This window comes from Amphiura filiformis, chromosome 3 (genome assembly GCF_039555335.1).
Source record: "Amphiura filiformis chromosome 3, Afil_fr2py, whole genome shotgun sequence".
NCBI lineage: Eukaryota > Metazoa > Echinodermata > Ophiuroidea > Amphilepidida > Amphiuridae > Amphiura > Amphiura filiformis.
This window is the reverse complement of record NC_092630.1, coordinates 52,158,960-52,447,317: the sequence shown is the minus strand read 5'-3', so window position 1 is coordinate 52,447,317 and position 288,358 is coordinate 52,158,960. Positions and strand designations below refer to the sequence as shown.

General features: G+C 35.6%; 3 protein-coding genes across 3 annotated transcripts; 2 read left to right on the top strand and 1 right to left on the bottom strand.

Annotated features, from left to right (window-relative positions):
• Positions 1-111,272: 111,272 nt before the first annotated feature.
• Positions 111,273-235,787, top strand: LOC140148701 (plexin-A1-like). Its single transcript, XM_072170742.1, has 29 exons — positions 111,273-111,425; positions 117,933-119,135; positions 119,750-119,947; positions 120,604-120,735; positions 161,389-161,501; positions 169,195-169,330; positions 170,314-170,500; positions 183,545-183,750; positions 194,618-194,755; positions 214,930-215,034; positions 217,509-217,602; positions 219,503-219,699; positions 220,188-220,336; positions 220,938-221,052; positions 221,774-221,910; positions 222,926-223,096; positions 224,465-224,558; positions 225,208-225,468; positions 226,112-226,279; positions 226,868-227,096; positions 227,673-227,830; positions 228,471-228,736; positions 229,163-229,376; positions 229,675-230,026; positions 230,208-230,395; positions 232,145-232,314; positions 232,877-233,089; positions 233,740-233,899; positions 234,604-235,787. Exons 2-29 carry the CDS (start codon positions 117,954-117,956, stop codon positions 234,697-234,699), a joined length of 5,829 nt encoding a protein of 1,942 aa, XP_072026843.1. The 5' UTR covers positions 111,273-111,425; positions 117,933-117,953; the 3' UTR covers positions 234,700-235,787.
• An 18,072-nt stretch (positions 235,788-253,859) lies between these two features.
• Positions 253,860-272,431, top strand: LOC140148702 (inactive selenide, water dikinase-like protein). Its single transcript, XM_072170744.1, is given in 8 exon segments — positions 253,860-254,298; positions 261,362-261,462; positions 261,995-262,144; positions 262,608-262,720; positions 267,351-267,541; positions 268,173-268,385; positions 269,102-269,121; positions 269,123-272,431. Coding segments are annotated over 8 exon segments (1,167 nt in total). The 5' UTR covers positions 253,860-254,069; the 3' UTR covers positions 269,273-272,431.
• A 7,166-nt stretch (positions 272,432-279,597) lies between these two features.
• LOC140148700 (transmembrane protein 115-like) lies at positions 279,598-287,401 on the bottom strand. Its single transcript, XM_072170741.1, has 4 exons — positions 286,771-287,401; positions 285,483-285,626; positions 284,550-284,673; positions 279,598-280,429 (listed from the first exon to the last, which is right to left on the bottom strand). The coding sequence occupies exons 1-4, from the start codon at positions 287,381-287,383 to the stop codon at positions 280,219-280,221; spliced, it is 1,092 nt and encodes a 363-aa protein (XP_072026842.1). The 5' UTR covers positions 287,384-287,401; the 3' UTR covers positions 279,598-280,218.
• Between the last annotated feature and the right edge of the window lie 957 nt (positions 287,402-288,358).

The window sequence follows — 288,358 nt, the reverse complement described above, 5'->3', positions numbered from 1 at the left end:
TGTACATATTTTCTTTATTATCTTTAGTGTTAGTTTCCAACAAAACAGGAACAGTGAACTCTAATATGGACAAGTTAGGCAAATATGCTCATTAAAGGTCCGTAACCCGATCGACAGCATCATCCCCGATTTTTTCATTGTTGATGAGGTTTTGGTATCACATAATAGATACTATTTTTCTCATTACTATCCTGAAATTTGGCGCTCCAAGTCGATGTATTTCCGGAGAAAGCATGAAACACAGCGGTGTTTACAGGGTACCAGGTTGGTAAAAATAAAAATTACTTCGGATTTCTAGGTAGGGAATTAATTGCGAACCATCGAGGCGGTATGCCGTATTTAGTTATAAAAAATCCACGATGTACATCGTGGGCTGAATTGCTCAATCGGTCAGCGCGCTGAGCGTTACCCGAGAGGTACCCGGTTCAAAATCTCGTATCGGAAAATTTTTTTTTCCTCTCCATTTTTAACCCAAACTATTTTATATTCATTTGAAATGTACATATTGCAAGGGGAAATATATTTTGTTTCCTTTTTTTTCTCGGAAACGGTACGAAAACAACAACAAATATTTTCCGTTCAATACGGGCCGGGCATTGTACAGCATGTCAGCATTCGTCATTGCCTGCGGAAATTGTTGTTGCTTGCTTGCCTGCCCAGAATGCAATTCACGTATACCAAGGCATTGGATTGCAAATTTGGCTATTTATTCACATTTACGCTGAAAATGCGCTCGTTTTTTCACAAAGCAGCATAAAGGGGCGATATTTGATATTATTATGTAATTTTAAAGACAATCCATATCCAAAACCAATAGGGTTACCCCCCTTTAAACATCCTGTAAAAAAGTACACTTAATAAATAATCCTATTTTGGGAATGGCATGTTGCATGAACATTTTCATCCAGATATAGAGTACATTGATCACTGTATACTTGATCAATATAAGTTTTTGAACTATGCCACATGAATGAGGCACAGTTGATCCTACTGTCTATATATTTAGTTTATATATAGTCTATATAAATGCCATGTTAAAACAAGAGGCTTAACAACGCATACATCAGGCAAATCAAACTCTATTTAAAGGTTAATTTAAATGTGATGACATCCCCTCACATACTTGGATTCTCTGTTCCATATTGATCCATATAGTAGGAAGTTATAACCATATATGCTTTATTTTGTTAAACAATTAAACCTAATAGATCAAAGATCTGAGTCAACAAGTCCATTTTAAAATGTTTTCTCTCAGAAACTACTTGAAGATGATGACTTGTAACCATGACGACGTCTCCATCAATGACTATAAACCAAATACATGCATACAAATGTATTTTCTTGCAGACACAGTAAGAATTTTGATTTTTTTTTGTTGTAGTGGTTCTCCCTCACAGAAATTGTAAAAAATACTTGATCTCAAGTACACTTTATTTTATTTATTTAAGGTACTGATTGGATAGGTATCTTGGTTCCTTCTCAATTTGTTTAAAAAGCTTTCAAATGTTGTTGTCAAGTTGGTCCACTTTCATTGTACACTTTTATGGATTCAGCTCAGTGACATACTGCAAGAGTGGAAATGTTTGCATAATCAATTAATTTTAAACTTTGCATTTTTAAATGTTTAAGTTGCTCTTTAATTGGCAATTCAAAGCTTCCTTACATTGACCTATTTATATACATTTTTGTAGACAAAAGAAATATAATCACATGTTGTTATTTTCATGGTAGTAAATTTGGAATGCTGGAAGAGAGCGAAAATAAATGTAGCGAAAATGTCCACTTTACAGTAGTCCGGTTTCTGGACCTGGTCGGTCAGAAACCTTGATAGAAACATGCATGCAAACACACTCTGGGTTATTCCAGTTGAAATCTATACACCCCCTGTGAAAGACATGACCTTAATCTCCCACACAGGGAGTGTGAATTTTAAATGGGGTTATACCTGAAATATACCTAATCTAATGTAGGAGATTAAGGTTATGTTTTCCAAAGGGTGTATGGATTTCAACAGGAATAGCCCAATGTTTTCAGACTTGACATTCTGTTCGGATTTGACTTCTTAACATGCCAATCAAGCTGCAAACACAACAACATTTAGGAATCTTAGATTTTTCTCTTATTTTTTCCCCTTCTGTAAAAAGTATCAGCAGCAGATTTTTACCCAGAGGACATTATGCTACGATTTTAGCTCAGTGAAAATTAGATTTGGTGCAAAGAATTTACAATTATGTATTACATAGACAATTTGATGAATTTGTGAGTCAAAACATTTAGCCAATTTGTGAGCCAAAAATTTAGCCAATTTGGGAACAAAATGCTTCATATTTTGGTGTACACATTATTTCAAGAGAGAGTAAACACTGAGTTGTAGAAGTGAGATTTAGCAAAACTGCTATGTGTTTTGCAAAATTTGAGACCACTTTCAATTTGCTTTGCACAACATATTTTACTGATTTAAATGTATATGTAATTTAATTATTATTTTTGAACAGAAAACATGGTTGTGAAATCAAAGGATGCCCTGAATGCCTGTGGGGAAATTTTTATGAAACTTGTCAAAAAGACGGGGCATTTATCAGTTCTTTTATAATGAAGAAAGCGATGAATGGACTTGAATGACTTGGCTATGTTTTGAATAGATGATTCAATGCATACAATACAAACATCTGCATGGCTTGGTTGGAAAGAAAACACATTTTTATTATGTTATCCAAATCTTTGCAGATATCGTACATGATACAATTAAGAAAAATTAGTTGATTGTGGACCATATTCAATTTAAGATGTTAGCACTCAAGTAATTTAACATTGCAATCACTACCTTTTACTGAAAACTGCATAGAGATTTATATAGTAGTTTTAAAGATACAAGTTGTTTAAAAGTCCATAAAACAAGAGAAAACAAAATAATTTGTGGTCTTAATTCGGCCATATTTTAAAATCATTTCAAACGACATCAGACTTATTTTGCTTGATTACCATGTATGATTCAAAGAGCTTAATGCAATCGCACATGTCTGTAATAATGGTAGAGATATCTTCATACCAAATAAGATCATGATATAAATTTATTATAAAACCACTACCATGTATTCAATGTTGATTTCAAAACCTATCAAATATGGATTAAAAAATTGACATTTTTGACATTTGTAACAAAAGTTGTTAATAATTTTGAACTGTCATGAGCTTTAGAACATCTGCATGACAAGGGTTAAGACTTTTCTTGTGATATCCAGAGAGCCAGTCTGATGCATAGAAATTTAGAATAAAAATTGAATCATTTCCTGTGCAAGATTCATCCATTTTTTAAGACTTAATCAAAGCATCTTATCTGTTCATCAATTGCTTGTTTTTGGGGCGCCCTCTACGGAGGCGTCCCACAATATAGGCATGTATTTGTGAGTAGCTTCTAATTTCAGTCTTACTAGATTTACTCCGAAATTGTTGTGCTATTTTGCTAAAATTATGCCCTTGCTCAGAAATAAATCCACAATATGCTTGGATTTGATTTGATTATTGTTTTCTGTTATGCACAGGATAAAATGGTGTGCGTATATTCTTTGTTTAAAAGACCAAATTAATGGATTTGTAAAAACACCAAATAATTCGAGACCTTTGACCTTTGTAACCACTTTGACCTTTGTAACCAATTTACCGCCTCTTAGAACCCGATAGACGGTGACCAACACTATGGACTACAATAGCCTAATCTGAATGGCATAGTCCAATAACCTCAAATAAACAATCATAGTGCAAAATTTGACCTAACTTGCAGAGTATGAGTTTTTGTACTCAAAGTTTCAAAGTCAGGCATCTTATCAAGATCAAGATAGTGATAGTGAAATAACAATTAACATGCTTATCTTACCAAGGTCTTATCTATCTGCATGGGGTAATTGGAAATTATGGTGTAGCCTATTTGTTTTAAGGATGAAACAACTGGCTCCTTTTGCATGGAAATTAGAACAAATTACTATACAAGCTGTAGCAAAAAGTTTGGTACCCAGCAGTGTTGAGAGTAATTGAAAAGCCTGGTTCTTCCAAATGCAATATCGGGTCCCCTTAAAATGATAAAATGATCAGACCATAAATCTTTTGTGACTGTTTATGACATTAATCAACAAATTATCACGGATCCTAGATGTGTCGAGGATGTTATGTTTATGAACAAAACGTTACGTTTGTATTTTCAACATTGTTAATCATTGCTACGTGTATGTTAACAAATGAAAGTTCTGTAATTATTTTAATTCTTCAATGCTAAGTTAGTAAGTATTCTTTTGGATATCATCAAATTGTAAATCTCTAGTCAGATTTTCAGTGTGTTAACAACTATGTATCAAAGATGTTACGTTCATGTACAAAACATTAACGTTCTTATCTTGTAAACATTGTATACCCATATAGCTACTTTTATGAAGAATGAATGTTCTGTAATTGTCTTTTATCCTTCATCTCTATTAGATTTTCAGTGTATTAGCAAGTAGATGATGTATATGTATCACAGACGTTATGATGTATATGTATCACAGACGTTATACATTCATAAAAACTTTTCTTTTGGTCAACATAGGGGTAGATCCTCTTCTATACTATCCATCATATACCCCCCTGCATAACGAAATTCAACAATATTCAATATCCAAAGCAATATCATCATGCCCGTGAAAATTGAACTCCCCCACCCCACATAATCGAAAATTGACACGACAGCTTCATTCCAATTCAATTTATTTCATCCAAAACGGTCCTGTGATAAACCTTCCCCAATCAAACACATTTCTCTTGCATTTGATCATCTTCTACTCTTCCCTAGAAAAAATCATTATGATACCAAATCCCCGGGACCAAATCTAAACACCATGCCATGGAATTCACCATATCACGTCCAAGCTCACATAATTTGGGCGCCCCATTCCTTTTTTAAAGGAATTTTTATTACTCCTAGGATTCAAGGCACCAGAGCAGACAAATTCTGTATAATATTCTGTTTGCACTAATGTATCTGATACAGGGAATTATCATAAGACCTTCAAGAAAACTAGGTTTTTATTTTGCTTTCTTATTTTCGATGTCATGAGCTAAGTTGCTTTCAATATTACTTATCCCCCGAATAATTTGAAATTGTTTCCTCAGATGGTACACCATACCATAGAGAGGAAGAATATTCAATAAGCAATGTGGTTTTCTTTTTCTTTTGTAGTTAGATAAATATCTTTGTTTCATCAATTCCTCATTATAGTGATGATACATGGCACAGTTGCCTTGGTAATGGTGCCATTGAAGATAGGATAAATGTCCCACAATGCACTGCTACAAGCTGGTAATGATCACTAGTGATGTAAATAATACTAAGTTCATTGTCATGTCATGCTTGACAGGAACATCAACTGCCATTTGCTGGTCTTGGTTTACTTTTGTAATCTTGGATGAACTTTTGAAGGAGTAACTATAGCTGACATTAATAGTTTCATCCATCCATCCTTCCGTCTGTCTGTCTGTCCATCTGTTCATTCATCCATCTGATTTATTTAGAGCATCAACCTATCTGATCTGAAGGTCCTTGTTTGTTCAATTCCTGGGCATGCTGGATCTCAGTTTATTTTTTGTTATGAGTTAAGTCCGATCCTGACTCCACTTCGCAATGTGATGTGATGCTGTGATGCATTTAAAACATTGCAGCATTGCGTGATGAAATTAAAATATTCATTTTAATTTCATCGTGTGATGTTGCGATGTTTTAAAAGCATGTGGGGTCTGCATCTCCTTTTAAGGTCATTCTGCTGATCTTGATTTTCCAGCAGTCAATCACAAGCATGCACGTGCAGCGCGATGTGAAAAAGTTGAACAAAATCCAACCCCATCGTGGCGAAATTGCCACCGCGCGATGAGAATTTTCACTGCCGAGCTATTAAAAACCTGGCAAAGATTTCAGTTTTATAGCATCACGGCATTGTATCATGCTGCGATGTGGAGTCAGGATCAGGCTTTAAACTGATTTTTTTAGATACCTGTGAACCTTAGTCAACAGGGCCTGAGCCCTTAAACTGTCAGAGTGGTTGGTATGCCCAAGACCCCAGTTAGGTGCTGTTTTCCTTGTAGGGCGTAGTGTAGGGCCTCCTGGTTGCCTGACCACTATAGCCCCTCCCCTCCCTCTTAAACAGTTGCTTTATGTTTGTATCCTCTTGTTTGGATAATTCTATTTTTATGCAATTCTTGTCCGTTTGATTTTGAGCATTTGAACCAGGTTATTTATCACTTTTATTGAAATAAGCTTTTTGCTACAACAAGCCACCTAAATTTCATGTTGCCATCAGATCCTGAATAGTCAGTTACGAACAAAAAATGTTTGAACCTTCAATAACTGCTTCTTGCAGATACATTATATCCAAGTCAATATCCTGATTTTTTGTGAAAAATGTGTGATTCACTGTGTCGTTTATTTAGCAGTCCTGCAGTTGACATGGTTGAATACGCTGATTATGAAAATGTGTGTTGTGATTGGTTCCTATGCACTGGGCCGAGTTCCAGATTCATGGTATGTTGGATTATGGGAAGATAATTTGCACGTCTGCGATAGGAGCATGTAGATCAATAGTACAATAAACCCTTGCAATATAGAAGAACGCTATTTATTCTACTTGTCTGAAGTATAATAACAGATTTTGGAATATTGACGTACTTATTAACAGAGACAATATAGTTTAGAGGATTGACAATCGCTTCCTCCTCATCAAGATTTATATAATATCAATTACCATATACATCCTATAGCCAATTGTGCCTTGTGTCAAATATGTTTTTAATATTGAAACATCAGTGTTGAAAACAAAACAAGCAAATGTAAGATCTGTGTAGTAGGCCTATGTATTTATGGTACTTTCTTTGGATCTGTTTCTTGATCCCAAGTAAAATCAATGATCCAATATTTGTGGCATCTACAAAATAAAAGAAAAAGTCAAGGGAAAACTTTCATAAAGTTTCTGAAATCTGCTCAATTATTTTTTCAATAATATGAGAGGTTTGAAGGACAAGACTTAGACCAGGGACAGAAAGCCTTGAGTATGATCATTGCACGGCAAACAGTTTCTCGGTGCATTGTATCTCTTCAGAACATTGCGTTGAGTGTCAGTCACCCCAAGTGAGGAAAACATTTTTATTATAATTATTTGTTACTTTTTTCTCCTTTCTGGGACACCACTTGGAGGTCATACCTTCTTAGCATCATGACATATGTCGGCAGTCCCAAAGATTGCTGAGCAAGTAAGGAAGTAAGTTAAACTAATATAGGCTGAGACCATTTCATGGTTCAGTAAAAACCCTTGTAGCCAATAGCAATAATATGGAAGCCCCATCTGAAGATTCAATGTCCTATTGTACCAGAGAGACAAGTTCAGGCAGCACAAAGATGAAATCTCCTAACACTTTCTTTTTGCATAATTTCCCTCTTGCTTTATAATCCCAGTTGATAAGTTTTATTGAAGTAAAATTGCGGGATATTTGTACAAGTGCATTTCAAGATGTGGTTTGACATTTCAAGGCATAGAAACTCTTGTATTCTTTGTACAATGTTTTCATGATGTGAAATTAAAAGGGAATAAATCCCTTTGCACATATGTAAGGTATATTAAAACATTCTTCATGTTCTTAGGAGTTGAGGCTAGGAGCTTTGGGCTGTATGTAATTTTCTTTTAAGGTGCCGTTCACATTAACTTCAGAATAAATGTCAAGTTATTGCAGGGTTTTTTTTTTTCGTAATGTACAAGATAAAGGATATCATATAAGGGATGGTAGTTGAGATTCCAAGAATGTTTTATTTGGTTTTATTTTACTCATTATTCACCAGGTCTATGAAGTTTTTTTGAGATGTTGGTCAAATATGAGAGAGAAAAATGGTGTCATATGTGATGCGATCAAGCAAAATCAGTCGGAACTCGGAAATATAAAATTTTTCAGTTTCTTATAGGATAGTAAATAGCATTTACAGATCTGGATTTTGCAGAAAACACCATTGAAATTGAACAACCACTTCCAAAGATATGAGCAATTAAAGAGTTTCCAAAACAAGAGGATTTTTTGGCAATATTTCAAAATCAATGTTTCCTAGTTCCGACTGATCACATGAACTACCAAATCATAAAATGATTAAATTTAAAATTAAAAAAAAAAAGTATAAATTCCCTAACAATTCATATTCACTTGTTAATCTGGTGTCACCTTAAAAACGTAATAGCGCCAACCTGTGTGTAATGTTGTTTCTGCCTCAAAGTGGACAATACTGCAAGCACACACATAGGGAATTCTGATAAAATTGTCAGGTCCACTGTTCAAATAGCCACAACTCCTGCAGCCTGCACACAGCAAACACATGATGGTTTATTGCAAAACAGATGGTGCATATTTTACAGTAGAAAAGTTGAAATCACAAAGTTGAATAATTTGAGAAAATATCTTTAAAATGATTCTATTTTGAGTTATGAATTATCTTATACATGTACAAGAAAAATTGTGTGTAATCATACATATTTTAATACATACAATTTTATGAAAAAGAAATTGTTGTTCGTAAAATATGACCAATTGGTGAAATTGTAGATAGATATGTAACAGTTGGTTTAGTCTTGGATACAACAGTTTCTGTTCACTCTGAACTAAACAAATATATCAAGATTAAATTAATTGATCCAAACAAATATTTAGACCAATGATCTAGACAAAGAACTTTTAATTATTGTTAAAGTATGTTGGTTTGAAAAAATATTGATACTTAACCATTTCTGTTAATGAATGTTTCTTTTTTATATCTCACCAAGTGACTCGGCTATGTTTGTGTACAGTGAACTTACTGATTGAACTGTGGAATAAACTTTGTTTTTTTATTAAAATTCATCATAGTTTGCGGCTGTCTTTTCATACAGATATTGACACGCAAGGATTATTGAAGGTTCAAACTTGTTTTGAAACTGGAAGGCAAAGGTTTTAATTGTCTGACTCTTAACTGATTAAAAACTAATATAGTTGAATTGCATAAAATGAGTCAAAAGTCAAGGATTTGAAGGTTGAGAAACAAGATATAGTCAAAGCTTGTTTTGGAATGAGATTCATTGTTTGTCACATTTTATATTAAGTCATAACTGTATGAAACGATAAAGGTATGAGTCAAATTGATTTTGAATTTCATTTTGATTTCATCAAGTCATCTGTTGCAATTTGTCCAATTGGCTTCAAAGAGTTTAATTGACCCACTTTTTTGGCAACAATGCTGTGTACCTTAAGGGAACGGTTTGCCATGGACTTTATATTGTAACCAAAAGTACACACACAGCTGCTCAGCTGGGTAAGCTTAATTTTGTCATGTTTATGAACAATAATGCGGAAATGGGATACATTGAAAAGGGAAAAAAGTGTAAAATTGTATCCATGATTCTTATTTTGATGTTGAAAGGATTATCCTTTAGGGTAGTAAGATTTTTTTCAGCTCTGTTTGATTATGCTACTGGTAAGGAGTGTGCAGTTTACATTAACATGATTGTAATTCTTGTCAATTTAGATTACTCATGTGAGGGGACAGATTCTTAAACATCATAATATATCCCGGAATATATCTTGGATCATAGCAGTATTTTTTAGCTTTTTTTATGACAAATAAATCAATATCACCAAAAAAAGTGAATCATTTGTTTTTGAGGTATTGTCACATGCAGCACTTTTGTATCTTCCTTTTTTATATAATAATATAAGTTGAGGCAATCCTTAGTTTTCAGCGTTTATAATCATATTATATTAAAGTATGCATGTTATCAAATCATAGACAGTAGAGCTACTGTCTATGATCAAATACACACATCTCGGCATAAATATTGCTCACACTAAAATTGACAAGTAAAAAAATATCTTTTTTTTTCTAGCTTTCAATTCATTTACTTTAGGGATCAAAATTGACCTAATTTTCAGTAAGTAATACACTCCATATAGTCCGGGCATATAGTGACCTTATTTCCATTTGTCTGATTGTTGTTCAAATTCCTAGTACTATACAAACCCTTGTCCTGGCTTTACCATGCCGCATTAAGTAAAAATGTTACAAATGCACATCTCACTCTCTCTTGAGTCTCTGATACACGCTTTGAAGAAGACGCAAGGGAGAGTCAAAAAGAAAGCCAAGATTGCCGTGTGACTTGCATCATCTGTCCCCAGTCGCATCAATAACGAGCAAGAAAACACATTTTACTCGGTCAAGTATTTATACCCACTGAAACAGGTCACTCCATAGATGTGCCCTACTCTTATTTTAAAGTAGATTTTGTGGATGCAGCGTAATGTTTTGATCCAGTATGACTAGCGTAGCGTTGGTAGTTTTGATTAATTGTAATTCTTATCTATTTACAGATTATGTTTACAATAATTTGTTTGATTTAAATCATTATTATACTACAGTTTGTGCATTTGAAATTTCACACAAGTTTAGAGCATGAATATATTAGCACTACAAAAATATAAATTAATTAGAGAATAAACGATAGGAATTTTTGTTTTTACTATCCTCTACCGTGTGATAGGCGTTTTTACTATCCTCTACCGTGTGATAGACGACAGGCAGGTCCAATATTTTGAGTAGTGGATGCCGGCGCAGTTAAATATTATTTTAATAACTGTAAACTATTTTTTTACGGAAAAACTAAGTTACCATCATAAAAACTCCCCTTATTATAAAATGAACACAACTTGTTTACAACTTCATGTATTCTGTTGCGCGTACTGCTAGCGCGTGCACGTATTCCGCACCAGACTACGCGCCTACAACGCGATACATACGCGCACAAGTCTACACGCGTGTTACGTGTTATCAACACTCATGTTGACGTGGGGCGTCTACGGCCTGATAGACGGCACCCGAAATCATGCGATTGGCCAATCACATTATGTGTCCACGCACTAGACCGCTCCCACTGACTAAGTCGGGGTGGGGAGATTTGGACCTCTTGGCAGGTATTTTTTGGTGAGGGTAAAATGAGCTTATCTATCAAGGGCTTTATAATTTAGAATGGAACCATTGCAAATATTTATCCCATTCCTATTATAGAACTTTAGTGCACATTTTAATATGTATTTGAAAAGTGAGCTCTTTCTTGGATTTAGCGGTATATTTTATTGATTCCCCACACCTCCCTGCATGGCTAACTGCCCTGATACATTTTCATAAATTTTGCTATCTTGGTAAGATAGCTTCAGACCAATTATATTTACAGGTACAAATGTTCAATTATCCTTTGATGCAAAGTAGCACTGCTTTTAGTAAGATAGTAAAATTAATTTGACTCAAAAATGTCACTTGCACATTGCACATCATGACTTGAGTTGAAAATGAATCCCAATCCCATATATTATTACTTTCTTGTTGAGATAGCGATTTGTTAACAGCTTGACAAATGTGTTAAGACAGATGAAAACATTTACACATCAAGATCTATCACTAGAAGCGTGTTGAAATATGGACTGAATTGATAGAAAGATAGAGAATCATTGGGATTAGTATTATATTGCTATCAAGCTGATAAACAAATTTTGTAGAGAGCTTGATAAAAAAAATGAATAAAAAAAAACTTGTTTTTGAGTAGTGAACCTATTTATCATGTCTTATATTTATATTTTACTTGTTTTATTTGCTAAATTTAACAAAGCTCAAACTGCCGCACAAGTCGGTGTCAGGCTTTTAGTTGTATTAAAGTCCCGTACCAATTTGAAACCTTTATTTTATTTCTTGATATTTTCTTCAATGTTTCTTTAGCAATTCAGGCAGAAAAACTTAACTTTGACATTTCCAAATTTGCCATCAACTGAAATTATTTTATTAAATTGGTATTAAAGAAATACAGATTATGAGCAAATATGCTTATGCTATATATTATTTTAAAATAAATATGAGGGAATTCTCTTTTTCTCTTCAAAAAGGTATGTCTGTCAGTCTATTCTTATAGGGTATTTAGCCTATATGTTCAGCAATGAAGTAGTTTATATTTTCTGTGATATTTTCCCACAATTACTATCTCCATGGTTTGACCTTTCCACTTTTATGTCACATATAATTGTGCTTTTTCTCTGAATCTGAATGTTGTGGTTTGATAATCAGATTGTTGACATCATCAGATGTCAACCAAATTAACTTTGATATCACGCCAATGTGATGTTTGATCTGTCAATCTCTTATTGGCTTTAAAATATGAGAGTATACTGCCACCTGCAAAGAGCCAACAAAAATAGAAACGAGCACTTTCTTGTCACCTCTGCTGATTAGTTTCAAATAATACTAGTGTCAGTGCAATGGCTTGTATTGTGAATGTCGATCATAGAGACCACAGAGAAGTGCATCTGGCATCTTACAATTTGTGGAAAAAGGGATTTCTACCAAATTTACCCCCCAAAAAAACCCTAACAAAAACCAACAATAACAACATCAAAGTAAAACAGAACCAGAATTAATAAATAAATAAACAAAAATGCTTCCAGAAATAGGACATTTAGCTGTAGGATAGCTGGTGGAAAGTGTCCTGAATTTACCATGAGGATGTGCACGATTGACAATGTTTTTGGTTTGTGTGTGTTTGTTGGTACGACAGGGGGACCTCCATGTTTTTGTAATAGTACAGCAGCAAGGTGGGTCAAAATAACATGGTGGTTCCCTAGACAGCCACCAACTACTCAAAGTATGTTTCAGCCGCTGGCAAAATGATGCGTGAAGTTACGTTGGTTCTGTTAAACAGATCAAAGATTAGCTTCACTGATAGCCTATGATTTCAACCTGGAATTCCGACACTTGTACTTTTTAGCTTTTGAGACATCGGTGGTGTCATGGGCTATTTAAGACATGTTTGATTTTGTTAGCATTTCATTATTTCCATATGTTGATCATCATATCGAAAGAGGCTTTTGTTATTCACTGCTTAAGTTGATTTTTATTTTCGTGAAAAAACCTATATTTTTTAGTTTTAGATTTGAAGTAGTGGTGGATGACTGTAAATTGATAAGATTAAAATTTGACTGTTTTATATTTTGTGAGAATGCAAAGATGAAAGTTACTTTTTATTTGCTTTGATTTTTAATTGTCTAAAGAGTTCACCTGAAAAATAACTCTTTTTTGTTTGACTGTTCTCATATGCTGTGTAATTTATTTTTGTCATGTTTGTAATCAAATATCATTTAAAAGGTAAATGATATTTTTTGAAATCAAAGGTTATTCAATCATAAAGTTATCAATTCAACCAAGCATATAACCTTGGTTATCGAAACCAGAAGTTGCCCATATGATTATTTGTTTTCATATCATTTTACTTGAATATAAGTTTTCTGTTTTGAGATAAACAAATATATTTGACTTGAGTAGAAGTAGGTTAAGGCCAAAGCGATCATAGAATACTATACTCTCAGAAATGAAGGTTCTAAAGAGGGAGCCCTACCAGAGCAGTTCTTCTGGGGTGAACCAAACCTGCCTGGTTATCATTTTAATCAGTGACAAGGATATCTCAGAATTTGACAGGTGCTAATTGATGTTTTAATTTTATTAGATCAATTATCACCTGTCAAATTCAGAGATAACCTTGTCACTGATTAATTTGATAACCAGGCAGGTTTGGTTCACTCCAGAAGAACTGCTGTGATGTGGCTTCCTCTTTAAAGAACTCTTTTTTTATCCTTTATATTTAACTCTCAAGAAAAAAGGTTCTTTAAACTTTAAACCCATTAAACACATGTTTATGTGTGCTGGCTACAGTACTCTGAGTAAATATTAATTGTTCAAGTTTTATTATTGTCTATTTACATGGACTGTCTGTTATGGTCCTTCTCCTTTTTACCTGCTTTAATATCACCAAAAGATAATGTTAAGACTTTTTGTGATTCCACCTTTTTTGATCCCAAAGGTCATTAGCACTCACTATAGAATTCCCATACAGTTCCTTTAATTATGCCGTACTCTTTATTGGTACCGGCATCCTTGTCAAATATCTCACCTTAATGTACCACAGGATTGCCATTTCGGTGTGCACAAGCATTTTATTGCCTATAGAAGCGACAAATTAATCGTCCAAGGGGTAAGATCTGATTTCCTCTAATTGCCTGTAATTATTCCTTCCTATTCAATTTTTTTAACAATGAATAATAAAATGTTTCCAAAAATTGTTTCATATAATTATTGTGTGTATACTAATAACAGGTCTGTATTAACATGTGGGAGTCAAAATTTCCATAACAATCAAGATAATCCAAAAGCTTTTAAATAAAACTATTCTTTATTCATGTTATAATTAAGAACCATAAAAGTTTTTATTAATCTTTTGTTAATTCCTATTGTGAAATATAGCCTTATTTATATACATATGCTAAGTAGTAAGTTCCAGCTGCCTAGTTTTCTATAAACACAGGATGTACTAGATAATAGTACAAATAATCTTTGCATTCCCTCAGGGTCAATTTGGAAAATATTAATCAGGGTACAATTAGTTTAAGTAGGTAGAACAAAGGAGTAGAAATATTCACACAAATATGCTTTGAGAAGGGTCCTATTAGCTTTATGATCAATGTGTAGTTTGACAAGTCCTTAGATTAGTGAGGTACACATGAACTATGTGGTTTGGAGAGTCCCTCAGAAAATCCAGAGCATGTCTCTGTACTATGCTGTGTATTGTTCAGCATTTGGCAACAATGCTAGGTATTCTTAAATGAGGGAGCTACATGCAGCGGGTGGGGGCAAGTGTAGTGTAGGAGGAAATTTAAACACTCTCTGTAGACACTAGCTGCAGTCGACAAATTTAGTGAGCGCATGAACACAAGGGCTCAAGCGTGAGCAACCTCCCTGGATATTAAAAGCGACAAAGCCTGAAAGTTAAACACCTGTATAAATTGCCAGTTTGGGAGGGGGGGGGAGCTCAAGAGGGCCTCAGATTTCCTGACTTAGGGGCTCAAGGTCCACCCTTCCCCCCATTGATTATGTCTGCACCAACCTGCCCCCTAGTTACTAGTAATTTAAGAGGAAGTTGGTGCTTACCTGGTAAAAATAACATACAAACTAGAACACAATAATGTTATAACAGCCATAGCAAACTGTAGCGCTACATCCAAACATTTATTACCTGATTTAAAGCTAAAAGTAAGCTAAAAGGGGTGCTTTTAAAGCAAGTGAAAGTTAGTATAATCCACACTCCACAGGTGCTTCTTGGCTTACATGGGTACTAATTCAGTAGGTTATCGATTGGGGCAACAGTTCTACTTCCACCTCCTGACTCAGAGGAGAATAACATCATCCAAAACATTCATCTTCAAAATTTTACTTCACTTTAAAATCTCACCTTATGTTACTGGTTTTCAGCAGATGAGTATGGGATCAATAACCATCTGGATTTTATTGTATCTGTAGACCAGTGACATTTACTTGCCTCCAGATTTGCCTCTGGTGAATGTGTCAGGAGGTATATTACTATTTACTCCCACTATAGATGCTCCCATATGCACTGTTCCTCATTTGTTTTAAACTTAGATTTAGGCCTAATCATAACATTTCCATTTTATTGGAACAAAGTTATGATGTTTGTAAGACTATTGAGTTAGTGACAAACGGTGACAGTTGCTGCAAGGCATCATTGTCAAAGATGGTTCTTAAACAAGTCACATGTTTTCTAGAACTTTTAAAAACTTTGCTAGTTCCCTCCTGTTATTGGTACTTCATCATAGACCGGTAAAACATGTTCCTCACATGTCTGTAGTCTAGTGCTTACTTTACCAGAGAACATTGCAACTATATTTAGCAAATTGCATACTCCCGGTTGAACAAACTCATAGTGGTAATATTAAGACATACTTGGCATAGATGCATATATAGTTAGTAGTAAGTAAACTATCATTTCACTTGGTATATTTGACTTATATATATATAATATATTGATTCACATGGCCCACATTTTAAAGCGTTGTGTCAATTTCTCACGAGACTTACATATGGTTGTGTTTTTTCCTTTTTAGCGAAGAGAGCAAATAAAGTATCTCTCTCCGAGATGGAGATGATGATGATGATGCCAGGGTGAAGGAACACATAGGTTACCGTGGGTTACAGTAACCGTGAGTTAGGCACAGGTGTTGGAATGTTCATTGGTATGCTACTGGTAAACCTAAACTCACTGAAACTAAAGGATATTTGAGCCGAACACAAAAAACCTCTTAAGCGTCTGATGAGTTGAGATACGGAAAATTACGCTTTATCAAATCAGGTATCTTCTATGTTTCTTGAAATGTTTATGTTACAGCAGGCAGGAACATTTAAAGCAAACATTTGCTTCAGGAACTTTAATCGAAGCTTGGTAATTAGAATGAATTACTACTTATTGTCAATGATGAATATTCAATTAGAAATAAATGGTATGCAAGTCCCGGTGCAACGTTACAGTTTCTAAGTAAGCTGCTCAGCATCTTGGTATTAAATGATATAGGTCATGCTTTATACTTCTTCATGGAAGTTTTAAAATTGGTACACTGAAAGTGTTTTCCAAACTAAAGCTTAATGTTCAGAATTCAGGAAGTTAAAAAGTACAAGAACACTTAAAAACATTTAAATAGCTTTGTTTGGAAGAAAATTTTCATAAGTAGTCATACAAGCCTTGAAATTTATCATAATTTTCCTGTAATTTTTACATAAATACTGTGTTGTCTGTAGTAAACACTGTGGATGTGCAATTTTCGAAAGGAAGCATTTACTAGAAGCCAATTTTCGAGGGGAAAACTTTAAAATTGGGTGTAAATGGTAAAGTACTGTTTGAGTCACATGTTCATTTCCAGGTTCAAATCCAATTTGGCGGTCACTTTTTCATTGAAAAAATTATGGGGGGCATTTATTAGAGGGAAAGCCATCTATTTCTGACAATACAGTATGATAATATCACCTTGTCTGTAGTTGGCCATATATAACTCGTCTGCTGAAATGTTCAGCCTTTTCAGTAGTGGTCATTTGAGAGCAGATCATATTTGCATACATTTTAAATGTAGAATTCATTTACTAGTTGAATTCAAGAATTACGCTATTGCCAATAATCAGCATGAAATTTTTAGTAAATTTTTAGCACCTATCTAAATAGTGGAAATAAAGAGCTAGAGGCCTCAGATGGCCTACAGATAACCCAAGGTTGGGCTGTATACATGTCCTTGCACTGAACCACTAGGTGTATACAAAAGATTGTGTGAACTTGAGTTTCAAAATTCTGTGTAACTTCTTATCATAGCTTATTTACATTATTTGACCATTCAGGCCAACAAAAGCTTCAGGTGTTTTTCTTCAACAATGTTGAAGAAAGTTATTTAAAAATTGTCCTCCAATTTTTTGTTGTAGACAACCTTCCGAATATTTGGCTTTGTAATGTGTATACAGAATCAAGGTTCAGAATTTTGAATTGATAACAATATTAACATGAGAATAAGCCCAATCGCCATTCTAACTTCCGGTTTTTGAGAGCAGTTTTGGGACACTTTGACCTCTGACATATCGGGAAAATTGACGTAATTATTATTAATTTTCTTATTATTGTCACAATCTTGATCATTAAAAATACCAAATAATTAATTTATAAAATACTAATATTTTTTATATTTGTTTTAAATATTGTAAAACATTTTAGATTATATTTTGTACGTACAAAACCCAATATTTCTGAATTTTCTGAAGGTCAAAGGACAAAGTGTCCTAAAACTGCAAAAACTGTCCTACAATGCATTGCAAACTTCCAATGCCGATTGGGCTTATTGGTTAGAATTTTAATAGCATATATAATTGTAGAATATACACTGTATATTATACAGCCACAACTTGGTTTTAGGGTTAGAGTTTAGATTTGGGTTATGGAAGAATGCATTCATGAGGAGTTGTTTGCGATGTTTCATTAAATAAGCAGGAGCTATTATGAAATTGAGTTGTAAACGGTATCAGATGATGTAGCTGTCTGATGCATATACTTGCAGTGATTTGAGAGGCACTAATGATGATCTACTTTCGAATCTCAGATGATGTAGCTGTCTGAGGTGATATTAAATAAGAATGGATCAGATGATAGCTGTCTGATGCATATACTTTCATTTTAAATTTGATATCTATAGATTAAAAAAAGTCCCAGATGTTATAGCTGTCTAAGGCATAAACCCTCACGAATGAATTTGAATTAATATCTACTTAAGAATCTCAGATGGTATAGCTGTCTGAGGTGATATTAAATAAAGGAGTATGAAGAACACAGTTGACTCTTGATTAACTGTGTGTAAGAAAGGAAAATAACAGATTCGGATGGTAAAGATCCAGCTCTGGCAACAATTGTGTTTGGTCTACTTATAGCATCCATAGGACAATTTTGCATAAAATAATTTAAGCCCTGTTTTAAGCCATAGTGAATCACTGAAATGGCCGAATGGAGGAGTATAAGAAGAAATAATGTATATATGGCTTATTTTAGACTGGTAGTCAGACTTGTAACATTTGTGATATGTTTCAAAAGTGATTCAGTGGCATTGGGCAGTCCAACTGTTCACAATTATTTTGACAACATTTGCAACATGCCCATCACTCAAAATGAGTAAAAAGCTTGAAAGAAAAACAACTGCCATGCTGTTAACCACAATATTAACATGCTATTGTTCATTCTTTTAATGACTATTTGGTTTTACTGAAAACAACTGAAAAGGTAATAGTTCACAGTATATCGATGATATTCTATAGGTGAATATATGCCTTTGTTTTATTGTTTGACTTGCTAGTCGTTCTCATGCACTATTTTCATGGCATGTTCAAATTAATGATGTTTGCATATCAAAAAGGGGTCGCATTACAGCCCCATTACAAATATGTAATGTATGATTGATTAATGCAATATATGGTAGTTGACTTTCTTTTAAAGAAGTAACCCCAATGTTTGCTTTACTGTGCTCCATTCAGGGTGCATATAGGTTTGAAATGTCTAGCAAAGATTTTCCTGACAGATGATGGTATTTTGATTAATAATCTATATGGTCATTTATGTTTTGCAATTTCAGTGATAGGATGGATGTAGTCTGTGCTCAAAGATTGGATGGCCTGTAATGGATAGCATGTGATTGAGGCGGATTGAGGCTGTTGTGTACCAGTCCAACAATTTTACCAAAGTTCTACCTTGGAAGCCTTAAGCACATTCAAGTCTAGCATCCACGGAGCAGCCTTTCTGTCCATAGGCACAAGAGCTTTAGAAGAGAGGTAACCATTTGATCCATTGCTCTTCACAATAAATTATATACACCACATCATCATCTCACACGGGGCTGTTGCCAGGGGAGGGGGTGCACAGTTGTGACGTGCCTGCTCATGCTCCAATCTCCATCATATTAAAAAGTCTACATTCTTGAGTTTAAATGAGAAAATGTGTTTAAAAATGTCAAAAGTTCAATGGAAACTTCAATAAAAAGACAACTATTTAGTTTAAAAATGTTCCAAAAACTTGCTCACAAAAGCCTGATGTATGTGTGTGAGATGATTTCCACCCTCCTTGAAGTTCATACTGAAGTGTAGTACTCCTGCACAAAAAAATACATTGCTACAGGCCTGTTTTCACAGATTCAGCTGGCCACATGCCTTTTGCCAGCCTGCTTTTAACATTTTTTTTAATGATCAATATTTGCAGAATGAACACCATGAATGGAAACTGCTATCCCCATCATCTGTTGTGCCTCATTCATTCCAACTAAAATAACCAATACAGAAAAGCCCTTCTTTTAGCCTCACACAGTGAGTCAGATCCGGGGACCATTCAATTAATTGATACTAGTGTCATCCACATTTTAGCAGTCTTCCATTATATTCCATGTTGCCCTGCAGACTTTGTCAACCCCAGTGTCCCTCCCTCAAGCAGTATGGTCCGAGTATTGGATGTGGCAGTACATGACTGTGTTAATTAGCTATTTCATTAGACATCGTTTTACCCCTGCCATTTGTTTCTGTTTCTACATTAATGTTTTGCATTCTATGACCAGACAGGGGATTTATAGGGATTCTCCTAAAGTATATTTCAGGAACCATGAACACTGAATTATTAATATGGCTAGAAAGTTTGGCGACAAAGCTCAGGTTAAGACAGATGACCATGTTGTGGTTTACACTTCCAATTAATTTTCTTTTAAACATAAAGATTATCTGTTTGTAATTGTTAAAAGGTTAATACCAAACTCTGTGTTCGGGAACGAACAAATTCAAATACTTTGGTTCCCCTCAAATATTTTGAACCTTTCAGTTTGCAGATAACTGGTGAACATGGTGAAGTCTTCCATGATTTTGTATCAGTAATTGAATTAAACTGCTAAAGCAACTGAATGCTGAAATATCATTGTAAACACTTTTCCTGAAAATGAGAAATCCACATTCTGATGTATACACAAGATTTAATCACTGCTTCATAAATGTAAAAATTGTTGGATGCAACTTTTTGGCAAATGTGAAAATATTATACACAAATTCGGTTTTGTATCAATAGATTTTCCCAAGTTTTACAAGTTTCAGCTGTTTCAGACAAAGTTGGGCCCAATTTCAAAGAAATACATGCATTTGTTTTCATCTTACATCTTGTTCATATTGATTGAAACATTTGCAAACTTAACCATGTTAACCCTCTCCATGCAGGTGTCGACTGCAGATGAGTTTAAAATCATTCTTTAAAAATTCAAATATTTAAGAATTGTACATTTTCATGACCATATTTGGAATCAGCATGAAAAATCCATTAAAATTAGTACATACAAGCCTAGTATTTGTTCAGTGGTTCTTGAGATAGCTCTTGATATTTGATTTTGAGAAACTAGTATCGCAAAACTTAAGACTTTTTATAGCCAGCACACGGTACATTAAAATACTGTTGAAATTTGGTCAATGATAGCTAGTATTATCAGCCTATTTACCCATCCTTGAAGTCTTTATCATCACAGACTGACAGCAACTTGTTATTTTGATATACGTAGAAATAGTATGAATTCCTTCCTTTTATTCTATTCTCAAGTTTAATGCTCTTCCTTTCTTTATTATGCAACGCTTTTAAGCCTAACTCACTCTTATTTGCTTGAGTTACCGTCATCCCATCAGAACCGTAGTATGTTTGCACACGGAATGACATCAACCGTTTAAACAAACAAACAAACATCGATTCCTTTAAGTCTGTCGTTCATCCGTCCCTTCTGTTGCAGCATATGTTATGCTTGTGGAAGCATATATACTAGATGCGCATAGTTGGACTTCTCAATTAAATAGATGTTTATTTTGCAGACGTCTTTCTTACAAGTATAAAGGTTCACTTTAAGTAAATTGCCAGGCCTTTCTACAGTGCCTAGCCTTTTATTTTTCTGGCAAGAAACATTGGACCTTTTCAACTTCAAGTTGTTAACTTTTAAAGAATTTTGTCTGGAATTCAAATGAGCAATCACTACAGGATATGCTACACAAAGCACACATTCTTACTTCGGGTTTAGAATGGAAGTACAACTTGATAACCAACCAACATTCCTACTTTTGTGGTTCCAAATAGTTTTAAACTACTTATATAATTCAAGCGATTACTTCTCAATAGTTTACTCTGAAATTCAATGATCTTCATTTGCGATAGAAAAAAAGAGCGCCTATTATGTTGTCTACTTGTTGACTCTCATGTACACAGAAACTTGGACCTTTTCAACTTCATTTTGTTAACTTTTAAAGTATTTTCTCTTGAATTCAAATAAGCATTCACTGGATATCACACAAAGCACACATTCTTATTTTGGGTTTGAATGGAGGTACAGGAATGAGCCATAGCCAGGGGGTTGGGCAGTAACCCCCTCCCCAATCACCAAAGGCTAAAAAGGTCCGATTTGCAAGCATAGCAAGCGAAAAAAGAGAGTTTTTTTATGCCCATTTGTACGCCCTTGTGGAGGTACTATAACTTGATAAACAACCAAAATTCCCACTTTTCATGCTTTTGTAATAATTCCAAATAGTTTTAGACTATCCAGGTGATCACTCCTCAATAGTTTACCCTTTATCAAAATTCAATGATCTTTGTTTGTGTTAGATAAAAAAGAAGGCCTATAAAATAGGATCTTCTTATGGATTCTCAGGTACACACAGATTTGTATGAAATATAATGCTCACATGGGTGAAGATTTTGGGAATGGTTCCATTGATATTTGACTACAACAGAACAAGATTAATTTTGCATTGTTAATGAAATTAGACGATAAATATTAGTGATATAAAACATATTGTACTAACTGCACATACAGGCTACTATCAAATTGTCAGTTTAGAGTTTGAAATGACTAATGAAAATGTACACCAATCGCCTTTGGGCACAGATGATAACATTTTGAATTTGTTTTATTGTTTTATGATCATTTGATGAGCTTGTGTTTCATGTATAATTGTTGCTACATCTGCTTGAGAGTTGACAAAATAAATGAATGTGTTAGTTATTCTAAAATTTGTAATTTTAGGGTGTACTACAGTGTAATTCTAGTAACTATGGTAACATGATAGTAATGGTTGATGCAACAAGGAAGGAAATGGATATTTGGGGTGAGAAAGATTATTTTGTTTAAACAATAACATGAAAAGTTAGTACAGCTGACATGTAAAAATATCTTTTTCCAAGTAGAAAAAATCTTTTTCATATAAAAATCTTTTTCATGCATCATGGAAAAATCTATTTCCGTAAATTCTTCTTTTCTTATGTAATTAGTACAAAATATTAATAAATTAATTCGAAATATTCAATCAATTTTGGACGAATTCATTTTCTTCTTCCATCCAATCAGTTATCTGCATGAAGACCTGCCATGGAATTGATCAATTACCAGACCTATTACCATGATCACCAATAGGCATAACATTTAATCCATTTACTATGTTTTCTATTCATCTTACCAACTGACACAAAGTCTTCAGGGTCTTGTTTTGAAATTCCACATGGAAATTTAACACCAATAATAAAATTGTAATTGAACCAGGACAAGAACATGCCCTCAAAAGTTTTGTGATAAAGATCAGAGGAAAATAAGTCCCATTTTTTGGCATGGTTTGTGATCAAATGAATCAAGTTGCACTTAAGCATGGTAATATTATTTCCGTATCTTCTCATGCCTGAATTAGTTTGGTGAGAAAGTGTGCCAGTGAACAATTTCTTTTACTTGTAAAATTGGTTACAAAATTGTTTCAACATAAACCGTGTATTTATAACAGAATAGAGATAGCATTCATATTCACATTGTTTTCATCAGATTGTTTTCCAATGTTGGAATTCTTGTTGATGGTGCATGCTGATAAACTTGTTTGACATGATTGAGAATATTTGGAGATAGAGGGCTCTGTTTTCTGCCACCAAAGCTGTCAGTCATCATGGTGCCTTAATAGTAGTATGTACATGAAAACAGTTTCTTGCAAATGTGGTGAAAATGTGATGACAAATGCACATATCCACTTTGTTGAATTAAATTGTTCAAAGGGCCTAGCCCTGCAATTTTTCACATTTTTGGGGTGTTCAATTTTATTTCTCTCCAAAACAGTCCACATTTTGGAGAAGTCCCACCAATTTTACCAGCTTTCCCTTTTGATTTCCATTGAATTCCTACAAATTCCAGATGACAAGTATATGGTCATTACCAACTCATGGACCCTAGAATAACTCCTCCCCATGCACATAGGACCCTGGCTAGATAGACAGTGAGTGACCTGATATAAGGTCAAGCTGTAAATTATTTTTCCAGCTCATTAACCATTTCCACACATTCACTGACCTTCACATGAAACTCAAGAATCAGTCCCAGGCCAAGGTCAGTAAAGTCCCAGGCTCACTTTGGATCACTGTGCTTTGGATAATGTGAAATGTCCATGCAACCATAATTTGAAGGCCTGCATCTTGGCCCCGATCTTGGCACTCTATAGGGGGGTCAGATCTTAGATCTTACATGTGTATGAACTTAATTCACATCAAAATGATATTGAATTTGTATTTAGAATAATAGAATTTAGACTATTATTGTTTTTATAGGCCTACATTTGCATATCTTGGGTTGCAATTTTTTGTGCCAAAATAATTTAGATGATATACCAAACATTTAGGAACCATTCACAAACACTTGTTAGGGGGGCCTGATGCAAAAAGGGGGGCTGAAAATGTTTGGCCCTCCTAAGGGGGGCCGGCCCTGAAAAAAATGGGAAAATTGAGTTTATAATATGCTTTTCTATGGGGTTGACCCATAATTTCCATGTCAAAAAGGGGGGCTCTGAAATTTTTGAGACCTGTAAAGGGGGGTCGGAAAAATTTTGCGATGAATTTTTTTTGCATCAGGCCCCCCTAACAAGTGTTTGTGAACGGTCCCTTATGTCTACTTTTGCATGTATCCTGGGTTGCAGTTTTTTTCAAAAATTGTTCAAAAATATAGGTCTGCAAAAATTTGGTACAGTCATTCACTACTCTATCAGCTGTCAAACCTCAGAGGTACAATTAGGATAGAAATGTATGAAAATATCATTATTATGAGTACTGAGAACCCAATTAGGCTACTCACATTTTCACATGTTTGGTGTACTTATTGTGAACTTTTCTCTCCATTCTATCCTTAGTAAATGGGAACTGCTGCCTGTCTAGCTACACAACATGCCCTAGATTTATGATGCTGGGAATTATTATGTTACCTGAATGTTTATTTTTGGAGAAATACCTTTGGAGTAGAAGTTACCTTGGAAGGGCAGTGACCCTTAACTAAGGCCATGAATACTGAGTGTGAAGGGTGTCGATGCTAAGGGTGACCCTGTTTGACTGTGAATGTTTACCTCCTTGTATCATAATAAATAGAGATAGGGCCAATTGACTTCTGATAAGTTATGACCCTTAGTTGTCAGGGCAGACATTTCGCATTGTTATAATTTTAATCAATTTTGTTCAAATTTTGGTATGACCTATAGGTGTTTAAATTAATTATTTAGAAATACTGCAGATATAAGACAAACCTGCATGCCCATGCAGGAGGGTTGCAAGTTACAGACATAGAGGCTTTACATGCTGACAGAGCATAATGTTATCATGAAGCAATGAAGGAAGGAGTCACTGCTTGGCCAGAACTTTATGAAATATATTGGCAGATTTTGACACTTTTGGAGCAAGCTATTTATGATTCTATGTCTATATCGCAGTGGTCTACATCTAGTTATCTTCAAAAGTATTGAAACATCTTTTATACTACATGTAATGCATGCTATCTAGGCAATCAAAATAAAAACATGCTGTACACAATGTCAGAAGTCGGTGAAAAAAAAAAAAAATATTGCAATTAATAATGTCTTCTATAAACAAAATTCACCCCATCAGCAAAATCACCCCTATAAAACAAGAATATCTTGCACCACATTTAGTTTGCCTTCAAAACAAGTGCACCCTTTATATTGAACTCAATACAAATAGTTTGAAAAGAAGATATCGGAAAAACTGTATTTTCCTTGAAAACCAATGTTATTTCTTGTGAAGTTCCCACCTGTCCGTTTGTGAAATTCCACCACCATCCACATGGTTATGTCCAGTGCAAGGGTCAGTAATTTAAAAATATTTTTCAGCAAGTCCTGATCTATTTGAAAATGTATTCAATTAAGCACAAACATACCTTACCATATACAGGGAGATGTTGAATTGGGTTCCTATTTACTTTTTAAAAGACTCTCTTGTTTGTTGCAGTTTGCTTTAAAATAAATGATCTTCCCCTAGGAACTCAACAACAACCCATATTAGAAGAGGGTCACAACTCGCACTACCCCCATCCATAGTCTATGTTAAGCTGGCAAAACTTAGGCCAATTTCTACAGACTTTTAAGAATGCTATAGTTCATCTAGACAATCCTTTCTGGATTGCTTTAGCCTTTTGAGCAGGCCCGTACGCAGGTGGGGTGCGAGGGGTGCGTCGCTCAAGTGTACAAAAAGTCCAAAAATTTCAGAATTTGCGAGCGTAGCTATCAAAAAAAATCAGTTTTTTTACGTGTTTTTCGTCAAAAAATGTCCAAATTTTGGAAAGAATGTCCACTTTTCACAAAATCGCCCCCCCTTGGGAAAAAGGTCCACTTTTTTCAAAATCAGCACCCCAAACAAAATCCTGCGTCGGGCCTGCTTTTGAGTAATAAGAAAGGACTAACTGATTCCAGTCATTGACACCGCTCAGGGTTTTGAAGCTCATGCATTGTATATAGCACTGATTTCAAAAAGTAAATGTGGGGTAAAGGGGAACAGTCCAAGGAGAGTTTAGGCACACACAAGCATTGGGTACAACAACACTCAAACCACAACAATACTGTTTTTGGCCATGCATGCCTTAGCTGGAACATACGTGTTCAATTTCACGTTAACACCATGCTGTTCCAATTTTCATTCTTACAAAACATTCCCTACAAATGACAAATATTTTTTCTAACCCCTAAAAGGTGAAAAAGCATTTTGCATATAGCCATGACGTGGTTTGCTTGGATTGCTTGGCATAATACTAGAGATATCATTTATCACATCAATCATTGTGAGGCACTGGCAAAACATGGTTTGGTGTGCTTATGTTTGCCCAGGTAGAGAAGCAGATTCAGTCTGGTATGTGTGTGTTGGAGGTGCTGAGTGACTCTAAGGAATATGCCTTGTTGGTGCTACTACTTAACTTAACTTTGACTTTGAAAGGTGTAAAATTCCTTCGAAGTATTTATTTTAGTAGTTGAAATGAACAAAAGCATTTTGGCATGTTCAGAAAGCAAACAGTGATTATAATTTAAGAATATTAGCCACAGAAGATTTTTGGGTAAAAATTGCTGGTTTAATCTTAGTATTACTTAGCATTGACCAGTGTTGACAGGGAGTTGGGAGATAATGCTCCTGCAGATAAAAAAATCCCCTTAAAAGGGTGTAGGATATATGGAGATTAAACATACTAACTAATGTAGTTTTGTAGGTAAACATTGTTGCTAGTATTTTTTTAATTGACTAAATTATGTTGTTCTGTAGTACTAGTAGAGCTCTTGTAGGATGTATAGTGCAGAAGACTTGAGTTTTCCACATCACATATTTTTAATGTTTAGTTTGAATTGGGGCAAAAAAAGTGTCAATCATGATAAATTAATACCAGATGATCGCTTACTAATACATTGATTTGTTCTTGGAATTCGATTTTAGTTGCCCCCTCAGACTAAAAAGGTTGGCTATGTGCCTGTTAGTGTTCAGGTACACATTGGGTACACAGTAGCTCACTCTTGATGTGCCAAGACCTACAAAAAAAGTTCCCTTATTCCCTCAATACTATATTAAAACATCCAAGCTAAACCCTGAATTAGATCATCAAAATGTAGGTCTGGTCAGAGACCTAGTTTCTTTAGGGCTCCATTTTTGGTTCAGTCCAATGGGACATCACCTCATAGCCATTATCTTCAAGATTCTGTTGGTTGATTTTTACAAAGAAAAACTAAAGAAAACAATTATGGGGCTCATTAGCAGAAGATTGAAGCCATCAACATTTTATGAAGTTTTAAAGATTTTGACAAACACTGTAGGTACGAAGTGTGAAATATTAATGATATCAATGTGGGTTGTATTAGCAAGGGAAACAACACCCATGCTTCATGGAGTCCAATTGTGTGCATGCCCTCCACAAAAACAAGTTCACTGACCCAGTTGCATTATCAAGAGCTAGCATAGTGCTTGAAGCAGTTTGGGAGTTTAGTGTTGAAAATGTTGTACACTGTGGACTCTTCATGATTACAGCAAAACCTTTTTGTATGTGCTTGTTTTATTAAACTATATATGGCAGGCCCGTATGCAGGGGGTGGGGTGCAGCCGCACCCTCCCAAAAGTGTAAAAAAAGTCCCCCAAAATCCCAATTTGCGAAGGTAACAAGCAAATAAAACCAGGCTTTTATGCTTTTATGGTCAAAAAAGGTCTAAATTTTGGGAAGAAAGTCCATTTTTCACTCAATTGCCCAACTCCTTTGAAAAAAGGTCCACTTTTTCCAAATCTGCACCCCATAAAAGAATCCTGTATACAGGTTTTGTATACAGTTATGCTTACTTGTTTCAATTAGTGTGTTTTTAGTGGCCCCGTTCACTAAAGACTGCCCTTGTCTACAGAAAACAAGGGGCAGTCTTCAGTGAACGGCTCTTTTCAGAGCCATCAAACCTTCAAATTTAGCAGATAGGTGAGATCTGCTTGTTCTCTGTTGACAAGGGGCAGTCTTCAGCGAACGGCTCTTTTCAGAGCCATCAGTAGGCAAGGGGCGGCCTACATATCTCATTCTTATAGGTACTCTTGATGAAAGCTTGACAGTTCTAAACTTGTCCAACGGCAAACCTGCTAAAGATCCACATGAATTCCTGTCATACAAGCCTATCCCACATCTTACTTGTTTCACACCTGCATCCCCCTATTTATTCAAAAAGATGAAGGCTTTGGTTTAATTTGGAATTGTCAATATAACTCAGTACAACCAAATGGGAAATGTTGATGAGAGATTGAGCCCCCCCCCCCCCCCCTTCATCTGCTTTTTGACAAAGCTAAGGGAAAGAAAAGAAGGGAGAAAGAAAGATGATGAATAGAAAAGTTGTTTGCTTTGGTCCGGTTAACAAACATGGACCCCTCAGATGCAAAGGACAAGCTCAAAGATAACAAGCCATATGAAGGTTGCGCTAAATACTAGTGATCAGTATTTTCACTGAAATCACTAAAGAATAACATTGATTGAACGGGAAGAAATATACTGAAAAGTGAGCTTTGTACTTGTAGTTTTTGTTGCAGTTTATTCCCCAGGTTAAAAGAACTTTGACTGATTCCACTGTTAATGTAAAATTTGAATATCTTATCAAAAAGCTGAAAAATATTAAAACAAGCCAATTACATGTGAACAGCATCCCTTTAACTATGTACAACTTTGCATTCATATTATTTTGCCTGTGTAACAATTTTCCTTGGGAAGACAGTTATCAATTCAGAGATACCTATAAGATAAGAGCAGTAGTTTCTTTATTAATTTTCATCACAAACTTTCACCATTTTGCTTCAAGTTGCTTTTTACAGCCATGTTTATAATGCTACATTTCCACTAGCCGTATAGCCCTAGAGTTATCATCATAGTTTTTTGGTGGCATAATTTATTGAAATAGTAAACTATTTTCCTTGAGATCAGTTTCACCAAATTCAGATTTGCAAATGATAGAAGGAATTGCTGCTTTTGTTTATTTTGTTTATTAATTTAAATAATAGCTTCAAGTTGCTTTTACAGTCCTGTTTGTGAATTTGTTAAGGTTAATAGCATACTGTAACCAAGTCCTACGGTGATCAGCCAAGTTACTGATTTTATTGAAATCTTCAATATTTTCCTTGGGATATGTTTCATGAAATAGGTTTGTAGTCTATAAACCTTCCACAATAGCTTCCAGCCACTTTTCATCATGTATATATAGTTAGATTTACAAACTATATCTTTAATGCATTAAGAACGAACCAACTTGCCCTCATGTAATTAAATTTTTCTCCTTCTTGTTTCAAACCCCGTATAGGCAGCTAGGATAGTACACCAAAAGTTTCTAAAGGGAATAAAATAAAACAAAACATAACAATTATAAAATAAAACTACATTCTGGCAATACAGGTTTTCAATTTCTGACAAGCTGTGTGGCAAAACTGTTTGAAGATGGCTAAAAAGTCTAGAGCGAGTTAAACCGCCCAAAGCGATGAAATCAAACCTGTGGTTTACTAAGTGTGGGTGTGATTTGTTCTGTGGAAATCAGGTGTATTGTTACAAATGCTGGGTTATGATGAGGATAGTGTTGAATAAATGATCCAAACATGGTCCAGCTTATGCTAAGGTTTGTTTGATTTGTTTGTTTAAATGGTTGCTCCTGATGGGACCATGCTCAAAGGTGCTACCATTCTAACATTTTTAAGCTTTTAGAAATTAAAAAGAACACTTTATTTACTTAATAGTTACCTTACAGAGCTTTTGGTGAGCAGTAATGCAGCAAAGTCCCCAAAAAGGCAAATGAATGTCAAAACAGGAGAGTCCAATAGCAGTTTACATTGCACAAGACTTTTTACAGTAAGTTAGATATAAATAAGTGATGACACAAAAGCACAGCTTGTAAGTCAATCAAACTCCCCTATTTCAGTTCCTTCTTGCAAGGATTCTTCTTTTTATTTAAGCTTTTTTCATTTTTTCCTAAATATGATACATTTCACAACATGTTTCTACTGAGCATGCTATTGCGGGTGAATGCCCAGGTTAATGCGATGCTTTTAAAACATTGCAACATTGTGCGATGAAATTATTAAAATGTACATTTTAATTTCATTGTGTAATGATGCGATGTTTTAAGGTGGCCCTATCGACTAATGCAAAAATTTAGATTCTCTTTCAATTTAAATATGTTAAAGCTCTTACCTTGGAGATTACAAAACTGAAAATTTTGTTTCAATCGGACATTCGGTTCTTGAGATATGGCCTGTCAAAATGGCGTGAAACCAACAAATTGGCAACAACTTTCTTTTTATTTTCTATATTTTTGACAAGTCCAGTTGCCAGGTAATTTTCTAATTATATATGCATGAATTATGCAAAGTAAAGTTTTCAGATACAATTAAAGAGCTATGGTACTGAGGCTTGGTACATGGGTAGTACACACAGGTGCTACAAAATTACAGGTTGCGTTTGGCAAATTTCAATTTGCATAATTAATTAGGGCCACTAATTAGAAAAGTTGATTAGGGCCCTAATTAATTATGCAAATGGAAATTTGCCAAACGCGACCGTAGGTTTGTTGCATTTCATGTGTACTATCCATGTACCAAGTTTCAGTGCCATACCTCTTCTAATTGTATCCGAAAACTTTACTTTGCATAATTCATGCATATATAATTAGAAAATTACCTGGCAACACTGCATGCCGAAAATAAAGAAAATAAAAAGAAAGTTATTGCCAATTTGTTGGTTTCATATTTTGACAGGCCATATCTCGAGAACCGAATGTCCGATTAAAATAAAATTGTCAATTTTGCAATCAAGAGAGCGCGGACTTTCACATATTTAAATTAGAAAAAAATCTATATCCGATAGTGCCACCTTAAAAGCATGCAGGGTCTACATCTCCTTTTATGGTCATCAGACCTTGATTTTCCAGCAGCCAATCACAAGCGTGCACGGCTGCAATATCACATAGCGCCATGCTATAAAGTTGAACAAAATCCAACTCCATCACAGACCGAAATTTCCCCCGCGTGATGAGAATTTCCACCGCCGAGCTCTTAAAAACCTGACAGATTTATTTATTCAGTTTATTTTAGGATGTAATTGACAAATAAATACTTAGTCAACATTACCTGCCTTAAAAAGGTTAAATTTACCAAGATAGCATCCACTGACAGAAGCCAATTTAATTTTAATGATATCTCTGATACAGCCAATTAATGCTATCTCCCAAAGCACTGCATCCAGTGGACACCGTCCTAGTTCTGTGAGCTAGGCTTTAGATTGACTGCATATCAGAGTAGCCTTAGGTTCTCACTGCAGACATATAGATGTTCCTCCTTTTGCAATGCCACCTGAGATCCTTTCCATGGGATTTGTGCACTTTTCTTATCCTATCCAATATGTACTTAAGTCTTGAGGGATGAACAAAATGAAATACTGGATCTTCTCAATTAAATCTTAAAAGAATAAATAAAACTAACAAAATAAATAGATAAGCAAAAACACTATTTCACACAGAACAAAGTATGATCTGAATTATATAATAGAGCAGGCCGGCCCGTAACCAGGGGGCTAGGGCAGATGCCCCCCCCCATCACAAAATGCCCCAAAAGTCCCCCTTTTTGACCCATAAAGTCCCATTTGCGAGCGGAAAAATTGGGATTTTTTATTCTATTTTGGTCAAAAAAGATCCAAATTTTGGAAAAAAGACACTTTTCAAAATCTGCCTCCCCCAATCCAAAAAGGTTCAAATTTTGAAAAAAAGGTCCACTTTTTCAAAATCAGCCCCCCCCAATAAATCCTGGTTACAGGCCTGTAATAGAGTAATTGTTGCATAAAACCCATTACACAATTTTCAATGTACATTGCGCTTGCATTTGCAAAACTTATGTAATGTTGAAAATGCTTATGCTTGTGCATTTTAGCTGAAAAGCCTGGTAAATGCCCAAAGTGGACCATCAGTTTTATTTTGATTATTTTCTGCAATAACAATATTTTGCATGTTTTAATCTTTATTTTGTAAGTTTTTTATCTGAAGGCATTTAATATGAATATAATATTATGTGAACAATTTCTTTTATATAAAACAGCTGAAAATTATTTTGAAATTGTCCAATAAAAAGACTACATAATAAGTGAATTAGGATGGTATCCCAGCTGTGCTCCTGGGTTTGTCTTCTTCACAGAAAATTTGATCAATGCCAGCTGAAGTTGCTGGTCACGTGGGTTTCATATGCTGAATACAAATTGATTGTAGAACTAGAATATCCAACTAGAGATAGACCTTTGTAATTCAAAGAGGAGTAATATTTCATACATTTTGACATTACTTTGAGGATGTTTCACTGCAGGGCCGTAGCAAGATTGAAAAATGTGGGGCGGCCAAATTACAAATATATGCCCAAATCGAAAATTAATAGATATAAAAGAAAAACATAACAAATTTCTCAAAATGTTGGGTGGCCATGGCATCCTCGGTCGCCCCGCTTGCTACGGCCCTGTTTCAATGTGCCTTGATATGCACCTTCAAGCACTGGGGGGGGGACTCAATAGAAATGACCATGGGTGTATGCTGCAAAATGTACCTCATTTTCAGGCCCTGGAATAACAAAGGCCTCCTTTTGTATACAATTTTGGTATAAGAATTGGCTTTTTTTTTTTTCAAATTTGTTGAACAAATGACCTCAATTACACTTCTTTTTTTTAAATTGAATCACATTGATACGCAAACCTGAGTACGGGTCGGTTCATAGTGTATATTCAAGGCGAATATTCGACGAATACTTTTAATGACGTCAAAATATATGCGACAACGAATACACGCCGAGTTGAATCGGATTAAATATCGCGCAACTGATAGCGAGATACTATTGATTTATATGAAAGGCTCGAGGTGACCTGAAGATCGTTCGACGAACGATGATTTCAAAAATCCCCAATGAAAATCAAGGGATCTGGAATGAGCGTTTTGAGCGTTTCGACAGTATTTTTGTGGGACATGAGAGCACATCAAACATATCGAATTACATTATGAATACGAAGAATGTCTTTCTGATATCAAATAATTTTCATTTTTTGAAATTCACGATATAATACAAACTTTATGACAAATTATTAAAATTTGATATTTTTCACATATTATTGATATAACAGTCCTCGAAGTAAATATTATAAATCTAATGATATTTTCTTAAAGTGTATGTAGCTGGGAGGAAAAGTCGACGATCAATTGAAAATTTTGCCCTTTCATATTGAAGATATGGATTTTTTCCCCAAAAAACCTATTTTTTTGGTGTTTTGGGGAAAAAAAATCCATATCTTCAATACTGAAAAGGTCAAAATGTGTCAATTGATTGTCGGCTTTTCATCCCACCTACATACACTATAAGTATAATGCTTGGACCTATTTTCTCAATAATTATAAAAATGCGACATTTTTGGTGACTCAAATTTATGTAGGCTTTCCACTTTTATTTAAGCTATAATTCGCCACTCTTTCTGATTAATAAGTCCAGCCCAGCCCAAAATACCTCAAATAGTTTCTGTATTTTACCGAACTCATTAGGGTTACACAAATGGCGCATTCATTTAGTGGTGTGCCCCTTATTAGTGCTTGGTACAAGCGTACCCATTTTTATACGATATGAAAGTAAAGGAAAATGCCTGGCAGGCAATAGCATTCCAATGCTGTAGTGATGGTAAGTAATGTTTTATGCAAATAATATGATATTTAGGCTTACAAACATAACCTAAAGAATGTTTCCATATTTTAAATCGACTGATGCAGAAAAAAAGTCCAAATTCAGATTTATGCCTCCACCCCGGTTTTACATAAATAATGTTTGGCCCCAGCTCTAGGTCCCCATATCATGGCCATATGCATCTGCCCCTGGCAGACGATGTGTGAGGGTCTGGGGTGGTAAATCATTGGTTATTGATATAAAAATGTGTTTGCCATGGAGGTTCAACCATTTTTGTCATCTTTTCCGCACTAGCGAATTCTTGACGCTTTTGGCCCCAATAAACGAAGTTATTTTAGGAATAAAGATGTAGGCCTAATGCGTTGTTATCAGTCAAATTCATTATTATAATTAATAATTAAGAGGGCAAAATAAGTAATATGTAGGAATGGATATATAGCGCTTTGCAATGAATATCTTCATAAACTATGCAGAACAACCAAAACCACGAGCGTTGGTATCCTATCATTGCGTGTTCTTTTAAAATAAATTCTTGTTTATTTCTATAATTTGTGAATCAGGCATTAAAACACACTTAGGCCCTAGCAATGTAGGCCTACACAAGTTCGAACGAGACTTTTTATCTTTTGACGCGTATTTCGGTCAAATGCCATAATTGATTGCTCAATGAATCATGAAATGAGAGCAGTACTACTTTGATGATACCGATCTCAAGTGGATATCAGCCAATGAAAAAAGTATTCACCGGAAATATATTTGTGGGAGTTGAATTTTGTTGAACTCGACAGATATATATTTGGTGGGTCACCGTGGGTGGTCTCATATATAACACTTGTGAGGGCTGTCATATTAGTCGTCGCTTCAATCATATCTTATGATATTTATTTATTTATTTATTTATTTATTTATTTATTTATTTATTTATATTTATTTATTTATTTATGAATTTATTGACTTATTTATTGACTTATTTATTTATTTTTTTTTTTTTTTCTTATTTATCTATTGACTCATTCATTTCTTGATTTGCTTTGCTGTTGAAACCTACAAGAAGGTATGGGTCAACCTCCGCGCCTGTTACAGGCAGGTCGTAAATGCCCCAAAAAGCAAATCTTTTTGACTCCTATTCAGGTCAGGGGCGTAACCAGATCTGAACCTCCGGGGGGGGGGCAAGATTGAAAAATTTCCCAATTTCTGATCAAAAGAGGTGGAGTCGGTGGGGTCTTCTCCTTGAGTCCCTTCCCTGTTCTCTTCTCCTTCCCCTTTTCTTCCCTCTTTTTCTTTTCTTCTTTCCCCATTCTCTTCCCTCTTTCTTTCCCTTTTTCTCTTCTCCTTCCCTTTTTCTCTTCTTTCCCTTTCTCTTCCCTCTTTTTTCTTCCCTCTTTTTCTCCTTTCCCTTTCCCAATTTTTTACTCTCCTTCCAGGTTTTTTTTGTTCGGGGCAGCTTGCATCCCGGCCCCCACTGGTTACGCCACTGCTCCTATTTAGACCCATTTATACAGACATTAAATCATGACAATAGTTCAATGGAGTTTACCTATTATGATTTTATTAACTTCGTTAAAGAAATTCTCTAAATTTTGCTTACCTTGGTCAACGGGCAATACTTGTTAACAGTCGAGCAACGCTGTAAATTGGAGAAATATATCTTTCTCCGGTTCATAGTTTTATATTCGAAGCCGCATATATTTTGATGCCCAAAACGTATTCGAAGCCGAATATTCGGCTTCGAATATTCACTTTGAACCAGCCTTACCTCTTCTGGGTGCAAGTGTAATGCAAAATCATGCATAAGAAGGTATTTTATTTAGGATTATCAAGTTGCACCCTTCAAGCCCCTGATTATGTTTAAATCATGTTAAAATTAAGAAATTCTCCATCTAATGATATCCATCTAATTTTACAATCAACATATTTTGGTACAATAGTGCAGTATTTAAGCTCAAAAGGAGACCCTCTGGCTGATAATTTGCTAATAACCAAGGACAATTAGGCTTATATACCACTTGACACAATAACATTACTTGATAAATTGATCCCCAAAACTCAAAGTGTTATCTCAAAAAATTTAATGGCTCTTCTTTCCTGTTGCTTTCTTTTCTTTAAAGCTTAATTACTTGCCGGCTGATATCACATAACAAATAGAGCTATTCTGACCAGACCACAGACATAAGATGCTCCCATATCATTCATTGGTTAATGTGTTAATGACAATTCTAACAAGAAATTCTATGGCCAAAGCCGATATGCCTTTTGCAGCCTAATGATCTCCCAAAGTGATTTTGCAAATTCACTGAATGGTATAAGGAAGTCAGTCGGCTTAACTCAAAGGAAATTCTAAGTGATTGTAATGAGGCCATTGATTAAACCACCAATTGGTTTTCAGACACAATAACTCATATGTAAATAGTACAAGTTTGCACTGGTTGGCTCCAATTAGGCAGCCTGTCGGTGTGCGAAAGGTCCAGAGGCCATCGTCATCGGTTAATTGGGCTGGCTCTACCAACATCGGAATCACAGTCGTAGGTAGATAGAGTATTACATGATCATCCCCGGTTGCACAAATAGCTGCAGTATTGATCGCCGCTAGCACCGTCATTGGGAACATGTGATAAATGAGACTTAGAGAATAACAAGGCGACAGGAAATTATTTAGCTTACTTTGGAACTAAAGACTCTGGCTACACTTTGCCGTTCAGTCGGAACTTATGTTACCAACCGAGCAGACCATTTTGTTTTATTTTCTCTCATAGCAGCAAAAGTTTAATTGGTGGGAAAAACAGTAGCGACAAAACCTAATTTCTTATCAAAATAAAGGTAGCTGGATATGGAAGAGGAGGCCATGAATGCCACTGGGCAAACTCTCAAATAGTCGGTTGAGGAAAGGATTTCATCCTTCATCCGTAACATAGGAAACTGTAACTTGCCTGAGCCAAGTATCTCGTGTTACCTAAAAGATCAATTCTCTGTTGCAAGCTGAAGGTACAAGAACCAGATAGATGATGCACCACATCACTTTTGTAAATCCAATATTTGCTGAGTTAACATAAGCCAAAACATGAGGAACTATTAAAGCGCATATCTTGTGCAAAACTATCATTTCCATATCTTGAAGTAGCCAAAGTAGCTTCACAGTAGGTGAACAGTAAAGTATGTCAAATTTTGCCCCCTCCTTGTATCAGACTATTGTATAGGGGTGAAATATAGTTCAAAATACAAAAACAATAACAAGCCCGAGGTATGAAACTGGGAGGTGCGTTTTGGTTGATGTCAAGAAAATACGAAAAACTAGCTCAAAGTTGTTAGTTTGTGTATCTATCTAACTAGGAGAATTGGGTGGCCTAAATAATGCTTAGTAGCAGACCTGGAGGAATGGGGTACAAAAAACAAAAAGTAGACCAATTAATGCAGCCATACCTGTCATCATGTGCAGCACCAGTATCAAACATTGCAATGAGTTTATGCTCATGTGGCTATTGTTGCATTTCTTAAAACCTGTAATCCAGTTAAAAGTTTTTCAAATGATTTGGAAATTCTTTAGTAAATGTGAAAAATATGAGCTCTTCACATGTTCCCCCAACAGAACTCTTGCCCCCCTGCCCCCGATAAAAAGCCGAAATTACGAAAGTATCCACTTTTTTGCTGTAATTTTGGATCCCCCCAAAAAATTCACTTTTCCCCACCTAAAAAATTCCTGGCACCGCCACTGTGTTTAACGCTCACCTTACAACAAAAAGGTGACAAAATGATGAATTATTTCCAGTATAATTAAGGTAAGGCCTATCACAATATTCTGAACTATAGCAGTTATTCTTTATTAAAATGCAATCTAAACATTTGATTTTTCTGAGAAATGTGATGTTATTTGAACTGTACATCCTCACTTAGCTTTGCTAAGGGGAAAATATTGCTGCGATTAGTTACCTATTGTAGATGATGTATTAAAGCTCGGGGGCCTATGTTCAATCAATGTAAGTCAAAATATGGATCAAAGCTGGTCATTCCCTTCTATTTATTAACAAAATTGTGGCATTAAATGACAACTTTATATTAAAAGCATAGCTTAGCAGCACAAAACATGTCACTCATTTGAAGCGTTTACTTTAAAAATGCCAGACTCATAATATTGTTCTGAATTAATTGCTTAGGCTTCAAGTTCCTGTTGTTTTCTCTCTGCATGCACCATCTATCAGGAACATGTTGACGTCAGCCAACTATATCTTGCAGGCACTAAATGCGATTCATTTATGATCCATGTAATTTGCCAATGTTTCTTAATTTTGACATAAATTTAGAGTTCTAATTCTGATTGTCAAATGATGACACTGTTTACACATGGTGTCAATGAAAAGCCAATTAGCTGAGGTATTTGTTTAGATGTTTTGGACGTCTTTCCTCAAAGAATTGTACCTTCATACTCTCTCTCAAAAGGCTTTATCTGTGTCATTCAGTGTGTATATGACACTTATCAACTTAATATCCTATTATAAATTTGGGCATAATAATGTGACATGATCAAGGGGAATGTCGCTAATATTGATTTTGAGATATTAGCAAAGAAAGTGTTAAAATTCTTTTGTTTTATGTTGTTTTCAGCGATTGATAAATTGACATAACTTCGCAAAGAAAAGTTGTATCAACATGAGGTTTTCAGTTTCTGAAAGCTCTAAATGTCTTTTTTAGAAACATGTGTAAAGCTAATTTTTGACCAGGATCGATATGAGACTCATTCCCCTTGATCATGTCACATATGAAAAAGGAAATTTTTTTGCATAATATGATTTGAAGCTTTAAAATGTGATAAAGAAATCAAAGTACATTATTTCAGATTTACAACCATTTTTGTGATGTGTGTACAGAATATGAAATTTGCATTTTATACCAGAACCTTATAGATAATGCACTGGTGAATTGCCAACAAGAAGAAAAATCCTAAGAAATGGCGATGGCGTGTATACAAAAATTGTGTCAATACCTGATCTAGTCTTCATGATTAATGTTTGTAGAGGGATCATTATTGCGTTGATCCGATGATCCACAGATTTATGAAATGTGTCAAACAGCGTAACACAAACAATACAAGACAAATAACATAAACATCATATTATGTAAAACAGCGTAAGACAAACAATACAAGACAAATAACATAAACATCATATTTTGTACAAATTTTGCAGAAGGCTTTGGGTTTGTCAGATTATATTTGCTATGAGAAAAGTTGCAAAAGTGTCTTGCCTTATGGTATTATTTACATTGGTGTAGATTTTTCTTTGAGATGGGGGATGGAGGTTGCTGTAAAATCTGTGAAGCAGAGTGAAAGATCGTTCATTCCAGAATAACTTCTCTGAAAGAAATTTAACATTTTGAAGCTAAAATAGTCCAATTTGATGTTAAACTTGAACAAATGTATACAAAGCATATCGTTATATTTATGAGGTTTATTTTGGTCTATGATAACGTACACATTTGTGTAACTTTAGGGATGACTTGACCACCCCCCTTCATTATATAATGGGGGTATTGTGCCCATCTGTGCCCGATCTGCCTATACAAATTATACATACAAAATTATCCTTTGATGCCAAGAAGATATTTTTAATATATGCAGATTATGCACCAGTCAAGAAAAGCCTCATTGCTCATGCTAGTATCAAGAGATGACTAGTGACCCATTTCACATTAGGCCAGTATTTTGGCACACAGGAAACAAAAAATCTCATTTAGAAATTTAGAATACATGATTAGGATGTTTTATTACTTAATTTATTATGAATGTTTTGAGTCATTCGGCAGTAGTAGAGTATCAAAATTACAACAAAAAATGGATCAAAAAAATTATCTGTAAATATTGGAAACCATTGTCATGGTTCTTCATCAGATATTTGATTGATGGTTTACATGGTTTAGGAATGTGATCAGTGACGGTGTCACAGGGGAGAGGGCAAATTTCCCCAGTCAGAGATCTTGCCCCCCCCCCCCTAGAAACCAACAAAATAATTTTCCATGTTCTTAATCCGCTTGCCCCCCCATGCCCCAACCCCGGAACATATTTCTGGTGCCACACACCGGGCCACATAGCCTCTAAATCCAAACCATCATTATGATTACACCATATTTTAAGATATTCTTTATGACTAAAGACTAAAATCTGGCTGCCCTTATGACCCTAAAATGCAGTGAAATGTATTTGATTTGAATTATCCAATTTAGCCTGCAAAATTCGACTTCACCTGAGGTTTTTAGGTCACAGAGTGATTATTTTATATGAAATTGATTAGATCAGAAAAGTTGTGATTAAATTGACAAATGAAATGTACCCACAATCAAATTAATTTGACATTTATAAAACAATTAACCTTGTCCCTGTCCATATAATCATATCAAAGTTCAAGACATTTGTGGCCTTCTTCTTCATGGTTTCACACCTCACCTGGAATGACACAATTATGTTTTACCACAGAGACCCTAGCATCATCATCTTTTGGCTGTGGAGCAGGTGACCACTATTTTTCTCCAAGCACAGCGATCTTTGGCAAGTGCGGCTATAGTATATGCTCTGCTTGAATCATACTTTCATCGTACCGTAGCACACGTTTGTTGTAGGTTAAACAGTGGGGGTGTCAGGAATTGGGTTTTTTGTTTTTTTGGTGGGGAAAGGGAATGGGGGGGGCAAAATCAATCAATTTTGCACAAAATTGTGTCAAAAGTGAACATCTTCATACCTTTGGGATTTTAGGGAGGGGGTGGGGGGCAACTGGGGGACGAAACATATCCCCCCTAGTGCCGCCACTGAGGTTAAATAAGAGGTGCATGGGCATCCAGATCTCTTTTTGCCATGGGGACTATGGTTTCCTAGAGTGTGTGGTTTCCAGTAGTTTCTCTCCCTATGGATAATACACACAGTCTGACTCAGTCTGTAACAACACAGACTAGGCTTGTTTGTACTCATTTGAAGATAATTTACTGCAGAATTTAATATTTTTTGCAATTTTGTTTATTTTTACAGCAAGCGCACTTGACATCCATGGGATCCTTGCATCTTTAAGTTGACCATGGATCCTTCATGGTTGCCCCTGAGATCTATTTATTGTTATATTAAATTAAGAGGAAAATGTTGTGATGGCCTTCTTGAAAGAGGAGGCTGAGAACTCTCAGCAATCATCCAATCAGGTTGCCTTAATAGCATTGAAATACAAAGAGTCAGTTTTTCTTTTCCTATCCTTTGGATTTCTTTCTCTTTTTTAAGTGTGGATTTTTTTTTTATCTTAAAGATACAATAAGAGGCCTTGACATACCACCTTGAAATGCTTGAATTGTCTTCAGAAATTCCCACATTTGCACAGGAATGATGCTGATTTAATTATGGAAATACTGAAAGAGGCTTAGCAATGACATGATAATCACTTGAAATGTCATTTCCTAATTTAAGCTGAAAATTTTGATATGCTTATTGTAAAAATTGTTCACTTTTATTATCATGTTAATTCCATCAATTTTGGCCTTCAGATTTTGAATGAAAGAACTCATCTATGACTGATTGCAATAATAGGCAGAGATACTAAAGAAATGTAATCCAGACAGGAGTCAAAATGTGAATGAAATATTGAATATGATTCATAGTAATTACTGGCATGAATGGGCTTTCCCTGTAATTGACAATGAACAATATTATTGTTACACCCATTCTTTGAATCCATTCAGTATTGTGTATGTTCATATTTGTTTTGCTTGCTATGTAAAAAAAGTAATAAAGGTCTCATGTTTAAAATTACATTTTTTTAATCAACTAATTTTTTAATGGGGATAGGTCTGGTGAGTAGTCTCATGTAATTTAAGACAAGATTGAAGGCAAATTATTGAAGCTTATTGAATCTGGACATATGATTACATGTCATTGTATACACTATACAATTTAATTGATTCTTAATGGTTATTATGGGAAACTTAATCTCCTCTTCTTCTAACAGAAGTGATGAAATTTAATAACTTTATAGGTTGTTCTGAAAGGTTTTTGATTTTAGCATTCTTATGATATTACCTTCCAATATCACATTCAAATTTTGATGGACACTTATAGTACTTACCACGCTTACAAATCATTGGAAACGTTTGGAAAATTGAGTGAAAATGTGATTTTAAATCCTATCTACCAATTTAACCAAATCTGTAGTAGACAGAGGTAAAATGGTGATGTATTCTATCATCTGGATATCAAATTGCATACATTGTACTTTGGTAGTGTGAAATCATCGTCATTTATTCTGTATATTCTAGGTTAACATTGTTAGTATGCATGCCCCTGCAGTAAGCTTATATTCCCCTGGCACCGAGGACCCACAGTATCCTGAATTGATCCAAGAGTTGCATCCATTCTCTTAGTGTCAAAATGATTGACTGGTCTTTCCTCTATGCTTCATGAAATTCAATATGCTTCTGGACATAAGGTAATGACAGGTTGACATCTCTGATTTTGCTTCTCTTGAGTCACAAAGGTCCAAGCGGCGCAGGAGCGAGCTTGAATGGCCTACGTCCTGACTGCATAATCATGTAATTTACCCTTAAAAATTGATTTGTGAGTCCATTCTTGCCTGAAAAGTGAAATGTTTGACCGTGTTCTGTCTTCCATACTTAATTAAATTCCTGTGCTTCTGGACAAACAGTTGGCGATGATTTTGCATCAGGGGACCGACCAAGCTGGTGGGCTTTATAGTCCGGTACTGTTTTCCCTTTTAAAAAAATTGATCTCTGTTCTGAAATGATTGACCGTATTCTGTCTACCGTTTAATTACAGAATTCATTTTGCTCCTGGTCATAGGATGTTGATGATTTAGAATTGCCAGGGTTTCGCTCCTCTTAATGTTTACATTATCTGCCAACTGTAGCACTGGGACCTGCCTACTGACATTGGTCCGCCAAACATGTGCATTGTAAAACATTGCTCCACATAATTAAATCAATATGTCTCAAGACACAGAGAGCATGACATGTATTAAATCAATAAATGCTAACGATGATTTAATAAATGGATCATCAAAAATTAACTCAAGCATGGACATCATGAAAACGTTACAAAGTGTTGCTCGACACAATGGTTGGGACCCGGCGGGTCCGTGTGTCAGACTTGTTCGCTATTGTTTGCTTCGCACATTAAGAGTGAACAAGACTTGATTGAAAGGGTGAATCACGTCTTGTGGAGATTCCACAATAGATGCAGCCAGTATTCATCCCTTCCTTGTCAATCAATCATCTCCCCCTTCCCATATGGCCACTCTTTTATCCAATTTAACTCAATGTAACATCATTGAACTGTACATCGGTGTTCACTGCCAGCCAGCCATCAAGTTACTCGGAAAAAGTGCATTTTATGCAAAATAAAGCGCTGTTCTCTTGTTTTGATGATGAATCGCATCAAAGAGACGTCTCTTTAACGAGCTACTTCTCCACGTCTGGAATAAACTGCTCCATTTATTTTTCACTGATTTATAAATGGACTAGCAGACTATTGGGGATACTGGAATAATTTCATCAACTAAGCCGACTCTATGCATATTTAGTTAATGCCAGCTTCACTGATCTAGCCTGACACAACGTTATTATAGAAAACACTCTAAAAACAACTAGTTGTTATTCATTTCCTTGACTTGTACGTCTTTGTATTTGACTTGTCCAGAACAAATAAGGATTTGATGTAATACCTTAGACCTAGATAGATATAGGTTTCTCCGATGCAAGTCATTGTATAGCAAAGGTTGTCTCTAGAACCATGTGGCGGAGACTAGGCGTGTTGGTACTCATTTGAATGCATTTTATATGGTGATTTACACTTTGGTCGTAATTATGAAATTATATGAAATGGTGGCATAAAAATTTTTTTGGATTGGATAACATTAGTGTATAATAATATTGTACATCCGTGTAGTGTTGAAAGGTTAAAGGCAATCAAGCAAGAACAGACATACAAGTTTATTTCAAACATCTGTAGAATTATTATCTTTTTTTCATTTCAGTTTTGGCTGTAATTTGAAATGATGTGTTATGAAAATGTGTGAACAGTTAGTGTTATAGATGTGAAATCTACCATGCTGCAATTATTTCAAGAATGCTTCGCTGGTGAATGGGTATTTGAAAAAGAACTTCTACAGAACATGGTAGAAGCAGATACACTTCAAGTAGCATGATAGTCTGCAAATGGTCTTTTTTGTCTGCAAAAAATAGCAAAATTGGGCCAAAATGTCAAATATTTTGATAAATATACCCCAAATCATGAACTTTCTGCAACATTTGTTTAAAAATAGGATTCAAAAATCAATTGCAGAAGATATAAAGGTATACTTTTGGCCAGAATGAAGATTTGGAAAATCTGCACTCCTTGAAACAATTCTGGCTATGCATTATGTACATGGAGATTTCTTTAGAAAATGTGTTTTCAATCCAGGTATTTCTCTGTAACTATATACCGGGTATGTGATCATTACTGAAATATAAAAAACTATGTGATCATATTTATCAATTGATCAGAAACCACATCAAGCCTGCCAGAATATCTCCTAACAGACCAATTTATATTTTTGGTCATGGACATTTTTCAGAGAATGGTTAAATGCCAAGGGATTACAAGGTCTTTGGTATATAACCCTTCACTTTACATTGTCTTGAAGTAAACTCAAGTAGTTTTTGCTTTGCCAAATATTTGGAAGTGAAATATTATTTAACACAATATTTATGTTAAGGGAAATATTATTTAAAACAATATTTCGGTTGAATCCATTCTTTTCATTCATATTGACTGTGTATAAAACACAATTTATATTCCGCTTTAGTATGTGTTTGTATAACAAAAGAAATATTCCAGGGTAGAGCATTTTCAATTACTGATAAATCCATTTTGATGTGCGGATATCTATTTCTTGCATAAAGATTCAACAAATTTCATTCTTCTCGCTGTCAAGATCAAGAAATCAACAACATTACATGATGTGATATAGGGAAAATGATTTCAAAGCGGCAATGTGATGACAAGAATAAAAGGAAGTTGACAGAGATCCCGCTTGTATGTCTTTGGGCTATCAAGATGTCGCAAATTAATCCGGATTGGTTCAAATCAATATAGGTTTGGGATTTTAGTGTTGGATTATCCACTACTTGTAAGCAAATTAGAGGGATTGCTATCTTCAGAGCATCAGAGAGGTTGCTATCCTCAGTAGATAACAGCATCAGAGAGGTTGCTATTTTAAGTAGATAGCAGCATCAGAGAGGTTGCTATCTTCAGTAGATAGCAGCATCAGAGAGGTTGCTATTTTCAGTAAATACCAGCATCAGAGAGGTTGCTATTTTCAGTAAATACCAGCATCAGAGCGGTTGCTATCTTCAGTAGATAGCAGCATCAGAGTGGTTGCTATCTTCAGTATAGATATCAGCATCAGAGAGGTTGCTATCTTCAGTAGATAGTAGCATCAGAGAGGTTGCTATTTTCAGTAAATACCAGCATCAGAGCGGTTGCTATCTTCAGTAAATACCAGCATCAGAGCTGTTACTATCTTCAGTAGATAGCAGCATCAGATAGGTTGCTATTTTCAGTAGATAGCAGCATCAGAGAGGTTGCTATCTTCAGTAGATAGCAGCATCAGAGAGGTTGCTATCTTCAGTAGATAGCAGCATCAGAGAGGTTGCTATCTTCAGTAGATAGCAGCATCAGAGAGGTTGCTATTTTCAGTAGATAGCAGCATCAGAGAGGTTGCTATCTTCAGTAGATAACAGCATCAGAGAGGTTGCTATCTTCAGTAGATATCAGCATCAGAGAGGTTGCTATTTTCAGTAAATACCAGCATCAGAGAGGTTGCTATCTTCAGTAGATAGCAGCATCAGAGAGGTTTCTATCTTCAGTAGATAACAGCATCAGAGAGGTTGCTATCTGCAATAGATAGCAGCATCAGAGAGGTTGCTATCTTATTACGAGCATGTTAAGAGCCCAGTTTGCTTTGTACACATACCTATACTGCACCTGGTTTATCCAGATTGTATTTAACTTGGAGTCTTGTGTGAATACACCCTTTGATGCATACATACCTAGCTGATGTTCCCGATGGGAAAATGTATGGTGGATGACCTTCATGCAAAAGATTTCATAACATCGGTAAAGATCTCATAACAACTCCGAAATGATTGCGACGAAACAAACCAGAACGGTAAATAAGCGAAATGTATCCATGTATACGCGGATTGTCATTTGGAGTTTGTCCGATTTGAAATGTTGTTTTACAATTGTGTTTGACAGATTTGACATCACCGGATGAAAATTGTTTTCACAAGAATGAAGGACATCTGAATGATACAGTAAGGTAAGATGGTGCATTGATCAGTTTACTATTTATTTCACCTGGTTGATAAATTGACCAATATCAAGTCTTTCAAGTTTGATTACTCTATATAACAGGTTATTTTTGAGGGGGTTATTTTTTCATAATTTTAACTACTGTTCTGAAGAGATTTTTGGGTTCTTTTATTCATGGTTTGGAACAACTACACTACAAGATTCCTATTGTGGCTGCCTGCACAGGTACACCGTCGCCAAGGTACCTACGGAGTACCTACACAGTGCTGCTACTGCACAAAACCCACCAGCAGCGGTACTGCACTGGTACTCCCATGGTACTGCACAGTACCAGCCAAGCACCTTAGCGATGGTGTACCTGTGCAGGTGGCCCCAATAGGAATCTTGTAGTGTATATAGTGAAGCCTATGGGTAAAAATATTTTTGAGGAGTTTTAAATGTGCCCGGTAAATATGTGACTGCCTGTTTAACCACGAAAAGTGTGAAAATGAAATCCCCACAAAAATTTCCGGTTATAATAGTAAGTAATTAATAAGTGGATGAAGAGGAAAATGTGAAAATACATTCTTTTGAATTCTTTAATGTTGGTCATCAAGTTGTCAGAAACCCACATTTATAAATAATTAAAATGAATAAGTGGATGGAGTAAAAGAAAATAACAAACTAAACATATTGTACTCTATTTCATTCATAAATTAAATTGTCTACATCTGTGATAACAGTGAGATGTCAAGTCATGCTTTAATTTGGTCTTGCTCTTTAGTCTTTAACTTTAAGCAATCTACATTTTCGAAGACAACTGCCCACGTTTTGATGTGATGGTGCGTGCATCCGGGCTTACAGACACTTTTTGTTTGCTCTTTATGAAGTGCCACCATCAGATTCTCAATGTGGTGACATTACCTTGTTTACTTGCTTATATCTAGCAAAAGTAGGGTCTGTGGACATACACGGGTCCATCTGAGAATTGGGTTATCTTGATATTGTGGAACTGTACTAATTTATTTTTTAAAGTAGCTGCTTAGCAAAGAATATTTTCACTTTGAATAGGTTTGAATGAAACACATTATGGGAACTAAAGTGAATTATTACCATATTTCTAATCATAATTTTTGCTGAAATTATACACTGCAAAAAACTGCATCATACAGGAAATGTATAGCAAATAAATTAAACTTTTTCCACATTTTGGTAATTAAATCGCACAATTTGTGCCATTTTTTACAATTTTTATTCATTTGGGCCGCCATTTTGAAGAAACAAAACATACTCCTGTATCTGGAGTTCCCCACCATTTTGACAAGGTTGCATACTTTTTAAAGATTTTGCTTGTTTCAAAGAACAAGAAACTGTTACTTTCAAATCAGTCTCTGTGATTTGGTTGTGGAACCTCCCCTCTATCATGTCTATACTAAATTAAATAATTTTTGCTTCAGATTGGCAAAACTTCAAAAGGGACATAGAGGTACTCAAACATGAATAGTCAATGTACACCAATTTGTCAAAAATAAAGTTAAGAGCAAAGCAGGATAAAAATGCATAATTTTATGCAGGTATGTTACTTCTTTCATGATAATATTCCAATAATTTAAAGGCATATCAATTTCTAGGATACTCTCTTAAAATTCTTACCCTCCATTTATGATGAAACTGATACCGTCAGATTTTCGACAGTTTTCTTTGAAAACAGTCGGCAAAACTACGGAGTAACGCATTACAAATTGTTCCAGTAACAAATCCAAAGTACGTAGGGAAACGACACATTATGCAAATATTCCCATCAGCCATGCACGTACCCCAGTAGCTTGATCATATTTATTATTTAAAAATCACAACATGAATTGAATTTGAAGTTAGGGACTATTTTTAGGTGAAAACTTTGCCAACGCATCGTGAAAACACCTGTAAAAATCAGTCAATTAGTATAGATTTTTGTAGTCAATTTCCATAGAGGCAGATGAAACACAACCTTCAATTATACTCCAGGTACTCTTAGGATACATAATAATAAGATGACACATTTTTCGGGTTGGTATACTCTATCCTCTGGATCCTGGGCTAATCAATATATGTTTTTTAGTATCGCAATTGGAATTTTTATTTCATTAACTTCATTCACATTCTTGTGCAGTGCATACAAATGTCAGTTGATTCAGCGTAGATTTTAGAGAAATGTGGGAACATTGTCTTCTAGGAACAACTCAATTATTATACTAGGTGTGGTTTTATGCAATTGAGTACATTTTGCACACAGATAAAATATAGATTTTTTTTTGAAAATTTTTTGAGTGTTTGTATGATCATTTAGTGCTGCTACATGTATTTGCATTGGTACCTGTATAGGTTAAGATACTGAGTCACTTAAGTAGCCTCATGCTCAGGGACATCTAGCTGTTGTATATGGGCAGATGCATTGGGCTGGATAAATGATATGGAATCTGGGTATTATTCAGGATAATTGAGATGCAAAGTGAATGTTTTTGTCACTAAACATAAATGAAAATAAAACTTGGTTAGATTTTTTTGATTGCCAAATCCAAAAATACTCACTAGTTTTAGACTTTCGCCATCTCGGCTGATGGCTTCTTCAGAATGAACATTGGGATCCACTTTTCCTGCGGGTTTGGCCGCTGCTTCTGGCAATTTTCGCATCCCTCAGAGGCTTAGTTCTTATAAGTGGATCGTATAAATGAAAATAGTTCAATAAGGAGTACTTGTAAGAAAATATTTATTTGTTTATTTATTTACATTGTTTATTTATTTATTTGTTTGTTTGTTTGTTTGTTTGTTTGTTTGTTTATTTATTTATTTATTTATTTATTTATTTATTTATTTATTTATCTATTTATTTATTTATTTATTTATTTATTTATTTATTTATTTATTTATATTTATTCATTTATTTATTTATAGTTACATGATTGATTGATTGATTGACTCCTTTTCATACTTATTTATTTACTCATATGATCATTTAGTCGTTTTCCATTATTGCTGTAATATCAAAACATACCCATGCTCATTTTAGTCACCAGAATATAGGCAGCTGATGAAGATGGTACCAAAAGGGTTTGCCCCTGATGTATTGGTTATAAAAATCAAATGACATGCTTACACAGGATACTTAATGCAGGAAGGAGCAAAAGTAGAGATTGGTTACTGCAGTATGGGTATATTGAATTCTGAGATTTTTAGTGTGGATCAAATTGTGTGAAAGTACCAGTAGCATATATGCCTAGCTAGTATATCTGATTGGCAGGCACATTATGGCTTTAGTAGGGTCTAGAATATTAGGGTGACCATAGTGAAGTGGGTGTGGAAAAATTAAGTTTTCTGTCATATGTTATAAAGAAATACATGTTAACAAATTACTTACAAATTGGGGAACCCGCCCTGTTCCCCACGTGCTACAGCCCCGCAGGGTCCAGGGATACTGGAGATAGCAATATAAAAAGGCGACCAATTAAATATATTGTGCCTTTAACTATAACATCCCAAGCTATCCCACTGTATAAAAATATTTACAAATGGTGAATCAAAGAAGGGACACAGGTGAGGCCCAGGGGTAGCGCTAGAACTAAACACTCCAGTGTCCGCAGGGACCCCCGAACTTGCAGAAAATTAAAAAGTAGGGGGCCCGGAGTAGAGTTTGGTGAGTCCGAGTTGCACAAATGCGGCATAAATAGTATGTCTGCAATAGCGCTAGATTGAAAATTTAAACACAGGGGGTCCGAACTCTATTTTGGTGGGTCTGGGACCCCAAAAAGCAACCTAGCGCTACCCCTGGTGAGGCCCCCTATATTGTTTGATGGAATACCTGTCAGCATAAGAACCAAGCTTCAGTTTTAGAACAAGCCATGAATAGATATGAATAGTTAAGACTTCAAAATGAGGTTAACCTGTTTAGAGGTTATAGTCCTTGATTGCCCCCTCCTCATGAATACACCTGAGCTGCTGATTTGTAAGCATAACCCTGATATGGTACAGGTGACTCATTAATGAACAAGGCCCCCAATGAAAACATGGTCAAACATTCAAACCTATATGACTGGAAAATAAACACTATTGTACATGCACATAAATGCGCATATTCATGTGCTCATTTCATTTATACTTGTACCCCATGTGCGTATTCATACCATTGGGATGAGCAATATTATTTTATCTGGTCCATCATGAGAGTATTTTTGGATATTGTATGAGGAAGGAATTTGCAAGCTTGGTAAAACGGAGCAAGGATATGTGATTTGCTTTAAAAATTACTGCACACACAAGTTTGCGGTAGGTCTATAGTTCTATGTGCTTTTTATCCAACATTTACTTTTACACATTACTCATACTTTTTTCTCACATTTAAAATCAAACTGGGCCTCGGTCTATACATGAATGTGTGCAAATGCACACATGAACAAACACTGGTCACAAGCATGTTGACTTCTGTCAATTTGGGAGGCCCACATCACTGTTCAATTGAAAGTTAATCATTGTAATGAATAATTAAATTGAGGTGCCAGACCCAAAGACATGTACTAATGAATAGGTTGGAAGTTTGCATGCGTAAGGTTGGAAGAATACAAAATAAAGTTTTGCACACCAGCATCATTGGACCACACCTGTCAAAGGCTAAAAAGTGCAGGATAATGTATCATGCACACACACAAACAAGCACAAACAAACAGACAGACAGACAAACATGACAAATGTATATGCGTGTGTCTTCCCACACACACAAACACCCCCCCCCCCACTCACACATAATCACCAACAGGCACTCTGACAAACAGCACACCCACAATCACAGAGACACTAAGTGATAGTTCTGAGATGCTGTGATAGTTATATGATGCTATCTTCAGTAGATAGCAATGCACCACCTTTGAAATGATGCATACACACATACATACTTGAAGTAGCCCATTTACTCAAGTACATTTATGATATCATCTGTCCATCAAGTCATTGACCCTATTCTATCCAACAGGTTCTCAATCAATTTACTCACTTACCTTATACCTATCTATCTACTCTTCATCAGGCTAGACAGACGACTCATCAACCATTGCTATGTATACACAGACAGCACTCAGTTTTGCTCTGTGTTAGCCATGCACTTCAATGGAAAAAGTTTTGAAATATTTTCTCAAAATATCAAGAGCTATCTTAAGAACTATTGAACCAACACTAGGCTTGTTTGTGCTCATTTTAATGCAGTTTTCATGCTGATTCCAAATATGGTCATGGAAATTTACATTTCTGAAATTTATGAACTTTAAAAAAAAAAAAAATTGAAACATGTTGTCTGCAGTCGACACCAGTGTGAAGAGAGTTACATCATTCAAAAGAGGAGACTTGCTCCGATGCTCTAAAGATTGGTGATGTGTTGCAAAAAATAGGTAGTGTTTCAGTATTTTGATGTAATGAAAATCAACCTGATTCATGTGAATTAAAGTGTATTTTGACATTCCAGGAAGTTTTTAGCACCAAAATGATGACAATTTTCCATCTGAAGTCAAGCCATACCGACATTTACAGAGTCAACATAAGTCACTGTCTTTGCTTCAATTTGCTTATCAGATATATCAGTTAAGTGGATTTGGCATCATTGTTTGGTTTTATTCAATAACCTCCAGTCCTATTAGTATTAGCAATGGTTAACACTTTGCTAGAGATTTCACTATTCAAAATTTAAGTATTCATTGTATTTCAAGGTCTATCGCAAGGATCACTAAACTATTACTAGGTATATTTGCACTTGACCTACTTAAATAATGCATTTTTCATGAAAACTTCTAATTATTCTGATTCAATGTTTGAACAGTTTGAAAAAAATTCCACCTGTCAATGGCACTTAAAATCTATTTTAAAAGCTCCTGTATATTGGCTATAGAAGTAGCCAGCCCCAGGGACTGTAGGGAATGAGTACTAATGACTTCTAAAAGAGTCAATTTGCCTCTTGAAGTTGTACACTTTTATGACCTTTCATTAGATATTAAAAGTATCAACTGTACCAAGCAGAGAATGTGTAATTATTCAAATGCAGATTTACTATCTTTACTAGATAGTAGATATGCATATTCATTGTATAAACTTTAGGCACTTTAGGTGGCACTTCAGAAGCATACAAAATGACTGTTATCTACTACTGATGATTGGGGAAAATAGTTGTTCTATCTGAACTAAATTGATTGTAGGTTTGTATTTTTTCACAGCTTTTGCATACAGTATGGCCCTATTATATGGCAAGTAGAGTATGAATGTAAAAAAAGCCTAAAATTTACAATATTTTGACCTAATTAGGATATAGTGTGTTATTTGCTTTAAACTCTCTAATCAGTGTTCCCTGTAGGCTGTAACATGTCTAAGGATTTTGTTGTTGAGCCAATTTGACCAATCATTGAAACTTTTGGCCCAAGGGTTGGGCCAAAAATCTCAATAAAAGGTGGACTGAAAACCTCTTTTTTCCTTTATTTTCCTGTAAGGCTGTGCACCAGTTTGGACAAATCCTGTTCCAATTGTTCGCCATACGGGAACACTGTCTCAAACACACACAAATGTTCAGCACTGGAAAAAGTGTGAATGAATTTTTATTATCAATGAAAACCCTGCAATATTATTCTACTAACATTGTGTAATGTATATAGTTCTAATGGAAGATAATTTTGAAAAAAAAAATTAATCTAAGGCTAAAAAAACAATAACCTGTAAGCTTCATACTTCAGTGTGTAGACAACTACCAACTGACCAATGACTGTTCTTGTTTCTTCAGGCAACTGAAAGAACGAGCTACATCACTGGCCAAGACTCAATCATTATATTGGAGACTGGAGTATCATCTTTTAAGCACATAATGGAAATTTCAAAATGAAAAACAGAAATAAGCCTACATCCATCGGTTATGTTGCATCGGGTCTATTATTAACCATTTGCATGTGATTCTGGGTTAAGACATTTCCTTTAATGATCTGCAAGATATTTTGAGATTTCAGTTTCCAAGATAACTAAATACCTGTCTACAGCACTTGTGGTGTGGGTATTGGATATAGGTATAGGTCTGTTGGTATGTTAGAGTTAGGGGTATATTAACATCATAGAAGATTCTGTAATTGTTGTTTTTAAACTGATTTTATGGACAAACATGGTATTGAAGTACATAGTGGTATATTAATACTTTGAAATGCATCCGCCTTCAATAAATAAACGAGAGATGTATCATAAGAATTAGGTCAGTACCATCAAGAAACATTGCATTTTGTCAATAACAACTTGCTATACAAGCTTATAGTCCATTATATATTTTGAACCTATATTATTTTCTTTATTTTTTTTTTTTTCCTGCTTTTTCTCCATTTTTTTTTAATGGAAACAGCCACTTTTGATATTCAAAGGGATTACACAAACCACCCCATTGTCTTTTGTCTTACTTATGCGAGCGTTTTTATATAATGTGATTTTTATGATTATGAACCCAAATTTTGGTTTGACTAGGGGAGGTTTTTGGCAACCTAAATAAACATGAGTGTAAAATTTGATAGTGTTTCAGTACAGCTTGAATGTTGCATAGATTCATATGTCATAACTACAGGACTCAATGTGCATTTGATACACATTATGAGACAATTTGGTTTTAAAGTGACACTATATTGTTTTGTGTAATAATTATTTTGTATGTTAACCTTTGTAAGAATAGGAATAGGGGAAGTACCTAAGATTAATAATTTTGAGCCAAAAATCTGTGTTTGAGGAAAATATGTGTGTTGTCCAAAAAAAAGTGGTATACTATAACTACTGTTGCACATCCTTTAATATCCTAGCTCATATGTTACCCTCAAATGTTTCTTTAGATGATTAAAGCCGTGTTCAGACGGGCTTAGGGGTAAGTTCGTGTTAAGCTAACACGAAGCTACCTCTAAGCCTTAGGTAGCTTCGTGTTAGCGCCCGTCTGAACAAGTATCGTGTTAACTACCTCGAAGCTTAACACGGAATATTTACCACAGAGAAATCTCTGTGGTAGCGCCGCTAACACGGCGATCGTTCCGTGTTAGCGCCCGTATGAACAAGATACCGGGGTAAGCTTGACCTAATGGATACAACACTTACAATTTAGCAGTATTTTAAATATCTGTAGCAATAAATTCACAATAATGTATCTCCGTTTCTCACCGAGAATGAACATGATGAAAGAAGCACCACAAAAACGAAAACAAAACAAAACAAAAAACAAAAAAACAAAAAACAACAACATTAAACTGGTCAAAAGAAGAAACGGAAGAGCTGATAAGTGTCTTGAAAGACAAAGAAACTGAGTGGAAAAGAAAATAACAGCGAAAAAACACGTGTAGGACATAATTGCCCTGAAACTAAGAGACATCGGCTTCCACAGTGTACTTGCAGTATAAGCAAACGGCCCTATAACTTCCAGTAAATTCCTATATTTACCACGAAGCTAAGACCGAGCCGTGCAGCTAACACGGAGTGCTTAGAGTTAAAGACCACGAGGAAGGACCGTGTGGACAAGTATCCGTGTTAAGTCATGACCTTGCACTACCTCCGTGTTACGGTAACACGGAGGTAAGCTCCCGTGTGATCATGCCTTAAGTCACAGCAGTTTTAGTATTTAAGTCAAGGTAATTTATTTCCATATTTTAGTATCATTTTATTCAGCCTCAATCAGGTATGTATTCATAACAACTACAAATAAAAATGTTACAAGCACATAGAAAATTGCGCAATTTATTTTAAATGAATATATATAAATAGAAATATTAAAAATGAATACATGAACCAAAACACACTTTAATATTAAATTCTACGGTTTTCAAAAAAAGAGAAAAACCTCAAACTAAGCTTATTTCCATTCCCATCAAAACAAAGATACACATAAATAATAGTTAGGGGAAAAAGTTCACTTTGGTGACCACTCTCTGGCTAGTAAGGTTTGACGATTGATTCGACTTCTATGGACCATTTAGAAAAAAAATAGCCACCATGTCCCTCGCGAAAATCCCGGCATTTTTCGCTAGAGGCCAAAATCCAATAATGGCCGCCACCACCATTTTGAAAATTTAAGTTTTGAACCAGAGCACCTATAATCATCCACAAAGACACTTTTTTGGGTATGTCGAGTACAAGGATTCCGATTCTGACATTAGTTTGACATTACGGCATCATTTTCACCCAGAAATCCAAGATGGTGGCCGGAACCATCTTGAACATTTTAGTTTTGAACAAGAGGACCTAAAATGCGTGTACAAAGACACTTTTTGGATAAGTCGACCACAAGGATTTCAAATTTGACATTACTTTGACATTACGAACTCATATTTACCCAGAAATCCAAGGTGATGGCCGCCGACGCCATCTTGAAAAAAATAAGTTTTGAACCAAATTACCTAAAATCGTGTACAAAGACACTTTTTCCGGTAAGTCGACCCCAAGAAATCCGAATCTGACATTAATTTGACGTTACAAAATAATTTTTGCCCAGAAATCCAAGATGGCCCCATTTGGTAGAGCGTAAATGTGATTTTTGAATGAGAGCAGAAGCATAAGTGTGTCATTTCCGCCTTATCTGGGGTTCATGTCCCTTATATGGGGTTTAAACTGCCTTATCTTGGGTTTACATCCCTTATCTAGCGCCTTACCTGTGGTTTAGACGGCCTTATCCTGGGTTTACGTTCCTTACCTGTGGCTAAGATGCCTTAACCTTAGCATATCGCAGTCTAAACCCAGATAAGGCATATAAACCCCAGATAATGCGCAGTAACCCCAGATAAGGGACGTAGACCACCGATAAAGCAGTCCAAACCCCAAATAAGGCGCTTTAACCCTAAATGAGGAACATAAACCTAAGATAAGGCATCTAAACCCCACATAAGGTGCCCAAACTCTAGATACGGATCGTTAACCCCAGATAAGGGTCGTAAACCTCAGATAAGACATCTAAACCCAAGATAAAGCGCCTTAAGCCCAGATAAGAGACGTAAACTCAGATATGACAGTTTAAACCCCCGATAAGGCGCCGTAACCCCAGATAAGGGACGTACACCTCAGATAAACCAGTCCCAACCCCAAATAAGGCGCCTTAACCATAAAAAAAGAACATAAACCTAATATAAGAGAAGTAAACCCCAGACGGCGCCTTATCTGGGGTTTAAACTGCCATATCTGAGTTTACGTCTCTTATCTGGGGTTAAGGCGCCTTATCTTGGGTTTAGATGCCTTATCTGAGGATTACGACCCTTATCTGGGGTCAACAACCCTTCTCTAGAGTTAAGGCACCTTATGTGGGGTTTAGGTGCCTTTTCTGGGGTTTATGTTCCTTATTTAGGATTAAGGCGTCTTATTTGGGGTTTAGACTGCTTTATCTGGGGTCTACGTCGCTTATCTGGGGTTACGGCGCATTATCTGGGGTTTATATGCCTTATCTGGGTTTAGACTGCGATATGCTAAGGTTAAGGCATCTTAGCCACAGGTAAGGTACCTAAACCCAGGATAAGGCCGTCTAAACCACAGGTAAGGCGCCTTATCCCTAGATAAGGGATGTAAACCCAAGATAAGGCAGTTTAAACCCCATATAAGGGACATGAACCCCAGATAAGGCGGAAATGACACACTTATGCTTCTGCTCTCATTCAAAAATCACATTTACGCTCTACCAAATGGGGCCATCTTGGATTTCTGGGCAAAAAAATTTTGTAACGTCAAATTAATGTCAGATTCGGATTTCTTGGGGTCGACTTACCGGAAAAAGTGTATTGGATTTCTGGGTAAATATGAGTTCGTAATGTCAAAGTAATGTCAAATTTGAAATCCTTGTGGTCGACTTATCCAAAAAGTGTCTTTGTACACGATTTAAGGTCCTCTTGTTCAAAACTAAATTTTTCATTTTTTTTTTGTCCACCATCTTGGATTTCTGGGTGAAATGATGCCGTAATGTCAAACTAATGTCAGAATCGGGATCCTTGTACTCGACATATCCGAAAAAGTGTCTTTGTGCATGAGTATAGGTGCTCTGGTTCAAAACTTAAATTTTCAAAATGGTGGTGGCGGCCATTTTGGAATTTGGCCTCTAGCAAAAAATGCCAGGATTTTCGCGAGGGACATGGTGGCTATTTTTTTCTAAATGGTCCATAGAAGTCGAATCAATCGTCAAACCTTACTAGCCAGAGAGTGGTCACCAAAGTGAACTTTTTCCCCTAACTATAATGTCAATTTAGTACAATATAAATAAGTTGCAAAGCAAAATTTGCTATATATCTGAACAAAAATATTCAAACCTATTATCCCCATGTACCAATTTAAGCCTCAAAAAAGTATTCAGGTTTTAGTTAAAAGGTACACTGCAATCTGTGAATCCAGTGAGTCAACCAACTGTCTTCAATGCAAACTTTGTCAGTATGTCCTTCTTCCAATCTCATTCCGATGTTCATCCCAAACCACTTAATTTCCTGTGTAAAAAGATGTCAATCTAACACTTGTTATGTTCCAGATGAGATTTAAAAGAGTCCCTCTCCCCCACTTTGGTTTCATTGGTCCCCAGTTACTCATCTCTTAAATGTTTGATGACATTAGTTTGGTTAACAAAAAATCCATTGGTTCTTTGGTAAATTAATAATCAAGTGACTTAACCACCACCAACATTGTCATCGTCATTGCCAGTAATTGAACAGCTATATCAGCCAGTGTCTACTTAAGTTACATAGGATGGCATACAAACTGGAGTGGACTTAACAAAGTCTATACAACCAGTGGATCCACACTGCAAATATAGTATTACACCAGGAAAGCATGTTCATAGCCCATAAAATTGCAAGTGTTCATCGAATCCCATGCAATATCTTCGTTTGGTTACGGTTTGTTCCAAGACGAGTTTGACCCATTCAATGCAATGCAAACACAGTGGTATCAAAATACTGAGTCATTCACCTTTCCGTTTTTTTCTTTCCTATTAGCCCATCTCGGATGAATGATAAGGAAAAATCTCATCCGAGGTAAAAAAATCGAGCCACGCCAATTCAAGAACCTTTAATATCGCTGGTAGGTTGAATTTCAGGATTGGATATGGCATACATATGCGTACACTGCAAGATGTTCATCGCCCAAATTCTGTAGGGAATTTCCAAATACAGGAATGCTGCTTTAGCTTTTTTCTTAGCGGCTAAAAAAATGAGTCATATTTGGATCAATTTCAAGTGGATGTTAGCCATGAGGGAATTGAGAAATAACCTGAGATTATTCCACTTGAAGCTGGCGGCGGCGTTCGTTTTGACCATCAATTTTAGCTGATTCAAATGAAAACAGATGTCTTTATCTTGGGTTGATATGTGGCAAATTTGGATATTATGTTGCACACCTTGTTGCCATGGGAAAATATTTACCTTCTAGTGCTCGAAAAATTCAATTTCAGGCTTCCTTTTCCGAGAATGTGATTTTCTGCTCAAAGCTGTGTAGTATGTGAGAAAATGTAGGTTAAATAAATAGTTACTATTGAATCAAGATATGGAAAAATCATTATTGTGAGGTAAAAGATCAGCATGGTTTCATCACCTACATTTGTGAGTGGATTGATGGTGTAGGAATAAATTCATCTTAGCTTGAAGAATGTATTGGCTATATCTATGCAAAGTGCTGTATTGGTATATCATTTCACTAGATATAGCTCTCTTGTTTGATGTAGTTTATGCTATAGATTAGAAGAAGAGTTTTATCATCTTCACATTTCTATATTGTATCTTTCCCGGCATGATGTGTGACACAATCAAGTTAATCAAAGTTGCTCAGTGTTCTTTTTTTTCCAAAAATCTTTTACAGGTCTATCGCAAAAGTTTGGACAAAATAGAAAATTTAAACTTGTAGGTAATGTAGGCACCATACAATTTGTAGCACTGCTATCAGCAGTAGATATATAACTTGTTTTTATACAAACATATATTGCTATCAGCAGTAGATAGCCTATAATACAAACAGAATTTGCTATCAGCAGTATATAGCTGAATGATGCCACAGATTAGAAGAAGAGTTTATCATCTTCACATTTCTATATGCGACTTGATCAAATGTTCTTTTTTTGTTTGTTTGTTATTTCAAAAATGATTTGGTGGTTATTTTTCAAAAATATTTTATATGTCTTTCGCAAGAACCACTAAAAATGCCAGTCATGATTGTCCTTATTTGAGAAAATGTTATATACAGTTTATATGTTCATGATTAATATTTGGTCCCAAGTCAGAAATGACAAAAGTTTGGACAAAATAGAAACTGTAAACTTGTAAGCAACATTCAATTTGTAGCACTGGTACCAACATAATGCTATCAGCAGTAGATAGCTTGTTTTACTACAAACACACATTGCTATCTGCAGTAGATAGCTTATAATACAAGCAGAATTTGCTATCAGCAGTAGATAGCTGGATGTCTTGATATTTATTTATTTGATATAATGTTTGTGCTGCAATTGATGAAGTATACATTATTTTCTTGGTAATCCTCATTTCCTTAATATCAGCTTGTAAATTTGTGCAAGTTGAGTAAATGTTGATTTAAAAGTTAGGAAAAATGCTGGGCTCATGTCGTGAACATTATTGTCCTCGCTTAGAATAATATACTGTTGAGTTGCGATACATGAAGAACTTTTGTTTGGCTAGCTGTGAATGTGATTGTTGGAAAATGAAAATACAATTACTCATCACGGGTGTTATTTCTTACAACATTGTTGAACAAATAGGTAAAGTTGCTATAGCTGGCACTCAAGATGCAACATCTTAATTGTATAGGGATATACTTGATGAAACCACTTGAGATTTGAACATTGGGTAAAAAATAGTCAGATTGGTATTTTCCCACTCACAGCTAATGGTAGTCATGGTAAAAAGTGAGTGTTGAGGTACATTATTGATTGAGTTTATTAGTTTTTACATTAATGTTGTAAGCCAGCTCAAAATCATCAATGTGTGAAAACAGTGTTTCAATTGGTAGATTTATGAAGGTGACATCCAAATTAACTAAAATTGAAAGTAAACTGTGTGAAATCATTGGAGCTCAGCAAAAGAAAAAAACCATTGCGTTAAATATACTTATTGCATCAACTTTACCAAAACAGGTGTTATGAAGACTCACATTTGTGCATTATTAGGTGTTCAAAATGATCCATTTTCCCTCCCTTCATCTTACCTCTTCACACACATACTTCTCCCTTTCTTATGTTACATAGAAACACATTTTATGAGAACATTGACAAATTTGATGGCTAGATGAATTGTTTGCCCTGGTGCAAAATAGAGACTTTAAGTGACATTGATTTCCTCTACGATTGGCTAGCGGCAATTCAGGACTGATTTGCAGGTAGTTTTGAAATAGTCATCATGAGTGGTGGTGGCAAGTTTCGAATCATAGCTAAAGGGCTCACCAATAATTTGTCCGAGGAATGCATGAATGCTGCTGTATTAAATGTCTCTTGGCAGATGTATCGTCATGTATAGTCGTAGTATAGAGTTGTACTAGTTCTAAAGAAATGCCGACCATTTGTATGAAGGATTTTTTTCTCACAGAAGCATATATTTAAGTGTTTGGGCCACAGACAACAATCCAAGACCCAACTTGGGCCCCTGCCTTTCTGGCCATTCAACTCCATTCCACTGAGTGAGGTTCAGAGCCTCACAATATTTCCGGTAGCATCAATTTGAACAGCCCATGGTTCATACTTATTTAAATGAAAGTATCAAATTGAAAAGATTTTGAAATTTGATACTTTAATTTCAAATTTAATACTTTGATTAATTTTGATTCCAATCATATCATTGAAGTCTCCCATCCCTGATTTGATAATGAGCATCTAATGAGCTAGCCACCTGTCAAAAGATTGCAGCATTTGCCCATTTTGTTAATCAATTATACACTGGCAAGCTGCAAACTTACTCATCTCTGAGAGCCAGCATTCTGACCTTTCTTTGAAATTTGTGCAGCACCTGGAATCAGTGGCATAGTCAGGACATTTTCAGATGAGGGCAAAGAGGAACTAAGGCAACTTTCAAGGGATAAAAAGTTTAAAAAAGGGGATAAGACTTCCGACATCATGGGCCAGTTTCCCTTCCCCCCCCCTCTCTCCTGGCTATGCTTACTATCTGTACGGAGTGTTGCTATATTTGCAACTACGTGTGACATGATCAAGGGGAATGAGTCACATGTCGACCATGGTTGAAAATGAGTTTTACATATGGTTCTTAAGAGGACATTTAAAGCTTTCAGAAACTGAAAACCCCATGTCGATACGACTTTTCTTTGCAAAGTTATGTCAATTTATCAATCACTGAAAACAATAAAAAAGAAATGAATTTGAACACTTTCTTTGTCAATAACTCAAAATCAATATTTCCCTTGATCATGTCACATACTGTTTTGAGACTAGTTGATTCAGCTTTGTTCATCTAATCACAGTCTCCAGTTTATCATGGACTCAAATTGGATCAAGCAAGCAATGACTGTCCCATGATTTTTCTTTCAATTTGCTCAGCATGGTTAATGCAAATAAGCTAGAACAAATCTGTTAACGAAAACACGTTTATGTAAATATCACAATATCCAAGTAGCTATAATTCCAAGCTCTACATCTCATGATTTAGTAACAGACTTGAACGGAGATAAAACATAAAACATTTCAAAGGGTCTGCTTTATTTTATCAACAATTCAAAGGGTCTGCTTTATTTTATCAACAATTCAAAGGGTCTGCTTTATTTTATCAACAATTCAAAAGGTCTGATTAATTTTATCAACAGTCACTAAAGCTATCATGTTACGAAAATTGTTGAATTGAACATGAATCTTGTGTTTGCTGAAAACTCCATTCCATTCCATTCCATAAACACATTACTCAGATTGACAGCTTAGACAAAATATTGATAATAACTGGGGATATGTTTACAGTATATCTTTTAATATTGATTTTACTGGTAATGGTTAATGGTTACTAGTATATAAAAGTTGAAGAAACCAATGTGTGAAACTTTTGTGACAATTTTATAAATTGAACTACAAAAAAAGGTTTGTTGCTCATGGCCATAAGTATGTGAATGCCATCCTATTGTGTAGCCCTATGCGAAGGGCCTTTCTTACTGTTTTTAAGTGGTTGCATATGGGCAAAAAACAAAAGACCTCCAAATTTTAGGTGTTTTGGGCAAAAAATCTATATCTTCAGTACAAAAGGTCAAAATTTGCATATGATGGATGGCTTTCACTCGCAACAACATACACTTTATGTACATGTCATTAGATTTTATAAAGTTTACTTTGAGGACTGTTAAATATCAAAAATATAACAAATATCAATCTTTAATAATTTTTCTCAAGCCCCACAAAAAATACTGTGCAAAATTGAATGATCGACCCTTTAAATAACTTGTAATATGTGGTGTGATCAAGCAAAATTAGTCTGAAGTCGGACATATTCAATTTTCAGTTACTTAACATATCTTAAACAGCATTTGCAAAGCTACATTTTGCAGAAAACTCCATTGAATTTGGACAACCATGTCAAAAGATATGAGCATTTAAAGAGTTTTTAAAACAATAGGAAACAAAAGGAAATACTTCCTTTGTTTGGCTATATCTCAAAATCAATGTTTCCGACTTCTGACTGATTTAGCTTGATCACAAGGAAATTCAGACTTCTTTGATTTTTACGCACTAAAACAATTGATTCAGATGAATACAAAGTATTATATCTTCATTTAGTACTGTGGGTGACTCTTATGATCGACCATGACAATCAGAAACAGAATCTCATCATCATTGGCAGGCATTTGAATGATGAAACAGATGTGCAAAGTATTATTGTGTTTTGAACGAGATTGAATCTATTTTTCCGCTTTTCCAAAGCTTCAAATTGAATAAAATTGGGTAAAACGCTGTCTGGCAAGGTCAGCTGAGTCGCCTCTTCAAGGTGATCGCATATAGCAAGTCCGCTCTTCTTTCAAATCTTATCGGATTAAGTAAAAAGTCCGCCCCAGGCATCTTCAGGTGAAAAACATGATGAATCTCACAGGAATATTTTTATCAAAAAATTGGATAAAGTGTAGCTATGTTTCCATAATGCTCTTCGGGTAGAGATTTTACACTTAAGATCATGATATAAATTGTAATGCATAGAAGATGCTGGTTAAGCATGTATTGTGATAAGGTATTGAAGTCTGATTTATCAGATGCATACATAGATGCTTTTTCTAAATTGAATAAATTGAAAAAGAACAGTAGCAAAGTCAAGCCTCCATATCCGTATTGCATCTCTGAGAACATGAAAAAAACATGAAAGTAGTGGTTTAAGTGAAAACCATGGCTTTGTTAGTACGTGACTCACTCCCGAATCCTATCCCACTTGAAGAGACAATATTGATGGTATTAAGTTTAAAGGCACTCCCAATCAATGGAAAATAAATTTGGTTTGAAAGGAAATATGTTTTCGTACACAGTAAACCATCGTGATGGATTTGGAATAAACTTTGGCGAACATATTTTGTGCGTCATGTCCTATTTCATTATTACACTTTGCGCTGAAAATTGAAAGTGTTTTGAGTCACTAAGGTAAACATGATTCAATTTCAAAGAGAAAGTATGGACTAATCATAACACCTTTAAAACACCAGATTTGTAAAATCACTGAATAAACTAAAGATCGCCCAATCTAGCTTACCAACCAAAGCTGGCAATTCCCGAAGGAGATTATAGCATGAATCCGCAGAAAGTGTACATTTGTACAGAGCATACGATTTGAGAATATTTATTAGCCCATGTAACATACTCTACTTGGTCAGTAGACAACTAGGATAAATTACATTAGCTCTTATGGCACCAGCGACTCAGGTTGAGCGACAAATGCACACCTTTTTTTTTCTTGGTGTAATATTCAATATTGCTTGCTATTATAGAACTGTGAGGTTTTACTTAGAATATTTTAATCAGAATGAGAACAAAAAGTGCAACCTGTGAAATTTTAAGAGCTTCTGCTCTGCGCAGTTCACAAAAGTTAGTTAGTATCTGAGTTAGTATTAAGGCAGAAGCTGAAATCAATTCACCGATCATTGTATTGTTGCTATTTGGAGTTATAGGGTATATGGTTTTGATTTCCTCCTTAAAATGGTGACTTATCATGTTTAAACTTTCCCAAAATTTGTCAATATGTGCTACGCTTTCTCTTGTCACTCTTTGTGCATTCAGAACTTCTTTCTTTTGCTCAACTGTTGTGTTGCAATGAGGTATGAAATGACACATTTTCCCCCTGCACATAAAACCCTTCAAGACAAAATATTGACAATTGTATTGAAATTGTGTCAAAATTGGCAGGTATTCCACAAATCACTTGGACTCAATCAAAAGACCTAATTTTTTTGCGCCCCTCCAACTGAGTGACTCACAGTAAAACGTGCCCCTGCTAAATAACCCCCATTCCGCACGCAAAAATGTGGAAAATTGTATAAAACGGTTAGGAAAAGAGTGACTCATGAGTGAAATCTTGTTAGTGGAATGTGTGTGTGTGATGCCCCGGATAGGTATTGATCCACTAGGTGGATTCTCACCTGTTGGAGGTGAGTAGAGGGGAAATATGTGGAGTATCCTGTGAAACTATGATGATAACATGATGATTAAAACTTGCTCTAGGACAGCTTGCTAGGCAAACTGCTAAACGGGAGGAACTCGGGCAGAAATAAATGATGAAGCTGAACGGTTTGCATGTTGGGCCCTGGAGATGTGTGAAATTTTGCAAGCAAAAAAATAAAATGAAGCGTTTGATTTATTTGCCAAATGACCAGTGTTGACTTGAATTTTTGTATAGATTTGAGGGACATTTGTACTTCTAATACATTTTCATGCAATTATTATAAGAAACTTGGTGAAATTATATAAATAATTCTGACTATTTATATAAGTTTGTTGACCATTACTGATTGGTTTTTGATGTTTATATGGTAGAGGGTTAATATGTGCTATACCCAGCAGCAAATATTTAAATGATGTTTTAATGAATAGATACAGAATGTAACTTGTGGAGCAATGAATGATGATGATGACTATGCCATAGCCACGGCCAAAAAAAACACCTGAAAAGCCAGATTTTCACTTTTATGAATAGACTAAAAGGAAGACATTTCTTATTTTTCATTATCCTGGTATTATCAGTTTAAGGGGGTACTACACCCCTGTGGTAAATTTGTGACTATATTTGCATTTTTCTCAAAAAATAATAACACACTGGTAACAAAAGTTATGTATATTATTGGGGCAAGGAATCCAATTACTACACTGAAATTTCAGTAACTCAAGACAAGCGGTTCAGTATATATGATAGGAAATGAGGTACATCCTAACGGTACCTTATTTCTTATCATAAATAACGAACCACTTGTCTTGGGTCACTGAAATTCCAGTGTAGTAATTGGATTCCTTGCCCCTATAATATACATAACTTTTGTTACCACTGTGCTATTAGTTTTTGAGAAAAATGCAAAAATAGTCACAAATTTGTCGAGGGGTGTAGTACCCCCTTAACTCATTTAAAATTACACCCTAAATGCTGGTTAAAAGGTTAAATTCACCTGCAGTCTACAGGTGAACTGAACAGCAGTAGTTGTTTAGAAATAAATAAAACAGCGGGTTGTTTGAAATTCTTAAACAACCTGTTTAAGTATTTTAAGCAATTTGTTGTTCAGTTCACATATTAAACAGTGTTGTTTAACCTTTCACTGGAGTGTTTTGTGATCCTAGCATCTTCTTTTTATGATATTTTTCAGTAGATATCCATGAAAAAAGCTTGTTCCCAAAACTTTAGTTGATTCCGATTTTGTGTTTGCAAGTTATGCATGAGTATGTGTATTGCACTGCTACATGCATAGACAATGTATTGTAATTTAGTTCTGGTGTACCAGAACAATATTCAAATTTCACAATATTTTTGCTAAACGAATTAATTTGCAAGAAATATTTTGTACATAAACATTATGTAGCCAGATGTTTCCAGTGGTATAAAAATCTCAACTTTTAACAGCAATTTAGCAGTGTAAGGGTAATAAAAATATGCATAGTAAATAAATGTATCAAATTAATGCATACTAAGTGTATTGATATATGAACATAGAACATACTTGCATACTTCTATCCTTAGCTAGTTTAATCAGGCTGGGTTTATGATTTCAACAAACCATGCATTTTTAAAGCAAAATATTTACTTTTTTTGTCAGTTTTGAAACCTGTTTGGGCCTGCACCTGCATTCCGATATGCTCAGGTGTTGTGTTGGAATATTCAAAATTTGGTGTAATGTTTCAAAATTAACTCAAATATTGTTTATCATCATCTATATGTGGGGTAAGAACCGGGGGTAAGAAATGGTAATATTTACACACTAATAGGTAAGAGGACCTGAATAATGCATGAACGAGAAAATTGACTATTTATTCCGTGATTCACAAATAAAAACACTAGAAATCCCCAAGAGGTTCAGGCTAGGTTACATTAACACAATTCATTTCGCTTCAAAAATATGATTTGAGAAAATAGAGGTAAAAATATCGTAGAGTATTAGAGTTTCAAATTGGCTAGTGCGTGGTACTAAAGCCTATGAATAAGAGATGTGCTGGAATTACACGGGTGCCTATCTGATACAGAATCACATCTATCTTTGTGGCTTTACCGTAAATCTCTACATTACATAGAAGAGATAACAAAAGCTAAAAGCTGATCAATGCCGACTCTGGTTTCCCAATGGGAGCTACTCAAGAGTCAGATCCGACGGTGAGATAAGAAAAACAACCAAATGCGGATGCTGGTAGCAGGTTTTTTGTTTTTTCCTCACTTTTTTTTTCTTCCGGAAATAGCAAGAATGCGTGCATGGGTGCTTCCAATTGTTTATCTGTGATCTTGGGATGTCTATGCACGCAAGTCTAGAAAGGATCATTCCCAGCGGAGGGGTTTCGATGCAGGTTGCGTGTGTATGTTGCAGCTTGAAAATCATTTTATTGTTTTAGTCAATTTTGGATCAATTTCCATTGCTTTTAAGGTGGTACTACACCCTCTGATAATTTTGTGACTAATTTTGCATTTTTCTCAAATAATAACTACACACTGGTAACAAAAGTTATGTAGATTATAGGGCCAACGAATCCAATTACTTCACTGAAATTTCAGTGATTCAAGACAAGTGGTTTATTATATATGTTAAGAAATGAGGTACATTCTTATGGTACTTCTTTTCTTATCATAAATAACGTACCGCTTGTCTTGAGTCACTGAAATTCCAGTGTAGTAAGTTCTAGTACTTGGATTCCTTGCCCCTATAATATGCAAACTTTTGTTACCAGTGTGTTATTAATTTTTGAGAAAAATGCAATAATTTATCAAGCGGCGTAGTACCACCTTAAGATACCGATTGTGTGGTTTCTGACCCCCAAAACGCCATTGTAACTGAAACAGCATGCATGATGGAATGCACTTTACTAGGAGAAATTAAAAATGAAAAAAATGGAAAAAGAAGAAAAGGATGAGTGTGTGATGTAAATATCAGTGAGTATTACACTAGGGGGTACTCAAGTTTAGTTTGGGTAGGGGTGTGCTGCTGAGAATTTGAATGTGGACCCATCAATATACCAATTTTTCAAGAGATTTGGACCCATTGATATACCAAAAGTCAAAACTTTCGGCCAAATTTAACACAAAATTGTTTTAGTTTTTGCAATTTTTTCAACATTTTTGGCTACAGTAAGGCAAATTTGGGCAAATTTTCTTCTTTTTTTTCAAAAAGGACCCATCCTTGGCCTAGAAAAAGGGGTAATTGGTATACCAAAAGGCCAAAAATGTTTCCCATGTTTGCAGCATGTCCCTGAGTACTGAATACCCCCCTGGTATTATGAAAAGACTGAAGTGTCTGTCTGTTACTGGTACACCAAATTACCAGTGTTACCAGTATGCAGCTATTAGCTATAAGGCATATCCCAGAAGACACAATTCTACTTCTTATTTACAAATGCCTTCTGCTTTAAGAAGAATGAGGGAAAGTATTCTTGTCATTGAGCTTTTTTGTTTCTTTGTCTCTTTCATAATTCTCGGGAGGTTATATCTATCAAGGTTAGGATAAAGAGGATAGGAGCGATGTGAAATTTTATATATGTGATCCAATCAGGCCAAAGATAGCAATTGTGAAATTGAGATGCAAGAAAGAAGCAAGAAACAAAGTACTAGAAACATTGGATAATATAAAAGCTCATTAGATATGAGCAAAATAGGAACCAAGGAACAATAAAAGCACTAGAAACATTGGCTAATTTGAAAGCTCATTAAATACAAGCAACAATAGGAAGCAAGAAATAATGAAAGTACTAGAAACATTGGCTAATATGAAAGCTCATTAAAAACAAGCAATCTAGGAAGCAAGAAACAATAAAAGTACTAGAAACATTGGCTAATATAAAAACTCATTAAATATGAGCATAATAGGAAGCAAGGAATAATAAAAGTACTAGAAACATTTGCTAATTTGAAAGCTCATTAAATACAAGCAACAATAGGAAGCAAGAAATAATGAAAGTACTAGAAACATTGGCTAATATGAAAGCTCATTAAAAACAAGCAATCTAGGAAGCAAGAAACAATAAAAGTACTAGAAACATTGGCTAATATAAAAGCTCATTAAATATGAGCATAATAGGAAGCAAGGAATAATAAAAGTACTAGAAACATTGGCTAATTTGAAAGCTCATTAAATACAAGAAACAATAGGAAGCAAGAAATAATGAAAGTACTAGAAACATTGGCTAATATGAAAGCTCATTAAAATCAAGCAATCTAGGAAGCAAGAAACAATAAACGTACTAGAAACATTGGCTAATATGAAAGCTTGTTAAATACAAGCAAAAATAGACAGCAAGAAACAATAAAAGTACTAGAAACATTGGCTAATACGAAAACTCATTAAATACAAGCAAAAATAGGAAGCAAGAAACAAAAGTACTAGAAACATTGGCTAATATGAAAGCTTAATACATACAAGCAAAAATAGGAAGCAAGAAACAATTAAAGTACTAGAAACATTAGCTAATATGAAAGCTTGTTAAATACAAGCAAAAATAGGAAGCGAGAAACAATAAAAGTACTAGAAACATTGGCTAATATAAAAGCTCATTAAATACAAGCCTAGATTGGTTCTGTGGTTCCTGAGATAGCTCTTGATATTTTGAGAAAATATCTCAGAACTTGTGACTTTTTATGGCCAGCATACAGATCATTAATAAAACCCCCTTTCCTCTCTATGTGTTGTGCAACAGTTTATTAACCTCCAGCGTGTAGAATTTAATGACACTTGTGCTCACAATTTGGGGGAATCTAACATACATCTACATCTTCAGAATCAATGTGAAGGATACATTCAAACCAGGAGAAAATATGCCAAGAAGTAGTTCCAGTGGCAGCACCAGGAAATTTTTTTTGAGGGGTGAGGGCATGGGGGGTAAAGTGACTTTCAGGGTGGCAAAATCAACCGATTTTGCACAAAATTGTCGCAAAAAGTGGAAATTTGTGTGATTTTGGGGGGTTTGTCTCAAAAGTGGAGGGGGGGGGGGACAAGAAAAATATTGGGGGGGGCAAAGTTCAAGGGACTCTCCTTGATAGAACATCAGACTTTGATAACAAGAAAACAAATTGGCTTGAATGTGTGGTAAACCGATGCTTTGTACATTCACCAGACTGCAGTTATCATGTTATTAATTAAAATAGTACATACAATATTCACCTGAATGTGGATTGTTATAATGATTGAAAGGAAATTAATTATGAAACTATTCGTTATTTGCTCACAGGAAAATCAATTTTAGTTTTCAATTTATCAATTTTGTCAATATTGAAGAAAAACATGTTTTAAAGCATTGAGTCAGTACTGAATGAGTGGGTAGATTTGTGCTAATTGAAGAGGAATTAAGTTGTTCACTGTTTCAACATAGGAGATGTAAGGGGCCACCTAAGGTACTGATTAGCTTGCCAATATTATTGATGGATTTCATTTGCTTTTTAGAAAAGCAATTGTAAAAAATATAAATAAATGACTTTCAAGATATATGTAGTATGCCCATTAAAACAAAACTATAAGAGTTTCAAGACATGTGAAAATAGAAGATTTGACCTTGTGACCTGAAATTGTAACGTTAATCAATTGTTTTCTAATTAGCTAATGAACATGAAAATAATTGATGACACGGTATAGTAGTATGTTCATATGAAAATTCAAGGTGTGACCTTCTGACCTGAAATTGTAAAGTTAATTGCTTTCTAATTAGCTAATGAATATGAAAATAATTGATGATACCGTATAGTAATAAATATGCTATACATGGCACATCACTTTAGGCCAAATAAAAAGAGGTTTGTCTCAGCTTTTAAAATTTGCATTTTAGCGCATTAATGATTTTCCCCCATTTTTGATGTTTTTTCTTTTTGGTTTTACATTCAGAGAAAAAGAATATTCAGCTGTGAAGCGCCAAAACAAAAAGTGGCCCAAAAGTACAATTTTAAAAAGAAAAGGGTTTATAGTGCACTATTATTTTTTGCTTAAAAACAAGCAAAAAATAGGAACCATGTTCACAAGAGCACTAACATGAGACATCATTGACGACTTTTATGTAATTGGGATTATCCACCATAACTGAGATTTCATAAAGTTTACTGCATTTTATGTAATTCATAAGTTATACCTTTATTTACATTAATTGTACTCAATTCATTTTCACAAGTTTGCATGTTGACTAAAATATCTATAGCTATTTTAAGGAGACATAATGGGGGGGGAGGTTGGTGTGTCATGTTCCTCCAGGCAGGCATGGACATATCCGCGGGGACATATCCAGTGGTGGAGACTTGAAGTGCCCCCTTGGAAAAATATATTTTGGTGATATAGGGATGGAAATAGTGAAATTTTAGGTCAAATCATATTCTCTGTAAGCCCTGTTCCCATACTGTGATCAATTTCTCAATTAGCAGAGTTTTGCCCTTCCGATTGACCAAGCTGGTTTCCACATGCCTGCAGTCAATCCCTGTCCTCCCTCCCTTGATGTCACAAAGAGCATAGTAGTATATACGGACAGGTGATGTTGCCTCCCAGCTTGGACACATGCTTGCCCTACCTTCCATCCCCCTTGACTGAAAAGCCTGACATGCCATTGGGAGACAACTATATATTTAAATGAAACCTCAGTATGTTGAAATCTTAAGTGCACTGATCTTTCCGTCCGGGTTCTTCACTCAGAAAGAAACTTAAGATGTCCAAAACCTAAGATACAAGGATATGACAAAAGATGCACTTCTGACAGACGTGATCAAACTAATTGACACTTAAGAGGTTTTCTGACATATCTAGGTTGATTGATTGGAGAATTGATCAACCCATAGGCAGAGTTGTTCTTTTGAAAACAATAGTTCATCTCTATTCCGTAACATGCTTTGTGCTTGATTTGTAACAAAAATATGATTGCGCATATACATGAAGTGTTTTGTTTTATATTATGTTCCTCTGAATCCCTTTGAATGTAAACCATTTGATGCTTTGAAATGAATTCATTTCTGAAGGCATGACAGCTATTGTTACATGACATAAGCTTCAATAGTTTGCAATATCTTTTTTTCATGGATGTGACAGACCAGAGATGATATGTTATACTTCCCACAATGCATTTCTTCCTTGAACTGATTTGCTATTCAGTGCAGTGTGTTTCATCTCAAGTTGATTTCGCAGTGGCAGTTTTGAATCATGTGCGCTAACCTAATCCACTGCATACAAGGGCGATTTATTCGTACGCTAGCAACGCAACTACGTAAACTCGCTGATGGCACTCTCATCAGCTCTCAACTTGAGATGAGATAGACTATAGTGACAAGAAATACCTCAATTGCAATAACTGGATGAGCGTTAATTGAGGTGTATTTGTCATAGTCGAACCATTTTGCACTGAATCGCAACTCAGTACAGGAAGAAATGCATTGTGGGGAGTGTAAAATATTATTCTCTGGTGACAGACTAACCATTTAGTGCAACATTATTTCAACATTTTCATTCTATTATACAATTTAATCATAACAAACAAACTTTTTGCATAAAAATTAAAAACACTAATCTAAACATCTCACAAATGTTGTGAAATTATAATGATTGTGAAAATGAAGTTACCGTTGCATCTCCCATAGGCCATCAGCTTTGTTTCACAGTCAAACTAAGATATTTTCATATCTTTGATTTATGGATAATCTAATATCTTTATCTTTCTAGGTTCCACACACAGACTTGTAGCATTAATGTGTATTGTGAGAGTCTTGTTTCATATCTAGCAGAAAGGAAACCCAAATACCTACATAATGTCTCTCTTGTCTGGAATATATTTTCTGGAATACTTGCAATGTTAATGGTACATGTGTCATGACATAGTGACGAAAGGTCGTATCTTCTGTACACTATTTAACCATATGGTTTCTTTTGACTTGACTTCAGAGCCTGTTTCTATTCACTGTTATGTATTTGTATCCCATGCCTTATATTCTATTATTAGTATTAATGGCACAACAAACAATAGAATATTATTTTCTTGAATACTTGCAATGTTAATGGTACTTATGTCATGACATAGTGACAAAAGGACATATCTTCTTTTGACCTGAGTTCTAGCGCCCATTTATATTCACTGTTATGTATTCGCAGTATATTCTATGAAGGGCACAACAAACAATAGAATATTTGTTCTGAATACTTGCAATGTTAATGGTACATATGTCATGACATAGTGACAAGAGGATGCATCTTCTGTACGCTATTTAACCATAATGGGTTTTTTTTTACTTGACCCAGTCATTTACAAATCTAGTATCATATCTAGGGACACATTACTTTGTAGTATATAGTTACCAGCAGGGTCTTAATAGCTAGCCTCCCATCCACCAATCATTTTGGATGGGCAGTTTGTTCCTTGAACAGGCAACTTTAATGCTTGTGATATAAACTAAATTCTAATAATGCTTGAATAAGTTCTGTGAACTCAAAACAAAACAAGACCAGACAACTAATAAATCAAGGCTATAGCAATATTTGAACTGCCTGCACCAGAAGGGACAGATGTCTGGTTTATGTTTCAGGGTTGAATTTTGGATAGCCAGTTTTGGAGAAAATGATGGGCATTTGTCAAATCCTACCTAAAATTCTCTGAATACCAGTGCATATCAATATTTAGGAGTCAATTATTTTAGGAGTCAATTATTTTAGGAGTCAATAATTTTAAGAGTCAATAATTTTAAGAGTCAATTATTTTAGGAATCAGTTATTTTAGGAGTCAATTATTTTAGGAGTCAATTATTTTAGGAGTCAATTATTTTAGGAATCAATTATTTTAGGAGTCAATTATTGCATTCCTTAGGATTTCATTTTTAATTAAACACGATGGAAACAGCTTACAGCTTTTAATCAGTGTTGTTTTTAAAGCTCTCATGATGTACAAAGCTTTTCGTGAATTTGTAGTGCTTATTTAAGAAGCTCAAATGAAAACCATATAAACCACCTACATCAAGGTAAGTTGTTGATGGTCAGCTATGCTACTTACAAATGGAAATGATATTGAATGTTTTAAACATTCTTTTAGTTTCAGTGGGATTAACTTGTTTTATGTTATTGAACTCTCCTGTTAATTTACATTCTTTATAGCAGGTGTATAAAAGCCGTTACTTAAAACAGTATTGATTTCATTCTTTAGGTGCTCAAGTTGTTTTGTTGTATTGGTGCTTTTATTTGTATTTGTATAACATTTTACACCTGTTTTTAGTCCTTAACATTCAAGTTAAGTATACTATTTAGTATTCTGAGTCTTCTTTGTTGAAAGTGTGTCAGGTGTGTGTAGGGGCAGATCAAGAATTACAAAATTGATCATATTACCTGGGGACTAAGAGGTTAACATTTTCAAAAGTAGGCTGATTTTGTACAATTTTGCAGATTTGCTGGAACTTGCACCCTCTGCATCTGCCCCCGGGTTGCTCCAGCATGACTTTACCATTTCCTTACTGCTTTACTGCTAATAGCAAATATCCCAAGAATAATATGTAGCCCCCTGTGTAGAAATACCAGTGTATAAAACACCTTTTGATAGCAGCATTACAACAATAATCTGTCTACAGACATAGCACTGCATAAAACATCATTTAATTTGCTGTCTACTGCTGATAGCAGTGTTACAACAATAATCTGTCTACAGACATACCACTGTATAAAACATCATTTAATTTGCTGTCTACTGCTGATAGCAGTGTTACAACAATAATCTCTACAGACATAGCACTGCATAAAACGTCATTTAATTTGCTGTCTACTGCTGATAATCTCGCTACAGACATACCACTAAAACACCATTTAATTTGCTGTCTACTGCTGATAGCAGTGTTACAACAATAATCTGTCTACAGACATAGCACTGCATAAAACACCATTTAATTTGCTGTCTACTGCTGATAGCAGTGTTACAACAATAATCTGTCTACAGACATAGCACTGCATAAAACATAATTTAATTTGCTGTCTACTGCTGATAGTAGTGTTACCTCGCTACAGACATACCACTAAAACACCATTTAATTTGCTGTCTACTGCTGATAGCAGTGTTACAACAATAATCTGTCTACAGACATAGCACTGTATAAAACATCATTTAATTTGCAGTCTACTGCTGATAGCAGTGTTGCAACAATAATCTCTATACAGACATACCACTAAAACACCATTTAATTTGCTATCTACTGCTGATAGCAGTGTTACAACTATAATCTCGCTACAGACATACCACTAAAACACCTTTTAATTTGCTGTCTACTGCTGATAGCAGTGTTACAACAATAATCTGTCTACAGACATAGCACTGTATAAAACACTATTTAATTTGCTGTCTACTGCTGATAGCAGTGTTGCAACAATAATCTCTATACAGACATACCACTAAAATACCTTTTAATTTGCTGTCTACTGCTGATAGCAGTGTTACAACAATAATCTGTATACAGACATAGCACTGTATAAAACACCATTTAATTTGCTGTCTACTGCTGATAGCAGTGTTACAACAATAATCTTTCTACAGACATACCACTGCATAAAACGCCATTTAATTGCTATCTACTGCTGATAGCAGTGTTACAACAATAATCTTTCTACAGACATACCACTGTGTAAAATGCCATTTAATATTTGCTGTCTACTGCTGATAGCAGTGTTACAACAATAATCTCTATACAGACATACCACTAAAACACCATTTAATTTGCTGTCTACTGCTGATAGCACAATAATCTCTCTACAGACATATTGTTAAAACACCATTTAATTTGCTGTCTACTGCTGATAGCAGTATTATAACAATAATCTCTCTACAGACATATTGTTAAAACACCATTTAATTTGCTGTCTACTGATGGTAGCATCACAACAATAATTTATTTTTGTAACACTTTATCTGTTTATGGCATACCACTGCAATTTACTTTAATTAAGTTTTTTGCCACTTTTTTTGCCACTTTGCAGCCAAATGTCTTTATTTTAATGACAATAAAAAAGGCTATGATGAAAGGTAAAACATTCAAAAACTGGAAAAAAGAAATGTGTTAAAATGCAAATTTTAAAAGCTATGCCAGGGACCTGAAGAATCTGATTAGCTGAATTGAAATTCAGAGACGTTATCAAATATGTTGTCGTAAATACACCACCTGTACCTAAGACCTTGTTTTTTACAGGGTATTTCTAGTTCATTAAAATACATTACAATCATATAGCATCAGAATTTTGGAAAAATAATGTTTAAAAAAGGCATTCTCCAGAGTGAATATGACAATATTACTTTAAACTGGCTCTTTGCACACATAGGTGGAAATGTGCTTAGTGATGGTGAACACTGAACAAGCTGACGGATGATTAGAAATATTGCAGAATAAAGCTCTCTATAGACATTCACTGTGTAATGCACTATTTATTTTACTGCTTATAGCATAATGTCCCAAGACTCTACATCTCTAAAGACATATAACTCTATGTTACTCTATCAATTTTACCGTCTTCTGCAGATAGTAGTGTCCCAAGACTCAATCGTGCCATGTACATGATGTATAATTTGTGCGACACACCATAATACAATTCTGATGTCTATTGCTGATAGTATACAACAGTCTGTTGACCTACAAATCAGTCACATAAGCAACAGGCTAATAAACACCTTCATCCAGATGTGTATACGACGATACTAGACAAACTTGCGTATAGTAGTATCTATTTCAAAATAAACGCTAATCTATTTCTACTCTTCTAAAACTGCTGAGTACAGTTGATATTTAATAACTTTCACTCGGTACTTTCATGACTTTGAAATCCTCAGAATTTGATACCAACCTCTATCATGGATCATTGTTATTGCATATCTGATGTAGACTTGTTCATTTCAGACTGATATGAATTCATAAACATCTATAAATAACCCTACATTGGTCACCAGGAGGATGATCATATAATTTTGTTCTCATCCACACAGTTCTAGATAGAGATGTGATGTTATTCCGTCCTAGACTAGACTAAATCCATTTTTACTTCCCAACTCATCCAAACACAAATATGGAGGTGTTTTATTAACCTTTTAGCCATTGCCTATGTGAATTTCAGTCTCACTCATGAGACATAGTTTGACGATATTGTGGCTTCAGTTATTATGCTGGCAGCTAAGCAGAGGGAAAGGCTGAATTTATCTGAATGTAGTAGTAATGGGTATATAACTGCATGGGTATACAAAGGAAAGAAGAACCAATTGAGGGTGGTTATAGGACAGGTACACACTTAAAACTACGGGGTCAAAAAATGACCCAAACGGGGTCATTTTTGACCCCAGCATAGTTATCAACTAAACACCATACCACTAACGGGTCATTTTGACCCCATTGGTCGGGTCATTGCAATGACTACGTATTTGGGTCAAATAGTAACCCCATTGGGGTCAAAATATTACCACATTTCGGGTCAAATGAAATGACCCCTTCAAAAGGGTTGCCTTATTGGGTTACTTAATGACCTCATTTCGGGTCAAATGAAATGACCCATTTGAAAGGGTTGTTTTATAGGGTTACTCAATAACCACATTTAGGGGTTGTTTGGATTTTTTAGTAGGCCTATGGTCATGCTGGTCCCACCAGGACATAAGTGTGTTTCTGCACAGAGAAAGCATTACATAAACAGCAAACTGCAAAATGCGCCTGTGTATCACACTCACACACAGTCAGTCATCGCCTATGACAGTTCACGTATTATAAGCTTACATGATATAAGCTTATAGGCCTAACAACTGCAGCCAAGACACCAGCCACGACAGCATGAAATTGGAATGAATCTGCGTGCATAGACAAGGGACTATATGCATCCTTGCAGTCTCACTTTTCAACTAACTTTCCATATTCCATCATGCAGACAAGCACACACGACAATCCGCTGAGCTGCACAATCAGAACAAATATGGCGCTGATGTGACCACGTGAGCCGATGCACACCGTGTGTGCAAATAGTTCAAATGCAAGTCATTATAAAGTTGACAAATTGGGTAACTTCGGTCAAAAATTAGTTTTATTTATTAATCAACAAACATTAATTGCAGCTCATGTTTAAACTCATTTATGAATTGAGATTTTCAAAGCGGAAGATTGAAACTGATATCAATGCGCGACGGTATCGGCAAAATGACCACTAAGTTTTTGACCACGTTAAATCAGTGGCTAAAATGACCTCGTGAATGTGGTCAAATTAAAACAGTACAACCCCCTTGAAGGGTCAAAACAACCCCAAACGTGGTCAATTCAAAATGACCACGGAAAATATAACCCCGTAGTTTTTAGTGTGTAAGGCAACTTTCAATGAGGCAACATTTGACAAAAATGACTGAAAACTATATAAATAAAGGCCTAACAATCTTAAATATCAGGGTGAAGAGCATCCGATCCCAGGGGGAACTTTTAACAGCTCACAGGGGGGGGGGGGAGGGCTTCCCTCCCGTACCCCTTTGGATATACCACTGCTTGCAACATGCCTTTTCAATAGTGTTCAACATGTATAATATACAAAAACAAACAAAAAACATATAGAACAAGAACATTAATAATCGATAATAATGAGATTTAAGCAATTTTGTGGAAACAGCATCATGTGAGGCTTCGAGGTAGTTTGTTCCACAAAACTGGACCTGCAACAGTAGGGTTTGTAACCAATGCATATTGAATGAGAGGAAGCAAAGTGCCATTTGCTGATCTAGTTGTTGGTCCGGTGCAAGGGTTTCCGTTTCATTATTGTGTCATTACTTAGGTACTGCCATCTCTTATTGTGAATGCACATTTCTAAATGTGGACTCTTTCAATTTGAAAGAAAAAGAATCTTGAAAGGAATAATTTACATTATTATCTGGTGCCTTTGATGTATATATTTCTGTCGACGTAAATGGTTCAAGAGATTTGTTGTTACTCTTGTAGCACAGTTACATTTACAAGAATTACAGCAACATTATATCCAATAGTGTACTAAAATGCCATGTGTAAGACTACGGCAAGTAAAATTTAAGAATTTTAATTAAAACCCAGGATCACTGTTTTTTTACCAACTCCCCCATAGAACTCCACAGTTAAGCAGCTAAGTGGTTTTCTTTCATTTTACCTCATTATTTTGGCTTAAAATTATCAGAAAATCTCCTTGACAGTTATTACTAAATACTAATATTATGTAATAATTTTTAGCAAAGAATAATGAAATAAAAATTTGACCGAAATCATTCATTGATTGCTTGAACAGGTATGAGTACAATTGGATGGAGCACATACCCCCATCAAAGTGAAAATTTGACACTTTTGATTAAAAACGGACCCACATGCTACGCCTCTGCACATCCGTATCCATAGACATTCCCTCCATATCATTTCTCCAGCCAGTCAGTAGACTACTACCATGACTACCATGGTTCTGTAGCATAATTATGACACGATCTGGTCCATGGGGGCCAAAGGAGGCATTTTTGAAAAGTGAGTTACTGTAATTATTACATTACTAGCGGGATACCCGCACTTCGTGCGGGTCCCCGCTAGATGAGTAAATGGGGGCGTTCACTATAACAGGAAGAATTTCTGAACAGGTAGAATCATTGAAAAGTACATTTTATTTATCTAAATCTGTCTCTTCTTACATTTTCTTTTTTAGTTTCTTCTGCTTAGCTTGTGATTTCCCGTTTCCATGTTTTTTATTTAATTCTGTTCTCATTATTTTAGCTTCCTTTTTTCTTACATTTCCTGATTAGTTTCTTTCCTTCTTTGTTTCGTTCCCGTTATTACTCGTACCTTTTTTGTCCTCATTTTAATTTTCTTTTTCTTTATAGTACCGCTTCATGTTGTTTATACAAATCACATCTTTCCCCCGTATTTATTACGTCCTCTCCAAGTAGCATGTCTGCAGATGTGTTCACCCGTTATCATAATCCCGTGACCCGTCCATGTACCTTTTTGTCCTTTATTTTTCCTTCTTTCTGTATTATCATGTCCACTGGTCTCTGGCTCGCAAGTTATGCGTGGCTCTCGCGCCGTTCTGGCGTGCATTGGGGTAGTCGCGCATTCGCATAGCGACGCCAAGGCACTGCCGCCAGCTGCAGTGACGCGTAGTCTGGCAACAGATTTTTATAACAAAAACCCTGTTTTTACCCATATTTCACTGTTTTTGCAGCCAATTTTTGACCGTTTCCAACCAAATTTTCGCATTACCGTCTCGGTAAGTTCCTTGATCTCCCGTATGAATTTGGCGACATTTGGATTGAAACTGACCGAGCCTTTATACACATACATATATAGATAGATACATAGATACAACATTAGCCTATTTATAGTAAGATGAAATGCGTCTCTCAATGATGAAGACCCAACTTGACCCAACTTTGTTTTGTAGCTGTGATGCTTACTTCGGTAGTTCAGTAGGCATACCCATAATCTGAATTGGTCCGATGAGATGCACCTGTTATCACACTGTAATGCTTTCCGATGCGCGCACTGTACTCCGCGCACAATCCCGTTGATACTCGCGATAACGCACATGCGAAAGCACGCGATAGTACACCGTGAGAACGCAAACCAGCGCGCCAACGCAAACGCGATAGCGCGCGGACGGACGGACGGACACGCCATGATTAGTATTATGATACATACAATAGGCTTTCATTTACTGAAAACACTAAAGGTCTATCTAGCATACTTGGTTCTAAAGTTATGAAGTTTTTTGATGCTTATTTGCATATGTATTTTATTGTTTTTTACTCCATATTTTGACCTTTATCTCAGTTTCAAATTTGCCGCCTTTGGACTCCATGGACCAGATCGTGTCACAATTACAACAGTGCTGGAAAATAGATACAACGGAAACAATGTGCCAATCCAGTTGATATCCATATACCCCCTCCCCTGTGCATGGAAGACATGACCTTAACCTCCCACACAGGGGTTGTAAATTTCAAATGGGATCACACATTCAGGTAACCCCATTTGAAATTCACACTCCCTATGTGGGAGATTAAGATCATGTCTTCCATAGGGGTGTATGGATTTCAACTGGAATAGCCTAAAGTAATTGCTCTAGAAACAATATCACCAGTCAAGATTCACTGACTGAGAGAAATAATAAAATATTGGTTTAAGAGAAAAAGACACCTGTAATTATGTAAGTTATCAAAACCTGAAGATATTTTATGAGCAAAATCGTAGTTAGCTTAGCTATTAAGTTATTGTGTGTGCCAGTGCCTATTATTTAAATCCATTCATTTTGTCATGTGAGTAAAACAAAGTTTTATTTGTACTGAAGCGCAGTAGCTGCCATGTGAACATTTCCAGAATTATCTGTATATAAATGGGACCTTTTTGTGAGATTTTTACTGTCATGCTTTTCGTAGTTAATTTCAGGACTGCAAATTAAAAATTTATGGAGGCATGGTAGCCCAGCGGTACAGGCTCTGCCTTGCAACCAGTGGATTGCGAGTTCGAGCCCCAGTGGTGCCATCATGTTGTGCTCTTGGGCAAGGCACTTTACCTCACTTGCCTCTTTCTACCCTGGGGTGAAATGGGAAGCTGCTATGAATATTGTCCATTGAGTGGCGCCATAGGGTATGAGCATGCCTTGGGAATTGAAAGGCAGGTGACATGGTCTTATGACAGCGGAATAAATGTTAAGTGCTTTGATACTTGTGAAAGGCGCTGTTTAAATATCAACATTTATTTTATTTATTTTTAAAAGCCCATGAAATTATTTTTTGACACAGGGTTTTAAATGTGTAGATGTTTGAAACTGGGAATATAAACAACCTCAAAACTGCTCAGAACAGGTAAAATTGCAAAAAATCAATACTGCTAAAATATCCTGCTATACATAACTGAACATCATTTCATCGTGTTATTAATTGGACCACTCACCAGCGTGTCCAGGATCTGTTCCTGTGGGGGGCTCAGAGGGGCTTTCAGAGTTATGCGGGTTGTGCGGATTTTTAACAAAGTGCTGGGGGCTAAAGCACTGGCCTTTCTCAGAGTCAGAGTCATGCCTTTGAGCAGTCCCTACAAGTGAAATTCTCTTTCTAATGGGCATACATTTACACAAGCTATACACAAAACATTTAAAGGAAACGTTTAAATGTTGGGTTATATAAAGGCTATAAAGGTTATAAAATGTTTCAATAATTTTTGAAAATTTGCTGCAAATCATTCTAACATAATTTTGTCTTCCATAGAGGGTGTTATGGATTTCAACTGAAATTGATCATACAGCAGCAATGACATTCCTCATGCAACTTTGTTTTACTTTTGTAGTGATTTGCATTTATATAGACATCGTTAAACACGTTGCATTCAATATGTAATATTGTATGGCATTCAAAACAAACTCTAGCGGGTTACGCTACTCATTTAATTTAGATTCCAGGATGTTTCTTACCAAAACTACAAAGCCTTCTTCATTACAAATTAATGCTAAATACATAATTGTGTCTGGCGTTATTGGGTCGCTCAAATAACTGGGTCATTAATGATGTGATCAGAGAACGGTTAAATGTTGTTATCATCCACAGAACACAGATAATGGGGTAGTGAGTTGGATAGGTGATCACAACTAATGAAATATGTGATTAATTATCTAGAGGTAAGTATTATGTCTGTCTACATTTTGTTGTGAAGAATGTGAATACTTTCATATCAGTCATTACCTGGTCTATTATCGTGTCAGTAAACTTATGAGATAAAATGATGAGATTATAGAAACAACTCGTAATGGGTACGTGTGAGAAATCAGGAAATATTTTCTTGTTGGATGATATTCAAACATTTTGTTCTCATAAATCAAAAGTGGTAATGTGTTTTGCCTCTTTCTAATGTATAGCTATGTCATTTGTGATGTGATCCAGCAAAATCAGTCGGAAGTTGGATATATTGATTTTCAGATATAGCCGAACAAAGACTATAATTTCTTTTGTTGCATATTGTTTTAGAAACACTTCAACGGTTCATATCATTGGAACTATATGTTCAATTTTAATTGGGTTTTCTGCAAAATATAGATTTGCAAATGCTTTATACAATCATGCAAAAAAATGAAAATTGAATATGCTCAACTTCAGACTGATTTTGCTTGATCACACCACATTTACTTAATCTAACAATAATATTTATTGGGAAAAGTAAGGGATGTGATATTGTGTCAACATCTAAGTTAAATGAATAGAAGTTAGAAGATACAATTTTCAACATAATGTGTTTAGTAGGGATTTTGTGAGAATTTACATGCCTGGGGCGAAACATGCTGCGATCTTAATGATATTTCAGCACAATATGATACATAGAGGCCTTGCATGTGACGTATCATCCCGTAAATATGGCGGACTACTCAAATGCATTCAACAAAAGCATGATTGCAATCTACCGTGACAGTTCGGCTCGCTCATATAACCCTGCACTACGATCGAATAGGTTGATGACAACATTTGATTGAATGGACTGCACTCCGCCATAACTACGGTGAAGGACACCGGTTCAAATCCTTTGTTTGGAGCCAATCGATAAAAGAATGCAAGGCCTCTATTAGTATGTACACTAGTAAAATTCTCTGAGAGTTCCAAGTCAATACAAGAATAAAAGTGTTATTTGCCACACCCTAGTGTCTAGGGTAGAAAATTAATTTGTTATCTTTTCATTTTTTCTTTTCATAATTTCATTATTACTGATCAACTGGGCCAAAGATGAATCAGATACAGAATAATCACAAAATCTTTATTATCTCTGAAAATATTGTCACTTAATATGACACTGCAGCAGATTACCATGTTCTGGAAGTAGGCTTTACCCTGCCTGCAATAAGTCGTGATAAGTAACTGCACACAGATATTTACCAACCCTTAATTAAATGACATCTTTCAATCACATCTCTATCAATAGTAGCAGATTCTTCAAACAAATATTTAACAAAATGGAAGTAACATCATCATTATTTTAGTACTTAAAAGCATTTCCCCGAGTATTTCACATAAAATGTTATTCACCTCTCCTGTAAATTTGACACCTAATTATTTTGTTCTGTAATCAATCAGAACTCATCATAACAGTGATGAACGCTCAAATGCGTTTGGTATAAACCATTGTTTACCTAGCAGGTGAAACGCTCTGATCATCCTACAAAAAATAACAGTTGAAGAGTCATACTTAATATAGAGGTCAATCAGTGATTGGTACTCTCTGCATCTCAATACAAACAATGTCATATTTTGGTAACCTTTCTTCACCAGTCAATTTATCCATCGGAATTGATAAATAAGCACTTTGGATGGTCACTTTGTTCAAGATTTTTTCTGAGAACTTACAAGAAAAATTGTTATCCTCTAGTGAGAAGTGAAAAGAAAAATGATAAGGTATTACACCACCAAATGGCCGTGCCATAGAGTTGTGTACAACATTGGCGATAAACAAAAAACATCCGCTTTTCTTCACAGGAGCTCCTCAGATGATAGCTGAAATCAGCCCTTGAAGACTGATCCTTCTGATTAGGAAAAACAGTAGGTTGACTTTTTTTTATAACGACTGGACATCAAAGTCCACTATGTTTTGAGGCTCACATAATTTCTAGGCAAAATCCAGAAAGAAAGGGGGTCCTAGCCTTAGCTTTAAAATAATGATCCCAATAACTTAAGTTAGTCTAATTTATACTTTATGTAAAACAAACATTCTGGTCACAGGTTTCTTTTTCTTTAAATTTACTTTGAGCATAATTTGAAGAAACAAACCAAGTTGTCAAAATTTGTGTAATGATCAGAGTGCAAATATCTACTGATGATAGCATGGTAAAAGTACTAAAGCACTGAAGATAACATAGTTATTACTACGCTATCTACTGAAGATAGCACAATTATTACTATGGCTAGCAAATTGGAGAAAATGCTATCCACTGGTATTCAATAAGCTGTTTTTTATTTGTTTGAATAGTGAAATTAAATGCACAACCTTATAAAAAAGATGGAAAAGGGTGTTCTAGAAAACCAGGGCTTGATCAGGTTTCTGTTCTGTGGTGCAAAGTCATCAAAGTGTAAACAAATTCAAAGTTATGTGAGCTTTGTACATGCATTTATCCCAGAAAAGTCAATCCACAAGAAGGATGATGACATTATAATTTTGTCCTCTCCTTCCCACTTACAGAATTTGCCCAGTAGACCACTCCTAGGCCATCACTGGTAAAACCAAGTGCTTAGTTCTTATATGGTACTAATTATATAACAGCATATTTTCAGGTAACTAGCAGGCAGACAGCTTGACTTTGAAGCCACCCCTTATATTTGAATAGCGTTTATATCAGCAGGCTATTTGAGCTGATGGCTTTATAGTAACCATATCTTTACATTTGAGCTGTATACCTACTCTATGACTCGTCACACCTTACCATATGTGAATGTATTTATATAAATGTATCTTCCATATGCCCGCAGGCATAATAGCATGTCTTTAGGCACATAGAAAAGCGAGTGAGGATATGTATAACCATTGCCACGCATCTTATTACACAGCTGATGGGCTAAATCACAAACCATCTTCCTTCATATTAGGGTCTGGGTAAATTCCATTGCACATAGCAAATATTGAATGTTCAGTGTGATGAGGAACACTTTCAAGTAGCATGCTGGCTTTTGTTTTAAAGCCAAAGGCACGATATTTGGCTATTCCAGTTGAAATGGAAGACATGACCTTAATCTCCCACACAGAGTGTGAATTTCAAATGGGGTTACCTGAACGGGTGACTCCATTTGAAATCTACATCCCCTGTGTGGGAGATTAAGGTCATGTCTTCCGTAGGGGTGTATGGATTTCAACCGGAATAGCATATTGTCTATTTATGACATATTCCATGAAAATATACCTTTAGTCAGTTTGACAAGTTCTGAGAAATAAGCTTAAAAAATGTAAAGAAACAAAAGACAAATATTGGCTAACTTCAAACCCAAAGTTATTTTTAAAAAGCTCATTTTTGTCCCTTCTACAAAATAAGTAAATGTCACTGTTTTGACAAAGTCAGGCTTTATTCCTTTTTTGGTTATAACTGACTTTAAAAAATGAATAGGGGTGGTGTGGTGTATGATGTTGCATCTTATGCAAAATGCTGAGGGGGCACTTTAAAGGGTTGTAGAGAGGGAACCTCCTTCAAAAGAATTGGCTTTTACCTCATCAGATGAGTTAATATACAAAAAGTAACACTAGGGACTATTTGACATTTTCAGTTTCTTCATGTTTTATTTTGCAAGGTTGAAATCCAGAATGAGCATCTATATGTGTAAAAATGGATGTAAAACAATTGTTTAGAGCAACTAAATCTCAAAATAATTAAAAGAAAAATTCAAGATAATTTTTTGTGTATAACCAGTTGTATGCATCATAATTAGTTACAGTCAAATAATGCATCATATAGGCTCTATTATCTTTGCAAAATGAATAAAGATAAATCCCTTGTTTTCTTTGGAGAATACAATTGCCAATAATTCATGAAACATCTCAATTAATAAGATACAGCATCATAAGTTCAAGAAGAAAATTGATCCAAACAATTCTATAGGCATTGAAGTAATAGCCGCATGTTTTTAATGTATTTTAATGTGAATTGCATGAGTGATAGTTGCGCAGACAGGTACTTATATGCAGACATGGATGCAGCATGACTATTGTGGAAATGGAAGGACATTGAAATCTTAATGGAGTGTTAATGTGATGGTCAAGCTGGATAAAATGTCCTACATTTTACGCAGGAAATCTCCGCTAGGACATAGCTTGTTATGTTCAAATAGAATTGTTAAAGAGACGTCATATGCTCGGGCTAGATTTTGTTTGAAATTGTGATTGTAAAAAAGTCACATTGGCTTTACAATTGGAATATTGACAACTCCTTTTCTTTAAACTGCCATAACTTGCTAAATAAATTGGCATGACCTACATGTTTGGGCAAATTTCCCTTTTCAATTGGTTTAATTTGGGTCAACTTTCAAAGTGCCAGCAGCATCTTCCTTCCCAAAACTAAACCCAAACAATCCCAACAAAATTCATTTCAAAACACTCTGCAGTAGAATCGCAAACAACATACATAATACATCGTCTAGTGACATAGATATGAAATTTATTCAAAGGATGATTTGAAGAGCTTCTAGATTACACCAAGAGTTTGGGCATAGGTTTACACTCCTCGAGTCTGTGTTGGATCATAGCAACGGATGCGGACATACGTACCTGTATTCAAAATGTGGTGTTGCCAGTGGCAGTGTTACGTGGTCTAATTAGGTTGCCTCGAGCTTGTCTAGCGATATTTACTGTGCACTCAGTCAAGGAAGTTCCGGAAGTTTTAGGCTGGTTAAGGTAGTAATCGGATGCCTTTTTTCTCTTAAATGCTGCACTTTTGGGAAAAACATCTAAAGTAAAAATATGTACCAATTCATCACTAGACACGGTAGAAACGAGTTTTATGATCATGATGGATAGCTACAGTTATTGAATAAAAACAAAATTCTTTCTCAATTTACATATCCATGATTTGAAATTATGGGCATATGGGCGAAGTTCCTGATGTATTCCTTATTGAATCTCAGCCACAGGATTGAGTGAAATGTATAGCCACATGCAACGCATCAGCTGATAGGGAGTTTGCACTAGGCGAGACAGTGCGTCCTATCCAATAACGATTAAGTTACAAGGCCCATTTTAGGGTCAATAAGTTTCGGAGGTATTCTGAATCTACACCTATTGGACGTCTATCTATGTCTGGAATGAAGTGGGTAGTGATATCACTTCAAGAGTTTGTTGTGCCTCTTTTAAGTACCATTATTAGATATTGACCCAAATTCATTGAGTTTCAGAAAATAATATCATAAAGCAATGTCCTCATAATGGTGATGTTCATGTCGAAATTTGTTGATAGGTAATATCAGCCTTTATTAAAATAGCTGGTCCTGTAGATGAAGATATTATAGCCGAATATAATAACATGTTAGACTTGAAATGCAGTAAGAATGTCACAAAACTGATGAAGTATATTTTTACCTTTTTTTGTGTACATTTGCCATCTTGTGTTCTGGATATTTTTGTTATCTCTGTACTTTATCTGTCCACTAAATTTCTTCATTCTTCAAAATGTCATTTCATTGTCCCAGTCTCAATGTAGTAAACTTTCACAGTTTCCTCTTGTAGCGAGCAATCGTTCCCCATTGTGTTTATTTGTTCTTGTGCAGGATGTGTATCCCCATTACCTACTTTACTTATAATTATACTGGGGAAACGATTAAGCATCCGTAATGATCTCCATCACTTGTGTACTTGCGTAATATTTGTTTGTGTGTATTGTACACCACGATTGCAAACATAATAGACCCAGTTTTAACCATGCAGTTTATCAGTGGGAGCTGGTAGCCTAATGGATAAGGCGTCCGTCTAGAGATCGGAAGGTTGTGGGTTTGATTCCCATGCTGGCACATTCCCTTGCTGCTTTTTTTTTTTCAAGTTGGGTTGTGTGCCGGTCCGGGTTTGTGTTTATTTGTTGTCATGTTTAATTGTATAGCACATTGAGTTGGTAAACTGTTCATTCTTTCTTAAACTTCCACAGTCAAAGTCGGCAATGAGTGGCAGCTTCAAGGTCAAATTGCAGAAATTGCTCTCACTTCTTTGCCATACAGTGAAGGAGACATGTCAGACATGATGACCAAATATGTTCAAAGATCCTTCTTTCTTCAGAACTTTTGATACATTGTGCTTCACGTATGGGCAGTGGGAGTATATACAACAAGACAAGAATAATTGTAAGAAGACAAGGGGATATAGCAATATGTTTTTCAGATTCAGTCCTGTGACACCAGTGTCACTTCCCAGTAGTTGTTTGCGACATCTTGAAAAAGTTTCCTGAGTGAAATGCTCCTGCATCCTTAGCTCAGGCCCATACGCAGGATGTAATTTTGGGGGTGGGGGGGGGTGGGGTGGGGTGGGCAGTGCGGGACTTCCTAAAAGTGGGCTCTTTTTGAAAGACTAGTGTACTTGTGTAGAGTTTTGATGTTATTGAATTGATATAGACTTGAAACAGACCAGAGGGTCAGAGACTGCACTTAAAATGTGGGAAGATAATTGTATTACTTTTTTGTACACAAAATAATGGCAAAAAACAAAATACATATAATGGCAAAAAACAAAATACATTTTACGGATTGTAGCAGTGATTCTTAAGATAGGGTTTGAAAGACTTCCAAATCATTTGAAAACATTTTCCATTCCAAACAGTGTTATCCCCCATACAGGTAACCTTTGGCTAACCCCTGTTTGGTTGCACATGCATGTTTTGAGTGTATTGACCTGTTTTCGGTGGTCTGTTCATACAAGCGGGATTGCAGTCAAGTGTTACCAGTGATCTGCTTACATGGGTATTTAGTGTGGGGGAGTATGCAGAATCAGACAGAAAGGAGGTCCAGTGAATGGATAAGTAACATCAGGTTGCTTGCTAAAATCTTTATGCTGCTTCTTTTTTTGGGGGGTGAAAATGTTTCCAGAAACTTATGTTGCATTTATGAGTTCAAATCGGGGCCATGTGAAGCTACAAAGTTAAAAGGGCAGAAAATGCAATTGTAAGTTGAAAACAATACAAAGCAAGAACCATGTTTACCCAAAAATGGTAATCTGAGGAACATTCAGAATATGGAAATTGCTGACCATGCTGAATTGGATGAAAGAGTCCAAGTCAGGGTTAGTTGGACTGAGCTTTTCCGTAATGTGGCAGGTGTACAAATAAACAAGTAAACAAATTAACTAACAAACAACCAGTTTCCAACAGTTCCTTTCAACTTGACTTAAACAAATAAATAGAGTTAAATAAAATAAAAATGATGTGTAAAACTAACTTGTGTATAAAGTTAAGGGAAGTCAATTTTAAGCACAGTAGTTACTTATCATCTCAAAAAGATCAGAAACTTAATTGGGCCCTTAAGTTGTGGAGAGGCAGACAGATAGGCATAGAAAATACATTTTGAATGCAATTTTCATGCTGCTAAGTTCTATACTGTTAAAAAATTACAATTCATTGTTCAAATAGCTTATGACAACATTTGAAAAAGAGAAACAGACTGTTTTACTTTGTCTACAGTTGACATCAGAAAGCAGTGGGTTATGGTTTTGAATTCTGAAGCCTTACAGGGATTTGTATTTTGCTGCATTATTAAACAGCAGAAAATAAAATTGAAGGGGACATAAGTTGAAGGGGGCCATAACTTGAGGGTTCTGCTGTGAGGTTGTTATAACAACAAAATCAATAAAATAAAAGCGTACAACATCATTTGCTTTATTAAGAAGCTAATGTTGGGAAGGATACGTACTGTTTATCTGACCCCTATGACCGTGTTGGTATGTCTTGTTAGTGCAATACTAACATAACCCAATGCAGCATACGATTCGTTGCCAAGCAATTCTGACTACTTAACTCTTAATGATGCGTAAATATTGCCTAAAGATGCGAGGCTGTGGTTTTAACCTGTTAGTAAGTTTTAGGAAATGGTTCACCACACCATTTCTTTCTTTTGTTTTATGGTAATACTATTGAAATGTATTATATTCCCTGTAGTGTGCAAAGGGTTGTTGGATGTGAAAAAGCTCACTGTCAGGGCATCACCCTTTACAAAACGTGGTGAGACAATTTTCAGATGTTTGTATTTATCAAACTGCAGTGAACAAAATTTTCCAAATGCTCATATCAGTGTTACATAAGTAAATGTGCTTAAAGTTATGGATTCAGAAAAGCAAAAAGCGGCAGGACTTTCTTTTTTTGATGTGTTTATATATTATTTCAGCACAGAGAGGTAATGGTTCTAAACTTAAGGGGAAAAATTGGGTTTGTAGGACAAACAGAAGTTGTAAAGAAATTGCTGTCAAATTCAACCACACATTAAGGCAATGTAAGATAATAATATTACTTGGAAACCATTTCTGTATGTCATCAATTTGGCACATATCAAAATGTTTGTTCTCATTATGAGCATGATGAGGGAGATATTACACTACATGCTCCAGATAATAAGGGCCTATCAAGTTGAAGCAAGGAGCCGCTTAGGGAGTTGATAGAATGAACTGATTTCAAGGCAGTCACAGTGAAGGGGAAGAAACATTATGTTCTGCAGCTGAAAACAGCACAAATTATTCATCAGCTGTTTTGTGAGAAACAAAATGACATGTTTTATACGTTATTAGTAAGCAAACAGAATTACCACAATTTTGTTCTTTGATAATTGGTTTTGCTATAGACAACTTGAATTTGAAGAATAAAAAAGGCTACTTGAAAGTATTCTTACAGTATTATCCCCAAAACTCCTGTTGTAATAAGAAATGTATACCAATGCGATAAACAAATCAAACACTGAATACGTTTGAATGTTTGATATTTTAATGCATATATTGAACAATCTGCTATCCCTCATGCTTCAAACCACATAGTGACGTGATGTTACCATTGTATTTAGAATCAAACGAAAGACAATCTTTGTCCCATATCTATTAAATTGGGTAAAAATTGACATTAAAATGGAATGAACACCGCTAAGCCGGAATCAATGGAAATAATATATATTAAAGTAAATCAGAAGCAAGCTCTATGATATCTTTTCTTACATCACAATGGAGATTTGATCAGTTCTGCTCCAGTTGAACTTATTATTCTCTATTTTTCGACAAGAGCGTGCCTTATATATGCATGCATTCTCATGTTTAAATTGTTCCCATTTCAAAAGGGGTAAACATTAGTTGACCCTATTCTTTTAAAATGTGTATTGATGTGAGCCTCATTGATTCCAAGTTGAGGGAAGTAGGTTGCAGGTGTCACTCAAGTTTGTCGATTATTTTTCTATTTGTTTGAGATGACAATCATCCCATCTTGACATTATTTGCTTTATTGGAGTCATATTTTGATCTCTTCTTGACCTTTTATCATGAGTAATGTGATTAAATCTGGTGGAATTTCAAATAATGCAATTGTTTTGACATGTTTGAAGAGAGACATAAAACTTAGTGTTTTGAGTAAATGCAATTGTTTTGAAAGAAAACTTAAAACCTGATAATGCAATTGTTTTACTTTGTGTAGCCTAATTTGCTACGGTTTTTATTATGTAATTCAGGTAAGTCAGTCTGTTCATATGATTAAAGAGTCTTACACAGATGATTTCAGGGCATTTGTGTGTTTGATTGGTTGTCATTGGTTTGGAAAGCATAAAGAATACATGATTCTTTGGAAGCTAAGGTTTGAATCCCTTCTGCCATGTCTGCTTGATTAGTTTCAGCAGAGAAACCAGTAACTCTGCTTGGCTTCAGTATGCATGGAGCTCTTACTTCCATGGTTTCAGTTAAAAGCTCAACACTTGGCTATCTAAATCGTATGCCTTCTGAGAATGTGTTTAAGTCATGATTTGAACTAATTCAAGTTGAATTAATCATGATACTATAGTTAGCCTTCCTCCATGGTGTTCACACTTACTGATCATTGCCTCAAACATAGAATTGTATCATTTTATTAAACTTGTTGAAGAGATACATCTGAATGAGGAGGGTTTGCATCTCTCTGATTCCACCTGCTACTATTGTAGTCTAACTTATGTGGACAAATCTCCTTGTAAATGCAAAAAGTGATGGAGCAGTGGGACATTATGATCCACATTCATTGTTTCCTTAAAGCTGATAGAGCATTTCATGTATTTGCAGGTCACAGTTTGTACTAATATGATAGACATGTGACAAATTTGCTGTCAAATAAGTTGGACTATTATCATCATTAGAGGGAGCCATGGGCTTCCCTTATGAGTCAGAATGCTAAGGATTTCATTCAAAAATTGGTCTTCAGTGTGACAATTTTTACAATATTTATTAACACATGTTTGTGCTTTAGTTTTGGTAGTCCCTCCATATTTCAACCGTGACAACCTGTATTTTAAGTCATAACTGGTCTAAAATCGGTCATCAGTTGTTGCTGTTTATTCCAGCTTACACCAGACTTATCTTAAGGCGATCTTACCTCATGGGCCATTAAAGAGTAATCGAAGTTCATTTATAAACCCATTTCATGATTTGAAATTGTTTCTTTACTGGGAATCTATTGCTTAAAAGGGCTTAAAAGGTTACAGTTCTTATCGCTATGGGCAAAACACTGTCAGAAAGTGCTGCAAATCATGGCTCGATTTATACAAAAATAGTGCAAATTTCAATACTGTAAACAGTTTTTCAAGTGCCTAAATCAGTAGTGCTGGATTAAAGGGGAAAGAGAAACATGCAAATTGGTATGTGTAAGTCTAAAAGTCATTTATTAAAGTGATATAACGGGATTAACGCAACATAATGCCTTTGGCATCAATGTTAACAACGCAATGCTAGCCAAATTATGTTACCTATGTGCTGTTTTAAGTTTCCTAGCAAAAACACATTTGCATCAAAGGAAAGGAAAATGTTGGTCCAATATATACATAAGGTAAGTGCGCGTCGTCGAGTCAAATCATGAATATTCAATGGCTGAGAGTAGCAGGTGCAGAGCACAATTTCATGCATTTTTGGGTAGATTTTCAAACAGAACATTAAATTTCCTATAAAAAGAAATCCCTTGAAATGAGAGTAAAGCTGTTGAAGATAATAACAAGTTAAGAAAAAAAATCTCATCAGTTCTCAGATCAAGAGTGCGTTGAACAAAATTAAGATGCATAGAGGTTAGTTTTACGGAGCTTCTAGGAGCCTGCGGATGTGTTCCCAGAATGTGTAAGGAAGTTTTGATGTGATCTCTAGGTAGAAAGGAATTGAACTTTAAGTAAATCATTGAAGTGGAGTCAATTTCTATTGTATGAAAATCCATACCTGGATTGGGGCTTAAAAGTTTTTAAAAGTATGAATTTTCATTGCATTTGGTGCTTAGCTTGTTATTTGAAGGGAATTGTAACTATGGATCAGGTGTGGCTCAAAACTTATAATAAAGGAAAACCAAATGTTTTATTTATTTTGTCAATACTTATTTTCATTCAACTTTCAGATGATGTTTCAAAGATTGAAATAAAATAGCTCCAGGATGTCATAAGAGAAACTAGTCTTTCAAATAAAGAACAATAGTGAAATTGGAACAAAATGAAATGCTAGGCACGGATATCGGATGAAACGGTATAATTAGAATTAATATGAAATGTAACATGAATGAAGTGTTATGAAATGTGATTTCTAGCTGTAGATTTATGAACAAAAAAGTTCCCAAATTCAACTACCATTATTAGTCACTGGTGACAGAAAATTCAAAATTGATATGTTCTAATGTTCTATATAACCTTTCCTTGGTTTTTTCATTGCAGGGGAAAATGAATTCTAAACATAAAACATGCATTGCATACACATGCACAAAAGCACATTGTGGATATATGGCATAATTGTCTGGATATCCCTTTAAACCAAAACATAGACTGCAGTTAAAGAGATATATCTGGATTCTTTTAAAAGCATCTTTATGTCTCAATAGATATCCATGTAAAAGCTCGAGTTATGCATTATCATATGTATGATGTGTCTGTGTTGTAATTTTAAGCTGTTGACAGCCTAGAAATAAAAATTGGATGTTACCTTTGTCAAACTTAACAGCCAAATCTGCAAGAAAGCTTATGCACACAATCATGATGTAGTTCCAGGTTTCTGATGGTATAAAAATCTCAACTTTTTTGGAGTAAGTTGGAGGGATGAGGATCACAAAGTGCTCCTTTAACCAAGGGTAACAATGAAGGTGTCAGATGTACCTCCCAACAGTATGGTACGGTACCATTTCCTAGGCTACCCATCAATTTTTGTTAGTGATAGCAATATTCAATGTGATCGTCGGCCATTTTGTTATCGATGATGGTGCATCTTGCAAAAGAAGTATCTGTAAGTAACTGAAGGATTTATATCTTTAGGGAGTGCTCCCTAGTACTTGTGACTTCCTATCTAATGGAACCCTAACCAAAGAAACATACCACTTGACCATTGTTGACTTGAGGAAGAATGTCAATGTAGTCTGACACAAATAAACCCATTGCTATGACAATGTCAATAATGCTTGCCAAGTATTTGTTTGCACTTGGCTTGCTTTGGCTTCTGTGCAACCTACTCTTTGAGCTGTTTGAAGTCCTTAGATGACATTGCAAGGTTAGATAGGAAACTGTATGTGAATGAATACTGCACTGACCTGTAGTATTCTGGATACTTCTGAGGGTTTCCAATGGGTTTGCCATCCAGCAAGTATAAATTTATCAGGATTTCGTCAATATTTGCTCTGATTTCTTTAGGACAAAACTATTAAGGTGGCTATGCATTGATTGATTAAAAGTGTTGTGATTATTCATGCAAGATTAAAAGTATACATTTTTGGAATGGAAATTAGTTAAGGAATCTAAACAAAAACCAAGATTGGTATAAAAATAATAATTTTGGATAATATCACAAAAGAAAACAACATTTTTTTTGCCTCAAAGTTTTGCAAACACTAAAGAAAAATTCAAAATTTGGCTTTTGCATGTTTTTTGTAATCGAGATACTCCATTCCAGGAAGGTTTAAAAAAAATGTTTAGATATTGATTTAATTTTTTTTATTTATTGACCATAATTATGATCTCCTTCTTTGCAGATATACTTTTATGAGAACGTGGAATACAGCTGAAAGAACACGCAATAATTTGGTAACATCCAAGAAAATATAGGTAGGAAAGAAAATTTCTTTGAGTATTAAAGTTCCTCATCTTAACATCTATAAACTCCTGAAAATTGGAACATTTTATAAAAATTGACACGTTCAAAATTTGTTGACCTGTCAAATATAAAATGATGTCTTTTAAAACCACTTTAAAGAGTGCAATAATGCATGAATACACTTTGCTTACAGTTAATTGTACGTGCAAAATGGGTATTTGACTGTAAAAGTGTATTGTTGTAGTGCTATCCGGTCAAGGCTTGTAGAGCACATTTTCATTCATTAAGAGTAGAGGGTAAATGCAGTTCAAATCTGTGTGGTTGAGACACTTCATTCACAGTTTTGCTCCCAGGTAGCAGTCAGGTTGCGTTTTCTGTTAAGATTTCGTAATGTACCAGTCAATAATTGACCTGATATGACCTAAGTTAAAAACTACAGATTTGTTTTGTGTGGCCGTTGTACTTCGGGTATACTTAGACTTACACAAGGTTGATCAATTTCTTACAACAACAATTTGATATTTGTGAACTCAACTTAATATAATTGTAGAAGTACAACATTTTAAAAGGGGCATACTTGTATTCCGAGGTGGTTATCATGCTTGTGCAAAAATAAAAAGGGTAATTTTTTGGGCAAATATTGTACACGCATACGCATCCCACCGCTGCCACCATGTGAAGATGTCGTAACCTAGCGAAGAACTTCATTTCCTTTTCTACGAGCAGAAAAAGAAAAGTTTATAAACAACCAGGTCAAAAATCACGCAAATCACATCCAGTTCCTTTTACATATTTATTTAGTAATGATGTTGATGATTTCTATAATAAAATCAACCTAAGATCTACAAATAATGGTCAGAAGACCAGAGCAGATTTAATTCGACTTGCTTGCTATTGAGTCCCAACTTCAATTGAACTGGTTTTTGTAGAACCTTTCTTGTTTCTCAGTTTCCACCAGTTAGTGCCTCTGCACATGCATGATAAGCTTTTAAATTGATTGCGTTTTCATTCTGTTTTACAGCACAACATTAAGTGCGCACTCCACTAACTGATGATTAGCTATAACATTACGATATTTGGATGAAAAGTGTAAAATCATTTACTGATTTATCACTTCTCATCACAGGGTGTCAAAAATATCAAAAATCTACAAAAAGGGTATGTTTGACTGGACCTCAAATATGAAGCATCAAAAAACTTTTTAGGGTATAGTAGCAAAATTGATCAAAATACTTTTAAAAGTATTGTATCAACATTCAAAATGATCCCTAAACATGTATTTTCCTGGTAATTTCATAAAGGATAAAAGTATTAGGTATTAAAAATGTCTTTACATGAACATGATATCCACCTTGGAAATGAGCCCCCCCTCCCAAATTTTAGATACTACATGTATCAAAAAATGTGCAAATAATTTGTAATCTGTTTTCAAGTAAAATGAAAAAACAGATCCAGTTGATGTCAGATACAAAGTACTTCATGGTACAAAATGTATATTATACCATATTTTAGCATGACTGGGGTTTATAATGTTTATATTATGTTTTAATTTAGACGTCCTTAATGCTAAAATGACATGTTCATTAGCATGACTGACTCCCCTTCAAACCCCCATATCGAGGTGTAAGTGCAGGAAGTAATAGCTGCCCTATAGACATTTCAACATTTCTGCATTCTATATTGTACACATCTGACACATAGCAGCTATCGCAGATAGGGCCTTCTTGCTCAAATCCCTCATTATGTTACTGAAACCTTACAGACTCCTCCGTTTGGATGTAAAATGTCAGGATGAAAAACAACCACTCATTTGCCGAGTTAAAAAGAGAAAAATATGAAGTCGCTGTCATGGATGTGCATAAGTTAGTTTCACACGCACTGAGGATTAGAGATAGATTTAAAAGCGTAGACTGGCTTAAAAGGTTGTGCATTTCACTCATTGTAATATGAACTACATTTTCACCATGTTTTAATGTTAGGCATAAGGATGTTAACAATTTCTTGCGCTCATATTTCTTAAACATATTTAAAAATAAAAGTAAGTCATTTATAGAGACCCTCTGCAAGTTTGATTTATGTGTGTGCAATTTAAAGGTGGGTGACCTGATTGACAACCTCATCCCCCACTTTACCCCATCAATATGCAGATTTTGGTATCAGATGAAAGCTCATACTTTTCTCATTAACATATTTAATTTAGGCACTCCAAATTTGTATATTTCCGAAGAAAGCGTCCAAAAAAAAAATCTGTTGAATTAGTCTAGACTGTGGTATACCACGTTACTAATTTGACAATTGTTTTGAGGATATCTTTGGAAATAAACCGATTTTGAGCTCTTAATTTCAGTATGATGAGAAAAATAGGGTCTTTCATTTGATATCAATAATATTACATGATCGTGATTACACTGTAGACTACCAGTATCAAGCTGTATAAATGTCAGTAATTCCATACGGAATTAGTCACATTTACAAGAAAAAGAAACATGTGTTCTTTTTGCATGAATGCTTGAAAGGGACAACATTTTATGTTCTACATAAATTTTAAAGAATTTGATATTCCAAATATACCACCTTCCTTTAATAAATCCTTATCCCAGTATTGCATAATTGCTATATTTGATTGTGCCGTGTGTTTAATTGTACATCTGTGCAGACCAACTCCCAACCACCTGAAAATTTAAAAACAACATGCTGATAATTATTAATTTAAAAAAGAATAAAACAAATCCATTTCCCAGTGTTAATTGTTGGGAAAATCGCAATGATTTAAATTAAACGCATGTTAACTGTCACAATAATATACAATTGTGGTGATGGATGTTTCTTTGTTGTGTGGCTTGATTGCTTCACAAATGACCAGCAGATAGACCATTAACCGTTGTCCGGTTTATGATGCCCTAAAGGATGACACAAGTCTTTATCTATTGTTATCATGATAAATCGAAATAGCCTCAGTTCCATGGGTATAGCACAGAGACAACCATCGCTATTATAATCTTTGCCCTGATATGGGGATGAGTTTGGGTACTTGGATGCACCATGTCAGGAAGAAGGTTTAATAAAGTAATGAACTTTGACAACTGAAGATTGGAATAAGCAATGACAGAAGATTTTGTATTTCTCTCAATATTTTCACCTGGTTGTGATTCTTGCATTTCTTGTATAGTTCTCTTACCGGGAGATGCCAGATTACCAAAAAAATATAAATGAATGAAATATTGAAATTGTCAATGGTCCACCCGGGATGGTCCAACACATGTGTGCTGATTATCTATCTGATCTAGCACGGAAATGGACCAGATATTGGGCGATATTGTTTCAAAATGCGGCTTACTTGCACAAAATTGTGGTTAGGTTAATGATGCTATATGAAGTGGCTGAATTGTGTGATGACTTATCAGGCCTGTGACGAATTAGAGTTGAACTGGTATTTGCACTCTAAATCTTCTTAAAAAAGACAAAAATTGTAGTTTTGTCTAGTGGCATGCTTATTCAATGTGCAATATATACTCTGATTTAAAAGCACAGTTTGTGATTCATTCACTACATCTCACTCAAAATCTTCAAGAAAGATTTTAAAGTGTGTCATCAGAAATGATGATCTATATCCATGCACAGTTGTTTGCTTTTAACTTTAATATAATACACATCTTATTCTGACAAATTCTTCACTGTTTATTCTTGGAAGTTTTTTTGGACCTTTTAAAAAACTTGCATCAGGAGTGCCATCCAAGGAATTTAAATCTTGAACTTTCATAGAATTGGTCATGTGGATCTTGAGATATTAAAAACTTATTGTGGCATGGGTTTGACACAAGAACCACAGACCACAGAGAACTGAATACAATCTAGATGCACAACAAAAGTTTTTACCAACATTCTTTACATTTCTCATATGAGCCTGTCATAAAGGTGGCATGATGAACTTAGTTTTTGTGATGTAACCCAGGAATGTAACCTAAATTGACATTTTTGCTCTTAAAACCATCGACAGGAAGCGTATCTTTAAGATAAAATTATTAAATACAGCTCAACAAAACACTTTTAAGAATGCATAAATATGCATATATTGATTATGAATTTTTACTTCAGAAAAAACATTTTTTTGACAAAATAAAACATGCATACAAAAATTCACTTTTATCAAAGATAATTATTAAATGTAGAAATGTCCCTCACATAACAACAAATTTTGATACTAAATAACTGCACATTTCTTGGAACATACACGCATACATATATGGGTGAATCAGTAGCCAGATTTAGCATCCAGAAATCATACCAATGCTGTAATATCATTTCTTCTTATAACTCAATTAGTTGCATTCACTATCATAATGCAGAAAATGAATTTCTCATGTGTATTAAGCTCCAGCTAAATCCCCCATGAGACCCGGGTTTTGTTTTTACCCATCCATGTGTACTTTTTTTCTTCCATAGTCATGACAATGTATCCCAATGTAAGTGGTAAAAATATAATAATCAATATTTAATCTTACTGGATGAATAGAGGCCTTAAAGCAATTTGGCCACTTCTAGAATTTATTTTTAGATAAAAAGTAATTTCCCTTGCGCTAATCTGAAGTAGAAAGCGATTCCCTTTTGCATGTTTAACTATAGACAGAACATCAAGAATATTGAATATTTCAATAGTCTTGTTGAAGAGTTTCCTTTTACTGTAAACGCAAGCTTTTGAACGAGCGGTCATTCAAGGTAATATTTTCATCTTTTAATTTTTTAATTTGATTTTCATTCTTTGCAAAGTGAAATCATAATTTGATTACCATAAATGTTTACAATAACAATACGAGGATAAAAGGTATATATGAAAGTAATAATGACAATTGCAAAAATAATAGTAGGGTTATTAAAGAAATGAAAATTTGATTTGAAATGTGAAGAATGGATGAAAAATGTTTTGACCAAATGTGATGATACATGGTCAACGCAAGAGTGACATAAAGTCAATAGTCTACCTTTCAAAATCAATCTTTCACAAGAGTCGGCAAGATTGAAGACTACCATGATATGTCATCGCATAGTTATCCTAACCTAAACTTAAGAAAATTGTCCAATTTATTGCGGTTAATTTGAATATACAGTTTCAGCCACATCATAATGGGGAAATGCCCCCAGTCCAGTGTTTGGTGTTTATGCTTAGTGTGATACCGGTGCCAGGATTTTGTGTGGGAGCCACCCAACGCTGCTCATCGCTTCAAGCTAATTGAGGGAGGTGAGTAGGGATATGATTTTCTGAAATTTGTCATGGGAAACTCATGGAAACTAATTATCGCAGATCATATTAACTCTGATGTCAAATATCATTAGTGTATATATTATTTTATATTAATTTTTGGAATTAAATCCAAGATATTATTAATGTATAAATTTCATCTGCTTTTGTCACTTTAGTGGTATCTTTATTGTATCGAGTTTATAACATGGTGAAACAGGTTAATGATGGTCAAGAAGGGGGAGGGGCTTTTTGTTCTTGTCAGCCACTTTTTGACAGTTCAGGCCGATTGCCCCTACTCCCGCATTTCAAGATGGATTGATGTTAATGTTGTATGTTGATATCGTCAGATGTGGTGGACCTCTTTTGTTGTCCATCGTTTTTGTGTAATAGGCTTGGATAAAAATAGTGGAATTTTACAATTTGAATTAAGTGGCTTTTTAATAATTTTACTGTGCATACCAGGAAATTTATTTATTGGGAATATTCCTTCACAATATTGACATATTGTGGTCTTAGGGAATGACAGAGAGGCATCATTCAATATAGACATGATAAAGGGTCTGTGATCACACACCCACACACTTCTGGCCATGAAGGCTAGCTGATCAACAATGTGGAACTCACCAATGACGACACTATTGGTAAACAATCCTTTTTTTTTCTTGGTTAATGTATAGGTCTTCTATGTTAATGTTGGATATGAAACCATTATTGTTCAAAATAATCAAGGTCATTTTCATTTCCTTATATGATGACCAGCAACCGTACGGTCACCAACAACAACATCACTGACATCATCTGTACTGACATCACAATTATCTGACAGCCGCATCCATCCCTGTTAAACCTAAGACACAAAACAATATTTTTAACTTGAATGATGAGTTTTCATGTATTCTGTTCAAGTTAAGTGCATGGGGTATAGCTCATTCCATCATCCTGTTTGCATTTCCTTATTCCTGTATTGATGATACATAATTTATGTTTACATCATTTGTGGTCAAGCATCCTCTATCAACCCGATAATGTATCGAAGATTATCAAAAGATGTCATAAACAAGCTATATGATTGATCTATTGTCATTTTAACTTCAATATTTCCTGTCACTCAGTCCCATAAAATGCCCCTCAATTCTATTATTCAGGTATGACCAGAATCAATTTCACGATAATTTCTCTTTTACAAATCAATTTAGCTTTGGTCTGCTGCATTCATATTTTTCATTAAGCGGTGATAAATAAGTGGTGTGACACTGCATGTATAATTACAAATTGGAGTATCCTTGATTATACGTTGTTGTGATCATACATACAATTTGCTTGATCCGCCTTTGTTGTATAACGAGAATAATAAATTGAGTCATAATTTGCAAAACCATTGTTAAGTTGCAGAATTTGTTGTAATTTTTTTTATCGAGGGGCCTTGAATCCTGGTAGTTCACACTTACTACCACAGCATGTTACCCAACTAGCGGTGAGAGTCCATTGTGATGCAGATAATACTAGAAATATGTCTTTGTTGATCCGTTTTATATTTTGTGCACAGAAGAAGGTGTGTAATTTAAGTTCACAATTGAATAGCAAAGAATTCAATGACAGTTATTGAAATTAATTAAAGAAGAAAATATATCTTTCTTCTTATGTCAGTATTCTGAATCCAATTAGCAATTGGTATTCAAATATTTGAATGTTTATGAGTACAATGGTAAGAATATTTTCTTCAGGTGAAATATGAACTGTTCCATTCAACATTTGCCGACATACAATATTTGTTTTATATAACTCATATATAAATAATTTTTCTTCCACTTAATTTATAAATCATCAGGAAAACAAAATAAAATTTATTTAATAAAATATGTATTTCCGGTGTCGTCACTTAACATTCAAAGGCGTAACACATGATCGTTCCCTAAGTCAAAAATACCCCCCTATTTTGCGCGGTTTCAAGAACATTTTCGTCATTTTTTACCCCTATTTTACACGAAAACAGGTACAAATTAGCCTTAAAAAATACCCCTATTTTTTGCATTTCAAGTACACTTTTACAAAAGTACCCCTTTTTTAACATTTCAAGAACACACACAAAAACACTTGTTCTGATTCATTGTCTTTTCTGAGGAGAACTCTGTTGTCCTTTTAATATATAAATGAGGAAAATAACAGAAAAATATATACAAATACATCCAATAGGATGCATCATGTGTTTTTTTATGATACAGTTATCAACAATGTAATCTTTCCTCCCGTTTTTTTTGTTTTTGTTTTTGTTTTTGCAAAATAAAGCTTGAATGTGACCAATACATAAACTGACTGACAAAAATTACGAACTCTGGCATTCGCCACAAATTCCCTACCTCAAACCACTATATCAGCCCCGTCTTTAGATATTTTCAAGAAAAACCTCTAGCTTGCCGGTCACCAAATAGTTAGCGATTTGCGGTTTTCGCCCTGCTGACTACAACTTCAGAAGGTTCAGAAGGAACAATTCCTTTATGATCAGGTGCCATTTCGAAGAGTTTGTGGCCCGGTTTGTGGGTACCCAGTTTGTCAAGGCTCCGGAGGCCGGGCGCGTCATTAATAAAGCTGATGAAAAAAGTCCCATGGAATCAGCGGCCAAACTGGCTAAGTCCCCAGTGACGTAATCGATGTAAACAAACCACAAAACAAATAAAACAGAGTTGAGCGTGTTTAGGCCGGGATATTAGGAAGGCAAAAAAGTTTCACAAAAGTGAAATCCGGGAGTAAATTGAGCGAGAAATGGTAAGATTTCTTGGGATTTCAACATTAACATGATTCACAAAAATATACCCTATTTTTTAATTTCGAGTACACCGTCGTTAAAAACAACCCTATTTTTTAAACATAGTTTAAAAATAACCCCTTTTTTTTTTTAAATTGGGAACGATCATGCGTACACATAGTCAATGTTAAGTGACGACACCGGGATGTATTTATTTTAGAAGCGACACCCACACCTACAATTGGCAAGTTGAGGTAGTCACCATGGTCACCATGCATGCTATACGCTTGAGTTTGTCAGCATGGCCAAAAAGTAGCAACTCAAGTGCAATGGAAAATGAATTGATAGTAATTGACCAATCAAATGATAAGAATCTTTGTATGGGTTATATTAAAAGGAATGGACCAGGCTTGTATTCAATGTGAAACTTCAAAAAGAGAAGCTTTTTTCAAATTGTGCAGATGTTTTTATAAAAAAGTGGATTCAAACCCCACTAAAAAATCCCTTTTGTAGACTTTTTGAATGCCTTATCACCAACAAGTGGACCTTTGTCAATTTTTCTATCACTTTTGGAGCTTTTTATTGAACATAATAGCAAAAGTGGATCTTTGGGGATGGGGTTGCTGCTTACCCCCTATAAATAAAATATAGGCCTATCTTGCTTCTTATTGCATATGCTAATGAAAAGGAATGGACCAGGCCTAGTATGCAGGACATGGGACTTCAAAAAGTGAAGCTTTTATCAAATTGTGCAGACATTTTTGTAAAAAAAGTGGACTCAAACCCCTCTAAAAAACCATGCCTGAAAATCACTAACAAATGGACCTTTGTCAATGTTTCTATCACTTTTGTTACTTTTCATTGAACATAATAGCAAAAAGTGGATCTTTTGGGATGGGGGTTGCAGCTTAACCCTGCCCCCTGCCCCCCCACCACCCCCTGTGTAAGGGTCTAGAATGGACTGGTAGTGAACATGATTTTGGTTATAACAATCTATGATTTAGATGAGACAAAATCAGGGCATATGTTAGAAATATGTTTCATGTATCAAAATATACTTTTTGTTTCAAACTCTGTTCAAATCATCAGGGAGTGTCTTGCTTAGAAAAATCATCACCAATTCAATGCTCAATTAGTTTTACTAGTACTGAATGGATTCAGGGCAAATAGGGAAAAGTCCATTGCCAGGAGGGGTCCCCTCCCCTTCTTCGCAATACTGGCGTTTTTTTGCCGTAAGTAACGGTGATTCACCAAAAGTCTAAATTACTTCTGTTAATAAGAAATATCAAATATTGCCAATTTCAGTTAAACATCTGAGCAATTCATCAGTTAACTGTCTAGAATACTAATTAGATTGATCAGTCTTTATTACCCAAAACTTTTTAAGTGGTAGATGGAAACGATTGTCAGGGCTTGGATCTTTTCAATGTTTTTCCTTTTTACATCATCGCCATAGGTACGTGATTTCACTGGGTTGTGATGATTTTCAATCCTGCAAGTCATTGATTAATAAATCTGGGACGTGTTAGAATAACAATAGTTTAAGATATGCATCGGTAGACAATGCCCAATTCACCGGGCAGGACGTATGCGCCAGTCATTAGTATGCCGAGTATTAGCCAGGGCAGATTCCTCAGGCAAAGTGACAATATTGTCTGTTTTTATTATTTTTTATGAATTAATATTGCATGTGGACCATCAATTTCTCTACAGTGCTTTTTTCCAGTTCAGTTGTGTTTTTGTTTTCAGTATTTTGTCAAAATAAACCATCAGCTGTGATCAGTGATGTGTGACTATGGGAAGCTGTGTTTGTTTACTTTGTTTTAGTATGAGCAGGCATGTCATTTTGTCCAAAACTGGACTTCCGGATATGTTATGCTATTATAAATAGCAGTTTAATTTTGTATTATAGTGGTTATTTGTAGTTTCCAAATGTAATAATCATATTGTTGTAAAACAGTGGCGTGGCCAGCACATTTTCAGATGGTGGGCAAAGGGGGCAGGATAAATTTTAAGGTGGAAAAAATTGATGAAAAGGCCTAAAAATCTTAAATATTGGGGTAGCCACCATCCTACAGGGGGGAAAGACTTTTCACATGGGAGGGCTACCCCTCCCCTCCCCCCATTGGCTATGCCACTGTTGTAAAGGCATGAAATTAGACTGATAAGTAACTTAAAATATTCTGCTCAATGTGCATACTGTCATCGTCAATGTGCTCAGAGCAATTCAAAAGGCATTCATCCCAACATCAAAAGGCACACATTTAAAAATATCGCCTCAATATCTATGTTCCTTTGTTGGATTTGTGCTATTATGATGGATCATTAATTATTTCAATATCATTCAACAGTGCATCATTGTAACAAAACATTAAATTACTATGGTAACCAGACATCCTAGCAGTTGTCATGGTAGATATGTGTCATCCTCCTATGGGTGCCATCATCATCTGGTCATTGGTCTGTCTCAACATTACTTCTACCAGTTTCATCTTCATCACTTCTATACCAGTCTCATCATCACTTCCCTGGTTCCATTGATGTTAGCCGAACATTGAGTGGTATGTTGCACATTCAAAGAACAATTGGTCCCATGCATCACCATCTCCCATGGTTATACTTGAATGTATTTGAGGCTTTTGAATGTGGCTGACGGAACATTGGAGAGATACTCTGCTCATTTTGAAGAACAATTGAGTTTGTTACGCAGTAATTGTATGGTTTGGAGGTATAAGTGACCTGACGACCCCCATTTGAGTGAAAAAGGATGGAAATGCATTTCCTTCCTGCTGTAGATGTGTCATGTTTTGTGGAAATGAATTAAAATCAATTCTTAGAGACAATGAACTTGACAAAAAGCATGTGTGTGCCGCATTATCTCCTTATAGTGTACTGACAAAGCATTTCAAAGGCATACAAGGAGATACAGCCATCCATCAAGATCATCCAATGCTATATGTCCCCGGGTATGTGTCATTTGGAAAATGTGAGCGAATATCAAAACATAGAAGTGGGATAGCATGTTCTTGAAATTTTTTTATACTTTGTGTTCAGAACTTTCCAGTGGTCGCTTCAGATTTTATTTTCCTGGGGCAATGACAGCCATCGAACTTGATTCTGGAGGAGGGGTTCAAATATCCTTTAATCGGTGCTTACAAAATAATAGATAAGTTTAGCAAGGGAAAGTTGTAGACACTGAAGGCAAAGCTTGATATAAGGGATTTTTATTATCTATGTTAAAATGAGATTTTAATCTCCTTTTAACATAAATAATCTGGTAGTTCTAAAAAACCACCAGAGGAAGATAGTCCCTTCCATATCTTGATTTTATAAAGATGATTGTATTTCCATGATAACCCCAGACCCTATGGCAGCCTGCTGTGTGACCCTTGGTACAGTTTCTCGGCCATTTTCCTATGGGATTTTTAAACATTTCAGCATACCAAGGGCCCCAGCATACCAAGAACCCTGTCATCATGGTCATGCTTGTAATCCGGGCTTGTAATGCAAAGAAGATCCTCCTTCCAGGCCTCTACAACTGAATCATCCATTATATTAAACCCTGGCCATCAGAAGCCCTCTCTATACACCTCGGATATGCCCATGAAAACAAGGAAGGAGGTACATAGTTTGTTGCAATGGTGACCATTGGAGAATCCCCTAGGGCTGATTCATCTCAATTTTATGAATGACTGCACATTATGTACTACAGCAACATACATAAATAGACAATAATTATGCAAATGGACTTGAACTTGAACGAAAGTGGTGATTTGTGATGGATAATGATCAAACTGTCTGGCGCCATGTCTATGATAAAAATAGTTAAATCTCTGCATCTATTTGTACAAATTGCGATTAATTTCCTGAAAATTAATAAATACCTGAGAGCAAATTGAAATTCTAATGAAGATTATTGTATGTTGGGTATTGTTATTATACCGGTATAAGTAGGCCGATCCTATAGTATTAGCCTATACTATAGGATGCTGAGTCAACACAGATGTGAATAATACAAACATTTTGTGACAAATTATTGCTCATGTAATGCTTTGATTACAATTAACATGATTAAGTACTTGATGTTTAATTACGCTATGTACTTTTCATGGCGCATTATGCATGCAGTGTTGGCATGGTTAGCAGAGACGGTTACGAGGCAGTAGCACCAGAAAGTCATGCGCATTTTATTATTCAAGATTTTGCTTCTTTAAAGCTATGCCAATTTTACAATTCTTTAATGCTAGCTTTTAGATTGAGTTGGAATATTTGACTCCATCCTAGGCCTATATATATTTGTGGTGGTCTGGTTGGAAGGCTTCATTGTGGTACCCCAGGGTTCAACCTTTAAAGCAATATTGTAATATTTGCTGAGGAGGACGCTATCAATTTTGTTTCAAAATTCAAGGTGCTGTATTTGTGACAAAATCTGAGATTTTTCAATAAAACTACTGAACAAGTCATTTAAAAGGGCATTTCGTGATCCACAGCCTCATCCCCCACTTTTCTCAAAAAAGTTGAGATTTTTATATCACTGGAAACCTCTGGCTACATAATGTTTATGTACAAAATATTTCTTGCAGATTAATTCGTTTAGCAACGATATCGTGAAATTACAACGCATTGTCTATGGAGCAGTGTAATACACATAATCATGCATAACTCGCGAACGCAAAAATCGGAATCAACTGAAATTTAGGGAATAGGTTTTTTTAAATTGTGGATATCTAATGAAAAATGACATAAATAGAGGATGCTAGGATCACGAAATACTCCTTTAAGTCATACAATCGAAATATTAGATGAACATTCATAACCCTGAACATTATAACTTTATGGGATGTTCATAACACATCAAGCTGACCGACCTCGGTCATGATGAAAGGACCAGATCTAAATTTCCAGGATCTGTGAATGGACTGATATGGGCATCATTGATATAGGTGCTGGAATTAATAGATATTTTCTTTGTTTTACCTCTTTTATGGCAAAAATAAAACTAAATTTTTTCTGCAAATATTGCAATTTTGCTTTAAAGCAATAATGTGTGATTTGCGTAAAGAATAGGCCTACCTATTTAAATGTTAAATTTCACTGATAGCTACATTGTCCCCTTTTATTAATTTTCGAACCAAACAAAATGGCCAATCAAAGTCGATTTTGAGTTTCCCGTCACCCGCCCTCACTTCATTTTCTGACCCTCACTTGAATTCATTATTGTGATTTTCCAAAAAATACCGATAAAAACTGGTTATATTTGCAAAAAAAATATGAATATCCCTTTATTTTTTGTGGAAAAATCAAAATCAAAACATACATTTTGCTGTAAGCTTGCAGACTCTTTTTAATATACTTTTGAATCTCATTTGGGCTAAACATCCATCTTCAAGTGAGTGAGCGGCAAATAACAACACATTTTACATGTGTGTTGGTCATATTATGAAAGGCAGAAAAATAATGAATAACAAATAATGAAAAAGTTACCTCACTTGTTTTCAGAAATTATGTGACGAGAAACTCAAAATTGACTGTTAGGGGCCTAAAACGAAGGACTTCAGGCTTAGTCTTTTACAGGGCATTTATGTACACCAATGGCCATTACAATGGTGCAAAACGTAGAAATTTGAAAAAAAAAAATTGAGGGCACTGCTGTGGCGCAAATCACACATTATGGCTTTAAGTTTTACATTTGAACCTTTCTTTTCCCCTTTCCCTTTAGATCTACTCCTTATCCTACTCCAGGCCCCTGAGTCTCATTCATCTTATGGCTAATGAAGCTTTTGGTCCTGCGTTTGTGCCCAGAAAATAATAGGAATACAGCATTGGCGGAATAGACCCAATTACTTCCAAGCCACATCATCCATGTGTTTAGATAGCAAAGCAATAAACTTTATTTATATGGGACTTGAGAACTTGCGAAAAGTGCTTCCTAGTCAGATAAAATATCATGAGATTGTTTTGATAAATGGACAGATAAGGTTTTCTCCCGAGGAAAGACGGGATTGGATTCCATAGAAAAGAAAAAGGCAATGCAATCAGATTGTTTATATTTAACAAGTAATGAAATATATTTGACTTGATGTGAACTGTAGATACTGTCAATGATAACGGGAATGATCATATTTATTTATTATGCAACTATGGCAACGGTGCAGTTTATTCATGTTGATTCATGTTTTAGAGAAGATGAAAATAGCGAAGGAGTTGCAAGTCTGTGTATCAAGTTTCTATGGTTTTCAATTTAAAGGTAAATATGATCCATTTGGAATAAATTAGGTGAACTAAACATGAGGTGAGGTATTTTTTGATGTGGGTCAAAGTCATTCTGTAAATAATACATAAACCACAAGAACCACTAGAATGTGAACATTTTTCACAAATATTATCAAATGAGCAAAATAATCCCATGGGATATTTTTCTGGAATGTACATTAAAAGGCTAAATAGCAACGTGGTATCAAGCTGAGGACTTTCGATGATAAAAATTCAGTTTATGTTTTACTATAAAAAAGAAAAACGAGAGAGAAAAAAGAGAGAATAAGGAAGGAAAGTGTCTTTTCCTGTAGGATGCCTAATCTTGATAATACTACAGTACGTAGGTGTATTAAATTTGATATTAGCCTTGGAAATTAATAATTATGAAAATATGATAAAATAAAATAATTGAATCTTTGAAACTTAAGTCCCAGATGAAAGTTGAATGTTGTCAGAGGTAAGCCCCTAAAATTAAAATTATACGAAAAATGAGACCTATTTCAAAAGTTGGTCGCTTAAATTGGGTTAATCATACTCGAATGGGTTAATCGTGTTCCAGTTTCCACATATTTCTGCTGTCATTTTATGTTCGTACCTTCTACCTGAGCAATCCTATTTGACATGACACAGGTTGCTTGGTAAGCTAATTAAGATGGTAACTGATGTGTAATTAACTGTAAATGAATACTCAAACCATGCACACCAAAGGGTTCACTGATAACAATCCACACTTCCACTTTCCTTAGTACAATTATTTCTCGATCACAAAAGAAACTTTTTGAGTAGGCGGGTATGATTGTCCAGACTCAAACATTTCTTAGCAAGCAAGAATCAATATTTGTCAATGTCATATTTTGCAATGTATTATTTTGAAAATAAAATCATTTTAATGCAAGTCATTTCACCAATTAAAACATTTTAATGAAGTTCAAATGTTGAAATTGAGAAAATTTGTGTTCTTGCTATATTATTTATAATTTGTTTTGAATAAACTTGTTACCATAAGTTTGCTGAAAGGACTCTCTCACGATAATCAATAAATTGGTGGATGATGTCATGGTGTTTGTTCAACCAGAACAGGAAAATTGGTTCTGGAATCACCTGACCAACATACCAGTACTGTTTTGGTAGACTGAAATACATTTTAAAAACCAAACTAAAGGATTGTTGTGAAACAGTAATCACAGAAAATAAAATCCCTGGACTATGTAATACAATTTATGACATATTCATTCACACAATTTGAAAACAATACATCCATAACACCTCGGGGATTTCCCATTTTGTAATGATTCCAGTCAAGACTTGTCTCAAGACTACACCCACCTGATTGATTATTCATGCAGAAGTTTTCTATTGGTGAGGTCACTCACTACTAGTTGAAAGAAAGCCTGCCTCCACACACAGGCAATCAATAGTTTAGTGCCTCACTGTCAGAATAGCTCACTGACTGGTTTAGTTGGTTAGCCATTCACACACATGAACGTTGGCAGTGCGTATGCTAGTCTGCCAGTCTACCACTCCGCTAATACAGGAAGGATGCTATATCTCTTGGATTTTATACTTGGATATACTTTTCACTAAATATTATCAGGTGAGTTGTGACTGTGTCTACGATAGATCTTCATTTGGTAAATATTCAAAGGATTAATAAGAAAATTTAGGACCAGGTTGTAATGTAAATACACCTGTTCACTGTTTAAGGAAGTTGAAAGTGTGTACATGTGCTCAAGATATACTTCAAGGTGCATATGGTGGTATGTACGGTCACTGTGGTATCAGGTGGAATAACAGTTTGAAAGTGAGTACATGTAGTAACAATTTTTGAAAGTTTATAATAAGTTATTTTGAAAACAAAATGGCATTTAGAATTAAAATTATGAGATTCTGAATCCTGTGATTCTTGGCTCAGTGATGGGTTTGTTCCATTCACATGATGGTATGTAGAGTGGGTGTCGTACTACCAGTACCAGCACTGTGCTGTGCACGAGGTAGTTGAATTTCAGAACCAGTGCCAGAAGGTCAAGCCGTTTCCAGCACAAGTGGATGTACAGGAATGTTGAACTGTTCGCTTTTATTTCTTTTCATAGTACTTTTTCCCAAGGCTGTTCTGGAGTACTGGAGACACAATTACTACAATAGGCATTATGAAAATAAATAGCTTATTGGCCTCAAAATCTCTAACTTGTCTAGGCAGGTTGGTTAGATAAAATGTGGAATATTTATTTTGGTCCCAGATAATTTGTGATTTGTACAATGTATTTGGAGTGGTTATTTATTGAAAATATTTTGGTTGGTTCTTGAGGGACAATCATCATAAGAACCGAAGAATGCGTACCTGTTTGTTGTCCAAGGATATGAAAATATCAGTCCCACATTCATACAATTTTATAAATGTCATCCTTGAATGCTCATGCAGACATGTTTGAATAAAATCTAGATTCGCTTTGAAATTCCTTAGTTGAGTGCATCTTGAAAGTTTACTTTGAATGTATTCAAAAGGAGGGAGTGTGAAATTCCAGACTTGGAACATTAGAAGCAAATTATAAGTCAAGAATAAATGTATGCATTGTAATAGGGCTATAATACTTCTCCTGGGTACTCAAACAAGCTAGAGTTTGTATTTTTTTTCTTATTGCATCAGTACATTTTGATCCCGCTGAGTGCCGAGGGTTAAATACACTTGGTTTCAATGTGGTACAGATAATTAGCTCTAGTTTGGTTCACAGCAGTCGACATGGTCAATGTAAAGCAATATTATTTCTACATCGTACACCAAGGTGTTTCCTCTCTCAATGGTGTGCTTGGATGCCGACTGACGAACGGTTGGTCCGTTTCAAGGGAGGCCAAGCATGGTGAGCCGAAGAGGTGGATGGACGCCCAACTACTGAAGTAGGGGTTGAATGACCACTATGGTAATATCCCCAGGCGTTCAGCCAAATACCATGGTACACCTTGAGTTGTACCGTTTAAATTGCAGTATTATAAAGGCTGATGTAAGCATCTAGGGTATGATGCATGCACTTGATATGAACTGCACATGTGCTCTGATATCAGTCGTCAAGTGAAGGAAGGTTGGTGGAATTCCTAGCGAGCAAACCAAATCCAAAATTCTAAACAGTCAATTAATTTGTACCATACAAAAAATATTGCAATGTGTAGGCCATTATAGTTCATGCCATAACTTTGTGTGATGGATATTAATTTTAACAAGAGTTTTACTGAAATGAAAATCAACTTAGATTCAAGAATTCATTAAAGTTAACTGTCATGTTAGGCAATGAAGTTTCATATCACATAATCTGTAATTAGAGGATTGAGAGTTTGAGCCAAGGCAGTGCCATCGTGATGTGCACAAGGCACTTTACCTCAGTTGCCTCTCTCTATCCAGGGGTGAATGGGGAGCTCTTTATGAGTATTGTCCATTGAACGCTGCCCAAAGGTACATGTATGAGCATGCCTTGGGCATTGTATGGCAGCTAACATTCTATAAACGATTGCGGAACAAATGTACATGTAATGCATTTCGATACATGCGAAAGGCACTGTATAATTAATGCAAACATTTATTTTTATTTTATTTTATTTGCAACTTTTCAAATCACATACATGGATCCATGGTTTGTCCTCCTGAAGTTAATTAATTTGCACCAAAAGTCCTTCATTTAGGCATACATGTATTGCATAAAAAAGGAGATAAAGTAACCTTTGAGATATGTATGTACCCTATTTCAATGCAATACACCATTCATAGACTACCTTTTGGGAAGAAATTTTGGTACAAACTCACAAACCCAGGATCCACATTATAGGGGGCCTATTGTATCCTGATCATTTTGATTTCCTATTTTTGCCCAACTGCAGTATAATAAAGCAAAATTATGTCAATTCATTGCTTTTAGTTGTGATCAAAGTTGTGAACCTTTAAAACTAGTGAGGACTTCCAAATTTATTACATGTATTTTGATGTGTTTATCAATATACAGAGGGTATAAAACCTTTCTTACGCTGTGATTTAAATTAATTGTAGCATCTCCTGTGTTGCATGATCATTATTATGCTATTGTTTTCCCACACTCCATATTACCATGGCAATTTGCCATTATCATTGGGATCATGGATCACTTCAAATGGTGTATAAATAAATCAAAGGCACAATCACAAAAGCACACATAACGCTTCGTTGTACAATAATCTCTGAAAGATGGCTATTATGCTAGCTTCATCCACGTGGTATACTAATTCAAGCTATTTTAGTATCTAGATTTATTATGAATTTTGATGGAAACCTCTTTGTTAGCAAGGTTGTGTGGTTTAGAAAGCAACCAAACAAAAGGAATGTTGTGAGAAATACGAAGATGAGTAGGAAAGGTAGCCCTACCACAGGGCTTTTTTTTGTTTTTTTACACCTAGACACGCTATACCCCGAGAACTGCTTAACCCACTAAGCTGTCCAGTGGGTTGTGAGCTGTTACTGGGTTTTTAGCAGTTCTCAGTTTATAGCAGAGTGTCTCGCAGTATATTAGTGTGTAAAAGAATAAAAAGGTCCTGTGGTAGGGCTAAGGAACGGCACAATGTTATCATTTGCAGGGCAGAAATTTGTGGATGTCTAGGCTCTAAAAATAATACTGGAGAAATCTGGTATTTTTAAGTACAATTGTACAAAGTGTAAAGCTACAAGCTCATGGGTATAATTTGGAACAAAATAAGGTACTGTTACAATGTATGTGGACTTGTGCAATGTGCAGAAAACAAACATCGTCTCTGAAACCTTCACATGATTTTAATCACATTTTATACAAGACAGCATAAGCTTCCTTTGGATGATAGAACAAGGAAAGTGTGTACACTGAAATTAAAATCTGCAACTGCTCTCATGTTGTCTTCTATACCAAATCTCATTGAGGTGAAGTCTGGGTCTTTGACCTGGACACCAAGCACCATGATATAACTGCCCAGCTAATTGTGTGTAATTATTGACAAGTAACTACCCAAATACACTACTATATTTGCCTTAAAATAATATACTAATATTTTTAGCCAATACTTTGCATACAATGCCCCTTCTTTTGAACTGTGTGTACCAGCCTTCTATTCAGGGCACACCTAATCAATACCAGTGAGTAATTCATGTTTGTGGAGTTCATTCAGGTCTTGCTTTATATTCTTTATGTAGCCCATCCCAATTATGGCCTCTGGTATACTGTACATTATATCACCCATGATATAGAATTTATTCAAATTAGCATTCATATAATGGTTCAATTGAGTGTATTAAAAGCAGTTTACTCAAAATACAATCACTGCAGGAAGGAAAAGAGGTGGACACAGTCGGACACACAAAGGTTGACAATTATTTGGGCCAACTAATGGCCTCAAGGTCCTCCAGAGCAATAGGTCACAAAATATTGCACATTCAAAATATTGAAAAGATTCTTTCATTTCACAGCCTTGGTTCAGTTCACATGCGGTATTTTCTATGTAGAGCGGTATTTCTTTCCATGTAGAATGCATTGAAAGAAACTTTATAGCGTGGTCTGTCACAAGATTTTGATATTAGGTTGACCTCTGTGGAGTATAATGTTGCTATAATTGAAAAGTACATTATGTTTTCTAATCAATTAGGATGAAATTTGTGGTTGACATGGTTGAGGTCATGACTGTGTTTAGGCACTGCTCATGGGAGTAAAAGAGTGCTATGAACAGGACACATTTTGTGTCAAGTGACATTTTGTGAGTCAAGAAAGTTTCCAAATACATGTAAACCTGATAGATAAGGCCAGCCAAAGTTCAGGGAATGTCTTTTGGAATTCGTAAGAGACCTTCTGGGGCCTTCAAGGGGAGCTGTTTGGGGCATTTACAATAGAATCTAAGGAGACAATGGTCAACTAATAAGGAGAGCTAAAAAATACTCTCCTATATCAGATTTAAGGAGAGCAGTAGAGAGCAATTGCTCTCGCTCTCCTCAAAAGATCGTCCCTGAAAGTTGATTGTGAGTTTTCAATTTTCAAATTTTGCCGCATGATATGTCAACTCTTTCATTATTCATTATTTTTTAAGATAAATTATTGGGCTTTTTATTTATTTAATTTTAATGTTACAACTTGTAAGCAAAACATATTAGAATGAAAGCAATAAAATGTCAGGTCAATAATTTTCTACATGTACAGCTTATTGAGTATGTTGACCTCTAGACCTGTATGATAAAGTTTTACACAAGAGACTATCAAAAGTAGAACAAAATTGAAATACATGTATTCCATATTTCATGTACATTCATTAATGGCAAAATAATGGAATTATTTCTGTGGCGCAGCATAAAAACACATGCAGGTGACAGAAAACATGCAATAAATTTTAGCTGGCCTAATATAGGCTTACATGGATGTCACAATGTGGGATGTGTACATTTTGTAAAACTCATGAGTTGATTTGTGGTTGTTGTGTAAAAAGCCCACATTAAAAACCCTTCAACATAAATAAATGTTATAAAGTTTTATTTTGGTTTCTAATGTTTTACAGTTATTAAAAAGAATTTAAACTTGTGACATGAAGCGGGACATGAAGTTATAATTTAAGGCTTGGCAATATAATATTGCCAAGCCTAAAATATTCCATGAATATCCTTTTTATTTCTTTGGCAATGATCACACTACTGCCAATGCTACCGATTATACATGCGTGTCAGACCTTCAATATTGAACTTTGTCAGTACATTATTATTTACTAAGGGGGTAGTTCTATTCTGCAAGCCTGTATTCACATTTTGATCTTCGTCCTTGGCACCATTCATGTTTTCTTTTGAACATTTGTTCAGTTAAACCACAAGAACAAGATATGCACACAAAATATTGCAATTCATGTACAAATGTAGACCATGTACATACAGTACATGTATGTACACCATGACAGTCTGTCCATGAATGAATTGTGGTCATGTTTAGAAGGATATTCGTCACAAGCTTAAAAATTGCATATCTTCAGATTTCTCAAACAGAATTGTGGTACAACTAATTTAACTATCCCATCTAGCGAGTTAGAGGCGCTTCCCCTTTGCATCTATGGTTCCATTTGCTGGAACTGGCATTAATATTGTTTAATTTAAATTAAGAAATTTGTTTGATAATGTTTAAATTCAGAAATTTGTGAAGTTTCCTGTTTCATATCCTGTGGATGAACTTGATAATTTTGGTCCAGTTTTTATATACTACAACTTTTTCATGTGTTGTATGTTTCCTGTAATCCTGGAAACTTTAAAGCCACAAAAATACACACCCACATAATATATCATATTGCAAAAAAGGCATAAGAACATAATTGAATATACAAAAAGACTGACCAAAGTTACATATGATCAATTCCAAATTCCAATTTCAATTGAAACCAATTTTACTTTTTTAAGTCATTTCTTCATTGATTATTGATATATTTCTGGAAAGAAATTCAGCTCATGGATTGGTCAATACCAGGATATATGTTTGACAAAGAATTAAGTCAATCCAACATTAAACAATGTTCAATAACATAGACCTTGTGAAGCTTTTATCTCTCTGTCCTCACTTTCCAATTCCATCTATCTAAAGCTAGCTTCAGACTCCGTGTATTGTACGTACAATATTGTATGCAACATATCTACGTTATTTAATCTATTGCCATTCTATTTCCAGTAATGTTTAAGTTCTAACGAATGTTTGATGACGAAAAATCGATAATATGTTACATGTAATATCTAGTAGAAATATATTATCGATTTTACGTCATCAAACATTCGTTAGAACTTAAACATTACTGGAAATAGAATGGCAATAGATTAAACAACGAGATATGTTGCATACAATATTGTACGCATAATAAAAAGTCTGAATACTGCTTTAGATTAGATTCTGCCTAGGGGAATACAATGTCCTATTCAGTTACATTGTACATTGTTATAACTTTGCACCTCTACCTCTTTGTATTTTCACTGGAACTGTCACCTTCCCATTACCACTTCACTGACAGATGCAGAAGGCAATATGCTTATGAATACTTAGTACCTTCAATAAGAGTCATTTTACCAAGCAAAAAATTAACACTTTCTTTTATATTTTTTCCTTTACAGGTCTAACAACAAAAGACAAAAATGGCTAGCAAGATGTCAACAACACTGTCAACTCATAGCATAACTAGAACTTTATCATCATCATATTCATCAATATGGAGGACTTGTCAGTTAACATTTGTACTATGTCTTCTTGTATTTGCAAATGGCTACCCACAGTTTGAGGATACAAATGATCCCACAAATACAAATATATATTTACAAAATATGCTTATAAATGGAACAGATATTTATGTGGGTTCTGTAAACAGGTTATACAAGCTCCGTTCAGACTTGACTGAAGTTGTGTCGTTCAGGACAGGCCCCGTACTGGATCATCTGTCCTGTCGTGCACCCCCGATTCATTGTGATTTCGATAGAACTGAAACTGACAATGTTAATAAATTACTTCTAATGTATGATGGTCAATTGATAACCTGTGCAAATGTTTTCCAAGGAAGATGCGACAAAAGAGATGTAAATACGTTAAATACTACTTATAATAACCCCCGGGAAGTTGTCTCAAGTTATATTCACGGTAGAGCTGTGGGATTCATAACGCCAGGGATGTCTGGTCAGGATTTTTATACAGCAACGCCTTTAGGAGGTTGGTTACGAGGAGCAGGAGTACCAACCATAGCACGGAGACTCCTTGAAAAGGATGATGTATTTGGTGACAGACCCTTTGATCCAACATCAGAAACCAAAATTCCAATAAACACAATTGATGAAGCTGTAAACATGGCTAACTACCAATTTAACATCAGTTATGTTCATGGATTTTCCAGTGGAAGCCATAGTTACTTTGTCGCTTTGCAAGTGGAAGATTACCAAGTCAAGGACAGCCCTCAAAGAACTAAGATTTCTCGTGTGTGCAATCAAGACATGAGCGATTCTTTCCATTCGTATATAGAGTTACCTCTCAGCTGCTCTGATGGTACTACAGATTATAACTTAGCCCAATCTGCTGTCATAGCAACGGTAGGATCGCATTTGGAGGATGTGAAGCCTGGTGAAGATGTTCTTTTCATCACATTTGCGGAATCTGAAGGTGGAAGTAGTTTGGAACCTACGGCAAAATCGGCTGTCTGCATGTATTCAGTAAGAGCCATTGACGCTATGATGGCAGAACGAAGAATTGAATGCGCAAGCTCCGAAAATGAACTGGATACTACGGAGATTGAGTGGCTGGGTAATACACCATGTTATGCTGATGAACCGGTGGTATGTTCTTGAATAAATCATTTTAAATTCATTTTAGTATCTTGATGGTTTCCAATAATCATTAACCCTAACTGCCCAATCCAACAGAATCCAACACGGAAAACTCATAGGCATACATGCATCCCATGTGATGTGATGACGCAATCACCCTAAGTGATATATTGAGACGCTTTATTTACCGGGCTATCGGCCTGTGATTGTCTGTGTGGCATGCAAGGGGTCCAAGGGTCGAATCCCAGGGTACTAAGTGACTTTTTTGTTCATCTTCTTTCCTTTTTAATTTGTTCTCTCCCTTCCGATAGCAAGTGTGTGCCAGGGCAGTCAAGCTGGGGGGGGGGTGGTGGCAAAATTTCAGATCGTCTGGCAGACCTGCTACTAAAATTACTTTTCTGGAACAAATATGTGGTAAAATTTGCAATTTCACAGTTAAAATGGTTGAAATTGATAAAGGAAGATGCACATTACAACTGTGGTCAATTTGTTGGTACGCATCTGGTAGAAACTCCACCATTTAATTTGCATCCATAAAAAGAAATAATTTTTTTAATACATTGAAAACAAATTATGGGAATAAAATGTATCATGATCATTTTTTTTTATTTGTTCCATTTTAGGTGACTGGTCTACAGGCAGATCCATCAGGTTATTGTTTTACTCAGAATTTTAACACACCACTTGGAACCTTAAACTTTGTATTGGAAGCCAAGCCATTGTACACCACGGATGAGACAGTCCTCACAGCGGTTGCTGCAACACCGCATCTGGAAGAAACTGTTATATTTCTTGGTGATCAGCAAGGCAACCTAAGAAAGGTCAGTAATTATCTTCTCAAAGAGTATAAAACATTGGTGGATATGTGCATCAGAGAACAGCTAGTGCACAACATGATGAAGTACTTAAACCAGAGAAGCAGATATATAGGTGGAATGAATTAGCAGACTCAGACAAGAGTCAAGTATCATTTTAAATAAATAAACAGGCTATAGAATGAAATCAAACTGGTTTGCTGCTGATGTTGTCTGCTATTAAAGCTATAGAGAGATTGTGTAATCCAGGAAGTTCAAGTACGGTAATTAAATATCTCTGGGTGTTAGATCCACTTGGCTATCTATTTTTTATTTTTTTAGTTCTTCAACAAATCCTACATAGCATCAAATGTAATCATTAAAGGTGATGGGCAATAAACATAGACCGTCGAATATCTATTGTCTATGGTTACACTCATTATTGCACCAACATTCATTTTACAGATCATACAATTGACTAGTTCTATAATTATCTTGAATTATAACATTATTTTGCATCCATGGAAAATGTCCAGTTTGACTTTGAAAACAAAAGTAAAAAATTAGTACCTAACACGTAGGCAGCCTATGTGGTTATGATGCTAATCATATATGCATATAGACTAAATACATTTTACGCACTTTGAAATTACCCAAAATTTCTTATATATATTTACCAACAGCTACGTGTAACAGCCAATGATACTGCAGAAATGTATGAGGAAATGGTTATCGACAGTAACTCGGCAGTCGCTCAAAACGGCCTGGCGTTCGACGCCGACAAGGATTATATTTACGTCATGACAAAAAGAAAGGTAAGGGACCATGAAATTTCACAATTTAGTTTCCTCCTCTGATGAATCTACCAGAACTTGCTTGATTTGTTTTTAATACCCCATATTTCCGATGGATTTAACAGCAATGTTCAGGTGTATTAAAGATGGGAACTTGTTCAAGATGTTCCTAATGAAATGTACATCGTTGGTGATGATGAGAATATTCCACCATTGCTGGGTTCTGCCATATGCAAGGAGAGCGTTGAACTGGGAATAGACATGCGAGGAAAAAGACTGGTTCAATTCCCATTCATGTATGCTGCCAGATCGAGACTCTCCTCGCATATGGCATGATCGTGCAATGAGAAAATTCAAGCAATTTCACACAATGATTAACCATCCTGATGATCCTGAGTAAGATCTGCAGAAGATGTGACCAAGTTTTGATACTATTTCTTGATAAGATTACAAAAGGGAAGAAAAAGAAACCAAACCAATCATGTGAGTCACCCAGCCAGACATGTGGCCCCTAAAGGTCTATTATTATTAAGCCAATATTTAATTTTTCAAAATCGAGATGTTACTAAGTGTGGAAAATTAGTTAGATTAGAGATGGTGTACATGTTTAATAATATTGTGATACAGTTTGACTTGACTCATGTCGGTAGATGAGGTGGTATGACGTGGCTCTTTCTATTATATGACTTTATATGGTCTGATTAATGAGATAACCCACACCACCCGCTTCTGATATTGATGCGTTCGATTTTGGCAGAAATCAGATAAATTGGTCATTTTAAGATTAGTGTACAATGTGGGTGTGGTATGATCAATTAAATTCAGATTAATGCCTCAAATTGGTAAAAATCTATTGAATTTGAAAAGGTTTTATAGCAGAGGAAATTCACAGCAGACATCTCCCAAGCTATTCGTCTATAATCAGATTCCTGCACATCAATATGGACATGATATAGGATTATAATAAGATAGCCACATATGTCAATTCGCTTGGCTTCATTTTGTGTTATGACTGTTCCAATGGTATGCGGATACAAAAAGATGACCCATCACAGATGTCACCTTGTATTGTGCAATGTGTTTGTGGTGTTTAAACGCACCAGTGGTTTCTAACAAGAGTTAGGTAACAATAGAAGTCAGGTAGTTACATGTTACAAGTATCTCTTCCACGGCTTTGGCATTGACACTTGACATTCCCAAAATTCTTAGGGTTTCAAGTTTCAAGTTTTTATTTGGAATTCACTTTTACATCAGCGGCACTCATCTATCTGATGGTGCATCCAAGACATTAAATATACAAACAAAGCTTAATAATTATCAACAATTATATAACAAAGACTCATGGCTCAGGTACTATTTACATAACTCTTGAATAGAAGGCAATGTGAACTTCTGTAGGCAGCATTGCTACATGGTGGTTAAATTTACAATTGGACTTTTTTGAAGATGAACATCTCTCAGTTATTTAGGGTCAATTTTAGGCTTTATTCCAACCTTGGCAGCAGTGTGTTGGCATGAATAAATGATAAGTTGTTGGATATCTTTTGGCAACCAACATTTTCCCTGGTCTGAATTTCCAGATGAGAAGAGCCAGTGTTGCCAAGCTTCTCAGTGCCAAGGTGTGGCAAATTGGTTCGTCAGGCCCAGTGAATGACTCCCAAGTAGCCTAATTTTTATGATTCCCAAAAAACTATTTGGATGCTTTAACCTGAAATTAGAATGGAAATCACCCGATTGGGCTGAAAAGCACTTGACAACAAACTTCCAGTACTAAATGGGAAGCTGGGATGAGAAGTTACTGGCCGATCAATAAATGGTTAGAACCCATTGTTATTGTAATTTGGAGCTTCAGACACTTAATACCATTATAATTTGGCTAAATTGAAAGGAAAATATGTCATTATTACTGCCGCAGCCCGACACTTAACTAATTTTAGACAAGTAACAGCATGCTTTTTAGAATAGCGGCAATCGATCGCCAAGTAGCCCAATTGTGCACCTAAGGAACAGCATTGGCATCACTGAGAAGAGCTTAAAGGGATATATCTTCCTAGTAATGTGGTGGTTTTAGCAATTGGATAGGCATATGGCACCATAGTGGCTGTGGGAATAGAGGTGGTTTAAAGTACGCAATGTCAAATGTCATCATTTTCACATCTTCAGTATCAAAGTTTGGGCATTAAGTTTATTTGATTCATAAAGTGTCAATCAAAATATTCCTTTGAACTTAGAATGATAAAAGTCAAGTCAGGTGCTCTGTGTTGAATAGTTAGGGTAGGTTTTACAAGTAGGTATGATGTTTAAAGTTGTTATGGATTTACTTGTGGTTCACTACACCAGATTCATCAGGATATACATGTAGCAGTAAACTGTTACTGTTTAAACTAAACTGTTGTCACTGTTACTGTTCAAACTAAACTGTTGTTACTGTTTACTGTTTAAACAATGGGTTTTCCATAGATAGGAAAATTAATACATGTAACCAGTGTTTACTCAGAGGCCGTATGTCTCAATTTTGGCCCAGTGAAAATTATTTTTGGAGCACACAAATGTGCAATGCTGTATTACAATTAGTCAATTTGGGGAATTGCTGAGCCAAAATTGGGCCAATTTGGGAGAAAATGTTTCATTTGGCGCACCCAATTTCCAGAGAGAGTAAACACTGCATGTAACCCATTTTATAGTAAAAGAATAGATATTGTTCAATTAGAGCTATATAACCTCATGTGAGATGTATGATGTCATTGATGAGCTTCATTACTCACTCCCCTGTATGGATCATGCAAGTGTTTCATAATAGGCCTATGTACATGTAGTACATGTAGTTATTACAACCTCAACAAGTACAGGTCAAGTTCATCAGCTTGGTGTAAAAGTGCAGTTCATTTATCAACCTAAATTAGGAAACTTATTTACTAGTTTTTCAACAATAGTCAATTTGGTCATATTGGAACACTATTACTATACTAAAAGTAATATCCTTGGTCGCAAAAGTATTCAACAATGGTCAGTGACTGTAACTTTGTTTAGTAAAGGAAACTGTAGCAATGATTAGATAACAGGTTATAACGTTTGATTTATTTTGGTTGGAAGCTTATTAAGTACCTTGCTGTTTCCTGTATGGCGATCATAAAACCGTTGGTCAACAGAAAAGGCTCAACTTAGGCCACTGTGCATGCAACTTCAATAAGAATGTGCACTTTCGTTAGCTACCATAATTAACTGCATCTGTTATTTGTCTGTTAGTTCGTGCAGATATTTACATGTGGTTTTTGTTTCCTCTGATTGAGACCAATTTTATTTTCAAGAGATCAAACACGACTTCATTGAAAGCTTCAATTTTGTGGTAAAACTACAAATATTTGGCATTTATAATCACTGCCATGTGTTTTGATCTTTTGGAAACATTTTTTACACAAAAGTGTTAATTTCTTTGGACAAACAAGCATATTTTTAATTAAACAGTAAATGAGCTTCGGTTTGAAAAATTGCAACCGCACACCTGTAGAATGTCAAGAATTGACAGCAAGGAAACAGACACTTAGATTATTTATATGTTATGTAAATTAACGTAATAAGTAGACTGCAATTTGTGTCATACTCCCCATATTGTGCTGCATTCCAGCAAGTTTGAATCTCCTTTTGCCCCAAATTACAATGATAATTTTTATTTGCACAGTATACAAGGTAGTACATGGTTAAATGAGTGTTTTAAAAAGTGGTGTACCCCACGTAGATAAAACATTTGATGCATGTATTGAGCAACATTGAGTTTGCTAATATATTTCAGATTCTCTTGAGCCTGTCATGTTTCTAGCAATGCCATTTGGCTATTGCAGTTGAAATCTATACACCCCCTGTGGAAACCATGACCGTAATCTTCCACACAGGGAATGTGAATCTCAAATGGAGTTATCTATAAATGGGGTGACTCCATTTGAAATCTACACCGCTGTATGGGACATTAAGATCATGTCTTCCATAGGGGGTGTATGGATTTCAACTTAAATAGCCAATTTTCAACATGCTCGTTGTTTTACTCAAACACTTATCCAGGTAGAGAGCTAGCAGGAGGCTGCTAACAGTACCACAAATAAGAAACTTAGACAAATTCCTGGCAAATAATAAAGTGACACATGGCTGACAGATATTTGAGCTAAAAAGAAGAAGAATCAAAGCACTTAAATGGTGGTGCACTTTAAAAGATCTCAAGTGATGGAATAAATGGCTGTAAACATTTCATGGATACGGATTGGATAGCAGCAACATTTTCAAGGTGGTTTTTATTTTCACAGTGTTTACATTTTTGTAGAGAGGGAAAATAAAACTTTCTGGTTCCCGTACATTTGTTATTACTCAATATGTAGTCAGGTGGATTGTTGAAATATAGACATTACAGTAGGTGTTTATTTTGTTTATTAAATCTTAAATAAGCAATTAATTTAGATCGTAAAGATTTGTTGTAAAGCAGAAGCCAAGAGCATTACTGCACATTTTGTCCATCAGTGTAGTTGATGTGCAGGGAGATTATTGGCAAATCGTGTTTTCTACAAAGGGTTTGTGCAGAAATAAAGTAGGTTGTGCTAGGATTGAATTTATGTGGCAATGTTATTAATCATGACGTACCAAATGTCTCCTAGCTCATTATTAAGTAAACGATACCAGTCCATTTCAAGGGCCGCCTCCTTAACAAAATCACCATCTAAATTACGGTGTTATTTTCAACTTGTGGATTTTATGCGCGCATTGTTCCAGATCTATATCTTAAAAGAGAAACGATGCGAAGGTGAGAAGTTTTTTTGATTGAAATATATTGGAAGGAGAGTGAATTTGGGAGTTCAGTGACATTTTTTGCATCATTTTAGTCATTTACCTAATGTGCACTGAGTGCTTGGATGTAATCATGTGTGTGAGATGATATTTTCATCTAATGACAGACAACCTTATTGTACATCGTTCATGGTTTAGCTGTAATGTATAAAACTATGGACCACAATGGCCTCATCCCAATGGCATAGTCCAATAACCTCAATTAAACCATCATAGCGCAAAATTTGACCTAAGTTGCAGGGTATGAGTTTTTGTACCCAAATTTTCTAAGGTCATTCAATGAAAGTACAAATGTATTAGGGTTAAAGAACTGTGCACTAATAGATGAGAATGTTTTGGATCTTAGTGTAACTACAGGTTGCTTACGATACGTTATAATCATGATAATAGCAATGTTAAGCCGAGACTGCCAAATGACAATGTTGAAAATAATAAAGTGATTTGTTGTCAGAACTTTGGACGGGAAGTATTCCTGCATAACAACAGATGAAAAGTCACTAAGTAAAAAGTGGTGATAGAGAAAATGTGAAAAGTAATCCGGTAATACCACCAACACCGCCTCAAATTTTGACAAAATCTAGGCTATAGTAAAGTGCCAGTTAATGCATTTCCATGTTGTGTTGTGAATGGAGTTTGACATTTCCAATACACTATACAGTAAATAACATCAACAACTTTTCAAAGGCTCAGGTGGCTCGGATTTGAAATTCATCCAAACATTTTGATAATAATTTTGGAAATAACAATGTGACCTAGGAAGTTGCATTGAAGTTTTGTTGAGGATTTGGTTACAGAACATTTCCTTTTTACCATACTTTCATGTATGCTTTGTTATGTTGCGTGCTTGTGAATGGATTTGCCTGGCTGATGTGGTAACATTCAGTTCAGATTTGTTTTATTGTTACATATTAAAGCAAGTACTGACCTAAAATAAATACAATAGTTTGGTTTGAATGTGTGCATACAATGTACATGGATATTTGTGTTTTTGTGAACATTGGTGTGTGACTGTTTTGCATTGGACCTCTGCGAAAGAGCACCGTCTATGTTTTTGTGGAGGCCTGTCACAATTGCATTCCAAAATGCATAGAGATATGCCTGCTATCAATATTATTCATTAAAAATAACTACCTCGGCTGGTAGGTAAATTCGTACTGTACTACTGTGTGTCATACACACCCCTATACAAAAAAACATTGATTCAGAATCAGATGTCCTACAAATGTAGGTTGTCCAATGTCTTCGGTTGCCGACAGGTGTGGGGGGTATGAGGTGGGGGTGTGTGGGTAAACACCAGCAAACAATGACATGTTTACATCAGATATCTGTGTGTAACAACGAATGCACCAGGAATTATAAAACTGCAATATATAAGGTGGGGGTGTGTATGTCTATCTACATTTACCTGTGGTAAATTACACCTATGTTTTGCTGTGAGTTAGGCGTGTGTTTTACAGGATTCTATGGATATATTCAATCTTTACAAATGTATGTTATTTTTACCCAATCCATGTTATTTTTACCCAATCCAGTTCAGTACTCAAGCCATGAGAAAACAAATGTGTTTATGTAGGCCTACATTAAACTTAGCATGTATGCATGGACACATCTAGGATGTGGGTTGATTCTTCACATTTTGCATTTGATATGCAAACTATCTTTGCATAAATCTATGAAGTGTTGGTATAAATCCCATCAATATATGACATAATGCGATATCAATTTCATTTATTGATTGAACCAAGTATCATATTTCTCATAAAGAAGCTTTTCCCAAACATTTCAAGTGACTATTTATAGCATTGATTCAGGCAAGTTGTCACTGTTCAAGATGGATTGGTTGAGATTGATGATGAGGCTGGTCAGTTATGACACACTTGTCTGCCCGTCTACAATGCACTCTTACCCACTCACTAAAGCTGATAAGCTTTAATAAAATCATCTTAGGATGAATTTTAATGGTTTACTCATCATATTGGAATGCACATACAAATTAGCCAATGATCCATATCAATATGATGCTAAGAACAGTAACACCATCGATTTAATAACAAACGAAGCGTCAGAGTCAGAAGTGACCAAACTAAACTCCAGCTTGTCGGCCGCCACGCCTGGAGGTCTTTGGGATGCCCTCTTGCCATTGACCACCACTGTATTTTGAAGTGGTGCAGAAAACCAGTTTATGAACAATACCCCATGGCTAAGCTTTCAATTATTCCCTGGATTTTCTGTGGAATGCACAATGTATTTCCCATAGATTTGTACTATTATTGTCATATAACAAGGTCACTTTCGTAGCGAAGATAGTCATCGCTGTTTCTATGGCTATTTCGGGTTTCCTATTCATGGTCGTAAGGTCAAGCCCTTAAGGTCAATTATTATTGCTTAATTTACCCTAATCATGGGATTTTGTTTGAGATAAAAAGGTGGTAAAATTAAGGTTGGATTAATCATGTTAATGGTCAAGTGGAGTGGAATGAATTTGAAGTTGTATTACCATGTTGCCTCAGAGGGATATGTTGGTGTGGATGGCATTATAGTGTCATATCAGATTTCTGTATTTTTGCCAATAACTAATAAGGCAGGAAGGTAGTTATGTATGCATAGTCGCCTTTAGGAGGACGACATGGTCAGCTTGTTGTGTTTTGTCAACTGTGGAATAAATTGAAGTCACAAGAGCATATTAAATTATGCCGGTGTACATAATTAAACAAGTGGTAGTTTAAAATATTCTGAAACAGATTTATAGGGTTGTGAACTGAAACTCATTATAGATGATATGACAGCTGATATTAAAGGAATGACCTGATTTCTGTCAAAATCAAAAACTATTCAGACAAATATTCCTGAAAAAAATTAATTCTTAAAAGTTTATCATCACAATAATTCAAAAATGTCTTTTGAGAAAATAATGTGACTGCATGAGTCTTAGATGGATCTTTTTCCATATTTTCAAATAAATTAGCATAGAAAATGCTGTATGCCTGTAGGCTGTGCAAACATACAGGCAAGATGTTAACCTAAAGTTCTATAAATTATAATGCAGCGGATGGTAGTAAAAAAAATCTTATTAAAGTGAAGTAAGCTTAATATATTGGTTCATTAGCTGTTCATGATATTTGCCAATGCAATTTAAGACAATCCACCTTTAGAAAATCTTCAAAAACATTTTTGAAATTATGTGATGAAAGTTGTAATATGAGCTATTTGCTAAGCTTAAATCAGTAGAAATCTGTGTTGTTAAAGGTTTATATAGCCTCAAATTTTCCAATCAAGACCTATTACCTGTTGATGAAGTATCACATGGTGAAACTTGATTCATCTCATCCTTATGACTCCATGGTTGTGTACAAGATTGCCACAAAGCCACTTAAACCATACAATTGGGCTACTTTTAAAAAGACCTGATGCCGGGTCCTGATGTGCTTCAGCAACAGTTGACACACCTTGCTGCAAATTGGATTTCAAGTTCAATTTGTGAGCTACATACAGAAAGTGGGTGATTTGCATAGATTTTAGACTCTACCAAATGCAGAGTTTAGGCCTACAAGTGTTTGCATGCCTGTTTTAATAATTGGTATTTACATAAAGACATTCAATCAAGGGTCTTGCATCCACAAAAATGTGCAATTCCTTTGCCAGATTCAGTAAAAAACACCTTAATGTTAGGATTTGGGTGCTTTTTCCTCTTGACTGGAAAATTGTGTACATGAATAGCGCTTGCCGCAGGCTTGACAAGGTGCCGCTGAATCTGGATATTCTGGCAACCATGCCTGTAATAATGGATCTATGAATACGATCTAGAGCAGAGAAACATACCCGCGATCTGATTAACGCTACTGATTGCAAATCTATGCTGTCAAAATTAAATCTCAATTGGATCGGGTTACAAATTATGCACATTTATGCATGCTAGGTTTCTTTTAGTTAACCAATTTGAGACATGATAACAAGTGTTTTGTTACCATACAACATAGCTCACTAGCAGTATTATGTTGTTTAAGTCAATGCTTGTTTTTCACAGCAGTCATTGACTCATAATTTTTATAAATTTTCAACATTTTTCTCAAAATTAATATCGTGGGATATGATAACGGCATAATTAACTGAAATATTTTACATTTTCTATTTTTGTTCTCTGGTATGTTTAGTCTTACTCAGGTTGTCAGATTTTGTAGGAAATTGCACAAAAATATTTCAAACTATTTTGGTTTTTATTAAAATTGGCTGTAGCCACCTTAAATACAGAGTCCAAGTTGATGACACTTTGCCTTGTAATTAGATGATCCTATACCAATTGGATCTGTCTGCGCCTCATTAGCGATTAGAAGAAGGAATTTACAGAGCAGAAATTAACTGTAGCAAATAACCAATATGCATGACTTCATTGACTGACTGCGAGATGGATGCAAAGATTAGACTTGAGTCCAGACTAGCATCTGGATGGAAAGATTAGACTTGAGTCCAGACTAGCATCTGTACTTAATACAAGGCCAAAGTCATTGTAACAGTACAGACAATAATTATACACCGGATTCTCAAGAATGGGAAATTTCATAAATGTGATATTTGAGTATGTATTTCATAACCTGTTCCTGGCTAGTATTTCAACAATTTCAGCCATTTGATTTTTTTTTGTAAATATTAATAAGAAATAGTCTCATCTTCCACCACCTGATTGCTTGTGTTCTGAGATGATATTACAAAAGTTCCCTGTACTTTAGGTTCATTCACACATATCAGTCATTGGGACTTGTGTGTATCATTATTGCTGATACCTAATAATGCCGTTTCATCAATGGCCTTCTTGTTTTAATTGCCTTACACAGTATAAAGTTATTGATTTGAAATGATCTAAGCCCTATCATTGTCATTTGTATCTTGTTTGAGCTATTTTTGAAATGTTGCTGACATTACAGAAATCAATGATAATTTATCTGATAATTAATACGTACGAAAGCTCTTCATTATGCCAACTGTTCTGGTAGAAGTCACAACCTTGGCCTTGTTAATGGATAGATGTATACTAATTAGCAATATTGGGATGGGAAATATGAACCTAGAAGCAAAGAGCAGAATTTATCAGCATTGTGAGGGGAAGTTTCTTGTCATTGTTGTCCGGAATCCATGACCCTTTATGTGTACTTTCTGAATATTGTTGATTTGACTAACAGGAAGTGTCAGAATTGTAAATTTTCATTACCATTACATGTACTTGGAATTTGTTTCAAATTAAGCACCATACTTGGCTTTGTGTTAAGTGTGAGATTTTACTGTCTTTGTGTATGTTGGAACTGAAAGTTTTTAGAAATTTTCAATACATGTAGGAGAGAGAGAAAAAAAAACTGCCAGGAATCAATGGTCAGGGAATCTACGGTCAGGGAATCTTGCGAACTATCTCCGCTCCATTCTATAGGAGCAAGCTTGAGTCCCGGGTTGCAAGCCCTGGCCATGCCCAAGGACTGTATGTGCACTTGGTTTTCCAGATCCATACTCGCTCTTGCAGGTTTTCTTTGGGATCTCCAGTTTCCCCCTGCTTTCAAAATCAGTGATTAGTTGTTAGGGTATCAAAAATTTCATGCACCCAATGGAATTTGGGGAGCTACACATACAGATAATTGGTGGATGTTACAGCTACATGCAAGTGCCGATAGGTTTGCGTCCAGTTCTGCTGTAACTGGCCTAGTTGATGCGATCTGATTCTGATGATTCACCAGTTACAGTGCTTTGAAACATCTATATATGAATATCCAAAATTTTATATTTATTTATAGAATGAATAAAACCAAATCTTGTCTTTGAATGGTCCAGTGGTTCCTGATATTGATCTCTATGGGGTGAACTTTAAGAATTGGTTCACTTCTTGTTCTTGTACATCTAGTTTGAAACACAAAAGTAAAGTGCATGTGTATTTGAATGTGTGGGGAAGGATAGATAGGGTGCCCATAACCAATTCACCAAAATTAACGTCACAAATTCACAATGGAAAGATGCTCAGCAATGTGGCCATCCTGTTATGGGATCTACCCAATTATTTGATTAGTTCACCTAAAAAAACTGTTTGTAAATGAACCAATTCAATTGGTGCATTACGGTATCAAAATACCAAATCCAGCCAATAGGGGGATGTAGCATATATATTTAAATGTCTGGGGACAGATAGATAGGGAGCCAGTAGCCAATTCATCATAACAAACACATCACAATGGTAAAATGCTGAGCAGTTTGTACAATTTCCGATGGAAGGAACTTGTATGTTCTGGTCAATGCATCAGCAGAGGATATTAGAAGAGTAGTTTCCTCTCTTAAGAGCTACCGTCCATTTACTTGTCCATAATAATTCCAAGTTGTACGTCTTTGAACTTGAGACCGGTAAGTGTAAATATTGTGAGCCTTGCTTGTAGAGACGTTTGCACAACCTAGTCTTCGGTATTTGCTTTTGAATATTATTAAGCATGATGGGTTGGTTTGATGAAGATTTATGTCTAGAAATTTCATTAAAATCAGTTAATCTTAGAAATGGTCTGGAAATCAGTTTCTTATTATTATTTGATTAGGGAGTAAAAACAGTGAATTGTGTAGGCCTAAAATATTCATAAATGTACAGGTGAGTGATTGCTGAAGTGACCTTTTTGTTATGAGAAATTTTTTTTGAGAAGTGATTGAAATTTGTCAGTTGGTAAAATAACTAAAATTGAGATAATTGGAACACGATCAAAGAAAGTGATCAACGGTGTGCTGCAACCGATTTGCAAATTTGGCAATGGTAAAATTACCTGCATAACTGCTCTTAAGTTCCAATTTGTGAAAATGTCAGTTAACAAAAATTCTTATTATATTGAATAGCTCATAGCATAGATAGAGGGGATAAGTTGGTTCAAGTTGTTTGTTTGTACATGTATGTATTTACCGTGCAATCCATGTGATGTAACATAATCAGTAACATGAGATGCGTCTCGACAAGAAATGCACTTTTATTCCTCAGGTATTCCTTGGGTTATCCTTATTAGCATAAATGCCGATGGGCACGCACAGGAATACATGTACTACATCCTGTTTGCCTTGTGTTGATCTGTGGTGGTGTGCTAAAGCTACTGACTTGAGTCTGTAAAACTTCAAGTGTTTCTCACTTGTTACCATGGCAACTGTTATAAGCTTCTTCAGTTACTGGTGTATTTTAAGGGTGAAGAGGGAGAGACAGTATGGTTTAAAATAGCAATTGTCAAGCAATCTTCTGATTCTTCTATCATCTTGAGACATTGCTTTTATCTACTTATTGCTTTGTTGATGGTGTTGTTGGCATGTGTCAATATGTGTTGAAATCAATACATGTGTAGTTTGCAAAAAAATATTGAAATAAACAAATTGTTTAAATAAACAGCAATTGTCCACTTCGTTCCATACATGTAGTAGCTAAGCTGATTTTTGGTCATTTTATTTTAATTGGCACACATGTTTTTAATGATGTTGTCTTTCATTTTGCCAAGTCACAGCCAAAATTAGCTGATTAATTAGTAATTAATTAATAATATTTGGCGTATGGTTACAAATTTGTGTGTTTTCCAAACATTGCAGGGCACACTGGCGTATCACCCTCGCTTCATTCCATAGTGGTGTGAGGTCACCTTACGCCACTATGGAATGAAGCTGATGTAAAGTAATGCCATAGGTTTTACATGGTAGCCAAGATGGCGTAAGGTGCATTATGTTTTGCGCTGACATATTGTTTTCAATTTATTATGGCTTCATTTCTTTTGAAAGGTATACAAGGACAACAATTTATTTTACTACAGATACTTCACATGAAGTAAAAAATTTAATAAATGTCTGATTTACACAACTTGAAAAGTTGTTTATTTACGGTGCCTCACCTTATGCCACTATGGAATGAAGCCAACGAATTGTTGAAATTAACAGCAGAAATAAAATGCTGAAATAAACAGTAGGAGCAAATGTTGAAATAACATAACAGTAGACATTTTTGAAGGAGACAAAGGTGCAAATGTTGAAATAAACAGAACATGGTAGGTGCAATCTTGTGCAGATGTTGAAATAAACAAGAGGTGAATGTTTATTTGTCCGCTTTGTTTAAAATTGAATACATTTAAAATCTGAAAGCAGAGACAATACCAAGCTGGGGATGGCTTTGTAAAGCTATCTACCTGAGAATATTTTCATTTTATAAAGTAATAGAAAACCCACATGGAAAGGTAATCATGACCACTTTGTAATTACATACATGCTATACCATTAAAGGGGCAGTCTACCAAATGTATCGATCATATCGTCAAACTGTCAGCACACATGCATTATTATATTAAATTTCCCAATAGTCCAAGCTTTGTTTTGGTACCTGATGAATTAAATAGAGCAAATTTGGAACAACATACTCTTCATCATGTGAGAAACTAAAAGTGTGCCAATTTGTTTGTGGAGTTGAGGTGTATGTGTGAAATATACATGTATGTGTACATCATACAATGTGATGCTTTTTACCTGAAACAATACATATTGCATTCAGACATTTGTGTCAAATATCATACAAGCATGTGGTTAGCAATTCCCTGAAATAGAAAGGGAACTGAGAAGTTTTCAAAAGTTTATCTGTTTTATAAGTTTGGGGAAACTCTTTCAAAGTTTCAATCAGCATGTGGATATTTGTTGAGAGAAATAAGAGCTTTGTAGCAGGCTTGCAACCAGAAACCAAAGTGTCATTTTGCAGACAATTGAATGGTGTGACCATATGACTTTGCAATCTGTGATTCAATTACCCACATTGCACCATACAGGTGTAAAATATGGATGAAACTTGGCCTCTGGGAATGAGGGTGATTGAACCATAGATTGCGCAAAGTTCTAGTATCATCTTTACTCTATGGTAGACTTTGCCCATATGGATGAGGATGACCTACATGCCTCCTGTAAGTTCATCTTCATCATCATATCATCTTTGCTGCTATGGTTTTCTCATCAATACTTGATTAGGCTGTGCCACAGACAAATTGATAAGAGGCCTCACCTGATCAGAGGGAGTGACATCGTGCCTTCATTTCCATTATAGATAACAATAATAGCGGACTTTAATCGCTGCCGCCGTCATCATTTTCCATGAGATAGATTGGTGGTTTATGTTTTTTCAAGATGTCAAAGTTTTAGAAATAGACAACTGCCAGAAATAGTAGCGTCACTTGTTTGAAACTTATGGGAGTCTGACATTTTGCCAGAATAGAGAAAAACTCGGTTGTTTCTACTTCTTGGAAATGTTAGAACATAGAAATGACCCAACTATGACACATAATGAGACTCATTTTAGCTGTGTCTGGTTAAAATGTTGGCTCAAATATGTAGGCCTATTACATACAGGAATTCAGATCGGAATGATACCAATGTATTATTTCCAGTTTTGGTGATCCTTGTCATGAACTTAGGATAATAAAACACTTCAAATCCTCTGAAAAGGAAGCGAATTCTATGCTTATTGTTTTGAATCGGTTCCCATACTCCTTGGTCGGCCAAGCAAGCTGTGGTATTCATTAAGGTGACTTAATGTACTAAGAATGCATATAAAGATCGTGCTAACTTGTCATTACTATTGTTTGGTAGTTAACTGTAAAAGCAAGAATTTTTGTGAAAAATACACTTTGCACTTTTCCTCACGCAACAGTTACCACAAACATGAAATGCAAAAAACATGCAAATATGTATGGAAACTCCAAATCACAAATTTAAGAACAAGCAAAGTATTTCAAAATTGGCAAACCGTGAAATATTACACTAGCGAAAATTGCAACTTTTGCAGTATGTGGGCAGCACAAAAGATGTTCGTGCCAACTGACAAAAATCAAACTTTAAAGTTCATTGTACTTAATTAAGTCAAAATAGATGTGAACATTGTTTGTTGTTGCCAAGATTGTGCTGATTACATGTGACTCTGACAGAATTGTCATGATTAGAAACATGTTTTCGGTTGTAAAAACATTGAAACATGGCTTACAAAATTTCTTCACCTTTAGATACCTGTTGAATTCAATAGAACCCTGGATTTCGCTGATGAGAATTACTCAAAGCAACACTTTGTTATGTGTGAGCTTGCATGTTAAACAACCCTGCAGCAAACGAGATTGCCAAATACACAAAATAGAGAGCTCACTCGTCTACAAATCAGTTACAGTTAAACGGTATTGTTTTCAAATGCTAATGAATGATAAACAAAAGCACTCTGCAACTTCCTGACAGCAGAGGAAGAGCCATTAAAAATGCAGCTTCAAGTTCAAATTTAAGCCTGACCTTAGTTGATCCACTCTTGTAAGCTGCAGATCTCAGACAATAGCCAAAGGGCAATGATGGTAATTGGACGCTGAGGAAACATCTTATCAAATTATTGGCCGACTGCGCCAAGTGGTGTAATTTTTCCTTTAAGGTTTGAACTAAAGATATCATCTGTCAAGAAGAGGGTTAAAATTGGTTCATATCCTAGAAGACAGGAACATGTTTAGTATTATGGAACTTCCTCAAAAGCTTAATGTAACTTGGCATCTTGAAGAGCAGCGGTATTTCTATGTTAATCATGTCTGTCTTCAGCTTTGAAGAGGTGGTGTCTGTTTTCTTTGCTTTTTGTGTCAAGATTTTTGTCCCCTTTTGTGAAATCGGACTTTAAATATTTTCTTAAATGATTCTTGTATTTTAAGTATCAACATTTTTATCCTTGTTTGAAATCAGACTAAATATTTTATTGTTTAACAGACCATTTCCATCATTTTTCTCATAGTCATAGTTTGTCATTGCAACGTTAATATTTAAGATCAGTGAATATTTTGTTCGTCATAATTCTTAAAATCCCCAAGTATTGTATTACAAATCTGGGAAGCTTATCTAATCCTTGCAGAGAAACTCTTCATGCAAAAATATTTGACCATGGGTTTATATTTTCCAAGCCTCAATTAGGTGAGATTTACACAGGAGTGTCTCCCACCTATATGGGTCAACGAGTCGAGGAAAAAATCTCAAGTTTTTATTCAATTGACAGTGGGTTAGATGGGTAATTGTGTGTAAGTGAGAGAGCCCTTTTGGATGTTATTGGGTGTGACACATTGCAGCCATGTCTTGTGACTGTAGGGCTAAAGGAAGGTAAACCAGCGCTAAGTGACAAGATGATGTCAGACAAGTGGAAGCACTTTTTGTCTGTTGTTCCACATGTGGATCTATGACATTTTTCCAATACCATTTACTGACAGATACGACAAGCAGGATCTATATTCTGAGACTGAAATTGGTCTTGGAGCTGGAGGAGACTTCCAATCCATATTTAGTGTAAAAGTGAGGTATACTGTTTAGCCACAGTTTTTACACTTAATCAAGTCACTTTGAAATACAGAATTACAGATAATTTCTTACTTTCAACATTAGAATGATGTAACCAGTTTTGGGCGCCCCATTCCTTTTTTAAAGGAATTTTTATTTTCAATATTTCAACAGGTAGATTCCATGCAGGTGAAATTGTGATAGATTTGTTCTGTTTGTTCGTTTGTTTATACCAAATATTGACATTTGTCAATCACGATGATTAATGACGATACTGGTAATTACCGCAAAGTCTTTTGAAGTTGACTACTGCAACATTCTGACATATTGACCATGCCATTCTCATGATTATCTTGGATAAAGGAAAATATGCATAACTAGGTCTGGTTGCTTTTGACAAATTCCATTTCGTGACATGAGATTGTTACAAGGCTCAGAATTTTGAAAGAGGGGATTTCAAGTTTGATACTTGGCAATGTCCCATCAATATCTTGTTCTGATATCTCCCTGTCAGCTTGTGTCAATAAGCATTGTCTGTGTAGTTACGTTTGCAGAATACAAATGGAATGGAATGTAGGTTGGAATTCAACAGTCACGTCCACGCTTTGTTACAGTGCGTGTGAGAACGAAACGACCACTTTACAGATTGTCAGGATTTTGCTGAATGTAGGCCTACGTAACCTAAGCGTGACGTCTTTACCTGCATGACTAGTACATTTGTATTCTGGATGATTTTTGTTGACTCTTGAAAATTAAACATTTGAAATTTAAAGGCTATGTAAAATTAATGTAAATTCCATCACATTAATTTACAGATCATTTGCTAAAAATTTGATTTTAAATTCCCAACTTGATCAATTGATCAGATCTACCCATCGTCTGCATTTATATTTTGAACATTAATTCAAAATTGTGATTTTGTCAAAAATGTTATTGTTGAATAGCTGTTACAAAAATTTTGTAAGTGTGGCATACATGTAGCTCATTTACCCCCAATCGCATGTATAAAGTGCAGGGTCCAAGGCACATTAAGGCATGCATGCCTGTATTTCGGAAGCAGACAACATTTAACACTGCATGTATTTGGATCAGAGCACATCTTTGTGACACGGTTAATGTTTCACATCATCGCACACTACATTATGGGTTTTAATTTGTCAAAACAATGCTAACAAGTCTGCTTGAAATCCTGAAGCATCCTGAGTAGGTTCCTAAAACATCAAGTGTGGATAGCTTCAATAATACCGCCACAAAATGGAAACAGGACAAGACCAGAGTGATGGGTTTGTGCTGAAAATATCCCATGTTATCTCAAAAAAGTACTTGAATGTAGTGAAGGGGACAAGAGGTGGGCTAAGTGCCAGTTTGGTGCCTAAAATATCCTCAAATGTGACTCAAAATGTGCTTGAATGTTTTTAAGACTCGCATGTTCGAGTATGAGTGTCACAGTTTTGTCAAATTATTTTCAGTCTCTCCCAACTCATACCATTTCTTCAATGAACCGGTGTTCCAACTGTACATTAATCAGTTAGTGTTGTGTAACAAAAGAAATATTTTAAAACAAGACAGGATTGGGGAATTTAATCATTAGCTTAAACACAGTTTTGGCAAAAAGGAAAATAAATGTAAGTGTTAATGAAAAAAAAAGTTGTGTTTACTGTTTTGATTGTTCATAGTCACATGCTCACTGCCTGGTCCTACATGTATGTATGCATGTGATGTGTTAGTTTCAATACAGGTAACTGATCCACAGTAAATTGATATTTACCATTCCTGATCACAACATTTTAATTTGATTAACTATACATTACAGAATTGGGTACCCTTGCAAATATTTCTTTCTACATTTTAGCCAATTGATAATTTTAGCATTGCAGGATCATAATTGGCTCTTCCTGAGCACCTGAGCTGAGGGTCTATCCCAGTACATTCTGCAAACAATCCAATCTTTGTGTATGACCAAGCTTACAAGGACTCCATATTGAATATTAGGAAGTGAAAAAGAGATATTCATATTCTTCATATTTAAAAACCACCAGAAAAGGTCAAAATGTCAATTTATAAACCCAGAGGAAAATTCTGCCAATTTAATAAAAAGTATTTAAGCATGTGCAACTAGGTCATCTTTGTCTTATGATTTCAAAATCATCTGCAATCCAAGGAGCTACTTCATCAGATGTTGGCATATCCGATCATTTCAGTATGATTTATGCATCCCCAGGCAGATAATGTTCAAAATTTGATCCTGCAACCAATATTTTGACCATTGATTCTCAATAAACCTGATGTGATTTCCTCAATACCTGGCATTGTTCTCCCTATTACATGGCCTGATTTGAATACAATTTCCGATATCCATATAAAGTTCATACTACATGGAACTGCCAAGAGGACACAAATGAAGTTAAGCTGCTTTTTATGCATCCCAGAATGTATTATTGTATGTGTTTAGCTGTTCATTCATGTCTCCGACTACCAGTACAAAGAAAGGGGAAACCTGGGATTGTAGTTGGACTCTAAATGAAAACCTATTTCAAAATATCCATAAGGAATTCTCAGCAGGTTGTATGATATGGAGATAGGAAAAGAAAGAAAGAATTTCATTCATCATTGTATTGTATACAGGATCATTGTTTAATTCTAACATCTGGAGCTGAGAAACAAAGTACCACAGATCCAGAAAAATGTATATATTTTCTGCTAAAAATTTCACTCACCCATTATCTAGATTCTAACTATTTTTGATCATATCATATCCCCCTCATTGTTTTAAACCTGTAGGAAGAAATCTTACCCCCCCCTCACACGCAATGACCTTGTCTTGACTTGCCTAAAAATTGTTACCCTTCCCATTAAAAATTCAGAGGAAATATATGTGGCTTATAAATTCAATATGGATATAAATAATTAGTATTCAATTTCGTGTTAATAGTACCAGAGCATCCTGATCATGCAGAAAAGGCAATTTTCTCACAGAATTTCAGGTAAAAATGTTGAACAAGTGACGCAGGTATACTCTATTGAAATTACAGCAAACTTCCACGATTCACTCAACCATTCAAACTCAATGTAGTACATTTTTTCATTGAATTTTAATTTACAAAATCTGTTGATTGTGCATAATAATGAAATGATGCACACCCTAAAGCCCGGCAGGTTCATTTTGCATACCTGCATATTGCATATTTCTAGAGTTTCTTAGTGGCGAGTTGTAAGCATCAAATATTGCAAGATTGGGCATATGTTGTAAACAAAATATAAACACATATGATACATGTATATATACTTTTGTTTCACCCTGGCCAGACATCTCAAAATTTGCAAGAGATGCTATTTAAATTGGATGACTGTGCAATGCTGGAGCTTTGTGTTATGAGTGTGAATCAATTTTCTAGGTGTCTGTATCTCAATTTGGAAAAACATTCAGTCAGCATCACCTTAACATGAACTATTTCTTGGCAAATATTCTCCAAAACAAAATATACACATTATTTATGTCAATTATGAGTGTAGATTTGTGACATCATATCCCATAATGCATATCTTTGGATGGTCTATGCTTATACCTGGCACCGGTACTACAGTAAGGTGGAATGTCCCACTGAATGATGGGACATAATATGAAATCCAGATTTGTGAGCTATGACTTGACACCATACAGACATCTAAATATGCCAATATTGGAAATAGTTTGTGTTCAAAATATATAACCTGAACCCTAACATTTGGTGAAGCAGTATTGGGAGAGGGTATAATTTAAACTTAGTATCATAGGCCTAGATTAACAGGGTGACATGGGGATGAGGTATGGTAATTTTTTACATGGATGAGTGTACATGAACTAGGGTTTTTTTCCACCATGTAGACCTATTTAACACACATTTTTCAATGTAAAATTACGAAACATGAATTTCATCCATGGTTTTGTCTTTTTAAAGACATTTCTTATTTTAATGTAAAATTTGCAATGTTAGTAGTTTCAATCTTGTCCTTTATTAGGAAGGTCCCTTTTATTTTCTCTTCTCAAACATGTGATTTTTTTAATCAGGGATAAACCCCTTAGATAAGACTTGGAAGTGATTCTTGTTACTTTAATATTTATAATAAACTTATTTAGGTCTATGTATGAAGTTTTCCCAAAGCATTCCAAAATATTTGAAAAAGTCTAGAAACTAAAAACAATCTGACAAATCTCAGAAATTGAGAAGGGATGGTACGAGAACCAAAACATTGATTTTTTTCGGCCCAAAATGGTGCCATGCAATTCATAAAAGTAACAAGACCTCTTCTACATTGAGGCTGGCTTTCCCTTTTAGAGGGAATTTTTATTGTTATTCAATTCTAAAGGGGCTCATCAGCAAAAGTTACTTCCTGTTTTATAGTTGATAACAAATGATACAATACATCGCTTGTTTGCAATGATACATTTTAATACAAACCATACACATGTGGTAGGAAAGTGTTTGTAAGTTTGATTAATGATCATATAGCCTGGGAGGTACAGTAAAACTATTAAGGTGACAGTGCATCTACTACATGTACATATCTTGGGTTCTTTTTTCTCCAATTTATATTATTGAAGTTAAAACATAACACTGATTAACCTATCAAAATGAAAAATATCAAGAAATTAAATGGAAGTGCATATACACACCCATCCACCCTCTCCATACACGCCACCACCACAAAGTTCGCACCAACATCACCAAAACATGCTCTCCTATGTAGCTTTAATATACTCGCCATTGAGAAACTCTAAAAATATGCAGTATGCAGGTATGCAAAACGAACCTGCCGCCCTAAAGCCTATAGTATTGACACATGTAGCATTTTCAAATAGTTTCAGGCAATGGGAATTGTCACCATAACACAAAATCGCATTAACCACCCATTTGCTACAAATCTAATTTCAGATTTCCAATCTTTACAATCTTGTTATGAATAAAACGATGACAATAAATCTAGTAATATTCACGGAAATTGTTCAATACCTCCCTCAACTCCTTGAATACCCGCCTCCTGTATATAACTCTGTGAACTGCTTACGGGCACAAGGTAGTAAGCACTAAGGGAGGAGAGCATAAACACCATAATTAAACTACTTGAGTCAGTCAATACGGAGGAAATTTCTTCCTTTTCCTTCATATTATTACTACATAAAGTACCTCAAGTTTAATTTAAATTCTAACTCTTCAGAAAATAAAATTGCATTCAACTAATCAAATTGAAGAATGAGCAAAAGTTATTTTGATTTTTTTTTCTTCAGGAGCATGTGAGTTCATCTTGAGTGGAGCAAAATTCTACATTAAGCTCTCGTATATCTTACAGTAATGGTTTAAGAACCCTATGAAATGTCTAATTTGTGTATGCTTTTATGGCAAGAGAGACTTTAAAACCAATTTTGGCTTTAGGCTTTCCATATATCGGAGTAGTATTTCTAGCTCTGTCAAACTGTTCCACAAATAATTCATAGTCTATTTGATTAGTACATTTAGGTCTTAGTTTGAGGGGATACATGGATCGTGAGTGCTTTGGAGATACGGGTGCATTAATGCATGTATTACCTGTGTATTTCTATTTCCTTATACGCGCACATTTAGCATTTTACCTCGCATATTTTAGCTATATTTTGTAATCATGATGTTCATTGCCAGCTCAAATTAATTGATGAAATAATAAAAATGTGTTTCATGGACCATTACACACACAGCCTAATTAGTGTATTATTAAATTTGTATGCAAGGATGAATCAGAATCTATGAGCCATTTATCAAATAGATTAATGTTTTATAACTAAAAACAGTTCAATTAATTCTTTTTATATGTACATGTAGAAACAAAATTAAAACTCAATAAAGCTTTTGGTTAGGAGAGTCAAGAGAACATTATCGGGATCGCGATACCCAAAGTATTTATTAAGTTTGATTCGTAAAACATTCATTGACATAATACTGAACTGAGTCCCTGGGATTGAGACTGGCTTAAGATATCCTATTGAGACATTTTGCTAATGAACATTACTTGCGAAGAAGAAGAAAAAGATTAAACAAATTAAAAATTCTTCTCAGATGTACAGCATTTCTTTTGTAATCATTTATTTCATCAACAATTTAAAAAGTAAAATCTTAGTTATGCAATGTCATACAGGTATGCTGTTTACATTGAATTTTTAAAAAATTTTTAATGAAACTTGATTTTGAAATATAAATTCGGGGAAATTGATAAAGATCGACAAAATACTGATTTGTGTAAATGGCTCACATACGACTGATGCAGGAGCTTTTGTTTAATTGTTAATTGCAGCTGAAAGGGAAATAACCATGTTGGTGGGTACATTCATCATCATATAGGCAATATACTGCATGACGGATGGACAAGCCAGCCAAGTCCATACATCCTCACATGCCAGATAGTCAGATGTCATTATGTAACATTTGGATGTATTTTACTCTATTTATGATGAGGCTCAAATGGGGAGTATTTTGTGATGAACCATATGGCCGAACATGAAGTTAGATTTGATCGTATCTAAGATATCGCTACCTCAACAAGCGTATAAATGATCAAATGATACAAATCGGGGCTGGAGTGCTAAATGATCAAAGTGTGTCAATAACACCACAGATACATGTAAGGACTTAATTGATGGATCAATAATTGATTATTGATGTGCAATTGCTTAAGATTTGGTTAAACAACTTTTCTGCATGTAGCTTTATTATTACATTTACAACATGGTATTCAGATAATTGCAGGATTTGCTTTCCAAGTTTCAATTACCTGGTCTGTCATGCAGTCGTATTTAATTCAAATTATTTCAATATAAATTTCTACTGTTTGTTTTACTCATTGTGTGCATATTTACAGTAGTCAGGGTGTAGAAATCTTGCCAATAACATTGTCAGACATTGAACAGAAATAGACTTTGTCAAGTGCAGTCTTCCGATGCCAAATAAAGCACAACAAGATCTATAGGCAGCAATTACATGTATTTATAGCCCATTAAGAGCACATTAAGAGATGGAAGCAGCAAACCTGCATGTAATTTTGATTAGCTTGGTTAAATGCTCATGACTTGAAGCATAGCCCTTTAATGTGAAGAAGACACTGCGGCCTTACTGTGTGTCACAAGTGTTCTATCCCATATGAACATGATGGGTGAGGTTAAGCAATTTTCCAGAGAGCTGGAAATTTGCTCATCTTGAGCACTTTCTGGGAAAGAACGCTTTTCTCATTCACTCAATTGATGGGCATGTGTGTTTAACTTCATCCAACATGACGCCAGTGAAGCAGCTAAATCTACAGCTTGTTGATGAACATGCTGAAGATGTCACTTTGAGAGGTTTGTGTGAGACTCTGTTTTGTTCTCTCATTGCCATATCAACTCAAACTGCGTGTTTCTACTGAGGGTAAAATTCCGTGCCATGCCGTGCCGTGCCGTGCCGTGCCGTGCCGGGTAACGAGCCCAGTAGAAACGACTTGGGGTAATCGGTTGCCGTGTCATGCCGGGTCATGTGCTCGCCTTTTTCGTGATCCACCTCTTGAGGTGGATCATGCCGGTCAAAGCGTGTAATCTGCGCGGTAGAAACGAGCCGTGTCATCGGTTGCCGGGTCGAGGTCATGCGTGTTGCAAAAATAACGCGATTTATATTCTACTTGTATAGTCTAGCTTAGGCCTATGATGTAGTAGGTTCCTTCTTTCCGATATTATATACACTGGACACATGTGTGACTCGCATGAACTTGATGAAGTAAAATGGATATGACTTTACTTAGTCTAGGCCTACTTCTTTATAGGCCCCCTAGTTAATGAGTTGGTTAAATCTTTATAATTAATGAGTTGGTTATATATGAGCTGTAAATTAAGTATCATAATAGCCAATTACTAGATCCACTGGTAAATTAATGCAATTTGGATTTTACGAAAATACTAAATTGTGATTGTAGGTCATATGCCATGAGCTGCCATCCGTGAGACATTTAAATTTAGGATATAATTAACCGTCAAATCTGTTTTCCGTACTTCGGTTTGCAGGAAAAAAATGCCGTGCATCGTATGCGAGACACGGCTTTCTGGTCTCAGTAGAAACAAGCTGGGTAACGGTGGCGGATTATGATCGGTATTTTGTGCCCGGAAAATAGCGGGTCAAAAAGCCGTACGCTCAGTATAAACACGCTGAATGGTATCAGTGATGAGGGGGGGGGGGGTCCCTTTGGCTAGGTTGCATACTTTTCCCAAGGGATTATTGGTAAATATGCAAATTATTGCAAAGGTTATCAAAATTACAATTTTTCTCTGAAATAGTCTATCAAATTTGCTTGACATTTTGTGATAAAAGGGTGTCAACAGGGGTGTCAAAAGTTAAAATTTCTTTGGAAAAGATTTGGAAACTTCCAGAAGTAGGTTCTGTTTATCAACTTGAGGTCGTACATACAGCTAGTCATTTTCGTAATTTTAAAAAATCCTGTTTAGGGTCACTTTCAGTACTCCTCGCACACGCAAGAATGAGAACCCAAGCAAAATCGAAGAACTTGCTTCCCTTGTGCGAAATGAGTTCAAATGGAGATCAATACATGTTTTAGTCTTCTGCCCAATGGAAAATAGTAAATGTGACAATGCAGAGGTGCTAGATAGGTGAATTGAGATAGCCATGCCTTAAAACTAGTATCCTGAGTCCATTGACAAAATGGGAAGGAAGCCTTGTTAAATGAAGCATTTGTACTTAATGAATGTCACAATGTTACACTTGTTGTCATTGGTCATGGCTGCCTTATACAAATTTGCATATTTTTATCAATATTTTGTTGCAATGGCACTTACAAGAAGTGATAGGGGCTTAGTACAGATAGTTATACATCAGAATTTTATATCTCAAGAACGACTGACCGTTTCAAACATCCATGCTTGTGCAATGCTTTACGAAGAGACATTTAACATTTAAAAAAACTTAGAAGGCAGCTATTTTACTACAACCTTTTCACATTCACAGAAAAGATTTGTGCAAGGTGTTGGTGATGTGCTACACACTTAAAACTACGGGGTCAAAAAATGACCCAAACGGGGTCATTTTTGACCCCAGCATAGTTATCAACTAAACACCATACCACTAACGGGGTCATTTTGACCCCATTGGTCGGGTCATTGCAATGACTACGTATTTGGGTCAAATAGTAACCCCATTGGGGTCAAAATATTACCACATTTCGGGTCAAATGAAATGACCCTTCAAAAGGGTTGCCTTATTGGGTTACTTAATGACCTCATTTCGGGGTCAAATGAAATGACCCATTTGAAAGGGTTGTTTTATAGGGTTACTCAATAACCACATTTAGGGGTTGTTTGGATTTTTTTTAGTAGGCCTATGGTCATGCTGGTCCCACCAGGACATAGGCCTAAGTGTGTTTCTGCACAGAGAAAGCATTACATAAACAGCAAACTGCAAAATGCATCTGTGTATCACACTCACACACAGTCAGTCATCGCTATATATGACAGTTCACGTATTATAAGCTTACATGATATAAGCTTATAACAACTGCAGCCAAGACACCAGCCACGACAGCATGAAATTATGAATCTGCGTGCATAGACAAGGGTCTATGCATCCTTGCAGTCTCACTTTTCAACTAACTTTTCATATTCCATCATGCAGACAAGCACACACGACAATAAGCAAAGCTGCACAATCAGAACAAATATGGCGCTGATGTGACCATTTGAGCCGATGCACACCGTGTGTGCAAATAGTTCAAATGCAAGTCATTATAAAGTTGACAAATTGGGTAACTTCGGTCAAAAAATTAGTTTTATTTATTAATCAACAAACATTAATTGCAGCTCATGTTTAAACTCATTTATGAATTGAGATTTTCAAAGCGGAAGATTGAAACTGATATCAATGCGCGACGGTATCGGCAAAATGACCACTAAGTTTTTGACCACGTTAAATCGGGCTAAAATGACCTCGTGAAAGTGGTCAAATTAAAACAGTACAACCCCCTTGAAGGGTCAAAACAACCCCAAACGTGGTCAATTCAAAATGACCACGGAAAATATAACCCCGTAGTTTTTAGTGTGTAGTGTGTCTGCATTGTGACAAGTCAATGTGCATACCTAATGACCAGTGGCAGTGGTTTTCCTGAGTTCTGGGTCTTCTGCCCAAAGCATGGATGGTCCACAGTTCAGGATAATAATAAGGCTATAGGGATCCATTCATGGATGGCACAGAGTTCTTCTTTTATACCCACAATATATCGCCCAAGGAAAATAATGTTATCAAACTCCAATTGAACTGCATGTATTCCGGTTTTTGATTATAATGGCTATGTAATAAAAGCAGACTTGTTTGTTGGCAGCTTGCAGCATTTAGTAGCTGACTTGAAAGTATTTAATAATAGGTTAGGTAATAAGGTGTTAAAATTGCAGCTGATACGAGGAGGCAAGAAAACGATTATCACATTATGCGCTCAATTTTGGAAGCTAAAATGTGCGCTGCAATTTCTTGCTCCATTTGCCTTGTCTCCTTCTCACGCATCTCTTATTTATGTGGAAAATGCAAGTTGGCAGTATGTGAAACAAATATTTTGTAGATGAGCTCTAAAGAAAATGTTTGAAGATATAGACTTACTGAGCTGGTTTGTATTGATGTTTTACCTGACAATACAAGTGGTTTTATTGAAGCTACTTTGAGTTTAAATTTGATACAGAGGAAAATGTAGTAGCATCGCTGAAGGCTTGAAAGCTGTTTATCGATGGGGTAGGGTCAAATAATATCCCCTCAATCAAAGAGCTTAGACATGTGTTTTGGCTTTCTCTTGCATTTTTTGTGATCTTATTACTCATTTAGTTGATGGCCGGAGATTTTCCGTCAATGCGTGAAGACGTTGACTGATGGAAGAACCCTGCCAATCATTTAATTATTATTATAATGATCATTATCAAAAAGAGGAGTGAAGTGATTTTTCCTACAAGTTTAAATAAACCGCTTGATGCACACATTTCGGTGTTGGAGCCAAGTGTTATACAACCTTAAACGACATCAAGTTATGTCTGGAAAACAAAACTCTACATACACATTTTCAATATTTCAATATATACATTGTGTACTTCCTCTTGTTTGATAACAATGATCAATTGACCATTTATTGATTCCTAAATGTATGCTATGCTAAATTTGTTATATTTTGACCAAAAACATGCATTTCCTAACAATGCATAAAGTGAGAAAACCACATGTATGATGTAGTTGATAGATGTGGGCTACCAAAAACTGACTGTCCACCAAAAGCTGTGAACAGGTTGTCGTCCAATAACATCTTTCTTAAATATCGTCAAATTATTATCACAACCTAAGACCATATGTTTGATTTTGATGTAAGCTTCTAATAAATATATCGCATGATGCAGTTCACTGGTGCATGCATAACTATTTATACTACGTGTAATATAATTATCTAGGTATCAAATATCATAAGCCGAAAGCGATCACACTAATTTGTACAGCTCTTATGTGTAAAGGATACAGGTTGAAAATTCTGCCCAAAGGTGCAGTAGTGATAGTCGGTTGTTTTGAGATAAGTTTACACATGCAGACAGATATGTAGCTGCAGAATTCAACAAGCTGTCTTTGTGACAAGGACTGTGTGAAGATGAACACAGTTTGGGCATATAGAGTTGCTAGGGTGGGGCTAAGTCAACAGAACTACCTGCATGGAACTTGGCTTGGAGGTATTAGCAAGAAGCAAAGAAGTGTTTTCGTCTTACACATAGAATCTATGCAAGGAATGATCAGAGTGCGAAATGCATATTTTTTCAAAATGTGTGTTCAGGTGTGTTTATGTGAGTGGGTTTTAATGATGGCTTTTGGTAGTTCAATTTTTCTGTTGATGAGTACAGTGTCAATGTATCTAAGAAGTATTCATGTGTATCTTAGCTCCGCATCATCTGTTGAAAATTCTGGACACAAGTGAGTAGGTTTTACTTGGTCAGGTAAAAAGGAGCTAAATATACATGTAGATAGTAAGGCATGAAATAGAGTAAGGCATGTGTGTACTATTTGCCGATATGCCTCAAAATACTTGTCACAAAAATGTTACAGAACTGTGTGGTGCTGTTTCAAGAGGTACTCGTATCAGAAATGCAGTGGAATAATTATCTTTAAGAAAGATATCTAGCAATTTTACACCCCATTTTGAAAGCTGCGTCACAGGAAATGAGTGTAGACATTTCACATTGGTAATGGTGCAAGAGATATTTGAGGACACACGGATAGGCCTATGTCTAGAAATAGTTGTTAGGAGGATGGCATCCATATAATTATGTATTTACAACTTTTCTTCTACATAATGTATTCACCTGCGTCTTCTGACTTCTGAGTGAGTGAATTAGTGTGCATGCATATGCATAGATGTTCTACCTACCTTTTATCCACCTGTCTCCATGAAATCTTTGCAACAAGTAGGTCCCAGTTTACGTGAGAACAATCAAGCATAAATTAAAACACATTTTACATTTTGTAGTTCATTCCCTTTCCAAAGTCATTCTACAAAGAAAAGGAGCCATTATCATACTTGAAAGGTGAATTTGAGACTCGTATTTACCTCACCCCATTTGCCCCCTTTTATGCATCCCCGCACCCCCTGGGAGTACACACATACTCATTGATGAGGTGTATATCCCGTCTTTCCACTCCATTTCATTCTTAAAGTACAACATTCCATGAGGAAATAGCAGTTTAATTCATGAAATACAAGCCAACCTATAGAGGTACCAGAGTGCACTTCATCCTGATTCTTATTTGCATTATATCACTGCTCTTTTTGGTTGTAGGAGGAGGTGAAAGCTCTGATTATTCACTCTTATGACTAGGATTTCTTAGCACTTCCTGATGGTGCCAAAGAGAAGATGTATTTCATCATCAGTTTTATTCCCAGCATCTCAGGGGTCATCAGATAAAAATAGCCAGTAACGCCACATGGCGATAATTCATCGCGACTTGCACACACATCCGTGTTACTCTATTTAACACATTGCGTTAGTGATGTAGTGATGTTCGGTGCATTATTCACAAGTTTCATTCAAAATTTATTTTCAATATTTCCTGACTGATACCTTGATTTGTGTTCTAAAGTTAATCAATAGAATGACAAATTATAGTTTTCAATCAAACACTGATTGTTTTAGTCAGCAGAAGCAGCATTCCTTTCAGTGTGAAGTGCATGTTATAAAATTTTGATACATTATCACACTATCCGATCAACTTTCAGTACCCTAAAACACCCATACTATAGTAAGTGAAGATATGTTTCAGATTCAACATGATCTTCGTTAAGATGTGACATTAAACTAAAATTCTTTCTAGAGTTACCATAATTATGTCAGAAATACGGATGACAGCTTGCCATGCGCACACCCTGTATAAGACAGGTGACAGTTTGGAGTCTTCATCATTGTCACATTTCACAACCTTCCGGAGAGGCATCTGCGATGACAACAAAAATAGATTGCACAAGATAGCCTTTCAGATTCTTGACACAATTTCAGTATTTGTACAAGATAGTTGAAATTGTGTCAAATTCGATTTTCTCGTATTTTCAATAATACCCCTTGCCAAATGGGAGTGCTGAGTGTTACAGCCCTAATGCAATAGTGCAATTGTTTGTGGGATTTTTGGAGGATTTGAGTTGGTTGTTTGTTAATGTTTAAATGTCACGGTGTGTGAGTTCTATTCCTTGTTCCCGAGGATTAAAAAATTACAAATCGGAAAGGTAGCGATTCCACAAAGCCAGGAGGAAAGTTCAACACTTTCGGCTTCTTTGAAACATGATGAGTTTTTAGGTATAGAAGCGATTCTAAATGGGGATTTGTCAGCAATTTGCCTAGCCCTCAATCCTTCTTTATTAATAAACAAGCGTTCAAATTTCTTGTTTTTTCCAGAGGACAGACCTGTGTTTATTAACTCTTGGCGAAATAAGGGTGATTCTGTCTGGAAATAATTGATATTGTCATTTAATAATGAAGGGTAGTATTTCTGGGGGAGTTCATGTATATTCAGATCCATATGTGTTTGTGTGTAGGTGATGGGGCACAATGATGGGGTGAAAAGGGGTGTGTGTGTGCATGTGTGATTATTGAAGCATGGAATAATGTCATCATGTTACTGTCAGCTTACTTTTTTTGCAGAACCAGAATTTAATAGTTTGAACCTTTTGCTGAACCAAAACTAGACTTGTTTGTACTCAATTTAATGCATTCCTTTGTCATTTTAAATATGATTTACAAAATTTAGTATTTTGAAATTTTATTAAAAATATTTACCAGTGAAGTCTGTATTAACCCCCTGAGCACATCCTGCCAATCTAACATTGCCTCTGATTGGTCAATAACATGATATCTTCATTTTAATTACCAATCAGAATGGAGCTTTGAAAATAATTCACCCCATTTTTTCATTGCATGATGAAATTATTTTAACAATGTTGCTGATTGGTCCAATTGATAATGAAAACTTGTTTTTGACCAATCGGCAGGTAGTTCTCATGGGGTTAAGAATCTTATCCATGTAGTGAAATGATTTGATGTGAAGAATCAATTAGGTGAGCGTGATTGGTGAGTAATTGAATTGAGAATTGGTACTATGGGTGATAGGTTGCAATCTTCAGGAGCATCATTATTTCATGTTCTGGGTCTGTGTATGGCAGTTGCGGAGATAGGATACAAGGAACAGTCTTTTTGTTTTTGATTCTTTTGTAATATAGATAATATAGACATAATTATATAGACATGAAATTATAGGGAAAGAAATAGACATTCTACAACTTTTTCTATAAAGTGCTTGCTTTTTCTAAAGTGCCTTGTAAAAGTTGTTGATATTTAGATTTATTTGTGATAGTTTTCTATATGGAATCTCATCAGTAGTCTCGTCATGCCATCTGTCTATGAAGGTACCGATATTCTCATAGAAAATTTTTCGATAACTATATTCAGTCTGAAAGCTTTTATAATTAAGTATTCTTAATATTGTTACCATATGGTGTGATTATATTTCCATTCGTAACCCATTTCATCCTATTATCATCTCTAAAATAGAGAAACCAAGAAAAAGTATAAAGAATGTTCTCAAATTTATGCTCAAAATACGAAATTCCACATATTCATAACAACTTTTCTATTCTTCAAATCAATTTTGATTATGGCATCCTTAGTTAAGTAAGTGTACTATAATTCTTTGACGCCAGCATTACCAGCTTCATCTTAGAAACGGTGTCTCCATGTTTGCATCAAAGCTATTTATTACATTGATCATTTCTATTTCCTTCCGAACATAGCCAAGAAGTACTTCACAAAGTGTTCCCCCATCAATCGCCTTCATTTTCTATCAAATACACCTTCAGCTCCGTACGCATCTTAAACCATGAAATTCAAGCGTTTCATGCATGTCTGTAGTTTAACATTTTAATACAAGAACATATCAAACACTTAATTTCAAAACTAAGTAAAGTCTATATTTACCAGGCAAAAATCAATAATTGCCTCTTAGGGCAAAATTTCCCTTCAATTTTGGTGTTAGTGAGCGTACACCGCTTTATTCTTGAAGTGTTTTTCTTCCCTAAAAGCATTGTGGAGTTCAATCTAATACAAGTCTAGCAGTCTGAAATTCACTACTGTGTGTTTCAAAAGCTACTGTATTTACGCAAGGCATTCCTAATGCTATCTAAAAGCCAGATAATTTTCTTAGCTTTGGGTGTCCCTATGGCTAGGGTATTGAAGTTTGCAATACATACTGTTTTCTCTCCAAAGATGGCCCTTTCTTGTTTTCAAAAAAACATTAAAAGGTCACAGATGAATTGCTTCCCCCATCATTTTTTACCCTCAGATACTAGGTTTTAAAATTTAAAGAGAAAATGTCTAGATGCTGTTATCCAACTTCAATGTTGTTTTCATAACTCCGTGCCTGACTTGACTGGAATGTGGACGATTATTTCACTTCCGTTCAAAAAAATGGGAATTTATTCAGTTAATGAATACTCAAAGTAGTATAGCATAAGCAATCTTATTATTTTTACCCGTCGGCCAAGGATTAAGTACTCATGAAAGATTTTATGCAGATTTAACATTGTCTTCTATGGAACCGAGTAAATTCTCAAATATACGAGAAAGCAGGTTTGTTCAAAACCATGTTTTTATGAAGTATTAACATGGGTGTTATTTTTCTAAGATATCTTGAGGCCAAATGAATGGCTGGCATCACAAAGTGTTTTTGGTATCACAAAAGTAGAGGAATGAATAAAACACTAACAAATTCATCATTGGCATTAGCAGCGGAGATCATCATAGTAGAGAGCTTTGCCGATAATTTGAGGCTAGAGGTGGTTCAACTACCTAGTGGCTAATTATTAATCTAACAAAACCAATGCAGGATAATAATGTAATGCTATTACAATAACAGTCCTCGGCATTTATATCAGAACAATGAATTTGAATTGAAGCGAGTTGGGGTACCATTTTAATCCCTGTTTGATACAAGTAAATGTAAACATACATGTAGGAAATATTTGAAAGAAAGCACAATGTGATCAACTAAAGCACAATTATTTGCAATATTTTTCAGAAAGTAAAATTTATCATTAGTATTTAATAAAATTCATGTGACAGCAAATTTCAATTTGGATCGGATGCAAGGGTAACAAATTATTTGCATGTCTTTATCCCTTAGCGGATATTAGGATAAAACCCAAAATATTGTTTTATAATGTATTCCGCGTTTAAAAAGTCCCTTAAATCCTACTCCTGAGGGCATGAAACCTAAGAACCTAAGTGATTCCCGAAGGAAATTTCCCAGAAGCTCTATCCCTCAGGGCATAAGGACACATTTGTATTAGTATTACACACTTCATTAGAGGCAAGTGAAAAATGCCTTAATCTCTGGATTGTTTTCAAAGTGTAAGGTAAGCTTGCAGGACATGTGTATCTTTGATCTTTTCCATTCATTCATCTACCAATGATATTGGGTTGTGGCCGGGGTCCTTTTCACACTCAAATCTGACCTGTGCTTTTCACACACAAATGTGACCTGTGTTAACCAAAATCATGACCTGAATAAGTCCAAAAAGTCCATGGCCATTTATTGGTGAATGAAAGGGCAAAGCAAAGACAAACAAGGCTGAACAAAATTACTTCACAGATATATGCCGTATAGTCTCCATACAGCAGAATATCTTGATCGCAGAAATATATCTCATAAGAATATTAAGAGGCAAAATGTTGATATGAGAAACAGGAGCGGTTTTGGTACTCAATCATTTCTGACACAAATGTATTTGGGGAAATCCTGGATGTTTTTCCAGCCCGCTACCTATATGAGTATGATGTAGTGAATGATTTTGGCTTATGTGTGTGTACCAGGTGACTGGAGGCAAGCACAGAAGTCACACTTGGTGCACAGTTGATTGGTAATACAATACAGTTGCACTTTGTGTACAGTGATCCTTGCCTTCTGTCATATAACCTTTTACATGCACTTGCCAAGACTGGTACCAAACCAATATGTTTATTGGTTGCTAGGGATTGATGTGAAATATCAGTTTTGATTATTTAATGAACACAAAAGATAAAGTAAAACTAACATTGTATTTTTGTTGGCGAACATAAATGATCAAAAAATTGGACCAATCTTTTGGAAGCTTTTGGAGTTAAACAGTGAAGTTGATTTTCTTTAGGATACTGAGGAAAGAGATTCTGGCTGATATCCACATGCAACTGCAATGACATCTGCCAAGTTTCTGAAGGGGTTGGGTCAGCTCAAAGTGACAAGCATCAGTTTAATGGCGGTGTTGTCAAATTTGGGCAATATTTTATACTGCTAAAGGAACATTTCCTGATAATAGACCTACATTTTTTTGTATAACTTAAAGGCACTATTACTTTCTATTTCAAAAAAATATTTGAGTAAAACGCAATACTTGATCAACACGTTTGTGATGCATGTTGTATTACTAATCGATTAAAATTTTATCAAAACAAATCTCCTGTGTTTATTTGTTATTGTGCAGGATGCATAACCCCAATACCTACTTTATAAAACAAATAGAACTAAACTAAAACTAAAAACATCGAAACTGATCAAAACAGTTCTACTTGTCTCAAAACTGTTCTAATGCACAGCACTTGCATGTTCTCTGACAGGAAAAATAAATATTTTAGTGCAGAATTTGAGAATAACAAATCATGAAATGGTTACATCTTTGGTCTAGAAAAACACTTCATGCTGTTAATGTCTGAGTTATTTACACTAGTGTCTGCATGGCAAATAAGATATATTTGATCTGGGACTTCGAAATAATATGAAATTAAATCAAATAATGCCTCCGATTCAAGATTTATGTTACAACTTTTTGCTCACATTCTAGTTAATAAAACTATTTTCATGTTTTATTGTAGATGACAAAGTTGTCTATTTATAGTCAAAGGTGTGTAGAGTTGGGAAATGCAGTAGTACAGAATTTCAACTGAAGACCTTGCTTTCGATTTGAAAAACAAAATTGAGACTTTTCGCCCACATAGTCTTGGAAAACATTTTCATGTTTTAATATTTGTAAATAGATACGACTGCATGTTGACAGTGGTACAGAGGTGAAAAGTTCCTGTAACTCTACTGATTCCTTCATCGATATTACTGAAATTTGAGAAGTTTTTCCTTTATACTAAGAATTGTTTGCGGTGGGATTGAGTTTTAAGGAAACATGTTTGAGAGGGCAGTACACTCTGGAGAATTATGAAGTCTCTGACTGACAACCACATAGTACATTGGAACGGGTCTGTGGTTGAAAAGGAACCCATGCCAATCAATATCAGCAGTGATTGTTGCTGGGGTGGAGGATTGACGTTGTAGGTCATCAGGGGTGTAGCTGGAGGCAGATTGCTCATGCAAAAATATTTGCAGATAAAATGGGATGTTAAAGGTGAACATATTATTGTAAATGAGCCCTTTTCAGCCAAATATATTCTGACAGGGAGTTAGGGCCAATTAGAACAAACTTTTGCTTCCTTGGATTATATTTGCACTCGTATAAGTGTGCTGAATAGACTCAAATAAACAGGAAAAACGTTTGTTTAATTTTTATGGTTAATTGATTAATCTATTATCAATCAATAAACCGTACAAGACACCCTCAGATGACCTGACAGAGGTCGGGTCATCCTCGGTAGATAACATCAACCCCGGGCATCAACCCCTGTCTCATTGTAACTGCTATCTTTTTAGAAGTGGAAAAGTTTTTAATCATTGCAAGTTTAAAATAAAACATAGGCCTACAGATATCCTTTTATTTGATGCATGTCTTCATTTATGAAATTGTTACATTTCTAAATTAGCTCTAACTTGAACTGCGGATGATAATTTACACTTTGTAGTATCGGCCACTTGAAAAGGTGTTATGATTTATGATTGCAAATTAGCCTTAAGCCACTGGTTCTTAACTGTGTTGAAATTGCGCATGGGTCATTTGGTGCATTACTGTGATTGATCAGTGCCTGCAACCAATATTCAGTAGTATGCAATGAAGAGGCCCTTCTTTACAATAAATGCGGTTAATAAGAGGGTACTAAATGTCACATTACATGAATGATGTATTTTATGTTTTACTGATCAAAATGATCTGAAAGACTAAAATGCGCTTAGTGACAATCCATACTCCCATATCTGTCTTCAAGATTTGGTGAGCATTTATCTGAATATGCCCCTTGGGTTGGACCTGAAGGCATGCATTGTCACTAGGATCCACAACATGCTCATCTATAAGGACAAAGTTCTTTAACCCCAATACATTTGTACATTCACTGAATGACCTTTGAAAATGTGGCTACAAAAACTCATACTCTGCAACTTGAGGTCAAATTTTGCGCTGTGATTGTTTAATTGAGGTTGTTGAACTATGCCATTGGGATGAGGCTATTGTGGTCCATAGTGTGTGTACTTGGCATTGGCTTATATTCCACATTATTTAAAGTATTGTGAATCCTTATGCATGAGTTGAGATGCAGTGTAATAATTGAGCAATAATGGAGGATTTTCATCCCAATTTGGTTGCGTTATCTCCCATTGGATACTTCACAGACCTGGATGAAGGTATGCTTTGCATGGTATGAAGTCTTACTGCAAAAGGTATAGACATCTTGCACAACTCTTGATCGCATCTCTATACTAATGTCTGTGGTTTAACATTTTCTAACCCCAACAAACAGTAGCACCTCATCAACTCAGACCAGCTGCAAAATTAGCTCAATGAGGAACCTATACTCAGTCATTTAAACTGCAATTGACATTAGTGATAAAGCCAAGATATGTCAGCCTGCTATGTCTGAGGAGAAGATGAGAACCCATGTTCATGTTCGTTTTCTGTCATCATTAACCTATAGGCCAACTGTGTAGACATATCATACTATGTAATATCATGTGCAGTTGATGTAGGCAGGATACCTGGTGCGTAGTCTATGGTAAAGACTTGGGCGAGCTCAAAAGCTTGATGATGAAGAGTGAATGAGCACCCGGGATGGGCACATAGTGGGTAAAATATATGAACCAGGATGCAGTACTAACTTTCTGAGACTAGAGGGTTGGGCTGCCGCAATTTATTGTTTTATCATAATTATCGAAGGTATGGTGATACAAAAGCGATACTAGCTCTGATCGTTGAAGGTTGCGTCTCTCCACCAAGGTGTATAAATGGCTACCAGCATAAGTGCGTACAACACAAAGACTCGTTGCGTGAGGATGGCAAACCCTCCCCAACAAGTTAATTCTGGGGAGTCTGACCTAAACGCCAAGGAAAATGAGATGAGCACTTCAGCCTATACTGTGAGCATTTGTTGCAGTACAACCTTTACCTTTACCTTCAATAGATTAGTTTGAAAATCCATGAAATTGCTGTTTTTATTCTCTTACACAAATCCTACCAAATCAGGATTTCTCCAAGTTTACCCGTCTGTGATGGAGGTTGTCTAAATTAGATTATACTTGAATAGATCTTGTGCAAGACATTGATCTATGTGAACGCAGCTGGAATAGATCGCTGTGTGTAGCATCTAATGTTGGAAAGCCATAGGTGTTCTGTGATTTGTAATTGCCATGAAAATAAGCTATGTAAACTAGGCTTTTATTATGCTAAATGTTTAATAGGTTCTTCTTCACGTGGGTTTATGATCAATCAATTACTTAATGAGCATGTAGTAAATGAAGAGAACCGAAACGAATAATGTTTGCTCAGGCGGCATCGAGTAAAGAAAGATAGTGAATTTCATTGATGAACACTTCTATAAATAACAAGGAGCTGGATGGATTTGTATGCATGATGAATGTGTGTTGATAGGGAATTGTTGTCAAGTCAACATGCAAGTGTTCAAGTAGGAGATAGGGAAGTTTATTCATCATGTGCTTCTATAACAGTAGCTAAAGGGACACTAAGAATACGGGAATTTGTTTGGAAAATATGCCCTTGTAGGCCTGGAAAAACAGGCAATTCGGCAATCCTGTTGCTTGGAAATTTGGTAATTTGGAGGGAAATTTTGCTTTTCTAGATAAAGAAATACATAAGAAATGGTGGGAAATACTGCTAAGTTGGAGGGAAATTTATCTCTCTTACCGGGAAATAAACATATTTTCTAGGCCTGCGTGACTTGTAGGGCAACTCATGATAACAAAATTTGCATGAGGAATGTATGAAATCAAAGATGTAGATTACCACAAGTAATAACATGAACCATTAAAGTTATTATTATTTTTAAAGTGTGCTCAGCAGAAAACAAACGTGAATTTGATACCACACATTATTTCAGTCCTTACCCCCAAATAGCATATTCTTGGTTCTATTATTAGAGGTTCTGCTTGAAATACTTTGCTAACTGCCTAGGTAAAGTGAAGTACCTACGAGATGTGTTGCATGTCATTAATGATGTACGTGTTCCTAGGCTACAGGTTCTTACCCAATAGTTGTTAATGATGCATGAATGATAATGATACAGTATACATTAATAATGATTTTGTCAGATTAGGAAGAAAACAACTGGAGCACAATGTTGACTTCAAACAGTCGCATGAACCCCTAATGTTTGGGCTTGATGTTTTAAAGAGTATTTATTTTTCACAGTTTTATCTTGTTATAAGGTTGACAATTTTAAGATTAGAATGATGTTTGGGAATCTACTTTATCAACTAGTCCTGAAAGTTCCATTTATGTAATTTGTATTATGCATAACCAGCATCATCAAAGAGCACAATAACTTGATAATGTGAAAAATGTTAAATTGAAACTAAAATAACGAATTTCAATCTTATGCTGCATATCCACCTGTTAAACACCTTATAATTGTTGTTAGGTTGCTATCTACTGAAGATAGTAAATAAGGATGTTAATGGCAGTGCATTTAATATTTGATGTCAGTTTAATGAGATACCCTTTTGGTGTAATATGGTTCTTGTTAAGCAGTGTTCCACATGAACACTGTTGTAATCTTCCAATACCTGGATAGTTTATTGGTTGCACTTGAATGCCAAACAAGTATTTCATTTTAGATATGAGGTACCCATGCATTAGGTACTTAGTTTTATGGCAATCTTTTAAAGTGTTTCACACGAACATTTAGTGTCTGGGCAGTGAATTGGTTGCAATGAATCTGTAGTGGTATAGCCAAGGGGAGTAGCTACCCTCCTGTGGAAGAACCTTGTTCCCCTCTTGCCTCTATGGGATGCTGGTTACCATGGTATTTTTATGATAATTTCTGACCATTTATGCCAAAGGTTGCCTCCTTGAAAGTAACCTTTCCCCATGCATTTGAATGCCAAAGAAATGTGGAAGGTTTAATATCTATACCAACTAGAAAGGAATGGTGCGGTTGCCTTTTGATATTTTATTGTGATGATTTAAAAAGTTCCACTTGGACAGGATTGAAATCTTTTAATCCTGGACAGTATATTGGATACACTTGAATGATACTTGGACAGTATATTGGATACACTTGAATGAGACAATTACTTCTTAATACTGCAAAGGATGAATTGTTAGCATACATTAAATTTCACGAGGTATACAGATTCACTCATTTTTCATGCTTGCAAATATTTCTTTTTACTAAAGGCCCATATAAATTTCTTTTCAAATTGTGAAAAATATGTGCTGCAAAAATACTGTGCTCTACAATATTATGAGATGTTGTGTTTATGATAAGATTCGGAAGTTTGTGGTTTATAAAATGTTTGTTTACGGCTTGTAAAATGGTTAACTATTAATTACATGTCTATAAGACAAGTCATAAATTGTGTGTATAAAAATATTTTGATGCTGTCATGGTAACTAAATAATGCAAATAGAGAGAGAAATTAATTTCATGTTGTTAGAGGTGATTGGTTCTTTTGAACCTTTTGTGTTAGAAAGTGACTTGAATATGCAGGGGCATTATATCACATATATCCCATGTTGCATGTTATCGTTAGAATCCAGACATTTATTTCAAGACATTTTAGGAATTATTGCTCTCAATATTTACTGATTCAAACTTGACTGATTAATAGCGCCTTTTAGATGTGGGCTATTCCAGCTGAAATGCATTCACCCCTTTATATGGAAGATACGACCTTAATCTTCTGAGTTCGGCTGACTCCATTTGAAATCTATATATATGCGCCCTGTGTGGGAGATTAAAGTTATTTTACAAGGTGTATGGATTTCAACCGGAATAGCCATATGTGAGTGGGTGAAGCATGGAATGGGCTATTCCAGAAAATAGACACCCCCCTATAGAGGAATAAATTGTCGATAAAAGAAATTTCTTGATTTCAGGATGGCTTCCTGAAAACGACTAGAATTCCAATTGCCAATACTACTGGAAAAAGCTTGGAAATGTAATAAAATATATAAAAAGTCAAGGAATTGTCCGAAATGAGCCCCTTAAATTTAAGATTTTCGATTTTGAACTATCTTTGATGGATTTTTTGAATTTAGACACTTTGAAAGTTTGGATTTCCAACAATCATGACTGGACAAAAAGTCCGGAAATTCGAACTCCTCTATAGGGGGTGAGGATCTATTTTCTGGAATAGCCAATATAGTCCCTGTCTAGCTTGAGTCTTATATATTCGTTTTCACAACCATTAATGCATATTTGCGTATCCATAAGCGTCAACATTCGTTACAAATTTTAATATATTCTATTTCAGTTGATCAAATAAATCCAGCTTAAAGCTACTACTTTAGGGAACTTTGATTAAGTTATAAATTTTAATTAGATAAATTTGTTATATTGAAATACCAGAATAGAAATTCCATATGAAAAAAAAAAAAATCTTGATATTGGTGCATGTTTTCTTGATATGGCAAAGAAATCTCAGGAGTGAGAAAAGTAATAATGTGATAGTGTAATTTCATTTATTTAGAAGTGTTCTTTTGGGAATATGATTCTGAAATTATGTTATTGTGTTTCTACAAATGGATAAGGTTTCTGAGACATTTATATAATTAAATTTGTATTTTATTTTGTTTGATATTTTGCAGATAACGAAGGTGCCAGTGGAAGAATGCGAGAAATACACCAACTGTGAGGATTGTACGCAAGTAGGGAATGGTGTGGGAGATCCATACTGTGGTTGGTGCTCCTTGGTAAAAAGGTAAATCTATTTATATTGTTAAATTCTATGGTGGATACATATTATTTAAAGGTTGAATCCAACATAATAACTTTGTTCTGGATAAATTTGTGATGTTTAAGATTTTGTATTGATGATAAGAAAACTGGAATTAGTGAAGACGGCCAAAAATACCATCATCACCATTCACTCTTTCAGGTTAGTTTCAAGATTGGACGGAAAATTGATCATTTCCCTTTCAAACCGATGTTATGAATGCTATAAAAACAAGGGCGTTTGGAATGAAATGCAGATACCTCACATAAAAAAGGGTATGCAGAGAAAGGGTCAGTTTCTACTGTTGCCTTTACTTCCATCCGAAGATGCCAATGTCCAGGTTTTGCCATCATTGTTTATCATAGCATAAAATAAATAATATATGCATGAACTTCTCTATTGCAAGAAGAGTCAAACCTTCCCATCAAAGGGAGCATAATTATTTCAACCCTTATACATGTACTTCAATCAAACCTGCTTCCCTGTGTCTCATCAGGTTCCCTGTAGGTCTCATATACTGTAAAACCACTTAATTTCGCTAGGGATTTAATTTCGCTAATTTCGCTAGAAGCCTTAATTCGCGAAATTAAATACCCGCAAATTGAACAGTTTTACATTGAATTGTACACATAAATTGCTGGATTAGCGAAATTAAATACCCACAAAAATGGTGGTTATTGGCAATTAGCGAAATTAAGTACTAGCGAATTTAAATAGCTTTACAGTAGCCTACTAATTTCATCTTGGGCCAGCCTATACTCTTACATCCCTAGTTTCACATAAACCAGCAATGCATTGCAAGAACCCTAAACTAACATGTCTAATCGTATGTCTAATAAATCTTAACCAATGAAATAAGACATATTGCATGATGCATGGTGCAAACCCTTAGTGAAATCAGCTACTGATCAACCGTGGTACGAGCAGTTCAAAATGTTAACAAGTCAAACGTTCAGCTGAAACTTCACAAAATATTTTGTGGATACTCTGTCAAAATTATTCCACTCATGTTGTAATTCATGCACAGCGTTGAATAAACCATCTGGAAGGCTGGGAATATAACACAACATTATACAATTGCAATATAAAACTGTCGCTAAGGTGTTTTCAGGTCACAATATTAAATTGGGCATGATATAGCAAGCCATGACAGTGATAGGTGAATTATTTTGTGAAACTAGGTGAAACTGGTATGGTTGACTGAGCAAATCCCTGTAAAATACATCAAAAGTTGACTAAAGTACATAGCAAAAAACAATGTGTTAATTTACCGCTTTGATGTTTGATTTTAAAGTAGCATGTAATATCGCCTGGTCAGGTATTGATGTTATTTTGTTTTCAGTTATGGAAATTTAATTTCAAGTTTTTAATCATCATGTAATTTAATTAAAAACATGTATGGATAGCGACATTATGTGTATAGTCGGTTTTGATATTGACAGAGCTACTATATTTCAAGTTGTATTTTATTGACCGGGGGTAGTTGAATTCAATAACCATTCCTAAGTGTCCTCTATCATTTATTGCTTCACTGATGGCACTTGTATATTTCAAGAGGCAATCTAGACTAGTCAAAAGATTGGTTCAATAAAATCTTTGCCTTTCACATTTCATTTCATATCGTATTCCCTATACTAAACATGTAAGCAGAAGGGGTTTCCTCTCCACTGTCGCCGACTGTATACGTAGCCATCAGTGCAAACAGAGACCAGTTCTTGTATCAACGCTTAAGGAAAAGAACATTCCAAGAGCCACTGCCTCAATTTGGGACAAGTTCGGAGCGTTAACCTTATGGATTGTGCTTCCTCTTTTCAAATTTCAAAAGTAAATAAGAGTATTATTATAGCAGGTACATTTCAGAGTATATTTTCCATGGGGCTTTTCTTCGGTTTTCAATTTCATGCCCATATAGTGTATCAGTTGATAGTCCAAACTATTATGGGCAAAACTTGCAAAGGCTATATTAAAGCATTGTATTTGCAAGCGTTCTGTTTATTTGTTTGTTTTGTGCATTTTTGTGGATGACGGTCAGTTTGTACAGAGTAGGACATGCTGGGTACAACTCCCCTCAGTGGCATAGCGTGGGTCATCATATTGGGGGGTGCACTGACCGTGATTGGGGGGGCACCGGGTATGATGAGGGGATGTGGGGCACAAGCCATTTTTCAGCAATTTTCCTATGGGATACTCTAAATTTTGCAATCGATTGGGGGGGGGGCGGTTTAATTCATACAAGGAAAACAATCAAATCGTATCCATTGTTATACTTTCTATTATCTCCTAAAAATAAAAATCTAACCATTTTCCGAGACTTTGGTTCAATCCATCCATTCCAACTAAGCTCTTCAAACCTACTATAAATATCAGCACCTCTCAAATGTATTGGAACATTCATGGTATTTGTCTGGATCTAAGATGCGGCTCCATACCACACTGCATTAATCAACTGTTAACCTGCAACGTAATACTCAAAAATCTATGGCCTTTAGAAAAAAAACCTCTCCCTATCTTCAAATCGATGGCCAGCCATTACCATCCAGGTGTACACATTTTAAACACCTAATAAGGATTTGAATGTTATCTTTTTTTGGTTGCTAAGCGACTCAATGTCATTGAAATGATAACATGCTCATTTGGAACAAATGTCTTCCCCTCTCCTGAATTTAAATCAGTAAATTCATTTATTTTCAAGCACCTGCAGGATGTACACCAGCTTACAGCACAGGTGAAATTTGTGTTAATACTGAAGGAATGTTTCTACCAAGCGTCAACCGCAATCGAGCGGAAAGCAGTCCAAAAAGCAGCGGTAATCCAGCCTTTTGACTAGCTTGTTGACATAAGAGCATAACTCAAGTTAGTTTCAATAAATTGCAGTTTGTTCAAGAAAGAAATGGGTAACCTAGTTTGCACTGAGAATAATATTGTCAAATGTATGCAATTAAAACACACCCAATAGCTGCTCTGCATTAAAATATCACATAAGTAGGGATGCAATCCTCCTTTGAATATAAAACATTGAAAAAAGAGTATCACTGTTTGTAATATGGGAGCTTTTAGTGTGAAGAAATGTCTTGCGTGAGAGAAATAGATCTGGAATTTGGTATCTCTTTCCATGTGAAATGCATACAAATGCGACATAAGAGCATACACACACAGTGAAGCAGCCATTTGCAAGTCTTCAGCATTCAGCAATCAATGTATAACAAATCACTCTAGAGACTTGGACTTAAGTCTATGCAGTTACAATACGGTGCGGAGACGCGGATAAGAAAACAAAACGGTAATTTCCAAATTCAAGTACTTTTTCTGGACAGACAGATTACTTCCATTTTTGCATTTGACATTTGCAAACGGCAATACAAGGGTAGCCAGTTTGAGCTACTTTTGCTGGGTTGGGAATACAATGATAAAAGGTGGAAGCATTTAAGTAATGGTTACCTATTGAAATAAATATTGCAAGCCGTCTATGATCTAACAGACTAGACAGACGGCCATTTTGTATTCTATTTTTCAATTGCCAATGTACTTTATGACATCGATGTTGTTCCTTTGAACTTCATTTCAGCTGGTACCACAAGGGAATTATTGTCCACTCTGTAAGAGATAGCAATTGATTTCTTCTCGATTTCGACACCATGGTCAAGAAGGTGTTTAGTGAAAAATATATCGCTTACAAAGCTTTTGTAGCAACACAGTTTAAAGAATGTTTATCTTGATTGAAACGAGCAAGCCTCCCGAAAAAAATCAAAGCGAGGTCCCGGAGAAGGCCAAATCAGGCAAAGGTGCTTAACAACAGCACAGTCAGGGGTCTGAGACACCGCCAGTGTTTAATAAATAACATGAGAATGCAACCTGTTTCCCAGAATGCCGTGCAGATAGAAATGAAATACCAAACCCAGCGTGCGCTTGTTAGCATTGTCAAACTTGAAGGATTTCTACCTGTTGTTATTATTTGATCATTATATTAGGCTGTTCCAATTGATATCTACACACCCCGTATGGAAGATATAGCCTTAATCTTTTACATAGGGAGTGTGAATATCAAATGGGGTTACCTGAATGGGTGATTTTCATTTGAAATCTACACCCCCTGTGTGGGAGGTTAAGGTCATTTCTTCCATAGGGGGTGTATGGATTTCAACGGGAATAGCCCATTCTGTGATGATTCAGTCTAGTTTTGAAACAGAATATTTGGAGGCAATATTTTACAATCAGATTATGATTTCAATTTATATTTTTGTGTAGCTGATGGTCCTATTGATGCATTTCAGAGTAATGAAACAATATGTCCTTCCAGTGTTGATGACATACGTTTTAACAAGAATTCTAAATGTAATAATAGTGTTCTTCACGTTTTTGGCTTCTTTGTTTTGAAGTCATAATTTGTTTACAATCTAATTTGTGGAATGGGTAGAAATTTCTGATTAAAGGAAATAATGAAACCTGTTAACTGGAGACCAATACTGATTCTTGAAATTGTATTTAACCATGGAAAAGAAGCCATTCCTATGTTCAGTCCTTAAAATAATGTACAGTAGTTAGGGCAGTGTTAGTGAGCATTAGAAATATTTTAATCTCATTCTTACGCACTGCAATTACAAATGAGATTTTCTGTTTTGATAATGTTCGTAAATCTATAATTGAATCAGAGAAAATACATGGAATAATTATATAGCGTAGGAATGTTATTTTTATGTCAAGTACTACACACTTAAAACTACGGGGTCAAAAAATGACCCAAACGGGGTCATTTTTGACCCCAGCATAGTTATCAACTAAACACCATACCACTAACGGGGTCATTTTGACCCCATTGGTCGGGGCATTGCAATGACTACGTATTTGGGTCAAATAGTAACCCCATTGGGGTCAAAATATTACCACATTTCGGGGTCAAATGAAATGACCCCTTCAAAAGGGTTGCCTTATTGGGTTACTTAATGACCTCATTTCGGGGTCAAATGAAATGACCCATTTGAAAGGGTTGTTTTATAGGGTTACTCAATAACCACATTTAGGGGTTGTTTGGATTTTTTAGTAGGCCTATGGTCATGCTGGTCCCACCAGGACATAAGTGTGTTTCTGCACAGAGAAAGCATTACATAAACAGCAAACTGCAAAATGCATCTGTGTATCACACTCACACACAGTCAGTCATCGCCTATGACAGTTCACGTATTATAAGCTTACATAAGCTTATAACAACTGCAGCCAAGACACCAGCCACGACAGCATGAAATTGGAATGAATCTGCGTGCATAGACAAGGGTCTATGCATCCTTGCAGTCTCACTTTTCAACTAACTTTTCATATTCCATCATGCAGACAAGCACACACGACAATCCGCTGAGCTGCACAATCAGAACAAATATGGCGCTGATGTGACCACGTGAGCCGATGCACACCGTGTGTGCAAATAGTTCAAATGCAAGTCATTATAAAGTTGACAAATTGTGTAACTTCGGTCAAAAATTAGTTTTATTTATTAATCAACAAACATTAATTGCAGCTCATGTTTAAACTCATTTATGAATTGAGATTTTCAAAGCGGAAGATTGAAACTGATATCAATGCGCCGACGGTATCGGCAAAATGACCACTAAGTTTTTGACCACGTTAAATCGTGGCTAAAATGACCTCGTGAATGTGGTCAAATTAAAACAGTACAACCCCCTTGAAGGGTCAAAACAACCCCAAACGTGGTCAATTCAAAATGACCACAGAAAATATAACCCCGTAGTTTTTAGTGTGTAATTAATATTATCCATAATATCTATCTTTGGCTCTAGGTAATAACTTCTGTAACGCATCATGTGTATATATTTAGTACTTTTGCAGGTTGGAAGGCCTCAGTTTGACACAGTTTTGTGAAAACTTGTAATAGTTATAACAAAATTAGTTTTGGCACAAAACTAACAAGTACTTAGACTACTTAGTATTGAGGAAGTAAGCAAGGTTGTAATGACGTTTTAATTTGTGTTCTGCTGTCAATGTGAAGGCTATACACAGGGGCCTATCAGATTCATTTTATAATGGGCACTAATTTACACGAAATGTATCATCTAAACTTCTGAGAAAGAAACAAGTTTTTGATTACAAGGGCTCAATCAATTATTGTGTTACACTGTATAAATCTATGAAATCCATATGAGGAATTTTGGCAAGAATCATGGATTCCTGTATATAATTCTGTTTGGTGTATACTTATGGTTTTAGGATCTATATTGATTCCTATAAAATCTAGCGTGTGAAAAGTCATCGTTAAATGGGAATCCTGCAACGCACACACCCCCACACACTTAAAAGTGAAATAAAAATAGGTTCAAGGCTTACACTGATCCAACAAACAAATATCAATGTTCAGAAAGAAAGTCATTTGATTTAAAGCCAGCTGTGTGGGAAAACAAAATGATATAGAAATGTCCATCTGATTAGATTCTTTGTGTATAAAGTGCCTGTGACAAGTTAATATTATCCTGTAAATTGATTGAATTGAATGTTACTTTTGATGAACTGTTATGAACTACATATGAACTGTTCAATCAGATTGACTCTGTAGTTTCAAATCTGTGTGGCATTGACTGGGTTTTATATACTGTATAAAAAGATTTCATTAATTTTGCTAATTGTGTGTGAGGATTCTGATAGTTAAAAAAAATGATATTCTTTTGCGGTATAATGCCTGGATGTGAAGCAGCTTTGAAGTTGCAGATATGTATTTGCTGTCAAAAACAAATGGTGCTTGCCTCTACATTTCACACAGTATAGTATGCTGAGGCTTGTGGATCAACGTCTAGGCGTTGTGCCTGTGCATAGTGCACTTTTTTAAAAATTTATATAATGTGGAAAATGCATTTTGTCATTTTGGGTCATGTACTCATGTTTTGAAAGAAGATACAGGTGTTGAAAAGTGCAAAGTTGAAAACATAGTAAAAGAGTACAGTCATTTGATAGTGAATCAAATTATCCTTATGTTATCTAGGAAAACATTAACTAGTGTGAAGAGACTTCCTGATGGATTATACGGGTTGATCAGGGTGGATTCAGAAACTATGGATTATACACAGGTTGATTCGGAAACTGACCATTCTATAATGGTCTGTGCCCTCTAACATGAATGAAGGAAACACCCAATGTTACTCATCTCATTGAAAGTGTAAAATAATTAAAAAGTGACTATTTTATTAACCTTTAAGGAAAACAATCAGATACTGAGTATATCATTTCATCTCATGAATGTGTAAAATCCCAATAAATGCAGAACATTTTACATAAAACAGTTATGGGGTTAAAAACGTTTAAATAACTTTCTGAAAACTTTTTTTGAAAACTTAATGGAAAACATTCTAACATAATGTGTTACTAAGTGTTGTCCAAATATTTTGCCAAACTGTTTGCCAACAAACATTTTACAATAACATTTTGACAGCATTTTAATAATGTTGTTGGAGTGGTTTTTTTTATGACCTTTATACAATCCTCTTTCATTTAAATAAATGTTATTCAGATGTTTAATTAACCAAAACCAAAACGTGTTTATATCACGTTTATAACATTTTAAAAACATTGTTTGTGTTTGCTGGGATATGATACATCAAAATGTTACTATTTGTGAAACTAACACAAAATCAGAATTTCTCCTCATCATTTTGTATTTCTTTTTTTTTTCTCATTACAGTTGTACTCGGCGCTATGAATCGGAATGTGCAGGCTCTGATGATTTGAACTCTCGACGATGGCTCGGACCCGCTACTCTCTGCTCTCAAGTCGAATCCGTTGTGCCCACCAATACCCCTAGAGACAAAGTCATCGAGGTATACATTTGTTTACAATAATTCCACCCACCAATTGCCCAGAAGATTTGTTTTAATAAGTAATTCAAGATGCCGCAGTGTATCAAACTGTCAGCATTTTCTATCTCTTCTGGGAATCATTTGATGCTATGGGAGCTGATATTTTACAAGTTGAATATGCCAATTAGTTGTGTTATGTTATATGGACATGATCATGATCTTTACACATATGACAGTAATTATTACAGATGCATGATCTGGCTGCTCTTGCTCCATTACAACCCACAGGCGACTACACATCCTTGTGTGATTTCTAAAAATATTCCCAGGCTATAATTACTCAGGGCGTCAGATTTGCACTTTCATGGAGAATAATTTGCTACAATTTGATTCCATAGCATATGTATATTTGTTTTAATGTTATAGCCTGGTTTATTCTAAATTTGTTGATCCATATTTGCTCCTACAGCTATTTTTCTTGGCACATTTAAAACAGTTAACACTGTTCGGATTCTTTTGGGTAGTGAATTCACATGATTAAATCAGCCAACAGATTGTTGCAATTCGTATTAGATTTTGCATAGAATTTATTGGAATATGTGTGGTGTATTTACTTAAAAAGCATGAAATGTCCCCCTTAGGAACATTGGTAAGGATTTGAAACTGTTTCAAAGATGTTGTAGCAACATCATGCTTGTTGAAGAAAAAATGACATGTATGAAAGTTTGCAAGTTTGTGAGCATATTTTTCTTGTGGAAGTTTCTTATAATTTGCTTCTTACATGTTTTGTTTTGACAAAGTTGATTCCAAATTACTTGTTTTAATTTAATATTATTAGTTTCAGCACAAATAGATTTGTTCCACATTTTTCTTATTGTACCATCTTAGTAAAATTGACACATTTATAAAGGAGAATAAGATTTATTAAAGATTAGTAAAATGATAGCTTTAAGAATACCTACATTATTAAATTTGATACCTTTCTTTGAATTTTGTTTGTCCAGATTGAAATGATGATTACTAACTTACCCAAACTGGACGATGGCAACACCCATAGATACGAGTGTGTATTCGTGGATGAAACTGAGGGCGAATTTGCCACCACTTCCGCAAATGTGGAATTCATGACCGATCGTACCAACATTACATGCGCAACGCCAGAAGCAGCTTTAATTCCCCGACCGGCAGAAGGTAAGACCTCGCACGCTCGCTACGAGAGGGGGATTAGTGCCCTGGGAAAATAGCAGACGATATTGTTTTTCGCCCTAATATTGCGAAGGAAGTCAATTTGTTTTAGAACTTTGCCACGGTAGTATCAAATTTTGTGTATGTAATAAAAGAAACATGCCTTGATCAAATACCAGTGGCAAAACTAGGTAATGATGTAAATAGGAAATTCTCGCAGGGGAGATACAAGCAAAAATCTTAACTTGTGTAATATCAGAAGGGAACCGATAAATATTAAAGACGCCTGATGATAGCGAGGGAGGGGAAAACACAGATGAAATTGATAAAATATTCTGTTTCCTGCTAACACCAGTAGGGAATAGAGATTTGATTTGACATTATAAAAAAAAATCCATGAGAATCGAGGAAGTTTAATGCGGAATCAATCCTCCCAGAGACATGAATGTAAATACGATATGCTGACTGGAACAGAAATCATTTTATATCCAAGGATTTTCCCGTCTGTAAAACACAAAATAAGTAAATGCATTACGGTATTAGAAAGGATGCAGAATACCGCTACATTTATTTTCACGCCTTTTGTGTTCCAAGCAATTAATGCGTAAATAACAACACAGGAATATGTAAAAGTTGACATTTTAATGATAATGCGTTTTGCCAATTTTGAATGTTTCCTTGTTTTTAGATTCATGATTTTACGTTGCACAAAAGGAATATATTTGTGTGTTGTTATTTTTGCAGCAGCAGCTTGGTAGGAGAAAACTGCGAAAGTAAATGTGACGTGAAAAATTCCACTTTTACAGTATATTCCATTTGTGTATAAGTCAATGTAAGGAAGCTGAGAACCACACATTTAAAAACAAGTGAAACGGTTCAAAATTCGCATAACTAACTACTTTTGCAGTATTCGCAGTAAAAGTGATGAGGTAACAGGATTAACTATCATAGCAATAGCAATTTTGAATACATTGCACTGCACTAGTACGTTCATGCGGTACTGCTGCATTGAACCATAGATGTCAAAGAACAGGGATATTCATGCGATGCTAATCACTGGCACCTGTAAGATTAGTATCTTTGAAAAGAGCGGTATTGTTTTCAATATATGATTGCAGGGCCTTCTTGGAAAGCAGTGCTAGATATTGAATGTTGTAACCCTGTATAAAGAAAGCTTTAAAAATAAATATAGACAGGTGATGAGTACTACCTGCTTGTAGTGCAGGGCAATATATTCAAATTGCTTTAACCTATTGCTATGGTAGTTAATCCAGTGTTTCATCATCACTTCTACAGCGAATTCTAAGCATGTGTAGTGTTCATAATGTAATACACAACACCGATTTTAAGACTTACTGACACCTGTATCTATGGAATATGTGCTTCAAAGTGTTTTCGAAACATTTACTAGAACCTGAGACGAATATATCTATATTCGTCTCAGCTAGAACACATCATTTCTATTACTTTTCAAAACATGGTGAGATTCATGTTTATCTTATTCAAGCTTTAAATTGACTGCAGTCTTAAATTTGCTGTCTTGTACTCCCACAGTCTGGGACATGATAAAATGTTATAGCTTATTTTCAAACCATATTCGTTGGGAAACTTGAATATGTAGACTCGCTACTCCCACTCATTATTAAGAATGATGAAATAATAGAATCATTAAGTTTAGCTCCCTGCATGCCCACCTATGTTATACAATATGATGGGATTGTGCGTGTCTGTCGTCAATCCAAAGATTTCAGCAGAAAACTTGAATTTCAGTCAGCTCACCTGTATGTACCCCCTACATTATGTAGACATGATGGAATTCGTGCCCAAGTACTCCTGGAGCTCAGGAAATGGAACATGGAATTCCTATTTTACAAGCCTTCTGTTGTACTTTATTTATCAAAATGCGATGAAATGTGAGCGAGCTAGTATCTGACTTGTTCCAATTGAAGACCACAAGGTGGATAAGTATTCGCATCCAACATCCATTTATCATGTCATCAATTGCTGCATATAATAGTACTATAGGTAGGGAGGTATAAGGTGGATGGATGGGACCCAAATTGATGACACGTACATCTATGTACTCATAGTCACGGAGCAATTACTTATTAATTTGTCGTTGTGTGCCGTAGTTAAAAAGCCAACTGCCTTTTTCAATTGCACGATGAAAGCTCAGCCTTGCTCCAACCATTTCAGATTAATTGTGAAGGTTTTCAGGATATCTGTATTCGATAACCATTAATATGGCATTGAATGAATGCCAGAATTTTTTGAATGATATCGTGAGGTAAAGAAAAGGGGAGGCTTAAACTAGGAGGTTTCCAATTGCAGAATTAATAATATCTAGTAACTGAAGTGATTGAACTCATGGGAACAGGTGGATTGGTACATTTATTACTTTCTTTTCATTCACAAAAAAGCTAGACACTAATATATTTCATACTTCTTTTACAACAAGATTTCAAGGATAAATTGCGACTATAATTATCACTAATGTACCCAGTAATTTCCTGAAATGAATTCCTATTCATAAAAAACTCTCTGTCTTCTACTCCATACTCCAATCCCGATAGATAGTTAATGAGAATTTCATATCATAGTAATTGTGATCGATTAAAGTAAAGAAGGCTGTCTCTGGAGTCAAGTATAGTATGTGGTCATTGGATGCATGTATCATCAAGCCAATCTACGGGCGCGTCGCTTTTGACACATTGTCATTCATTGTGTAATCTGGCGTCATTTGTCTGCAGTTTAATGTTTTAGCAGTAAATGGATCGACTGAATCAAGTGTAACAGTTACAATATTGCACTCAAAATGCCAAGGCTTGCAAAAACTATTGTATTTGCTTAATATACTATATAAAAAAGCACAAATAATAATTATGGTATAAATAAAGGTTGCTTATAGCAACCAGACTTTTGTGTATTGTGGTGGTGCGGTAAATGTAGGGCTCTCTCTCAAAATTGGATCGAGAAAAAAATCGATTCAATTGCGAGTAATGCATGTTATGCGGTTTACTTTGAGGAGGAGTCTGATTCTGGGTGAAGAAGTGGAATGATTGGACATCAAGGTCGATTATTAAAGAAAAAAGCAGGTAGGCCTCAGGTGTTGAAATTCCCACAGATGGTGATCGCTACTCGTTTGTTTGAATGCTTTTAAAGTAATGTGCATGGTTCTGTGTGTTAATTGGTTCCACTTCTGTATTTGGGGAAAGGAGTGAGTCAGATCTTATTGGATGGATGGTAAAGAGGTTAGGTTTGATTTTCTTGATCGCCATTTTGGATGCAGCTTTTTAGGTAGTAGCACTTTCATTATAAAATGACAAGTTCGGCTCTGAAAATGAGTATAAAATGTCTTGTTTTGTCCTGAAAAATACATATCAACAGGGGATATCAATAAGAATTCATTCTGATTGAAAAACCTCTAAATGAAACACCAAACAATGTAACAGATATTTTAATGGATGGATATATATAAATGACACTTGAGATAATAATGTTAAGCCCATATCTATTTCATCTAAAAATATATTACATACGTAACCTTTTCTACAATTTGTGAATATGAAGCCAATGATTGTTATCATTTCTCACAATTATCATGTTACATTTACCTATTTTGCTATTTCACAATCAAACAGCGACCTAAAAACTGGACAGAGAACATGGATTTAAACCGATTTCTCACCATGCTATTATTAGGCCTAGCTTATTCCTGAAATAAGACCCCTAGCACCACAACAGGTGTTGGCCAAGCCTGTGTCTGACTATGTTATATTAGAACTAATCTTTAAGCTTACACGTCCAAGTGACTAGGTAGTTGTGTGGCCTCATTAGCCATTAGCTCAATTCCTGTTGGGTTTTAATACGCTCATCAATCACAAGACGGATGTGCAGACATGATTTATCTGTGCCCCTCTTGTTGTACTTTGTTGCAGCAGTTATTTCAGGGTTATTTTTACTAATCACCTTGAGCTACAAATGAGCAATTGTGATAAGCTTATAGATTTACTCATGAATAGAATTGAATTAAGAATTTGTAAGTACTTCTGCACCAATTTTGACTTTGAAGGTTGGGTGTGTGTTTTTTAAAAGCTTAATTATACCTCTGGTCATAATTGACCAACAATTGCTTTGATTCTTGTGCAATAAAAATCAATCCATCATATTAGCCTAACCAATGCTCATTGCTATCGCAAAATTCAGCTTTACAGCTAGGACATACACTATAGGATCCACAACATGCTCAGCTATCAGGGCACAGTTCTTTAACCCCAATGCATTTGTACATTCATTGAATGACCTTTGAAGATTTGGGTACAAAAACTCATACTTGATGTCAAATGTTGCACTATGATTATGTAATTGAGGTTATTGGTAGTGTTGGCCGATCCAACCCAAGATCGGATCTGCCGATCTCCGATCTGAAAATTAGCAGATCGGGCTGATCCGATCCCGATTCAGATTCCTTAAATGTTATTCTACAACCAGTACAAGTTCATTCAAGTCGGGCCCCAGTAATGTTAACGGTCAAAGCTTAATTCCCCAAACCTGTAACTATGTAATATGATGACCGTTTTTAGAGGTTTTTCATGTCAATATCAACCCAAATAAAATACCATTTTACACCCCAAGTCCCAGCGTTACTCACTCAGTGCCTCCGATTGTCGGAAGTTTAATCATTAATCCATTTCTCTTGATTGTTTTATTCTTCTTTCTTCTCCACGAATCAACTTTGATTTGCGTGTGTACCAAGTTAGGCGAATCACTGCGCGAATTGATTCGATGACCCTGCAGCTAAATCAGCTCCATCGATATTATAATAATTTATGCATATGACGTATTGGGGAATACCGCGAATTCCCATCCTGATTGGTTGTGCAGAGTTGTTTACAGAAAGAATTCACGTGTTCGGAGATTAAGAGATGAAATCGTCCGTGTGAGGAGGAATAAGCGCGAATGTGCGCGATTCTAAAAATAACATGCCCTCAAATTCACCTTGGGAAACCCGACATTGAAGGGCGCCGCGTGTCGAGTGTTAAAGTGTTTACAAATTTTTCCCAGGGACGCACTGTACAGTCGGGAGTGTTGTCACTGAGTGGATAATATTATAAAATACAGTATGAAACGACATGATTCTTGCGGTGGTAACAACGTTTTTTTGAAATATATTGGCATTAAATAGTAGTAATGTTACATAAGAAAGTAATGGTAAGCTTAAAGAATTGTTGTGTACTTTTATTACTGTCAAGTTCAGAGATCGGTAAGCTAGATCGGCAGCTGATAGCTCATCTGCCGATTCAGATTCAAGGCCGATGCAGTCCATATCGGCACCGATCTCCGATTCACAGATCGGTATCGGCCAACACTAGTTATTGGACTTTGCCATTGGGATGAGGTTGTTGTGGTCCATAGTGAATGCTCATTGCTATCGCAAAATTCAGCTTTACAGTCAGGACAAAATCAAACATGTATGAAATTGACCATTACATTCTCCCTGAACACTTAATCTGTGTTTGACATTCTTATAATGCACTTATTGCATTACTGTCAAAGCCAATATATTCAGGCTACATTAATTTTTGAGCCCGCCACTCTCTGTGTTGCTTATGTAAAGTTAAAGATGTGCCAAATTTTTATTAAGTATACAGGTTTGCTACCAACAGTTTTACTCTTCGTCAATGTTCTAGTCTTTTTAAAAGCAAATATGTTTGAAATCATTGCTGCATGGAGTGAAAAACAAAATTCTATGAAGCGATTGCTTTACTGTTAGTTGAACGTGAGTGAAGCCACTTGATTTCATTTTAGCTAGTGTTATTCACATCATCACACACAGGGTAGAATAAATTGACTTGGAAAGACATTTATTAAAGCTTTCATATAAGAAACTATTGAAGTCTCTATAGATGAAAGTCAGTTTGATAGTTTTCACAAAGGTTAGCATCGCATATAGCGATGCTTATATTGGCATACTAACATTGATGCTGCTATGGTTTGGCATTTCTTCCGAAGATCGTTTGCCATGGTTCATTTTTCCATAAATTGTACTTAAAGCGGTAGAACATCCTGTTAGAGCACTTCAATATAAAATGATTCAATTTTATATTGTGTTTTATTCAAAATTTGGAACAACTTGTTAAAAAATAGAATAAAAATAAAGATAAGCTTTCAATAATACATTGGCCGATGTTTCACGAAAATGCTAAAACGTTACTCCTAGCTCAATACTGCTCTTTTGAATCTACACATTTCTAATGTCAGAGGGAAATACATGATTATATATCATTGCTCTGAGACCACTTTATGGTTTCCAGTACATACAGCATGCATGTCATGAAGACAAGAACGGCAGTATTGAATAGGCCTAATTGATCATTGGGGATCAGGGTGGAATTCAAACCAGGTATGGATTCACAAAAGAGACTACTTAGGTAGTCAGTGTATTCACTATCAGCCCTTTAAGGAAAGAAAAACATTGCAGGAAATCCATGTCAGGAATGCAACCCGCGGGGCTGACCTCTCGTGTGACCAGTTTAGACTTGCTGTAATTTCAAGTGGAACCTTTTCAAAGTTGCTGATCCTTTTCAGGCGAAAAAATATATCAATTCAATTTAAAGTAATAAAGTTTCTCACATTGCATTCCAGTGGTGTGCAGCGACTCTCAGAGTTGGCCCCAATGCATTCTTTTTCAATACTATACAAAATGCATAGATATATCTTTTGGTTTGAAATTTGCAGTCAGTAGTTTGGAATGTGATTATTTGAGTTTACCTGCAGAGATACCTTTTGTGATTTTATTGGATGGGAATTTATGTTGGATCAATCAGGCATAAGAAATAAAGGTGGTAATAGTTATGAATTGGGAGGCTATTATGGATGGGTAGTCAACTGTACACAAATCACTCATTTGTTGGTGCTGCAGTAAAAACCCTTGATTGTTAAAGCTACCACTAACAATAACCATGGAAACCTTTGCATTTTACTTTTTGACTTGCATATTTTGTACTCTCTACTGATTTCGGGAGAGATGCAGTAAGTTTTCTGGTGTCACTACATTTTGGGGCCTAAAAGGGGTGAGGCATGATAAGATTGGAATAATTATGGTCAGCATCCTTGTTATTTGATTAAAATGACTAAATTCTGTGTTAGAAATGAATTTATGCTACAGAGGTTCGAGTGGGAAAAAAGAATGAGTCTTGAGTAAAGAAGGCATTCAGGGAGTCATGGTTGCTGCTCGCGATGCCCTCTCCTCCCACTACTGCCACCACCACCAAGGTTATTGCTCTATGTGTTTTTTGGATAAGTAGAGGAGGAGGAAGGGGGGAATTGCCAATGACATTGAACTTCATGAGATGTTCCTGATAATCAAAGTTGTCTGATGAGGGTTAGTGAACTTGAGGATCAACCAATCACAGCTTCAATTTCCCAAAGACAGTGCCTATTTTGCCATTTGTATAGCTTTAGCGTAGGAGTATAGATAAAGATGTTAGATCCACAGACCTAGAGCTGATGATGTGTATGCTTAAAGGAAACGTTAAGTTACTGAATGTACAAGAACATTTTAGTCTTAAGGTGGTACTACACCCCTTGATAAATTTGCAACTATTTTTGCATTTTTCTCGAAAACTGGTAATAAAAGTTATGTATATTATAGGGGTAAGGAATCTAGTTACTACACTGGAATTTCAGTGACTCAAGACAAGCGGTACATTATTTATGACAAGAAAAGAGGTACCGCTAGAATGTACCTCATTTTTAACATAGGCCTATATAATGAACCACTTATTTTAAATCACTGAAATTTCAGTGAAGTAATTAGATTCCTTGCCCCTATAATATACATAATGTTTGTTACCAGTGTGTAGCTATTTTTTGAGACAATGCAAAATTAGTCACAAAATTTATCAGGGGGTGTAGTACCACCTTAAGATGCAAAATGAATCTGATGCAGAACAGCAAGCAAAATGAATCTGATGCAGAACAGGTCCAATTTGATTATAACTGAAACTGCATCAATATTGGATCAGTGGATTCTGAGCGATTTGTGGTCTCATAATCAATAATTATTGATACAAAAAAAGCAATGTGTACTTCTTTTGACAGTTTTGCAAAACCAATTTTCTTTGAGTAGATCTGATTACTTCATCACATCACATCACATAGCCTTATGCAAGATCTTGTGTTCAATAGTCTGTAAAATGCTGTATAGCTTGGTCCACTTTAGGGAGACAAGTGTTTGTTGCAGAATGTAGCTTCCCATTCAAACTACCCCTCTAGACTCAGCAGTGTCATGGTTCACAATCTTTATTTCTTTCGCAAACCAAGCTTTAAGCTTGCAGCTGACTTTGCAAGTTCAATCACAAATAAAGGCAATATAAACGTGTCAGTTTCATATTTTCTATATTTCAACACCTAGAGGTATATAATTATTAAACCCATTTCATATCTCTTTCCTCACATTTTTATCTTTTGTGCGTGGGTTTGAATTCTGTGCTTTATCCTCGTTAAGACACGTACCCTGACAATGAAAGTGGAAAATAGCCAATTCTTGTTATTTATCCGTACATTGAAGAGAGACGACTGCCTGTGCAACATGCGTGACTACTCACACTCGGGATTCCCTAATGATGAACCTGACATTAAAAAGGGCACACAATAATGTCGCCTCAGTGTTTCTTCTTTTCCACTGAATGTCAGCTTGGTGAAATTAAAGCGTTAATTGAAAGATTTCCAAGTCTGTAAGGCCAAACTTGTTGACTAGAAGGTGCAATGTCATTTGTAATGATTTGTAGGATCAATATTTTCTATTTGCCTTGCGTTGTCCTGAGGGGGAAGCATTTAGTGATTTAAGATCGTCAAGTGGTTATTATCATGTGGATCTCAATCTAAGGCAATATATTGCATCAAGCAAAAATCACTTGTTTAGTAGCATATTGATTTGGAGATATATCGCCACAAGTATAGTGTGTGATTTCTTATGTTTTGTATTGTTTGGAGAAACCATGATTATCATCGTATTGTATGGTTTACAAGTCCAATTTTAATCTGGTTTTCTAGAAGGTGTAGCTTTTAGTATAAAGGGAATTAAAATGAAGTAGAAAAAGTATGATTAAATTTCTCCAGCTTGAAATTCATTTTGTTGAATCTTACTTCTCTGATGAAATGATTGGATTAAAAAGCGAGGGATATAAAAGGGTATTAAACTATAAGCAAATTGTCTTCTTGGCTCTATGATTTGGAACTTTTGGTGGCTCTGAAAAGAACTGTTTAGTTGTAAATAACTGCAACATTAACCACTGAATCTGTGCAGAGTACATCCCTGGTATTTAAAAGCATAGACAACATCCATAGCTGTGAATTCTTCATTTTAGTTGCATTCTCATCACACCACATAAAAGACATGGTCAAATAATTTGCTGACCATTGTAGGAATTGAACCAGGGACCTTTGGGTTCTTGTCTGGTGTCACCCTGTACTCTAAGGAAGAAACCACAAGATTGAAGCTAAAACCAAAATGGGACTTAAATAGTGTCAAAATAACATTGATATTTTGTTAGGAGCATAAGAAAGACATTGATTTGCTTCCTTAATGCCAGAAATATTTCAATGATTTTTATCTGTGTACAAATATATTTATTTTCAAGACCTTAAATCTGTTTTGTTTAGTCTGCAAGTTGAGTAGATTTGTTACTTCCGCTGTTTCACTCATAAAGTTCAATTTCACAGAAAGTTGTGAATATGGTAAGATAATAATCCTGTTCGTTTGCCGATATTACGATGAATAGATAAAACCTTAGGTACAAGAGAAACAATTTGTTGAAGGTGAAAAGTTCGTCACCATAAAGCAACCCACAGAACACAAATTGGTTTCTTTTGAGTATATCCATCGTAGTGTTAAATCAGGGGTTTAGAGCACAGTGCCTATCCGCAATAGCTGCCAGGTGTCATACTGTACAATATAGAATACAGAAATGGTTAAATTGTCTATAGGGCAGCTATTGCAGATAGGCCTTTCTTGAACCAAACCCTCGAAATGTCTGAAGTTGTATCTGAAAATCAGACAGATGGTTCTGGTTGTTTGGGTTTGATACCGCTGTGCTGCAGGCTATTCCAGTTGAAATCCGTACACCCCCTATGGAAGTCCTGTCCTTATTTATAATCTTCCACACAGGGAGTGTGAATTTCAAATGGGGATATCTGAATGAGTGAAATCTACACCCCCCCCTGTTTTGGAGATTAATGTCATGTCTTCCACAGGGGGTGTATGGATTTCAACTGCACTAGCCCAATAAGACAATGCAATTCAACAGAGGGTGTATGGGATTTCAACTGCAATAGCCCAATGGGCCAATAATAACCATCATTAAATGTTAACAATTCAGCATCTGTACATATCACAATTGTGAAAAAAACAGAGGATTTGACTGTAGTCTCGTGTGGGTTTTGGAGATGGGAGGACTTTTAATTAAAAAGAAACATGTAACAAACTTGTGTTTTTGTGTGTATTTGATAATGCATTTGGATTCCTTGAGGCACGAGTAATGTACACTCAAGGTTGTTAACCACATTATGTTGTGTCAGTCCGCTGTCAATACGTCAGCAATGCAGCCGCGTTTAAACTTACATACGCTTGTAAGCACCCCCGAAAAAATAACATATCAATTTGATAAGCGAAAAAACACATTGGCAAAAAAATAAGTGCAAACTTAATTATGTTGTTGTTTCCGCGGCTTCCCTGCGGGGAATGCGGGTACATTTTCTATAAGTTGGCTGCCGGGCTTTAATTGCAGTCTACTGAAGATAGCACAGCCATGGAGATTCAACTTTGAAGTGGGTTGTTTTGTAACGTAATATTTTTGTCAAGTAGTTTGTTGAGTAATTCTAAACTGAAAAGTAAATTATCAATGAAATGGTCATCCTATATGGTCTATTTTAAAAACATAGTGAATCAATATTGGTTTTTATTTGTTTGAAGACACCTAGGATGGCAAGGTAAAGTGGTCTTACTGCCTGAAGTGTATTCTATGTATCTTTACATTGCCTGTACTTGGCTGTAGATTCAACAGTGTCAAACTTCCTAGATTGGGAGGAAGCAAATATAATCTTAATTCCCATAGCGCACTACAAGAAGCATTTACTGAGAAATTGTACAAATGCACTAAATATTTTGAGTATCATTTTGTTACAAAATATCAGCTTACATTTGTACAAGTAGAGAAAAGTTATATAAATCGTGATGATTTGACCTTAGCTTACAATCCTACCAGAATCTTTATCCGGTTCACATAGCAGAAAAGTGGTAGCATAAACCAAACCAAGAGGAAGTAACATGATGGTGAATCAAAGTCAGTAACCTTTTACCATGAAATGTATAATACATGGTTGAATTACTGAGCTGTCTTTTATCAGATTAGCATATCAATGAGTGGTGAAAAGAAATAGTAGAACAGCAAGGACAAGATAGAGATGAGCATCCAATTGCATCATATCTGCATCTCAAAATGTTAGCTTGGGATTATTTGTCCTTGTATAAACATGGGTTTGTCACCTGTAATTACCATCATTGTGCGGCTACTATTTGCCATACCTCCCTTTTACGGGACTGTCCATACGATGAATGTAGCTCAGATTAATGTGGCCCTTTAGAAATAGACTTGCCTTGTTGATACTGTGTATTCGCCGTCATAATGTGATGTCAAAATGTGCCAAGCGTGAACCAGTAACTTAAGGTATGATGTATTCACTACGGCGGCGAATATATATGGATGATATTGAAATCAGATTGGACGTACTCTGTGGTCTAATTATGTGCAGAGTACCCATTATTACATCAAGTGCATGTTATATATATCATGCATTATTGTGAACCTAATTTGGATTGTTACAACACACATTGATCTGAATTGAACAGCTCTGTATAGATACCACCATATTTTATGCCCTATATGATGTTATTTTTGGATGTTTGTTCAAGCAGCCCTGTTTTTCCTCAGTCAACATCACCGGAGAATTGATTCTTTTTTACTACACATCAGCAAGTATAAAATCATAATTGATGCGACTTGTGAATTATGCCATATTTGTCAAATTTAATCAATGAAAAATTGTTTTTACACAAGTGTTTGGTATGGATTTTTCAGAAGTTATTTAATTTTTAATAGTGTGAAATTATTTTGCAAGAAGTTACAAATTGCAATATTAACATACTTTCAGATTATGCTAACTCAAAGAAGATGTCTTCCACTTCCCACAATGCATTTCTTCCATATTCTGTCATTTAACAATTAACAGAGCTCATCCAGATCTTGCAATTGAGATTTCTTGTCACTATCAACCCATGTTGCACTGAATAATAAATCAGTACAGGGAAGAAATGCATTATGGGAAGTGTAAGATATCTTCTCTGATGGTAACTGGTAGAAATCTATGTCAACTTTGATCAAAATTCTTCTATTTTAATAAAATATCAGGAAAATAAAGTTATTTCAATCAAAGACATAACCAAACAGTATTACCTTAATGTAGTGATTCTCTGGATCAAAATGTGTTACTTTCTTTACCTGATGGTAAGTGAAAATTATTGTTTAAAGGAGTATTTCGTGATCCTAGCATCCTTTTTTTATGATATTTTTCAGTACATATCCATGAAAAAAGCCTATTCCCAAAATTTCAGTTCATTCCGATTTTGCGTTTGCGAGTTATGCATGATTATGTGTATTACACTGCTCCATAGACAATGCGTTGTAATTTCGTTCTGGTGCACCAGAACGAAATTCAAATTTCATGATATCTTTGCAAAACGAATTAATCTGCAAGAAATATTTTGTATATAAACATTATGTAGCCAGAGGTTTCCAGTGATATAAAAATCTCAACTTTTTTTTGAGAAAAGTGGGGGGATGAGGCTGTGGATCACGAAGTGCCCCTTTAATTAGAAATATGTAAGAAGAAGAAGGCTTAATAATTTAACACTTTTCCTTCTAAACTTCAGAAAAAGTTGATACATGAAGAAGTCACAAAGTTTATTTTTGTTTTTCTCTTCATGTACAGGGTCTCTGACAGTTGAATTGTACATTCGTGCCAGCGAAACGAATCAGAAAATTGCCATGACCACGTTTGATTTCTACGAGTGCGGCGCCTTCTCGGGGTGCCTTCAGTGCGTGGATAACGACTATTCCTGCGACTGGTGTATTTATGAGAACACATGTACAGGAAATGCTGCTAGCTGCAATAGCAATGGAGTGATCGGTAGTCGGGTAGGTTTTCATTAAGTTACAATATGACAACGAGGGACGTTGATATATACAGATATAGATATATAAATAGAATTAGTTGTGGAACTTGTCCACCAAAGCAGAATATATCAACATTATATGAGCTGCTTCATACAGGGTCAGTTGCTGCCTGCAAAACATGAGTTGATTAATATTTTGTGACAAGTGGTATTTTATATGCTTGTCTGCATATCAGTCTTGTTTGTGTTTCGCAATGTGTGTTTGTTTGTCAGTCTCTCTTCATAAATATCACGTTTTGTTAGTCCATAAAGTTATTTAATAATAAACTGCAAGATTGGAAAAGCTCCCAAAATTGATACAGTACACTCTTAAAAAGATCTACTCATTTTTGAATAGACACTTGTCAAGGGAAACTATTCAGATGAGGACATAACAAGTTTCTCTTCAAAATGAATCTGATATTCTCAAAATGACAAGAAACTCATCAAATAGATATTATTTTATAATATTGCTGTGTCATTTTAAAGGAGGATTTGGTGATCCTAGCATCCTCTTTTTATGACATTTTCCAGTATATATCTACGAAAAAAGCTTATTTCCAAAATTTCAGTTGATTCCGATTTTGCGTTTGCGAGTTATGCATGATTATGTGTATTATACTTAGAGAATAAACGATAGGAATTTTTATTTTGCCTATCCTCTACCGTGTGATAGACGACAGGCAGGTCCAATATTTTGAGTAGTGGATGCCGGCGCACACTACGATAAAAATATTGGACCTGCCTGTCGTCTATCATAGGTAGAGGATAGGCAAAATAAAAATTGCTATCGTTTATTCTCATTCTTAGTCAGTTAAATATTATTTTAATAACTGTAAACATTTTTTATAAAGTAAAAACTAAGTTACCGTAATAAAAACTCCCCTCATTATAAAATGAACGAAACTTGTTTACAACTTCACGTATTCTGTTGCGCGTACAGCTAGCGCGTTCGTGTATTCCGCACTAGGCTACGCATCCAGCGCGATACATACGCGCATCTCTACACGCGTGTTACGCATTATCAAGACGCATGATGACGTGGGGTCGTCTACGGCCTGATAGACGACACCCAAAATCATGTGATTGTCCAATCAGAAATGTGTCTACGAACAAGACCACTCCCACTGACTAAGAATGCTCCATAGACAATGTGTTGTAATTTCGTTCTGGTGCACCAGAACGAAATTCAAATTTGGCGATATTTTTGATAAACGAATTAATCTGCAAGAAATATTTGGTACATAAACATTATGTAGCCAGAGGCATCCAGTGGTGTAAAAATCTCAACTTTTTTGGGAAAAGTGGGGGATGAGGCTGTGGATCACGAAATGTCCCTTTAAAATGGCAATCTTGTCAAATATCATAGAATGAATAGATTCTTGTCAAAAATGACCCAACTTATCAAATTTGAGTAGTTTGACTTGTCAGAGGGGGACTTAACAGAATCATGTCAAAATGAAATGGATAATTTTGTCAAATGAGTTGGGAGATCTTGTCAATTTGAATAGTTACTTGTTAAAATGAAACAGAAACTAATCATTTTGATAAGATTGTCGGTTCAAAGTGATAATACACCTAATCAAAATGACCAGTATATCTTATCAAAACAAATAGTTATGGTATCAAAAATAAATGAGTATGGATTCTATTTAAAAAAATGAATAGTATGAAATTAGAGTACAGCCATTCACACGTCACCATGTTTATAGATTGATATGTCTCTATCTCTGGAACACTAACCTGCCTCTCATCAATAACTGTATGTGTTAGAATTATGAGAAGGAATGTGATATTACATTTTCCTCCCACTCTTCAAAATTTACCTTTTAAAAACAATTGATAAAAGTGACATTTACACATCTAGTACCCTCTGTGGAATAATATGAATGGGGCTACAGCTCGGGTACCTTTTATAACTTTAAATAACAAGTATAAGGTGACTACATGTCAAAAGGTAGGCGGGATACTAAAACGATACTTTATAATGGCATTTTGCATCTCGTAATTGTGGATTTAGGATAAATGAAGAGAGAAAAAGGACACAAGTGGAATATGTCTTTTCGCAAGATTGAAAGACCAAATCTCCGGGACTGATTCCCGACTCTCTTGTAATTTGAGGGGGGAAATGTTCCTTATTATCATATGATGTGACCCAAATCACAGGAGAAATAGGTTAATAGATAGAATAGAGGAAATATGCCTTCCATGTAAGTTGGACTGGCAATGTTCTATTAAACAAGTAACTTAAAGCAGAAATTCTCATAGATTCTGATAAAAACTAACTCTCATGGAAGAAACCATTTCTCGGGGCCTTTGTATCATCAGCTGCAAAGTGAACATGGAGCCAGCAGTGCGTGCGAGATTCATGTGTCAAATTATTTGATTTTGCGAATTTATCAATCAATGTTTTAATTAAGTTATGCAATAAGCGAGAGGGGGAAAATCTAACGTGCCAGTTCTCCCACTCTGACATCTTGATCGATTTGTTAATTCGGTGTTTTACATCAAAGCAAACAGTGAGTAACTGAAACCAATTTACGTTTCAAAAATGCAATAACGAGCAAGTTATAATCTATGTACAGGCACTGAGTGTACCCAAGCTGATGTTGTCGTCATGGCGATAGGATAATCAATCAAAACTGTTGGGAATAATTTTGCACGCAAAGTAGCAGTTTCACTCGTGATTTGGCACAACTCGGTAACCGTAACTATCGCTCCACCCGGCCAATTTAAAAGGATTCAGTTTGAAATTAATTTACGTACGCGATATATATCTTATTGATGGGTAGTGCATGCGTTGGGTCTAGCGGTGCGTGTCTCATACGGACATCAAATAATGAGTCATTAAATTGAGACGTTACTCATGTTGGGTACACAGTTTGCCTATTAATGTATAACCAGGATTTTACAAGTTTTTCAATGTTTAAACTTCAGTTTTGCTTTGTTAGATCGGACAAGTGATGTGTTGACTCGATATCATATGGGGCCAAATTAGTCCGCATCTATAGCATTTTGGTAAAGTGGCATGTGTGGTTCCATACAGATTGATTCAACATTAGGACAGGCGTTCAAACAAATGATACCTATAATGGCGCAGATGGTCATACTGTTTGTCAGTCCTTTCACTGTCAATATTGAGTAGTCAAACCTATGGCTAGAACGGAACACTGCTCACATCTATATACCCATCATTAATCAGGGCAAAAATGATGTCATAGCATTCCACTGACATGAAACATAACAAAAGCAAACAAAAGAAGCGACAGTGGTGGACAAAAGTATAGACAAGATTGCATAAAAGTTAAACAGAGGGATTTTGCTTTGAACTTTATTGCATAAAAATTAAAGACAGGGATTTTTCTTTGAAAATTATTGCATGAAAGTTAAAGCCAGGGATTTTTTTGTTGAAAATTATTGCATGGAAGTTTAAGACATTGGGATTTTTCTTTAAAAAACAATTTTAGCAAGTTACATAGGTATAAATCAGAATCAGAATTTGTATCTATGTTGGTAGCGCTCTATATTTGCAGCTAATCCCGGGCAACTAATATGGTTTAAGATACACAACAAGATTCTTATAGTGGCTGCCTGCACATACCGTCGCAAAGATACCTGACTTGACTGGTGCACACAAAGTACCTACATAGTACCAATGCTGCTACTGCACAGGACTCATCACCAGTACTGCACTGGTATTACACTGGTACTCCCCTGGTACTGCACAGCACCAGCCAAGTACCTTAGCGAGCCAAGTACCTTACAGGTTTACCTGTGCAGGTGGCCCCAATAGGAATCTTGTAGTGTATATAGCCAAAAGATGGCAAGAGTGTAGAGTAATGGGAATATTAGGAGGAAAGAGACTACGAAGCAGACGAGAAATTAATCAAAGTAAAGATGAAAGAGGAAAGACTGGCCTTTTTAATGTTTTCTTGAGCACCTGTTCAGTGCCTATGTTTGACAAATGGGAATTTCCCTTCCTGACCATGCAGACTCAAGTATTTAACCTCCATTCTTGTGTGTTGTTATCATAACTTATCCCTGATATAGGAAAGTAAAGATGAGCATACATAGACAGTGTACAAAGAGACCCTAGGGCATGATAATAGCAAATAAACATTATTGCCTAGTGATTGCTATACTGGATGTGCGTATATTAACACCCTCGACTCTATATTGAGTGTTTCACCATATGGCCATTTACGCAGTCCCCACGGCGGTTTTGTATTAGGTAACGGGGTTCCAAGGATTTAAATTTGGCGTTTTCTAAAATGGTCTACTTATTCTTGTCTTCACAATAATTCTATTTTACTTTCAGAGGAAAAAAGGGGTTTGAAGATTTTGATGTGCAAAACTACATGGTTTAAATTGATAAAAGATGTTTCACAGGCAAATGATAATTAGTGTAAGGAGAGACAATAGTAGGAGGTGGAGGAGAGGCATCATTTTCAGTAGTAGTGGAATAATTCTGAAAATAATGAGTCAAACAAGTGGGTTTTAAGTTTTTCAAAAAGAAGGATGCACAGGCTTAGTGTTTGGGATTCATTCATTGTGGTCACTGAGCTCTTGCTATTGCTGCCCTTCAAATTTTAGGTACAAAATTAATGTTCTTTTTAAATGCTAGTGCCATAATGGAATAATAAGCACCAAGAGAGCTTTCCTAAATAAAAGGGGCTCTGACAGATTTCACAAAAAAATTGAATGAGAAAACATTGCATTATTTTGTAGATTAAATCCTCGAGCCAATACCGAGCTTTAATTTTAGAGACAAAAATCTGTAATATTGAAAAGAAGAGACATATTGTCAGCACCGTATTAAGCTTATCTGTAACTGAACTTGGGAACTTTATTACATCATGAAGTTTTACACAAAAGTGACTGGATTTAGCTGAACTATTTCAGATGCTATGGACAAACATTGCATACGTGTTAAAATCTAGACTTTTACTAAAATTGAGGGTGCAATTTTTGAATGAAACCTCACAATGCCCCTTGTAAGCATTAGTGCCAATCCAATCCAGCTTGAAATGTGGGGGGACAATTGGCCTGAATTGTCAAAAAGTGGTTGTAAAGAACAAAAAATGGGTCATTTTGCCGAAAGGTGGGGGACACATTCCCCCGTCCCATGGGATTGACGCCCATGCTTGTAAGTATGTACACAATCAGGGGTAGATTGTATTTGCAAACAAATTACATGCTAGTAAATTACATACCATACGTACCGGTAGATAATGCTGTGCCATGTGGAAAAGTCATTCTGTCATTTTAAACATAGCAGCAACGATAGCAAATATGAAATTTGATAAAAGGAAATAAACCACACTAGATGAGTTACCTGAGTAGTTACCGGAATAGTTACTTGAGAATGAAACTGATCTCAAAAATATAAATTGGCATTTCCATATTTGATTCTGAAATAAGAAAGAGAAATCCACTGAATGTCATTGACTATATAACTAGTTAGCACCTTAAAAATGGGTCAGGAATGTTATGGTTATCACATAGACTGCAGTAGAATTTTTTTCATCATCAAGTACTTGAACATATGCTACTCATTTTTTATTCACAACTTGGTTGCTGCTAAGGAAGTAAAAGATTCTGTTGTGAAACAAAACAAGACATTTGATACCCAATTCTTTAATTAAAATACGATGCGTTTTTGACTATGTAATGGATGTGGTATAATTGTGGTGTCATTAATTACCCATCCTGACAGGGACTTTTCATTGAATTTCGACCCAATTAGTGGCAAAGCTCGACTGCCTTGCCTTGAGGATGTCTTGTGAATACTCGTAACAGATCCACAAGTTAGGAGAAGTTAAATTTGATGGAGGTGCATGAGAGTTGAACTATCACAAGGGGTTTAACTGGGTACAACTTTCCTAATGCTATCATACAAACTGAAAGTGTGATGCTTCAGGTAGCGGTATTAATTAACAATGAAGATTGATCATACATGCATACATACCAATTAAGATGTTGAAAGGATAGTGGTTTGAAAGTAGCATAAAATTCTCTTCCCATTCAAACAAGGGTTATACCTTCTTATAAAGCTGCAAGAGTTTCAACTATTTTCCATTTTGAGAGAGTGAGCCACTACATCACTGCAAACTTCAGTGCCAATCACATGGCTCATCTATGTGCTCGCTGACAAGGCACATATTATATGGCCAACAGCTTCTTTCAACCAACTCTGGCAGCAAATATAACTTCTTATAACAGCTCCGAGCAATATTCAGTTTAGTATATTTAATATACCGAGCTCCTCTTGCTCAATATGCCCAACAAGACTTCCTAACATACAGAGGAAAGAATCTGATCTGGAAAAATAAGCTCCGGATTGTTGTTCCGATGTCAGATAACAAACTAGAGATTACTTTGAACCTTCTAGCATATAATTTAGCCTACTTATTTTGGATTGTGTTTATTTTTGTATTGAATTCTGATATATTGATGGAATTTTATCAAATTAAATTACAAAAATTAGATACTTGCCATGGCAAAAATAAACTGAACTCGCTTACGTATTCGAGGTTCATGTGATGCAAGTAGTATGAAACACGATTTATAGGTATTAGATTTACCTCAACTTAGCATATAATCAAAATGCAAATTTATCCGACGGAACTCTAAAATAGTCAAAATTTGGTGTCATTTTGTTGACAAATTAAACAGACGAGGGATGTAACCCAATATGTGTCAATCAATAATTTGGGTGCGGATCCGATCCATTTGGGGAAAAGAAGATATATTTTGGTTTAAAAAGACTTGGTAAAGCTGCATTTCCTTTGGGGGTTCTGCGGGTTGACAGCTTCATGTCATCATTGCGGTATCATATGAGAACTGTCATGTTTGAAGAAGGTTTGTTGGCACATGAATACTGTGCTAACCAATAGTTGAATAGCTGCTGCTTCGGCCATTGTCATCGTCACGTACAACATACTTTAGCGCCAGTGGTTCTTGTTGGGCTATAGATCACTTTTAGGAAGGTTTATCATTTTGATACGACAAGATATGTTTTCGCTTATTAGTGGTACACAACATGAGTCATTTCATTATAAGGGTATCACAATTTTTGTTGAATATAGATCAAAGTGGATTTGATAGGGGGAACTGTGGGAATACTAAACAAATTTGATTTTAGAAATTGAATTTCATCTGGGAAAAGTGCCCTTATAAGCAATGCCTCTTGACTGAATTTATGCCATAGCACAGTAGACTGAAGATTATAACCAAATGCAATGTATATCTTTATCCAGCCCCGTCTATTCCTTGACCCCAGGGGGAAGTGGTGGGGAGTGCATACTGATATTTCTCATCATTTGTGGCTGATGGATGAGGAAGGGGCTATGGAGTTATTTGCAAACATTTTGTTTTCTTTGTATTTTGATCGTCTGCAGATTCAAGTACACCGGTGATCTGAGTCTGAAAGAATGCTATATCTTTACACACTCAGAAATAATGATTGTACATTTCATCAGTAGGTGCTAACACCTATATATGTGACCCATCACATCGAAACACGGCAGTTGTCGGAAATCCACATTTAAAGATAATAAAGAAAATGTGCCCCGAAAAATAAGAAAATAATAAGAAATTTAAACTGTATTTGTCACATAAAATCGCCATTCTACATGCGATATTAATGAAAGAGGTGGCATTTTAAAGCTTAAAATCAGTCCTTTAATTTGGTAAAGAAATCTACAAGTTCATTTATGACGACAACTGCCGTGTTTCGATGTGATGGGTCACATATATGATAGGATCACATTTTTGCTTTATGACGTACATATATTAGCACTCAACACATTCATATTATGCCTCGGTAATGGCAAGATTCGAAGATGAAAAAGCACTCTCAGGATCCGGCTAATTACTGAAATTTGATAATGGTCATGAAAAATAAATCAAATTCAAAAGCTAACATAATCTGGATGTGTGTACTCTATGTTATGTGTGTCTCCCGGTGTGTCTATCTCTCTCTGTGTCTCTGTCAGTTTATATGAATATTGTGTCTGACATTTGTGGCTTGAGATATAAAACACAAAACTACTTCTTTCCGTAATTATTGTTGATCACAAATTAATCAGAATCAAACCTCGTTCATCACAAATGACATTTACGGCAAGGCAGCTATGGTGTTATGACTTCTCTTCCTCGCTCGCTCGTCAGTTTAGAAGAGTCACAAAATGCAATTTAGATATGTCCCTAGATTAATTTGCAAAGAATTACATGGAGCACATTTATAACTGCGAGTATGTGCATGCCCTAAATGACATTTTGAAAGATGCATTGCTATTTTTCATGCCAATCTAATCTCGCTTATCTCAGTAGCATCACAACAAATTGAGTTAATTATAATTCTTATGAGCGCTAATTTTTCACAGCGTCATGAACATTTAGCTGACTTAAACCCTTTATTTTTGCTTAATTGTAATCGATTTTCAAATTTGGAGTTTTGTCAGATTTTCCTACATACTTAAATTAGAATTTATCTAATATGTGTGATTTTCACCTGACTTGAACTTGTAAATCAAATGTAAAGTTCAAATTTAATGTAGCATGAAAATGCAGGTTCTTTAGAGTACAATGGGGAGAATGAATCGGTTCTATTTCCAAGGTTGACAACCATGTAACGGCAACATACAACTTGTGAGAATGTACAGATTGAACATGGAAAGTATATAAAATACCGAAGTAAAGCTTACAAAGAGGGAATTCCTACTTTGCAGAAAAGGAAAGGTTTCATACTGCTGATATTGCTAGAAATTTAACGTCGGTGTGGATGTGTCAAAATAGATTAAACTTTTAATTAATGTAGATTGTGTTTTCATTCCATCTCATCACTTCTACCATCACCCCCTCCCACAAATATATTACTTGTACTTTACCATTTCCCTTCCATAATTTGATCTTATCAGTCGTGGTGCCATATTTTTTATTTTTCGATATTATGAAGGCAGATGTTTTCAGATGTAGTAAATTTCTTGAAATGCACAAAATATGTTTTAGTCTGAAAAGTAGAATTTCTACTATTTTGATGGAATAGAAGGGAGAATGCTTTATTTCAAAGGTGGAACAAGTTGGGAATCCAGGAAGTTTGGCATTTGAAGGGAAATTTTGCTTGCCCAAATAAAGAAATAGATACAAAATTGTGGGAAATATTGATGTCTTTGTGGCCAATTCATGAGCCCAAGCACCTTCTCTTGACAGTGATTGAAAGGTTCACCTAGGCTAGAGAACCATCAGATTCTATCCTTTTGCATGCATGAAGCTCATGTGTGGACTTCCAATCTAGTAATGGATATTATTAAATTTGTTTAATCTTGTTTACATGTTTAACAATATTTACACCAAATATGTGTTGGACAAAGACATGTATATTTTCCCCTCCCTATATATTCTGAAGTGTATGCAATTATATGGGTGATATCCATTCATCAAAACTAAGAATAAGATAGAACCAATAATGTGTTCAAACAAAATATAAACAGACAATTAAAAATATGCTATTTAAATATTTGATTTGTGCTCTTTTTAAATTAAAGGGGAAAATCCGACTGTAAATGTCATGTCCGAGACAACACAACCGGTATAGCAGCTGGGAATATCTCAATTTAAATGTATATTAGATTTATCAAGTTGCATATATGATTTACTTTGTTCATCAAAGCATAGATTAATGCTCAGCATGCCAACCTTTTAAGCATCTGCACTAGGATAACATTTGCAAATGTCATCAAATTATGAATATTTTAACGACTGTGGAATTATTTATGATTTTGAGTGTAAAAATGTATTTGGATGATTACAAACATGCCAATTATATGCTTTGTAGTTGTTGAGATAGTCATGATTTAATAAACAAATTTAAAAATTACGCTAAAATTTGTGTAACTTGGCTTCATAGCAGCATGTAATGTATTAGTAATGAAATCACAGTGGTTGTTTACAATGGCAGACAAACATTGGTCGGCACATTCACTGAGGAAACTTACACAGTGTTTATTGAATCTTCAAGTAACCGTTTTTAATCAAGTGGTATTTTATCTTGCAATAGTAGCAATTTAAACTTGGGTTGAAACTGGGTCATTTGGATGTGATAATGGAAAAAGTTGGGGTTACTTCATGCTAAAATTACTATAGTGCAGCGATAATTAAAAATCTATTTGCACATCTGCCATTCAGTAGTGTGGCTGAGGTTCAAGAGGGACAAATGTTGCAATGCTGTCAGGTTAAAATGGTAAACAAAATGCAGATGAGAATAGCAGGTAGTTTCAAGCCAGTATGCTCAGTCAGTCCAGTTGATGAGACAATCATTCAATCAGGTTGATTAGTCTGTTGTTACAGAGAGAAAGTAGAATGATAGAGTGGGTGATGACATTATCCATTTTGAAACAAACAAAATCAGATAAGCCAATAAAAAGTCATTTTCAAATTTGTTGGAAATGATTTTAAAAAAATCATATGTACCTATATCTGACATTTGAAACAAAATGATATATCGGGTTTTTGCATCTGAATACAGGAGGAAGAAAATGGACAGGAAATTAACTTAAATTTCTTTGTGGGTCAGTGGTGGATTATATCATGGCTTAATTGCTTCCTATTTATGGTTCATGGTTTCCCTCAAAATAGAAGCAAGGACATTAGGTTTCAGGAAATTCCTGTAAGGATTCTGGAAAACCGACACATAAAATAATTTCATATGGTCATTGAATTGAATTAAATTAAATTAATTTTGTCTATTTAAACCCACAATCTGGATGTTGTTGCCAGAGTGGTGTTGTATACAACAGTTTTATAAATAAAATTAATGAATGTATTGATTGATTCTTTACTCATTGCAGAATACCACCAATGCAGCAAGACCCAAGAAGGGCAGTGGTTTTTGTCCATACATCAAGGATAGCGGTAGAGAGACCCTGATTCCAGTTGATGTATTCACACATATAGACATCCTGGCAGCAAACCTTCCTGTTCCTCTGGTAAGTAGTCTCATTCTTGGAAAAACAGTGGCAAAAATAGAATTTATTAAACATAATTTTTCCCCAGGCTCACCATCTATAAATGGAAGATGGCAATTTATTTCTTGCATTTAGGGCTAGCTATTATTGGCTATTTTTGGGGAGGAGATTTTTAAAGTGACCGCTTATAGGTTCGAATCTCAACCAGCTTAATCATGAAGCTCCCATGACCAAGAGGTTAAGGCACAGGTCTCATAAATCTGAAGCCCTGCGTTCGATTCCCAGGCGGAATCACTGTTTCTTCTTTTTTCTCTTTTTTTTTTTTATTTGCGATGGCAAATCTGGTGAAAAATTATGTTTATTATATTCTCATTCTGTTCCACAAAAATTGCCATTTACCATGTGTAACAAGCCTGGGTAACAAGACACAGGTGTGTGGATTTTGTATAGGACTCATATTTTTGTATGACGTTATTTTGATGTCGTTTACCTGTATATGCAATGGACATGCCTGAATGATGTCAAATAGACGTCATACAAGGATAGAGTATTGTCAAGTGGCTATTGGAGATGGGCATGTTGATAGATAGTACATCCTATGATGAGTCAAGATTGGAACTGTGGAAGTGATATCAGTAGGCTGTAGGCGTATCAAGTACGTTGGTTGTGAGTATTTATTATAGACTGTCATTCAGGCCAGCATGTTGCAATTTTGGTGTAGGTCAATAACTTAGTTGTTGAACACCATATAGTTATCCTTTGACAAATGACGCACACAATAAGAAAGCACGGTACAGTTTGGGCAAAGAAAACCCTGGGAAATTCAAAAGGCTTTACGCAAATTGAACAGCATGCAGCGCTTTCGTAATTATAACCCTGCTTCATTCAGTAAATTATTGGAGTGCACTAACTTTTAAATCAAATTCAAAACTTTCTCATTGCACTATGATGTAGTCAAAGGCATTTCCAGTGCATTTTCACTTGTAATCCTTGTACATTTATATATGTTGCTTGTCAAGCCAGTATAACTACATAGCATAACTTCACAACACTTGTACTTTGTGGTGTCACCACCAGTGTGGCGACAAAGATAGCTTTTAGCGAATAATTTAAAACTAAAGAGTGGAATCTGTTGAGACTAGTTTTCATTTCCAGTCACATATTGTGGTAATTGTATATAGGGAACTGCCAATGGCATTCAGTGAAGTAAAGGTATGTATGAATGTTGCTATCCATATTACGCCTTGTATATGAATATATGGATGGATGGTTTGATGGCCTAAAGTGGGTCAACCTGCTACAACCATGCAGTTTTTACAAGCACATTGCATTCCAAAAAACCTATTAGACGGTACCACCTCGGGATATGGTTGCATGCTGCTTCTCTTTTTTTCGTTGACAAGTCCCTTGGCTCCTACCTCCCGATTCTAACAGGTTTTTTTCATCCCACAAGGGTAGGAATGTGATTGGCACGCAATAAGATGAGCATACTATCTATAGGCTTGCCCAAGTAAGATGTTATATTATCTTATCAAGTACTTTGCTATCCATCAAAGGGATGCTTTCTTCATCACTTATATGGTATGAGTCAAGTGTCTTCTGCTCCTGCAAGCCCCATCTGCACTCCATAGCGGAACAGTAGAGGCAAACTGTTTGGTTGTCAGAATGCCAAGCGGTATTGATTGAATGTGTGTATCCACAGGTGCATCTACCACTTGTCTTGTTCTTACCCTTGCTCATTCAAAAGTGCATTTTTTTAAACTTGTGGTTTATAGAATTCAGGATAGATTTTATTTTTGTTCTTATATGTCAAATTCAAGATAGAAGCTCTGAACAAAGTGACTTCAAGTTCTGTATATCCAGTGATTTATATATTTAGGACCTGGATGTTGCTTCCAAGGAAATTGCATTCTCTTAAACAATCGAAAAAGAAACTTGACATTCTAAGGGTAGATAGAGACCGGTCTTGAAAGTTTGAGGTGGAATTTGTTCAAAATCTCAATTCAGCAGAAAGATGTCGCCATCTGGGGCCATCATGTCACAATTGGGGGAAAAACAAACCAATAATCTAATAAGCAAACTTAACTTTCTTTTCAAGTAAGTGGAGTGCTTTACATTTGAAGGAAAGATTCTTAACCCCCTGAGCACTACCTGCTGATCTAACATTCTCTCTGATTGGTCAGTTACATGATATCACCAATCAGAATGGAGCTTTGCAAATAATTCACCCCAATTTTTTTGTGTGGTGAAATTTTTCTAACAATGTTGTTGATTGGTCCAATTGATAATGAAAACTTCTTTTTGACCAATAGGCAGGTAGTTCTCATGGGTTAAAATTCACTATAAAGGCACCTGTGGCACTTCTTGAGAATGAGGATTATTTAGAAAATTATCTAAACACAAAGTGAGATGAGTGCGTTACTTAAGCAGCCTTATTTCAGTTTGTAATAAGTGTAGAAAAAGCAGCACCAATGTTTTCAGAGATGCATTAGAGAGGTTGTTTGTTTCTTATGGCAAGCGCCTTGCGGCCGGACTCTGACCAAGACAGATTTATATAGAACATTCTATATAATACATCCGCCTTAGTCATTATATAGAACGTTTGATATAATACATCCGCCTTAGTCTGAGTCCTACCATAAAGTGGTTGGCGTAAGGAACATAACAACCTCTCTATAGTGTGTCTCAACTCACCAATATGGATTTTGCAGTGGCAGACTTGAATAGGTGTGTTTATGCGTATACATTGCCAGCATACTATACGGATAAATCGCCCTCTATGTGTGTGTATACTCCCAGTGGGATTAGGTTAACATGCACAATTCAAATCTGCCACTGCAAAATCCAACATGGTGTTACTCTCAACATAAGACGGGATGGACTATAGTATCAAGTGTTGTTGGGACTCTAAATATATGGGGTATGGGAAGGGGTAAGGCATGGTGGTACACAACTTGGCTGAAATCTGGTTGGAATGGTTCAAAATAAAGATGAAACACAGTGCGTTACTTTAAGTAGCCATATTACGTGTTAGTGGCAAGAGGATTGGCAGCTAACACGGTCAGGCTTAGCGTGTGTTTACCTAGTGAGGACCACTTGACTATAGGTCAAAAGCACACTCATTCATCAGCCTGCATCCATCACATATCATATATTGAAGCTTGAGTTTACTCATCTATGTAACATGAAGTCTTGTGGAAATTAACAGCAAACAGGTTTGTTAGACTTTCATTTGTTGACCTGATTTCTGTAAATCAATTGGGACTTCATTTTTCTCTATGACAAGCTGGGATTATGCAGTTTGTTTTATGTGCAGCTCAGAGCGAAAGCAAGCGAACAAACAAAAACTTGTCTTTTCCTGAATTATTAAAGGGGTAGACAAAATAATGTGTAAGAAAGACAACCAAAAAACAAGTGACATTTTATTTTACTTCATTTCGCTGTGACTTTGGTAGTGACGTCAGGCTTTTACGTAATTGTGCCGGAAAGTATGCCGACAAAGTTCCCTTGTACGCCCGTATATATGCTCCTCATTATTAGGTTTACTTGCACGATTCGGTAGTTCAACAACGAAATACGCATCAACATCACTACCGAACTCAAGGGGAACAAATGTATAGAACTAGTCTGTGCCCGCCATAGACGAAACAAACATTTTTGTACCAGGAGCTCCTGTCTCTATGCCTTTGAATTAAATGAAGTCATAAATTGAAAAAAACATTGTTTAATTCATTTCACCCGAGGCACTGCCGCAAGTCAAGTTGCCCAATTAAAAAGCAAAATCACCCAAAGTGACACATAGCCCATAATTTGCGCATTATATTTTTGCAACTGTGTCATCAACCATGCATGACTAATAAATGAAGACGCATACATGGTAAGCTAAAAAGCCGAGCTAGAGACGTAAAAAGAAAAGAGATGCAGCCTGAAGACAAGCAAATGAAGTGAAAGTTTAATAAGTGCTTTTCATTCAGCTAGACCAGACCGTCTTTTTAACGTCAGAATTGGAGCGCTGTGAACACTCGGTTAGCTAGCTGAAAAGGTTGCCCTTTTTAAGGCTCGCTCTTTTCACAATGTGTGGACATAGATGGAACAACTGTATAGATGGATTAATGTTTGATAGAGTAGTGAGAGATTAAGAAGACTTTCTATACGCTGCTAGCTTTTTATCATCCTGCTATACTTTGTGTTACATTCTGTCTAGAACCAGACAAACTTTTGTTTCATGTCACACAAAATCAGGAACTTGAGATATTTGATTCGTACAAAAATATCAAAATAAATTCAAGAATCTGAGAACTAATCTCAATCAAATGTAATAATTTTAACACATTTTAAAGTGAATTCTACTCTTATTGTTGACAATTCATTGAGAAAAGAATCTTATTTGTGTCGTCTGCTTCGTATGAGAATCTTATTTGTGTCGTCTGCATCATATGAAGGGTTAAGGAACTTGCGAGCGTCTCATCCTCATCCCTTTCGGTAAAGTTTAGCATTAAATCAGAGAATTAGGATGTTGCACCAGCCAATCAGTCAAGTTGTGAAGGATTCATGCAATATTTGGTTTTACTCATCAAACTGTAACCATAGACAGACAGATAGCATTCATGCAAACCCGATAGAAAGTATTACAAAATCAAAGTCAATTTCTGTTATATTTGTATTATCAAGTCCAAGGTTACTATTAGCCAGAGGCATGAATTGTATGATGGGTCTAGATAGGTCAAGGTTCCGTTGCTATCTATCAATGAAATGGTTTGTGGAACAATTCTGATAATGGCCTAAATCGTGTTCCTGTAAGAAAAAACAAAATAAGAAAAAAGCTTCTCATATGCGTCATTTCGACAGCTTTTTATTATAACTCAACTTCAAGGCCAGTGTGCGAAAAAACAGCAGTTTTTATTTGATGTGTCACACGATGTGTTGCTAAGGATAAATTGGTGATGGGTATGATTGATGCCGGCCTGTCCTGACAAATTTGCTATTTATGATGAGAAATCAATATATTGCAAAAATTTATTTTATAAATATGCTTTTAACCGTAATAGGTAAGAAAATAGGGAGTAATTTACATCAAGCCCTGTCACGTTTCCTGTATGTGCTTTCTAAATGGGTTTTTGATGATCCGTGATTTTTGCAAGTTGATGTAATAATCAATTTTTTGAGGATTACATTAGTATAAGACGAACTACTCGTGACCTGCAAGAGGGGGCTTAACAGTCGCTCTCTTTTCAAGTTTGGTTAAATGTCAACAACCATCGTAGTTGGAGTACACACTTGGTCTCTCAAGTCGACTGATCCCTAACAACATCCTGATCAAAACCTGCCAAGCCTGTCCTGGATGAATATGATAATTCCCCAAGAATCAATATCTTACCTGAATGCCGTGGGCTAGATTGCATAAAGTCGTCAAATTTGTTTCTCCATTTAATACCCACCAATCCCCGGAGATGGGTTTCAGTGATAACACTTCTACATAGATTTTTATTCTTACGTTTGAAGCAGATGTCAATTGTCATATTTGAAAATGACTTGCTGCAGGTAATACTAGGAAAATGTGTGCAAAAGAACTAAGTTTCTTTTTCTTTCTCCATTTGTGACGAATATTTGACAATTTGACATTTGGTTGCTGCATGAGGACAATTTTTGATTCGGGTTTTTTGGATAGCGTAGCAGTTTATAATTTACAGTTTTATCATGATTGTTCTTCACACCTAAGTTTTTTTAATGCAATATCTGTACACCCCCACACAAACGCAAGCACTTGTACATCCCATTGCCCTCCCAATCACCCATGGACAAGGAGCAGTGCTAGATACATTTCACTTTTGCTTGGGGCCCCTGAATCCTCGGGCCCCTGGACTTTGTCCATCCTGTCCACCCGCTTGCTACACCTGTGCTCCCAATGCCCCCCCACCTTCCCCACACACAATACATTTCTGTGGATGTCATAAAAAATGCATCAATCAATCAGTCAAGATTATTTTAAGTGCTTTAAGTTTAATTCTAATTCTAACATAGGACAGGTGACAATGTGTAGGAGGAATTGGTAATGAAAGTCAATCAAATTAATGGCTCTCAAATTATTTACTTGGTTATGTGAGGAAGAATTATTCATAATGGCGATGATTATAATACAGAATGTGACAAACATCATATGCTCACTTTGAAATGCATAAGTCTACAAAATCATCACTACTTGCCCTAATTGACCGATCAGCCGAGACTGATGCAAAATGCTTTTTTCGATATTTGTTTTCTATAGTGGCTTATGTGTACTCAACATCAAAATATCTCACATTTGTCCTGTCCTATCAGACCTCGTATCATTTCAATATACCAGAGAATAGTGTAAGCAGCTAACAGGCCCGTAACCAGGATTTATTTGGGGGCTGATTTTGAAAAAGTGGACCTTTTATTTTTCAAAATTTGGATCTTTTTGGACTGGGGGCGGTTTTTGAAAAAGTGGACTTTTTCACCAAAATTGGGACCTTTTTTTTAAACTAAAAAGGCATAAAAAACCCACATATTTTCGGGCCCTACGTTCGTAAATGGGACTTTTTGGTTCAAAAGGGACTTTTGCCCCCCAGTTACGGGCCTGGCAGCTACACTGTGGGCACTTTGAGAATTATGCTTCTATTTGTGGATGCATGGGTAGGTTGGGGTATCTGTGATGCAAAGATGAACACGACTGACTACTTGGTTCTGATCAGAGTATATGACATCATCTGGTGGCTTTGTTGTGATTGGTCAGTCCTGTCGCTATTAAGAGGTTAGATCATCATTCCCTGGACCCCTTAAGCCCCCATAGTAGGTCAAATCTGTGGGTCCCAAAAGATTTTAAGCAGGTCAGGTCCCAATGGTAATAAGTTAATGTATAGTTTTCTGATACAATAATCACTGAATTCTAAAGAGATAAAATAAAAAATAGGAAATTTTTGATATGGAATATGATATGGAATATTTGATGGATGACCATCTCTCCACAAATTCCAGTATTCACGTTTTCTCAATGAAATGCTTTGCAGAGACCTTTGGTAAGTGGTATGTGACTGGACTTTGAAGTGCTGCATCAGAGGCACAATAACTTGTAGACACAAAAAGCAAACCGTGGGCATCGTACACATCCAGTACTTCCATGTGAATAGAAGAGACGTTTAAATAGTAAACACGATTGGTTGGAATTTTTTTGTCCGCAAGTATAATTTTGCTGATATTTGTATGCCGAATGTGTGCAGGTGGCAGTGTGTATCTGCAAACATGAAAAGGTAGAAAAAGCTTTCAGTAAGGGCATAAATTTCAAGGTTTTTTATTTCAGCTGTAAAGTAAGCTTATGAGTTTTGATGAAATTTCATGAATTGCGGAAATGAAGATGAGACAGGTGATATTTCAGGAGTGTCTTTTATAGCAGGATGCGTCGATCCCGGTGTCGATCCTCGCTGGCGCACTTTCTCATTGAATACATAGGAAGATATACATCATTTCTCTTCAATTTTTATGTTTAATCTCAGGATGTAACGAAACATGCACTTGCATGAGAATGATTTGTTACCAACATGTTGAGATATTAAAGACATTCTTCCCTGTAAAGAATCCGAGTGTGAACTTGAACAAAAATGTATGTAACATATAAAAGTATATAACATTGTTGCAAAAAATGTATTGTGTTCGGGTAATTGCAGAGGTAGAAATCCTTTTAGTGGTTTACAGAGAAGAAATTTTGAACTCATTGCTGATTGTACATTTGAAAAGAGGTGTTTCATATATGGTGAAAATGAAAAAGAGAGATGCTGGGAGAGACAATTGACAAGACATAACAGTTTCCTACAAATATGCAAGGAAGGAATTCCCTGTCTGGATCTGAAGAGGTTTAAAGCGATATGTGTTTTAGTTATTTATTAGAATATTTTATCTTCTTATATGAAATATTTGTAGATTGTTATCCAAGATTTGTGAAAAATTGGCTATCAAACCAAGTGCGAAGTATTTGGAAAGCGTATATAAAGCATTTTGTCAAACAACAAAATAAATAAACAATTATTCAGTTGAGATCATTATAAACAAGAATGTTTTCTTTGCTCTAAAATTAATCAACCACTAGGTATTACGATATGCAGCTTACTATATTGCAAAATATTTTCTGCTGCCAACAGCACAAAATATATTCTGTTGCCAATAGCCTAATGCTATGATAACTAATAAATTCTGTACCATATAATAAGCGAGCTGGTACAAATAAGCACACTTGGTCCACACATATTTTCCACACTTTTAAATGCATATGCAGACATCCACCATCTTCCGTAACGAGCCCCTAGCTCCGGCTCCCGGTGTTACAGGGTTAATTGTTTAATTAGGATGCGTATGGTTGGGACAATCTGCATGTTAATTGACGACTGAGTGTGTATACAGGGGCTGCGGTTGGTAGGAATGCATCGCTTGGATATCATAGTTGGTTGTTTGTAGGAGACTTCCTGTCAAATCTCCCTCAAGGATGTATCAATATGCGGACATCACTTGCAGGAGAGCAACCCAGTCAGGTCTAGCTCGGTATGGGGAATACGGGCTTGGCGAGCGTATGCTGAGATCAATTTTTTTCCTCCTCTGTTTACAAAGGAGATTCAGTTAGGAGACAAGGGAATGGGACAGTCAGGATGCTTTCAATTCAGGTCATATTTTTGTTAACTCTCCCTGTAGATTGGATGCAATAAAGGGGAATGTGGTTAGTAAAAATGATGGGTGAATTGGAAAAGGGATTTTCCTATATATTGGGCTGTTCCAATTGAAAACCACACACCCCTATGAAAGTCGTGGCATTAATCTCCCACAAAGGGAGTGTAGATTTCAAATGGAGCAGCCCATTTTTGGTAACCCCATTTGAAATTCACACCCCCTGTATGGGCAATGTCTTCCATAGGGTGTGTATGGATGTTAACTGAATTAGCCCATTGTAGCAAGTATTTTGTCATAAAAGAAACAAGTTTTTAAAAAACACTATAAACACTTCAAAAATGCACAAAAGAAACCAAAAGCTATTGAAGCATGTAAGAATGCACCTAACAGAGTATGCAAATATTAATATTAAGATGAGTTGCAAATTCAACTTGCAGGATTTCAGGAAAGGGTGATGTTCAAATGGAAAGTAAATGACATGAAATTGAAGTCTAGCCCAGGGATGGAAGTTTTCAGGTTTCATTTGGAATTCCAGATTTTTTGTGTGTGCAAATGTTCACACTTTTATTTATTTTCAGCCATTTGGGTCTGGGGCTTTTAAGCCCAATTCACATGCTTTTTCCAGATTTTCTGTTTTTTTCTTCAGGCCTACTTACATCTCTGTTAGTCTGCATGATAAGCATGAAATAAATCTGAAGAAGACCAAAATGCACAAAACACAAATGCTGCTTTTGAAATATATCGTAGGATATGGGGATGCCATTCAAGAGATTCGACACATATTTATGATTACCGAAACAAAAAAGACATCTATCTTATCCATTCATCTGAGAAGGCTACCATATTATACATTGTATCTTACAGCCTGAAACTGGCCATGATATCCACAAGTGTTGTCATGGTTTAGTTGGCTGGAATTTTAACTAATACTTAACCAGGGAAGATGACACTGCTGAGGCAGTCCTACTAACTGCCTATTGGGAACGACTAGCAGACGCTCATTGAATATCAATGCCCAAAATACAAGCTACAGGTTTCATATGACATCACAGATCATGCAGTTTTTCATGATTTAGTTTTTTTCAAATGTCATGGATATATCACAAATCTTATACAAACACAATACAAGATATATTTGATCTTACTTTAAGTATATAATCATTCTGATTCAAAATATAGTAATTTGGTTCAAAATTGTAAGTTTATAAATTTGTGTCTATAGCATCTCTCGTAATTTGCACACAAGAGGTTAACCATGCCATTGAACGCTAGTGCAAAGAGATCTTTGTTATCAGATTTGTTTTTAGAAAAGTACCATTCAGATAAAAAGCTTAACTCACCAATTTTCGCCGCCTTTTCTTTTATTTGTATTTTTTCGGGACAGGAAATTCTGGATTTGCAATAGTTTTTTGTCATCTATGAGCGGTGTGCTCTGGATGTGTACAAAGCCTATGAGTTTGGAAATTAATGCAGGGCCACGCACTTAGTGTGAGAAAGTAATGGTTTGTGTGGCCAGCTATAAACGTGGTGAATTAATCAACACAGTACAACTCGGACTGAATATTTTGTAAGAGATCACTTTGAAACTGTGTTGAGAATGACCACAACAAAGTTGTATGTGGGAATAGTTTAGGGAACAGGTTGGATAGAACACTTTACTTGAAAGTGACAAATGGTGTGTGACTTTAGACTCTCTATATGTGACATAATCAAGAGGAATGAGTCGGATGTCACTAGTATTATTTTTGAGATATTGGCAAAAACAGTGTCCAAATTCTTTTGTTTTATATTGTTTTCAGCCATTGATAAATTGCTCATAACTTGGTAACCAGATGTCCGATTTTGATGGGGTTTGCATCAATATGTAGCATTCATAAACTGCCAGAAAATGATGTAAAAAACTTCTAATTGAAAATTGCCGACATGTGACTCATTCCCCTTGATCATGTCACCTAATGCATTGACTCAATTTTTTAACCAGCCTCAATCTCACCCAGTGCAATGACTTTTGTGTTTTGCTGCTACTAAATTAATTTCTTTTCAACTTTTTTGTAATTTTGAGTCATTTCTGACTTTTAGTCATTGCACATATGTGACTGGACACTACGAATGAGCCGTAAACTCGGCAAATTGTATTCTCAGTTACAGTGTAAAATGTGCATGTAGGTCGTATTCATATGTATCTCAATTCGGTGCGGCAAGTATCTCATCAAATAAGCCAATAAATAATCCTATTGCTGAAGAGGATAATAAGCTTCTACCTATTTCTATAGAATCCTTAAATAATTCTTGTCTTTGTTTGCTTTGGCTAAATCCTGTTGAGGTGGTGGATAACAAAGCGTTGTATTTTGTCTAGGTATGTATAACCAACAATTAACAATGAGAGGACATTCTTAAACCTCGTTGACTTGGAAATGATTTGAAATGACCGCCAATTATGACTGTTTGATATTTATTACCAGAAATGTGGAAAAAGAGACATTATATGTAGAACCAAAAAATAGGTACAATTTTGTTGAAGGAACAGAGTTCAACAAACATAACCCCGCTTCTGGATATCGTCTGAAGTCAAATGATATACCATTTTAAAGCTTATGAATATGATATAATATTTTCTAAACACGAAATAAAACAAAATTGACCGGGGGGGCAACTTTACAGCTGATTTGTGGTGTCCAGTCACATATTGTTAAAACCTCATTCTTTGGAAGGAACATTCATGTGATGCAATTTAAATTGAGGGGTCTTTTAGCGAGAACTTTAAGATAGAACTGAACGAAAGCTCCTTTAAATTTAAGTCTATGCCTATGCCCCCACGAGGGTACACAGAATTTTAACTTGCCATCAGCAGTATTTTCCCTTACTATCATCATGATCAAGTTAGTGACCTTAGCATAAAACGAAGGAAATGTACATTGTCTGTTATTTTATTTGAGTGCAACAGGTTTGTATTGAGAGGGGTTCTACTTCTATGTTACTTAGTATATATATAGCTGTAATCGGTAAATCTAAAAGCAAATCAGGCTCCTCAATTCTGCTAAAATCATTCCTTGCAGAATTTAAATTGCAGTAATTTTCAAGCAACCTTATTTCTATTGTATCACAAATGGACACCCTCTCAAAAATAACATCATCATCATCAAGATTTAATTTAGTAATATGTCTAAAGTAACAAAGTGATTTGTAAGCAATGCATTTCTGCTTATAACCGATATTTTCTAAATGGTGAAATAAAGTTACCACACAAAAAATGTGCTTGTATCTGTATCTAGCATTTCAAAGGTACATGATAGTAATGTAGCTTTCTGTATCCTTCCATACAGCCTGCTTGAGGCGATCCATGTCAACAACCACTTACAGACATTATGCCTAATTTTAACCAACTTGAACCTGATCAATAAGATTTCTTTCTCAACATGGTAAACGATCAAGTAAATTTGACAGAACGCTGATCAATATCATTACGCATAACATGGACATGAGTGAGTGTACGTACATACAAATCATAGTAATATAAGAAGCGACAGCTTTGAGATGTTACACTAGTAATGTTGTCAGTATGTTATCAGAGTATGTAACATTTGAATTTATTCTAATGTAATAGTAATATAGTCAATTTTTTTTCTGCGAAATGCGGTTTAGACTCTCTACATCACTACCGTTGTCATCAAAAATCGTTCTGCATGCATCGATCCTGCTAAAATGATCAAATTTCACATTATGTTTTGTAACTGGATGAAAAATGCATCAAACACAAATGTACCTACTATTGATCTAGCAGTTCTTGAGGTAACTCTATGTATTGTAAGTCAAGGATTTGGGTACATGGTAGATATAATGTCTGTATGCAAAGTGTTAGTAGAGGCCCCTTGATGTTATCATCCTGTAATATGTTCCAATTTTGCTATAGGATTGGATTGTATGATATATAATGTGATTGGTTAGCATGTGTGTCATCTATTGCAAAGTCTGATATTGATGTGATCAAGTAAAACTAGATGTATGTTGGGACAAATTTAGCAAGTTATATTAAGCATCCATCAATCTTCTGCTTGAATCTCTCGCTGGGTATCAGCGTGAAAAGTCAGTTTCTATTATAAGACGTTCTTTCTGGTAAATACCAAAAGCTGCTGACCATCCTCCTTGCATCCGGAGTAGCCTGGCTAAAGGTTAGAAGCGGGGAAACCAATGGGTATGATTGGGGCACAGGTGCTTGTAGCAATCTCAGCTTTCTTTGTGCATGTGCAGTGAGGCGGAACTATTTGTACTTCTGTTGGATGTTTGTTAATTTTTTGTCCTGTGTAATCATTGGGCTATTCCATTTAAAATTCACACTACCCCTGTGGAAGATTTTGGAAATATCTTCCAAAGGGGAGTATGTTTTTCAAATGTAATTGGTCTGGGTTAATCATTTTGAAACCCATACTCCCCCTGTATTATGGCTTTACCTTTTATCTTCCACAACTGGAGTAAGAATTTCAAATAGAAAAAAAACTGTCTATTTTATTCGAAACTCATACTCCCTCTATAGAAGACTTTAGCTAAATTTTCCACAGGGGTAGTGTGGACTTTAAATGGAATAGCACATTCCTCCTGAAGGATATAATTCAATGAAATCTATTTTGCTGCTATCGGGCTGCTGTACGAGGCAGGCAGAGACAAACATCCATTTTATGATATAAGGCATATTTAATCTTTAAATCAATGCACAAAATAAGCTCATATATAAATGCACTAATTGGTTTTGCGACGTAAAAAAAACAATATCCTGTGTTTTCGTCATATTCCTAATCCATAGCAATATTGACAAAGCAACATTGAAACATTTATATCTCTAGGCATGTTGAGTAAATTTCAACGTTTTCATCAAAATGAAGTTTTCAATGAATAAGATAATGAAGTAATCAAACAGTGTTTGCCCAACTTTAAGGCTAATTTCACTTCATCACAACACTTATATCCCTAAAGCAATGAACAGGCGGACATGTTACATGCATTTACATTCGCTATCGATTTCAATAAAAACTGTATTGAGCTATATGTTCAGCAGTAAATTTATGTTTTATTTGAATTTCAAAGGCATAAAATTGATACAAATCCCTGTTAAGCTTTTTCAAAAATCCATGTTGATCATTATTTTCCATTAATGAATTATAAATTGCATTAGATGTCATGAGAGTTGCTTTTATTATTTTTTATGGTGTACCGCAACAGGCAATGGGGCAGCATTCATATGTTGGGTTTGGTCAAGTTTGATGTGGATTAGTGCAGATTATAGAGGAGGCAGTAGTATCAAATCCCAATCAAATTCCAATCATCACTAATCACCATAGAGAATCCAGTATCACGCCTATTAGATGTTTGTACATAATTATAGGTCCTCATTTCAAAACCGCGGTTCAAAGCACCCATTTAGCGCCAACAAGGCGAGAGGTAAAAAGCTAGGTCATTACTGAATCCCAGTAGTCATAAACAAATATTTTCTATTTTCTAGAAGGTCTGTTTGCTGCCAAAACTCATGGGTTACATAAAAACTGCACTTTGAAAATGTAAAAGTATAGAAACCATTGTTTCTTTAACACAAATCTTCCTTTTAAGTAAACCCCATAAGCCTTTGTTTTTGGACCTTTTACATCACACCGACGTGCACATCGTCAGCAAACATCGTTACTGCATATTTCAATGCCGTGAAGTGCGCAGTAACAATGTATGCATCGGCATGCCGTGACAACATCAGGGGTCCAAACGCAAAGGCTTATGGGATTTACCAAAAAGGTAAATTGATACACAATTATTTTTTGCACCAAGCATGATGGGATAAACTCAATATTTGACCATTTCCGTTCAAGGAATTATGATGCTTTGATATCTCCTCTGGTGTAAACCTGTGACCTTTTAAATTCTACCATACATTCACACGTAATGATGAGTTCAAATTAAAAGCGGTTGCCCATTTAATAGAGAATATCAAGAGTAGTGGTTGACAACACTATTGAAGCCGTACAGCACACATCCAAAATTTTAACACAATTTTAAAGCAATTATACATACACTAGGATCCACAGCATGCTCACCCATCAGGGCACAGTTCTATAACCCCATTACACATTTGTACATTCATTGAATAACATTTGAAAATTTGGGTACAAAAACTCATACTCTGAAACTTGAGGTCAAATTTTTCACTATGATTGTTTAATTGGGATTGTTGAACTATGCCATTGGAATGAGGCCATTGTGGTTCATAGTGATAGCTGATAATTGCAATCCACCTGTTATCCACCCGTATTGATCTAGATTGTGAAGTGTTACGTAGATATGCCACTAATTCAATGTAGGTTAATCAATTAACCTCCATCTATCATAAAGCCATCTCTCATTCTTGGATTATATTTTACTCATATACGTGACACTTTGTGTGTAATACACCATTTTTAATTTTAGTGAATTTTAGTTGCTTCATCGCATTGTCTTTTTTCACATGAACAATTACTTTTGTTTGAAATTGAACTTCCGAGGGTATGGATGCTGCTTTTGGCGAAATGAGAAAAAGAGGAGAGATTCCTAAATCTTATTACAAAATTTCAATTTTGCCAACAACCAAAATGTCTCACTTTGGTTGGTCATATATGATGAAAGCAACAGAATTGGTCATGGCTAAATATTTACTTGCATTTTTGCTGCTATTGACACCATCTTCTATCACAGCAAGGTGTTGTGAGAAAACAAGAGAGATTCCTAAACCATCTACAAAAATGTCTCACTTTGGTGATGATGAAAGCAACAGAATTGGTCATAGCTAAAGATTTACTTGAATTTTACTGGTATATTGACACCAACTTCTATCACAGCAAGGTTAATTAACTTGGATCTGTTTCTGACACATCAATGATATTCTAGCTTTAAACTTCACACTTGTTCCATGTTTTACATAAAATATATATTTTTGTTGTTACATAAAAAATAGGTTCTTATTATGTTTGTCAAGGGATTTAAGCTTACAACATGCATCTTGACACTACATATCTCAATATGCATGGGCTGATTAAAATGGTAAAGAAGCTGTTTTTCACACAGAGTGTCAGAATTAATTTCTCTACCGACACATCGTACCCAAATGACTGTCATATCGGATCTTCCACAGATATGTTTCTAAAGCTTACTGATACGAAATGGTACATGATTTTAATGAGTTGGTAGCATTGAGATAAAATCTACAGGGACCTGGATTAATTGATCACAGGAAAGCAACACGGAAGTAACGAGGGTGAGGAATTCAACAGACTTGCACCTTGCCTCTAATAGAGGAGGATATACTATGAGCGGAAATGAAATACTGCCTGCGAACTTGGTGGGAAATCAATAATTGGCTTACAGTGCAATCTGTTGGGATGTTGTTTTGCTCCTAGCCTAGGATGAATATGTATATGTGGTGTTTTGGTATCAGAGTTTGTGTTTGTTTGGGTGTGGCAAGTTACATATTGGAAAAACAAGATGTGTATATAGCTAGTGAAAGAAGAATTATTGCAGATATCTAATGCTACACCAAAACAAACATACAAACAAACAAACAGAATAAAGCTTTTCATTACAAATTCGATATGCACCATCATGGAAAATGCAGACATCAGACATACCATCACAAACCATATTTCGAAGAACTAACCATGAGCAAATTGTCCAAGCCAGTGACTTACGCTATCTTCAGTAGATAGCATTCACAACAAGGTGTTTGTGGTTGTTAGATGGCACTTTATCTTACACTTTTCCCTAATGATGAAGTAACATGATAGGGTTAAACTAGCCTACACATTGCTAATGATAAAGAAGACTAAAAGATAGGGGTCAAACTAGCCTACAGGAGACATTGTCAGGCGTCTTGTTAATGAAACCACATCGTTGGCTCGCTATAGGTGTACAATTTCACCTCAAGTAAGCTGAGACACATCAATGGGACATTCCAGTTGAAATCCATACACCCCTTATGGAAGACATGACTTTAATCTCCTACACAGGGAGTGTGAATTTCAAATGGGGTTACCTGTATGGTTGGCTCCATTTGAAATTTACACTCCCTGTGTAGGAGATTAAGGTCATATCTTCCATAGGGGGTGTGTGGTTTTTAACTGGAATTGCCCAATACGATGACTTCCTCTATCATGTCAAATTTCAGCCAGCTAGACATTTAGTCTGAGTACCGGACCAGATCACATCGTCGCCAGTGTTTAACAAAAATTGTCAAATAATTCGGGAAGTGTTTGGCTAACTGAAGGCAAAAAAGTGACACTTGCGATGTTTTGCTTTAGGGAACGATGTGACGACAACGACGGACGTTCAATATTGTGTATCTCCGGTAAAAATCACCCAAACGATTCACGACATTCGCGATAAGTGACAAGCGCTATTATCAAATATGATTGCATCCACATTCAAGCCTTGTCTATAAAAGGTTATCTCATGACTCACAAGTGGCCTTCGCAGAGATGTAGCTGAAATCAAATTGGGTCTTTTGCTTTTCAAGTCACTCAGTTGGCCGTACATAATTTGGTTATGTTCGTAATCATGTAGATTTAATGTTGCCTTGTTCTTATGACTGTCACCTAGTAGGCATATATCGTAGGAATCTCTCAGGGGTATATAATGCGGCAATAGACATATGGATTAGCTTTGGATCATTTGGGTTAAGTTGTGCCCTGGAGATAAGAAATATGTTCTGGAATGCAAACCAGTTTTACACCAGAGAATGATAAAAAACAACCAAAACTTGTTTCTTTGACTTTCTTCAACCTGTTCTATTTATCCATACATAAAGCTTAAAGCCCTGCATACATGTTTGTATGTGGAAAGTTCATACACTGTATATTGACATATCAGGCAGCATCTATATGGCAACTCAATTTTGCTTTTCTGGTTTTCCCATTATGTTTTTATATTCTTTGAATTTTAGATTATGTGCTGATATGTCATGTTGCATAAAATTCACACCTTTCAGAGTAATAAGGCTATTAGTAAGGAATAAACTATAGTTCCAAGTCCTGCAATTGACTATTATGTTCCTGCATGCAGTACAAGAGACCATGGTTCCTGTTATCTAGCTTTATAGGTTCTGTAGTCCTATGTATATTCTTTAATAAATGCCCCCCCCCCTGTTTGACACTTCAAAGGGGGGGCATTTATTAGAGGTCTTTTTTATAATAATAATTCTCAAAAAAATTGTTAGGTAATCTTAAAAATCGCTCAGAAATTATGAACTTAGGATCAATGAATTCGGGTTCGGTTACATGCGATGTCACTTTTGGCAGTTACCGATCATATGTGAATTATGGTAAGCTTACTTGCACAAGATAGCATGGAATTGTAGCATTTTAATAACATTTTGGTTGGACGTTTGGGGGGCATTTAATTTACATTGCAGCATTTGCACCCCCCCTTATGCATAACCATAGAATTTTACACATAATACTTTAATAATAGAGCTGGTTTATAAATCAAAACCCGCGAGTTCAATGAACATTAGAGCTTCATATCTAAATGTGCATATGTCTGATATATATATAGTAAAGTAGGAAAATTCCCAGTTAATGCAATTCATTATTCACATTTCATTTAGTGGTCTCTACAAATTGATTCTTAATCGCATTGCAAGCTTCTGTCTACAAGCGCAGCCACATACAATTCAGATTGGTTTGAATTTGACTAAACCTGTGATTTGGACACTATGCATCAAAGGCAAATTCAGATCTGCTGAGGGAGTGGAGTGGGGCGTATCCCGCAACACAAATGTGTGCATTTTCACATAGTAGGCATACTACTATTATAGTGCATCTCGTCTCTAGTTGAAAGTCAGTAACTCCACATGCATATTTCGGAGTGACAGGTTTGAATCGCGCGTGCTAACCTAATCCTGCGGGCGTGTATACAATGCTTAGAAGGTGCGGTTTGTCCATACGCTGGTGACTGTAAATGCGTTGACGGCTTTCTCAACTTGAGAAGAGACACAGTATAGCTCTTTCTATAGAAATTCATAACATACCTGTAATTAATAACTGTAGAAATATAAATATTATCTGGACCTACAAGTAACCCTTAACCACATCTTAAAACTTATGAAAGGAAAGAAAACGTTTGTATGACTATGTTTTCTCATAGCTTGAAATCTATTAAGGATTCAGATTGATTTGTATAAATTGAAGTTATCCATACCGGAATATTTTCGTGTACTCTTATATCAACCTGCATATTTTACTTAGGTCCTTTCCGCTGTGTGTATTATCATATCCCTGGTATTATTGAGTTATTCAAACTACTTGTTGTCCAGTCCATGTGTCTGTAGATTTTGTCAAATATCGTTGATGTAAGATATGATTTATTCATACAAAAATATGGATATTGTTATTTTTGGGGGGAAAAAGATTGTGGAGTATGCCTCAATAGTATGTATATTTTGCCATCCCATGTATATTTATGGAGATATCATATAGCTAGAATAACCCACCTGTAATAGGTGATTTGAGGTGAGTTGTTAACCCATTCTGCATAAATGTCTGCCTCGTAGAACAGGTGGGAATATGTCAGAAGTTTAAAAATAGCCATTTTCATGGTCATATTGTAAATCGGAATGAAAATTGTATTAAAATGTGCACAAACATGCCTAGTACTGCTTCAGCAATGCTTGAAATACACTTTGATGTTTTATCATGTTTACGCAAAATCAATAATTCTATGTTTTCTATATGACGAGGGAATGTTAAGCCATGTGTAAGGCATTAAAGAGGAATGATCATGCATATAGGCGAATACGTGCAACCTGCTAGCCCATCTTACCAGTGAGTCATGCCACACCATTTATTTGGTACTGGTAGAGTGGTAGATAGCTCGAGTGAGTGGCGCCAAAACTCATTTGACCAAATGAATATAAGTCAATTGCTACACAGACCAAACGATGTGTGTAGAGGTACGTGCGTGTATGATTGTGTTGATATTGAATAAACCAAGGAGATTTTGTTACTTTGTTCCCATCATGTTTGAGATGGGGTGATGTGCTCAATTGTGTGGAACTTTATGGGTTAGCAATGGCTAGAATGTATGGTAATTACAATGTGCCTATTAAAGGCAAACACAGAAAAGGACGGCGGTATTATTTGTATCTAGATTGTAGCATATCACCAGGAATTTTGCCTGGTGCTAGGTTTACTTCGCCAAGTGTTTCCGCCAAATTGCAGTAATCTTACAGCTCCCCATTATACACACAGGTTGAGTGAGTCAAAAAAAAAATATGACTGGAGCTCATAATAAGTTAATGGCATAATCTGTATAATTTGTATGTTTATTTTTTTTTAGTTCTATAAATAAAAATGAAGATCAGAAAACTGTCAGTCTACAGTCTGTAACAGTTTGATGCCTATCTACTACACAAATCTGACGATCTGTTGAAAGCCTTGAATTATTTATCAAATATTTAATGGCACTTCATTTCTTCTATGATATGACGTATGTTGGTTTTGATTTTTAATTTCTTTCAGTCGGGTGATGGTGATTACGAGTGCGTCATTCTGTTGGATGGAGAGGTAGCCAAAGTGAAAGCTACGAGAGAAAACGATACGCTTGTCCGCTGTGCAGGATGGAATGTAAGTGGGATATTAGTTAGATTGATCATAAAACTTTTAGAATTTGATACTATACTAGTTAGAGGCCAACGAGGGTGGTAAGTTTGCTGTGAAAGTGAAGTTAAAGTTAACTGCATAGCCTAAAGGATAAATGCTGTTCAAATAGTATGGAACATTTGCGATGTCTATGTCTATACTGACTGTATGGATGATAATGCGATGCATTAGTGAAATAATGAACATGTTGAAGCTTAACATCATGTAATCATTGAATGGGTATGCATCTGGAAGTGGAAATGCAATTTAAATTAATATTACATTAAAACTGAAAGAAATAATGAAACTTTTATATTGTGGATCATAAATTTCATGAATAAAAGAATTATGTGGTTTGGTGGTTGATCTAAAATACACAAAATAATGTTTAATTCATATTATCTATAGCATAGACATTGTAAACAAGTGCTCCTGCTCTAGAAACAAAAACATTTAATCATATTAAAGATATGACACATTTGATGCTATCAATCGACAAAATAAACATGGGTATTTTCAACATTTCAAGAAATTATTTTGCTCTAGAAACAAAAACATATAATCATGTTAAAGATATGACACATTTAATGCCATCAATTGACAGATAGAAGCTTGAGTATAAGCTATTTTTCACATTTCAAGAAAATATTTTGAGATAAAATCATTATAACTACAAATATACATAGCCTTGGTTCATTGTACATTGAGTCCATTTCCGATGACCCACACTGATTTCCTTCTGATAGAGAGATATATTTTTATGCATTATTAAACAATATCCTGTCTGTGTTTGTTTATATTTGGATGCTTGCATACAGCGTTCGAAATTTTGGTTGTCCGGTTGCCCGAGACAACTAAAAAAGTCACCGGACAACCAAAAATACTGATTCGGTTGTCCGCCGGACAACCATAAATCTAGCCAAAAGTCACATTTGTAGGCCTACGGACAACCAAAAACTTAGACGGACAACCAGAAATTGTAATCTGGTTGTCCATGGGACAACCATTTACTTTTCCTAAATTCGAACACTGCTTGCATACGTAAATATATACCACAAGGATATTTTTTGGTTTACATATGATGTGACCCAATCAAACCAAATTAGTTGTCTCTTATGAAATGGTAATATCTTAATTTGAAATAGATTAACTTACTAATTCAATATCCTTGCCCATTCAATTAATAAGCTGTACAACATCAAGTTGAAATTACTATATAGCAGGATATTTTCATGGGGGTTTTATTGTCGCATTATTTTGTGGTTCATTTTAGAACCGCAATCTGTTTGAAACTGTGAATGAAAGAAACTGTTTAGTACAGATAAGTTGTGAAAATCAATATCGCCAAAATAGCTTGATGCACGGTATGTTTCTGAAGTTTCCGGGTCCGTAGCTATGGGAGGGGCAAGAAGATGAATGCTACCAAGGTCAAAAATCCTTCAAATCCATCCAAAATATCCCAAAATTACCAAAATTGGCCCAGGATCTTGTTTAAATTTCCACAAACCCACCCCTCCCAGAATTTGCTTGGGGCCCAAAAAGTCTACTTAACCAAAAAAAAAACCCTCCCCCCAAAAAGTTCACTTAGTCAAAAATCCACCCCTCCTCAAAATTAATCCTGGCTACGGGCATGCATGATCCCATAAAAAAAGTGCTGGTAATGATTCGTCAGAACGGTCCATTTATTGTGACAGTTATAATACTATGTTTATAGCGTATCCAAACAAAACCAAAACCATTTCCTTGAATGAAACAGGGGTGTTCTGATATTGAAATGTTTGTTTTATTTTGGAATATGTGGCTTCTTCACTGCACCAAGCTGCACCGGTTTTCTTCTCCTTATATTAACCAGGGATATGAGAGAAATCATATCCCTGCAGTAACCTCAAAAAACCCTTTGGCTATTTATCAATGTATTTATGTACAACGACACATGGTACTAGTGTTCATTTTCTGTCATCAACCAAAGTTATCATTACCTAGTTCCATTAGTCAATGTATCCAATCATACTCTACACTAGATGCAAATGCATTGGGCAATTCCATTTAAAATCCACACACCCCCTGTGGAAGATTTGGGGAATATCTTCCACAGGGGGAGTATGAATTTTCAATGGAATTAGCACATTAGGTAGCTCCATTTTAAACTCACTCTCCCTCAGAGGAAGATTCAGGTTGAATCTTTCTCAGAGGGTGTATGAAATTCAAATGGAGCTGCCTAATGTGCGCATTCCAATTGAAATTCATATGCCCCCATTGCAAATATTTCCAAAATCTTCCATAGGGGTAGTGTAGATTTTAAATGGAATAGCCCATTGCAAGATTGGCTGAATTATGTATCTCATGCCAAAGTAGTACATTTTACATTGCATCAGTACATTATTGTAGTAATGCACATCAGTTACAGTTAACCATTTTGTTAATGTTGTCTTTTGTTTTAATGTTTTGATCCAATACAGTATATGTATGGCAGTGAGGTACCAACTATGGAGGTTGCACTCAATGTGCAATGGAATGGTAGTTACATCCTGGATAACCCTGATCAACTAACAGGTAAGATTATAGCTGGACAATGATGTATATACCAGGTTGCATTGTATCTAATGACACATAAATATACCTGGATAGGAAATAGACATATTGTTTGTTTGTTTATTTGTTTGTTTCTTTATGCCCCAGAAAATTTCCCGCTATACATGTTGTGAGGTCTATGCAAGTTGTAGATATAATAATTGGTCATAGTTCTTTGAAATACAGACAAGCTGTCCATTAGTTGCATGTTTGGACATTGTGCAAGTTGTAGATCTGATAATTGTATATTTCTTTGAGGTGCAGACATGCTGTCCATTAGTTGCATGACGTCTTCGCAAGTTGTAGATATAATAATTGGTATAGTTCTTTGAAGTGCAGACAAGCCACCCATTACTATACAATAAAGAGTCTTGCCTATTTCAAGGCAAACACAACATCATACAAAGTTTAGAATTCCAATCTCTATTATATACAAAAAGATTTGCCATTGTAAAAACAAACAACTGTATCATCTATTTCTTTCCTGTATAGTTCCTGTCACCGTCATCCTAGTCTACTCCACATATGAGGTGTATCCGAAATTTTTTTTTTAAGACAAGTGTTCGTTTTGAAATATTTTGATATGTAAATTTTTAAAGACAGAATACTGCTGTAATATACAGATTGGTTACATAGGTGTGTTGTTTTGTCATTAAAAATAAAAGATATAGATGAAAGTTTGTGTAAACCAAAGTAAAAGAAAGTGAATAATATTGGGAAAAGGAATAAGTTGCACCCCTTTGCCATTTTAGAGGGTGATTAGCACCAGCATCAATTACATTGAGCTAACATACTAAGGGAATGAAATACTCACACAGTAGCATTGGCAACCTGAAAACTTGATCCATAGAGGAAAAGTAGCAAAGTTAATTCACTGCCTTGTATAGAACTATACAAGCCTTAACGTTTTTGTATAAATATCACATGAATGATCTGGAAAGGAACTTATGTATATGCAGTGGAGTAGGTTTTGTTATTTCTTGGTTATCAGTTAAATGTACAATATAAGGAAATTGCATTTATTAAACAAGACGTACTCCGCTTTCTGAAAAACAATTAAATACAGGCATGAGTTCAATCACACAAGAATGACATCTAGTGAAATGCATATTATTTTTTTTAGTTCTCTGTCAGATTGTTACTGCATGTGTAGCTTTACATTTAAATAGACCCTACACTTAGAATAAGCTTTGAAGAAAAAAAAGCTAGTATAAAGCAGCAACATCTACTTAAGAATTTGTTTCCCTGCATGTGATACGAGTTGTATGTACTACTGAGCCATTTCATTAAGAGAAACGATCTGCGATTACAGCGAGTGTGGCTTTCCGTAGTTAACATGATGCTACCTGAACTTGGCGATGAAAATCATTTCTGTTACCTTGTACACTTGGGTTTTTGTAGGTCTGTAACCTATCCTACCATGCAATTGATGGCTAAGATAAAACTGAGCACAGGAATCGAATATTAGTATTACGTATTGAGATGAGAAAATATACTCGGGTTACTCTAGAGTGCACTGGCAGATATTATCAGCAACGAAATAGCCATGCCTCTGTGTCACTGATAAACAAGTTATTTGCTAGACAGCAATCTCGTGAGAAAAATGCAATTTTGTGGAATAAAAAAACTCATCCCATACAGAAATAGATCACTTGAAATGTATATCCAAGAAGCTTGAAAGATTGCAACATATTACAAAACTGTTTTGTAACATGTTATTTTGAATAAATTCAAAACACGTCTTGCCCGTATCTATTTGATGTAAGCAAATTGTCAAAGACCTGAAAACATGCCAAGATATGACATTTATGTCAAAATTTTGATTCATATCTTGTGATGAATGAAAAACAAATGTTAACTCTAGTTTCATTTCTTTTGACAGTTACGCTCTTCAAATGCAGTGCAGAGAGAAGTAACTGTGGATCATGCTTGATGGCAGACGGTAAATTCAACTGTGGTTGGTGCGTAGAGAGAAGTCGATGTGTTCATCAGTCCAAGTGTCCAAGAGATGAGGACCCGGATTTGGACAGTGAATTCTTAGCAGGCGACAATGTGTGTCCAGACCCTCATATTACAGGGGTAAGCTTAAATTGAACTAATTAAAATGAAAAAAAAAATCACTGATTTATAGTGTGCTACACACAGGCATAGCCTTAGCACACTTAACAGAAATTTGGTGATGACTGTGGCCCAAGACACATCATATAAACCATTTAAAAACATCCAGGGATTTAGAGCTAAGAAGCACACACACATACAAAATCCAAATGCCAGTACAAAGAGTTAATTTCTTGTATCCTTAATTGGTCGCCCCATTGACCCAGACAGGGGTCAGAAAGGACGACATATAGACAAAGATAACCAAAGTTAAGATGTTATCAGGGGTTCATCATGCTCATGCATGAATAGTCCTGACTGCATTTAACCCATAAGTATTCATATACTGTGTATAACACATACATATTTCATACTTGTCTGTTGGCTGTTAAACTTTGATGACAATCTTTTTGACAAAAAATATGTTTTTCAAATTTTTAACATGATTTTAAATATTATCCTCATTCTAGTTTGAGCCAAAAGCTGGTCACATCAGAGGAGGGACAGAAGTGAGAATCTATGGCATTAATCTTGGGCAGGTAGCGTCAGATATCAAAGAGATCTATGTTGCTCAGCAGCCATGTAAACATCTCAACGAGAGTTACGTGCCATCTCAAGTGTAAGTAGGATATTAACCAGTCCCTGAATGGGATAGAAAATGCAGACGACGACTTAACAAATCTGTAATTTTGGCGTAAAAAATGAAAAATAAAATAAAAATGATGCAATTTTTTTGGCTTTATTGGAAATTATTATGGCAAATGCATTCAAATGAGTACATATATGCCTAGTCTTTGTTCAGTATGTGTAGTTATGATCTAGGAACATATGGAAGAATTTCAATACATAATGCATCATTTTATATGACGAAATGTGGTAGTAGTGATAGTATAGAAGGAATAAACGATTTAGTCAGAAAGAAGAGGTAGGCTTTTTACAGGTAGCTGTATTGTTTGAATAAGCAGTCATGCAGTATTAAATTAATACCGGTAGAAGCAAATATGAAATAATAGCACACATTAATAACTCTGGATAACTGAGGATCAGTTTTTTTTTCAACAGAGCCAAATTGCATACGTTGTTAGTGACCTTAGCTTTTTGAGAAAACAAACAGTTGCCTACAGCAGTCAATGTTCGGTGATGAATTATTGTGCTACGGGGTGTAGATGTAGTATGTCTTATATAATTCAATATATTTTAATGTGATTTTATCATTTCAGTGTTGTGTGTCGTACATCTGATATATCTATGCCTATGAAAGGCATGATAGAGATATCCATTGGCACTGGGGATGACACGTATAATGGCTTATCACAGGACTCCTTCAGTTATGTGGTAAGTGACCTTTGAATGAAGAGAGTAAAAAAGAAATTTCTTTTGAGGCACAAAAATTAAAGTGAAGTTAACTTTAAGTAAAGAAGAACTAAAGTGTGGTAACTTCAGAAGAAACAAGAAACTTATGGGAATCTCATCATCACAATTACAAGAACATGTTTGGATCTGAAAACGTTTAAAGGAGTGAGTTTAACCCCTTGGACTCTACTGGTCATCTAACAGCATTTCTGATTGGTAGATAACTTGAAATGCTCATTTCAATTGCCAATTACGTCTAGGCTTTAAACTATTCATGATCAAACTTGCATTTGCAGATTAATACCCGTCTTGATTGGTTCAAAATTGGACACATTGTTCATTTTGCCCAATCGGCAGGTATAGGGTTAACAAACTGGGTTTAAAAAAACAATTGAACTTACATTATTTACCTCATAACTTTGGGTGCATATTAGGTGGGTAATTATAACAAATGATCCCAGTTTGCATTATTTAGGCCTAACTACAATTATTTGTTCTGAATTGTTTTTACTTTACGGCATACAGATAAACAACATACAGTTTTCTTGCCACTGAAATATAAACTTCCTTTTAATTTTAAGTGAGAAAAATGTGAGGAGTGTTTGTAGTAAATGTCAGATTTATGAATTCATTCTATTAATTAAATGATTTAATGAAAAGGTAGATGTAACAACAAATTTGTGCTATTCTTTCCTCCCACCAGCAACCCGTTATCGATGGCTTTTCACCGACAATTGGACCCAAATCTGGAGGTACTGAAGTATTGATAGAAGGAACCTACCTCAATGTTGGCAGTAAAATACAAGTAGAAGTTGCAGGACAGAATTGCACTATTACAGAGTAAGTCGGCTTACTTGGTAAATCCCTGAGTGAAAAACAAACACTTAATATCCAGTATGGTATAGTAGGTTATTCCATTTGAAATCTATACACCCTCACTGGAAGACTTGATCTTAACAGCCAACAGAAGGGGTGTAGATTTCAAATGGTGTCACCCTTTCAGCTAACCCCATATGAAACTCACACTCCCTGTGTGAGAGATTAAGGTCATGTCTTTCATAGGGGGTGTATGTATTTCACCCGAAATAGTCCATTGTGCTATTTATAGCTATGGTATGTTGTATTGTATTATAGGTATAAAGAAAGCAAGATATGAATGGTGTCATTTTTGTAAAGATTAAGTGGGGCAACTAGTCAACCTGTATATTTACTTCCATTTTTATTAATATAATTTTAGCAAAATGAACAAATCCTGCAACATTTTACGCATTAAATTGGAGCACCATGTAACAATATGTGATTCAATAAGACACAGTTGCAGGTGGCATACAAGAATTTGATACGTCATCTGTTTTGTTCAATTTATTCCAGATACAGTATACTGTATAATAAGCCATCATTTTGGTGTACAGAAATTTTTGCGCTTTGAAAATTTTGGGAAATTGTGTGAGTTACTTTTTTTCGTGAAATCATGACAAATACAATCTAACTTTGTATCATTAATCATTAATATATTTTTGCTTGTTTTTAAATTTTGTGTTTCCATCCATATGGAATCCACAAAAATGAAACCACTGCAAAAATAACAGTTTATACAGCACTCACTTAAAATATAAATATGAAGAAAATAGCAAAGTACACATTGTTGTAAATGATATATAATACAAACAGGTGTTACAATAATAATACAATTATCGCATTCTTTCAAGATATCACATTCTTTCCATCACATTCTTTCATGTTTATTTTCTATGTATAAAGCAATATTTGAGATCAAATGGTTCAAGTTAGATCATTTTCCGAGTAATATGATAATAATTTATAGCAATGATATATATTTTCTTTGACACCACAGCTCTAGCATGTCAAGTAGTATAACCTGTCGTACGGATCGTGGCCCACCTGAAGTGGAAGGACCCATCAAGATGGTATTTGATGACAACGGCACAGAAATATCGCAGGAATATTTCATATATAAGGATGATCCCACCATAGATAGTTTAGATGAATTCCGTACCATAATCAGGTAGGATTGGTGTTAAATTCTACAAAGTGTTTATTTGCTATTTATGATATAAATGTGTCACCTGCGGTGTAAAATCAATTTTTCTTGTATTAGTGCAACCCATTTAACAAGCTACATTAAACTGAAAATTCCAGCAAACTAAGACTTATGAATATTTCAATATTTCATAAAACGATAAGTACAAAAGAAATTGGATCACACATGAAAAAAAAGCGAAATGTTTTAGTTTACATGTAAGATTATTTTTCTAGTTTAAGCAAATTAAAACATATTTAACTATCCTACCTCATACAAAGCGCTGTAAATCCCATATTTACAGTAGATGCATGTTAGGCAAGCGATGCAAATGTAGATGTAAAGTGAGTAGTTGTCAAAATAAGTGTGTTGACAAATGAATGCCGTTGAACAGATTATATATGGAAATTGCTGGGAACAGGTGAACAATTACTTAGCTTGAGAATGGGTTTATAGTCTTCAACATACTTATAGCCGTTTTATTTGAAAGATTCTTTCCAAGTTTATTTACTGTAAGTGAAGACTCATCAATGGGTAAAACATTGGAATTGGATTTATTTTAAATATTATTGTAGTAAAGATCAAATGAGTTATTGAGTAAAATTCCCCCTCCCCTTAAAATGGCCCATCCCACATATATAAAATGAGTTAAAGTTGATTCAATCTTAACACACATAGCAGCAGTCTCTCATTGAGTCGGGGGGAAATTGACAGAAAATATCTCGGAGCCTGAATGTCATTTAAGCCAAATATGATTATGTATAATGTAGGGGCATTCAACCATACGCCACACACCCATGATTAGATTAGAGCACAGTGCTTGTCTCAATGCATCGCAATTTGCCCCCTGGTTACAGGGTCTAATTCCAACAAGTTGCTGGAAATTATTCGCTTAATTTTCTGTTGAGTTTGGGGTTAAAGAATACCCCGGAATGTGCTGGAATGTTTGCAGGCAAGATTTATGCAGGTGGGTAGGTGAAGGAGATGAGGTTATTGCCCTTTCTCAAACCCGGTTCGCCTCTTTTTCTTTTTAAGGATGATAATGATGAGGAGGAGGAGGATGGTTAAAGTAACCAAGGTTTTCAAAATCTATTTTGACGATGCTTGTTTTACAAATTTACTGGCTGTTAAATATCTTACAAAATGCATTATTTATGATGTAATAATTGACACTTGTGAATGCAGTATTGGTATGAATCTTCAGGCAATAGGGTGTTATGTTACCTTTATTCCAGTCTTGAATTTGAATAATGTTTGGCTTTCAACATTATAAAATATCAAGCCATTTAATAATTTTCAAAAATATTTTCTGTTTTAATACATTGAATTTCTGCTTTTTTTCTCTTTATTTAGTGGTGGATTGACAGTAGAAGTAAGAGGAACCAATTTAAATGTTATCCAGTCTCCAAAAATGGTCTTCCATGTAGCTAACAAGATGTTTAAAACAGTAAGTTACTTATTTGTTATACCATTTCTCTGTTTCAATTAAAATCTTATTTAAAAAACCAGATTGTGACCTTATTACAGAACCTCCTGGCTTCAAATATGTAGCAAGATGTTCCTCATGGAAGGAGCATTTGTGATTTGAGATTAAGAGATGATTTCATATCTATGGCAAATTTTGTTGAGCAAGACCCATCAGAGGTTCTGAATTCTGATCCTATATAGAGTCTCATCATTGTTTTATTGGATCTGGGCATGAATCACCAGGGCTCAGCAAATGAAGATTTAAGAACTGTTATTAACAGTTCTTAAATCAGTGTTAAGCCAAATTTCTCTAGTTACTAACAAGGAGTAACTAAAATTTGAATTGCTTTGTCTGGTTTGTTTATTGTTGGAAAGAAAAATCCACTTCATTGAGCAAAACCCAATCATCGCAGCAAGTTACTCATTGCTTGTGATTGGAATGTAATTATTCAGTTTAACAAAGTATAAAATATATAGAAAGCGATTATCAATATGCAACTTACGGTTACTCCTTAATGTAATTTTACATTTAGGGTTAGGATTGGCTTACATGAAGGATTGACCCAACTTACTCATGCATATTGCATAACTTAAATATTAACTATTTTGATTATATTAATTCTTTTCAGGATTGTTCTGATATTGGTGCTACCAGCATGAAATGCAAGACACCCAACTTGAAACCCTCCAACATAACCACCCCGTTTACAATCAGCAAAGGTATGATAGGCTTTGTCCTTGATGGTGTGCCAGATTTCCGCAACTTGGCAAACGTGGAAAATGTACGTGACAAGTTTGAGGTTGTCCAGGATCCTGTATACCGTGAATTAACAGATGAAGGCAGGATTTGGGAGAAAATGCATGCTGGAAATAAATTTTTGGAAATAAAGGTAAGGATATGTGGTGCATTGGGCCATTCCATTTAAAATCCACACTACCCCTGTGGAAGATTTTGAAATATCTTCCACAGGGGAGTATGTTTTCAAATGTAATTGGTCAGGGTTAATCAGTTTGAAATCCATACTCCCTCTGTATTATGGCTTTACCTATATCTTCCACAAATGGAGTATTTCAAACAGAAGTTACCCAATTCTCTATTCTATTCGAAACTTATTCTCCCTCTGAAGAAGTCTTAAGCTAAATCTTCCACAGGGGTGTTGTGCATTTTAAATGGAATAGCCCAAAATTATTGAGTTGGAAATCATTAATTTCATGTTCAAGGTCAAAATAGCATCAGCTATACATAGCAAGGTTGGGAAAGGGGATACACATATCAATGCATATTTGCTGGTCAGGCTCAAGAATAGTGTAATCTTCTTTAATAGTAGCATTTTCTTATAAAAATGTCTCAGAATTGATTAGCAGTAGCGGCTACAGTTCAAAAGCATGGTTTACATAGAACCAATGATTTTAGCGTGTGATATGATACGTAAAGTGAGTTGTTGACATTCAACATGATACTTCATAATACAGATGGAAATTTAATCCTTGGTCATAATATTGATTTGTTTCCTCATTTCTCCTATATTCCAGGGAGATAATTTGACTCTGGCGTCCGAATCAGAAGATCCTGACATCCGAGTGTCCATAGGAGCAGACGGTCTGTGTGAACCAATCAATCTAAAGAGTGGAACATTAACCTGTACTCTGCCGGATGAACAGCCAGATAGTCTGCCAGGGGATTCACTGCCAAGAATTATTGTAAGTTAATAGTGATTATTAGTATTAAAATAACGGATTGTTGGGAAAATGTGTGATTTATAGTTCATTACTCCAAACCTTTCAAGGTCTCATCATATTCTGTTTCTAAATGGTGCATATTATATTACCCATTAAGGTAAAGCTGTGATACTATCATAACAAGTTGTTCAGAGTTAACCGTGCCATTCCAGTTCAGCATCTATCTTGCTATTCTGCATTATTCTGCAAATTCTGAAATGTGTCATTTATTTGATTGTTTTCATATCTGATGTGATCAAGCAAAATCAGTTGGAAGTTGGAAATATTGATTATGTCATGAGATATAGCCAGACAAGGAAAGTATTTCCTATTGTTTAGGACACTCTTTAACTGCTCATATCTTTTTAACTGGTTGTCCAAATTCTATGAGGTTTTCTACAAAATTAGGCTTGGCAAAATGTTGTTTACAATCATATAAGAAACTGAAAATTAGAATGTCCTACTTCAGACTGATTTTGCTTGATCACACCACATATTTGTTTGTATTTGTGTTATGGCTAGTATATAAAATCAATATCTAACCATTTCTATATATTTGTTTGAAAACAGGTAACACATGGTAACTTGAGGTTTGACATAGGTTTTGTGAGGTACCTGCCTCCAGACTTGCCTTTAGTACTGTTCATAGGCCCTGCTGTAGGAGCGTTCCTACTATTCCTCATCATCATACTGATCATAGCAATCTACAGACACATTGGGGAGAGGGATAGAAGGATTAAACGCCTGGAGAAGCAGAGGGATGAGATGGAGATGAGAGTCGCACAGGAGTGCAAGGATGGTGAGTTCTCTACAAGTTCATGTTCAAAGTTGTAATATGTATATATGTTAGATGGAGAGAACACAGTTTACTCATTTGAACAGTGCACTATGTATTAAATGAAATACGAAAGTATGGTTTAGAGCATAATATGTACCAAAAAATACAAAACTTGTAAATATTGTTTACAACATATGCAGACAATCTGAAAAAGAGAAATTCCAATTGAATGAACGCAGCTTTCAATAGCGTGCCGATTTTTGCGTACACTGTGCGATGTACACCAGCATGTGTGACTGTGCATGTGTAGGCGCGGAAGCGAATCCAACCAAGCCAACTCACTTGTGATTGGTTAGCAGTGTATCCCCAAGGTTATGCATTTGTGTTATAGTTTGAAATACGCGATATACAATTGCAGTTGGATAGCGTACAGCTGTTGAAAGCTGTGTTCACTCAATTGGAATTCCTACTAGAGTGGTGGTAATTGCATATGTGAAGAAACTGATACACTTATTGGTAAACTATGCATCTATTGTTATGGTCAAACTTTTTAATGGATTATGTAACTAATTATTGCTCTCTGTTATATCTATGCAGCTTTCACAGAGCTTCAAATCAGTGTGTTGACTGTGAGCGGAGACGTGGAAGGTTCTGGCATTCCATTCCGTAATTACAGAGGTTATACATCAATGGTACTCTTCCCTGACAATCCTGACCATCCAGCCCTCAGAGAAATACCAGTTGCCAAGGAAAAGGTAAGGAGCCAACAATTCGGATTTTTCAGTTGAGTTGTTCTTTGAGATGCAATAAGATCAAAGGGCCCCAATACAATAGGTAATTACAATAAGAATATCATCCCGATCATATTCTCAATAAAATATCTGCCACTGACAACGGCACTTAGCCCAATGTAAACTCGATTTATGTTTTGAGTACTTGTTTACTTAAAAGGGCATTTTGTGATCCACAGCCTTATCCCCCAACTTTTCTCAAAAAAAAGTAGAAATTTTTGTACCACTGGAAACCTCTGGCTATATACTGTTTATGTTCAAAAAAAGCCTTGCAGATTAATTGGTTTGGCAAAAATATCGTCAAATTTGAATTATGTTCTGTTGTACCAGAACAAAATTGCAACACAGTGCCTATGGAGCAGTGTAATATACATAATCACGCAAAATCAAAATCAACTGAAATTTGGGGAATAAGCTTTTTTTGTGGATATCTACTGAAAAATGACATAAAAAGAGGATGCTAGGATCACAAAATACTCCTTTAATTGTCCTTCAAAGTATTTCATCTGGGGAATTTTTCCTGGAGGTGACACATATAGTTTTCATTGTTAAACTACTTTGTAATACTCAGATATTCATTGTTAAACTGCTTTGTAATCCACAGATATCCGGAATCAAGAAAGAAGTACTTCAACATGGCCTGCAGGAATTTGGCAACCTTATTGGCAACAAATCCTTCCTGAGAGTCTTCACCCACACCTTGGAGAGACAGAAGATGTTGACCACCAAAGATAAGACCAATATTGCCTCACTTCTCATGATAGCTCTTCATAACAAATTGGAATACCTTACAGAAGTCATGAAGAGTCTCATGCAGGACATGATTGCGAGATATGTACGAGAAGGCTGCCCTCATGTGCTCATGCGCAGGTAAGATGCAATGTTAAAAGATGCATGGTTGATTTGGGTGTTGGCTGGTAGGGTTAGGGTGCTGTAGATTGGGCATCGATGATGCTCAGGAGAACAAATGAAGAGGGCCATTGTGATACTTAGCTGAACTAGTAATTTTGTGTAATAATTTATAGTTATGTAAATCATGTTTCCAAATGATCTGCCAGTGAGATGTAAAATGATTAAGTAAATGTAATTGTTCCAGCTGCACTAGATTGATCTTGGGTGTGTTTTAGTTATAACTTCTATTGTGTTAAAGTGGAGCTTCCAAAAGGAAGTTATAAAAAGGAAAAAAGTAACTAAATTAATGTAGTTATAGTTTAGTCTGTATTCTTTACAAAATTGGATGAAATATATGCTTGCAACATTTTTTATATCAGATCCATTTATTTGTTGACATTTCAGGAGTGACACTGTCGTAGAGAAACTTGTCAGTCATTGGGTCGCCTTCCTGATGTATGACTTTGTCCGAGAGACTGCTGGTCAGCCTATGTTTCACCTGTACTATGCCATCAAGCAACAAGTGGCCAAAGGTCCTGTTGATGCTATCACAGGAGAAGCTAGATATGGACTGAGTGAACTTAAAGTTATTAGACAGCAGACAGATTACAAAGCTATAGTAAGTGTTATATGATAGAGTGGATTCAGAATCCTCTTTTGCAGTCTCAAATGATAGTAGGGACAGGTTCTGTTGATTTGCTTAAAATAACCCATTTTGTCTATTGTTGTTGCGTGGAGGTTTGCCGCAATCTTCAGATCATGAGTCAGTGTTCGTACCGGTGCGCCACCATGCCCTCTTAATATAATTGCCATTTCCCTTCAATTGGCCAGCATGTTGTACAATATCTAATCCTGAATAAGTGAATTATAGCAGAGATATTCAATACTTATAATATGTCTTCCTTTGCCCTTTTCAGACCATATCAGCCATCGGTCTGGACCGTGAAGCTGGTCCAGTGACCGTCAAAGTCCTGGACTGTGACACAATATCCCAAGTCAAAGAAAAGATCTTAGATGCCATCTACAAAACCATGCCATACAGTCAAAGGCCTCAGAAGGAAGATCATGATCTGGAGTGGAAAGATGGGTCCCTCAGTACCATCTTACTGGATGATGATGGTGGGAGAGAGATAGAGGGAGAATGGAAGAGAATGAATACATTATCACATTACAGGGTGCCTGATGGAGCTACTTTGGTGCTTGTTAGGAGTCAAGGAATGGCTGGTACACCACATGGCTCCTTACAAAGGGGATCTCCAATTAAAAGAGGTGAATTGAATTGATATTAATTTCATTTTAATGTAGTTAGTTTGATTGTTGAATGAATGGAACAAATAAATATAACGAGTTTGTTAGCCAATTTAGAAATTAATAATGTGTGTTTTTATGTTTGTTAGATTGGGATAAGTTATTTACAATTTGTTTATTTGTTTGTTTGCCTTTACTCCAGTGGGTCAACTGTACACTCCACACAGTCCAGCATCGTCAGTAACACCCATCTTAGACATGGAGAATGGCATTGGTATCATGCACAATTGGCATTTAGTGAAGAAACAAGACCATGATAGTCTACGTAAAGGCGATAAATACCACACACTCATGGCCGAGATATATCTACCTAGGCTACTCACAACAAAGGTGGGTTCAATAAGATAACGTTTTGGTGTAGGTGATGTTGATGGAGTCAATGGGCTATTCCATTTAAAATCCACACTACCCCTGTGGAAGATTTTGGAAATATGTTCCACAGGGGGAGTATGAATTTCGAATGGAATACACATTATGCAGCTCCATTTGAAACTCACCCCCCCTCTTGTGGAAGATTCAGGTTGAATCTTTCTCAGAGGGTGTATGAAAATCAAATGGAGCTGCATAATGTACTAATCTAATTGAAATTTATATTCCCCCTGTGGAACATATTTCCAAATTCTTCCACAGGGGTAGTGTGGATTTTAAATGGAATAGCCTATACTTCATCAATATGTCAACTTATTCTCTGAGTATGTTTTAGTATAAGTTTAAAAACTTTTTCCCTTAGGCTGTCTGTGCTGTAAATATATGGGATAAAGTGTGAATGAAATGTACTTTATACTTAACTCAAGAACCACAAAATGAAGAAAAATATGTTAGTTGGTTGAAACAGACATAATCATGGTAATTGGGTTATGTTACATTTTCTGAACTTGCAGATTTTAAAAACCCATCACTTTTGTTAACAAACTATAAAACTTTCAAAATAAAAAGGACTAAAAGTCAATGCTACCTAAAAGGCCTTTCTTTCTCCTACACAATTACCACTGTGCTGTAAAAAGTAATCATTTTGATCAGAGATGAGATGGTATTGTTGATGTGAAAAGAGAGAGGGTTGTCCCTTGTCTGTAGAAAAAAGGCACTCTCCTGCAATAACCTTTTTAATCTATGATATTTGTCAGGATGAAGCAGTGATATGTATTAACTGTGAATTGCCTGAAGGACCAGAGCATGCAATGTTATTGAATTTGATCAAAAATGTGGCTCAAATTACACATAGGTTTCAATAATAATAATCATGATTTTTAATGGAAGTGTAAAATGTTAAAACTGTAACATAGTAACAAGTCTGTTTTAACCGCGGGGTGTAAGGAGGTTAAATTATTATTGAAAGATGTTATCAATCACATTGTCGCATAATTGTTTGAGAAAAATATTTGCAAGACATGAAATGAAACTTGCTTCACTCACGCTGATATAAAATAGTTTTCCATCAGATGAGGTTAGTTTTGAAATTATACCCATTTTGCCACCTGACAACAAAGTTACCATTCACTGGTGTGCATGCAAGTGCCAAAATTATAGAGGTCAATTTTTTTTTCTCTGCACAGTGGATATGGATCTTGTAATAGAGTTTGTCCTTCAGGTGTTAATACGTACCCACTAGCGGAAAGTATTAAGCCATGCAGAATATGGAAACTTGGTCTATTTCACTAACTGCATATTAGTCTAGAAATTTTCAATTAAATCCAACAAGATGCTTATATTTGCATCCATTTCATCTGATACAGGACTGTAAGCAGGTGGTTATTGTGATCATTGGGGAGGGCATTGAAATAATGATTATACTCACATCATGAGGCATGTGGTCTTCTATTCTTAAAGCTACAACACTGTTGTAGACAGATGCAATTTATGAGTTTCCTACTATATACTATAAGTAACCATTTAATGATTAGTTTTGCATCACAGGACATTCTGGAGAAGTAAAAAAGCATTGTGTACGAGTTGTGAGTGTATATATTCCCCCTTGATAAAATCCAGCAATTGAGCCTGAAGCATCTATATACCTACTCTTGATGTGTAATATAATTTGAACTTAAATAACCTTTTCTTTATTGTCTTTTGTCATCGCAGGGTATTCTCCAACAATTCGTTGATGAGTTATTTGAGACTTTATTCACACTAGACTCAGACAGTAGTAGCATTCCTATTGCCATCAAGTACCTCTTTGATTTCCTTGATGAGGAGGCCAACAAGCATTGTTTAGAAGACTCAAATATTACGCACTTCTGGAAGTCAAATATGTAAGTTGTAATACAAATGATAACCGAATTTGATAAATATTGCTGAAACATTTCTTGTTATGGATAAAATAATTATAATTGAATACCTAAGTGGAAGAAGGGCCCAACTCCGCCATTTCACAAAAATTAGTTAGACCCAGCATTTATATTGCTAGCAGACAGTTATTCCTTGTGTGTGAAAGGAAAGACTCAGTCAAATCCACTCTCTAAATAATCTTCCAGGTACACTTAATCATGGTTTCTACGAATATTGGGAATATTATGGAGATGGAGTTGGGCCCTTCTGCCTCTTAGGTATTCAATTATAACTGTTAACTAATTACTAATTTACAGTAACTAATTAACTATAATTATTCAACTGTTGTATAGTTTTTCTTTGTAACAAGTTTTCAAAAGTAAAATTTGAAATATGTGCTCTATTTTGTGTTTAAAATAAATCTCAGTCTAATTTTTACTTTAAAAAAAAATTTGCAAATGAAATTCAAATTTTCCTTTAATTAAACAAAATTTTACAATATATGACTGAAACAATAACATTGTTTTCTTTTGTTTTTTGCATCAGTCTGCAGTTGAGATTCTGGGTGAACATGGTGAACAACCCCGACATGTTATTTGACATCAATCGTTCTGACACAGTACTAGCATGCATGTCTGTCATTGGTCAAACACTAATGGACTCATGTTCCGTAACCCAACATCAGCTGACCCCAGACTCACCGTCCAGTAAATTACTGTATGCTAAAGATATACAACATTACAAGGAGATGGTTGCTGGGTAAGTGATATGGAAATCAAATAATTATTAAATTAGTTCTTTTTATTGTAAAATAGATAAAAAACCGAAAGAAATGAAAAGTTAGGAAGTGAAGTAGGCGCATATTTTACTGGTCACAGTATTGAATCATACATGCAAAGTTACTCGCATGAGTAAAATTAATCGTGCAGAGCTAATCGTGCATGCATACAAGGGCGGTTTGTTTGTACGCTTACGGTGCAACCGCGAAAAAGCATTGACATCACTATCGCACTTTAGTTGAACCAAAGTTTTGACATACACTAGTTTTCTGAGTTGGAAATGAAGACAATATGACGAATGTATCTGTTTTACTTGGATATATGAATGGGTATGACCAGTGGCGCGCCCAGGAATCTTTTTGGGGGGGCAAAATTGCTGCAAAAAGTGGAAATTTTGAGTTTTTAAGGGGGGCAACAGGATCAGAGTTCTGACTGGGGTTGCATTTCCCCTCTGCCCCTCTCATGCCCCTACTGGGTATGAAGCCTTTAGAGCTGGGAGGAAGACTCTTTGAGCAGTGATATATTTATATACAGAAGTGGAAATAATCATCCAAAACATCCATACTAGAGTATGATGTGTCCACCTTTCATTAATTCACATTTATGTGCTTTGTCTCATCAAACAAACAGGTATTACAGAGATGTGCAAGACTACCCTACTATCAGTGACCAGGACATGCACGCAGCTCTAGCCAATCATTCCCAAAGACATAACAGTGAGAGTAACTTCCAAGCTATCAATGCTCTCAATGAACTCTACTTTTGTTATGCCTGTATATATAGAAGTCAGGTGAGTCTAGGCAACCAAACTGAATTCTGAACAAGAAATGTCTTTAAAAAAGACAATGCCATGGATAAAGATCATGTTTCATAATTTTGCATTGACAAGTACTTGGAATGCTAGTGATTTTTGTGTGTGTGACACAACCAATCGGGTGGGAAATATGTTTGACTTTAAATCTTAATTTCTGTAGCAAAAACTGTAAACTATTCCAAATGCTATGACACTAATGCGTATGTTGCTGAAAGCTATCTAACAATATCAGTATCATACAAGTATTGTAAGTAGACACTGTGGAATGTTATCATGGAGTTGTACTAAATCCATATATAGTAGACATTTTAGACACATTCAGTTACTGGCAGAGGTTTAGATATTTGAATGCTATAGAATGAATCAATCTTGAAAAATCTTAAAACCAATATACCTTCAATTTACCATAGGATTGAATGAAGTCCATCATATCAAGCTATACCTATTACTTCAAAATGGATTTGAGATGACAATCATTCTAAATGGATAGAAGTCAGCTTATGAAATAAATGAACACCCTGTTATTGAACAAAGACAATTTAATATCACAGACATAATATTAGCATCTTTCTATTATTTTTAATTTGTCATCATCTTTGGCAATTCCAATTTTGTGTAAAGCAAAGATGTATGTGAATGCAATACTGACTCCCATTGCTTTGTGTGTGTTTCAATTTCAGCTGATGCAAGCTCTGGATGAGGACGAATCTACAAGGAAGCTTCAACTCGGTGATAAGCTAGACAAAATCTTCAAGCTCATGGCTGACTCTGTATAACATGAAGGAACAGCAGATGTTTCGTCAATTTATGATATGATTATTTATTTTCCATACAATGATATATGTGATTATAATTCATCAGTAATTGTTTTCATTTACATACTTAAGCTAATTAATTAATTGAGTTGATTATTAGAAGCCATCTGACAACCAAACAAGTACTTTTTTACTTGGATTGTAGTCAGAATTTATCATATACGACTGATCTGGTATATTCAACTTGGTTTGTAATATTAATTTTAACTCTGGTATGCAGAAGTTCATGAATTGATTAATTTACAATACAATGACAGTTATCAATTATGTTATTGATATGTATAAGTTTAAGGAATATGGATTAAATTGTATTATTTTCTTTGGCTTTATATGTAATAGTTAAATAGGTTGATAAAGTCTCTTTTCCCATCAAACATTTTATAGGGTCACAAAACATTTACACTGATTTCTAAATTTTTGATTGATTTTATAATTTTGATTTCTGTGAACAATTTAACAACTTGTACTTGTAATGGTGAAGAAAAAGAATATCGCCTGGTCCATATAGAATAAATAGAATAATACACACTGCTATATAAACAAGAATCTGTGTACAGACAGTATTTAAGGCAAATATGTAGGAATTTTGGATACATTTTGCACACAAAAAAATCAGGCAAAATTCACATTGGTCAATTCCAGTCAAAATCCATACACTCTAATCGAAGACATGACCTTAATCTCCCACCACACAGAGAGTGTGGATTTCAAATGGGGTTACTTTAATGGGTGACTACTTTTTAAATCTACACCCCCTGTGTGGGAGATTAAGGTTGTGTCTTCCATAGGGGTATATGGAATTTATCTGGTTTACCCTATTATCCCATCCCAAATTTTACAAAAAAATCCTTTTATAAAATTTTTATACAATAGGCTATTTATAAATAGTAAAGAATGAAGCCATTCAAAACACTACCAGCACTTGCTGAACACTAGATGGCAGTGTTCATTCTTGCAAACTGGTGTGTAATGTAGACATATTTGTGACATAAATGTTGCAGCAGTTTATGCTGATTTTACATGGTGCGTACCACCTGTACCAAATCTGTGTAACAAAATGGTAGTACAATGACTAATTAAACAGAGAAGAGGATGATAGTGTATACAAGATTGCAAAGCTTATAGCTTAATTAAAAGCTGGGATAGTAGAAATGAATAGAAATGGTGCGTTGGAAATTGACTAATATCCACTTGTTCAGTGGACAGAAATCGGGACAGAAATATATCTATATAAAGCAGTGGAAACTTGTTAACACAAAATATGTTAATACAAATTCCTAACACAAAATGTATTTTAGATCCCAATCATATATCTATACTTTATAATGACCTGATAACTTAAATTACTGTTAACACAATCTAAAAATCCAAACGCCCTGATAATTTTATTTTGTGTTAACAAGGCTCCACTTGACTGTCAGTGACTGCTAATAATGTTATATTAGGAGGTATTTTTCATATTAATCAATAATTAATCAAAAATTGTTTACTGTATTATTTACTGTCCATTAATTCCTTGTAGGGTTTTTATACCTTGAGAAAGAATGTAATTATACCATTGATAGGTTCCAAATACCCAACTAAATTATGAAAGAATATGCTTATATTACATTATTGGGAAGTTACTTGGGGATGAGAGAATAAATTATGTGGAAATAGTAATCAGTTGGCTTTATGTGGTATGGCGTTTTGGAAATAAATTATATAATTGCCTCAATATGAAAATTGATACTTAATTAATCATCAACATACTTATTTTGTAATAATTATTTATAACATTTTTAAGATCAGAAAGAAATCATGTGAGAATGTAAAGAGACCTATACTTAACCAATGTATCATATCACAAGTGTTTATTTGGAATCTGAAATTATTTATCTCTACTCAGAATCAGATTTCCTTCAAAACTTAATATTTTCTTGTTTGGTCTTGACCATTGAGAACTACAAATATTGACTAATTAAAATTGTTTATTTTTCAAATTGGTTATAAACAACTCACACTTAATGTCAGATTCCAACAACTTTGATATTAGTTATTATGGTTGTATATCATTTGAGTAATTAAATGATGTCATTGATTTGAACATGAGATACATTGTAATGATATTCAGAAAATATATTGTTAGTTGTAAAGCAAGTACACAACAACCATACAGCAAATAATAATAAAATTGGTAAAATTTGTATTAATTTGTTCCTTACCATCCTCTATAGGCCAATGTTGTGGTGTTTACCAGTAAAAAAACATCACTTAGAAAATTTTGTGTATCTTTTATTGTATTCTGTGCAAGTATTTCATAAAATTGAGGATGGTAAGGAGCATTGGGCTCTTCCAGTCGAGCTCCATACACCCTCTGTGGAAGACATAAACTCAGTCTCCTACACAAGGGGTGTAGATTTCAAATGGAGTAACCCATTCTGGTAACCCCATTTGAGATTAAGGTCATGTTTTCCATAGGTAGTGTATGGATTTGAACTGGAATAGCATCTTATCCATATGATATTGGGCTTTTGTACAATACCGTTTTGATTTGGGATTGGTTTGAAGAATGCATAGTAGATCTTGCTGGACTGCTGTGTAATTTTGAGGTGAATGTCACAAGTCAATTTGAAGCTTATTATTGTGAGTTTCAGTGGGCAACGTGCAAAGATTCCACTTGAAGACATTCCTTAATGTTTATAAACTTGACTTGTGGATCATATCAAATCACAGAACAGTCATATGTGTTAGTCATTTGTAGCATTTTTACAATGAGGACTACACACTATGATAACCTTGATACGGGACCTACTATACATTTCAAAAAGCCACCCTCAATAGTAGGAATAGGAGTACCCCCAGAGCACCATAAATGTTTTGCAACCAAAGAATTGAAATATGCAATTCTTGATGTAAATCACTTGCACACTTGTGAAAAAGAAAGAAAACAAATTTATTTTTGTATGTAGCTTAAGTAGAGACCTGTACGCAGCTGTCCAACCTATTGATGAAAAGTCGTAGCTATAAATGGTCAAATAGAATCAATCGGGGCTCAGATTGAGTATTAAACAATGAAGTACTGTTGGACTCTTTCTGTACCTGATTTTCTAGACCTATGGAAGTAGTAATAGTAATAATGATAGATATTGAAGTGATGACAAAGCAAATTGTATTTCCATTATACAATTATAATAATAGCAGTAGTATATAATGTACATGAAAAGGAAAATGACATTTGTGCTAAACATTATGGTGATAATTGTTTTTGCATAAGAGCTAAACTGTGATGTTGTATTGCAGTATAACAGTACCAGTGATGTGCAGAACAGTAGAGATGTAAGCTTTTATACAGAAATGTTGTATATGTCTTGTCACAAAGTGACACATGGGATAAGCAAGAAAGAATTTCTTGGAATTATTGAGGATTTTGTCTTTGCATAATATGTTATAGAAAACAATGGGATGTTCCAGTTGAAATCCACCTTTATTGAAGACAAGACTTTAATCTCCCAGATGGGGGTGTAGATTTCAAATAATAGTTTGGGTAACCCAATATGAAATTCACACTCCCTGTGTGAAATATTAAGGTCATGTCTTCCACAGGGGTGTATGGATTTTAACTGGAACAGCCAATTGGAATTGAAAACCACAGTCTGAACTGTACAGGCCACTGTAAAAAAATTGTTAAAACCTTGAAATACAGTTTGATTTCATTTGATATCAGACACTGGTTTGACACATTTTTAGGTGGTCAAGTAAAATACTGAATTCATAAAATTGTAATTATGATAAGTGTAATATTCCACAGTAGATAGAGAAAGACATACTCTATAAATTCTGTGAATATAATATGTGAACATAACAGTGCCATTTGTAGAAATAGATTGACCATATTACAATACAGTATATTCAGGATCTTCATGATATATATAAACAGGTTTCAATTTTTATAGTCCACCATGCCCATTATCACCTCAAGTGATATATGTAGACCTTAAGTTCCTTGATTTCCATTGTAATTAACAATAGTTTCTGGCAAATTTGTTATATTGCATGTTGCATAACATGGTGCTTGGACTAACACTGTATTACATTTTCAGTATAGCTTAAAGCATTTTGATATTCTTATTTTATATTGTATAAAATCAACTTGTTGGTTCCAGTACCCATATGATACCAGGCTTGGTAAATTTACACAGTATTAGTCATATTTGTCATTTTTGTGATGCTATCTGCATTCTGCATTTTGATATCACAGTGAAATTGAAAATGTTCATTTTCTGGTAACATTGTGATAATAAAATGAATGAATTACCGACTGTTGTTTGTCATATTTTGTATTTGCAGATAGTAATTGTTACATATTGACATTCCAACTCTTGTCTGTCAAACTCCTACAATGCCTTGACCTGAGCAGTAAATGCATGGCATATATATCCCATGGATTAACAGTGAGCATAATATAATAGTAGCATGATCATGTTGTATGTCAAAATCAGACATTTTGAGAATACCCTATAGGGGACTAGAACTGTACCAACATATGAACTACGACAAATGAATTGCGCTATCCAGTGTAGGCAATTTATAGCGCATTTTTGACACAATGAACCATTTTATACTTAAGAATATTTACCCACCATGGCCCATGTTACAAACTTGTTTTGGTATGTGTTAACATGGAAACTACATTTACATCGTTATCACTCATCTATTCTGCATATTCTGAACAGATAATTCATGTAATGGCAATGAATTGACATTAATTTGTGTGGTGTAAAATGCAGTACTATGAAATAGTTACTTGATATTAAAACAAAACTCAACTTTATTGACATTTCTAAGCTGGGGTATGTTTTTTGTAAATACAACACACATAGTAATTGGATAGATTTTGTACATGATTATCAAAGCCTGATTTGGCAAAGCCTTGTAATGTTTTCTATAGGTGCCTACCCATGTATTACCTGTACTAATTGGTTGAATTAGTCTAACAAGGTTGTATAACATATATATCAACTGCTCAATGCTAGAAGTGGGTAAGTACAATAGCTGCCCTGTGTACACTTGGCAATTTACACATAGTAGGGGAGAGCGGGGAGTGTTCGCCCTAGGGGCAGGTTCGCCCACCCCTTGTTTCTCAGCACTACGGCTTTCGGGGAATCTGGTGATGGCAAAATTAGGTGACATAGGTCATTATAAACTTCTCATATTAGCTACGCGACATATAGGGACGTGTTCATCGAACTACAGCCAAAACAAAAAAATTACATCAAAACGTAATGTTTTCTTGCATTAATAATGTTGTATTATCATTGATACATAAATACAGATGGTTTTAATGGAAATCTGTATTGGGAACATAACGGGATTTGTCAAAGATTTAATGCAGTTATAAACTCCTTATTCGATCTGTATTTTGCATACCCTGAAGAAAATACAAAAATGTGCACAAGGGGCACGTTAAGCCCTTTGAGGATGGGGCATGTTAGCCTATATCTTCCCAGGCGGACTTACCCCAAAACTGGAGGGCTTAACCTGCCCCATCAGCGTATTATGCAAATAATTTATAATTATACCATTAAACAAGGTAAAACTACTGAAAAGCATGTTTTTAAAGGTATGTGGTATCAGTATTACTCATACCACCGTTTATGTCCTAATCCATAATCTCCCCGAAGTTGTAAACATGATACGTTTAAGCTCACTTTGGACCCCTACATTTTACCCTGACCCGACCCTGCAACAAATTTAGTGACTCCCAGAAGAGAATGAATGCCCTGTATACTCTTGCTAAATGTTTGCATTGAATATGTCATTGTTATGCAATGTTTAAACCTTTTTTGTGATTAGGGTGCACTTACCCCACCATATGGGTGAACCTGCCCCAATATGGGGCAAGTTCGCCACTTTGCAAAACTTTTTGTTTGCTCTATCCTGTTGCTATTGTAAGGCCTATAGTTCTGGGATTGTGGCCGTATATAGCTAAGACATAGGGCTTTCACATGGGCTAATCACGTCATCCCTAACCTTAAAATTTACATCGCTAGGCTGGTCAGAAAAATATAGGGCGAACACTCCCCGCTCTCCCCTATATTGTACTCATCTACACATGGCAGCTATTGTACCTATCCACTTCTGGCACTGAGCAGTAGATATGCTGTGCCTATCTTGTGTGATTTGAAATTCAGTGAGAATGTCGAAAATGCTACATGTTAAATGTGTGGCTTGGGATAATTCTTGAGCAACTCGTGTCTCCATAGATAGGTACCAGCTTGAGACCTATCAACTCATGGTAAATAATAGGCGACACGATTTTGAATTCTATGGATTTCAAACCACTATGGGGGATGCTGTATGATATGACTTCTTGTGTAACACGAGGATACATCTGCACAAGATTAAACTGTGAAAAGGCCATGTTAGTATTAAAACCTTGATGATAGATAGGTTAAGGTTGTCTACAACCCATTTTTATAATATCATAAGAAAATGTGCACCTGTTTAAAATGAAATGCATTATCTTTTGCCATCCAATGTTACAATATGCAACTACTTGTCATTAAGCTTGCTTTTGTTTGTAAAGAATATGTTGGTGTAATGTGGCAGATATGTTGTTCAAAGGAACTAAAACAAGAGCTTGGTATTTCTATAGGACGCGTCTTACTATGTCAATATGCCTTTGTTAGTTTCCTACAGTGACCTGCCATTTTTTGTCAATGTATGAAAATGATAAAGTTGGTGATTCAAATGGAACGCTCTGAAACCCAAAAGGATGATGGTATGAAAAGCAAATGCGCTATTCAAGTTAAAATCCATACGCCCCTATGTAAGACATGACTTGATCTGACACACAGGGAGTGTGAATTTCAAATGGGGTTACCTGAATGAGTGACTCCATATGAAATCTACACCCCCTGTGTAGGAAATTAAGGTCATATCATCCATAGGGTGGATGGATTTCAACTGGAATAGCCAAGTAAGTCAGTTACATCTTCTTGCAGTAATCCCACTGAGTAACCCAACATACCTGATTGTCTGTGTCAGTGATAAATCTGATTTATAGAGCAATAGATTGGTTGTGGGTGTATAGATATCAATGTTGATTTGTATAGCTCTGTCTACTCTGTACATGTCTCAATATTTTTGTTGGAACTTGGAAATAAAAGTAAATATTTGCGTTGTATGAAAGAAAAAAACAAAGTGCTTGGTATAAATACTATTGTGAATAGTGTAAATGTATGTAATATTGTGTATAGTGGAGAGTTTTTTGTAGTGTACAGATGTCAGTTGAATTGTCACTATGTGAGCTATAGGACGTGATTTGTATATGTTTGAATCCCTAATGTAGCGTTCATTAATAAGCTATATAGTGGCAGCCAATTAGCTGATGATTATTTTGAATGTTATGTATGTACAAATGAAAGAGCTTTTCTCCCCAATAAATGTGTATATTGTAAATGTGAATGATAAAACATATCCTTTGCTACTTAAAATAAAAAGGCAGTACTATAATTATTTGTGTCAATTCTCATTATTTTGTTGTTTGTTTGCATATTAATTTTATTTTTTAGTTATTATTAATAAAGAAACAAAGAAAAATAAAGATGCAGAGAGAGAGAGAGAAAAATGTTCAAATAGACTGAATTAGAATGTAAAATTTTTCCCCAAAAGACCTAAGTTTTGGGGAAAAAATCCATATCTTCAATATCTTCAATATCAATTTTAATCATTTGCCATGTGTATTATTTGATATAAGGATATTCTTCGTATTCAGAATGCAATTCGATATGTATGATTACTCTCATGTCCCACAAAAAAATACAGTCTAAACACTCATACCAGAGCCCTTAACACTTTGTTGTTCTAATAAATGCCACTTTAGTTGTCTATTTCAGATAGTTACGATTATCCACTGGCTACTGAATTTTGAAAAAACAATTTCATACTGATGTGACAGTCACTATTACTTTTATTTAACTTTGTATACTATAGTTCATGCCCAGCAAACTTTTATTTAGGTTGAAACTTTCTGCTATATCATAATTTTGAATTACTCGTAAATATATACTTTTCATAGATCACTGACAATGAATATTTACATGGACGTGTTTTGATATCAAACCAGAATAATCTGAAATCGAGTGTTTATGCATGATCAGATTTACCTTTTGAAGCTTTTTGATGGCCATGGCAACATGATTAGCCCCAGGCTCTTAATACCCCCACAAACCGCTGTAAGTTAATTAAACAAAGCAATTCAGTCATTAACAAATTTAACTCAATGCATAAGTGCAAACTATCAATTTCATGGATAAGCTTGATTTTGAATCATTTTGGTTTAAAGGCCTATTTAGTGATCCCAGCGAAGGTATGCAAAAATGTTTAATTGTTTATAGTGAACGATAAGTCATTAAAATTGTCATTAGATATTGTTGTTATGAAAAATTTGGCAAAACAACAACAACAACAACAACAAAACGAGGAAAACAGCAGTAGGCTATTGACAAGTTGTTCAAGTATCTATAGAAATTAAAGATTCATTTAAATTGTCTCATTTTGTCTTTAATATACTGCTTTCGGCTCAGCCACTAGCAAGCTATGTTAGCACATCTATGACACTAATAAATGTGCCAAAATCTGAATTTTGATGGTTTTTTACGATCCTTCGGATGAGCAAATCACAGAATGAGCATGCCACAAGATACTCATTTCATCATTTTTTGGCAAACACGGGGGCAAACATTTTCAACGACAAATGCAGGATAGGGTAACACTTTGTTGAGACACACTATTAATTATATAGGCCTATATCATGAGAGAGGCAAATGGAAATAAAATGTAAACATAGGCCTGGCTCAATATTTCTGACCGGTCACGTTGGACAGATATCACGACATCAATATATAAGTTCCTTAATATACTAGAAACAACTCAAAGTCACGTCGGGCCCAGGTCACAAATTTTTTTGTCCAACAAATCCCCGAACAATTATTATTGGAGAGGGCCTACAAAACATTCCTTTTCTTCCCTTTTGTCCAATCTGTTATTTTGTGTGTCCACCTCTTTGATTTTATTGCCTTCAACATAGCAAACCTGTCTTGAAAATAGATTAGGCCTATAATTTGATATTTTTCATACTAGTAGGCCTACTAGTAAAACCATAATTTACTTATTTTGGTGGCCATTTTGTTTTTATGCAAATTAGAAAGTCGAAACAGAAATTATTTTTGGTGTCCGTGATTTTTGGATTCATCATACCCAAATTGACTTTAAAAGTCATAGATACTATTTTAACCAAAACGCACCTGAATCATGTTGACGGCTTATCCAGGCCCCATTTCCAGAAACCCGACTATATAGGAGCATTTTGCTCCGCTATCCTCGTAGATCCTATTTCTTCTCAAATTAGCCTCGAGACCCCATTTTTAGCCTCGTGGCTCGTGGGTCCCACTTTTTCTTAAATCACTAGATCCCATTGGTTCTTAAATTAGCCTCGTAGATCCTATTTCTTCTCAAATTAGCCTCGTGGATCCCACTTTTTCTTAAATTATCCTCGTAAACCCCATTTCTTTTCAAATTAGCTTTGTGGATCCGGGCGTTGATCCCATTTTTCCCCTTAAATTACCCTCGTAGATCCCATTTTACTTAAATTAGCCTCGTAGACCCCATTTCTTCTCAAATTAACTTCGTACGTTGATCATGTTATCAAATTAGCCTCGTAGATCCCATTTTTTTGTTATCAAATTAACTTCGTAGATCTTTTTTCTCAAATTAGACTTGTAAGTTGTATATCCTATTTCATCTCAAATTAGCTTCGTAGATCCCAATTTTTTTTAATCACCCTCGTAAATCCTATTTCTTCTCAAAATTAGACTCGCTTTTTCTAAACTATCATTTTTACTCTCGCATAGATCCCATTTGTTCTTAAATTAGCCTCGTAGGCTTAGATTCTAAATCTTGATTCTCAAATTAGCCTCGAGTTCCCATTTTTCTCAAATTAGCCCCGACGGTGTAGATCCTATTTCTTTACAAATTAGCCTCGTGGATCACTTTAATTTCCTCGTAAACCCCGGACCTCGTAAACCTCGTAAACCCCATTTCATTTAAAATTCGCTTCGTGGATCCCTTTTGTCTTAAAGGAGGATTTCGTGATCCTAGCATCCTCTTTTCGCCAGCCCATAGGGCTGGTACCTAATTCTGAGATGGGATTTGTGTACACTAAAGATTAGCTAAGATTATAGCCTTCTTCTATTGGTATGAATTTTTTGTTTTACTTCTTGTGGTGGAAATGTTTGTGATGTCTGCTAATTCGATTTGCAAGGAAAAGAAGGTAGGCCTATGTTTTGCCGTTTCAACGAACGAAAACGATTGAGTATTGCCAAAGTTATGTTTGAATTAATTATGACTTAAAAAGTTATCATAGGTTAGGCCTACACATATAAACATAAACTTGTTCAGCAATCAGCATATCAAAAATATGACATGGTCAACAATTAGTAATTAGCGGGGAATGATCACTGGAACAAGGTCATATCAGTGGACTACTGAGCATAGCATGATGTTTGGTTGCCTGTGAGTGCATAATTGATGTTGATAACAGATCTAATAATGTTGTAGAATCAAAATCTTCATTATATGGACCACATTGAAGTCAAAGTAATTATCTATCCTATCCTGTATCGTTTTATGGATAAAATTGACTCAAAATGTTATTGATGATATTATTGCTATCTTTAACATTAGTTTTGTCTTTTCAACGGGAAAAATCCGATGGAAAATAAAGTTTTTAGGGGTTAGCTATAATATTGAACAATATATCCCATATTTTGGCATGCACAGAAAATAAATAAATTATTGTCTTACTTTATAAATTATAAATACTGTAAAATGACACATAACTAAAGTGAGGCCACTTTCTATCTTTTTTTATTTGATTCATAAAATTACATTCAACAAAATGATTGAAGACTGAGAAAACAAACAATGCAGACTATTACAGAATGGAGTAGGTAAGATGCCATGTCCATAGCTTTGCAGGAGTTTCGGACTAACAATCAACACATTCAAAAAATACAGTTTAAAAGTGAAGATTAAAGTGAATGATCAGTCCTTTTATCATGTGCTTGCCACTATCTACTTTATAGTAAACTATACATTGCGAAATAATATAAAATCATTTTAAAATAAAATGTGCATGTAAGTTGAGTTTACATAGCGAGTTAACTAACAACTGCAGTGTATTTCTTGATTTTAATAATAAGCATGGGTAAAAACTAGGCTGTGGTCGGCACCGTTTTTTATTGTCGACATGTCGATATAATTCGTATACCGACGTCGACAGTGTGTCGACATAAAAAAAATTCTAAAAAAAAAAAAAAAAAAAAATTTTAATTTTCAAAAATATTTTGGCCAGAAAATCAAGTTATAGGCCCAAACTGACTTGTTATTCAAGTTGAAACCAGAGAATACTGCTACTCAAAAAAAAATGCCAATTTTTTTACAAAGTTGAAAAAGTTGTACATTTTAATTACTTTTGTTTCTATTGAACTAGCAATGCATACTAATTCAATGTGTCCCTGACTGTTCAATAGAAGCAAAGGTAATCAAAATGTACAAGTTCATCAACTTTGTAAAAAAAATTGGCATTTTTTTTTTAGTAGCAGTATTTCTGGTTTCCAACCTTGAATAACAAGTCAGTTTGGGCCTATAACTTGCTTTTCTGGCCAAAAATATTTTTTGAAAACTAAAAAAAAAAAAAAAATTTTTTTTTAGAATTTTTTGATGTCGACATGTCGGCATACGTGCCGACGTCGACATTATGTCGACATAAGGCATGTCGACCACAGCCCTAGAAAAGCAGTAAAGACAAAAATACAGAACAATTTGGAGTAATGAATTAAGAGTTGACAGGAGTTATAGGAGTTAATGCTTTTTGTTGTTTCAGTGTGCATGTTCTCAGCATTGATGGTTTGGTGAACTGTCATGTAACATGGATGTAAGCGTGATCCTAAAAATGCCTTTCACGGTGACCCAAACTATTTACAAGACCTCTTCTGCATTGAGGCTGGCCTTCCTTTTAAAGGGAATTTTTATTATGACATTTTCCAGTAGATATTCACGAAAGAAGCTTATTCCCAACATTTCAGTTGATTCCGATTTTCCGTTTACGAATTATGCATGATTAATGTGTATTACACTGCTCCATAGGCCTAAGGCCAGTGTTGTAATTTTGTTCTGGTATATACAGAACTTGACGAAATTCAAATTTGACGATATTTTTGCTAAACGAATTAATCTGCAAGAAATATTTGGTACATAAACATATAGCCAGAGGTTTCCAGTGGTATAAAAATCTCAACTTTTTTTGAAAAAGTGGGATGATGAGACTGTGGGTCACGAAATGCCCGTTTAAATTGCCCTCGTTATACCATTTGTTGTCACATTAGTCTCGTTAAATCGCATTTTGTCCCAAATTACACTCGTAAATCCCATTATCAAATTATCCTCCTAGATCCCATTTTTTCTCAAATTAGCCCCGTGCACCCTATTTCTTCTCAAATTAACCTTGTACATAGATCCTATTTTGTCTCCAATTAGCCTCGTATACTCATTTTTCTCAAATTAGCCTCGTCGTAGATCACATTTTTGGGACCCCGCCTTAAGCGGGCGCACCTATATATGCATGACTTTGTGAAAAGCTTCTAATTTCACTCTTGCTAGATTTACTTTGCAATAATTGTTTTGCTAAAATTATGCCCATATTTTTTTTTTTTTTTTTTTTTTTTTTTATCTTTCATGCCCCAATGGGGCTTTTATTTCCCTGTGCTCAAAGAGGAAAAAAAACATACATATAATACAACAAAGACAAAACCATACATCACATGAAAATGTTTTACATTACATTGATCAAGTAAATATATTGATGAAATACAAAAAGGTATAGTTTACATTATACATTTTACATGTTAACATATAATATGTACTATTCGGTACAAAATGCCCATATGCCCAACTCAGAAATAAAACCACAATTTGTTTGGATTTTATTTTATTATTGTTTTCTGATATGCACGGGATAAAATGTTGAGCGTATATTCTTTGTTTAAAATACAAAATTAATGGACTTATAAAAACACCTAATAAATCCAGACCTTTGACCTTTGTATGCCTTCAACCAGTTTACCGTGTGTCTTAGAACCCGATAGACGGTGACATTTGACCATACACTAGGATCCACAACATGCTCATCTATCATGGGAACAGTTCTTAAACCCTAATACATTTGTACATTCATCCTTGGAAGATTTGGGTACACAAACTCTACTCTGCAACTTGAGGTCAAATTGTGCACTATGATTATGTAATTGAGGTTATTGGACTATGCCATTGGTATGAGACTCTTGTGGTCTATAGTACCCAGTAATGTTTGCTTAATTAGATGTTATCTTAATTAGAGCTCTAGTAGGCCAAAGGTTATTATTTGCATGGTATAATTGACTTGGAACGTTTGTTTGCTGGGGAGATGTCAGAGTCAGGATGTAGGTATCATTATGCCTCAAATCACGAATTATTGTAAGATTAGTGCAGAAGCTGTGTAGGTTAGATATGAAAATGGAAAGTTACAACAAATGACTATACACCTGATTCGTGAACTGTGTCTTTTTGAAAGACTCTTCCTGTTTATCCTTCATCTCTATTTGATTTTCAGTTTATTAGCAAGTAGATGATGTATATGTATCACAGACGTTATACATTTATAAAAACTTAACGTTTTCTATTGGTCAACATAGGCGTAGATCCCGGGTGGGGATAACCCCCCCATATTTTGCCAGGGAGCTTACTTATTTGTGTCTATACTATTCATCATATACCCCTGCATAACGAAATTCAACAATATTCAATATCCAAAGCAATATCCTCACTATAATAGGTCCCAAAAACAGAATTTTTCCCCACCCCACATAATCGCAAATTGACACGAAAGCTTCATTCCCATTTATTTCATCCAAAACGGTCCTGTCATACACCTTCCCCAATCAAACACATTTCTCTTGCATTTGATCATCTTCTACTCTTCCCTAGAAAAATAATTATAATACCAAATCTACACACCATGGAATTCACCATCACGTCCAAGCTCACATTGGGCGCCCCATTCCTTTTTTAAAGGAATTTTTATTATCTTTGTATATCCCATTTCTTGTTTAATCCCATTTTGTTCTCAAAATAGCCTCGACTAGATCCCACTGATTTGTTCCCAATAAGCCTTGTAGATCCTATTTCTTCTCAAATTAGCCTCGTAGATCCAATTTTTTCTAAAATTAGCCTGCTCCATTTCTTCTCAAGATAGCCTTGTACGTTAGACCCCATTTTGTTCTCTCAAATTATTCTCGTAGATCCCATTTGTTCTCAAACTTAGCCTCATAGATCGCAATTTGTCTCAAATTAGCCTCGTAGATCCCATTTTTTCTAAAATTAGCCCCTCCATTTCTTCTCAAGTTAGCCTTGTACGTAGGGCCCCTAGATCCCATTTTGTTCCTCAAATTATTCTCGTATATCACATTTGTTCTCAAATTAGCCTCGTAGATCGCATTTTGTCTCAAATTAGCCTTGTAGATCGCATTTTGTCTCAAATTAGCCTCGTTGCCCTCGTAGATCCTATTTCTTCATAAATTAGCTCCATAGATCTCATTTTTCTCAAATTAGTCTCGTATATAGATGCCATAAGTTTTGTACCAAAGTAGCCTCGTAGATCCTTTTTCTCATTATTAGACTACGTATTATCCTATTCTTTTCAAATTAGCTTCGTCCCATTTTTACCCTCGTAAATCCCATTGTTTTCTCAAAAGAGCCACGAGAAGTCGAGACCCTATTTTGTCTCAAATTAGCCTCTTAGATCCTATTTCTTCTCACATTAGCCTGATAGATCTAATTTTTCTCAAGTTAGCCTCGCGACATTTTTTTCTCAATTTGCCTCGTAGATTAGACTCGTATATGGTATATCACACTTCTTTTCAAATTAGCTTCGTAGATCACATTTTCCACAAATTATCCTCATAGTTCCCATTTTTTCGTAATTAGCCTCGCGTAGATTTTTTCGTTATCAAATTAGCCTCAAAGGTCCCTTAAAGGTTTACCCAATCAAAATACAGATTTTGGTATCAGGTGAAAGCTCATTTTTCTTATTACCATATTGAAAATTAGGCTTTCCAAATCGTTATATTTCTGAAGAAATCATCAAAAAACTGTTGAATTAGTCTCAACTGTGGATACCACGTTTTAGACTATAATTAAACAGGTCAAGTTGTTTTTGGTGATATCTTCGGAAATACACTGATTTGGAACTCCTAATTACAATATATTCCGATAACATGCATATATTGGCCCAACGTTGGTTTTCGAACGCCAATCTTGGCATCGGCATTATTTTGCTGCCCATATTAGGCCAATCTTGGCTTACCATCGGTAATTCTTCTTGTATTGACATCACAGTGGTAGCATCAATTGGTCCAATATTATAGGCCTAATATTTGGCCCAAGCCCAATCTTGGAGCTATCTTGGGCCCATGAGCAAATGATTTGGGCCATTATTGAACATATATCGGGCCACCATCGGACCAATATCGCCATGTTATCTGGGATGTTAATGAGAAAAATAGGATCTCTCATTAATTGATATCAATTTATTACATGAATACGGTATTATTTATTATTATAATTACTTTAATTATATTCTCATGATTATCCCGCTGAATGTTAGTAGTTCCATATGGAATTAGTCCCATTTACGAGAAACATTTACGTGTTCTTTTTGCATGAATTTTTTTCTGGGACACCCTGTATAGCCTCGGATCCCATTTGTCTGGTACCGGTATGTGAATAGTGTGTTGCTTATCTTTGAGTTTCGAGTCTCGAGTCAAATTTTCGAGTCGCATATTTCGAGTTTCGAGTCTCATATTTCGAGTTTCGATTCTCATATTTCGAGTTTGGAGTCCCATATTTCAAGTTTCGAGTTTCTTATTTCGAGTTTCGAGTCTCCAAAAAAAAGACTCCAACTTTGAGTTTCAAATTTCGAGTTTTGAGTCAAGTTTATAATATCAAGTTTCAAGTCTCTATTTTCGAGTTTCGAGTCTCAAATTTCGAGTTTCGAGTATCGAGTCTCAAATTTCGAGTTTCGAGTAATACAAAAAAAGAAGCATTTTAAAAAACAAGACAAAAAGCAATCACAAAACATATTCACAGACATACATATCAACAAATATTCACAAAAACATGTATTTTCAAGATAATCAAATTCAAATTCAAACGGATTAAAATGAAACGGTTTAAATGATAATAATAATATAGGCCTTATCTCTCTTGGATCATTACTTCTTGAACTAATTAAGAATAACAATATAACCCGGGCAATATACGTCATTTTAAAGACAACGGACCTTTCATAATGGCCAATTGACATTCAAAAGGCACTCGTATTATTATTTTTTGGCCAAAATACGTTAAAGTTATGAGCAAGAAATAACTAATCAAATTTTGACCCTTAGAGAGTTGTAAATGTAATCAAAATTTCCAATTTCTAGTCTCGTCATACGGACCTTTTGTAAAACACACATGACACCCCAAAGCCACTCATATTATTTCTTGGCCAATACTATTAAAGTGGGAGAGAAAAACTAAATAAATTTGCCTCCTAGAGAGTTATAATCGAGACTCGAAAATTTTGACCCAAGTTCGAGTCTCGTCATTTTAAAGAAAACGGACCTTTTCCAATGGACAAATGACATTCAAAAGTCACTCTTATTACTTCCAGGCCAAAATACTATTAAAGTGGGAGAGAAAAAAAACTAAATAAATTTTCCCCCTAGAGAGTTATAATCGAGACTCGAATTTTAGACCCAATTTCGAGTCTCGTCGAGAGTTATAATCGAACGGGGCAAAATTTGATTAGTTATTTCTTGCTCACTTCGTATTTTGGCCAAAAAATAAATAATATGAGTGCCTTTGAATGTTAATTGTTCATTATAAAATGTCCATTGTCTTTAAAATGACGTATATTGTTATCTTAATTAGTTCAATAATTGTTGCTATACAATATTGCCCATTCTTGGCAACTTATGGATTTAGTTCTTTGAACAAAGAGCAAGAAGTAATGTGGTTGACATGTGAAATCCAAGAGAGAGAGAGAGAGAAGGCCTATATATTATTATTATCATTTAAACCGTTTCATTTGACCCGTTTGAATATCTTGAAAATGCTTGTTTTCAAGTTGTGAATATGTGTGACTGTGTTAATATGTATAATGTATGTCTGTGATATGTTTTGTGGTTGTTTGTTTTTGTTTTAATACTTCTTTGTCCCAAACTACATATTATAAACTCGAAACTCGAAATTTGAGACTCGATACCGTAAAATGGGGTAACTTCGGTCAGCGGGGTAACTTTGGTTGGTAATTTTTTTAAATGGTCATATTTTCGTACAGCAATATTATTTTTAATCATATTTGGTGCCAATCTGTTAAGAAATATATTTGGAAGAAATAATTGTCCCTCATGTCCAATTTCCTCGAAATTCACGGAAAAATCAGGATTTTTGACCAAAAATGAGGATTTTTTTACATTTTTTTCAGAAGAAATAAAAATCGATATTTGTGAGCAAGGATGTGTGCTTGATTAATTTTGCAAGGGTTCAAATGTCACAAAAAACAACAACTTGCCCATATACAGCGAAGATCATTTTTTTTAATTTTTTTAATTCATGGAATGTAATACTCTGACCAAAGTTGCCCCAAATGCGGGGTAACTTTGGTCAGGCTTTTTTTACCCCTAGGGCACCCTTACAAAATTATTAAAAAATCTTTTTCAACTTCAAGGTGTGGAAGGGAACCCTAATGTCATAAAAAAAGAGATAATTAGAAATATAATTGGTTCAGTGTTTGGAAGCAGTGGTTTAAAAACTCTGAAAAGTGGCACAAAGTTACCCCATTTTATACGGTACTCGATACTTGAAATTTGAGACTCGAAACTCGAAAATAGAGACTCGAAACTCAATATTAGGCCTAAAACTCGAAACTTGACACTCGAAATTTGAACTCGAACTCGAAATATGAAACTCGAGATGAGACTCGAAACTCGAAATATGAGACTCGAAACATGAGACTCGAAACTCGAAATATGAGACTCGAAACTCGAAATAGGCCTATGAGACTCGAAACTCGAAATATGAGACTCGAAACTCGAAATATGAGACTCGAAACTCGAAACTTTGTTTCGAGACTCGAAAGTTGACTCGAGACTCGAAGATATTAGGCCTAACACACTAGTGAACTATCTGTTTGTCAAAGAGAAAATCACACTTCCCCGCCTTGTGTGCGACCCCCTCGAAGCATAGACTCTAGAAAAGGAGTCTATGCTCGAAGGCTGGGACTCAAGTTCTAATTAATTAATTAATTCAGGGACTCATCATCGCAAAATTAGAACCTTAAGTTTCTTAAAAGAACTTTTTTGGTAGGCCTACTACAAATAACCCCATTGGTTTCCCCGGGGTTCTTTGCAGAACCAAAAAAGCCGTTCTTCAGCTAGCTAGGGCCTGAAGGATTTTGTGCGAGCGCGAGCGCACTGCAAAAAAAGGGTGCAAACTTCACCTTCAATTTAAAGCTATTTAATTTGGTCTATGATTTTAGAAATAGTCTGAAATTCGTTTCTTCGGATTTTTTCATTTCCCGTTCCACGCTTTCACTCCAGCCAGACTCGCCAAGATGTTTCCTCTGTGTTCTCAGGCGCTTCTGTTCATGTCCAAGCTCACTGCCAATCTTTACAACCTGTTTGAATCGATTGGCTTTGCCGCGTTGCAGGGTATGTGGTAAAACCAGGGAATGAGGCTTTCGGACCCCCTGAGTTTGCCATGTAAATTAGCAATGCCATTTAACTTCACGATTTTTAACTGATAATTTGGTCTAAAATTGAGCTTGTAAATTTGTAATTAGACTACCATGTACTGTCAATAAATCTTTTCTCACCGTTTCAAATGGTTTTACTGCGAAACAATTGAAAATAAGACTGTTTTTATCATCAATTTCCACATGACCTATCTTGGCCATTACACATTTTATGCGAACGAGGATGTAACGAGATGCAAGCTGGGAGTTTTTCACTGCACCATCGCAGACTGTGGTAGTGGCGTGGCCAGCTAGCGTGGAAAATTACCTTGATTTCCCCACCACAATCAAGCAATATTTTCCAGGATTTGACCGGTTTGCAATTTATAACATCTATTTGCGAACCACCACTACTTAGTTCAGTATTTCAATAACATCGCTTCGCTGATTGTAAAGCAAATCGTGCAGCAAAATGGCTACAAGGAGACCTTTTGATCCAGAGGCCCACGAGTTGGACAAAGATTTTCGCCTCACCAAGTTCACCGAACTAAAGGGATGAGGGTGCAAGCTTCCTCAGGAGGATCTGCTCAAACTCCTGAAGGAATTTGACGATGAGGGTGAAAAGCAGGAAGGGGTTCCTGAAGGAGGGGATGGCCAATTTGTTATGCAAATGCCAAATTTCCCCATGGAACCTCGCATAGGTAAGTTTTGGAGTGACTTTATTGAGGCTAGCTAGGGGTGTCTTTTCGTACCCGGGAAAGCGAACCCCTGCAAGCCTGATTGACGACGATTCTTTTACCTTTCCAAATCGGGTCAAGTCGTACCAATATTGACCAAAATCCATGTCAATTAAGACCACTAAATATCCTAGACAACAATGTTACATTGATAAATTTCATATTTCTTCGTTTACTCTGTTTATTACAACGTTTTCGAAGACCATATTTTGGGAAAGAAATGTGTGCCCAGCGCAACACGTGACCAAGGCTGACGCGCGATGTTGCCTACTTTGCATAACTTATGAATATTTATTACAAGCAGCTATTCAGTGCGCCCGGAAATCTGGATAGCAAAAAATAAACGTTTTGTAAACAGTGCCAGTTCATGAGTTTGTGTACATGCATTTTTCAAACCTGGGGTTTTTTTTTCATGCATTTCTGTGAATCATTCCAGTTAATATTGTGTGTGTTCTGATAAAAACTTTATAATTGTATTAAATTTAAACTGGTAAAGATTTTGCTGAAGCAGGCCAGCTGTAAAAAAGCTGAATTTCTGAACTATCATGATATTAAACCTTGTTCGAGCATATTCTCTAACGCAAATCTTTGATTTGCGTTAGAGACCGGAGCTATATGATTTCGTGGGGCTTCCGGTACACAAAGTTGCGCCGGCATGTAAACATTGATAAAATGCCGGATGGTTCACAACAAACTTTCATAAGCGTGCCATTATAAGCTTAATTGAGTTAAACCCTACCTTTTGACATCTTTGTTACATACGATCCTCAAAAATAAGATGATATCTGGAGCCTAATTCAGCGCTGCTTACAGTGCCGCTTATTGTAGCTGTCACATCGTGGAAAATAATCTCAACCTATCAGATTATCGTATTACACGTAAATTCTGGTGATTTATGACTGGACAGTCACTTAGTAGGTAAGAGATTACCTCATTCAGATAACACCTGTTATGTTTGCCGATCGATGAACCAGTCCAGGGCATTTCAATCAAGGACACGGTCCAAGGCAACTCGACCACACGCAAATTCGGTCCCTGTATAAAACCACGTTTTTATGTGTAAGGGGCGCACCATTAGATATCAAGGGGAGGCTTGGTATATTTTTGAAAAAAATTGTAATGCCATCTGAGCAACAACAAAATTGCTCCACTGGCAAAAAAAATTGCTCCACTGACAAAAAAAATAAATTTGATGTCAAGGGTGAAAAAAAAATGTCACAGTTAGTGAAGAAAAAATAACCTAATATAGGTTTTAAATAGCAATGTTTTTCATGAATTTGCTCATTTTTCATCATTATATAAAGCCTAATAAAAATTTCTGGTAACCCGACCGACCGTGTAAAACCCTTGCGACTCAAGTAATTTTATCCAATTATGTTCAAAATAAAAAATAATTGCTCACGACCAACTGGGTGTCTACAATGCTCCTCATCAGAAACTACATTATTGGCAAAAATATGGACGCACCATTAGAATTCTCGGGGGGGAGGGTATGAAATTTTGAGCAAAAAAATCCCTACCAATACTAAAAACAACCCAAAACTTCCCCCACCTAACTGTGTATAAATGCATGAAATTTAAAAAAAAACCCTTGAAAAAAATTCCACTACCCCAACTTCCTACCCCGAGAATCTAATGGTGCGTCCCTTACCTCACCGTAGATAAAACAATGCGTCAACATGACCATGATGATTGTAAGGGACGCACCATTAGATTCTCAGGGTGGGGTAGGAAGTTTTTGAAAAACTTCACCCACTACATGACCAAAAAAAAAAACCTTTCCCCACCAACACTAAAAAAAAAATACTTCCCCCACCTAACTGTGTATAAATGCATGAAATTAAAAAAAAAACTTGCCGCCGCCTTCACAAACTTCGCCGCCTAGTTCAGCGGCAACAAAATTTCTTTCCCCAACCCAACTTCCTACCCCCCCTGAGAATCTAATGGTGCGTCCCTAATTGTACCATGACTGTAGTACCAAACCATCGCTTTATGTTCACCGCTCAACTCGCAAAAGCTCACCGCAAATATTGAAAATAAGCGGATTTTCCCAGGAAATATACCATGGCAAGGTGCCGAGATGTCTAGCCGTGCACATTCTAAATAGCGTGGGAAACTGGGAATTGATTTTGATCACTTACCAAAAGCAAATGGGAAAAGATAATTGGCTATTACTTTTAGCCCCGCCCACAACAGTGACCCACTGATTAAAAGTTTTTTTTTTATAAAAGTGACATTTATAAAGCCATTATAACGATCAGATCATGTGCTTTGTGCAAACTTGTATAGTGTTAATGTTGGGATCTCTGATGATTGAAGATCTGAAGAAAAGTGGTCAACACACAGACATTTTTTAATGCATGAGGCTTAAATAAAATTTGACTTAACCTGGGTGACTTTCTCCATCCCTCTCTCACTCTATTTCTGTCTCTCTCTCTCCCTTCAAACCCGGCCTTCAAAATCCCTCCCTCGATCCAGTTCTCAGACGTTTTTCGAACCCGAACTCGAGTCCCAATTTCCGCCATCGTATACACTCTGTACCGATGGCTGGCTCTGGACCTGTACGGTACCCAGGCGCCAAGCAGCCAGCATACGAGGGGGGGGGCACGGTCAGTATCGTCCCTATTTTTACGCCCCTTCCTTTTCTCTTTTCTCACCATCTTCTCGTCCCCATTCCCGCCTCTCCGTCCCCATTTTAGGTGTTGTGTGGGGGGATGGGGTCTGCCCCGACAATCAGATCCGGTGCCCCCCCCCATCATGGTCGGTGCCCCCCTCCCCCCATGTGATGAGCACGCTGCACTACTGTTTCTGTCCTCCCCTCCCCTTTCTCAAGCCTCCATCATGTCTGGCTCTCCTCTATCTGCATCTCCCGTCAAATTTGGCCGTGTCCCGTAAGTGACTTTACACCACGCCCTATTCATTTCAGGGTGCTGTAGGTGACTTATGACAGTGTATCATAGCAATAAAGACAAACAAATTAATTGGCTGTGCTCCGTAAGTGATTTTAATACACCACGCCCTATGTAGGTGACTTTAGACTGCACCCTGGTAGACGGTACATCATAGCAATAAAGACAAACAAGTTAATTGGCTGTGCTCCGTAAGTGACTTTACACCACGCCCTATGTGAGTGACTTTTTAGATCGCACCCTGCCTGGTAGACGGTACATCATAGCAATAAAGACAAACAATGTAATTGGCTGTGCTCCGTAAGTGACTGTATACCACGCCCTATGTGAGTGACTTTCACAGAACTAATTTTGTGGCGAGTTTAGTAACATAAATTGACAATAACAAAAAGGAATTTTGATTGATCTGTTTTAAAAGAGTACAAAGTAGAGGGGAATTTTTGGCACGGAGGGGGGAGAAGCAATTTTTGGTTGGCCGAGTGGGGGACAAGTGACTTTTCAGGCCGAGGGGGGGCTCAAGCGATTTTTATGGTCGTTCGAAATTTTCCCGGGAGGGGGGGCTCATAATCATTGCACAGCCACAGCACATTACGCCTTCTAATTAACATGGCATCTACACATAAAAACCTAAGTGGGTTTATACAGGGGCCGAATTAGTTTGTGGTCGAGTTGGCATGGGCCTGAGCTGACGAGTCCTGCTATTCACGTGTTGTATCCATTGAACATGCGATCACCGGAAAAGAAGGGAGCGATTTTTATCACAAATGTGCCGAAATATTCATGTGAGTACACTTTAAATGGGACATACTATCTGGGAATTATGCCACCAACACGTATAGTAACAGAATGGTAAGTGAAGTTAGATAGAAGGGTGTTATTTCAGGGTATGTTTATCATGTTGTATTGTCATTATAATTTATGTGGTCTTACGTAATATGTTTACCCCGAAATTAGATACGAAAGGACACTAGCCACGAATGCGAGCGCATCCGTGAGCAAATTCGTGGCTAGTGTTTCTCGAGCAAATTAAACCGTGCAAAAAATGAGCCAGGGATTTTTGTTGGCCAGCCAAAGGAGGCCTGAGGGGGGGGGGTAGCCAGGGCCCAGCCCAGGGCAGGCGGCGAATGGCATGATCGAGCCAGCAACTTGTGAAACCGTCCGGCCGTATGGGATTTTCCATATATACTCGGTTAGTTTTGTGGGGTTCATTATCGAACCCCAACAGTTTTAGCTTGTATTTATATTATTTATTAACATAGGTCTATTTGTTTGTGATATTTCAAGCGTTTTAAAATTTAAAATTAATCCCATTCAATTACACGGTTGACGATGAAAATTAACTGAATTTAGAGAATGCAAATTGCAATGCGACCACCACCTGCCCCAGGGCTCAAATTCCAGGGAGGCGGCCACTAAGGCCATACCCATAGCCAGTCAATGAATTTTGAAAAAAGCAGGTGTGCTGTTAATTGCACTCGGTAAGGATTTTAGGTGTGCTATCATTTGCACTCGGTAAGAAGTTTAGGTGGGCTATTTGAATTATTGCACTTGATATTCAGATAAGAAGCATTGGTGTTGAATGTGGGACTACAATGTATTATATACAAAAATGTAGGTGGGCAATCAAACTTCTTACCAAGTTAAAATTATGCAAATTTCCTAGCACTGCCCCACGCACCCACTGCATGACATCACGTTGACAGAACTGACGAATCGTGTGCGTAGGATCGGTGAAATTTTTGTAAAATTTGGTAAGAAACACCTCGTGCATGTTGTCCGTCTCCGTTGAAAAACTGGATCCTTCCCAGTAATATCCGCCACGACCACTTGAAATAAGCTTCCAGCAAATTCAGAAAAAAATATACCATGTCCAACAAAAAATTATAACCAAAATTACAGATAAATGAAATTTGAGTATCTTCAAGTTCAGTCATCGAAATTTTTGCTCGTTTGATGCCAGAAAAAAGTTAATTTTCAAACGGCAATATTTTCCATTGATTTTCATTCCGTCTTTGCCAGGACCCAGCCATCTTGAATATATATGAATATGCATATGTCTGAGCCCAGTAAGGTCAAAAATTCATTCATAAAACCATGTCGGGTTAATTGCAACGATTCTGATCGGCGGAATAAGACCATTTGTTTGTGACGTGTTGGGTTCATGAATATTTAATGAGCAGCCCGCTCCTGTCTGACACGGTAAAAAAATATAACAGGGATCACCAAAAGTCCGATGCTATGCACTTTGCATGCTTAGTGGTGCTTGGCGTGCTAACTGGCTCCTTTTTTTCTAACTTCGTACAGCGTGAATGAATGGGGGTAGTTAGTTCGTGGGATGGGTTACTCAAACAACACCAAACTTTCGACACGAATATCGTCCCGTCTGCCTCCGTTTTTTTTCAAACCCCATTACATCATTAAGCTTGTAGGTTTTCCATGTCTTATACTGGACCCATTTGTTCTTTTTGTCCGCCATGAATCCATGATGAGTAGTATAAACTGATATTTCTATCGGCAAACCTCGGTACAATTTTATCATAGCGCAACACTCACCGCTGACAGATCGCACACGTGTGTAGGTCATGTCAAGATATTAAATCGGCCTTGTTCAGCTTCTAAATAATTATACAGTTCAGTTGAATGCATAAACATTACCTCATTTACTACGGTGGGCAATGGCATGTCACGGCTTTGTTGTGACATGAACAGCACATTATGATATTTCGCCGAGTAGAAAAGATATTGTTTGGGTCGTCACTTTTGTAAAGGCCATGGCATCGATTTATTTTATTTTTATGCAAAACACTTTCGGGAACCGCTGCAACTTTGGAAACTGCTTCAGGTGACAAGGTGCGCTATAAATCGCACTCGGTAAAGTGATTTAAGGTGGGCTCTATGCGCGCGATCGCACTCGCGCGCCTTAAAATGCATTGACTGCATAGCCTAAATCCTTTCTCAGCGTTGGCATTGCCCTGTGGCCCAGGTCTTTGTCAACTTCAAGGCATTCTTTAGGCCCTATCACTTGGTCGCCTTGGTGCCTTTGTTTGTCTTTGCCCGTGGCCTTTAAAAATTTGGGGCCTGGGCTGAGCACATCGGGCTCATGTGGAACGCCCTCAAAGGATGACTAAAATTAGTGGGAGACGGTAGCCGTTTGGTGCCCAGAAACTCTGAAATGGCCCCTTGCTCCCATCTCATTTGTAGTTGACATGGGGACACTTTTCTCACAAACTGGCCCCCAGGATAGTGAACCAAAAATATCAAATTCAAAGCAACTAGAAAACTAGTGCTATTTGACTCATCCAGCATTGGCCCCTTGGTAATTGGAAATGGCCCCTGGTTTCTTCAAATCTGACCAGGGGCCATTTTTTTTTGCCAAAGTGTCCCCTGGTTCCTCTCTTATTTTCACCCTTGACGCCCACTGTCACGTCCTAAATCATATGGATGTCTGTCGCACTACGGTAGAGTTTGATTTATGCATGTTTCCCTTTTCAACCTTTTTTAGAAGTCGTATCCTGCTTCAGTTTTCCAAAAATTATCATTTTCGTTGAAAAACCTGATAAAACAAAAACAAATTTGTTTGATGTTTTTTGCTCCGGAATTATCCCTGTGCTACATGTAGCTTCCAAGTTTAAATCTGAATGAAATCCAAAGTGATGGAAATCTCTAAAAAATTATGATACTACAATGTATCAGTACATTTATAGTAGAGATGTAAGTAACGGTAGTAACCAATTTAAACCTAAGTGCAGGGATAGCATTAAGGCCCGAAAGTCGGGGGTTGTTTTCCCGTGTTTTTCACTCCCGAGCTTGCAGAAAATCCAAATACATGGGGTGAAAATTAAATCTCGGGGGTGAAAAATAGTTTGCAGTGTAGTCAGGGGTAGGAGTAAGGTCCAAAAGTAGAGGGTCAGAGTTCACCCCCAAGCTTGCACATATTCCCAATATAGAGGGTGAAAAATTAATATTTTTTAAATTTAGGGGGTCATTAACGTTATCCCTGCCTAAGTGTAAGATGAAACTTCTGGCATCAAGTTTTTTTAAAACTTATTGTAACTTAAAAAGGCTACCCAATTTCAGGTTTTAATTGTTTACTAAACAACTTTTTTTTTTTTCTCCAGGCCTTGGCGACTGCAGTATCACCCGACTTCGTCAAGGGGGTCTGTGTCTTGTACAGACCACCGATTTCTTTTATCCACTTGTAGATGACCCTTATATGCAGGTAAGGACTTGTTGATGTACATTCCCACTGGGCACATCATTATATCAGTTGTTGAAATTAGGTTGCAATCATGTTTTAAGTTGACATCTTGATCAATGTTGATACAACATTCAAATTTAAACCAGATTTTTAATGTTGAGTTTGTTGACAATTCAGCATCAACATTGATATTTCAACCACCTTATACATGTAGGTTGAAAACACAATTGAACTTCAATGTTGAAATCATAACATTTAGCTCTCAGCTCTGGTACATCTCTTCATTGAAATATTTCTTCATTTATGTGTTTATTATTATCTGTAAGCATCAGTTATTTTGTTATTTGTTTACATTTCTTACAATAAAATTTGATCAGATTCAGAAGCCCTGTTACTCAGTGTTAGGGTGTTTTGGTACCGGTATTTCAAATTGAAATTATTTGTTTGTTTATAAAATTTAGTTTTGTATAATCAAACCTATTGGCAACATTTAGACAGATACCAGCACTTCACAAGTATTTATCTGTATTTTTTCCATCTGTCTTTTTTGCAGGGTAAAATAGCGTGTGCAAATGTTCTTAGTGATTTATATGCGATGGGTGTGACAGATTGTGACAACATGTTGATGACCCTTGGAGTTCCACAAAAATTCACAGAAAAAGAAAGAGACAAGGTGGTCCCTCTTATCATGCGAGGATTCAAGGTGAGCATTTTCACTTAAAATATTTTCAGGTGTTGACATAATTTAAAATATTTTTGCCCAAAGGGCGTTAAATAACCTGGCTTGCCACGGATTGCCATGCATTTGAAAGTGTGGCTGCAAAGTAGCCAATGATTTGTGCGAGGTGACTGCTTGATAGACTACTGCATAAAGATAGATTCGGTGTCTGGAGGGTTAGTTAGTTAGCTATACTGTGTCTCATGTCAAGTTAAGAGCTGTTGCTCAGTGTGCCATCAATGTGTGTATTCGGTTGCGTCGCCTGCGTATAGGGACTATTTGTGTGTTTACGCTCTGTAGGATTACATTTGTTATTTTGTAGGCTAGCATGCACAAATCAAAACTGCCACTGAAGTCAGACATGGCTTTCCAGGAATGCTGTTCCTCTCTAACTGGATGGGCTGTTTATTTAAAATGTAAATAACATTATTTCTTATCTGCTAACCAGGACTGTGCAACTGAGGCAGAGACACAGGTGACAGGTGGACAAACAGTATTGAACCCATGGTGTATTGTTGGTGGAGTGGCTAGCACTGTGTGCATGAAAACAGATATCATCAGGTAAGTTGTCAATGCAACTGGGTATGAAAAATTTAGTATGTGTAGGAATGTCAGCATTTTATATAGCGCATTTTTGTCTTGTGCTCTACATTTATGCTGCTACCTCTAGGATTTTGACTACCCTAACAGCTTCCCATTGTACACCTGGATTGGCTGAAACGTGCAGGTTGAAGTGCCTTGCCCAAGTACACAAGGGCAATTCCATGTTACTCGCGTTACATTTTTGATAAAATCAGCACATTCAATGTCATATAAATACAATTGAACAAGGAGTTGGTTTATTCATCTTCTCTCCACATGTACTTACTGACCCAATGTATCAAATCACGTAAACTTTAATTTTTTAAATAACTAGATGAAACATTTATAGCAAAAAATGTGATTGTGACTCGCGTTACGAAAAATTACACCTTCAAAATTAGGCTTTTACTTGTTCAATATTTCTCCTCAAACAAACAGCTGCAGACAAAAGTTTATAGCACTAAGTAATTACCTTATATCTCAGCTGTATTACAGAAACAAACACCAAGTATATTTGAGATTGGTATTTTTAAAATGGCCAACTTTCGCTAAATTTGTGCGTGACTCGCGTTACGTGACTCACGTTACGCTCACTATTTTGATTACATGGTCCCACTTTGAAAGCTTTAAACACGCTCACTTTCATTTCCATTGTGGTCAGTTTTACTTTAGCACTATAAAAATACTGTAATTCAGCATTAAAAGGACCCTCTCCTCTGGGGTAGGGTGGTGGTGTGGTGTGGTGGGGTGGTACGGGGCTAATGATGGAAATTTAAAAAACTGGCAATTTGAATAAGAATACAATTTTCATATACATTTATTACATAAAATGCATTGAAAAACTGTATGGAAACATTCATATACACCAGGCACAAAAAGAAACTTGTCAGTTATAGTCATCCTTGCTGTTTAACAACCTGATCATTTTGGATTATTCTGAAATATACATTTTGTTAATTGGACTTTGCTTTCTCACTTGACACCCTGTTCGGAAAAAATTTAACAAGAATTGACCACGACATACGCCTCCAAACCCCAAAATTAAAAGTTGCAATTTCAACGATTTTCAATGGGATGCATCGTTGTGTTGTACACAAGCACCACAGGCCGATCAATAAAGCACACAGTGTAACAGGCACAATTGAATCATTAAAATTGCAACTTTCGATTTTGGGGTTTGGAGGCACATATCTTGGTCAATTTTTGCTCGATTTTCATGAACAGGATGTCAACCGAGAAAGCAAAATCCAACTAACAAAATGTATATTTCAGAATAATGCAAAATTAACAAGTTGTTGAACAGCAAGGGTGACTATAACTGACGAGTTTCTTTTTGTGCCTGGTGTATATATGCAAAACTGATATAGACCATTTAAGGTTTGCAAAATGGGTTCCTAAAATTTTCCATATTTATGTGCAAAGAGGGTAAGGATTTTTGGCAGGCTGAGAAGAGGATCAAGCAATTGATGGCAGGCTGAGAGGGGAGGTCAGCTTATTGCAGAGCCCTATGTGGAACACATTCCTCAGACTTGAGATTTATTCATCTTCTCTTTACATGCATCAAATCACGTAAACTTGTAATTTGTGAATAACTCTATGTAACGATGTAACATTTATTGGCAAAAATGTGGTTGTGACTTTTGTTACTAAAATTACCCCTTCCAAATTGAGCTTTTACTTTTTCAATATTTCTCCTCAAACAAGAAGCTGCACACAAAAGTTGATACCACTAGGTAATTACCTTTTACTGCAGCTATACTACAGAAGCAAACAGTACATTTGAGTTTGGTATTTTTAAAATGGCCAACTTAGTGTGTGACTCGCGTTACATTACGTGACTGTTACACTCACTATTTGATAACACAGCCCAATTTGAAAGCTCTAAACATGCTCTATTTAATTTATATTGTGGAGTTCAACTTTAAACATGACCTTCTGTTCTGGGGTTAGGTGGAGAAACTGGGGTGGAATGGTGGCAGTGGGTGTTTATAATGGGTGTTTATAATGGAAAGTCAAATTGTAAATTTGAATTCACAGATGGGGACAAAAACAATTTCCAGTCCTGCAATTTATTAAGTGATGTACAATAATTATGAGTCCTGGGGAGGGTAAAAGTGGGAGGGAGAAGTTTTAGTGATTATTTATGGATTATTTTCTAGCCTTACTGTATAGAGAGCTGTATAATATGTGTGACTCACATAATATTGTGACTCGCGTACATTGTGACTCAGCGTTACCATTTTGAATAGTCTGTCTCTGGTGGTACAATTGTAGCAAACCAAAAACCTTATGAAATAATTATGAGTTATGACCCAAACCAGGAGGAAAATGAAAGGGAACATTTATAACCCTTTAGATTTTTACTGCATTAAAAAGTTGTTCTTTTTGTGACTCGCGTTACATGCTTAACATTATACAACTTGCCGTGCCATCCTGACCATTACCAACACAGCTTCCTAATTTTTTATTTTTTATTTTGACAAATTATGTATCAAACAACACTATCACAAAAAAGAATAGTTTTTGTTCCATATATTAGTGAGAAAAAAAAAAAAGATTACTTTTGACTATCTGCTATTAACAAGATGTAGGAAAATACATTAAATCCTTCAAATCAATGAAAAAAAAAATACTGCAGCTGATATTCATTTGAAAATTTCTTTTTTTTAACTTTAAAGGGTGTATAATCAAAATATATCATCAATCATTGCCAATTGCAAAGTTCATATTTTTGAAAAAATGTCATTTTAACATGGAATTGCCCACAACATGTTGGCCACAAATTTTAGCCACTAGCCCACCATACTCCAACTCCACAGAATGTTATAATTTTTTTAAATATTGGTGTTTTGGTTGGTGTTATTCAGCCAATGCCTGCGAGTCCTCTTTGTTAATAAAGCAAAATGAATTCTATTTAATTAACCACTTAGTGAAAATGAAACCAGCAATGAATAACTATTTAATGAAAATAACACCTGTAAATTAATCACATTTAATGAAAATATATGACACAAGGTGTTCAATAAAATAACATTACACTGTTTGTCTAGCACACTTTCTGCAGCGTGGGGGTTTTGAATTCTGGAAAATTCAGTTAAAAAGGGTGGAGGTTAAAATTTTGCAGTATAAAGGGTTGCTTTCTAAAGTGTGGCAGCGATATATAAAACATGTGGATAAAGCTACCAATTGTGGATAAAATAATAATAAAATTGATGATCTCTTTACAAACATTCATATTTTGTAAATTTCAAATGAAAATTTCAGAAATTAATTTGCTGATGTTTCAGATGAAGAAAATCATGAGTGTTTGTTAGACGAGTATAAATGCTCACTTAATGCTACAACAATTTCGGACACTGAAATGGACAATGATCAGGTTTAGACATAAGGAGCAATAAATCAGGTTTCAGGCTGGCCCAAGGGCATACCCACTGGCCCAGATTCTACTTAAGGTGGTTCTGGACCCATTTTGAAGTGCTCTATTTATGTTTTAAATATATTAATTGAGTAGGGCGAGAACACTGATCCATATGCCTTTTGTTTGAAGCTAATCGACATACGGTTTTCATAATACATACATTTTAAATGTCTTTGTATTGTATTGTTTTTATCAATAATCAATACAGTTAATGAGCTAATATGACTTGAAAGTGCTCATTAATATGTAATTTTTGCCACTATTTTGCTAAAATCCAACGCATAAATGTTCATAACATTTTTATTTAACAGAATATTGGTTTCAAACTTGGTCAAAGTGTTCCTAATGACTTCCAGATAATTTATGCATAATTAATGAGCTAGCCGCCCTAATTTGCAAAATTAATTAGCATTTATGCAAATTAGCTCATTAATTATGCAAATATGCAAATGAGGGGGCGGCTTCACTATATAATACATTAGAACATATTAGAAACACTTTGACCAAGTTTCAGGGCAAAAGTATGCAAAATAAAAGTACCATGAACATTTATGCATTGATTTTTAGCAAAATATTGGCAAAATTACATATTAATGAGCCTTTACAGTCCTTTTTAGCTCATTAACTATATTGATTATTGATAAAAACAATAAGATACAAAGAAAATATAATTTGATGTAGTATGGAAACCGCATGTCCGATTTGCTTCAAACAAAAGGCATATTGATCAGTGTACTTTACCCTACTCAATTAATCTGTTTAAAACATGCTCAAAGCATTTCCTTATTTCTAGAAAATGCATCTAATATTGTTACATGTCATAAATTAATAATTATGCCAAAATCCCAACTGGCCCATTAGGCCATCCAGACGGAAAATCTCCTAGCCCGACGAGAAAACTACTGGCGCTGGCCAGTGGGTAAATCGACCCCTGATAATGATGCAAATAGTGATAAATGAACCCGGAAGTGACTATGAAATTTGCAATAGCGACAATGTTTAGTCTTACGAATTTGATAACTACAATGTTGTAAGCTTTGGTCGCACAAGGGTGGGGTTCAAATAACTGATAAAAAAGGTGTCTGGCTAAAAAGTGTCGGGGAGGGGGGGGGGGAATAAAAAAGGTGGGGGCTTGACACAACAGTTATCTAGAGCATCTTTGAATTAAAACCATGTTTTTGCTTCATACAGTCCAGACAATGCTGTTATTGGTGACGTCTTAGTTATGACCAAGCCACTTGGTACCCAGGTTGCTGTCAATGCACATCAATGGTTGGAGAATACCGAGAAATGGAAGAGGATCAGTGCCATAGTTACCTATGAGGATGTGGAGAGAGCCTACCAAGAAGCTATGTTCCAGATGGCTAGACTCAATAGAACGGGTAAGAGAGAGTGCAACAGAGTAGAAAAGAATAGAAATTTGACAGTATGTTTTTGTTAAATTTTGGATCGGATTTCAGAATTTCTTTGCAAATACTGATTGATTTGGAACATCTAATTTCATTATGGTAATGTGAAAAATATGATCTTTCATTTGATATCAAAATCTCATTACGTTAGAGATAATTTGGGGTTATGAAATATCGATTGGGTTACTTACCTTTAATTTTAATGGACAGAACTCTTTAGGCAGTTTTATTTCTTATAAAAAATATCTTTGCCTGCTTTCCAATGTAACAGTTGTTCCATTTCACCTTTGGCACATGAACCACGGGTTAACGAATAACAACCCCAGAAAATTGATTCAATATTTGCATCACAAGTGTTGCAAGCACTCTAAGTCAGGAATGCCTTCCTTCTGTGGTATTATTATTAAGGGTGTTAAGAGGTAGGCTAGCTACAAATCTATGTGCTAAGATATACCTGGAAGAGGTTAGACTATGTGCACTAAGCGATATCACTCTCCACAAGGATAGGGTAATCTGGATCGACCAAGATCATGCAATTTGTTGAACTGATAAGTTTTACTTTCCTGGATATCTCATGAACTTAACATATTTTTTCTCTTCACAGCTGCAAGTTTAATGCGCAAATTCAATGCCCATGGAGCAACAGACATCACAGGATTTGGTATTCTTGGACATGCCCAAAGTTTGTGTAGTCAGCAACGAAACGAGGTCAACTTCGCCATCCACAATCTACCTGTGATTGCGAAAATGCAGCATATTGCTAAGGCAGTAGGCACCATGTTCAGACTCTTGCAAGGATACTCTGCAGAAACATCAGGTACTATTGAATGATCAATTAACTTAGGACATTGAAAACTTGTTCTTGACCACTCTCTGGGAATAATCGCATGCCAAATGCTTTTGTCCATGAATTTCAATTAACCTTCTCGAGATATGGTGGACACAATAGGATGGCGCTGCACAAACTGGGTTAAGTTTTTTGAATTTGCCAGGTGTTATCCAACTTGAAGACTACCCGCCTTTTGTATACGCCATACATTGAAAAAGCTAATGAAGTTACAATTATTTGTGTTCAAATGTATGCAAAAATAGGCATGGGAATCTACACATTGAAGCATTGGGCAGTGCCTGTTGAAATCCATGACACCCCTATAACAGAAGACATGGCTTTAATCTTCCACACAAGGGGTGCAAATTTTAAATGAGGTTACCTGAATGGGTGATTCATTTGAAATCTACACCCCACTGTGTGGGAGATGAAAATCATGTCTTCCATAGGGCATATGGATTTCAACTGGAATATTTCCTAGTTTATTTCAGCTCATAGCATCAATAACATAACAGACAAATATTATAATAATTATAATATAATACAAATGACATTAAAATGTAATGTAATACAAATGAGACATGGACATCACTAATCCATTTGAACAGCCCAGTGCAATTGCATATTTTGCATTGATGCAATGCTGATCAGCTGACACATATTGTACTAATTCTGTGTCTGATTTGTTAATGTGCTATTTTCAGGAGGACTTCTGATCGCTTTCCCCCCGTGAACAAGCAGCTGCATTCTGTCGTGAGATTGAAAAGGTGGAAGGACACACAGCCTGGATCATCGGTATCGTAGAGAAAGGAAATCGCACTGCCAGAGTCATTGAAAAGCCTCGTGTGATTGAAGTCACCACCAAACTCAAGTAGACAAGTATAAAGACTACTAATATGTCCTTCATATGGACATCATAACAAAGCAGCTCTAAACTTTGTCATGAGTACACGTGATGCAAACCATGCATTTACATCGATAACAACAAAACACCAACATTTACGTGTTGAACTCTTGTAATCATAGACCATGCTGTTGTCGTTACTCAACTAAATGCCTGTAAAATTGCATTTCAAGCGAGTTCACGTCCTTGTCAAGTTGTCATTCAAATCAATTAATCATTCTCAAATCAACTTGCATCTTGTGGTAGTAGTTCATGTTGACATTCGTTTTGTGATGTCAGTTAAAAGTAGGTAATACGACATTCCAAATTTGTTTGAAATATTTTCCGGTATGAAAAGTTTTATTTAGTTACAAATATGTGATAAAAGGCATCTGTTCAAAATTCTGAGAGGTTTATATAGAGCTGGAAGAAACACTGACTTTTTTGTCTTTTGTCAAGGTTAAAAAAAGATTTGTATTGAAATAAATTGGTGAAACTAATCAGCTAAATAAAAAATACTCTTCCAAATTCTGAACAGAAGCCTTAAAACAGTCCCTGATGGTCAATTTATTTCAAATGTTAATTTCAGAATAACAGAAAGCTCCAAGCAATCGATAAGATTTAATTTTTGTTTGTGTATGCTATGCTTGTATACAAGCGCCACACTCATACATGGATGAAAATCTTATCTCAATTGAGATCACTTTCAAATAACCGCTTCTCATTATGTAGCCATTCTCTGCACTAACACAGTTGACATTGTTAGCGAAGAGACCCTATTTTACCATCCATTTGGGGAAATGTGATTTTCTGTTGGGTTTTCTTGTGACAATCATCTAATGTACCAAAGTAAGTTGGTCCTTCCTAGAAGGATACATACCCTCATTAACATTGCCTTCAAAATAAGCTTGTTTGGATCAGAACCACTGATGAAACATCATTTTGCAGAAACTCTTATTTAGATAATTGTATTTTAAAGAGGCACTCTGATTTACCTGTAAATTTGATAGATCTAGAAGTCAGCAATGGTATCTATCTAGACGCTTCCACTTTGATGATCTTCAGAACATGTAATTTATAACTGGCATAAACCTTAAACCACAGTATTTAATGTGGAACATGGTAAAGCTGAACATCATTGGTTCTAATCCATTTGTCATATTTTGTTATTCAATATCAATTTGTCACAACTCCTCTCATATTGCAGCTATTTATTTCTTTTTTGTTCATTTCATTACAACATGTTGCAGCAGTGACTTATACTAGTGTAGTATTCATCGTTTTTATAATGTACAAACAAAAAGTAAAGCAGTTAGGAAAAAAAAAAAAAAATAGCAATCTTGTTTTAAAAACTTTAAAAAAAAGGTTAAAAGATGACATTTTGACCTATACCCCTCCCTTATGTGCAGGCTTGTGTGTACGCAGCTAGGAGATGAGCAGCTCTGATGCTGAATACGCACAGGTTTCTTAGCGCATAATGTTGCAGCACGACACCCAAAGTCTGAGGGCGTTCTCCATGAAACCTTTGCTGGGAAACCACATCGGGATGGATTTCTCGGGTGGGCTGGCAAGGTGGATAAGTTTAAACTTCGAGCTCCTTTGGAACGTGTGTCTTGTTTGCATCTTGGACTGGATATTGGTCTTTGTGAAATTGAATGAATTGGTTATGGGAACAAGCTAAATAATAAAACTGTTTTGTGTTAAAAAACCTTTTGGTGATTTTTGTTTCTTTATTTGTCTTTTATTTTAAAATAGTTATATTTTTAGGGTTCTCAACTGAATTGAGGCATGTGACATGCGCTTTTATTTGCTGTAGTTACATGAGCAAATTACAAATGTAGAAACATTTCTTGAGTTTCTGATATCTCATTTGTTCTTGCTCCTCCATTATCACACATTTCCTATAAAAGGGTATGTATAAAAGCTATAGCCATGAGCAAACTTTCCCATTTCGTTTGTGATGATAATTTACATGCTTGGCATAACAGGTTTACTTTCGGACTTTTCCTGAAATAGCTGTTTTTGGCTTTAAAATCTTCAGTTGAGAATCCTTTTTTTATTTGGCATACTTTCTTGGTAGCTGGTGGAGGATAATTCTATTCTCATTTCTCACTATTTCAAAGAATGCTTACAAGGCCTGACTGATAGAAAATCATGGGTACTATTGTATGGTAGTTTCTTTTCCCACATTTTGGTTTGACAATCGATATCAAGAGCTGGAGATCTTTATCCATCTACATCCAGACCATCAACGAATATGTGGTTCCCCAGCAAGTCCTCTTGGTCTCCCTACCCTGGGTGCCACTTGAGAAATATATTGTACACATGTGTGACCAAAAACGAGTGAAAAGGGGTGTTGCTTTTGTTGGGATCAGGCAAGTAACTCTTGCGACACATTTGTTTGTACAATTGAGTCACAAAAGGAAAAAAATAGTACTATACAGCAAATGTTTTCCTTATGGACTCCATTGTACAAATTGTTTTATCTTATTACCCATTTACTTGTAGGGTGACCGGTGAAGCTTGTTTTGGGGGTGTTTTAACAAATTGGTCACACGTGTATGCTTTTATACTTGGGTGGAGCCAACGTAACAGGCTTGGTCTGCACAAAATCACCATTGGTTATTTATATTGAGTTTTAGGCACGGTTCAAAATAAGTTGCAATCTTTAAATCTAATCAAATAACATGCTGGTAACATATTTTCATTTCATGTTGACATTCATCATACCTGAGACGAATTCGTCTCAGATCATACTAATTCTGAAATTAAGTCATTTTCCCAATTCCCATTGAAACATTTTACCCCATTTCAACACAATCATGATCAATGCATGCACATGGTTTGCCACAGATGTACTCCCTCGAGTTTTAGTTGCTGGACAATTTTATATTTGCAGAATGTGTTCAACACAACGTATTTATTGCATGAACAGTATTGGACATGAATCGTTTCCAGGTCTTTCAAAATGAATAAAACTTCCCTTAATCAATCATGTTTATTATAAACCTTCAATTTCATTTTCCCCCTAAAATTCTCTTATCTGGATAAGACTTGTCTTTTAGCATTTGTACTTTTATTAATATGAAATACTAAAAAACGTAAGTTGTTTCAATCATGTAAATTCACTATACTATTAAACTATATAAAACCAAGAAAAAAAAAGTAATTCTGAATGGACGTCTACCCCTCCCTTTATGTGCAGTCTTCCTCTGTATGCATTCCTTGAGATGAGCAGCTCTTGGGTTGACATACATTGGAGGATCAGCGCATACTGCTACGTCATTACACCCATTCATGGCTATTATCTATGAAGCTTCTGTTGAAAGCCAACATGTGGCAAGACAGAAGTGGATCTCTTTCAAGAATACCCATGGAAAGTGTGTTATGAACGCATCTTGGACTGGATAGGCGTTTAGTCAATTAACCAAATAAAAGTTTTATAAAAAAAGACATTTGTGTGAGTTATGCTGATTATTTTTGGTTATGTTGATCACATTGTGCGTTTTTTGTTTAGGTGTATGGTGTGCTCCGTTATTTGAGACATTGACCAAAACAGACCCATGAATATTGAAATCGAGATTTTGGGGAAGAAGCATAATTGTCTACTTTGCACAAGCATGTGCAATATATGCACTGCATAATAACCAGATTGAAGGGGAAACACATTTGTGCTCACTGGTTTTACAAGGCTTTTTTACCCTTGGGGTCAACCTGGCCAAGAGAATATGCCAAAAAATATACAAGGTGTGAAGTCGGTTTACAGAAAAACCCGGGTTAACCCACCAGCAATTACAACCCACCACCAATTGCAACAGAATCCATTTCACAGCCCAAAAGTTCCCACAAAAAACTTAACAAGCAGACCGCCTAACGTGTCTTACACTATTTTGTGTGGTTTGTATTGCAAGGAGATCATTGGCTTGTGTGATGCTATTTTGTGCAGTTTACATTGGAAGGAGGTCACTGGCTTGCGCGACGTTATGTTGTGCAGTTTCTATTGCAAGGAGATGGGTCATTTGGGCGATTAATAATAAATAATAAATTTTGGATTTATAAAGCGCCTTTCTCCAGATCTTAGAAGACTCAAAGCGCTGTAATTTCGCTGCAATGGTAAATCATCACAATCGGATTGCATCAACTAGGTTGCTGCCGAACGGCGCACAACTATCCGCATTTAGATTGTAACATCCACCAATTATCTGTGCAGCTCCCCAAATTCCATTGGGTGAAGGAAGTTTTGATAACCAAACAACTAATCACCGATTTTTTGCGATACAGGAGGAAACCGGAGATCCCGGAGAAAACCTGCGAGAGCGAGCATGGAATCTGAATAAACCAAGTGCACATTAGAGTCCTTGGGCCGCGCCGGGGCTTGAACCCGGGACCTCAGTGGTGCAAAGCGAGGGAATTACCGCTGCGCTAACTCGCCCTCCCTTTGGGAATAATATTACTTAAGTATTGGAAAACCGGGTATCTTTCCTAAGCCACCGCTAGATTGATTAATGGGTGGGGGCCAATATGCAGACTATTGTTCTCATTTGGGAAACAAAAGTCTGACACAGTATTGTTACTGTACATCCATCCACTGTTTGCTTTGTAATGGTGCATCCAACTGAAATTATTATACCTATGGCATTACAACCATTGCAATATCGCACAGGTAAAACAGAAACTTGGGTTGGGACTTAACACGGTTTGGAAATAAGCTCTTCATTTGTTCACTCGAAATAAATCTTAAGTACAAGTCACTCCAGAGTCATTAATTTTTCAAGTCTAAAGATATTTTATTTCTTCAGAAGTTCAAAGCCATGTGTTTGAATCAACATATGAGATTTTTAATTTCATGAGCGTATATAACTAAACAGGCATTGGTGTAGCCAGGGGCAGCTGCCTACTGTCCGCCCTGATATTAAAGATTTTTTGAGCTTTTTACATAATTTTTTTAGCCTAATGTTGACTATTTGTAAAAGCTTGGCCTCTTAATAGCTGCCTTTCCTCTCTTAGGCCCCCTCTGAAAAAGTCCTGGCTACACCACTGCTGGCAATGATAAGTGTGAAAAACTATCAATTTAGTTTGGTATACCACTGAAAATAAGTTTCTTTACCAGATTCTTTCACACACTTCAAACACATTTCATTTTGGTTTACCCTTCATGTAAAACTGCATTAGCCTTTTCGAGATATGGTGAACACAATAGGATGGCGCTGCACAAAGTGGGTTAAGTCTTTTGAATTTGCCGGGTTTAACCCAGATTGAAGACTGCCCTCCTTCTGTGTACGCCATACTTCGAAAAGGCTAGTGGAATTAGCCTGGTACAGAAGTCTTAAGGATTATATAGCTTAAAACAGGCTATTAACAAAAAACACTTGACCACAGTCTAGAGTAACACAATCTTCACAGTCCTCAAAGAACAAGTAGAGCAGAAATCTGATTTTATCTATGCAAATTACCAGATCACATGGAGATCAGCAGGTGAAACATTTGGTGTCCACTGTCTTCAGATCAATCACTTTACTAAAGAATTAGATACTTCTTTAAATGTTAGCAAAGACACCTCTGTGGATAAAACATTTCAAGTGTGCTCCTCACTTTCATAAAATTACTTGAAAACCATTTTAAACTAAACTGTTGTATTCATTTGTATGTGGATAAATAAGTATAAAAATATGACATTGTCTGGACCCAGTTACAGCTGTAAGATATAAGCCAGGGATATCATATAAGGCTTTCCAAACAGCCCTCAAATTAAGAATTTGAAAGGGCAGCCAATGTTGGGTACTACCAAGACAACACTATAGGGTATCAAAGGCAATTGCCTTCAATTAATTTGAGGGCTGCTTCCAAGCCTGTGAAGGCAGCATGCAATTTGTGTTGCAGTGTTCATTATAGTGTGCTCGCCTAAATCGAGGTAAGTAAACATTCTGTCACTTGGTCCAATTTGCATGTGTGCTTGTGTACTATCGTGCTCAACATCACATGTATATAGGTCAGTACACTTCAGTTCTCTGTGCAATTGGAAATAACATGATCATTGCAGGGATAATTGATGATGACAAATAAGCAGTAAGCACAAATATTCATAAATTTGCTAAATACATGTATAATTAACAAATACATTTCCCAGAAAAGCTCAGTACACAGAACAAATCCTCTGAATATTAAGTACCGGTACCAATCCATGCACAACAGATGGATGAGAAGGAAAATACTCAAAATCTTCAGTTTAATCTGCAGTTCTGAGTTGCTACATGTCTATGATAAATTTATATCAATTGATTTCAAATGCATGTGAGGTAATTTTGATATAAAATTGGATTGATTGAGCCCATATTTATTGGTCGAGCTATGAGTTTTAAAATATTGGACGAGATGTAGTCGAGTCCAATATTTTAAAACTCATAGCGAGACCAATAAATATTGGGCGCAAAGCATCCGATTTTGTCATTATTATGTTTTTGATCCAATATTTTCACACACTTGGATTCATCAAAACATAATGTCCAAATCCGGGCCACTGTTGACACAAATGTTCCAGTATTGCAAAACAGACTGCTTGTTGCCTTTAGAATGTAGTGTTTCATGCCATCCATGCGGCATCTTTTATGCACCTGTACGCCTGACACTGCTTGGGATTAATATGGACCATTTTAATAATGCCAAATGTTGCACAGACATCATTGACTGCATGTACTTGGCTAAAATCCCCATATATACTTTTAGTAGTCATGAATGACAGATATCCTTAGAAGGTTTAGTCAATTGATATAAAACTTAAAACCAGGTGTTTACATGTCAACATACTCAAACACTCATGGTTATTAACAAATTGCTTAATGGCTTATCATATAATACTTATTTAAATAATCAACATAAAGTTTGTCCTTAAAAAACAAACCAAAAGACTGCCGATGTCCTATAAACCACAGGTAAATTAAGTAATTCTTGGCCAAGCTGAAACATGCATTGCGTCCATGTAGCGTACCAAGCATGTACACAATATAAGGCGTGTGTATGCTTTCTTCTGTACCGTGCTATGTGCATGTGTGTTTATCACAAAGCCACTAGCGTTTATAGTGTTCGAGCTTGACTAAGAATTACTTAATTTACCTGTAGTTTCTTAAGCGGGAGAGGGTTTCTCAAATGTTCTCAAACACACATGGGCAGGAGGGGGTCAGCTAAGAAACAAAGTTAGTTACATTAATTGTATAGGAGTTCAATCAATCTTTTGGTCTGCTCCCTTACACCCCTATGGATGAAATATAAACATGTATAACAATTTCTTACACTTTGTGATATTATCTAAAGCTTTGGTTTTATACATAAACAATAACATAAATACATGTGCATTTGAATAAGATAGATTATTGTGGCTAAGAAATGGATCTGTGTGCTATCACAGCTGATGCATATTTACAATGTAGTGTGATACGTTGTACCATCGAGGAAACCATAAAAAACCTCTGCCACTGTGTGTTTAGTCAAGACCTAGAAATGCATACAGCAATATGTACCAGGTGAAGTCACATAAGTTTGTGAGAAACGTGTGAATACTCTCTCAAAACAAAACAAAAATACTAAAAACCCACATAACAAAACAAAAATATACATGTATTAAGTAAATCAATACACTTAAAAGAAATGTTACCAAACTGTCTCAACAAGTTGTATTTCAACAAAGTGTAGTGTTTAGTCCTGTTTACTACAATGTGAAAGTCTCAATGGGCTATTGCAGTTGAAATAAACACACCACCTTAGACCGAATAATCAGTCCCAATACAAAATTCACTTGCTGACATTAATCTGTATAGGGACTGAATCAGTTATAGCTGGTAAGCTTTTGGTATCACTTTGAGTTGCACTTGTCTCACCTGCATATGGAAGACTCTAGATTGTTGCTTGTATAACCAGGGTCAGAATTTTGGTGTGAATCAGAGAATCGATTCTTGCAAAGATTCTCGTAAACAGATTTGTGTGAATCAAAGTTGATTCCTGCAAACGTTTGTAGTTTACACAGAAGTTGATTAGCAAGAATCAAATGATTCCCGCAAATTTATTCTGCAAGAATCAAGATTGATTCTGACCCTGATAACTAACAAGGTTTGGGTGTACAATCGACTTCAAAAACTGTTCTGCATTCCTTTCAAAACAACTATTTTTAAGCTACGTTTTGAACGCAGTTTTCCTCGTCACACACCATATTTATTTTTAAATGCTTTTGTCGACTGGGATAGTCTACTCACCATAGCTAGTTTGGTTCCGTTCCCTCCACACAAACACCAAACTGGCTTATTGTATGATGTCCATCAAATGAGAATGAGACTTTTGTATCATCATGATTGCGTGGACATTTCGAAGGTGAAGACGCAAGGAATTTGTTTGTTTTTGCACATTTCCAGTGCACATCCAGAAGCGTGAAGTATTGCAAAAAGTAAGTATTATAACGTATGATACAAAATGATTTAGTAGTGATAAATATTATGTAAAACACATTGTGGTCGTGAGCAAGTTGAGGATGAGGATATTGACCTCCTCCGCGAATAGGAAAGTATCAGCGTTAGTACAGCACTAACACCACCTATGGAAGACATAATATTAATCTTCCAAACAGGAGGTGCACATTTTAAATGGAGTCACCCATTCAAGTAACCCCATTTGAAATTCACACTCCCTGTGTGGAAGATTACGGTCATGTCTTCCATAGGGGGTAGCATGGATTTCAACTGCAATAGCCTAACTGAATGTGTGGCATTTCAGGTCATGTGGCATTTCAGGTCATTTAGCTTGGTGTGATTGATTACCCTCTGTACATATTCAAGTTGGAAAACAAAACATCCGTATGCTGTATTTTGTAAGTATGCTGATAACTTTGTACCACAATTAGTCTTCATGATGATTTTTGTATCTTCCTTGGTTACTGTTTTATAAGACATGCAATGTCACTTCAATATTTCCAATTACCCAAAAATTATAGATAGATTCAAGAAACTTAGATTTACATAATTTCCACTATGGAATCTATTAAAGCTTAATAAGAAACACAGCACAAAATATCACACACTCATTTAAAACCGTAAGAAGGTAAATTCTATGGAAACAGTTTAATCCATCTCTTCTCAAAATGTTAATTTAAAAACATTAATTTTGTTCTCTTTGATACTTGTTAAAGTTGACACACATTACAATTACATAAAAAGAAAACAATAAATTGTGTACTATGAATAGTGAAAGAAGCTATGTGCCAAACAAAACTCGCATTTAAAAATAAAATTTTGACCACAAAACAAACAATGGAAGTTCAGCCGTGCTGGTACATTGAAAACAAATAATTCAAAGTTCTGAAGAACAAATGCTGGATTTCCATGATATTTTGAAATGATGATTTGTCTGCTCATTAAATGAGATGTCAGGATGTGGACTTGTGTAGTGTTTCTAGATATTGATGTAACAATGTAAATTGAAAAAGACAAATGATACCTCAAAACACAAATCAAAATGTGTGTGCTGTAAGGGTTCTTCCCATCCAGATGAAGCAAATCTTACATTTACATACTTTAAGTAAATTGTTTAATTCTTCCGTGGTCCAGGTATGCGCTGGTGATTAACAATCGCATAGAAGAGACAAAGTCAACACACTGATGACCAATGGCTCAAAACGTCTTGTTGTCATCACCGTTGTTCAGCCAATCAGCATTGACAGCATGATTGTTAATTACTTCTGTGTTCACGTTTGTACATGTAAACTGAGCTCAAAAAGAAACTTATAATTTTTCACAAGGTCATATCTTGAAATCCTGTCCATCAAATTGAACCAAAATTACACACAGATTTACTTCAATACTCTACTCTTAACACATGTCAGTAACCAAGCAGTTATCCAACTGACACAACAGCAAAATGCACTGACATGGGACAGCTTCCTGGACCACATTCACAGCCCAGCCCTGTTTCATGAAAAAAGTGTATGAAAAGCAGAAAGCAGCACCGTTTTATCATCTGTCCAAGGATCTTGTGTGCATTCTCACAGATTTTTTGTCCTGGGTGCCAAATGTTGGGCTATGAAAGTGAAGGAAGTCCAGGAAGCTGTCCCATGACAGTGCATTTTGCTGTTGTGTCAGTTGGACAACTGCTTGGTTACTGACATGTGTTTTGAGTAGAGTATTAAAAATAATCATGTGTGCAATTTTGGTTCATTTTGATTGACAGAATTTTAAGATATGACCTTGTGATTCACAAGTTGTAAAAAATTATAAGTTTCTTTTTGAGCTCAGTTTATATACGCTCAACGCACAGCACATACCACAGGAGAATTAAACTATACAACATGTGCATTTGCATGAGTTTTAATTTGAGCATGTTCAAATTCTCACTTTCATCCAATGTTGCTTTTCTTACATGCTATGAGGAAACACACTTCCTTCCTCATGATTATTAATCATAAATGATAATAATATTTTTATATCATACACAATTTTCTTTGGTGAGCATATTCTGACACCACACTTGCAAACATAAGTTCAATTAGGGATCTTGCTTAGAACAAAATGGGTCTGATCAAATCAGTTTCACACAATTTTGCTCAAGAAAAATCACAACTTTGGAACATTACTGCCCATGGCCAAAACCATATAACCTTATAATAACTATAGCTTTTATAGTAGGTTATGATACTAAAAATGGATATGTGGTGTGGGCACAACAGATGCATTGCAAATCTATGGGATATTATACGCAGTGAGTATACCTCGTCCAAACCTGTTCACCACTTTAACAAGTTGTTTTAAATAGTCAATCCTATCCTATTGCAGCAGAGTTGGGAAATTATTATGTACACACTCTGTGACCAGCTTTGCAAGTAACCATGGTAACACCACTCCTATTTCATTTCAATATGCTTAAATATTTACTCTCTTAGTCGAGTTGCCCAAGCATTGGTCATCATGATGATTCTTGAATATTTGATTCATCAGTTTCATCTAGCATCTCTAGTCTGTCAGTTTCTCTTGTTTCATCACCGTCTCCATGCAATGATGCAGAGAGGGATGGGTGCTCACTGTCAGGCGATGATGGCTGATCCTCCATGCTTGGCCATGCTGTTTGTTCTTCTACTTTGCTCAGTCTTTCATTCAGAGCTTTCAGTGCAATTTGCCTAGAAATTAAAATTGATCAGATAAGAAAAATATTAAAATACACTTGATGCTGTAAGTTTGCTTTGCATAAAGTTGCAAGGCAAGGTGGGCGGCCTTAGTGGTCTGATTGTAACACATGATGTTTTGTACCTCGCATTGAGGCTCACCACCGAAACATTCTTATTCTAAACTTTGGGTTTAAAAGCTGCAGCGATTTGGATTCTAGAAGAAAAATTGAGTATCACAGTGACCCATACATGTTACATACATGATTTCAAAGGTGGTAATTACTAACTACTGTTTTGATCCATTTTTTGATCATACCACCTAAAACAAGCATATTAATGCCTAAAATTTCACTAGGCTTATGAGAAAAATATGAGCTGTCACCTGATACCAAAATCCACATTTTCATTTGGTAAATTGGGGGGGGGGGTGAGGATATCAATCAGGGAACACACCTGGAAGTGCTAATCAATCAATCTTTAGACATCAATTGACCAGTTAAGTCATGCATACATTATCTTTAAGATGACATCTAGGATAGTTCTACTCCAACTGGACTTGCAAACCCTCAACCATCTTTAAGTACTACATGTATTCACCTTCTATTTTTATAACTGAATTCTGCAAGCAATGGATGCAAAGGATGCTCTCCAATGGTGATGAGATGTGCACATTAGAATTTGGATTTCAAAATTTACAAAGTAGCTACTGTAGATCTATAATGTATAATGTGGATTTGTGTAAACACATTGTGCTCATGAATGACAAGCCCGGACAGTGAATCAGAGGCTGAAGGAAATAGTATTCTGCCACAGAGTGCTTGCAATGTGATACATGTACAAACCGTAGTTAAATGATCGGAACCGATGACTTGTCATTTTTCCAGAATTTTTTCACTATGTTATGTACCAGTTAGGCTCAATTTTTAAATATTTGAAATTATAGTAGTTTTACTGTAATTCTGTTGAGAAGTCATGTTCATGTATGAATATGTTGCTCTTCATTGGAATAACAATGGCTCCCATTAATGTAACACCCCATTATCATATCATTAAGTTCATATACCCCTTTTTATTAGTGATTTTATAATCATTTTAAACAATTTTTTGAAAAAAATGACACATATTCCGGTTCCAATGATTTTCATACAGTTTGTAGTTTCTAAGCTGATGTGGGAACTTTTAGATTGAAATTTAAATTGAATATTGAACTTGATCTGAATCTACCAATCTGAATCTACCAACAGTGTTTCATCTAAATCAGCAGAGATGCAACAGTTTTCAGGTTTTAACACAAATTCAGGCTTTTTTGAAGTTCAAATTTCCACAACTTTGCTTTTTAATCGTCAGAACGTTTTGGGACTCTACGCCAAGTTACACACTATTTCAGGCATATTCACCAGTTTCAGGCTTTTTGAGTGGTACTAACTGGTATCTCTGCAAATGGACTAAGGGCTCATATTGAAATACCCTACCACGTTGTCACACAGAAAGATGGCAGGATTCCCCTCGCTAAGCGCGATCCTTGATCTCAATATGAGCTCTAACATTCAAGTGCTTCTGACAGTATTGAATGACTTCACAAGTTTGAGGCAATGTAACACTCCTTGGTCTGTCACTGTAACAAACACCATGATTTCAAGCCCAAATCAGGTGGAAAAGTATTCTTTTGAAAAATAACTGTATACATTCTTAATTATTGCTGTTGAAAATGGCACTGTCAGTCTGTCATGTGTTGCTTCATGTGCTAGAAGTTAATGTCTCATCAGCACTAGTTGACAGTAACTTAGTTGACAGTATGTAGAATTTTGGATAACGAGAAAACAACTAGAGTTTTGTTCAGTTAGTCATCAATGTTTTGATAGTGAACTACTTTTTGAAGATATAAATGATAGGTCCTAAACTGTGTTAGCTTTCCTCCCATAATAATAGCATTCTGGATCCCTCAAGTTTAAGATCGGCAAATATGGCTTATACTTGAAGTACAATCAAATGATGGAAGCTGAAGCTAGTGAAGTTTACACACTACATGTAGACAGCACTACACTATTGTATGACATGACAGTGCTGGCCCAACCATGGCAGCGATACAAAGCAAAGTTGAAAGCGCATCTTTTTTTAACAGAGATAATGCAAATCAGGCAATGAATAATTGCTTAGAAAAAAAAACTTACTGACACCTCCTACATACATGTAAGTACCATTGTTTTCCCAGAGTAAGAAAAAACAAGAGACAAAAATGAACATTCATAACTTTTAAATAAAAGAGATATTGTAAAACCTTTGACAGTTTAGAGGCTGTGCTATCATGGTGAGACAACGCTTTTGCTGAATGTTTCCTAACTAGTCTATTATGTAACACGATGAATAGAAATGCGCCTAATGTTGCTAATGTTGACTTTGCAAAAAGGTTGTTATTTTCAGCAACTGATAATATAGTGATAACTTGGTTTGCACTAAACATACATGTACATGTAGTATTTTTGAAGAGCTAGTATGGTGACCGATGTATTCAAAAATAACATCTTGAGAGTGAACATTTTCAACATTATACTACTTTTCCTTGATTGTGCCACATTAGTTAACAAATGATATGTGCATAATAAAAGTTTCCAAAACTGTACCTTTAAATACAGTACTCATGTTTAAGAAATATAAGAATTAAAATTCCATATATAACAAGCATAAAATAAACATTTAAGGTGGTACATTGTACTACACCACTTGATAAATTTGTGACTATTTTTGCATTTTTCTCAAAAAATATTAATATACTGGTAACAAAAGTTATGTATATTATAGGGGCAAGGAATCCAGTTACTACACTGGAATTTCAGTGACTTGAGACAAGCGATACATTATTTATGATAAGAAAAGAGGTACCGCTAGAATGTACCTCATTTCTTAACATAATATATATAATGAACCACTTGTCTTGAATTACTGAAATTTCAGTGAAGGCCCATTCCATGTTAACTCCAGGGATGTGCACATTTTAGCACCTCTTCAATTTTTTCTTTTTCTGTGTGGTGGTAGATATTGATGAGAAAGTAAAATCCTGAAAATTTGAGCTTCATACTCCATTTAGTTTTCCGTGGCATCAATTTGAAATTTAGGGGTCAGCGTAAAAATGTGTACATAGCCATGAAAAACATTTGGAGGTCCATAAATGTATAAAGGAACCCTTTAAAACTTTGAAAAAGTATGTATCCTGGGGTACTTTTTGGTGTAGAATTCACATCTGCTATCAGAAAACTTGTAACTCCTTTACTCTAGACGATATAGGGCCCTCAAAATGCAACTTAGTCCAACCAGGACCAACTTAGGGGTCAGAACTCCAAAAGTAAAAAATAATTTTAGCGTCAATTTTTTGGCCAGTCAGAGCCCTTTGGTAGGACATTTCTCTTATCCAATATTGAGCATATTAGAATACATTTAGCTGAGATATTACCCATGGAAAACCACTTTTTTTGGCTTGGGGTCATTTTGACCCCCAAAACCAATGTCAGACAATTTGCCCCACCATCAACTTCAGGTATGTTGAAGATATGTTCTTGGACAACATTTTTTCTGAGGGATATTGTGGTTTTGGGGGTAATCTCAGCTAAATGATTCTAATATGCTCAATATTGATACACATCAGTTGAGGTTTGACCTAAAATCCAGTTCTGACCCCCCCAAAGTTGGTTGTACCCCAGGATACATACTTTTCAAAGTTTTAAAGGGTTCCCTTTATACATTTATGGACCTACATCGCTTTTCGCATGTATACACATTTTTACGCTGACCCCCTAAATTTCAAATTGATGCCACGGAAAACTAAATGGAGTATGAAGCTCAAATTTTCAGGATTTTACTTTCTCATTAATATCTACCACCACACAGAAAAAGAAAAAAATTGAAGAGGTGCTGCGGTGCACATCCCTGGAGTTGACATGGAATGGGCCTGAAGTAATTCCTTGCCCCTTAATAAGATACAAAACTTTTGTTACCAGTGTGTAGTTATTTTTTGAGAAAAATGCAAAATTAGTCACAAAATTTATTAGGGGTGTACATGTAGTACCACCTTAAGTACAATATGTTTCTTTCAAAAATTAAAAAAATGAAAGTTTAGCTGAACACTTAGAATGTTTACCTTCTTCTTTCAGCATCAGCAGGATCTGTACCAGGTAATGTTATCGTGATAGGCGAGGGCGCTCCTACATCATACTTGCGAACTTGCTTTTTGCAGACTTTAATCCGCACAAGAAAACTATGTACTGCAAAACAAAATTGATTACAAGGAATTATGTGTATTAGTATCAAGTATTATACACAGAGTGTGTGGGGTTCAGATGGTCAAAACACAGACCCTAGAAATGTGGTCAAAACAATGCCTGCAACTATAATCATCAATATAGAAGTGTTAGTGTAACCACTCAAATTAATGAAGTTGTTACTTGCACATTGTTAATTTGATATACCATACAGTGGAAACTCGTTAATACAAGCTCTGATAATACAAAAAACCTGATAAGACAAGCTTGATTTTCAGGTCCCTGGCACTGATTCCATATGTAATATGTGAAGACAAAATCCTGATAAGACAAACTAACTTTTGTGGCCCTACAAATTTTGTATTAAAGAGTTTCCACTGTATGTACATTGTTAATTAGCTGAGCTATTTGTATAGGGCGATTTCATGTAAGGTCATTAGTTCAAATCTGCCTCCAGAAGACATGGAACAAGTGCAAAGCAGATGAGTCCATATCACTTCAACTGGGAATTTCTTTTGCGCTTTATGCACACATCATGTCTTCTGGAAGCAGATTTGAACTAATGACCTTTTGTGAAATCGCCCTATTCTACCCCTACAAGTTAAGAGTTGTTTCTGTTGTCATGTGAACAGATTTGCGTGAATCAAAGTTGATTCTCACAAACTTTTGTAGTTTTCACAGAAGTTGATTTGCAAGAATCAAATGATTCCTGCAAATTTAATCTGCAAGAATCAAGATTGATTCTCACATTGTGATACGACATTATGACCCTGCATAGGATTTAAAGTTAATGTTCTACAACTTCTACTTACCTGTATTGGCTAAAATTGCAATGGGAGGTCTGATAACCTCAGGGAAGAAACTGGCAAACGTGAAAGAGTCTGACATATCACCCTTTTCCTTGCCATCACTCTGTCTTTGATAGAACCGCAGGTACACCCATGACACTAGTATACCTATGGACAGGAGATATATCATTTTAGTGGTATGAAAATGAGTTTGGATGTCAGTATATAATGTACAATCCTGTGATTGTAGCTCTTAAATCCAGAATGTTAGTCATTTAGTTTCTACTTGGAAAAACTGAAAATGCCTGGATTAACATCAAAGAATCCTGCAGCTAAAAGCAATGGATTTATTTGGAGTCATCATTTTATGTGTGATTTACTATGAGGACAGTGGTGCAGTGATTGGGAGTGGGTAGTGGGACATGTGCTCTGGGTACCACATTTGGGGTGACAAAATGAAAATGGATTTTAAAAACAAAAGGGGTTGACAAAAAATAGAACTAAAAAAAAAAATAGCTGTTATTACATGGGGTGCAAGTTGTCGAGCACTGTCTTATCATGATGCCATCCCCCCTACTTATAGATTCTTGAGCACTCTAGGCAAAAATATTTGGGGTTAACAATTAATAATTTCTGGGTTTGGGGTCCTACCATTTTGTATCCTTGCCCCTGGCACCACAACACCTAGCTACGCCACTGCATGAGGATGAGGACTGACAATTAAATTGAGGCGGAAGGGACAAGAACCAACATTCAATTTTATGCCAAAATTAGAATGTTACCCCGTATGTTATAATTGCGGTGACTTGTTAATCTTTGAAAAAAAATACACATTTTAGCAAAGGTTTAGTACACTTAGAGTTGTCTGACTTTATGTTAACTTGTGTCCAAACTGCCGTGTACTTTGCACTTGAAAGATACTCGGAAAGGGGTTTATCCTTAGTGTAAGAGAGCACAAAATACTAATAGGATTAGGGTAAGTAGAGTTAGGAATTAGGGCAAGGGTTAGGGTAGGATTAGGATTAGAGTTGGGATTTGTTTGGTATTCTCTTACACTAAGGATACACCCGGAAAGGCAACTGAATGAACACAGCATGACGTCAAACGAAAGCCAGCGTTCCAGGCACCAAGTTAACCATGTATTGAAAGACAATATTACGGCTACATGCCCACAGAGTTTAGGCATGCATATGCAATTAAGCGCATGCCTAAATTGTCATATTATGTTCATTCAGTTGAATTTCTATCTAAATTTAAAATTCATTTATAAGCTTAATTTTACATTTTAATTAATTCAATTAAAGCAGCTGACCTGAGCCAGTCATGCACAGGTATGTGCCTGCAACAATTCCTATTATTCGTAGTAGTAAAACGGCCACCAATATCACAAGTGGCAAGTCTCCAATTCGAAGTTTTACTGCTCCTCTAGAGAGTTCTTGATCCCCACAGAGCTGTTTCAATGCAACAAAGACTCCAGCACAATATCCCGGCAGGCCATAAAAATGAGTGTCAAATAAATAATCTACATTAAAACTGGTCATATACATAAACAAATATATCATAGATGATAATATAGCGGAGCCAACAGTTGATACAGCGAAGAATATAAGCATTTCTAAGGCTCCCCATAGAGGTTCTACGATTCGGCCACATAGCACTGTGACAGATACACCAATAACAACAAACCAAAAATGCACTTCGACGAATGCGTGTGTAACAAGTGTCCAGATACGGAAACTGGGTGGAAATATGAGCCCTGGCGTGACGGCCAGTCCGCTCAAAATGCTTTCTGTGTTGATCAAAAAGGACAGAAGGTATACAAGAGTTGTTGAGATGCAAATTGCTTTTACTACGACGCTGCTTTTGGTAAAAGCAGCTTGTACTTGCTGGAGGCCCGAAGGTAGGCCTGTTGTGGCAGCCGCCATGTTGAACAACTTGGATCTGTAATGCTGGTTTCATACTACCCTGCCGCTTGCCGCTGAGCGGCGTGGCGCACGCGCATTGCAGACAAACGGACACAATAAAGGCTTGTCATTGGTTGAAACGCCCTGCCGCTTGCCGCAGCGGCAAGCGGCAGGAAAGTATGCTGGAGGCTTAAATGTGGCTGGATGTGACGTCATCCCATTTTAAAACCGTAATTACTTAGCAGTAACCGAAGTTCTGTAGATTTTATGTACAAAAAGTAATAGATAAGAGATCAAATTAGCTGTAAACTAAACTTAAAACCATTGGTATAAAACAGAAAAGTAAAAATTCGGCTATATTCGTGACCCTAAATCTGCCGAATTCTGCCAGTATTTGCCTATACCCGGAGTCTTTCTAGATGAACCGTGCAATGATTTTACGTGTACACCTGAAAATGGAACTGACAACACATAGAACTTGTGGGATTACAGCTGACACGGCCTAAACAGAATCGACCTAACACGGATGATGCCGTGGAACTTTGAAGGATCAAATTGCATGCATGCTTGTCAGGTCTTGTCAGTGGCGTCAGCCCAGCACTTTTTCAGAGGGTGGCCAATGAGGGGGAAAGGGGGTGGGGCCAGGCCGACGCTGAAGGGGGATGGGGCAAACTTTGACGAAAATGGTCAAAAATGGACTAAAAAGTACAAAAAAGGGGCTAAAACTTTACACATACAGCGGCGGCCAGCATCCCACAAGGGGGGGGGGAAGGGGCCTAAAGGTTAAGGGGATCTATTATATGAGTCCGGGGGGTAAATTTCAAACGGCATACTTTCAGCCTGCCATAAAATCCTTACCCCCCCCCCTTTGAACATGCCAAATTTGCAGGATCCCTTTGCAAACCATAGGCCTTTCATGGACTAGATGTAGGCCTATATTTGCAGCGAGCAGAAATTTGCATGAATGTTTCTGTACTGTAGGCCTACTGAGTCTGT

Coding starts and splice junctions, on each gene's coding strand:
- LOC140148701 (XM_072170742.1), top strand. CDS start 117,954: ATGGCTAGCAAGATGTCAACAACACTGTCAACTCATAGCATAACTAGA. Junction 217,603..219,502: donor TAACCCTGATCAACTAACAG/GTAAGATTATAG, acceptor TTCTTTTGACAG/TTACGCTCTTCAAATGCAGT. Junction 229,377..229,674: donor AGACAGATTACAAAGCTATA/GTAAGTGTTATA, acceptor TGCCCTTTTCAG/ACCATATCAGCCATCGGTCT.
- LOC140148700 (XM_072170741.1), bottom strand. CDS start 287,383: ATGGCGGCTGCCACAACAGGCCTACCTTCGGGCCTCCAGCAAGTACAA. Junction 284,674..285,482: donor TGCAATTTTAGCCAATACAG/GTAAGTAGAAGT, acceptor TTTGTTTTGCAG/TACATAGTTTTCTTGTGCGG. Junction 280,430..284,549: donor GCTGATGCTGAAAGAAGAAG/GTAAACATTCTA, acceptor TTTAATTTCTAG/GCAAATTGCACTGAAAGCTC.